We start from the raw sequence: 275,712 nt of genomic DNA on the forward strand, positions 1-275,712 counted from the left end.
TCAGTCATAAAAAGGATCGTAATTTGGTCATTTGTAGAGACATGGATGAATCTAGAGACTGTCGTACAGAGTGAAGTAAGTCAGAAAGAGAAAAACAGATATCGTATACTAATGCATATATGTGAAACCTAGAAAGATGGTATAGATGAATTGGTTTGCAGAGCAGAAATTGAGACACAGATGTAGAGACAATCTTATGGACACCAACGGGGGGAAGCAGTGGGGGGGGGTGGTTATGTGATGAATTGGGTGATTGGGATCGACATGTATACACCAATATGTATAAAATGGATAACTAATAAGAACCTGCTGTATAAAAACATATATAAGATAAAATTCAGAAAAAAAAAAAGATTCCTCTGTGTACAATACTAGGCAGTGCTGTCATGGAAAGATCTATAAAACATATTGTTAAGTAACCAAAGCAAGGCACAGAACAAAATGTGCTGTGTACATATACATATTTTAAACTACGTATTGCATGTAAAGGTCTATAAGTATAAACTATACCAATAGCCATAGTTACCTCTGGGGAAGAGAGGTGTGAAGAGGAACTTTTGGGGTTTATGTGAAATAATTTTGTAGTATTTGAATATATTAATATGATACCATATTACGTCAACTTGTTTAATTAAAGGAAAAAAAATCAAAATTATGAAAAGATATTAAGAGTAGAGTCGACTGAAATCAGAGACAAAGAAACCATTTAGGAAGCTGTGGGCATTGCTCAAATGTGAGGGGATGGGGCCTGAGCTGGGGCAGAGGGGACAATGAGAGAGATAAATGTGATAAATTTAGGGGCTTTCATAGTAAAGAGCATGGGCTTTGGAATTCAGCTGCTAAGACTCAAAGCCCAACTCAGCTATTACCAGCTAAGGGATATTGGGCAAGTTAGTCCTCATCTCTGCGTCTCTGCTCATTTGTCAACGGAGATGATAATATTATTTCCTAGCTCACAGAGCTTTCACGAATCAATTTGCATAAAGTGCTTAGAACTTTGTCATTGCTCAATACACGTTGGTTATCATTCTTATGACTCCTCTTATTATTACCATCATCATCATTATCATCAGCGTTGTCCTCAATATTATCATCATTAGGACCAAATCTAGTCCCTGAGCTTGGATGACCAGTTGGAAATAGAGAAAAATATATAATCTGAATTGAAGCATTTTCCAGGACTAAGAATCAGAGAAGAATAAGGAAACCAAGAAGAGTTCACAAGCCTGATTACCGTGGTTAACTAATGGACGGCAACAGAAAGGGAAGGATGTAGTGCTGAGTGAAACTGCCTGGCAAGTTGGTTAAGGATTAGGTTTGAAGGACCTTGTATGATTAAGTCTGTTTTAAAACAGAAAAACACTGGTTGAGTCTTTTATCTCTTTGAAGTTTATGTTTAAAAAATCAGATATATTAAATTTTAGAGACACATATATATCATATGTATATAATAGCTTATTCTCTTTTTTAAATTTTTATTTATTTAATTTATTTATTTTTGGCTGCATTGGTCTTCCTTGCTGCACGCGGGCTTTCTCTAATTGTGGCGGTGCACGTGCTTCTCATTGTGGTGGCTCGTCTTGTTGCCAAGCACAGGCCCTAGAGTGCACGGGCTTCAGTAGTTGTGGCGCACGGGCTTAGTAGTTGTGGCTCGCGGGCTCTAGAGCACAGGCTCAGTAGTTGTGGCACACGGGCTTAGTTGCTCCGCGGCATGTGGGATCTTCCTGGACCAGGGCTCGAACCCGTGTCCCCTGCATTGGCAGGCGGATTCTTAACCACTGTGCCACCAGGGAAGTCCCTATAATAGCTTATTCTTTTGCAGTGAATTATTAAGCCAAAGCAACAATCCCCTTGAAAAAACACAGCCTCACTTCCTGCCCCAGGTCACTTCCCCATTTTTACACATACACCCAACACTTCATTGAATACCTAACTTAGGGGATGTGATCCAAATACACCTTTGTTATTTGTCTTTGTCTTTGTTATTTGTCTTTCACTATCTCTTTAAAATTTATTGAGGTAGAGGAATCTCATTCGGATTCTAGAGAGAAATTCTGGCAGATCCATAACTTTTCTGCTTGCTCTCAGTTAAAAAATAGTCCTCAATTCAGAAATTAAAATGTCTATTCTCACATGTGAACCCAAACTCTAAACTTGAGTTACAATCATATCTTCTCTGCTCCAGCTGGGACCTACTTCCCATCCTGCCTTTCTGCTCTTTATTCCCCACCACATCTGGTAGGCAGTTTCTAAGCCCTCCTGGGCATATGCTTTGAGATGGGGATGTGAGAAGAGAGGATACGTTAGTACATGTGCAGTACTACATGCCTTCTCAGGTTGGTAGAGACTAGGCCTTTTCCATAGGCCACTCTGTGGGATCTTCAGAGGTCACCCCCAACTGTGACCCCCATGAAGTGCTCATGTGCTGCCCTCAATCACCACGCAGTTTCTGTTGCCACTGATTCTTTTCGTGGGGGATTTCTCATGCTCAGACAGATGCCCCCTGAAGCAGGACTCAGAATGGATCCAGAATCTCTCCCTCTCTCTCTCTTTTACATGGCCCATCTCTGGTACAAGGGAATCCCTCTGACCCCCTTGTTTCCAGGAAAAGTCTGGGATGGCAGGTAGATCCCAACATGGCCACCTCCACTCTGCTGCCACAGTAACTCAAGCTTTTTCAGGCATACGTCAGGCACCAGCCCTTCGTGTCTTCCAACTACAGGGATTACATTTCAGGCTCCTCAGTATGGTCCCAGGCTTGAGGGAAGGAGGTCGCAATTGTCCCAAGCTGCTCACAAGCACAAGATTTCTCTCCAAAAACACCCTCACCAATTCCTCTCCTTCTACTCCCTAATTTTTTTAATACCCTTAATCTAAACGAGGAGTACAAGACCCAAGGAAATGGTTTGTAAGGATTGCCTGCATATATTCTGCACTAGTGAATCTGGCTTTGAAATTTACCATCTATTACAGCTGATGTTTCAATCTTGACATTTCAGTATTAACACACATGCACATAACTTTGTTTTGTATGCTTTTGGGGTTTTTTTAAATAATAAAAATGTAATCTTTTTATACCTGTTTTGCAACTTCCATTTTTTTCATCTAAACTTGTATCTTGCAGACTCTTATCAGTAAGTATATATGGTTTCAGTTATTTATTACCCTCTTGGTTATTAGACACAATCAGGTGTCCCAAACTACTCTGGCAGCAAGCAAAGATAAACAAACTTTCCCAGTGGGGCAAATTTCACTCCTAGACGTGTTTAGCCTGGTGGACAGAAGTTTTTTTTGTTTTTTGGGTTCTTCTGTTTTGTTTGGACGTTGAGTTTTGTTTGTTTGTTTGTTTTAATGACAACTGAGTGATTTTTGCTCAAAAAAAAAAACAAAACCCAAAATAAAAGATAATAAAAGCAACACTGAACCAATTGCCACCGATTTGTGTTACCTTCCTTGAGTTTACGACTTCCCATACAGCTTGCACTCTCACTCCTCATTCTGTTTTTCTCCCCATAAAATCACTTTTCTGGCCAACATGAGGTCTTTTAAAGGCAGAAACGCAATTAGCTTTGTATTTTCCTCCAACCCGCACCAAGAGCTCCTAGCCAGGCACAGTCCTGCCAAAAAAAAAAAGCATGAGCTAATTCAATCGTCCTTGACGCTTTTTGCACCTCCTACCGCTAGAGGGCAATAAACACCAGGTGGCGCATTGGCAGTCAATGAAGGCCGCTCCCGACGCGCACGTCTTTACGTGGACGTTGGGGGAGGAGCTGTCCCGTGCGCGGTGACTGGCGGCTGCACTGGCGGCAGCTGGAGTCGTAACAGTGCGGGTCGCAGGCTTGGAGAACTTCAGAGGCGGCGGTGGCGCCGGCGACGACGACAGCAGGAGCGGGCCCTGGGCTTGTCGTTCACCATGCCGACCGTAGAGGAGCTTTACCGCAACTATGGCATCTTAGCTGATGCCACGGAGCAAGTGGGCCAAGTGAGTTCCCTAGCGGCCTGCGGGGCCCGGCGCTCTGCGGCCTTTCGAAAGCGCTCCCCGGGCCGGCGCGGGCTACTGCTTCGCCGGCTGTTTCGTCGGGGTGGGCCCCTCGCCGGGAGTGCAGACTCGGGCTTCACCAGGGAGAGCGCGGTCCCCGGGTTCCAGGCTCCTCTGCCTCCCTTGATTAGCCTTTACTCACCGTGGCGTTTCCTAACAGCCTCTTCAGCACCCCCCGCCTCCCCGCCCCGTTCAGTCTCTTTCCGAGCCTTGTCTTCCAAATTCCACTGAAGTTTTTCTCCTTTTCGGTGGCGCTCAGTCCCTTGGAAGATTAGATTGAGAGTCCTCGAGAGATCAAAAATGTCTTTCTTGAGGTAAAAATCTGCAATTAATTTAGGAAGAGAGTTTGAGAGACAGAAGTTTGTGAAATACAGAAAGGCCCTTTCGTCCAGACTTTAACGAGGGCTTATGATTTCATTATTCAGTACATTTTTTGAGCGCCTGTCATGGACCAGGCTCTGCGCCGGGCACTGGAGGTGCGAGACAGAAAAACACATGCTCTCCCAGAAAGCACCTTTAGTGAGGGAGACTAGTGATAAAGAAGAAAGAGAGATGCTTTTCCCCCTCCCCCCAATGAAGAGTGTTGTGAAGAAAATATAACAGGGCCGTGGGGAGGTTGGGGAAGAGTGCAGCTTTAAATAGAGTTGTCTGGCAGGTGTTCAGCAGTGTTGAATTGGCTGTACAAGCCATTGCTTCTTTGTGAGTTTTCAAGTACTGGAGTCCTTTGAAGTTGAGGAGTTGACAAGTGGTTGTGTGTTTTCTTGGGAAAAGAACCAGGCTCTCCCCGCGGTAATCTTGATCATTGTTGCTGGAAATCCCATGCTGTATCTTTTCAGTGCCTAAAACGTCAAGGGATTCTTCTGCTTACCCATCTCTTGGAGTAGTGAGTGGGAGATCCTAGAGTCTGATAACATTAGCAAAGCTGTGGCCTTACTTCTCCCATCCCCTCTTCCAGACATTCAGGTAGAACCTTTCTGAGCCGAACAAAAAAAAAAATTTTGATGTGGGGACCTTATTTTAGCTTAATCTAGAATTGTGAATATACCATTTTCAGGTATCAGTTGGTTTTCCTTCCCTGCACGTTTCCATTTTAGTAGGAAATTTTGACATCATCAATGAGAAATATATACTGATAGTCAGTCTGTTGTAGATGTACATAGGGTGTGTGTGTTAAGTTGGCTGTGAAGGAGACATTTTCTGCCGATTAAGGCAAGGTGGGAAAAACTTATGGTCACTCAGTTTGAGTTTGTTGTCTTTGTTCCTAGAGAGAACTAGTAGTGAAGATAGTCTCATTCATTATGACTGAGTTGGGGGAGATTGTAGTCAATTGTTCTCCCTAAAATTGACTTTGTTGCACATCAGCAGAGGGGATGGAATAAAAGGTACAACAGTGATTCTCAAGTCAGTTTTTATATGGTGCTCTCCCAAAGAGGTGATTCAGGAATCTTCTAGGGAACCTTTGAAACTGTATACAGAGTGCTGTCCCATAACCCCACCCTCATTTTTTGCTGGAGTAGGATAAAGGTTGACAGCCACCTACTTACAGTATGTTAGAGCAAATAGAAGCCAAACTAGAGTTTTTATATTCTATGAATAATGGAGAGTTGCTCACATTTCCCTCTTATGTTGTCTTTAATTATAAATACCAGTTTAGATTGAGAGTTCTGCCTCAAGAGGTCAGTAGTGTTTTTCAAGGCAAAAATCTGCTTTTAATTTAGGAAGAGTGCTTAGGAGACAGAATTTTGTGAAAAACATGAGGGACCCTTTCATGCAGACTTTCATGAGGACCCACAATTTCATTTATTCAGTATATTTTTTTGAGTGCCTACCATGTACCAGACTCTGTGCTGGGCAGTAAAATTTTAGCACGGTTCCCTTAGGTGATGGGAGATCAGTACCTTCATAACACTGTAATGACAACTGTCAAGCAACTAAATAAGGAAAAAAGATCTTTGGGTGATGAAATGTTGTGATTTGCTCAGCCTCAAATAGTGAATTCTGGGAAAACTGAAGCTGGACTAAACCGTAATGCCAACTAATTCTGCTCTATTGTGTAATACTTCTTTCCTTTTAGAGAAAATTCCTAAAACTGCTCACCCAAAAAGGTGTATTGAGCTTCAAGATACTGCATGTGAATTTAATTAACAAAAGCAAGAGCCAACTTAACGGAAGGGACACCATTCACGTTTTTTTTAAGGAGAGAAAAAAATATTTACATTCTTAGTGTAGCACAGCCAGATTTTCATGTCACCTTGTAAGATTTACAGTCAAGACTTTAAATTTCCTGGCAGGTACCTATCTGGACACTTTGAAACCATATTTGAGTTTCTTAGTGTAGAACTTCCTTCTAACTTTATTTTGATTTTCACCCTTTTTAAAAGAGGTGAGTACCGCAGTTGCTGCTCACGGAGCCACCACTGAGGGGAGTGCCCTCTCTGCTACTGTCGGTACTCCTTTTAGAGCGTGCTCTCTAAATATATCAGGAAAACACAAGTCCTCCGAGGTTTTATCAGCTGCCTTGCCTCAAACAGACCAGATCTTTCTCTTTTGGAACCTCCTTGGCACTGTGCATTCATTTATAGAACTTCAAGTTTGTATTTTATTTCATGTGAGGACTTTTCTTATTCCCTTACTAAATTGTGAAATCTTACTAAATTGTGAAGTCTTACTCCCTTACTAAATTTCTTATTCCCTTGCTTAATTGTAAAGGTTAAGGCTTAAATTCTTTTATTTTTTTTTCTTTCTCTCCTTGTATTATACCCTGCCCTTCAGTAGATATTTGAAGAAATATATTCAAAGAAGAAACAGACATGTACATAAATACACAAAACCCTTGTTTTCAAGGATTATCTCTTTTGAATGAAGAAAGGAACTTTATACATACACATGCACACACACATATATTTAAACCACAAGCATGTATTTTCTAATAAGCAAATAGCAGGTCATAAATTCTAAGTGAAGCATTGTTTAATACCTCAAAACCTTCCGGTCCCTCTGTCATCTTTCCTCTTGTAGCTCCTGTGTTCCACCTACTTATTCAGTCTCCCTTTCCCCCACTCTGCCTCTGCTACTCCTTAGTCAAGTCTCCTTCCTTTGCTGTGTGTTCTTATACCTCCCTAACCCCCTTTTCCACTGTGCTCTACGCAGGGCTCCCAACAGGCCATAATAGAGCAAGCCGTGGCCCACCATTAACTTAAATTTTGTCTCAAATTTTTATGAATGTACGTAATTTTAAAATGTAAATATTTAATTCTATCTTATGTAGTCAAAAATATTAAGGAATTTTGACAATTAGGCTGATCTAAGATTCTATCAATATAATGCCTAAACGTGGATTTCTCCTGTGTCTTTTTTTTTTTAACATCTTTATTGGAGTGTAATTGCTTTACAGTGGTGTATTAGTTTCTGTTTTATAACAAAGTGAATCAGTTATACATATACATATATCCCCATATATCTTCCCTCTTGCGTCTCCCTCCCTCCCACCCTCCCTATCCCACCCCTCTAGGTGGTCACCAAGCTGATCTCCCTGTGCTATGCGGCTACTCCCCACTAGCTATTTTACATTTGGTAGTGTATATATGTCCCTGCCACTCTCTCACTTTGTCCCAGCTTACCCTTCCCCCTCCCCATATCCTCAAGTCCATTCTCTAGTAGGTCTGCGTCTTTATTCCCGTCTTGCCCCTAGGTTCTTCATGACCTTTTTTTTTTTCTCAGATTCCATACATATGTGTTAGCACACGGTATTTGTTTTTCTCTTTCTGACTTCACTCTGTATGACACACTCTGGGTCCATCCACCTCACTACAAATAACTCAATTTTGTTTCTTTTTATGGCTGAGTAATATTCCATTGTATATATGTGCCACATCTTCTTTATCCATTCATCTGTTGATGGACACTTAGGTTGCTTCCATGTCCTGGCGATTGTAAATAGAGCTGCAGTGAACATTGCGGTACATGACTCTTTTTGAATTACGGTTTTCTCAGGGTATATGCCCAGTAGTGGGATTGCTGGGTCGTATGGTAGTTCTATTGTTAGTTTTTTAAGGAACCTCCATACTGTTCTCCATAGTGGCTGTATCAATTTACATTCCCACCAACAGTGCAAGAGGGTTCTCTTTTCTCCACGCCCTCTCCAGCATTATTGTTTGTAGATTTTTTGATGATGGCCATTCTGACTGGTGTGAGATGATATCTCTTTGTAGTTTTGATTTGCATTTCTCTAATGATTAGTGATGTTGAGCATTCTTTCATGTGTGTGTTGGCAATCTGTATATCTTCTTTGGAGAAATGTCTGTTTAGGTCTTCTGCCCATTTTTGGATTGGGTTGTGTGTTTTTTTGATGTTGAGCTGCATGAGCTGCTTGTAAATTTTGGAGATGATCCTTTCTCAGTTGCTTCATTTGCAAATATTTTCTCCCATGCTGAGGGTTGTCTTTTCGTCTTGTTTATGGTTTCCTTTGCTGTGCAAAAGCTTTTAACTTTCATTAGGTCCCATTTGTTTTTATTTCCATTTCTGTAGGAGATGGGTCAAAGAGGATCTTGCTGTGATTTATGTCATAGAGTGTTCTGCATATGTTTTCCTCTAAGAGTTTGATAGTGTCTGGCCTTACATTTAGGTCTTTAATCCATTTTGAGTTTATTTTTGTGTATGGTGTTAGGGAGTGTTCTAATTTCATTGTTTTACATGTAGCTGTCCAGTTTTCCCAGCACCACTTATAGAAGAGGCTGTTTTTTCTCCACTGGATATTCTTGTCTCCTTTTCAAAGATAAGGGGACCATATGTGTGTGGGTTTATCTCTGGGCTTTCTATCCTGTTCCATTATTCTGTATTTCTGTTTTTGTGCCAGTACCATACTGTCTTGATTACTGTAGCTTTGTAGTATAGTCTGAAGTCCAGGAGCCTGATTCCTCCAGCTCCATTTTTCTTTCTCAAGATTGCTTTGGCTATTCGGGGTCTTTGTGTTTCCTTACAAATTGTGAGATTTTTTGTTCTAGTTCTGTGAAAAATGCCATTGGTAGTTTGATAGGGATTGCATTGACTCTGTAGATTGCTTTGGGTAGTATAGTCATTTTCACAATGTTGATTCTTCCAATCCAAGAACGTGGTATATCTCGCCATCTATTTGTATCATCTTTAATTTCTTTAATCAGTGTCTTATAGTTTTCTGCATACAGGTCTTTTGTCTCCTTACGTAGGTTTACTCCTAGGGATTTATTCTTTTTGTTGCAATGGTAAATGGGAGTGTTTCCTTAATTTCACTTTCAGATTTTTCATCATTAGTGTATAGGAATGCTAGAGATTTCTGTGCATTAATTTTGTATCCTGCTACTTTACCAAATTCATTGATTAGCTCTAGTAGTTTTCTGGTAGCATCTTTAGTATTCTCTATGTATAGTATCATGTCATCTGCAAACAGTGACAGTTTTACTTCTTCTTTTCCGATTTGGATTCCTTTTATTTCTTTTTCTTCTCTGATTGCTGTGGCTAAAAGTTCCAAAACTATGTTGAATAATAGTGGTGAGAGTGGGTGACCTTGTCTTGTTCCTGATCTTAGTGGAAATGGTTTCAGTTTTTCACCATTGAGGATGATGTTAGTGTGGGTTTGTCATATATGGCCTTTATTATGTTGAGGTAAGTTCCCTCTATGCCTACTTTCTGGAGGGTTTTTATCATAAATGGGTGTTGAATTTTGTTGAAAGCTTTCTCTGCATCTATTGAGATGATCATATGGTTTTTCTCCTTCAATTTGTTAATATGGTGTATCACATTGATTGATTTGCGTATATTGAAGAATCCTTGCATTCCTGGGATAAACCCCACTTGATCATGGTGTATGATCCTTTTAATGTGCTGTTGGATTCTGTTTGCCAGTATTGATGATTTTTGCATCTATGTTCATCCGTGATATTGGCCTGTAGTTTTCTTTCTTTGTGACATCTTTGTCTGGTTTTGGTATCAGGGTGATGGTGGCCTCGTAGAATGAGTTTGGGAGTGTTCCTCCCTCTGCTATATTTTGGAAGAGTTTGAGAAGGATAGGTGTTAGCTCTTCTCTAAATGTTTGATAGAATTCGCCTGTGAAGCCATCTGGTCCTGGGCTTTTGTTTGTTGTAAGATTTTTAATCACAGTTTCAATTTCAGTGCTTGTGATTGGTCTGTTCGTATTTTCTATTTCTTCCTGGTTCAGTCTTGGAAGGTTGTGCATTTCTAAGAATTTGTCCATTTCTTCCAGGTTGTCCATTTTATTGGCATATAGTTGCTTGTAGTAATATCTCATGATCCTTTGTATTTCTGCCGTGTCAGTTGTTACTTCTCTTTTTTCATTTCTAATTCTATTGATTTGAGTCTTCTCCCTGTTTTTCTTGATGAGTCTGGCTAAGGGTTTGTCAATTTTGTTTATCGTCTCAAAGAACCAGCTTTTAGTTTTATTGATCTTTGCTGTTGTTTCCTTTATTTCTTTTCCATTTATTTCTGATCTGATCTTTATGATTTCTTTTCTTCTGCTAAGTTTGGGGCTTTTTTGTTCTTCTTTCTCTAATTGCTTTAGGTGTAAGTTTAGGTTGTTTATTTGAGATGTTTGTTGTTTCTTAAGGTAGGATTGTATTGCTATAAACTTCCCTCTTAGAATTGCTTTTGCTGCATCCCATAGGTTTTGGGTCATCGTGTTTTCAGTGTCATTTGTTTCTAGGTATTTTTTTATCTCCTCTTTGATTTCTTCAGTGATCTCTTGGTTATTAAGTAGTTTATTGTTTAGCCTCCATGTGTTTGTATTTTTTACAGATTTTTTTCCTGTAATTGACATCTAGTCTCATGGCGTTGTGGTCAGAAAAGATACTTGATACGACTTCAGTTTTCTTAAATTTACCATGGCTTGATTTGTGACCCAAGATATGATCTATCCTGGAGAACATTCCATGAACACTTGAGAAGAAAGTGTATTCTGTTGCTTTTGGATGGAATGTCCTTTAAATATCAATTAAGTCCATCTTGTTTAATGTATCATTTAATGCTTGTGTTTCTTTCTTTATTTTCATTTTGAATCTATCCATTGGTGAAAGTGGGGTGTTAAAGTCCCCTACACTGATTGTGTTACTGTCGATTTCCCCTTTTATGGCTGTTAGTATTTGCCTTATGTATTGAGGTGCTCCTATGTTGGGTGCATAAATATTTACAACTGTTACATATTCTTCTTGGATTGATCCCTTGATCATTATGTAGTGTCCTTCTTTCTCTCTTGTAATAGTCTTTGTTTTAAAGTCTATTTTGTCTGATATGAGAATTGCTACTCCATCTTTCTTTTGATTTCTATTTGCATGGAATATCTTTTTCCATCCCCTCACTTTCAGTCTGTATGTGTCCCTAGGTCTGAAGTGGGTCTCTTGTAGACAACATATAGACAGGTCTTGTTTTTGTGTCCATTCAGGCAGTCTGTGTCTTTTGGTTGGAGTATTTAATCCATTTACATTTAAGGTAATTATCAATATGTATGTTCCTATTACCATATTCTTAATTGTTTTGGGTTTGTTATTGTAAGTCTTTTCCTTCTGTTGTGTTTCCTGCCTAGAGAAATTCCTTTAGCATTTGTTGTAGAGCTGGTTTGGTGGTGCTGAATTCTCTTAGCTTTTGCTTGTCTGTAAAAGTTTTAATTTCTCCATCAAATCTGAATGAGATCCTTGCTGGGTAGAGTGACCTTGGTTGTAGGTTTTTCCCCTTCATCACTTTAAATATGTCCTGCCACTCCCTAATGGCTTGGAGAGTTTCTGCTGAAAGATCAGCTCTTAACTTTATGGGGATTCCCTTGTATGTTATTTGTTGTTTTTCCCTTGCTGCTTTTAATATTTTTTCTTTGTATTTAATTTTTGATAGTTTGATTAATATGTGTCTTGGCGTGTTTCTCCTTGGATTTATCCTGTATGGGACTCTCTGTGCTTCCTGTGCTTGATTAACTATTTCCTTTCCCATATTAGGGAAGTTTTCAACTATAATGTTTTCAAATATTTTCTCAGTCCCTTTGTTTTTCTCTTCTTCTGGGACCCTTATAATTTGAATGTTGGTGTGTTTAATGGTCTCCCAGAGGTCTCTGAGACTGTCCTCAATTCTTTTCATTTTTTTTCTTTATTCTGCTCTGCAGTAGTTATTTCCACTATTTTATCTTCCAGGTCACTTATCCGTTCTTCTGCCTCAGTTATTCTGCTATTGATCCCTTCTAGAGAATTTTTAATTTCATTTATTGTGTTGTACATCACTGTTTGTTTGCTCTTTAGTTCTTCTAGATCCTTGTGAAACGTTTCTTGTATTTTCTCCATTCTATTTCCAAGATTTTGGATCATCTTTACTATCATTATCCTGAATTCTTTTTCAGGTAGACTGCCTGTTTCCTCTTCATTTGTTTGTTCTGGTGGGTTTTTACCTTGCTCCTTCATCTGCTGTGTGTTTCTCTGTCTTCTCATTTTGCTTAACTTACTGTGTTTGGGGTCTCCTTTGCACAGACTGCAGGTTCGTCGTTCCCGTTGTTTTTGGTATCTGCCCCCAGTGGTTAAGTTTGGTTCACTGGGTTGTGTAGGCTTCCTGGTGGAGGGGACTCGTGCCTGTGTTCTGGTGGATGAGGCTGGATCTTGTCTTTCTGGTGGGCAGGTGCATGTCTGCTGGTGTGCTTTGGGTTTTCTGTGGCCTTATTATGATTTTAGGCAGCCTCTCTGCTAATGGATGGGCCTGTGTTCCTGTCTTGCTAGTTGTTTGGCATAGGGTGTCCAGCACTGGAGCTTGCTGGTCGTTGCGTGGAGCTGGGTCTTGGCATTGAGATGGAGATCTCTGGGAGATTTTCGCCATTTGATATTACATGGAGCTGGGAGGTCTCTTGTGGACCAATGTCCTGAACTTGGCTGTCCCATCTCAGAGGAACAGCCCTGACGCCTGGCTGGAGCACCAAGAGCCTTACATCCTCACGGCTCAGAATAAAAGGGAGGAAAAAAAAAGAAAGAAGAAGATAAGATAAAATAAAGTTATTAAAATCAAAAGTAATCATCAAAAAAATTTTTTTTGAGTAATAAAGGAAGAAGAGAGCAACCAAACGAAAAAACAAATTCACAAATGATAACAAGCACTAAAAACTATACTAAAAGAACCCCACAAAAAACGGACAGACAGAACCCTAGGACAAATGGTAAAAGCAAAGCTATACAGACAAAATCACACACAGAAGCATACACATACACACTCACAAAAAAAGAAAGAGGGAAAAAAATATATATATTGTTGCTCCCAAAGTCCACTTCCTCAATTTGGGATGATTCGTTGTCTATTCAGGTATTCCACAGATGCAGGGTACATCAAGTTGACTGTGGAGATTTAGTCCGCTGCTCCTGAGGCTGCTGGGAGAAACTTCCCTTTCTCTTCTTTGTTCGCACAGCTCCTGGGGTTCAGCTTTGGATTTGGCCCTGCCTCTGCATGTAGGTCGCCTGAGGGCGTCTCTTTCTGCCCAGACAGGAGCAGCTGATTCAGGGGCTCTGGCTCACTCAGGCCGGTGGGAGGGAGGGGTACGGAGTTCGGGGCAGCCTGCGGTGGCAGAGGCCAGCGTGACGTTGCACCAGCCTGAGGTTTGCCGTGTGTTCTCCCGGGGAAGTTGTCCCTGGATCACGGGCCCCTGGCAGTGGCGGGCTGCACAGGCTCCCGGGAGGGGAGGTGTGGAGAGTGACCTGTGCTTGCACACAGGCTTCTTAGTGGCGGCAGCAGCAGCCTTAGCGTCTCATGCCCATCTCTGGGGTCTGCGCTGATAGCCGCGGCTCGCGCCCGTCTCTGGAGCTCCTTTAAGCAGCACTCTTAATCCCCTCTCTTCGCGCACCAGGAAACAAAGAGGCAAGAAAAAGTCTCTAGCCTCTTCGGCAGCTCCAGACTTTTTCCTGGACTCCCTCCCGATTAGCTGTGGCGCACTAGCCCCTTCAGGCTGTGTTCACGCTGCCAACCCCAGTCCTCTCCCTGGGATCTGACCTCTGAAGCCCGAGCCTCAGCTCCCAGCCCCGCCCGCCCCGGCGGGTGAGCAGACAAGCCTCTCGGGCTGGTGAGTGCTGGTCGGCACTGATCCTCCGTGCGGGAATCTCTCCGCTTTGCCCTCCGCACCCTGTTGCTGCGCTCTCCCCCGTGGCTCCAAAGCTAACCCCCTCCGCCACCCGCAGTCTCCACCCACGAAGTGGCTTCCTAGTGTGTGGAAACCTTTCCTCCTTCACAGCTCCCTCCCACTGGTGCAGGTCCCGTCCCTATTCTTTTGTCTCTGTTTTTTCTTTTTTCTTTTGCCCTACCCAGGTACGTGGGGAGTTTCTTGCCTTTTGGGAGGTCTGAGGTCTTCTGCCATCGTTCAGTAGGTGTTCTGTAGGAGTTGTTCCACATGTAGATGTATTTCTGATGTATTTCTGGGGAGGAAGGTGATCTCCGCGTCTTACTCTTCCGCCATCTTGAAGCTCCTCCTTCCTTCTGTGTTCTCTTACGCAGGAGTATATTGGCTCCTAAGTGTGGAAGAGTATAAGCTTTACTGACTTATATTTCATGAAATAGCATTCTTTTGGTACTTTTTTTGGTATGCTTAAGCTAAAATCACAGACCAACCAAGTTCATAATCACTCAAAAATAATGTAGAAGTGTTAACAGTTTAACACTTGTATTAAATTCAAACTATGTTTATTATTTGAGCCTGAGGAAGGAAGTAGTATAGCTTAGCTTATCCATTTTCTTTTTATGTCATACTAGAGAAATTTGTTGAAACTACACCCTTTCTTCTCTAAAATAATGCTTTATTTCATAAAGGCTGCATCCTGGACCCAAACGTGGCTTACCCGGCACGTCAGTGACCACTTATGCATATCGGTTGTGATTTGACAATCATAATTGCAAGGTTTTACTTTTAGAATGTGTCTGCCAAATGTGGATCAAATTGTAACTGACTTTTTTACTTGAAAATATCTTAGAGATTTCTTTAGAGTTTCCTCCTTTAATTAGAAATTAAAATCACACAAATACACAGCTTTAGAAATCCATTAAAAGCATTTACAATTAAAGCTTCTTATTAGGATCATTAATTTATCCCGCTAAAATATAAATACAACTGTTGGAAAAACAAAGATACACAGTGCTGTGTAGTATTTGAAACATTTTCTTATGGTTACATTCCTACCTGTTACTAAATCACTATGATCACTGCAAATATCACTTATATCTTGTTTCCTACTTTGAAAAGCAGAGGTAGTAATTACTTTAGGGAGATTTCTGTTAAAAAGTCCTGTCCCTGTACTACAGTTAAAAGACAAATAATTCAAAAAGCTGGCAAGGAAGAATATAATTTTATTTTGCATTTCATAAAGGATAATTAGTTGAAGTCTATTAGTAATGTCTGTGAAATTATTTGATAGAACTGATGCCTATTAATGGTAAAAACTTTGATTTCTATTATGACTATGTTAAAATGTCTTAACTTTCCAAAGGTCTTGCTGTTTAGTGTACTACATTTCAATTTATATGCCTGTGTGGTGACTGTATTTAGGACTGAAATTTTACCTTTGACAATCCTCGATCTGGCAAGCTTTTCTTTCTCTCCTCCTTTGTTAATTAAGATCTCAGGACACTAATTTGAAAGATTCCAATTAAAGAAGCTTGGTATTAGGCACAGATCTTGACTTAAAAGCCCATCAGAACTATGTTCAGGTCCTGGGTCTGCTACTTAACTAACTATATGTGGTTCTGGACAAATTATTTCACTTCTCTAAGCCTTGGTTTTCTCATCTGAAAAACAAGGATAGTAACACCTAACTCAGGATTATTGTGAGGCACGTACAGAAGGCATTCCACAGTTCCATGCAGGCTTTCAGTAAGTGTTGCTAATAATCCCTTTTTATTCTATTCCACATTTTTTTCCCCTTGGTAGAGGGATGGGTTGTTTTAAGCAGGGATCCTTCATTTAATTTTAGACAGTGAATTTTAGACAATTCAAAGGGGTTTATAAGTAAAGTCTGAAGTTTGAGTTAAAGGAAATTGGATTGTGATACTCTGCAAAAACTAAGGATGTCAGACTGCTCAATACTTCAATTTTATGAAGTCTACTAGAAGCTATGAAGCAAGCTACAGGAGTGTACATTGGTAGAGAAGTCAGCTATGATTTTTTCGAACCTTTGCACTAAAAAGTGTATAATACACTTTTTTTAATATAAACTTATTTATTTTTGGCTGCACTGGGTCTTCGTTGCTGCATGTGGGCTTTCTCTAGTTGCGGCAAGTGGGGGCTGCTCTTCGTTGTGGTGCGTGGGCTTCTCATTGCCGTGGCTTCTCTTGTTGCAGAGCACGGGCTCTAGGCGCGCGGGCTTCAGTAGTTGTGGCTTGTGGGCTCAGTAGTTGTGGCTTGTGGGCTCTAGAGCGCAGGCTCAGTAGTTGTGGTGCACGAGCTTAGTTGCTCTGCGGCATGTGGGATCTTCTTGGCCCAGGGCTCGAATCCATGTCTCCTGCATTGGCAGGTGGATTCTTAACCAGTGCACCACCAGGGAAGCCCAAAAGTGTATAATACACTTTTGAAGTAGTAACTCCTGAAGACTGATTTTGTGTCTGCATTTCATGAGGAAACTAACCTTATTCACAGAAATTTCTGTTATTTAGGGGGTGGTATTAATGTTTAAGATAGTAGAAGGAGTTGTCATTAATCAGTTTGATGGAATTTATTAGAACTAATTTTTAGAATTTGTGTTTTTAGATAGGTTGTCAATCTATGAACTTTTAAAGTAATCTAGTAATTATGCAGATTATATTAAAATGTGTACCTTTAGAAGATCTAATTGTGATCATAGCCCTTTGATACATGGAGCACTTTATTTCTGATTATTTTTTAATGTCCTTGGGACTTCCCTGGTGGTCCAGCGGTCAAGGCTTTGAGCTTCCACTGCAGGGGGCACGGGTTCGATCCCTGGTTGGGGAACTAAGATCTTGCATGCCTTGTAGGGCGGCCAAAAATAATGATAATAATAATAATGTCCTTAATTGAGATCCCACTGAACCTAAATAACTTTTCATCTTGCTATATTTTTTTTCACTTAACACAGTATATTGTCCATGAGAAGAATTATCACAAAACTAAATTTGTGGTAATTCTCTAATCCATTGGCTGTTCTTTAGTTATCCGCTCTTGATGGCATAAAGTAAACTCACTTATCTAAAGCATTTAGAGAATTGCTTTATACAGAGTAAATACATATTTGGTATTTGTATTATGTTTAAGGTTTTCCAGGAATTAAAAGTATTCTGTAGCTGTGATATTTATTACTTTGTTTGCCAGCTGATCCATTTAATAAAAGGACTGGTTTGGAGGCAAGTGTGTAGGGGGGATTGGGAACTTGTTGATTCTTCACATTATGAGTATCTGAGGTACAGCACTTCTGATTTTTTTTTTAAAGGAAACAAATGAGCTTTGAATGTATTATTTTAATGAAAAGTTAAATATGTGATATTAGCATCTGTCTTCATCGAAATTGGCTGGCCATATAGAATGAATTACCATTTTTATATCCTAAAATATGAGGCAAAATAAAGGTTCCTAACCTTCCTCATATTGCTTAATTTCAGGAGTGTATTCTCTCTACCTTCTGCAAGGTGCTAATTGGAAACAGATAAGTATATTTAAGTAAATGTAACAATTCTTTGAGAATTCTATTATATTCATTATAAATTTTTAAAGCATGATACAATCACAAGGCTAGGGTCAGTAATCACTAGAATAAAGAAGTGTTGGTACATAACAAACTTGCTTTTTCCACTTAATATTAGAGTCATTTTTCTCTCTTTCCCAACTCACAAATAATAACATGGGGGACAGGGAGCAGATAGTAGGAAGGTAGCTGTCAAATTTAAGCAGTAAAACTCCAAAAATAAGCCCATTTCGTAGCCTATGTAAAATTTAGCTAATTTAAAGCAGACTCAAAGAAGTTTGTTTAGCTTCCCATCCTTCAAAATTGTGTTTCTTTTCTACTTCATTCTTTCTTTCAGCATAAAGATGCTTATCAAGTGATATTGGATGGTGTCAAAGGTGGTACCAAGGAAAAAAGATTAGCAGCTCAGTTTATTCCAAAATTCTTTAAGCATTTTCCAGAATTGGCTGATTCTGCTATCAATGCACAGTTAGACCTCTGTGAGGATGAAGACGTATCAGTAAGTTTATGTCTGACACTTTTCAACAAGTTTTCAGATGTTGCTTTTGCCATTTTCAGACATTTTCTGTGTGTAGCTAATATAACTGAAGTACCAATCATATCAGTGCACAATAAAATACTGCAGTGTGGCCTGGTGTGACAACATACCAAGGCTTAAATCTACATGTAAGAAAATATATTAGTTCTTTCAACTGTGAAAAATCTATAGAATCACATAATACTTTGTTTTGCTTATTTGTTATCCACTGTTGAAAATGGTTGTGGCTCACATCTTTTCCTTAGATTATTACGCATTGTGCATATGAAATCAGACTAGTGTTAGTTTGTAGTCAATTTATGCTTGATTGGATATTTAAAATAATAATAGTATTGCAGCATAAAATATAGTTTCAACACCCCTAAATATTTTGCATAGCAGAAAAATAATTGACCTGTGAAAAAATTGTATGTGATTACTAGAATAAAAAGAAATAGTTTTTCCTTGGAACAGAATTAACCATTAGCATTTCTGGCTGCTGATACAGGTTCCTAAGAATTTTCAACTATTAGCCCCTGGCTTTTCAAATGAAATCATGATTTCATGCGTAATTTGTTAGATTTAACTCCTTTGCACTTTTATGTTAAACTAGATAAGCCACGATCACATATTTGGAATGAAGTTCACAGAATGTATTCACAAATGTATTAAGTAGTCAATACTGAAAATTCTAAAGTAAATAGTTATTAGATATGATATTGACACTGTAGCCATTCTTGAGGGATACTGTATTATGTACCCACAGGTAGTAAAAACCCAACAGTTGTGTATAATCAGCATATAAACTGTTGTTTATAATCTCAAATCTGCCTACTCCAGATAATTGTATTTAATGTCCCTTTCCACCACATTTTGTTTTAGTATTCTGTGAAGCTTGAATATTAAATTGGAGTAAATTATTTCTAAAACTGCTAAAAATCTCATATTTTTGTGACTCATATGCCCCTATATGGTTTGTCTGTGGTTTTTGTTTTCTTTAAAGGTTGAGGTTGTTTTTGTTTATGATAGTATTTGGTTAATTTTTTGTTTGAAATTATGTTCAGATTCGACGGCAGGCAATTAAAGAGCTGCCTCAATTTGCCACTGGAGAAAATCTTCCCCGAGTGGCAGATATACTAACCCAACTTTTGCAGACAGGTAAGGAATTTTATTAATACCCTTTTATCTAAATATAAATTCTCTCTGAAATAATGACTCTGTTTTTCTTAGCTTTTTTTTTTTTCTGAAGGTGCTACCTCTGATAGAAATTTAAATTCTCTTTTTTATTCAGTAGTTTGAAGCGTACTGACTTGTGATTATCTAATTTCTAGTTTTGTTTTGAATTCTGTTCATAAAGGTATAATGACTGGATTCTTCGGGGAATTTTTATTCACCACCATCCCCCCACCCCCCAATTTCCTGTAGTTTCTTAATTGTACCCTCTTAACATAAGAGCTTTCCAGGTACACTAGATCAGGTTCTCTACCCTTACAAGAAAGATGTATTTTCTTGGTGCTTGAGAGAAATGCTTAGTTATATGTCTCCTCTCAATGTAATCTGTGAGAAACTATGTTGAGTCTTAAGTTTGAAAATGAAGCAGATGATATTTTTCATTTATTTTATACATTGTACCACTTTTTTTCTATCCAGATGACTCTGCAGAATTTAACTTAGTGAACAATGCCCTATTAAGTATATTTAAGATGGATGCAAAAGGTAAGGCCACTTCTTGTTCTGAATTGTGTTCAATGTCCTAAAAAATTGGGGAGTTTGGCAGTACTCATTAAGGGTGAAGTCTGGGATTCACCCAGACATCTGTTTCATAAAAATTCTAAGTGTTCTCCAAAAAAAGCTTAGCTCAAGATGTTTGTGACTCGAAAAACCAGCAGAAATAATTGCAAAAACAGATCAAATTTTCCCTTAGAAATCTATTGGAAAAACTCCCTTTGCCACTTTAAAGAAATTCTTCCAAAATACCTGAGTTTATTTATTATTAATAGTGATAGAAAAGGAAAGTCATGCTCAAGCTGATTCTGAATCCGTGAACAAAGCATATGATCACTCTTATGGTTGGGGCTTTAGAAATTTCAGACAGTTTAACCAGTATCAGTGATATTCAGGAAGTTTGTTAATTCACTTGAAAAGAAATACTGTAATTCAAGTTAACTTGAAAATTTTCATTCCTATATAGAATTGACTTGCTACATGCAACTGTTTTGTTTTGCAGGGACTTTAGGTGGCTTGTTCAGCCAAATTCTTCAAGGAGAGGACATTGTTAGAGAACGAGCAATTAAATTCCTTTCTACAAAACTTAAGACTTTACCAGATGAAGTCTTAACAAAGGAAGTAGAGGAACTTATACTAACTGAATCCAAGAAGGTAAGCTTCATTTATCCTTTAGTAAACTTCTCTAATGCACAAGAACATATTTGAAATTAGCAGTATTCATCAGTGCTATATGTGGCTTGTGTATAAGGTGATATATCCCATAAGAACCACCGTAGAACTTCAATATTTTCTTATGTTGTGCTTTGCACTTTGGTCACTTGTAATGATGAATCAATGTGTTAATTTAAAGGGTTTGATCACATTTAAATCCTTTGTGGTGTTATCCTTAAAATTTATGCATTCATCAGGAAGGAATCATTTCTTTTAGGAATTTTTACCTAATTCCTGCCCTTCCTCCCTGATTTTAGGATATTCTCCCATAGTATTCTGGATCATTTCAGAATGAAAATGAAGTCACCTTGAAATGACCTATTGTTTCATCCTATCCCATGACACTATAAGCTCTAGAGACCATGCTTATTTGTGCTCCCAGCGCTGGCATAGTTATAGTTGCTAAGATTTGAAAGGTGCGTCACAATTAACTTTTCATTCATACAGTACCAATGTTTGGGAATAATTTATTTTTATGTGTGCAGGAAAATTCAAAATTTTCTCTAACAGCACCACTCACTTGCTTATCGGTAAGATTTCTTTAGTGAGAGAGAAAGGAGCAGCATATTTCACCTATTCCCCAGCTAGTTATTTGGTGGGATACGTCATGATTGCTTGCTCCTTTGGTCAGTGAACAGAAAGGCTTAGACCTACTGATATGGAGCACTTAAAATTTGCATGGTCTCCTGTTTTGTATACAATTACCATATTAATGTGAATGAGGTTGCTTTTAAATATAGGGAACTGAGTCTGATTTAACAGTTTATTGCCACATTTTCTCCATCTTTTTTTTTTTTTTTTTGGCTATCACCCCCTGAAGAGCCTTTTTAGATATTTTTTCCCTTAGCCACTATCCCATGAAATTTTAATACCACAGATATACTGTATATCTGTTTATGTACTATATGTATATCTGTGCTTTATACGTAAAAAAAGAGTAAAATTTTCCAAGAACCAAATTTTGTTCCATTGGAAACAATGTAGCGCACCATTGAGAATGCATGGCTTATTCTGAAGCTAACTTGACTGAAGCTTGAAGTTGTCCTCTCTTCAGTATTTCAGGAACATTAGCAGCAAACTGACTTTGCAAAACAAATTTGCTGTGCTGTTTCAGTATTGATATTTCTTTGCCATTCAAATGATAAAGAAACTAAAACTGTTCTGAATTGTCTCTTTCCAGGTCCTAGAAGACGTGACTGGTGAGGAATTTGTCCTGTTTATGAAGATACTATCTGGGTTAAAAAGCTTACAGACAGTGAGTGGAAGGCAGCAACTGGTAGAGTTGGTGGCTGAACAGGCTGACCTGGAACAAACCTTCAATCCCTCGGATCCTGACTGTGTGGACAGGCTTTTACAGTGCACTCGGCAGGCGGTACCCCTCTTCTCTGTGAGCTCTTTGTTTTATACCTGGTATTTTGATTACTTTATTAGCTTAAAATTTTATAGATATACACTTGAGCGTTCTCCTCAAACCTTTGCATAAAAGTATTAACCCAATGGAGCTATTATTTATTTTATGGAGGCCTAGGTGAAGAGCCCAAAGCAGCAAGAAATTTCTTTATAGTCTTGCTTAGGGACTTTTTAAAAGTCTTGAGATTTTGCGTCATACTTTATAGTTTCACTGAGTTTTTAAAACACTTAGTTTAGTAATTTAACTTTTTTTTTCCTTAAATTTTTTAGATTGTTGTTGTAGGTACATTTGCTCTTTATCTCTGGCTTTGTGCTTCCTCTGGCCATGAATCTTCTGAGATGTGCATAGCAAAGTTTGAAAAACACAATTTAAAGGAGCTGTCCTGGTACTTCCCTGGTGGTGCAGTGGTTAAGACTCGGCACTCCCAACGCAGGGGGCCTGGGTTTGATCCCTGGTCAGGGAACTAGATCCCACGTGCATACTACAACCAAGGAGCCTGTGAGCTGCAACTAAGGAGCCTGCCTGCCACAACTAAGACCCGGCACAACCAAATAGATAAATAAATGTTTTTTAAATAAATAAATAAAGGAGCTGTCCTTCTAAAGGGGGAATGTACAGTCTAAAATTCAACACTAAAGTTTCCCCCCAAATTTGACCTGAGAATCAAATAAGAGTTGAAAGATGTATAAAAGTCCCAATGCTCCAGATTACTTTGCAACAAAGTATATATTGTCTATTGAGGTTATCCCTGGGGTGCTCTGGGGTATGCACTCTGTTGTATTTTAGCCACAGTACTTGATGCTTTGGTACTGAGCATTTGTCTATTGACATTCTACTGTTTGAGAGAATATAATACATGTATATATATAATTTTTGTTTTGTTTTTGACAATTCAGTGCTCTTTGGATTTTTTACAGAAAAATGTTCATTCCACAAGGTTTGTGACTTATTTCTGTGAGCAAGTTCTCCCTAACCTCAGTTCCTTGACTACCCCAGTGGAGGGTCTTGATATACAGTTGGAGGTAAGAGAAAATTTCTGCTTTTAGCACTGAAAAGTCATTCCCGTATTTCAACATAAATGTAAACCACTAACTTTGATCTGATTTCTAAGAGATTTAAGGCCTGGTGGTGGCTAGCTAGTAACCTGTCCCAGGATTAATTACATAGGAATGCTTTATGGATTCATTGAGAGTTTGCTACAGTAGGAAAACACTGCCTATAGTTTTCATTATAGTCTAAGTCTCTGCCTTTGTAGCCTTAATACTTTTAAATATGTTGTTCAATTATGACAGTTCCTATCTCTATGACTGATAGAGCCAGATTTAACCAATTAACATAAAACGTCCTTTATCCGTTCTCCAATAGAATTGACTACTCTCTGTCCCCTTTATATCTCAACTGTAATGTACATATACATTTTTTTTACAGCATATAAAATACTCTATATTTTTCTCCCCAATTTAGCCTTCTTCCTCTCTGAATCCTCAGAATCTAATGTAGAATTCTGAAAAGCACCTAGTAATGATTGTGGAATTGAATTGAAATATGGAAATGTATGTGCCATTTCCTTCATGGGTCTTTAGGATAGAGAAGAGTCTCACTGTGCACTTACACTGTGGTTTCCTTCACATGTCCTGGGTTTGGCTTATCAGACTGGAATTGAGTAAAGCAGAGATGAACCTAAAGAATAGTGGCAATTACTGATACTTTGAGTTAGTATCCAGAGACTAAGTTTGATGGCAAAGGAGGCCCATCCTAAATGTTAGTAAATAATTCTTTGCTGTTAAGAGTTCTTGCTCATTGTCTCTTTCTTGTACGTTGTTAACCTGTAGCAGAAAGTGTCATGTATATTCTTTTCCTTACTAATTCTCACAGATATATTGAGAGTCATGAGATCTGGGTTTTAGAGTCTGCCCTGCCACTCACATACGTTGTGACTTAGCCAAGTCACATAATCTCTCTGACCTTCAGTTTCCTCAACAGTAAAATAGGGCTGCATCTCTAAATTTTTTTTCCAGTTCAAATGTTATGATTCTGTAAAAGCCTAATTGAAAAATAAGCAGTATTAAATAGTTATGTGGAATAATTATTATTTTATAACCCTTGCTCATTCAAAAAGAATGCTAATAACAGTGAATTGTGTGTTTTAGGTATTGAAACTGTTGGCTGAAATGAGTTCATTTTGTGGTGACATGGAAAAGCTAGAAACAAATTTAAGGAAATTGTTTGATAAGTTATTGGTAAGAACTTTTTTCTTTCCTTATGGCATAGTCAGTATAGAGCCCCAAAGTCTAATAGTGTAGTATTAATTTCTAGATTATGGAGAACCAGATTTTGAAATGATTTAGATAATAATTGTAGTGTTGTTAGCTGCTCAGACCACACGTTGTTTACTTTAAAAATAAAATCTGTTTTAATCTTTGGCACTTCTTCTGTTGTTGATGCTTTAGACAAAATATAATAACAGGATTTATATAGTAAGTCTTTCTGCTATTCCTTTATCAAAATATTTTAAATGTTTGCACCAGATCACCATCAGGGTTACTGCTCAAGGCCAAATGGCTTTAGCAACCTGGAAATAAAGCCATTAATCATAATTGTGGAGGAAATAGGCCATCTTTTTTTGTTTTTAGTTGGAGTATAATTGCTTTACAATGTTTTGTTAGTTTCTACTGTACAATGAAGTGAATAAGCTATATATATATACATAAAACCCCTCCCTCTTGGACCTCCCTGCCAACCCCCCTCCATCCCACCTGTCTAAGTCATCACAGAGCACTGAGCTGAGCTCCCTGTGCTATACAGCAGGTTCCCGCTAGCTGTCTCTTCTACACATGGTAGTGTATTTATGTCAAACCTAATCTCCCAATTCGTCCCACCCTCCCCTTACCCTCCATGTCCGCATGTCCGTTCTCTACCTCTACGTCTCTATTCCTGCCGTACAGATAGGTTCATCTGTACCATTTTTCTGGATTCCACATATATGCATTAGTATATGATATTTGTTCTTTTCTTTCTGGCTAACTTCACTCTGTATGACAGACTCTAGGTCCATCCACCTCACTACAAGTAACTCAATTTCGTTTCTTTTTATGGCTGAGTAATATTCCATCGTATATATGTGCTACACCTTTATCCATTCATCTGTCGATGGACACTTAGGTTGCTTCCATGTCCTGGCTATTGTAAATAGTGCTGCAGTGAACATTGTGGTACATGACTCTTTTTGAATTATGGTTTTCTCAGGGTATATGCCCAGTAGTGGGATTGCTGGGTCGTATGGTAGTTCTATTTTTAGTTTTTTAAGGAACCTCCATAATGTTCTCCATAGTGGCTGTATCAATTTACATTCCCACCAACAGTGCAAGAGGGTTCCCTTTTCTCCATACCCTCTCCAGCATTTATTGTTTGTAGATTTTTTTGATGATGGCCATTCTGACCGGTGTGAGGTGATACGTCATTGCAGTTCTGATTTGCCTTTCTCTAATGATTAGTGATGTTGAGCATTCTTTCATGTGTTTGTTGGCAATCTGTATATCTTTGGAGAAATGTCTGTTTAGGTCTTCTGCCCATTTTTGGATTGGGTTGTTTGTTTTTTTGATACTGAGCTGCATGAACTGCTTGTATATTTTGGAGATTAATCCTTTGTCATTTGCTTTGTTTGCAAATATTTTCTCCCATTCTGAGAGGTGTCTTTTCGTCTTGCTTATGTTTTCCTTTGCTGTGCAAAAGCTTTTAAGTTTCATTAGGTCCCATTTGTTTATTTTTGTTTTTATTTCCATTACTCTAGGAGGTGGGTCAAAAAGGATCTTGCTGTGATTTATGTCATAGAGTGTTCTGCCTGTGTTTTCCTCTAAGTTTTATAGTATCTGGCCTTACATTTAGGTCTTTAATCCATTTTGAGTTTATTTTTGTGTATAGTGTTAGGAAGTGTTCTGATTTCATTCTTTTACATGTAGCTGTCCAGTTTTCCCAGCACCACTTATTGAAGAGGCTGTCTTTTCTGTGTTGTATATTTTTGCCTCCTTTGTCAAAGATAAGGGGACCATATGTGTGTGGGTTTATCTCTGGGCTTTCTATACTGTTCCATTGATCTATATTTCTGTTTTTGTGCCAGTACCATACTTTCTTGATTACTGTAGCTTTGTAGTATAGTCTGAAGTCCGGGAGCCTGATTCCTCCAGCTCCATTTTTCTTTCTCAAGATTGCTTTGGCTATTCAGGGTCTTTCGCGTTTCCATACAAATTGTAAAATTTTTTGTTCTAGTTCTGTGAACAGTGCCATTGGTAGTTTGATAGGGATTGCATTGAATCTGTAGATTGCTTTGGGTAGTATAGTCATTTTCACAATGTTGATTCTTCCAATCCAAGAACATGGTATATTTCTCCATCTGTTTGTATAATCTTTGATTTCTTTCATCAGTGTCTTATAGTTTTCTGCATACAGGTCTTTTGTCTCCTTAGGTAGATTTATTCCTAGATATTTTATTCTTTTTGTTGCAGTGGTAAATGGGAATGTTTCCTTAATTTCTCTTTCAGATTTTTTGTTGTTAGTGTTTGGAATGCAAGAGATTTCTGTGCATTAATTTTGTATCCTGCTACTTTACAAAATTCATTGATTAGATCTAGTAGTTTTCTGGTAGCATCTTTAGGATTCTCTATGTACAGTATCATGTCATCTGCAGACAGTCAAAGTTTTACTTTTTCTTTTCTGATTTGGATCCCTTTTATTTCTTTTCCTTCTCTGATTGCCTTAGCTAAAACTTCCAAAACTGCCCCTATCTCTTGTCTTTTTGATGATGGCCATTCTAACAGGTATGAGCCAATATCTCACTGTGGTTTTAATTTGCAATTCCCTAATGACTAGTGATGTTGAGCATCTTTTCATGTGCTTGTTGGCCTTCGTATCTTCTTTGGAGAAATGTCTGTTAAAGTTCTTTTGTCCGTTTTTTGATTGGATTATTTGGTTTTTTGCTGTTGGGCTGTATGTGTATTTATATATTTTGGATATTAACCCCTTGTCAGATACATAGTTTGCAAATACATTTTTCCATTTCACAGGTTATCTTTTCAGTTTGCTATATAGAAGCTTTTTAGTTTGATGCGGTCCCATTTGTTTTTTTATTTTGTGGCTTGTGATTTAGGTGTCATACCCAAAAAATCATTACCATGACCCACATCAAGGAGCTTTATTCCTATGTTTTCTTCTAGGAATTTCATGGTTTCAGGTCTTACACTTAAGTCCTTAACCATTTCAAGTTAATTTTTGTGAGTGGTGTAAGATATGGGTGCAGTTTCATTGTTTTACATGTGCATATCTAGTTTCCCAGCACCATCTACTGAAGAGACTGTCTTTTCTCCATTGAATATTCTTGGCTCCCTTGTCAAATATTAGTTGACCATCTATGCTTGGGTGTATTTCTGGGCTCTTGATTCTGTTCCATTGGTCTGTTTCTCTTTTTTTATGCCAGTACTGTACTGTTTTGATGACTGTAACTTTATAGCCTAGCTTGAAATCAGGAAGTGTGATGCCTGTTGCTTTGTTCTTTCTCTGGATTTCTTTGGCTATTTGGGGTCTTTTCTGGTTCCATATAACTTTTAGGAGTATTTTTTCTAGGAGCATCAACTTTTTTTTTGTTTTAAGTATAGTTGATTTACAATGTTGTATTAGTTTCTAGTGTACAACAGAGTGATCCAGTTATATATATTCTTTTTCATATTCTTTTCCATTATGGTTTATTATAAGATTTTTTTTTTAATTTTTTTGTCCTTTAAGTGACTATTTTCTTTTTATTTATTTATTTATTTATTTATTTATGGCTGTGTTGGGTCTTCGTTTCTGTGCGAGGGCTTTCTCTAGTTGCAGCAAGCGGGGACCACTCTTCATTGCGGTGCGCGGGCCTCTCACTATTGCGGCCTCTCTTGTTGCGGAGCACAGGCTCCAGATGCGCAGGCTCAGTAATTGTGGCTCACGGGCCCAGTTGCTCCGTGGCATGTGGGATCTTCCCAGACCAGGGCTCGAACCCGTGTCCCCTGCATTAGCAGGCAGATTCTCAACCACTGCGCCACCAGGGAAGCCCATATTATAAGATATTGAATATAGTTTCCTGTGCTATATGGTAGGATCTTGTTGTTTATCTTAATTTTATATATAGTAGTTTGTATCTGCTAATCCCAAACTCCTTATTTATCCCTCCCCCTCCTTTCCCCTTTGGTAACCATAAGTTTATTTTCTATGTCTGTGAGTCTGTTTCTGTTTTGTAAATAAGTTCATTTGTATCATATTTTAGATTCCACATATAAGTGACATCGTAAGATATTTGTTTTTCTGTCTGACATACTTCATTTGGTATGATAATCTCTAGGTCCATCCATGTTGCAATGGCATCCATAATGCAAATGGCATTATTGCATCCATTTTTATGGCTGAGTCGTATTCCATTGTTTGTGTATATGTGTGTGTGTCTACATATATATATATACCACATCTTTATCCATTCATCTGTTGATGGACATTAAGGTTGCTTCCATATCTTGGCTATTGTAAGTAGTGCTGCTATGAACATTGGGGTGCATGTATCTTTTTGAATTAGAGTTTTCTCTGGATATATGCCCAGGAGTAGGATTGTTGGATCATATGGTAACTCTATTTTTAGTTTTTTAAGGAACCTCCATACTGTTTTAAGAACATCAGCTTTTGATGTCAAACCCAGGTTGAATCCTGCCTCTTCAGCTTATTAACTCTGGGAAACTTACCTAAGCTCTCAGAACTTCAGTTCGTTCATCTGCCTAGTACCTAATAAATGTTAGTCACTTTCACTGTCAGTAGTAGTAGTAGCAGTAGTAGCAGCTATACTATAGGTTAATATGGGATGTTGACAGGCTGGGTTATTGATCCAATATGTAAAAGGGATATCTTACTTAAATTTCTGATCTTGTTAGTTTTTAATGCTTCATGTCTTAAAAGCGTGCCGTATAATTACTTGAGTATATGCTTATAATAAGAGTGTCTAGAGCAGATTGCATACATCTCTCTATTTTCATGTCTTAGGAGTATATGCCTCTCCCTCCAGAAGAAGCAGAAAACGGGGAGAACGCTGGTAATGAAGAACCCAAGCTGCAGTTCAGTTATGTGGAATGTTTGTTGTATAGCTTTCACCAGTTGGGCCGAAAACTTCCAGATTTCTTAACAGCCAAGCTGAATGCAGAAAAGCTCAAAGATTTCAAAATCAGGTGATGTATGATTGAAGTGGCCAGTCTTTGACAAAGGTGAAAGCTATCTTGAAGCTCCCTAGGTTTTGTTTTCATTTTATAAGAGCTTTTTCCCCACCCTGCCTTACTGCAGTGCAAAAGAATGGAAGATCCACAAAACAGGAATATATATAAACATACAACTATTGTGGCATAGCAAATGCATGGAAGAAGATGACCTTTTTCAAAAATGGACTCTGGCTCTCCCTACTTGCTTCATGATCTTGGGCAGGTTCCCTAACCTCTCTAACACCCCAAATTGTCCTCAGCTGTTAAATTTATTGATAATAGTACCTGCCTTATAGAGTTGTGAGAATTAAATGAGACAATGGATGAAAAGCTTTAAGCACAGTGCCTGGCACATAGTGGGTATTCAGTAAACTGTATCTGCTATTACTGTCTTATAGTGTTATTAGTACCTTACAGTGCAGCTGGAGGAGCAGCACTGGAGAAATCAATATAAGTCGTTTTCCTGAAGATATTTTGTATTAAATCATTCCATGAACAAATTCACATCTTAAGTTTTGAGATGCTTGGCCACTGTATCATCTGTTATTGTCCTCTATGCTTTGGTAAGGCAGAGGTTTAATACTTGGTGAAACGTTTGACCAGAAGCAGGCATCTTAGGAAATTACTCTGAAAGTGAAAAAAAACAGCGATGCCATGTTGTTAAGCAGAGTTCCTAGAAGTTGGCGGGATGGAGTTACGTTACCACCTTTCTTCACATATTACCTGGGAACAAATTTGAAAAAGAGATTACTCAACATCCTTTGCAAAATCTGCAGTTTTGTTTTATTTTTAAACTGGACCCTAAGGTGCAAATGGGTCAAACACTGTCCCCCCTTAGCAGGTAAACATAGAGATTAAGTGACTTGTCTATGTCACTTGACCTTCATTTGGCTAGTGGAAGAGAAGAACCCAGGCCACCTGATTCTAGTCCATGGCTCCTGGTTGTTTCTAATTTAGGCACATGCCTTGCAGGTTAACATAACAAGCTTCCTTAGCACAGTGCCAGAAGTGTTTCCCTTGCCAGGTTGAGTGTGGATCTATTCCAATTTTTGACGAAGAAAAACTGCTTTTATTTTACTTATTTGTGTATCTTTTATGATCATACATTGATAATTAAAAGAAAGTCCCCCTCAAAATTTACTCTTTATTGGTAAAGGTCATTTAGCTGTAGTATTCTTTGAATTTAAAAACAAAGTTGAGGTATAAAAGCAAAGTTGAAGTGATGATTTGTTAATTAGCAAATACTTCTTCATTTAGGCTGCAGTACTTTGCACGGGGCCTGCAGGTTTATATCAGACAACTTCGCTTGGCTCTCCAGGGTAAAACAGGCGAGGCCTTAAAAACAGAAGAGGTAAGAATACTCAGTTACATCTTGTTGGGAAATTTTTGTAATAGCCACCATTTATTACAAATTCAGACTGAATTCATATACTGAAATGTAACATTGGACTTTATTTGAAGGATGATACAACTCTAAGTTGAAGATACAATGTTAGAAGACTACATATTTAGTTATATGCTAAGTTATATAGGAAACTTTATCATTGTTGAAATGTCTTGAATGTTTCCAATGTTTGTGAACAATGTTATCAAATGTTGATGCATACCAGTCTTTCACTAGGGTCTCATTAGCAGCACATTTTGTTTAAATATTTGATTAGCAATTGTGATATTTTTAATTTCACCTTTTTGAAGCCCAAATATTAGTTTACATTAGAAAAAAATATTAAACTGCCAATTCTGTACCAAACTATATGTGTTTATGTTGGGATTTTTGGTTTTCCCTGATCTCATCTATTTTGATCAATCGTCATCTTGGTCCTAATGAAATATTTTAAGTTTTCATTATGTCTTCCTGTAACATAAACTGATATTTTTTTTAAAACAACTGCTGTGTGCCCATGACCTGTCCCTTACTCATTTTTCAAGTAAATTCTAGATATAACACTTAAATGTTCTAACCTGTCAAGGGAAGATAAAGATTATTTGCTTTCTTTGCCCTTTCTACACTTGTTTAGAGTCAAGAAATAGGATTGAGCATTATCTGTAAATATAAACCAAGGAATTCTCTAACTGTAGAAATGATTCTGAAAGAGAAGTGGAATTATTCATGTTCTATACGGGAATGAAATATACATCATGAAAGTTACTGGCATTTTAATTTTGTTTTCCTTTTGCAGAACAAGATTAAAGTTGTTGCATTGAAAATAACAAATAATATCAATGTTTTAATCAAGGTAAGTCTTCCTTTCTTATCAAGTCATCCCAGCCAGCTAGAAAGTTAGTGCAAGAGGTTTTCCATATGTTTTTATGTCTGCAATGGTACTGGTTAAGGAGAGACGCCATTACATTCCAGATGTTTGGCCTTTTAAAGCTTTATGCCTTTCATAACACCGAGTGATGTTTTTGTAGCAATTATAGAATAATACATTGTTTTATTTATTTAAAAGTTATTGCAGAAGATACTGCAAACAAAGGGAGGCATGCAGAGTTCTTCTGACCCAGAGCATTGGAGCAGATACATTTAGACTCAGAAATTTCACTGACTTATAACTTCTTATAGTCTTAATGCTATCGGGTCCTTTTGAATGACCAATAAAACCCTGCTTTGCTTACACTAAGAATGAACAGTCTTATGTGGCACATGAAATGTTGTCCTGTGGTCTTTTCTGTTAACTTGTCTATGTAATAAATTGAGAGTTTTCTATACTTACCATTAAGCCATAAATATCCTTCAGTTCTGTTTACCCTCCCCAAGTATCTGTTAGCCTAAACAAAAAACTAATAACCTGAGAGAACAAAAAAGGAATCACAACAAAGTAGCCATCATTTGATACTGTAAGTTAACAGTACTGTTATAAGTTGATAGTATTGTAGCCAGATGGGAGAAAGAAATATTTGTAACACTTATAGCACAAAGCCTAACAGCAACAAAATCAGGGCTAGTGATATGCCTTAAAACTAATCTGGTAAAAATCCCATGGAATACTTACTTTTTATCAGAAGAGAAAGGGAAGCTTTTCAGAGAAAACAGTGAGACATTGAGGGATGAGTATCATTGCCAACAGGAAAAGTGAAAAGGCATTAAAAACAGAAGAGGTAAGAATACTGACTCATCGCAAAGAAAATTTTTATCATAGCCACCATTTATTTCAAATCTCAAATATAAATAATTTCAAATGGTGGATTAATACATTAAAATGTGAGATTTGACTTTATTTGAACTGATGCTATAAGTCAAAGTTGAAGATATACTATGATGTTAAGAACGTTTTAAACTTAGCAAATACTATGACCCAACACATGGAGATGAGACAGTTTCCTGTTCAGGAAACCAGAGTGATTTAAAGATGACTGCAGTAGGAAGTTGTGTGGGGAAGAGTGATGAATAGGGTCAGCAACCAATGTGTAGGGTACCTGACCAAAAAATTCTGAAATATTTTTTAAATATGACAATCAATTCTTTGTTTTAGGGAAATCACAAGAAAAACTGGTGTGCTTTGGTCCATCCATGGCATCTGCTTGCAATCTTTAGTTCCTACCTAACCAGACGCATCTAATTCCAAAATTTACCTTCACTTCTATTTCAGTGAATCCACAAACTATAACTCCAGTTTCCCATTGTCACCTGAGATTTAACATGTTTAAAATTGAAGACTTCCCCCTTCTTCTTCCTGTTGACACTTTCTTAATAAATAACATTATTATATGCTAAATCACTCCAACTAGAAACCTCAAGAATTTTTGTTTCAAAGGACTTTATATTGGCTAATTTCCTGCATTTATCTGGTACCCTGGACTTAAGTTTTATATAGTAGGAGGTGATTTTTATTCACATATTCATTTTAACTGTGAAAGAAACTTAGTTTACTTTTATCAGATTTTGCCTGTATATAAAAATTAGAGTAAAACTGGTAAGAAATGTTAGGTAAAATACCAAGAATAAATATATTTAGAAATTCATTCATAGTTTTGAGGGTATTATGAGGTTAGATTATTTCAGTTCTGGATTATGTTAGCATTTAAATTCAGCAAATATTTGCATTACCATATATTAATAATTTAGTACTTAAATCTTGTGGGTTTTTTCCTTATTGGTAATATATAGATATTTGAGGGGAAGAAAAACATGATTAGCCAGACCTTTAGTTTTGTTCTAGTTTTGAACCACTTAAAAACCTGCAAAAGCAAATGCAGAGTGCACCATTATATCTTCCTTAAAGCACGTCAGTGACTGCACCTGTGCAAAAGAAACTACTTGTGGATTTGAATAAAGTTGATAAATATTGATATTTTTGTCGTATAACTTGAAATGACATTTGAAAAAAGTTAGCTGCAGTTTCTTAAGGGATGTGCACAAAATAACATTGAAGTAATAGATGTAATTTGTAAACAAATTGTCCTTGTTTACTTTTCTTTTGCAGTTTATTTTTTAGGTTATTATTTTAGTCATCAGCGCAAAAGCAAGAAGGATAAATTAGTTTCCCTTCCTAAAATTAAAGTGTGTCTCCCTGTTTTCTACCCTTACCACCACTCCCCACACCACCAAACACATTAGAAATCTCTAATTTTGTCTCTTCAGGATCTCTTCCACATTCCTCCTTCGTATAAGAGCACAGTAACACTATCCTGGAAACCTGTACAGAAGGTTGAAATTGGGTAAGAAACATATTTAAAGGGATTAAAGTGTTCTAATGTTTGATTTACAAATACGAAAAAATCTGAATTCAGATTTTACATTTCCTGTACAAAATGGTACATTATTTGTTAAATGATTCTTAATAAGATGTTAAACTATGACTATTAGAAGCATGACTTAAAATATGAAATCTAATCTAGTATTTATAAAATAAACTGGTAGAATACAACTCTGGAATTTCAAACCTTTGTCCGTATTGCTGTAACTTAATAAGACTTTCCTGACAAGTTTTATAAAATGAGTCACTTGTGTATAATCTATGAAGCTACATATTTCAGATTGTTGTAAAGCCTTGTAAATGCCCCTCTGACAGTGTCTGCATAACTGAAGCACAGTTAATTTGATGACATCAGAATGTTATTTCCTTTTTTCTGATGTGACTGTCATCTTTGGGATGTCTTTTGTAACAGATATAATAAATATATTGATAGCCTCTGCTATAAAAGAATTTTTTTTAATTGCTGTTCTTCCTACCATTATAGGCAAAAGAGAGCCAATGAAGATACAACTTCAGGCTCACCACCCAAGAAGTCTTCAGCAGGACCAAAAAGGGATGCCAGGCAGATTTATAATCCTCCTAGTGGGAAATATAGCAGCAATTTGGGCAACTTTAATTATGGTGAGCGTTTCCGTTTGGGTACAAGCAATATGAGAGATTAGGCAGAAATTGTGTTGTACTTGATTTTAATTACTAATTAAATAGAGTATCATAGTTCTTTCAGGTGACTTTTCGAGTTAGTTTGGGGAACCTGAACTGTTGGGGAAACAACTTAACCCATTCCTTTCTGACTCATCCTTGTGGGCTCACTGAATTGAGCATGTAACACTGAGAACCTGAAAAATGTGCCTCTTGTATTCAGAGGAGCCAACAGGAAAAAAAAGGAAGGAAGATGGCATGAACCATCTATTCCTGGTTTTCTCTGTTTTAGCTTCAAGACAAGACATTTTGTTCATTCTCCCTCAAGAATGTATATAGCTTCCATTCTTGGCAGATGTGGTATTAATGATCCTTCTTGGACCTTGTCAGCCTACTGCTTGTCCTCCCATCTTCTGCACTACTTCAAAAGGAGAAGTTCTAGAAGGTAGAGTCAGATGTTAAAGCATCATCTAGCAAAGAAGATGTGTCCTGTTGCAGTCTCCCCCACTGCCCAGAGTGCAGTCTTCCTTTCAACTTTAGACATTAGTGCAAGGAGAGCTTCCCACTAGTCCAGTCTCTCCCAGGGCTGTTGAATCAGAAGTGAAGTTTGTCTCACTGGCTAATAAAGAAAAATGGACAAAAATTTCACTGACTCAGATCCTTAATCTTGCTTAAGAAGACCAAGTTTAATATTCAAAACCAAACATACTTGTGATTGGTCTTGGTTACCAAGCAGAATTGATTCTGCAGTAATTATTCCCAAAAAAGTACATTCTGAAGAATATGCTCTCTATAATGTTTCCAGGGTGAGATGATTGTGACGTTAAGTAAATTCCTCCTACGATAGCTAAATTCCTCTAATATCTGAGCAAACAGATTATAGAAAGGCAATTTTAGATTGTGAAATGAACCCTTCTACTCCAGTCAGACTCTTTGAGGCAACTTTAGTGTACAAAAGATCACTGAACTCTTACTTATATAATAATAAGTAAATGTGCATCTCTTAGCTTCTTTTCCTACTTGAAATATAGGGATAGCATAGAGCTTAAAAACTTCAAAAAAATATTTGCAAAAGCATTTTGTAAATGGAAAGGATTCTGTTACTTCATTGCACCAAATATTGTCCTCTGTCATTTGTATGATTCAATGTGGTGTTTATCAAAACCATTCTTAAAATCAACTATTCTTTCAGATACTATCTTCATTTGCTATAGATGAAAGTAATCAAGAGGTATGGCAATACATAGAGAATTAAATTGTATTTATTTTCACTTAGGCAAGTCAGTTACTCTGAATTTCCATAAGCATTCTGCCCTGTGAAATTCATTACCTGCCTGATAGGGAGAATCAGATGATGTGATGCATGTGGAAAAAAGGTGTGAAAAATGCAAAGCCTTAGGTTGTATGTGATTTTTTTTTTTAATTATCAATGTGAAAAAATTAAGCAGTTTTACTCAGGACAAAAATCCAGGGAATTCCCTGGCAGTCCAGTGGTTAGGATTCCACACTTTCACTGCTGGGGGGTTTGATCCCTGGTCAGGGAACTGAGATCCCACAAGCTGCACGGTGCGGCCAAGAAAAAAAAAATCCAGGAGTCACAACTTGAGTTGTTCCGTAGTCATCAAAGTAACACAATGGCAAAACAGACAAAACTGTTGTCTTTTGTGTCTGGTATTACTGTACTTTAATATTCCTATAGGGGTGAACCTTGTAATTGGAGTGCTTGTCATAAATTAAACTAAACTCTGATTGTTCTTATTGGAAAGTAGGAACAAAATTTCTGCTAGTACTTTTATTTTGGGGAGTTGAATGTGTCAGATTGTAAGTATTCTCATAGTAACAATTCAGAGTTTCCCTGGATTTCTTTCACCCATTCGGTTGAAAACAGTTCTTGGTACTATAGATGAGAATTGGTGGACCAATCTACCTCAAATTTTTTCTACCTTTTTTATGTCCTTTCCTTAGGGAACTGACAGTGGGTCAGGAAGAAAGAGAAACTGTTGGATTTTTTTTCCTGGGATGTCAGAGTTGTCTCAAAATTGGAGGGAAAAAATGTTTTGTGTTCTTGAGTCTTTAATACATAGATTTTATTACCCACATTTGGCAAAACCGTCATAATTCCACTTTTCTATATCAGCCAAGCTCAATTTTATTTTTCCAAGGAAGACTGGTTGCATGGAGGGTTTTTTTTTGTTTTGTTTTGTTTTGTTTTTAAAGAGTCATACACACTGCAGGTTTGGGAAATTTATTCCTTTTGTGTTATGGGGAACCAGGTAATACTAATATCGCTGTCTTATTACAGTGAACAAGTCTACTGCAAAGAAAATAGATTGTGCCAGTGTCATGGGCCTGAACTTGTTCACTACAGAGAAGGAGCCAGAATTTGTGATTGTTCTTTGAGTCCATGTAGGCATACTTAGACTTTTTTCCTTATCCAAGTTTATCACTTTACTAACCAATGTCTCTGTTATTTGCTTTATCAAATGGCGTTTGTTCCCGTAACTTAGTTCATCTTCCTGGTGCATTTTCAGTCAAATTATTTGCAAACATATACCCATGTATAGTTTTCCTTCATGCAGAACAGAGTTCCCTGGTAACCCACAAGTACTAATTCTACGTTTTGTGACTTGTATCCTTCAACTTTTACCTTTTTAGAATATAAAAATAATGTTTAAAGTATAATTTTAACTGTAAGCAGTGTTAGTAAGCTTGAAACCATTGAAAAGATCATTGAAGTGCAGAATAGTCCCTCAGGATGAAGAAAAAAGAAAGTTTGGTGACTCCCTGTACTGTAGAAATGGCTGCCTCGGTTGCAGATCAAAAAGAAATAGCCAATACAGAAAAGATAATCACAGCAAATAATACCTTCATACTATGTATTTAATATACTTACTAGATATAGCTGAACAATTGAGGGTAACTGAGTTCTTCATATTAAAATTGATCGAAAAACAATTGAAAGGGTAGATTTTAGTAGTTTGTTAGCTTATAGCTAATAATGATAGCTATGGGGGTGTTGATTTGTTAAGTGTGTCAATGTAAACTGAGAAATGAAGGTTTTATAATGAGTATGATGGGGGAAAATATCCAGACATCTGCATGGGTAAAGCCAAGTCTTAAACAGTCAAAAATGCAGGAGTTACAGCATCAAGAAGTTGCTGTATTAAGGTTGCTATGCTCCCAGAATGCACCACTGTCATTGCATCTATCACTGGGAGTATCTTACCCACAGATGACCTCTGATTTTCTGAACGTGTTGGCTCACGATGGTTTCATTTAAACAGTTTGCATACCAATCAACTTAGAAAAATGTGTCATGACATGAGAGGTGACTTTGAATCAGATTCTGTTCTGTTACACAGGTAAATGTTGGCTAAGCTGGGGAAAGGTCTAGTTAGTTTTCTAACTCAAGAGTTTCTGGAGGGGAAAAAAAAAAGAAGAAATCAGAACATCACCCAAATACAGTAACTATATTTCTAGCCATAATGGCAAAAAATGGATTGCAGTACTGACTTGATAGGAATTTTTCAAGCCTCCAATATTATGGATCAAAAATGGCAACACCAGGTTCTTTTTATTGCTCCTAACAAGATTGCTGCAATGAGGAAGTCTGAAAAGTTCCAATGAGGAGATTCTATCTCCAGAATTAGAAGTTTGAGACTCTTACTTATACATGATGAAAAGTCCTGCCTTGCTGATAACTTCAATCAGTTTTCTTCACTGGAAAGACTCCTTTGAGGAATATTTCTCTGCAGCTGTAAAACAGACTGACCAATAAATCAAGGACTCATTCTACTATATGGCACAACTAACTTGATTTTTTCAGCAAAAGATATCCTTAATTTACGTCAGTAACCCAAACACTGTAATATATACATATCACCTTTTCGGCAGCACTCTGAGCAGCTCATACATAGCTGAAAAAGCAGTGAGAAAAGCCGTCGGAATTTGTATCAACATTATTTTGAAATGTGGTGAGCAAAACAAATTGCCTATTCGTTGCATTTGAAAGGTACATTTTTCATTCTAGCGTGATTTTTCAGAATTGATCATTGATAGTCTAGGATATTTTACATATATGGCACTAACTTTTGAAGGCCAGTGGCTTTAATTCCATATTAAGTATAGAAATTTTTCTAGTTTCGTTACTTATCTTTGGTAGTGATAAACCCCAAAATAAAGAACTAACAATGTAGTTATAACATTGTCACCTTGAAATATCTTTATTAATGGGATGCATTTAATTGAGTACCTACTGTGTGTGAATGTAGGCACCTTGTGGTACGTGCTTTGGCATATATGATGCCCTGGTTTTATGTCAAGATTGAATTTGTAGATGGACTAGCGGAATACTGATGCTGTTTGTATAGAGCCTACTTACTGCTACGTTCAGAGCTGCGAGCTACATGACTTCTGTGTGTGCTGTCCCGTGAAGTCCTGAACAAGACCTAAACCCTTGTTCGCTTTTTCGTAGAGCAGAGAGGAGCCTTCAGGGGAAGTAGAGGTGGCCGAGGTTGGGGAGCACGAGGAAATCGTAGTCGGGGAAGACTCTACTGAATGAGAAGTCACAGTCTTCAGCATTGTCTTGAGCTTAATATACTTAAATTCTACTACTCATTGGATTGCCGGGGATGTCCCTTTAAAAAGACTGCTGCCTTCAGCTAAAAACTTAATGTCCTTTATACCTTTGTATGTATGATCTACTTTTGTAACAGACCATGGTTGTGTCCAAGGTAAAACCACAGCGATATTTTTGGATGCTTTGTCTGCAATCTTGACTTGTTTTTGCAAAATCACCATTATTCAGACTTCATATTGTGAATCTTTTAAACATCTTGATAATTTGTTATTGAGAGCTATTCAAATCTAAAATGTAATAAAATTCAGTCTAGTTCTGATAACTGGTAAAGATCCTCAGTTCTGAAAGGTTACTGACTTTCCTGTCCTCTCTGTCTTCCCCCCAGCCAACATATGGAGAAGAGTAATGGTCAGTCTTAACATTTTATTTTCATTGTTATTTAATAAAGCCGCTAGGCAATGGTGCAGCATTCCTGGCTTCTGTCAGAAAAGCAAAATACTTACCAGCTTTCTTAAAATGTAGAAATGACATTACATTTTTAGGAGGAAGTAAGTTGCTTTGCACTGCTTACTTAACTCTTCTCCATATGTTGTGATATAAATTTTTGAATATGGGATCTTACTATTTGCATAGAAATGTGTATGTATAATATACATACATACATGAGCATATATCTGTGTGTGTGTGTGTATATATATATATATATGCATGCTGCGAAACTTGACTACACAACATAAATCATTTTTTAAAATTCCAGGAACGGGTAGTCTTTGACACGGTGATTATCCTTTTGAGGCTGAATCCATTATTAACTTGTTATCTAGGTTTTCCTTCCAGTAGTGAGGGCTTTTGAGTCAGTTGCACTTACATGATTATTGTTATTTGAAACTAAAAATAAAGGCTGCATTTTCAAAGATAAATTTGGAGATCCCTGTTGGAGAAATATAGCCAGAATATTGAATCTGATGTACATATAGGTTTCTACAGGATGAGACAGAATAATTTAGAATTCGGGGATTTGATAACCAGGGCAGCCCAGAAAAAGTGATTTGGTGACTTGGTAACATGGTATACCAGTAAGTAAGGGATGCTCTCTCAGTTTGCTTTTGCCACTTTCAAGATTTTAACTTCTCAGGTTATTAATCAAAATTATTGTATAAGTTAGTCAATAGAGTCTTTAGGTTAAAACAACAGATGGGGGGTTTGTGGAGTGTTTAATGTCATGGGCATTTTTAGTAGCATAGGCCCTTTGCTCTGCATTTGAATGTTTCATATATTTTTGTTCCACAGTTAATCTTCCCTCCCCAAGTTTGCTATTCAAATCCAATGCCTGAGTGACATTTTCTAGTAGTTTGACATTTTTTTTGAGGCATAGTTTGTGATTCCAATGCAGGTGTCTTCATTACTGTTACCTCTATATTGGGGGGATAGGCAGAACCCCTTTGTTAGAATTACTGCACATGTGTATGGGGAAAATATTTTTTGAAGACTAGAACGATACAAGTGAGCAAAAGAAGTTGGTCAGCTTGACTATGGAGTGGTGGCAATAATCTCTAAACATTCCAAAAGACAGTGAGCTGAACCTAAGCTCCCTTGGAATCTGAGCAGACACAGGAACATGGAATTGCCATTTGAAAACTGTGACCAGGTAGCCTGGACCTCAACGGCAGATCAGCCAGTGGCCTAAAGCCATTTCAAGTATAGATGCTGTTTTGGGACTACAGTTACATAAATTTGAACATTAAGTGTAATTTTTCCTCTTTTTCTTTTTAATATTTGTAAACTCAAAGCTGAGCAGAAGTGACTTTACTTTTCTAAAGTTTGATATTAAGTTGACTGTGTTCCTTCCTTTACCACCTCATTGTTCCCCTTCCCTTTCCTAAGGCAATAGTGCACAACTTAGGTTATTTCTGCTTCAAAACTTTGAACGAAAAACTTCATGCCACGAATTTTTTTTCTTTTGCAAGACACCTGTATATCCCCTTGTTCAAATGTAAATGTTCCCTTATGCTTTTGAAATAAATTTCCTTTTGTAATTTTGTTTTGTGTCTTGTTGTGTTATGATTATAACTTCAGATTCTTGGATATTCATTAAACATTTATTCATTGCTTCTCATGTGCCAGTGTGTTAGACCATGAAAATATAAAGATGGACAAAATACTGCTGTGCTTTCAAGGGTTCAGTATTGCAAGTTATCTTTCATTTTCAACCTTTTGAATTTATTTTTAGAAGCTAATACCCTTCTGAAAAAAGGATTTGGTTCTTTCTGTCAAAGCAAAACATCAGATACTTGCCAAATCATTATGAAATAATTTCTTCCCTCAAGTTATTATGTAAAGCAACTTCTTATTTTGACTCCCAGCCTTTGTTTTCCTGAAGTAGCACCAAGGATGGATCAGAAAAAGTTACCTAAATTCTCTTGGTGATCACATCCAGTCCTATGTCTCTAATAGCATCTACATGCTGAGGACTGCCAAATGTCTATGTCCATCCTTTCTTGCCTGGAGTTTCATAGTAGCCTCCTGATTCATCTCCCAGCTATTACACTTGACTATAGCCTGTTCTAAACACAGCAGCAAAGAAACATCCACTCTTCTACTTGAAGCTGTTCAATGGCTCCTCGTTTTAGAATAAAAATCAAAAACACTGCCATGGCTTAAATTAAAAGTTTCTGACCTCAGCTGCTGCTCTGCCCCAGTCAGTCAGCTTCATGCAGCTAGGCAAAGGCACACTCCTACCTTAGAATCTGCACTGGCTGTTCCTTCTAGCCACATACCTGCCTGTCTAACTCTACCCCTTCAATTCCTCAAAGATCACCTTCTCAGGGAATCCTGTTTAATACCGCAATGCCCCTTTCTACCCTGCCAAGACTCCAGAACCCACTTACCCTACTCAATGTTCTCTGGAGCATTTGCCAACTTCTAACATACTATCCTAATTATACTGTATATTGGGTTAGCCAAAAAGTGCCTTCAGTTTTTAAGTAAAAATAAAAGACATTTTTCATTTTCTCCAAGAACTTTATTGAACAATGTATTCACCCTTTTATTCCACTACCTTCTGCCATTTTTCAGGCAACTTCATAATTCCATCTTCCCAAAACTTTTTATCTTTTTGAACAAAGAATTGTTCCAGGTGCCTTATACAGTCTTCCAGGGAATTGAAATTTTTTCCATTAAGAGAATTTTGTAAAGACCGAAATAAGTGGAAAGCCGAACGTGCAATGTCTGGTGAATACAGCGGACGAGTCAGAACTTGCCAGCCAAGCTGTAACAGTTTTTGGCTGGTCATCAAAGAAACATGCAGTCTTACGTTATCCTGATGGAAGTTTATGCGTTTTCTGTTGACTAGCTCTGGATGCTTTTTGTCAAGTGCTGCTTTCAGTTGGTCTAATTGGGAGCAGTACTTGCTGGAATTAATCATTTGGTTTTCCATAAGAATCTCGTAATAGAGGACTCCCAGTCCCATCATATACACAACATCACCTTCTTTGGATGAAGACCGGCCTTTGGTGTGGTTGGTGGTGGTTCATTTCGCTTGCCCCATGATTTCTTCCGTTCCACATTATTGTACAGTATCGACTTTTCATCGCCCATCACAGTTTGTTTTAAAAACAGAACATTTTCATTACGTTTCAGTAGAGAATCGCATGCGGAAATACAGTCCAGAAGGTTTTTTTGCTTAACTTATGTGGAATACAAACATCAAAGTGATTCACATAACCAAGCTGGTGCAAATGACTTTCAACACTTGATTTGGATTTTTTGAGTATGTCAGCTATCTCCCGCATGGTTTAACGTTAATTGTTCTCAATGTCTCAAAATTTGATCGCTATCAACTTCAACTGGTCTACCCGACCGTGGAGCATCGTCCAGCGAGAAATCTCCAGCACGAAACGTCGCAAACCACTTTTGACACGTTCAATCAGTCACAGCTCCTTCTCCATACACTGCACAAATCTTTTTTTGCGTTTCGGTTGCATTTTTTCCTTTATTGACATAATAAAGCATGATATGCCAAAAATGTTGCTTTTTTTCTCCCATCTTCAATATTAAAATGGCTACACAAAAATTCACCAATTTTGATGTCTTTTTTTAAATGCTGACATGACAGCTGTCACATACAGTCTAACAAAATTGTTTCTAATGAAGTTAAAGACAACTAAGTGCTACTAGAGCCATCTTATGGAAAAAAATGGACGAATCTTTTGGCCAGCCCAATAATTTACCATATTTTTAGTGTCTCCCCCTGGTAGAATGTAACGTGGCTAAAATGCCACAAAGGTAAGGATTTTTGCATTTTGTTCACTGATAATCCCATACATCTAAAACAATGCTTAGGACATAGTAAGCTTGCAATAAATAATAAGTAGAAGGCAGTGTTTTATGCTGAGGATATAGTGGTGAACAAGATAGGCAAACTCTCATGGAGTTTACATTCTATCATGCAGAGGCTAATAAGTTGATTTCAGAGAGTAGTGTTATGAGGACACTGAAGCATTCTAAGGTGATAATTTGTAAGAGCTCACATAGAAAGAATGGTTAGAAAAAGTCTCCGAGGAATTCATTTGAGCTGAGTCCTGGATGATGATTTGGAGCCAGCCTAGTGAAGACCTCAAGGAAAGGCATTTGAAATGGAGGCAACAAAACGTGCAGAACACTTGGCTTTAAGAATACCAAGCTGTGCTAAAGAATGAGTTCTCAAAGTGCTTAGGTTCCTAATCTTGACCCCAGAACTCCTAAACTCACCTTCGGTGAACTACTTTCAATAACTCAAAGGGCACATGCTCTTTCTGATCCTGGGGCATGTTTCCTCTGTCTGGAAAATCTTTGTTCCCTGACTCTCCCCCTCCCATTCATCAGGCTAACATTCCTTCTTCGGGTCAGACTAGATCTCACGCTCCCTGGGAAGCCTTTCCGCCCATGCTGGGTACAGGACCACGTACAGGATGCTCCCTCAGCTCAATCCTTCCTCCCCATATTGGAACCCATAGGAGGAACTCAGATCAGTTCCGATGGGTAGAAAACAGCAAGTGGGATTTAATTCTAGCAAGTGTGATGGAAACTAAAACAAATGAAATCTAATTTATCAAAATCCTAAGAAACTAGATTTAGTCCTAGAAGCTGTACATTTGAAACTAATATAGCCACAAATGAGAAAATCAAGTAAAATGCTGGTCATCATTAAAGAGTTGATAGGGCTTCCCTGGTGGCGCAGTGGTTGAGAATCCGCCTGCCAATGCAGGCGACACGGGTTCGAGCCCTGGTCTGGGAAGATCCCACGTGCCGTGGAGCAACTGGGCCCGTGAGCCACAGCTACGGAGCCTGCGCGTCTGGAGCCTGTGCTCCGCAACAAGAGAGGCCGCGATAGTGAGAGGCCTGCGCACCGCGATGAAGAGTGGTCCCCGCTTGCCGCAACTGAAGAAAGCCCTCGCACAGAAACGAAGACCCAACACAGCCATAAATAAATAAATAAGTAAATAAATAAATTTTTTTTTTTAAAAAGAGTTGATAATAGAAGCAAGATCTGAGACAAAGCCTAGACAGACTACTACATACAGTTCCAGTTTGTATTCTTCAAGAAATACGTAAGAATAGGAAACAAGAAGAGCAAATAAAAGATGAGGGAATGGTATTTCTAGAAGGAAAAACTAAAACTTGGTATGCTATGAAGTGATGGATAAGATCAAAAAGCACAAACGCACTAAAAGGTTTGAATAGAATGAACTTGGATTTAATCATAAAATCAGGATACTGAAAGTTGGGTGTATGTGAGGGAGTAAAAGCTGGGGGTAGGGCAGGTATGACCTGTAGCTACTTACAGACTGAACAGTCACAATACAATTACTCCATGGAAACTGTCGCCCCCAAATGTATTAACAGCTGCAAAGATTTGGATAAATTAATGGCTGGTAAGTCTGTATCAGGAAAAGTCTTTGAGGCTGACCATCATGTTATCCTCAGAGCAGCCCTGGTGTCACTGTGAGTTAGAATCCTGGGCTGATTTGACACTTGGTCTCATCCAAAGTAGTCCTCATGCTTCAGACTGCCAGACAAACTACTGGCGAACTATTTCTAAATGAAATTACTACATTCATAATTTCTAATGAAATTACTATTTAGGTATCCTCTGCCTCTCCTTTGAAAACCCTCTTCACTTTGTGTATGACTGCTGGGGAGATACACCTGGATAGCCCCTCCTGCCATAACCAGCCTCCCTCCCTATCCACCCTTTCAACCTCCACCAGTTCAAAATCACTGAAGGAATTAACTATATGTAGCAGGCTGCCAATAATTCCTTCTATTCCCAGTCAAACAGGCTGCTTCACTTATCAAGATGAGTCTATTTCCATTTCCCCTTAACTCTGGGCCAGCCTTGTTACTTTCTTTGATCAATAGAATGCAGAAGTGACACTTTTCTGGGCCTGGCCCTCAAGGAGCCTGACAGCTTCTACTTTCACTCTTTTGGAGCCCTGAGCCACCACGTAAGAAACCTCTGTAACTAACTACTGGGACTGAGAGAGAGAGGCCCAGCCACCCCTAGCCATTTCAGCTACTCCAGGTAAGCACTAGGCATGAGTGAAGCCATTTGGGAACATTCCAAACCCAGCCAAGGTCCAGCTGCATGAAGCCTTATGAGTGACCCCAGCTAACAGCAGGAGGAGGAGAACCACCAGCTGAGTCCAGCCAAAAAATATGAAATATAATAAATCATGGTTTAAAGCTTAAAATTTAAGCCACAAAGATTTACGTTGGTTTACTATGAAGCAAAAGATAATCATTTAACAGAATTTAAACCAGGGTGTTAACTCTCTCAGGAATATTTATATCTTAAGTTTTCTCTAAGAAATAAACAATATAGAGATCCTTCACAACATTCAGATAAAGTGGCCCAAGAGAGGAAATTAATAATCCAGAAAGATCATTTTATCATTGTGCAATTCCCAGCTTCAAAAAAAAATCTATAATTTATAATGATAGTGATAAATTAAAGGACCTATGTGCTAAAATACTTTATGCTGAAGAGCAAATTAAATGCAGTTATGGGTTTTCCTATCATTTGTTCAACTAAGAATTGAATCACAATTTAGAGATTATCAGCAATTTTGGTAACTACCATCTTATATTTCTACAGGTTTTATGTAAGTATAAAGAGAAAATATGTACTTAAAATGGAAAAAATATCAGGTCTTAAAACAACAGAATAAAAGAAGGGTAACAAGTGATCTATTTGGATGTAGAAAATTGGTAGCAACAATTTTATTTGGATTAGAATTTTTCATTGTTTTATTCATATAAAATGGGAAAGCTACCTTTTGGGGGTATAAAAAACTAAACAAACCACTTAAGTATGGAAGCTTTATGGAAGATAAAAATACATTAGTATAGGAAATGCTTCCTGCCCTCAGATGCTAACAGTCTAACTAGTTAAACAAAGAGCTACTCAAGAGTTTAGCTGTTCAAAATGTACAAAGTAATATCACAAAGCAACATGGTATTGATTGTCATATTAGTGTTACAGAATTCAGAGGAGGCAAATAGAAGTTTACAGATTTTTTTACAATCTGGGATTTAAGCTATACCTTAAATAATATATTTTAAAAGAGCAAGAGAGGGATTTTAGGCAAGGAACAAGATGAGCAAGAGCACTTCTAAGTGTTACTGTGTGATGCTTAAAACATAGTTCAGTAAGACTAGAGGTGTGGACCTTGGCAGGCAGGATCTATGGCAGGCAGGATTCTAAGATGACCCCCCAATGATCCTTGCCCTCATAAAATCTTCTCCTTTGAAAGTGGGGGAAATGTGTGAATATGGTATCATTCCTCTAGTTTTATGTTATATGGCAAAGGGAATTTTTGCAGATGTCACTAAGGTTACTAATCAGTTCACATGGGGCTACTCAAAAGAGAGGTTATCCAGGTAGACCTTATCTAATCACATGCGCGCTTTAAATCTGGGCCTAGAGATCAGAGATGGAAGAAGTCAGAGATATACGTGATGGAGACATTTCCCTGCTTGCCTTGAAGAAACAACTGCCATGCTGAGAAAGCCACATGGCAAGGAATGGTGGGTGACCTAGGAGTTGAGAATGAGGACAGTCAGTAAGCAGCAAGAAAACTGGGACCTCGGTCCTATAACGGCAAAGAACTGAACTCTGTAAAAACTTGAAAGCATTTGGGAGAAGCTCCTAAGCCTCAGGTGAGATTGCAACCTCGGTATAAGCCATGTGAGACACGGAGCAGAGAACCCACACACACCATGCCAGACTCTTGACCCATGGAAACTGAGATAATAAGTGTACGTTAAGCTGCTAAATTTTGTGGTAATTTGTTACATAGCAACAGAAAACTAACACAGGATCCCAAAGGACAAGGGTTATCATTTAAGGAAAACGAAGGTGGGTGGTACGTTAAAGCTATACAAGTTACTATTCCGCCCCTTTACAAGTTAACTTGTGCATGTCAAAGAAATTGCTGACGGCCAAAAGAGGTGATGTTGGAGCTTCTTTCAAACTCCTCACCATCCTTCATCCATGCTCAGGCTCTAAAGTTAGGTAGACCTGAATGCAGATCTGAGTTCTGCTGCTTATTAGCTGTATGATCTTGGCCAAATTACTTAACTAGCCTACGCCTGGTAAATTAGTGAAGATTAACTGGAACTATGTGTGTACAGTGCCCAGTATGTATTAGACACTCAGCAAATGTTAGATGATGGTGACTGTCATTATTTAGTAGCTTTATACACTAGTAAGGTTTACTTCTATGCCTAAAAATAAGATGCTGAGAACATACAAGAAACCCTTACAATTTGCCACCAATTTCACCTTTTCATACTTAGTGCTTATTCTGCCTGAAACAGCACCTTTGCTCTAAGACTTTCACTTGGTTGGTCTGTCTGTTCTACACATGAGCCCTTACACACCCCCAATATCCTATATGTAAATTGTTACCTTGCCAATATCCCACCAGACTGCACACTGCTCAGTGGTCAGATTTTCATACCCAGGGTCTAGCAGAGTACCAGGCAAAAAAAGCAGGTAAGCCATACATTTTTAATGAAAGTAATGCTCATCACTTCAGTACTCTTAAGAAAAGCTGCTCTAAGAAGACATAAAAAGCCAGTACTGTGGTCACGGCTTCCATAGCATGAAGTGATGTTTAAACAATTGGCAATTATTTGTTTTCTTGCAATACACCTGAGTAGGGAAGTGGTCAGGCATAATTCTCATCTTCCTTTTCCCAAAGAAAAAAACCCAAGGCATAATGAACCTAAACATAAAATGACACATATAGCTAGAAGGCAGCCTTGACACACCTAAAACGACATAGCTAACTAGAACCTAGAAGCCAGGCTAGTCTGCTTGGCCCGCGGGTTGATTCACTAGAAGGAAGTGCTTCTCAAACTTTAATGTACATACCAGTCACCTGGGGCTCTGGTTAAAAGGTGTAATCTGATGGGAAGAGACAGAAGAGCCAAGAATGTGCTTTTTTAATAAGCTCCCAGCTGATGCCAATGCTGCTGGTCGCCAGATCTAGACCTATGATGTTCAGTAAGGTAGCCACTAGCCACACGTGGCTGTTAAGCCCCTGAAATCTGGCTAGTCCGAATTTAGATGAGCTATAAGCGTAAAATGCATACGGATTTCGAAAACTTGGTACAAAAATAAATCTCAGTAATTTCTAATAATAATTAGATGTTAATAATAATCTAATAATAATCTAATAGATTTCACACTGAACTAATAATATACTGCATATAATGGGTTAAATAAGATGTTATTTCTTTTTTTTTTTTTTAAATTGTGGTTCACGGCTCGCGTTACTTTTCTACTGGACGGCGCTGCCCTAGACTAACAACCCTCTCAATTCTGAAGCTCCCCCTATTGTGAGGTTTTAAGAATAAAAGAGAACCTATCCCTTCCCTTAAGTGTTTCGAAAGCACACCTTTTATTTTCCAACCATCTGACACAATCAGAAATAAAAATAATTTTTATTTAAACCAGAGTTATATGTATATACTCTGAGCCCTCTCATTTTGGCTTAGGCTCCAACTGGAACACTACTTTTCTCTCCCTCTGGTTCCCACGCTCCGAGATCGTATCGCGCACAGGAAAACAATAATAAGAAAGCGGTCTCCGACCTGAAGCCAAATTGGGCCAGCGGCAGAGGCCGCGCTTCCCCGCCGCCTAAACCGAGCCCGAGGCCGAGGAAGCCGGTAGTCAGCGGGCAGCGCCCCCTCGGCTCCTCCTCCTCCTCCTCCTCCAGCGTCGACCTCCCCAAGATGGCGAACGGCGGGGGTCCACTTCCGCTTCCGGTGTGAGCGCCCGGGCTTGGGGGGGGCAAGATGGCGGCGGCAGTAGGGGTCCGCGGCCGGTGCGAGCTGCCGCCGTGCTCCAGTCCAGGCTGGTTCCTCAGCCTTTCCGCCTTGCTAAGTGTGGCAGCTCGAGGGGCCTTCGCCACCACGCACTGGGTCGTCACGGAGGATGGGAAGATCCAGCAGCAGGTAGCGGCCAGGGTGTCCCTCTCCGCCCGCGCCCGCCCTCGCCCGGGGGGCGATTCCCCGGCCCGGCCCCTGGCTCTTTGGCTCCGCGCGGCCCCGCCCCCAGCCTGCCTTCCCACGGTCCCGGTGTCGCGGTGTGGGCGACCTCAGCCCTCGGACCCGTCCCCTTCCCACTTGTGTCCTGGACCTGGCCTCGGCCGCCTGCAAGTTCTCAGGCTTCCACCCCTGGGGCCGGGCGACTCTCCCCGGGAGTTCGTGTCCTGGGGACATTATCTGGCTCTCTAGCTTTAAAACCCGGATTCATTATCCCTCCTCTGGTGCCTCTCTGGCCCATGCGTCACCAGTCCTCCCCGAGGAAGTAGAAAGCAGGTGGCAGCGCCCGGGTGTGCGCGAGTCCCAGGGAGGTGACAGCTTCGGCACCCCTAGGCAGTGTGTCATCTAATGCTACTTCCCCCAGTCTCCTGTCCCACATGCTGGCGTTCGTGTCAAGCTGTGGTGGTTTCAGCTGGTACCGTTACCCAGGTCAGCAGGGGCTCATTAGACACAACACGCACACCCTCTTTGCGAAGGAATGCTTGAGGATGCCTCTGGTGGCGTTGCCTGCATCTTTTCAGCAGTCGACCGCCCTAGTTTCCCAGTGTTCTTTGCATTGTTTCTTTACCTAGTTCCTGTGGCCCAGCCCCTCAGGGAGGATATGCGGTTTCCCAGATTCTTGTCAGGTTGAATTAATTCCTCAGAGGAGAGGCTGCTTTTCTTACATAACTTTCTGATGGCCTGTATTTTGTGAATGCTGCTGATGCCTAAAGAATGCATGAGTGTGTGTTCTGCTACAGAAATTGATAAACTTAATGACTTCCAACACTTGAGAACAATCCTATAAAGTCCAGCAAACATTTAGAAAGTGATCTGTGTGCCCCGTGCAATTTAATTTAGCCCACCGATCTGAAATGTATTAACCATTGTCCTGTGAAAGTACTGGGTTGTATGTAATGAATGGTGATAGGAACACAATGCTAGGCTTACCTTTGTGTAAAGTGAGGTTCACATTTAGATTCACCATGTGATGGCAAATTTTGTCTTAAATATAATGAATGAGTAAAGCAATTTAAAAGTCAGCGTTGGTTTTGGTGAGTGGTTTTCAGTGTATATCTGAGAAAAGACTGACTCTGTGGGGTGGCATTTCTCTATACCTAAGTTACATTAGAAAAAAATTTCCTTTTCATGGCCATACCAGCTGAGATTTAAAATATGCATGTGTGTTTCAGAAACCCTAGACAACACTTACAAATTCACCTGTAACAAAAGATTGGAAATCTTGTGTGAATCCTGGTTGCTTCTGTCCTTCTCTCTCCTGATGATGGTTTTCCCTGAGGCCCTCATGAAGGGAGATGTGGCGTTAAGTCCTGCTGCATTTTGGGGAGCCCTTCTCCTATTGGCTCTTTTGCAGTATTGTTTTGGGCCACAGCCATTTATATTCCGTGACATTGACTTCTTCTCATTTTGATGTCCTGTTAACTCAGCTGAGAAAGTAGCCCACCTGAAAAGTGGTAGAAAGCTGGTAGAAATGTATTTATATGCTGAACATTGCAAAGGGAAAGTAGAATCTGATTTGGTTTTTGTTTTTTAACACATTCCTTCTTTTTGCACATTGGGTACATATGTTTTGGTGGGGGAAAGGTAGGGGTTACTAAAAACTTGCTTGAGAAAGGGAGAAATCTACAGAATCTTCTGGATCTCTTCCAAGTCACTCCTACAGTAGGTAGTTAGGCTTAGAGTTAGGAAAGCAATATTTCTTCACTACATGCCTTTTTTTTTTTAAATTTTTATTTATTTATTTATTTATGGCTGTGTTGGGTCTTCGTTTCTGTGTGAGGGCTTTCTCTAGTTGCGGTGAGCGGGGGCCACTCTTCATCGCGGTGCGCGGGCCTCTCACTATCGCGGCCTCTCTTGTTGCGGAGCACAGGCTCCAGACGCGCAGGCTCAGTAATTGTGGCTCACGGGCCCAGCTGCTCCGCGGTATGTGGTATCTTCCCAGACCAGGGCTCGAACCCGTGTCCCCTGCATTGGCAGGCAGACTCTCAACCACTGCGCCACCAGGGAAGCCCACTACATGCCTTTTTACTGATCCTCTTTGGTGAATTTTCCAGCACTTTGCTACATAACATTTACAGTGTTAAGTCCAGGCAACTACAAAATTTTATACCAGAAGAAATAAAGTTGGTGACTACAGTGTGACAACAAGAGGCTAGAGAAGGGAAGTTGGATTTAATCTGAGGGGAAAAGCCCATGTAAATAAAGTAAGAGAGTTGGACCTCACAGTCAGCTTCTGAGTTCCACTCTGATAGCTCTGCATACATTACCCACGCAGCCCTTCCTGGCAGTAATTTGACTGCGGGCAGAATCCAAACCTCAATTTACATTGTGCTTAATTAGCACATTTGGTTATACTTATTAAAGAATTGAAAGGTCTCTTTAGTACGTGGACTTGGGTGTACTGCACATCTATTCATACTTTCAGAGACATAACTAATTAAAATTTAGTATAGGAACTTCCCTGGCGGTCCAGTGGTTAGACCTTCGCTGTCCAATACAGGGGGAGCAGGTTCGATCCCTGGTCAGGGAGCTAAGATCCCACATGCCTCACTGCCAAAAAACCAAAACATAAAACAGAAGCAGTATTGTAACAAATTCAATAAAGACTTTAAAAATGGTCCACATCAAAAAAAATAAAGTAAAATTTAGTATATGTACTGTGTCTTACCAGGCATACCAAATCCCTTGCTACTTGTTTTTAGTTATAACATCTGAGTGAGAACAGAAGTATAATTTCATTTTTTTGGCTGTGCTGCACGGCTTGCAGGATCTCAGTTCCCTGACCAGGGATTGAACCTGGGCCACGGCAGTGAAAGCCCGGAATCCTAACCACTAAGCCACCAGGGAGCTCCCTGATTTCATTTTAAAAAAAATTTTTTTTTATTTTATACGTTTATTTATTTATTTATTTTAGGCTGCATTGGGTCTTCGTTGCTGCGCGTGGGCTTTCTCTAGTTGTGTTGAGCAGGGGCTACTCTTCGTTGGGGTGTGTGGGCTTCTCATTGTGGTGGCTTCTCTTCTTGCAGAGCACGAGCTCTAGGTACGCGGGCTTCAGCTGTTGTGGCGCACGGGCTTGGTTGCTCCGTGGCATGTGGGATCTTCCCGGACCACGGCTCGAACCCGTGTTCCCTACAATGGCAGGCAGATTCTTAACCACTGCGCCACCAGGGAGGTCCCCCTGATTTCATTTTTAAAGTTGCCTAATATTAGGGAAAGGGTTAAGGGCAAACTGAAATAGCAGGTCTTAGAAAATACCTTTTGAAACTCTTCACTCAATATTTATTTATTTATTTTAATTTAGTTTTTTAAACTTTTATTTTTATTTATTTATTTATTTTTGGCTGTGCTGGGTCTTCGTTGCTGCGTGCGGGCTTTCTCTAGTTGTGGTGAGCGGGGGCTGCTCTTTGTTGCGGTGCATGGGCTTCTCATTGTGGTGGCTTCTCGTTGTGGAGCACGGGCTCTAGGCACTTGGGCTTCGGTAGTTGTGGCACGTGGGGTCAGTAGTTGTGGCTCGTGGGCTCTAGAGCGTAGGCTCAGTAGTTACGGCACACAGGCTAGTTGTTCCGTGGAATGTGGGATCTTCCCGGACCAGGGCTTGAACCCGTGTCCCCTGCATTGGCAGGTGGATTCTTAACCACTGCGCCACCAGGGACGTCCTTCACTTGATATTTAAACCTATCCAAATTAAGTGTAATAGATCATTGTTTTCCAAAGTGAATGTGGGGAAGTACTTATGAATTAGAAATCTGAATTGCCCAAAATACAGACTTAGATAGGGACATTTTCCATCATTATAGTTAAAGTTTTAAGTACAGTAAGCAGTCCTTCCCAGAAGAAGAGAACATTCGTTTGGCTTTTCTATTTCAAGCCTTAGCAGATGATAAAGATAGGCACCCACAGGTTACAGACTGCAGACTTGTGAACATGCATATATATTGGAAGCCGTACATCTGTAGGGGGGTTGAAATGGGCCTTTCAGTCAGAGCAAGGAAGCAGACATTCCTCCAGGCAGCCTCCTCACAGTCAAAGCTGAGGCTGCTTCTGGCAGTAGCAGATGTCCAGTACTTGGCATGGCGACTCAGGGAATTGTTCCTTTCCACAGTCCCCGCTCCATCTAGGAAGCATGCCATCCATGTTTTTAGGCTCTGTGTTTACTGAGCTGCCACTGAACTCCCAGGAGTGTTGTCCAGGGAATACTGGAGCTGGGATGTGAAGAGAATGCTCCAGTCACTAAGTTCATTTCCCACTGCAGTCAGAGGACATCTAAGAAAAGCGCCTCGTCTCTTTCTCCTCTCCAGCTCTGTGCCGTTCTCCCAGCTTTGGGCTTTGGCATACTTCTGAACCCCTAATGTCCCTGTACCTGAAAACTAGTAAGATCCTCTCACCTTATTTAAGCAAGAGTCCTTAACTTGGAGTCCATGGACTTGAGGTATGAGCTTTTATAATCTAGTTACTAGGAAGGTCTACAGTAACTAGATCTTTTGTTTGACTTCAAGATAAATTTTTGTTTGTTTCATTTTGACATTGTTTTTGCTTAATTACTCTTGTGGCAACACCTGTTTTCTATTTTAATCACAAGTGCCTAGCAGTTCTCTTGCACTGAAGGTTAAATAAACTTTTGTGAATTAGCCTAAGAGCCTATCTGTCACATCATTTCTTTGGAAAAATTTATGCTTCATGTTACAGCTTACCAGCTAACAGATGAACTCTTGAAATGTTAGTTAGGTCTAAAACTTAAAGATTTAGAGTATCAACTCTCTCATAACATTATATTATTTATTTTCTTTGCTGCTGTTTCCTTCTCCTCCAATCTTAGAACCATGGCATTTTAGATTTGGAAAAAATTCTTAAAGAATATATGGTACGACTCATAGGAGAGAAGGTCACCCAAAGACACAACTAATGAATGGCATTTAGTGGTAACAATAAGTAAAAATGTATTTATCTGCAGTAATGTGTAATCGAGCACTTTATACTAAGTTTGAAGTGCTTTTTTATCTGCATAACACCTACAAAGGAAGGAACAGAAAGAAAAATAAAACCAAATGAAGTAGATGTCTTCTCTTTTCCAGTTTGCTTTACCTTTGCAGAATGTTTTGTGATAACTTTAAATTGGGGGTGGGTGGATTGGGGAGGGTCCCAAATAGGTGTGAATTAATTTGGGGGTCACTTAATCATTTTGCCTCCTGTCAAACAGATGTCTTCGGAGTACAGATCCTTTTAACTGCTCAGAACAAATGAGATTTCTCACAAAACTAATGCTCTGAAGCTTAGCAAACTTGGCAAACAACTGTTTTGATAAGCAACTATTTCAGCAACTATGACCTAGGGAAGAGCTATCATATTTAGTTGGACAAACTGGCTAAATCTTTATTTATTGATTTTTAACAGCTTAAAAGTGAAGCAGTGGTTTAATTTTGGTCTCACGTTAAGTGATTTGGTTAATCTGGGAGAGAGCATCCGTATCGTACTGTGAAGCTGACAGCTTCATTTTGGTGCTTTTCAAAACTGAACCCATCTTTTGACATAGAGCATGTTTCTATGTTTATACACTTAAGGGATTTACTTGGACCTAGAGGTCATATTGGTTATTCAGTAGCTAGGCACCTGCAATTTATACTAGACGTTGACATCAAAAGTGATTCTCATTCAATCCATTTTTAAAGATATTTCCCACTATTATTTTTCTTCTTATAAATTACCCAGGTATTAAGTTTGTTTATACGGTAGAGTAGTAATAGGAGCTTGGAAATATACAGAGATAAATTATAACTTTAAATACTTTTCCCAATTATTTATTGAACAAATATCTATTGATGGCTTCCTTTTCACCAACCCAGAGTGCTTTGAAGGGTATGTTCTTTTCCACTGGCTACTGTGACACAAAATTCTCATTTTTCTTTAGGGGTGAGCAGAGCACAGCCCCTTAACCTTCTGGGTTTTTTTGTTTTTTGTTTTGGCTCTTCCACCTCCGCTTATGTTCTAGATCAGTGGTTCTCAAACTTTACTTTGCACAAAAATAATCTGGGGTGCCTGCTTAAAATTCAGATTCCCAGGTCACTGAGAGTGATTCAGTAGGTTGGTGGTGGAGCCAAGGTTTCCACATTTTTATCGAACTCCTCAGGAGGGTATGATGCAGATGGGTCACAGATCATTCTGAGAAATTCAGTTTTAGATCTTACTCTTCCTCCAGCCTTTGTTGCAGGCTTCTATTTTTACTCTCTTTGTATACCTGGGAAATGTCATCCTTTCCCAAAACTTAAGTTACCATATGTATGCTGGGAATATCTACATTTCTTTCTACAACTCAGTTTTTTTTTTCTCCAGAGTTATAAATTCAAGACTTCTGTGTTAACTTTTAACTCCATGTGAATGTCCTCTAGGTACTTCAAGCTTAAGTATGACCAAATCTAAACTCAGTTTTACACCTACACCTATGTCATGCCCTGTTTTCCCAGACTGAATGAAAGACACCACTGTGCATCATCTGCCTATTGGTCCACATCAGAAATCTGGTTGTCCTTTTTAATTTCTCCCTCTTCCTTACCAACAGCTTTCAGTTTTACTTTCTAATTATATCTTGCTTCTTTCCGTAGCCGCTACCATTACTCTTAATTCCAACCACCTAATTAATTGCCGCAGCTTCCTAACTGTACTCCCTGCTTCTAGTCTTGTCCTACTTCTAGTTCATTTTGTCCACAGTGCAGAGTAATCTTTTAAAACCTTCTTTGTTTTTTTGTTTAATTAAAAAATTTGAATTACAAAAGTGATGCGTGGCACTGTAAAAATAAATACCTAACACTAGGGTAGTATTTAAAGTAATAAAATGAAGTCCTCCTACCTCTACCCATTCTTACTCCCCAGGAAAAACTACCTTTAACAGATTGGTACATATCCCAGAATATGGTCCAAATTCATTAACATGTCTTGAGATCTGGCCCTTCCTTCTCTCTAGTCTGTCTCTGCTCATTCTTGAGTGCCCCACTCTCACCTCAATATACACACATAACATACTTAGTCATACTTAACTTTTGTCAGAGTCCCCAGATATGCTCTGTTCTCACTTACTTCTGGGCCTTTGTACATATTCTTCCCCCAAAACATCTTAATCTGGCTAACTCATACTCTTCACAACTTAAACATCACTTTCTCAGGGAAGCTTCTATGATGCACAGATTTGAATAAGCTGTTCTTTCAATGTGCCTTCAGAGCATCCTGCATTCCCTTATGAGAGCATTTGCCATACCATGTTGTGTCTGTTTACTTATGTAAATACCCTACTAGACTACGATATGCTCTGTGAAGGGAGCAGCTGTGTCCATCTTCTCTGCAACTCCAGCATCTCTCACACCGCTTAATCACATAGGCTACGGTAATACCTGTTGAATGGATGATATAAGGAAGTATGAGAAGTGATTCCTATTGATACCTTTTAGGAATTTACCATTGTCTGAATGAAGCCTTACGATACTCACCAATGTGGTTGTCATCAGGGACTAGCCTAAAGGAACCCTCAGACCTTCCAGGAGATCTTTAAATCTCCGAGTAACCCATCAGTGAGTCAGCCCTGAGGCCTTCAGAAACCATGCTGTACACAGGTGAGAGCCATAATTTCAGAGATTACTCTTGCCTCTCTGTTGTGATCAGGTTGTGCCTGCCAGGGAAGTCATCCTGTCGCTGCTGACAGTATATATCTAAAAGGTCAGCTCTTGCTCAGACATAAAATGTATGGAGAAGAGACAGGAAAATGATAAACAAGAAAAACAGAAAAAGAATCGGAAAGGGCTGAGGCAAGGTAGATGGCAACTGGCAGCTGCACCGTTGAGGAGGGATTAGGATCAGCTGTGGGGTTGCAGTTGTTGCAGTTTAGAAGCAGCTCTGGTGGAAGGGAACAGGAGGCACTCTGACAGTCAGGAATAAGAGGGCTTGCCAGCAGGTCAGGTCAAAAATTAGAACAGCTTTGCACTCCGAAACGTAGGGAGCTGGGTGTGAGCAGTGCCTGCATCTCAGCTGTGCTCCATCATGGCAAGAGCAAAAGGAATTCCTCTGCGCTATGGCTCTTTTATAGCCAGACACCTCAGCAGAGTTGTCTGTGCTCACAGACTCTCCTTCCTCTCTTCATTTAGGTCTATTTTAAACCCATTGCAATCAGTTATGCATCCCCACAACTCTTGTCAGGATACCCCAGGCCTTCCACATTGCTGAATTCGGTGCTCAGTTCTCAGTCATCTTACTTAACCTCTTAGCAACCCAGCATTTGTCTTCATACTTTATTGGACTATTTTTTTACATGACTTCCTGAACATATACTCCTGGTTTTCCTTCTAAATCCCCTGCCTCTCATTCTCTTCTGCTGAATTCCTTTTTGATTTGTGAGTCTTAAATATTGGTGTGCCCCTTTTCTTCCCTCTGTACATGTGGCTCAGCAGACAATCTTATGCAGTTTCATGGCATAAAATATCATATAAATCTGCAGTCTCTCCCTGAACTCTAGATTCATATATCCAACTGCCTACTCAACCTCTCCACCTAACTGCCTAATAGACACCACGAATACATCATGTGCTAAACTGACTCTTGATTTCCCACTCCACCACACCTGTTACCAAGTTTTTCAGGCCCCAAATCTTGGTATCTTCCTTGACTCTTCCTTCTCTCACATCTCATACCCAATCTCTCAACAACCTGTCAACTTAACTTCCAAAATGTATTCTGAATCCCGCCATGTCTTTCCACCTCTACTTTTACAACCCTGGTCCAGACTATCTTCATCTCTCTCCTGAACCTATGCAGTAGCCCCCTAACTGGTCTCTTTGCTTTCACGTTTGCTCCATAGGGTCTGTTCTCCCCAGATTAGCCAAAGCAGTCTTTTAAAAAACATAAGTTTTGGTCATGCCACTCCTTGAGGGGTCTTGGGGGAAGGGAAGCAAAGAGTATCAGAAAACCTTCAGTGGTTGCCCATCACACTTAAATAATAAAACCTAGTTTTCACCATGGCCTGTAAGGCCCTGCAAGATCTGGGACCTGGCTCCTGGCCACCTCTCTGCGCTGATACTACTTTCCTTCTTGTGTGCTGTGTTTCAGCCATACTGGCCGTCAGGTGGTTTTTAAAGCACCAAGTTCACTTGTTTTTGGTTCACCAAGACCTTTGCTTTTGCTCCTTCATCTGCCTGAAGCACTTTTTTGCAGACATCAACATGGCTCAGCCCTTCTCTTCTTTCAGGCCTCTGTTCTCATGTCACCCATTTTCTGACCAAGCTGTCTAAAACAGCATCTCTTTCCATCACTCTGTCTTCTCACTCTATTTTTCTTCATATTATTTATTACTGGCACTGTATTGTAAGGTATACTTTATTGCCTGTCTTTCTACAAGAACATAAGCTCTATGAAGGCAACAACTTTGTTTTGTTCAGTGAAGTAACCCTAGTGCCTAAAACAGTGCCTGACACATGATGCCAACTCAGTAGATACTGAATAAGTGAGAGAGTATATGCATGTCTGTGTGTGCAAGCAGTAATTTCTCCTGTATTAGCTCTTGCATCTCATATCAGCATACTGAAGGGCCACCATTTTTTTTTGTTTTTGTTTTTAAAAATTAATTTGTTTTATTTATTTTTGGCTGCGTTGGGTCTTCGTTGCTGCACGGGGGCTTTCTCTAGTTGCGCTGAGCAGGGCCTACTCTTCATTGTGGTGCGCAGGCTTCTCATTGCAGTGGCTTCTCTTGTTGCAGAGCACGGGCTCTAGGGTGCGCGGGCTTTAGTAGTTGTGGCACGTGAGCTCAGTAGTTGTGGCTTGCAGGCTCTAGAGCGCAGGCTCAGTAGCTGTGGCGCATGGGCTTAGTTGCTCCGCGGCATGTGGGATCTTCCCGTACCAGGGCTCAAACCCATGTCTCCTGCATTGGCAGGCGGATTCTTAACCACTGCGCCACCAGGGAAGCCCCCACCATTGTTTTAATAGTCTGCAGGAGGGAGGTGCATTTACTTTAAAGGGGGCAAGCTAATTCATTCATTCTCCCTGTTACCAATAAAAGGTCTAGACAGCCTAAGGCTTTTCTAAGAACATGGTATCTCTAACCCAGAGTTGTAAAATGGTGCCTAAGATAATCTACTTTCCTATTGGCTATTTTGGATATTTTACCTCTACAGCATACCTTTTATGGTATGTTCAAAGAACTCATATTTGAGATTGTGACCTTATTTAAATTAATTGAATATTGTATAAATTTAGGTTGTCACTTTATATTTTGCTTTGAAGACATACTATTAGGAATTCACACTGTTGTGCTTTCCATATTTATTTAGTCAGTAGTAAAGTCAGTCATGAGTCTTTTTTTTTAATAAATTTATTTTATTTATTTTATTTTTGGCTGCGTTGGGTCCTCGTTGCTGCATGCAGGGGCTACCCTTCATTGCAGTGTGTGTGCTTCTCACTGCGGTGGCTTCTCTTGTTGTGGAGCACGGGCTCTAGGAGCACGGGCTTCAGCAGTTGTGGCTCGCGGGCTCTAGAACACAGGTTCAGTAGTTGTGGCAAATGGGCTTCGTTGCTCCGCGGCATGTGGGATCTTCCCAGACCAAGGCTCGAACCCGTGTCCCCTGCATTGGCAGGTGGATTCTTAACCACTGTGCCAGCAGGGAAGTCCCATGAGTCTAACTTTTGAAAAGAACTCATTTATGTATTTTTAACTAACGTTTTCAGCCTTCATTTTCCCTCTGAGGAACTTAGTTATTTCAATTGAAATCAGGTGACTGGCAAGAGGTCCCGCCCCCAAAGGTCAGGCCTTTCCACCTTCAGTCTAATTGCTTGGTGGGGAGTTGAGATGGGTAATTAATCTTTAGTAGAACCCAAGAGAATAGTATCAACACATGACAAAAGTGGTCAAATGGAGTCAGGAACGTTTTTATTAGAGCAAGTATTTGCTGAGTGCTTTTTGTGTGCCTGTTACTGCATTGGGCAAGCTTAGCTCACTCATTCAGTACATTCTTGGATGCTTTCTGTGTTAGGTACTTGAAATACAGCTGTGAAGGAGATATAGTCCCTGCCTTAGTAGAGTTTGTGTTTTATACAGTCATACATGGAAGTGACTCTAATTTAGGATATCAACAGGTAACTTTTATTGTAATAAAAACAATTGAATGTCTGTAATTCACTGAACACTTTATCCAGTGTTTTCATGTTCATTATCTCATTTGGTCATCATACAGACTCAGTAAGATGTGGGTATTGATCTATTAAATAAATTTGGGCAGAATGTAGTTAAACTCCTTGCCCAAGCCACGCAAGTAGGAAGCGGCAGAGTGTGAACTCAAGCTCAGATCTGATTCTGAACCCTGTTCTCTTCTCTGCAGTGCTAAACATTGCTACTAACATAAAGAAAAATATTTCTGTAGTTTTATTTGTAAAACAAATACTCATCAAAAATTAAAATTTTTCTTTTAAAAATGTTTTTTAATTTTAAAATTGAATTAAACTATAAAATATATGATAATTGTTGAAAAAAATTTTCAGACTATTTAGTGTGTTATAAAATGAAAAGTGAAAGTTTCATAACTACCCACAATCCTTCTTCCTGGAAACAACCAGAATTATTTGTGTATTCTTCCCAAAAGTTTCTATGCATTTGCAAATACGTAGTTCTTTATTTTTAAACGCACAACTGGAAACATTTTGTCTCACCGTTATCTTCTATCCACTTCATAAAACTTAGACATCTGTCCATATCGGAAATAAGAAAGCTACCCTCTTCTCCCTTAAGATTGCATAGTATTGGGTTGTATAGGTGTTCTGTAGTTTATTTAACCAGTTCCCTAGAGGCAGACATTTAGATTGTTTCTCTGTTTTTGCTATCGCAAACATTGTGTCAGAGAGTAAACGTGCTAATATATTCATCTTTGCATGCTTCTATGCGTATATTGAGTGTATCTGTAAGATGAATTCTTTGAATTGGAATTTCCTGCTTCTAAAAATGCATATATTTAATTTTCTTAGATTTGCTAAATTGTTCTCCTAAAGGACTGCATCAGGAGTGTTTGAGAATGCTCATCAGCATTGCTTGGGATGTGCAAAAAATTTTTCATAATCCAATTCTAGTGAAAGACCTCTATTCATCCATTGCTCTTAGCTAAACGGTGTTGTGATCATCAGTAGAAATATGAACAGAAAGGAACCTTCAGTTAAGTTTTTTTATCTTCATAGGAAAAATTAAACCTTTGTCATTAATATTTATTTCACACTTGTTGGGACTGCAATAAAAGAGATTAGTCAAGCTGATTTCTTTTCCTCCACAGTTGATACTACCAGTGTTTTGATGACTAATCAAGTTGAACTTTATTCAGTTGTCTCTTGTAGAGCAGCAATTTCCAGTACGAAATAGCAGAGTAATTTCCTGGCTGTTGAGTTTGCCGTCATCTGAATAATGATAAAGGTACTAAGGTTTAATTCCTGGCACTGATTTTAGTGTTCCTTTTCCAACATTTGATTGACAAATCTGTCTTAGCTTGGGCTGCCATAACAAAACGCCGTAAACTGGTGATTTAAAGAACCGATGTTTATTTTCTCACAGTTCTGGAGGCTGGAAATCCAAGTTCAGAGTGCCAGCGTGGTCGGGTTCTAGTGAGGGCTCTCTTTTTGGCTTGCAGACAACTGCATCTTGCTGTGTCCTCACATGGCAGAGAAAAAGAGAAAGCAAGCTCTCTGGTATCTTCTCTTACAGGAGCACCAATCCCATCAGGAGGGCCCCAACCTCATGACCTCATCTAAATCTATTTACTTCCCAAAGGTCCAGTCTCCAGCTACCTTAATTCCCTTTTGCCATGTAACCTAACATATTCACATGTTTTGGGGATTAGGACATAGACATCTTTGTCGGGCCATTGTTCTGTGTTCCGTATTTGCTGCTGGAATGAGAATCACTTCTGAGTTACATATAAATCCACTGTAACTGTACAGCTACATTTTTTCTGTGTATGTTTAAGAATATCATAAGTACACAGATGAGAAATATTTATGACTCTTGTGTCCTGATCCATTGTTTCATTTTCTTTCCTTGTAAAGTTGTAAATTGTTTACTTTATTCATTATGTTACTTGTATATTTCTTGGCAACATAAATCATAAAATGTAGACTGATAACACTTATAAAAACTTGTTCATTAGTTATTCATGTTGAAAATGGTTACTTATTTGCTAATCAGTTGGGGAAATGGTGATTATTTGACATGAATATTCTAATAAAATTGGCTGCAACACTGTACATGTTCAAATCTAGATTATAGCTATATAATATACTTCAGATACCTAGATTATTTTATGTGAGTTTAAGTATTTACAACTATGTCTTCCAAGAACTGAAAATGAGAAAGTAAAATCTATTTGAGGGTAACTTTAGAAAATATATAAGGCCATTAAAAATTCATGTGATGGTCAGGATTCAACATTTTTGTTTATTTAAAGTTTAATTTTAGTTTGGTAACTTGGTATTCTATAAAATTGAGACTGGTTTTTAATTTTTCACTAAAATACTATACAAGTGCTGTAAGAGTGAAAAAGTCATCTTTAATAAAAATATTTCCAAATCTTGACAGTTCATAACAATAGTGTTTTATTGATCTGATACAATTAAATTTTTCTAGTAAAAGGTCTGTTTATGTTACATATTAAAATTTTGGCAATTATTACAGCCAGCAACCTCAGTTCCTCTTAAGAGCTGAGGCTGAACTGGTATTTTGTGAACTTACACTTCTCTAAACCTGGAAAAAGGTGCAAGTCCATGATAGTTGGACTTGAATCCTGAAGAGAGAGTTGCATGCAAAGTCAAGGCAACAGACTTTTCTGCCCCTCTCATTCTGTCTCTCTAAAACTCATCTTGCTTGCCACTGTATTAGCCAGACAACGGTCACAAAGGTAAGGGCTCCTTAGACAATCATTTGAAAATGGCAGTGAACTAGATTTGAGATAAGGGTAAAAATTTGAGGTGAGAAAGGAACAAGAAAATACAATAGATGTTGCCTTTTTGAGTGTTTGCCTGGCCCCATATCTGTGAGAGGAATTTTTTTCTCTATGAGTATATAAGGAAAAGCTACAAGACTTGTTTCTCAGATCTGGGCTTATACTTGTCATTACAGTTTGTTTATTTGTTTTTAAATACAATAAAGCATGTTGCATAGCACTCTAAAGTTTCATTTTAACAAGATGACCTGTTCATAGCACTTTAAAAAAAGAAATACTTTGTAAATTTAAGTGTACGTGTTTGCTGCAGAAAAAGTCAGAAAACACAAACCAGAAGAGAATAATCATCTGGAGTCCCACCAACTAGAAACCACCATTCATAAAATATGATGTATAAACTGTCAGATGGATTTAAAAAGAGAAAGATTTTTTTATAAGTACACGAAAGAAGAAATATATATGACCAACAAAGAGATTAAAATATATTCACGCTTTTCTGCGTCCCTAAGAGTGTATAGAAACTCAGTGATTGTTGTTAGGAATTTCAGTTGATTCAACTATTCTGGAGAAAAGCTAGTAAAAAATATAAATTTAAAAGCGCAATCCCTTTAACCTAACAGTTCTTGTTCTGGGAAGGAAATAATTGTGACAGCTCTCGAAAAAATTAAGTGTAAGGATATTCGTCACAATATTGTTAAAAAGAGAGCATGAATTTTAGTAGGAACCTAGGTAAATGACTTTAATATAATATTACCTACTAAATATGATCATGTAAATGTGTATTTACTGGGAAAGAAGTCTGATAAAATTTAGGGAAGAATGGAGAGGGGAAGGATACAGTACAGTAGATATATTATCTGATTTTTATAAAAATATTTATCTACATAGCTATATATGTATATATTGATAAATGCAGAGAAGTTATCCTGACATGATATATGTATATGACAACAGGTATATCTGAAAGTGAGATTTCAAGTAATTTAACTTTCTTCTTTATATTGTCTATAATGTGTTTGTTTTTATAGTAACATATATTTAGCTTGTAAATCAGAAAAAAAGATTATTCTTAATTTGAACTTTCTTAGAATTAAGCAGTGAAAGGACAGAGAGGGCTAACTTTGCCTATGATACAAAGAACAACTTAACTCTCAGAAATAAGTAGCCACTGCTAATTGAAGCCTTGGTTTAATTTGACAGATTGTTTAAAAGAAGCTTTTAACTGTAGCTTTGGAAATAGTCCCTTGCCTAAAGTGAGTACAAGTTTATATGGGCAAATTGAAAGAATGATAACTTCATTCATTTGAATATCAGATTACTTCAGTGTCATAGGTTAGGCTGGTTAAAAGTGATACTTTTATGATAGTGTTAAATCTTTTATAGAGGTGGGATTTGAAAAGTATAAGGAATTTTTAGAAGTCATTAGGTTGGGTGCCCTCAGTTTATAGATGAGGAAACAGAAGCCCTGACAGGGAAGGTGATTTGCTTAAGGTCACACAGCTGGTCATAGTCCTGTCAAGGACTTATTTTTTCCTGATTCCTGGTGGCTTAGCCTCTTTACCTCCTTTCCAGATAGTCATCAGTGAGCCATAATGCCTTAGGAGATAGAGAATCTAACAAATGTGATATCAGACACTTTCATCAAACAATCAACAATGTTTTATGTACCTAACGTGTACCTGAAAGCACATTAAGTACTGAGGGTAGAAAGAGGAATACAAAAAAAAATTTTTTTTTGAAAGACAGCCATACAATAATTAAACAATGTAATACATGATAATACAGAAATATGTATAAAATACTATGGGAGCTCAAGAGAAGGATGGTTTCAGAAAAGAAATGTCATTTGAGCCAAGTCATTTCGCTTTCATCAAAAGCATAAGAAGAGAAATGCATTCCAAGTAGAGGAATTAGCATGTGCAAAGGCACAGTGGCTCATAAAAGAGCCACAAGGATAAGAAGATACCCTAGACAGGGATTTCCCTGGTGGTCCAGTGGTTAAAAATCCATCTTGCAATGCAGGGGACGCTGGTTCAATCCCTCGTTCAGGGAAGTAAGATCCCATATGCCACGAGGGAACTAAGATCCCATATGCCACGGGGCAACTAAGCCCGCAAGCTGCAAGTACAGAGTCCACGCGCTCTGGAGCCCGCGCGCCACAACTAAGACCCGACACAGCCAAAAAATAAATTATTCAATTAATTAATTTTAAAAAAGAAGATACCCTAGACAGAGGGCCTCAAGAAAATTAGGCAGAGGTTTAGCAATAGCATTAAGACTTTCAGTTTTGAAAATTTTCATTGGAATGTTTGGACAGATTCTAAGTGCTACAGATACAGATTGATCCAGGGCTCAAACAGTATAACCAGGATAGGTTTTTCTCTGTCTTCATTTGTTTACTTCTTTAACCCCATTCTCAGGCCCACTGTGGGTACAAGATGGCTATTCCCCAATAGCTCAAACAAAAGTTCTAGATTAGGGACTCTTTAGTATAAGCTAACTACTTGGTTAATGTCCCTTCTCAGAAATAATCACCAAGATACAAGGGGAAGGAATCCACTGATCAGGCTTCCCATGTGGGGAAGGATGCTTCCAGCCAAGCAAAGCAGGTATTTTGCCACAAGAAGGAGATTGCAGGTACTGGATAAGAAAAACTGTAAATACTGTGGGGTATTAAATGAGTGGGGTCATTTAAGGTAGAGGTGAAATCTTGGTTGCTTTGAATATTTTTATTTATGTTTTCCGTCATATTGTCTCAATATTTAAATAATATTTAAATAATCTAAAACTCTGAATAAAAGATTTAAATATTCCATCCCATTTTTAACCTAAGGGAAATTCTTTTTTAATGATTATGGCATAATATAAGATTTCATTAATCAGTTTCAAACTGCTGGTGGGAATAGAGTGAGTGCCCTATTAACATTGCTTTCATGTACTCATTTGAATACCATTTTTTAAAAATAACAGGTAAAAATATTCATCATATGTGAAGAATAAGTTGCATATGAAGGGTAGAACTAATGTTACAATAGAAAAGTTCAGTTTCTTATCATGAAGGACCAGTGGAAAGTGATTGATTTTGTAGAACTCAAAAATGTTTATTTCGTTAGATTGATTATTTTAGATTTGGTGGGGTTTTTTTGGCCACACCACGTGGCTTGTGGGATGTTAGTCCCCCAACCAGGGGTCGAACCCACGCCCTTGGCAATGAAAGCACAGAGTCTGAACCTCTGGACTGCCGGGGAATTCCCTAGATTGGTTTTTTAAATTTAATTTGTTCACCCTTTGTTTAACTTGGCAGTGAAGTCATTACCTTTATATAGTGACATTTCCATCCATTACCATGTGATTTTACTGAATTCACAGAGGTAGAACTCCAGATTAGAAGTGCAGGAATTACCAGTATCTTGGTTAGAGATGGCAGCATATGAAAATGAACTTGGTATGAGTAAGATATTTACTGTTGTTATATACAATTGGGTACATGTGCTTATATAATATATTAAAAGGAAAATAAAATTGAATTGTCTTACATAATTTGTCATTTTCTTTATTAAAATAAATTGCTGTGGTAACAGTGAAACTTTGTTTACCTGGAAGTCTTAAGAAAATGAATCATTTTGATTTTGAATAGTTGAATTCCATTACAGCCAATTTCCAAATACATGGTCAGTTTTTCCCTGCAGTTTAAATTTTGCTCTAAAATGTATTTCATACTTTCTTACCTTAAGTACAGCAAATTGAAAATAATTTCACTTTTTCTTTTTTATTCAGATCATTATAAGCACCATTTATTGTTCTGTGCAGCAATGGAAGTTTGTTTGTCCTTTGTGAAAAAGCCATAAAGTGCTTTGAGATCTTGTGTATGCGTTATGTCATTTTTAACCTACCTCTCTGTAATTTCTATCACTCTTTGCCCTTGGGCTTATAGCAGCCACTTCTAAATGCTAAAGGTTTTGAAGGGATATTACCATTCCTTTTCACGTTGTATATAAAATAGGAGTACATACACTCCAGTTATGGACTCCTAGTGCGCCTGGTTCATAGAGACTTAATAAATTTTTATTAGCTGAATGGATGTTGTAGTATTTACAGAGTTGTCAAACATCTTAGCAGACATGTCAAACATCTTTCGTAATCTTCTAAGGAGGAGAGGTATTTGAAAGGAGAGAAATTCAAACTGATTGGCATTGGCCAAAGATAATTAGCATAAAGTCTTGAAATTTAAGAACTTGAAAGCACCTCAATAAAAATATGTGTCAGGCTATAAATCTTCTGTAACCAACCCTAATCTGGCAGAGATCCATGCCATTTGCTGCCAGGTCAAAAAGAGAAACACAGCTGTCAAACTGTCAGTGGACTCCCTTCCTTCTGCTCATAATTTTATCTTCATAACATCTCTAGCTACTGTATCTTTGTTGAACTAAATGCTTCAAGGAAATGAAAAGTACTTTCTCACAATTGAATATTGGCCAGACCCATGCTGGTTATGTAGTATCTTTTTAATCTAAAGCTAAGATTATACTTTAAGTATTTCTCTAATGTAAATCTTCATTTGTCTCATTCTGTCATTCCTCTTACAGTTCTCCAAATGTCAGGTAATCAGACTGGTTGGGTATTTTGGAATGGGAATGTCATACTCGCACATTCCTTCTCCCTCCCCCAATTTTTTCCTAAAAACCTCATTTAAATATAGAGAGATGTATTAAATCACTGCCTCTCGATGTCTGAGATACAATGAAAAGAGAAACAAAAGTTTCCACACCTCCTTGAGAAACACCTAGCGTTTTGCTTGTAGGCCTTTGCCAGGTTTGATTGTTTGATAGAGGAGATTCACAGCTCAGGTGGTCAAGTATAGGCCTTGCTATTATATCTTTAGTGCCTTTTAAATTCAGACTCCAGTTTTAATGTTAATTCCAGTATAGTAGGAAGGCCAGGGGAAGCACTGAAGGGATTTTGTCATAAAAGAGAGACCACGGGAGATTATAATTATCCATAACTGCATAATGATGATTATGTAGTTCAGACAATTGCAATGAAAGTATGAGTGGAGGTTAGTCCAGACTAGCATCTCTTTTTCCTGTGGCATCTCTGAGGTGGTAGAATGAGGAAAGGCAGATGAGTTTTATATGCAGTCACCCAACATCGCCCAGTGTTACTGTGCATATTATTAAAGCAAATATTGAACTTATGTCATGTTGTTTTTATTCCCTCTTTTTAAATATTTATTTATTTATTCTCTTGGCCATGCCGCACAGCTTGTGGGATCTTAGTTCCCCAACCAGGGATTGAACCCGCACCCTGGAAGTGAAAGCACCAAGTCCTAACCACTGGACCATCAGGGAATTCCCATTCCCTCTTTTTAATTTTTTTTTTTTAATATAGGCTTGCATTCACCAAGGTCTAAGCAAGGCTATCTTCTGCACTTAAAAAGCTAGTTCTAAAATTAATTGAGCTGATGTCAAGTTCTTAGAGATTATAGAAAGATTCTTAGAGATGTTATGGAAAAACCCGAACGAACTTTTTGGCCAGCCCAGTAGTTTCTTCTCATAGTAGAACTTCCTGAAGAGCTAGTTTATAATTTGACAATCTAACACTTAAGGGATAGCAGGAACTTCATTTCATCTCCTAGACTCCAAGGCCACTGTCTTAGATTTTCTTGAAATTCAAAAAACCCCGTGTGTGTGTATGTGTTGTTTTTTCCTTATTATAAACATATTATGTGTGTATTATAGACAATTTAAAAATATACAAGTGTATAAAGTAAAAGATACGAATGTACCTCTCTTCTTAATTCCACTTCCCAAAAGAAATCACTGTAAACCAACTTAGTTTTCTACATATACAGACATGTATACATCTATATCTATAAAAATGTAATTTATTTAAAAAAGTATAGCATACTTATTATTCTTCATTACTTTTAGTTAATTATACATTGTGAACATCTTTCCATGATAGTAGATCTCATTTTTCTGTATCCCATTCCACGGGACAGTGGATTTCCCTGTTCCCTCATTGCTGGACTTAGGTTTGTTGGGTCTTTTGTTTGTTCATGTTTTGCAGCTAAAGGTAATATAGTGAGCATCCTTGTATATATCTTTGCCCACTTGTTTAAAGAATGCCTATAGGATAGTTTCCTAGAATTTATATTCCTAGGTCAAAGGGTATGTACTTTTAAAATTTTGATATATGTTGTCAAAGAACCCTCCAAATAATAAGTTTATAAGCCTGCTACCAGCATATGAGGGTTCATTTTTCCTACATATTCAACAACATAGTTGCTTGTTTATGATTCAGAAACAAGAATTGTAAACTGTAAGTCTCAAGGTTATTTTATATTATCTCTGAATTACGGCTTCTGCAAATAGCCTGCAAAAATAGATGCTTTTCGTATTTTTCCTTTTATTGCCGCCAGACCTGTTCAGATATGGAATGTGCTATCAAGACAAAGCAATCTATTTTTATTAGTATAGGTATAAAATATATTTTAAGGAATTTATCATTCATTTCCAAATACTTCTCTTCTTGAATATTTCTTACATGACTAGTCAAGTCAGAATATTCACTTTGAAAGCTTGCTCTTTCAAGTTGGAGTTCAAGGGACAGCTATTGAACCTCTCATTCTGTTTGCCGAAATTTACATGTGATCACTTTTGAAATACCGCTTGAGTTTACTGAGCACCTAACACTGATTATAATGGTGATTGAACAGTAATTTAAGGCATATCCAAACAAACGTTAATGAAATCTGAGCTTTATTTATCTACTGTTTGCTTGCTTGCAGGTGGATTCACCTATGAACTTGAAGCATCCCCATGACTTAGTCATATTAATGAGACAAGAAACAACAGTTAACTACCTCAAAGAATTGGAGGTGAGGCAACTGGACATGTGATAAGCAGCTGATACTTGTTGCATTTCACAGGAGCTGTTGTGTTCAAAGAACAAGTAAAGCCTGTTATTTCTTAAATCTTCTGACTTTTACAGGAATATTCAACTTTTAGATGGTCCTTTTCTTTTTTTTTTTTTTTTTTTTTAAATCAGAATGCCATTTGAGCAATAGTAAGAGAAACAGACTACCAGAGCCTGGGTTTTATGCCTCATTTTTGTTTTTGTTTTATTTTTTTATGATTACTTTTTATTTATTTTTTTAATACAGCAGGTTCTTATTAGTTATCTATTTTTTACATATTAATGTATACATGGCAATCCCAATCGCCCAATTCATCCCACAACCACCAACCACCCCTCTGCCCCACTTTCCCCCCTTGGTGTCCATACGTTTGTCCTCTACATAGGTCTCTATTTCTTCCTTGTAAACCGGTTCATCTGTACCATTTTTCTAGATTCCACATGTATGTGTTAATATATGATATTTGTTTTTCTCTTTTATGCCTCGTTCTTGACTCACTATATCCTTGAACAAAGTTTCCATGGAAAGGAATTATCTCAGGATATTCTTGGAAGGAGAATTTGGGTAAAATATCAAAAGGAAGAATGGTTTGAATACCCCATAAAAATATAATTTTGTTAATTCCCAGCTAGTAAAAACTAGGGTCTTGGTATTTTGTGTTCTTATGATTGAAGTGAAAAGCATTCATCACTTTGCATCTTGAAAACTTCTTTTTTCATTTTTATTTTATATTGGAGTATAGTTGATTAACAATGTTGTGTCAGTTTCAGGTGTACAGCAGAGTGATTCAGTTATACATATACATATAGCTGTTCTTTTTCAAATTCTTTTCCCACACCTTGAAAACGTGATATTTATTAGTGCTAATAAAATCTGACCTTTTTGTTTCATCATTGATTTTCATAAACTGATTTTTCATAGTAGCAAAGAGTATTAACTATTTAAAAAAGTTTCTTTTTTCTCTCATAAAACCTGTTCTTAAAAGTTACAGTGTAAATTGAATCCAAATTTTAAGGAAACTTTAAGTTGCAGAAAAAGTAACCCAATTTGCAAAATGAGATTTAGAAATTTATTGGGAATAATAAGAGTCAGAGTCTTTGAGCGCTAGAAGGAATCATAAAGGTCATCCTCATTTTAGAAGCAAGGAAACAATTAGACCTAAAGATAGTGAATTGCCTGATTTTCACAAAACAAGTTATGGCAGAACCAGAGGCAAATGCCTTATCTCTTGGCTTAAACCAAAGGTAAAACCAAGTAGCCGTTCATTTTCTAGTTAATGTAAAAGTTCTGAATTTCACTTATATAAATTCAAACTAGTACATCTATCAGCAGCAGTAGTTATAATTGTATATTTTAAAAATTTCTGTAAATTAAGAAGGAGGAGCTTATAGTACATACTAACCAGCTATGTATAGGTAGTAGCACTTTAGGAATATTTATAAAACTTGAATACCTCACCATTTTTTAAATAGTATCTCACCTTGTTCCTACCAGTTTTGTCACTTATAAATTTGGAAATGTTGATTTTTATGAATACTAGGAAAAAGACAATAGATATATTTATTGGGCTCCATGCTGGGAAGCTTAAACACAGTGTTCAGAAAGATGCAGTGGTGCAGAAAGTAGTTTTTATTTTCAGATGCATAGACACCATTATGTATGTTTATTGTTATCTCTCTAAGCGGCAGTATTATTTAATATAAAGAAAGGAGAATTAAATTAGAGTATGTGTAGGGGGAAAATGCCATTTACCAAGTCATTGAAAATGCAAATGAAAAATATTGACTCCAATTTTTGGTTAAGGTAGTGTAATGAGTCTATACTTAGTACTTAGTTTTTACTCCTGCTTCATATACGTAGCAATGACAGATAAAAAACAAAACAGAAATCAAAATAAAATATAGTCAGGCCTAAACACAACATAAATATCTCCATAGACCAGAAATGGAACAAAACACTAAGTTGAGAATGTAGCTGAAACTGTAAACCTGCTGGTCTCAAAGGCCAGGAACAGGCTCTGGTGTCTGGTGGTTCATTTCTGTGGAATAAAGGGGATGACAATATTTCGTGCAAGATAAAGGAAGATAACCAAATTCACTACTGCTCGAAGACTAGGATGGAACTTGAAAAGAGTCTGGTGGAAAAAAAAAAAAAGCAGGAAGAAAAAACAAAACCTAATGACCAAAAAACAAACCAAACGATCCAGTGGTTCAATAATTTCATCTTCAATTTACTGAACACCATTTCAGGGTAAAATATTACTTGGGAGTAGAAACTCTAAACTAAAATTATGTAATGTGATTTTGGGCTTGGGATCTGGATAGAACCTGGAAGCAACTACAAAACTGTTAGACACAGGAGATGATCATGGAGTAGTTGGGAAGAGACAGACAGATAGGGAGAGGGGGTGAAGGATGATTCCAAGATTTTTGACCTGAGCAATTGACGTTGGATGGAGTTGGCATTAGCTGAGATATAGAAGACTGAAGGAGGTGTAGACTGGGGAGGAGTTTAGCTTCGGTATATTAAGTTTCAGATACCTTTTAGGCATCTAAGTGGAGACACTGAGTGAGGAGTTGGTTCTTCTAGTGTGGACTACTGGGTAAAGGTCTGAGCTAGAGAGATAAATTCGTTATGCATTGACATAGACATAAAGCCATGAGACTAGATAATACAGTTTATCTACAAAGTAGTGACAACTGGATGACTTCTTAGGTACCAGAAGACAGTGGAGGAATACCATCAAAGTGTTAAGTCTAGAATTTTGTATTCTTTATAATATTTTATATTCTCTTAAACCATCATTCAAGAGTGAGGACAAAGCAGTTTTCTGACATACACAGACAGTTTACTAACCACAGACCCTCACTTAAAAAAAAAAAAATTAAAGATGTACTTCTGCAAGAAGAAAAGTAAATCCAGTGGAAGTGCATAGGATGTGTAATGGTGAGTAAAAACATTGATGAAAAAGTTGCTAAATTTATTTATTTATTTTCTGTGTTTAAAAGGTAAAACTAAATAAAATTATCAGTCTGTAGGTGGGTTGGTGCATGCTCAATGATTATTTAAAGCATGTTAACTCTTTTGTTATGTTCAGGAGGCAAAAATAACTGAATAAATTAAAATCCTGTTGGAAAATGTATAGGTATACATATTAAAAATTTAAGAATATTGCTGCCTTTCAGAAGTCTTGCCAAAAGAAATATAAATCTAATCAAACCACAGTATAATTTGCTTTTCACTATAATTGGTTTCTTTTGTCATTTTATATATTCTGTGTATTTAAAAGATTATTCTAAGAAAGGATCTTTAGGTTTCATCAGACTGCCAAAGAAGTCCATGACATGAAAAAGTTAAGAACCCCTGGATCCTGGTGTCAGTATTCAGGAAATACAGAGGACAGAGGAACATGTTAAACCTGTGGGATGCAGTCAGTAAAATCTTGTAGAGTAATAAACTCTACAGGATAAGTGACCCAATTTCTTTTCAAATAAATTACAAGGATTAAAAAAAAGGAAATAGAGGGTTAACCGGAAGATTAAAGGAGACTTAAGAGACAAATTAACCAATTGCAGTGTGTGTGGACCTTTTGACTCAAACAAATTGTATTTTAAAATAAAGAGGGAAGAAACAGTTGGGAATGAACACAGACTGGATATTTAATATTAAGGAATTACTATTTTTTGCGTGTGATAATGGTGTTGTGGTATTATTTTTTTAAGAAGACAATCTTTCAGAATCATACTGAAATATTTACTGATGAAAAACTTAACCAAAAAAAGAGTAAGGACAGTAACCAAAATAATAGAAATGCACTCTATAGTTTTCAAAACTACAAACAAAGAGAAGATACAGGAGGAGGGGAGTGAATGTAGAAAGTGTATCAAAAGTGTATCAGGCAGGAAATGAGAAAAAAGCAGCAAAGAAAAAGTAAGATAAACAGAAAACCCAAAATAATATGGTTGAAATAAATCCATAAGATCAGCAATCACAATAAATATAAACAGATTAAACAAACTGATTAAAACTGGGACAATCAGATTGGATTTCTTATTTAGTTTAGCTGTATAGTACATATGAGAAATATACCTACAACAGCCTGGATATTGCCATTCTCAGTACCTGAGGGAAAAGAAAGAACATGGTGAAGCATACACTGGCTCTAAAAATGCTTCCCTCTAGAAGGCTCAGATGACGCTTCTCATGTTACATTGGCCAAAGGAAGTCGTATCGGTCACATCTGAGTCCAGCAGAACAGTGATGTAGAATTCTTTTGTAAGGAGGGGCACAAATTTGTTAATAGTAATACAGTCTACCCCAATAATTATAACAAGATAACATTTCATACCCATGAGATTGACATAAATTAAAAAGTAGGACACAGAGGGCAGACAGCAGAACCAAGAAGAACTACAGTCCTGCAGCCTGTAGAACAAAAACCACATTCACAGAAAGATGGACAAGATGAAAAGGCAGAGGGCTATGTACCAGATAAAGGAACAAGATAAAACCCCAGAAAAACAACTAAATGAAGTGGAGATAGGCAACCTTCCAGAAAAAGATTTCAGAATAATGATAATGAAGATGACCCAGGACCTCGAAAAAGAATGGAGGCAAAAATCGAGAAGATGCAAGAAATGTTTAACAAAGACGTAGAAGAATTAAAGAACACACAAACAGAGATGAAAAATACAATAACTGAAATGAAAACTACATGAGAAGGAATCAATAGCAGAATAACTGAGGCAGAAGAACGGATAAGTGACGTGGAAGACAAAATGGTGGAATTCACTGCTGTGGAACAGAATAAAGAAAAAAGAATGAAAAGAAAGGAAGACAGCCTAAAGGACCTCTGGGACAACATTAAACACAACAACATTCGCATTATAGGGGTCCCAGAAGGAGAAGAGAGAGAGAGACAGGACCAGAGAAAATATTTGAAGAGATTACAGTTGAAAACTTCCCTAACATGGGAAAGGAAATAGCCACCCAAGTGCAGGAAGTACAGCGAGTCCCATACAGGATAAACCCAAGGAGAAACACACCGAGACACATAGTAATCAAATTAGGAAAAATTAAAGACAAAGAAAAATTATTGAAAGCAGCAAGGGAAAAATGACAAATAACATACAAGGGAACTCCCATAAGGTTAACAACTGATTTCTCAGCAGAGAGTCTACAAGCCAGAAGGGAGTGCCACGATATACTTAAAGTGATGAAAGGGAAGAAACTACAACCAAGATTACTCTACCCGGCAAGGATCTCATTCAGATTCGATGGAGAAATCAAAAGCTTTACAGACAAGCAAAAACTAAGAGAATTCAGCACCACCAAACCAGCTCTACAACAAATGCTAAAGGAACTTCTCTAAGTGGGAAACACAAGAGAAGAAAAGGACCTACAAAAACAAACCCGAAACAATTAAGAAAATGGTCAAAGGAACATACATATCGATAATTACCTTAAACGTGAATGGATTAAATGCTCCAACCAAAAGACACAGGCTCACTGAATGGATACAAAAACAAGACCCACATATATGCTGTCTACAAGAGACCCACATCAGACCTAGGGACACATACAGACTGAAAGTGAGAGGATAGAAAAAGATATTCCATGCAAATGGAAATCAAAAGAAAGCTGGAGTAGCAATACTCATATCAGATAAAATAGACTTTAAAATAAAGAATGTTACAAGAGACAAGGAAGGACACTACCTAATGATCAAGGGATCAATGCAAGAAGATATAACAATTATAAATATGTGCACCCAACATAGGAGCACCTCAATACATAAGGCAGCTGCTAACAGCTATAAAAGAGGAAATCAACAGTAACACAATACTAGTGGGGGACTTTAACACCTCACTTACACCAATGGACAGATCATCCAAAATGAAAATAAATAAGGAAACAGAAGCTTTAAATGACACAATTGACCAGATAGATTTAATCGATATTTATAGGACATTCCATCCAAAAACAGCAGATTACACTTTCTTCTCAAGTATGCACGGAACATTCTCCAGGATAGATCACATCTTGGGTCACAAATCAAGCCTCAGTAAATTTAAGAAAATTGAAATCATATCAAGCATCTTTTCTGACCACAATGCTATGAGATTAGAAATGAATTACATGGAAAAAGACGTAAAATACACAAACACGTGGCGGCTAAGCAACACGTTACTAAATAACCAAGAGATCACTGAAGAAATCAAAGAGGAAATCAAAAAATACCTACAGACAAATGACAATGAAAACACGACGATCCAAAACCTATGGGATGCAGCAAAAGCAGTTCTAAGAGGGAAGTTTATAGCTATACAAGCCTACCTCAAGAAACAAGAAAAATCTCAAATAAACAATCTAACCTTACACCTAAAGGAACTAGAGAAAGAAGAACAAACAAAACCCAAAGTTAGCAGAAGGAAAGAAATCATAAAGATCAGAGCAGAAAAAAAGGAAATAGAAACAAAAAAAAAAAACAGTAGTAAAGATCAATAAAACTAAAAGCTGGTTCTTGTAGAAGATAAACAAAATTCATAAACCATTAGCCAGACTCTTCAAGAAAAAGAGAGAGAAGACTCAAATCAATAAAATTAGAAATGAAAAAGGAGAAGTTACAACAGACACCACAGAAATACAAAGCATCCTAAGAGACTACTAAAGCAACTCTATGCCAATAAAATGGATAACCTGGAAGAAATGGACAAATTCCTAGAAAGGTATAACCTTCCAAGACTGAACCAGAAAGGAATAGAAAATATGAACAGACCAATCACAAGTAATGAAATTGAATCTGTGATTAAAAATCTTCCATCAAACAAAAATCCAGGACCAGATGGCTTCACAAGTGAATTCTATCAAACATTTAGAGAAGAGCTAACACCCATCCTTCTCAAACTCTTCCAAAAAACTGCAGAGGAAGGAACACTCTCAAACTCATTCTCTGAGGCCACCATCACCCTGATACCAAAACCAGACAAAGATACTACAAAAAAAGAAAATTACACACCAATATCACTGATGAATATAGATGCAAAAATCCTCAACAAAATACTAGCAAACAGAATCCAACAGCACATTAAAAGGATCATACACCATGATCGAGTGGGATTTATCCCAGGGATGCAAGGATTCTTCAATATATGCAAATCGATCAATGTGATACACCATATTAACAAACTGAAGAATAAAAACCATATGATCATCTCAATAGATGCAGAAAAAGCTTTTGACAAAATTCAGCACCCATTTATGATAAAAAACTCTCCAGAAACTGGGCACAGAGGGAACCTACCTCAACATAATAAAGGCCATATACGACAAACCCACAGCAAACATCATTCTCAATGGTGAAGAACTGAAAGCATTTCCTCTAAGATCAGGAACAAGACAAGGATGTCCACTCTCACCACTGTTATTGAACATAGTCTTGGAAGTCCTAGCCACGGCAATCAGAAAAGGAAAAGAAGTAAAAGGAATACAAATTGGAAAAGAAGAAGTAAAACTGTCACAGTTTGCAGATGACATGATACTATACGTAGAGAATCCTAAAAATGCCATCAGAGAACTACTAGAGCTAATCAGTGAATTTGGTAAAGTTGCAGGATACATAATTAATGCACAGAAATCTCTTGCATTCCTATACACGAATGATGAAAAATCTGAAAGAGAAATTAAGGAAACACTCCCATTTACCATTGCAACAAAAAGAATAAAATACCTAGGAATAAACCTACCTAGGGAGACAAAAGACCTGTATGCAGAAAAGTATAAGACACTGATGAAAGAAATTAAAGATGATACTTACAGATGGAGAGATATACCATGTTCTTGGATTGGAAGACTCAATATTGTGAAAATGACTATACTACCCAAAGCAATCTACAGATACAATGCAACCCCTATCAAATTACCAATGGCATTTTTTACGGAACTAGAACAAACAATCTTACAATTTGTATGGAGACACAAAAGACCCCGAATAGCCAAAGCAGTCTTGAGGGAAAAAAACGGAGCTGGAGGAATCAGACTCCCTAACTTCAGACTATACTACAAAGCTACAGTAATCAAGACAATATGGTACTGGCACAAAAACAGAAGCATAGATCGATGGAACAAGATAGAAAGCCCAGAGATAAACCCACGCAGCTATGGTCAACTAATCTATGACAAAGGAGGCAAAGGCATACAATGGAGAAAAGACAGTCTCTTCAATAAGTGGTTTTGGGAAAACTGGACAGCTACATGTAAAAGAATGAAATTAGAACACTCCCTAACACCATACACAAAAATAAACTCAAAATGGATTTGAGACCTAAGTGTAAGACTGGACACTATAAAACTCTTAGAGGAAAACATAGGAAGAAAACTCTTTGACATAAATCACAGCAAGATCTTTTTTGATCCACCTCCTAGAGTACTGGAAATAAAAACAAAAATAAACAAATGGGACCTAATGAAACTTCAAAGCCTTTGCGCAGGAAAGGAAACCATAAACAAGACGAAAAGACAACCCTATAATGGGAGAAAATATTTGCAAACGAATCAACGGACAAAGGATTAATCTCCAAAATATATAAACAGCTCATGCAGCTCAATAATAAAAAAACAAACAACCCAATCCAAAAATGTGCAGAAGACCTAGATAGACATTTCTCTAAAGAAGACATACAGATGGCCAAGAAGCACATGAAAAGCTGCTCAACATCACTAATAATTAGAGAAATGCAAATCAAAACTACAAGGAGGTATCAGCTCACACCAGTTAGAATGGGCATCATCAGAAAATCTACGAAGAACAAATGCTGGAGAGGGTGTGGAGAAAAGGGAACCTGCTTGCACTGTTGGTGGGAATGTAAATTGATACAGCCACTATGGAGAACAGTATGGAGATTCTTTAAAAATCTAAAAATAGAATTACCATATGATCCAGCAATCCCACTACTGGGCATACACCCAGAGAAAACCATAATTCAAAAAGACACATGCGGGCTTCCCTGGTGGCGCAGTGGTTGAGAATCTGCCTGCCAATGCAGGGGACACGGGTTCGAGCCCTGGTCTGGGAAGATCCCACATGCCGCGGAGCAACTAGGCCCGTGAGCCACAATTACTGAGCCTGCGCGTCTGGAGCCTGTGCTCCGCAACAAGAGAGGCCGCGATAATGAGAGGCCCGCGCACCGTGATGAAGAGTGGCCCCCACTTGCCACAGCTGGAGAAAGCCCTCACACAGAAACGAAGACCCAACACAGCCATAAATAAATAAATAAATAAAAATTTTTTTAAAGTAAAATATTAAAAAAAAAAAAAAAGACACATGCACCCCAGTGTTCCTTGCAGCACTATTTACACTAGCCAGGTCATGGAAGCAACCTAAATGCCCATCGACAGATGAATGGATAAAGAAGTTGTGGTACATATATACAGTGGAATATTACTCAGCCATAAAAAGGAATGAAATTGAGTCATTTGTTGAGACGTGGATGGGTTTAAAGACTGTCATACAGAGTGAAGTAAGTCAGAAAGAGAAAAACAAATATCGTATATTAACGCATATATGTGGAACCTAGAAAAATGTTACAGATGAGCCGGTTTGCAGGGCAGAAATTGAGACACAGATGTAGAGAACAAACATATGGACATCAAGGGGGGGAAAACCGCGGCGGGGTGGTGATGGTGGTGTGCTGAATTGGGTGATTCGGATTGACATGTATCCACTGATGTGTATAAAATTGAGGACTAATAACCTGCTGTATAAAAAAAATTTTTTTAATTTAAAAAAAAGTAGGACAAAACCAAATGTTGGTAAGTTTATGGGGAGATGGATATTATCTAATCTGTTGGTAGAATTCTAGTTTTTATAACCAGTTTGAAGAGCAGATCAATGGTGACTAAATAAACTGAAAATGTATCCCATACAATCCCCTACTGGAACTCTTTTTCCCCCTACTGGAACTATTTTTCCCCCTACTGGAACTCTTACACAATGACAGTTTTATAAGAATACCATAGCACATTTAATAGCAAGAAATATTTAAAAAGAAGCAACCTAATGGTTTACAGGAAAATAAATACATTTTTATACATCCATTAGAATGAAGAATTTAGAGCTATACCGACCAATGTAGATAAATCTCAAAAACATAATATTAAGTTAAAAAAAAGAAAGTTGTCGAATGATACATACAGTATGATAGTATTTATATAAAATTTTAAAATTTGCAAAGCAATGCTATATGTTGATTTTGGATATATAGTTATAGATATATATATATAAAGTAATATTTTAAGAGAATAAGGGCAATATAGTAATATTTTATAAAAATATACATGAAAATGATGCATAAAACATTCAGGATAGTGGTAACTTTTGTTCTTTTAATTATTTATTTATTTATTTATTCTCTTGGCCGCGCCGTGCAGCTTGTGGGATCTTAGTTCCCCAACCAGAGATTGAACCCAGGCCATGGCAGTGAAAGCGCCAAGTCCTAACCGCTGGACCACAGGGGCATTCCCAGGATAGTGGTAACTTTTGGAAGGGAGAGAGGGATCTCAAAGGCAGTTAAGAGGGGCTTCAACTATTTTTTTTTTCTTTTAGAAAAATCTGGAGTATGGCCAAATGTTAAGGTAGATAGGGTGGTGGAAACATGGCTGTTACGTAATTCCTCTGTATGTTTAGAAAAAAAATTTCAGTGGCAGGAATTCTCCTGGAACACTAGTCACTTCAGGTAGCACTATCAATGCACTAGATGTCTTGAAGGACTGAAATATGACATGTTTGGACAATTCAAGGTACTTCTAATTGCTGAGCTATTCTGTGCCAGTTAAGTTGATAGATGTAGCTTTATAGATAGTCAGAGATCATATCATAAGGCACTCATGTGCCAGTATTATAAATGTCATGTTCTGTTACTTTCTGTATATGGACACCTGTTTTGAGAAGCTTATTTATGTCAACTAAGGTAACCCAGGGCATATTTTGAATTCTCTGACTTGTTCAACACATTAAATTCTCCTTTCTCTTACATGGTATCTAGGTTGAAATATTAGAAAAATCCATTTGTGTTCTTATTTTCTTCTCAACAGAAGCAATTAGTTGCTCAAAAAATTCATATAGAAGAGAATGAGGACAGAGATACAGGACTGGAACAGAGACATAATAAAGAGGATCCAGACTGCATCAAAGCCAAGGTACCCTTAGGGGACCTAGATCTGTATGATGGCACATACATAACTTTGGAGAGCAAAGATATCAGGTAAAGAAATTCTCTTTCCAAACATAAAGTACGTCTTCCTGAACAGACCTTTCTCGAATCAATTAGAAGTTGTTTCTCTAATGAGAAAAAGCTTCAATCACTGATGACTTTATTGAAATTTGAAAGTTCAAAATGTATACTATGTATAGAATTCTTACAAATCAATTAAAAATATTTAATACCACAGTAGAAAATTGAACAATTTATGGTAAAAAAAAATGCAAATGGCCAATAAACATGTGGAAAAAATATTTCTCAGTAATGATCAAATAAGTGCATACTAAGACATATTTTTCATCTCTCAAATTGAAAAAAAATGTTTAAAAATCAATAACTGGTAAAAATGTAGAAAGACTATATAGAAGTGTAAACTGGTTTAACATTTCTACAAAGAGTTGAGCAGTGTTATATTAGCTTATGAAAAGTCCACAGTCGTTTTTTTTAATTAATTAATTAATTTGTTTGTTTGTTTTTGGCTGCGTTGTGTCTTCGTTGCTGCGCGTGGGCTTTCTCTAGTTGCGGCGAGCGGGGGCTACTCTTCATGGCGGTGCGCGGGCTTCTTGTTGTGGAGCACAGGCTCTAGGCGTGCGAGCTTCAGTAGTTGTGGCTTGCGGGCTCTAGAGCACAGGCTCAGTAGTTGTGGTGCACAGGCTTAGTTGCTCCGCGGCATGTGGGATCTTCCCAGACCAGGGCTCGAACCCATGTCCCCTGCACTGGCAGGCAGATTCTTAACCACTGCACCACCGGGGAAGTCCAGAGTCCACAGTCTTAACGGTTTGTGACTTAACCTATTTTCTCCCTAACCATTTTTATTTTAAATTTATTTGGCTGCTCTGGGTCTTAGTTGTGGCACGCGGGATCTTTGTTGCAGCGTGCACGATCTTTTAGTTGCGGCATGCATGTGGGATCTTGTTCCCTGACCAGGGGTCGAACCCCGGGCCCTCCCTAACTTTTGATATATCTCCTTTAAGTTGAACTCTCAAAATATTTTGCTCTAACAACAGCTCTACGAAAAAAGTATGCATGTTGACTAATATTGGTTGTAAAGTGAGATGCTATGAGAATATGATTTAATTAGGGAAAAATTGGACATATCTTTGCTTTTCATTCATTCATTACTTCTTGCCTCTTGATTTTAGCCCTGAAGATTATATAGACACAGAATCTCCTGTCCCTCCAGACCCTGAGCAGCCTGATTGTACTAAAATTCTAGAACTTCCATATAGTATACATGCTTTTCAGCACTTGCGAGTAAGTAGAGAAATTTGGGGGGTTTTGTTTGTTTTCATTTTTTTCTTTAATCTCTTGCTTATACATACTCTTTTTTCTTCTCTCCTTCCAAACAGCTTTATAATTTAACAAACATCTCCTATTTCTTAAAATTCCTTCAAATTAAATGCCATAAGATACCAAATTACTTGTGATTTCTAATGTCTTATAATCTCCTTTTTCTGTTTTTTTCAATTTTTTCTTCTCTTCAGGGTGTACAAGAGAGAGTTAATCTTTCTGCACCTCTACTACCTAAAGAAGATCCAATCTTCACATATCTATCTAAACGGTTAGGAAGGAGTATAGATGACATAGGTCACCTCATTCATGAAGGCCTACAGAAGGTAAGTCGTAAATGACTTAAAGAGCCCGGATGAACAGAAGATATTTTTCTCTCAGAAAATACCTACCTAGCTTGTTTTTGTCTAGAGAGTGATTTAAAATCATGATTACAGTAATATAAACTGTATAGTTCAAAGTTAGAAGCATTGATAATCCAGTCCCCTTTACCAGGACAAGATGCTGAAAAGTTTTATTTAAACTAATTCACGAAAAAACAAATTATAAACTAATATAAGCAACAGGGCTTATAAGCTAGATTATATATTTTGAGTGTGAAAGAACATTAACATTAGTGTCTTTGATATATGTCTACACACAGGAAATATATAGATTATCACTGTTCTCTGAACAGGAAAAAGAATCACCACTAACAATAAAATCTTCATGTAATTTTAAGGGAACATCTACTTTAAAATAATGAAATGGGGAATTATGTAACAGGACCCAAGAATTTAAAGGTATCATTCAGGATAACATGTGGGAATTTAGAAAATAGTTTTTGCTCTTCTCTGTGCCTAAGGAGATTCGTAAAATGCAGGCTAGTTTCTAAGCACTATTATAGTGGTACTAAGTAAAATGTGTAATTGTAACATTTATATACAGTTTACCCAAATATATATTTATATGTTTATTCAAATGCATTATATATTATAGGATTATTTTTGTAGCTAAGTTACCTGTTTCATATTGTTTTTCTGAAGGTAATGTAAAATATTGCATCCCCAGAATTGATAAGTAATAAGGAAAAACTGGCCTGGGATTTAAGATACCGTTCAGAGAATTGTTAGTTGAAAGTAGATCATCGTGGTAAATGCTCTATAGCAAATTAAAATAGAGGGTAATTGGGTGGCTTCTTTAGGTTGAGCAGTTGGGGTTATCCTCTCTGGAAAGATGAAATTTAAGCTGATACTTGAATGACAAGAAGGAACCAAAAGTCAAAGATCAAGGAAGAGCATTCTAGGCTGAAGAATGAGCAAAGGCCCTGAAGCCTTAATGAGCTTGGTAGTATATTAGTTAGCTCAGGCTGCCATCACAAAATACCACAGACTGTGTGGCTTAAACAACAGAAATCTATTTCTCACAGTTCTGGGTGCTGGAAAGTCCAAGATCATGTTGCTGGCTGATTCGGTTCCTGGTGAGGACTCTCTTTCTGGCCTGTAGATGGCCACCTTCTGGCTGTGTCCTTACATGGCTTCTTCTCAGGGTGTACATGGGGAGGGAGGGAAGGAGGGAGGGAGGGAGAAAAAGAGAGATAAATCTTCCTCTTATAAGGGGACTGGCCCTATTGTATTTTTAACCTTTATCACCACTTCAGAGGCCCTATCTTCAAATATAGTCACATTGAGGGTTAGGGCGTCCATATATGAATGGTTAGAGACACATTCAGTATATAACAAGTGTTATGTAATTAAATTCAGGTCAGTATGGCTGGAGCTTGGTGAGCAAAGGGGAGGATGATAGGGAATGAAGCCAAAGAAGTAGGCCAGGGCCAGACTATGTAGGGCTCTGAAAGCGAAAGTTAGGACTTTGAATTTTATTCCAAGTGTGCTGAGAAGCTGGAGCAGAGGAGTAACATAATTTAATTAGTACTTTTAAAAGTACACTCTCAAACTTATATGGAGAAATGACTAAAGGAGGCCAAAACTGGAAGTAGACCATTAGAAGGCTAGTGCAGTAATTCACGAGAGAAATGAAGATGGTTTGGACTAGAATGGTTAGTAGTGGAAATGAAGGAACTTAAACTATTTCAGGAAATGTTTAGAAGTTTAGAAGCTGATTAATTAGATATGGGGAATGAGAGAAAAAGAGAAATCAAGGGTAATACCTTAATTTTTGGCTTGAGCAACTTGGAGGAGCAGGGTTGGGGTGAGAGAAGATAAGATAGAGTTCTATTTTGGTCAAGTTAAATCTGAAATACCTATATGAGTCTGGAATTCCAGTAGAGGTCAGAGCTGGGTATATAGATAGAGAATAATTGTTAAGTAGGGAGTATTTGTAGCCATGGGATTACATAAGGTCATCTGGAGAAGAGTGAAGTTTGAGAAGAAGTCCTGGGTCCTCCTACATTATCTATCAAGCAGAGGGGGAAGGGCCAGCAGAAAAGATCCAAAGGATGTCCAGAAGGATGTGATATTCTAAGAGCCAAGGGAAAAAATGTGTTCCAAAGAGAGAATAATTAATAGTGACATTTGAACATTTATAGATTTGAGAGGAGATTTTATGAGAAATCTTTTTTTAATTTTTAATTTAATTTTATTTATTTTTTATACAGCAGGTTCTTATTAGTTATCTGTTTTATACATATTAGTGTATACATGTCAATCCCGATCTCCCAATTCATCACACCACCACCCCCACCACCACTTTCCCCCCTTGGTGTCCATATGTTTGTTCTCTACGTCTGTGTCTCTATTTCTGCCCTGCAAACTGGTTCATCTGTACCATTTTTCTAGGTTCCACATATATGCATTAATATACGATATTTGTTTTTCTCTTTCTGACTTACTTCACTCTAAATGACAGTCTCTAGATCCATCCACGTCTCTACAAATGACCCAATTTCGTTCATTTTATGGCTGAGTAATATTCCATTGTATATATGTACCACATCTTCTTTATCCATTCGTCTGTCGATGGGCATTTAGGTTGCTTCCATGACCTGGCTATTGTAAATAGTGCTGCAGTGAACATTGGGGTGCATGTATCTTTTTGTTTTTTTGTTTTTTTGTTTTTTGTCTGTGAAATATATTAAAACTTTGCTGATGACAGTTGGAAATCAAAACATTAAAACTTTTAACATAATAAAATGGCTGTGTTTGTGAAGATTTTTTAAAAGTTTCCTAAACCAATAAGGGAGAAAAATTGAAAGGTAGTGAGTATAATACAAATTAAACATCAATTGAAAATAGGAGTCAGTGTGTTAAAAAAAAAATTAACAGGTTGGTCAGGTATAAAGGAGGTCATCTTAAATTTCTAATACTGTTACAGTATGTACAGCACAGCTGAGGTAGGGTGATGGACAGTATGACCTCTTGAAGCCCTTTACAATCTTTCTTTTTTTTTAATTTAATTTTATTTATTTTTTTATACAGCAGGTCCTTATTAGTCATCAATTTTATACTCATCAGTGTATACATGTCAATCCCAATCGCCCAGTTCATCACACCACCACCCCCACCCCCCAGCTGCTTTCCCCGCTGGGTGTCCATATGTTTGTTCTCTACATCTGTGTCTCAATTTCTGCCCTGAAACCAGTCCATCTGTACCATTTTTCTAGGTTCCACATATATCTGTTAATATACGATATTTGTTTTTCTCTTTCTGACTTACTTCACTCTGTATGACAGTCTCTAGATCCATCCACGTCTCTATGAATGACCCAATTACGTTCCTTTTCATGGCTGAGTAATATTCCATTGTATATATGTACCACATCTTCTTTATCCATTCGTCTGTCGATGGGCATTTAGGTTCCTTCCATGACCTGGCTATTGTAAATAGTGCTGCAAGGAACATTGGGGTGCATGTGTCTTTTTGAATTATGGTTTTCTCTGGGTATATGTCCAGTAGTGGGATTGCTGGAACATATGGTAATTCTATTTTTAGTTTTTTAAGGAACCTCCATACTGTTCTCCATAGTGGCTGTATAAATTTACATTCCCACCAACAGTGCAAGAGGGTTCCCTTTTCTCCACACCCTCTCCAGCATTTGTTGTTTGTAGATTTTCTGATGATGCCCATTCTAACTGGTGTGAGGTGATACCACATTGTAGTTTTGATATGTATTTCTCTAATAATTAGTGGTGTTGAGCAGCTTTTCATGTGCTTCTTGGCCATCTGTATGTCTTCTTTGGAGAAATGTCTATTTAGATCTTCTGCCCATTTTTTGATTGGGTTATTTGTCTTTTTAATATTGAGCTGCATGAGCTGTTTATATATTTTGGAGATTAATCCTTTGTCCGTTGATTCGTTTGCAAATATTTTCTCCGATTCTGAGGGTTGTCTTTTCGTCTTGTTTGTAGTTTCCTTTGCTTTGCAAAAGCTTTGAAGTTTCATTAGGTCCCATTTGTTTATTTTTGTTTTTATTTCCATTACTCTAGGAGGTGGATCAAAAAAGATCTTGCTGTGATTGATGTCAAAGAGTGTTCTTCCTATGTTTTCCTGTAAGAGTTTTATAGTGTCCGGTCTTACATTTAGGTCTCTAATCCATTTTGAGTTTATTTTTGTGTATGGTGTTAGGGAGTGTTCTAATTTCATTCTTTTACATGTAGCTGTCCAGTTTTCCCAAAACCACTTATTGAAGAGACTGTCTTTTCTTCATTGTATGCCTTTGCCTCCTTTGTCATAGATTAGTTGACCATAGGTGTGTGGGTTTATCACTGGGCTTTCTATCCTGTTCCATTGATCTGTATTTCTGTTTTTGTACCAATACCATATTATCTTGATTACTGTAGCTTTGTAATATAGTCTGAAGTTAGGGAGTCTGATTCCTCCAGCTCCGTTTTTTTTCCCTCAAGACTGCTTTGGCTATTCGGGGTCTTTTTTGCCTCCATACAAATTTTAAGATTTTTTTTTTCTAGTTCTGTAAAAAATACCACTGGTAATTTGGTAGGGATTGCATTGAATCTGTAGGTTGCTTTGGGTGCTATAGTCATCTTCACAATATTGAGTCTTCCAATTCAAGAACATTGTATATTTCTCCATCTGTTTGTGTCATCGTTAATTTCTTTCATCATTGTGTTATAGTTTTCTGAGTACAGGTTTTTACCTTTGTAGGTAGGTTTATTCCTGGGTATTTTATTCTTTTTCTTGCAGTGGTGATTGGAATTGTTTCCTTAATTCCTCTTTCTGATCTTTCGTTGTTAGTGTATAGGAATGCAAGAGATTTCTGTGCATTAATTATGTATCCTGCAGCTTTACCAAGTTCATTGATTAGCTCTAGTAGTTTTCTGGTGGCACCTTTAGGATTCTCTACGTATAGTATCGTGTCATCTGCAAACAGTGACAGTTTTACTTCTTCTTTCCCAATTATTATTCCTTTTATTTCTTTTTCTTCTCTGATTGCCATGGCTAAGACTTCCAAAACTATGTTGAATAATAGTGGCGAGAGTGGACATCCGTGTCTCGTTCCTGATCTTAGAGGAAATGCTTTCAGTTTTTCACCATTGAGAATGATGTTTGCTGTGGGTTTGTTGTATATGGCCTTTATTATGTTGAGGTAGGTTCCCTCTGTGCCCACTTTCTGGAGAGTTTTTATCATAAATGGGTGCTGAATTTTGTCATACGCATTTTGTGCATCTATTGAGATGATCATACGGTTTTTATTCTTCAGTTTGTTAATGTGGTGTATCACATTGATTGATTTGCATATATTGAAGAATCCTTGCATCCCTGAGATAAATCCCACTTGGTTGTGGTGTATGATCCTTTTAATGTGTTGTTGAATTCTGTTTGCTAGTATTTTGTTGTGGATTTTTGCATCTATATTCATCAGTGATACTGGTGTGTAATTTTCTTTTTTTGTGGTATCTTTATCTGGTTTTGGTATCAGGGTGATGGTGACCTCATAGAATGAGTTTGGGAGTGTTCCTTCCTCTGCAATTTTTTGGAAGAGTTCAAGAAGGATGGTGTTAGTTCTCTAAATGTTTGATAGAATTCACCTGTGAAGCCATCTGGTCCTGGACTTTTGTTTGTTGGAAGATTTTTAATCACAGTTTCAATTTCATTACTTGTGACTGGTCTGTTCATATTTTCTGTTTCTTCCTGGTTCAGTCTTGGAAGGTTATACTTTTCTAAGAATTTGTCCATTTCTTCCAGGTTGTCCATTTTATTGGCATAGAGTTGCTTGTAGTAGTCTCTTAGGATGCTTTGTATTTCTGTGGTGTCTGTTGTAACTTCTCTATTTTCATTTATAATTTTATTGATTTGAGTCCTCTCTCTCTTTTTCTTGATGAGTCTGGCTAATGGCTTATCAGTTTTGTTTATCTTCTCAAAGAACCAGCTTTTAGTTTTATTGATCTTTGCTATTGTGTTCTTTGTTTCTATTTCATTTATTTCTGCTCTGATCTTTATGATTTCTTTCCTTCTGCTAACTTTTGGTTTTGTTTGTTCTTCTTTCTCTAGTTCCTTTAGGTGTAAGGTTAGATTGTTTATTTGAGATGTTTCTTGTTTCTTGAGGTAGGCTTGTATTGCTATAAACTTCCCTCTTAGAACTGCTTTTGCTGCGTCCCATAGATTTTGGATCATCGTGTTTTCATTGTCATTTGTCTTTAGGTATTTTTTGATTTCCTCTTTGATTTCTTCAGTGATCTCTTGGTTATTTAGTAACATATTGATTAACCTCGATGTGTTTGTGTTTTTTACGTTTTTTTTCCCTGTAACTGATTTCTAATTTCGTAACACTGTTGTCAGAAAAGATGCTTGATATGATTTCAATTTTCTTAAATTTACTGAGGCTTGATTTGTGACCCAAGATGTGATCTATCCTGGAGAATGTTCCATGTGCACTTGAGAAGAAAGTGTAATCTGCTGTTTTTGGATGGAATGTCCTATAAATATCAATTAAATCTATCTGGTCAATTGTGTCATTTAAAGCTTCTGTTTCCTTATTAATTTTTTGTCTGGATGATCTGTCCATTGGTGTAAGTGAGGTGTTAAAATCCCCCACTATTATTTTGTTATTGTTGATTTCTTCTTTTATAGCTGTTAGCAGTTGCCTTATGTATTGAGGTGCTCCCATGTTGGGTGCATATATATTTATAATTGTTATATCTTCTTCTTGGATTGATCCCTTGATCATTATGTAGTATCTTTCCTTGTCCCTTGTGACATTCTTTTTTTTAAAGTCTGTTTTACCTGATATGAGTATTGCTACTCCAGCTTTCTTTTGCTTTCCATTTACATGGAATATCTTTTTCCATCCCCTCACTTTCAGTCTGTATGTGTCCCTAGGTCTGACGTGGGTCTCTTGTAGACAGTATATATATGGGTCTTGTTTTTGTATCCATTCAGCGAGCCTGTGTCTTTTGATTGGAGCATTTAATCCATTCACGTTTAAGGTAATTATCAATATGTATGTTCCTATTACCATTTTCTTAGTTGTTATGGGTTTGTTTTTGTAGGTCCGTTTCTTGTCTTGTGTTTCCCACTTAGAGAAGTTCCTTTAGCGTTTGTTGTAGAGCTGGTTTGGTGGTGCTGAATTCTCTTAGCTTCTACTTGTCTGTAGAGCTTTTGATATCTCCTTTGAATCTGAATGAGATCCTTGCCGGGGAGAGTAATCTTGGTTGTAGTTTCTTCCCTTTCATCACTTTAAATAAGTCATGCCACTCCCTTCTGGCTTGTAGACTTTCTGCTGAGAAATCAGCTGTTAACCTTATGGGAGTTCCTTTGTATGTTATTTGTCATTTTTCCTGTGTTGCTTTCAATAATTTTTCTTTGTCTTTAAATTTTGTCAGTTTGATTATTATGTGTCCTGGCGTGTTTCTCCTTGGGTTTATCTTGCCTGGGGCTCTCTGTGCTTCCTGGACTTGGGTGGCTATTTCCTTTCCCATGTTAGGGAAGTTTTCAACTATAATCTCTTCAAATATTTTCTCGGGTCCTTTCTCTCTTCTCCTTCTGAGACCCCTATGATGTGAATGTTGTTGCTTTTAATGTTGTCCCCAAGGTCTCTTAGGCTGTCTTCCTTTCTTTTCATTCTTTTTTCTTTATTCTGTTCCACAGCAGTGAATTCCACCATTATGTCTTCCAAGTCACTTATCCGTTCTTCTGCCTCAGTTATTCTGGTATTGATTCCTTCTAGTGTATTTTTCATTTCAGTTATTGTATTGTTCATTTCTGTTTGTTTGTTCTTTAATTCTTCTAGGTGTTTGTTCTTTAATTCTTCTAAGTGTTTGTTCTTTAATTCTTCTAGGTCTTCATTAAACATTTCTCGCATCTTCTCAATCTTTGCCTCCATTCTTCTTTGAGGTCCTGGATCATCTTCACTATCATTATTCTGAATTCTTTTTCTGGAAGGTTGCCTATCTCCACTTCATTTAGTTGTTTTTCTATGGTTTTATCTTGTTCCTTCATCTGGTACAAAGTCCTCTGTCTTTTCAGTCTGTCTGTCCTTCTGTGAATGTGGTTTTCCTTCCACAGGCTACAGAATTGTAGTTCTTCTTGCTTCTGCTGTCTGCCCTCTCTTTAAATTAATCTAGGGACTTCCCTGGTGGTGCAGTGCTTAAGAATCCGCCTGCCAAGGCAGGGGACACAGGTTTGATTCCTGGTCCGGCGGCAAGAAATCTTACAGATTTTTATTTAAAGATTTATTTTTCTCTTCGAATATACTATGATGAGTAGAGTATTCTGCTTATCATGATGCTTTTAGTAGTTCATGTAGAATTTTTATTTTTTATTTGTGTATTTTTAAAAATAAATTTATTTATTTATTTTTGGCTGCATTGGGTCTTTGTTGCTGCGCATGGGCTTTCTGTAATTGAGGCAAGTGGGAGCTACTCTTCAATGCGGCGTGCGGGCTTCTTATTGCAGTGGCTTCTCTTTGTTGTGTAACACAGGCTCTAGGCACGCAGGCTTCAGTCGTTGTGGCTTGCAGGCTCTAGAGCGCATGCTCAGTAGTTGTGGCACATGGGCTTAGTTGCTCTGCAGCATGTGGGATCTTCCCAGACCACGGGTTGAACCCGTTCCCCCTGCATTGGCAGGCGGATCATGTAGAATTTTTAGTTGATCTTTTTGTCCCAATTCACAATATAAGGTTTAAAAATAAGAGATTAAAAATCATTTGTTGATTTAAAGGAAAACTTTCTCAAAAGGCTACTAAAAAGGAGACTGAAGCCTAAGTCATAAGTCAAGTGTGAAGAACATAGTATTCCGTAACCAGCTACACTTAGTGCTGAAATCTTTCGTTGCAACACTCAAGAATCATATTTTTTCCTTGAAGATAGAATACTTAAGGATGATTAATGAAGAATTATACTAGTTTTACTCTGTTTTTCTTAATATTTATTTATTTGGTTGTGCCACGTCTTAGTTGCGGCAGGTGGGCTCCTTAGTTGCGGCCCCAGGGCTCCTTAATTGTGGCATACAAACTTAGTTGCGGCATGCATGTGGGATCTAGTTCCCTGACCAGGGGTCGAACCCAGGCCCCCTGCATTGGGAACTCAGCGTCTTATCCACTGCACCACCAGGGAAGTCCCATACTAGTTTTAGTCTTAAAGATAACTTTTTAAAATAAAATAATTGGTCCTTCTTAAAAAAGAAAAGCTATATAAAAATCAAAAAAAAGGGAAATTAAAAATTATAATTTAAAAAGTCAGAGATAATTGCTGTTTTATGATATATTTTTGGAGTTTTATTTTTACACATCTTTATAGTTAAAACTTTATTATCATAGGATAAATTTTTATAGTGAAATTTGGGGATGAAAGGATAATCACATTTTTAAGGCTTTTCAAATGTATATTGTCAAATTGTCCCCCAGCGATGCTGTACTAACCTAATATTTCTACACTTAATATCTGAAGTTAGCATACACTGTAGCCAATAGTGAATACTGGCATTCTTTCTAATCTTTGCCAATTTTTTAAAGGAAAACTTGTATCTCTTTAATTCTTTTGTTGTTGTTGTTAACTTTTATATCTTTTCACCTGCTAAGTAGTCATTGTTTCATATTTTTGAATTGTCCATGTTTTTGGCCCTTGTTCTTTTGGTTTTTTGTTTCTCTGTTTAGAATTTTTATGAGGTAGCTACACATTAATGATATTAAGTGTTGGCTGTCATATGTTTTTCCCATTTTATCTTAAACTTTATGACTTTTTTTCCATGCTGAATTTGATATTTCTTTCTTGGGTTTAAACTTACTTACATTGAGTTTTTGACATGACTCAGTTTAGTCTTATGACCTCTTTGTGGTTGAAATTTAGTATATGTTAGGGGACAAAAAAACCCAAGCCACAAAAGGAGAAAACCTATCTGAACTTCTGTTTAATTTGACTAAATAATGCACTTATTACTACATACTAAAGACTTACTTTTTAGCAATGTAAAGGTCTGAATTAGTTTCTGAACACACATGAGAAAATGACAAAAATTTACCTTTCACAAAAGCATAAGCCTTTCATTTGTTTACATACATACTTTCATTCAGATGTTAAATAAATAGGAAACTTTGCAATATGTTAATTTCAGGGATTTAATGTTAGAACAACTAGCATTTCTAAGTAGGTTAGATCCTGACTTCTAAAGTCCTGAAACAAGGCCCAAGTTGTGACCACTTGGTGGGATTTTTCGGCTTTATTTCCCCATTGTTAGATAGCCTGGGGTTGGACAGTCTCTCTGTTTAGATCACACCTTAATACACCTGATCAGCTAATGATCAGCATGCTCTCTTGACAGGGATAGTTTATTTGTACTTTGTCCTCTGCTTTGTCGCTACTGTAATAAGTCTTGGTTTTCTTCATCAGTTTCAGACCAGACAGAGTGTAAAGGTGCTCATTTTGAACATTCTGAATTGAAGAAACTATCTTGAGTTATATTTGGTTGTCATTTTATTTGTTTAATTTCTAGAACTCTTCCTCGTGGGTACTATATAACATGGCTTCATTTTACTGGAGAATAAAGAATGAGCCGTATCAAGTAGTGGAATGTGCCATGCGAGCACTTCACTTCTCATCCAGGTAGGATTCCTCCCCTTCTGGACCTCCTGATTTTCCATGTAACTCAGGACTGTTAAAATACATAAAAAACAAGAAGAAGAAGCATTATGTTGTACTTACATTCTCCTCCATCCCTGTTGCAGTTATTCCCATCACAAAAATGATAGATGTCAAAGAGTTCAAAGCGATAATGGCATAACATACTTCTGATTTCTGTTAAGGAAAAATATATAATGTAGATGCCCTCTGATTCACTTGAGACTTGAAACTAAGGAAATTGGTTGGAGGAACTATCATAAATTAAATTATTCTCAAAGCAAATATAAGCCCTAAATACATTTTAAAAGCATAAAATCTCTGCCAGACCTTATTTTTGTGGCAAAACTTTTAGCTATCAGATTGAGTAAGCACCATCAGTTATGTAAAATTAAACATTAGGATTTTCTTAAATTATTTTCCCCATCTGTAAGTAAACTCAAAGTTATTTTCCTAAGCTCAATAACTTTGAATGTAATTTGCCCTTGTCAGGTAGTTATAGGCAATTGTGGAGCACGTGCTTCTTCCCTGACATCTAATTACATCTTCCCTTCTCTTTTAGGCACAATAAAGACATTGCCCTGGTCAACTTGGCGAATGTCCTGCACAGAGCACACTTCTCTGCTGATGCTGCTGTCGTGGTCCACGCAGCTCTGGACGACAGTGACTTCTTCACTAGCTATTACACTTTAGGAAATATATATGCAGTAAATACAACTTTTTTTTACATGAACCAATCCAGTTGCTGTTTTCTTTCTTTCTTTCTTTTTTTCCAATAAAAAATACCCTTTTCCCTTCTTTTGGTCCAAACAAGGGGATGGAAATGAAGAAATTAAGGGAAAAAAACTTCATAGCAATAATGAATCATAAGTGTTTTAGCCTCTTCACAAGAAGGAAAATAATTAAATTGACACGAATATTATATTCCTTTAGCGTACTCTTCTTAAAATAGCAGTACTTCCAATTGAACCATCCTATATAGCATTGCTTCATGTTATGGAGATTTGACTACTGGTCGAAATAATATTCACTGTATGAGATTTGGTGTGATCTCATAAATCATAAGGGGATTTGGACAGATACAACCAGGCTAACATTTTTCCCCCCTGTGTTTGTGTATGTGTGTGTGTTTGTTTTTGTCTCTTCAGATGCTTGGGGAGTATAACCACTCAGTGCTCTGTTATGACCATGCTTTACAGGCTAAACCTGGGTTTGAACAAGCTATAAAGAGGAAGCATGCTGTCCTGTGTCAGCAAAAACTCGAGCAGAAATTGGAAGCTCAACATAGGTAACTAGGAGAAAAAATTACTGAAGCACCAACACTGTAGAACCTTAGGTTAGACTTGTGTAGGGTGATATCAGTGTTAATTTGTTCATTAGAATGAAGAAAAACACCTTTTCACTAATGCTAGTCCTGTCCTTTTTCTCCAATCTGGAGGTTTAGCACAAGTCAGTGGTTATATAAAGGATTCCAGGAACTAGAGAATATTTACAGTAAATGCCGTCATCTAAATCTTAACAATATTGACAATCAATTACTTGTATGAAGTCAGATGGAGGAGGGGGTGCTGCCAGATGCTCAGTAATTCTATTGATTACATTTTTATTTCCATAGAATACACTGTCAGTAAAATCACTTGCGCATGCTACATTTGAGCTTTCTCTCCTTTGACTTCTAAGGTTGGGCTATTGTTATGTTAGTTAAGTGATGTTGAGAGAGATTATTTGGCCCACATTTTAATCAGATTTGTGTAAGTTGTACAGTAATGGAATTCTGTTGTACTTGGTCCTTGTAGTATACTTAAAAAATATCCTGTATTTAATTCTATAAATAATAGGGCCAGTAAAGGAACTTGACATAACTCAGAAGTGAATTGTTCATCTCTTATAGAATTAGCCTTAATGTTTTGAGTGTACTTTGATTATTATAGAATTAAGTGGAGACTTGGATTTCATTAAACTTTTGCCTATTTTCCAATCTGTTTAAAAGCCTAATGTAGTAAAAAGGAAAGAATAACAGCTTGTTTATGCCTGGCTTTGTTATACCTGATCAGAACTTGCCCTGGCTGAGTTTCTTCCAATATTATGCTCTTCTTATACAATCTGTGCAGCTATTAAATCTCCATATGTTAACAGTGTAATAGGCAATAAGATTTTCGTGACTAAATATAATCAAGCAGCTGATTTATTGATACCAAGTGGTAGGGAATATTCCTTTATAATCAGTTTCTGCGGTTTTTTCCTCAAATCTGTAAACCAAGAAGCTAGAGTGCAAGAGCAAGGCATTGTGGCCTCTTCTCTTAACCTTGTCTTTAGGTAGAATCAAAGGAAAAGGTGAAAAGGAAGATTCTAGAGAGGCTTTGAATGTCCGTGAAACTGACATGGTCTTTGTGGAGGGAAATAGACTTGTTAAATGTATAAAGCTTTATAGTATTATTTATTGCTATGTATCTTATCTGGCACCTGAAGAGTCTAACACACCATTTAATGTCATTAATTGTTGTGTTTATGGGAAGAATTTCACATCCATCTTTTTTCCCCCAAATTTTAATAAAACAATAGTATTTATTTAGCCCCATTGTTCTTGAACTTGTGATACAATGATTGTATGTTAAAAGTCAAAATCTAGCAATTTTTGCTGAGAACCAGAAAATCTATGTATTTAAGTGGGTTTAAAAATCCATAATTTTAAAGCTCTGTAACTTTTTCCTGTTATTAAAAAATGTTAAGATCCCTCCAGCGAACACTGAATGAGTTGAAAGAATATCAAAAGCAACATGACCACTACCTGAGACAGCAGGAGATCCTAGAAAAACATAAGCTGATTCAGGAAGAGCAAATCTTAAGAAATATCATCCATGAGACACAGATGGCAAAAGAGGCACAATTAGGTAAGTACTGATTCCAAGTAATTGAAGACAGGTTAGGAAATTCACTTCTAGTGTGTTTTACTTTCATAACTTTCATGTAGCCATAAAGCAGTATAAAATTGTGCTTATGACGTCTCTCAGTCTTAAAATGAAATCATTACTACAGGTATACCAGCAGGCCTGAGGAGCTGGTTTGATCCTTCTAACTTTTTTTTAGTAAAAAGTAAAAACCAAATTTTTAAACTAAAAACCAAATTTTAAAGTAAAAACCAAATCTTTTGTATCCTAAAAGTCTTAACAGTTTGTTTGCCCTCTGTGGCCTACATTGATGCTTCTCTAACTTTGGTATGCATATCAATCTCTTGGAGATCTTGTTAAAATGCAGATTCTGATTCAGTAGGTCTGGGTTGGGGCCTGAGATTCTGTTATTCTAACAAGCTCCTATTTGATGCCTGTTGTTGCTAGTCTGAAAACACACTGTAACATGGCCCTACACCAATTTAACGCAAGCTAGACACACCCTAGAATCAAAACATCCACACTTTTCAGCCAACAGTGGCAATGAGGCTAAATGTTCTCCTTTTTTTTTTGCCCCATTAAAAACAAATGTTTTATTTTACAAGTAAGATTTTAGACTAGACTTTGTCTCAAATAGGAAAGTAATCAGTGGAATACTTTCAGGGGGTTCTGAAATCCTCCCCAAAATTATACATAGTATTGTGTATATGCACAATTTTTTTTCTGGTAAGATGGTATGTAGCTCTTATTAAAATCTCGTACAGTCTGTGACCCCAAAGTAGAACCACTGGTCTAAAGGAACTTGCGTTGACAGGATATCAGTGATTTGATTGCATCCAGAATGTTTCATTTCTGATTAAACCCTATGGGAGCAGATATGACAACTTGACACCAAAGAATAAATGAATAGAATCCCTTATATTACATCCTTCTCCCTTGGTAAATATATTGGTCTGTACAGCCTCTTGATCTTTGACCCTTAGCTGTGAACGTTTACGGTCCGTTTTACAATCCACCTGACAAGTTTTCTTTGCTATTTTGAGTGTAAAGAGTATGTTCAGTCCTTGGGATTATTTACTGCTCAATCAGTACTGAAATGCAACCAGAGCGCTTATATATGTATATATATACACACATATACATATATTCTCTCCAGAGAGATGGGCAAAGTCTTAAAACAATTTAATCAATAGATTTTACAGTCATGGAATGCAATTGCCAGAAGGAACCTCACTGATTATTTAGTGGAGCCCATTTGTTTTATAGGTGGAGAAACAGGCTTCTTTAGAATGATTTAATTTAATTAACCATTAATGAGATTTCCCCTGGATAAGTTTCCCCTCTGTAAGTACTCTGCCAGGCTCTGAAGAGTACAGAGTTGATACTACACGACTTAGACTAAGAAAATCATGTTGGCATTGCTGATCTTTTTCATCAATTTAAATTTCCTTTCTTATTCCAGGAAATCATCAGATATGCCGTCTGGTCAACCAGCAGCATAGTTTACATTGCCAGTGGGACCAACCTGTGCGCTACCATCGTGGTGATATCTTTGAAAATGTGGACTATGTTCAGGTCTTTTTCTTAGTCTCTTCTAGTTCTTATAAACTTTTACATATCTAAGAGTAATATCACTTTCCCCCCCTTAATTCCTTATATAATTGATCTCTAAAATGTGTGACCATCATTTAAGGTTTTGAGTATCTGTTATGTTTATGAAGTCAGATTTTATAGAGAGTACTCAGTTACTCCATGAATGACATTTTTGTTTCCCCAAGTACTGGCTGTATTTTCTTTTCATATGTGTTTAATTCTTTTCTTCTTTACCAAGAGAGCTAGAATTGGTCTGTGACTCAAAGCCTTTACCTCCCCTTTTAACTTACTTTAGTAAGACCTATAATTTAAAATTTGGGAAAGAGTAGCCGTGCTCTTTCCTGAAGTCATCAGTCCAGTTATGTTGCTTCAACCAAAAACGTCATCAAAATGATCATCTACAAAAAACGTTTATTAAGCACATTGCTGTGTGCATGTTTTCTCTTTCTTTCTGTCTCTGTATATGTCCACACAGGTAGATACACATATACACACAGTCATACACATACATAAAATCCTAGCCTATCTAGTTGGGAAGAAATAATACATAAATATAATGATACCAGATAGCATGTAACTGATGCTGATATAGACAGTAAACACAACCAGAGTCCAATTTTCATCCAAAAGGATACTGGAAATAAAATAACATTTATCCTATCCTATAGAAAACCCATCATGTTCCTTAATCATAGATACAGAAATTTCTAGCAATAAGCAGTTAAAATAAGAGATCAGGACAGCTTCTATAGGAAGACAAACCATGGAAAATTAGAACTCTTTAATTTGGAAAAACCCAGACTACATTGAGAAAGAGTAAGAAATAAAAATTTAGAGGCCATTTAGGAGGAGAAGTAGTAATAGAGACCAAAAGCTCCCTATGATTTTTGTGAGCCAGCTCCTAGCAATATCCCATGTTTGGTTTTCAAGAGTAGTAAAGGAAGAACAGACTTACACCCTCTGGGACTCTAGCTCCCTGTCTTAAATCCAAGCATTTTAAGGGGAAAAAGGGAATATTTAGAAGTGAAATATACTGAAACCCAGTGTAACTTTTAGATATCATAGTGGTCTCAAGACAGACCATTTGGAAGACTGCCATGTGCCAGTGTAGATTCCAACATTATATATCCATAAATTTCATCACCACTATATAGTGAAAGAATCTGTTCCTGTTCATAAAGGCATAGAGCTACAAATTCATCATATTCATTCCTTTTTCTAATCTCTTTCCTACTCCATCCCATCCTAGTCCCATTCTCTTATCTAACAAGGTTTCAGAAATACACAGGAACTTTGGTATCTCGTGAGAATATCAAATATTGTTGTACCTTGGTTTGGAGGTAGGCTATACATATATTTTTTTTAACAACTTTATTGGAGTATAATTGCTTTACAATGTTGTGTTAGTTTCTGCTGTATAACAAAGTGAATCAGCTATATGTATAGATATATCCCCATATCCCCTCCCTCTTACATCTCCCTCCCACCCTCCCTATCCCCCCCCCAGGTGGTCACAAAGCACTGAGCTGATCTCCCTGTGCAATGCAGCTGCTTCCCACTAGCTATCTATTTTACATTTGGTAGTGTATATATGTCTGTGCTACTCTCTCACTTTGTTCCAGCTTACCCTTCCCCCCACCCCGTGTCCTCAAGTCCATGCTCTACGTTTGCATCTTTATTCCTGTCCTGCCCCTAGGTTCATTAGAACCTTTTTTTTTTTTTTTGATTCCATATATATGCGTTAGCATACGGTATTTGTTTTTCTCTTTCTGACTTACTTCACTCTGTATGACAGACTCTAAATCCATCTACCTCACTACAAATAACTCAATTTCATTTCTTTTTATGGCTCAGTAATATTCTATTGAATATATGAGCCACATCTTTTTTATCCATTCATCTGTCGATAGACACTTAGGTTGCTTCCATGTCGTGGCTACTGTAAATAGTGCTGCAGTGAACATTGTGGTACATGACTCTTTTTGAATTATGGATTTCTCAGGGTATATGCCCAGTAGTGGGATTGCTGGGTCATATGGTAGTTCTGTTTTTAGTTTTCTAAGGAACCTCCATACTGTTCTCCATAGTGGCTGTACCAATTTACATTCCCACCAACAGTGCAAGAGGGTTCCCTTTTCTCCACACCCTCTCCAGCATTTATTGTTTGTAGATTTTTGATGATGGCCATTCTGAGGGGTGTGAGGTGATACCTCATTGTGGTTTTTTTTTTTTTTTTTTTTTTAAATGGAGATACAAAGATCAACCTCTTGCCAGTTGGTTGCCAAGACTAGTATGTTTTTTTTGTTTGTTTGTTTGTTTGTTTGTTTGTTTTAATTTATTTATTTTTGGCTGTGTTGGGTCTTTGCTTCTGTGCGAGGGCTCTCTCCAGTTGCGGCAAGCGGGGGCCACTCTTCATCGCGGTACGTGGGCCTCTCAGCGTCGCAGCCTCCCGTGTTGCGGGGCACAGGCTCCAGACACGCAGGCTCAGTAATTGTGGCTCACGGGCCCAGTTGCTCCGCGGCATGTGGGATCCTCCCAGACCAGGGCTCGAACCCGTGTCTCCTGCACCGGCAGGCAGACTCTCAACCACTGCGCCACCAGGGAAGCCCCTCTCATTGTGGTTTTGACTTGCATTGCTCTAATGATTAGTGATGTTCAGCATCCTTTCAGGTGTTTGTTGGCAATCTGTATGTCTTCTTTGGAGAAATGTCTATTTAGGTCTTCTGCCCATTTTTGGATTGGGTTGTTTGTTTTTTTGATATTGAGCTGCATGTGCTGCTTATATATTTTGGAGATTAATCCTTTGTCATTTGCTTCGTTTGCAAATATTTTCTCCCATTCTGAGGGTTGCCTTTTCATTTTGTTTATGGTTTCCTTTGCTGTGCAAAAACTTTTTAAGTTCCATTAGGTCCCATTTGTTTATTTTCATTTTTATTTCCATTACTCTAGGAGGTGAGTCAAAAAGGATCTTGCTGGGATTTATGTCACAGAGTGTTCCGCCTATGTTTTCCTCTAAGAGTTTTATAGTGTCTGGCCTTACATTTAGGTCTTTAATCCATTTTGAGTTTATTTTTGTGTATGGTGTTAGGAAGTGTTCTAATTTCATTCTTTTACATGTAGCTGTCTGGTTTTTCCGGCACCATTTACTGAAGAGGCTGTCTTTTCTCCATTGTATATTCTTGCCTCCTTTATCAAAGATAAGGTGACGATATGTGTGTGGTTTATCTCTGGGCTTTCTATCCTGTTCCATGACCTATAGTTCTGTTTTTGGGCCAGCACCATACTGTCTTGATTACTGTAGCTTTGTAGTATAGTCTGTAGTCAGGGAGCCTGATTACTCCAGCTCCGTTTTTCTTTCTCAAGATTGCTTTGGCTATTCCGGGTCTTTTGTGTTTCCATACAAAGTGTAAAATTTTCTGTTCTAATTCTGTGAAAAGTGCCATTGGTAGTTTGATAGGTATTGCATTGAATCTGTAGATTGCTTTGGGTAGTATAGTCATTTTCACAGTGTTGATTCTTCCAATCCAAGAACATGGTATATCTCTTCATCTGTTTGTATCATCTTTAATTTCTTTCATCAGTCTTACAGTTTTCTGCATACAGGTCTTTTGTCTCCTTAGGTAGATTTATTCCTAGGTATTTTATTCTTTTTGTTGCAGTGGTAAATGGGAGTGTTTCCTTAATTTCTCTTTCAGATTTTTCATCGTTAGTGTATAGGAATGCAGGAGATTTCTGTGCATTAATTTTGTATCCTGCTACTTTACCGAATTCATTGATTAGCTCTAGTAGTTTTCTGGTAGCATCTTTAGGTTTCTCTATGTATAGTATCATGTCATCTGCAAACAGTGACAGTTTTACTTCTTTTCCAATTTGGATTCCTTTTATTTCTTTTTCTTCTCTGATTGCTGTGGCTAAAGCTTCCAAAACTATGTTGAATAATAGTGGTGAGGTGGGCAACCTTGTCTTGTTCCTGATCTTAGAGGAAATCGTTTTAGTTTTTCACCATTGAAGGCTATACATATTTGAAATTGACTGTCCAATGGTTTTGAATGCCTAAATGATAGCTATATTAAACTCTTAGGAACCCTTAAGCACACTAATTTTATAGAGTAGTAATCATTTTAGTCTAGGTAGGGGAGAGGAATAATGAATCAAACATCTAAATTAGCTAATCATTAAACCTAGAAGAGACTAAATCACAGAAAGGAAGTAGTGGGACAGGAAAACAACCCACACTAGTTTTCTCGCACATCAGTATCATAGTTGATTGAAAGTTGCTAGCTATGCATTATCTGTGAGAGAATACTGTTGGGGCATAGTTCTGAAAATTAAAGATCTGATTGCCTTTTAACTGACCTACTTTGTGATTTCCTTCTAATTTTGAGTATTCATTAACATTTTGGGGTTGAGTTAAGTCTTATTCACAACTCCTTTTCTGCTTTCAATTTGATTGAACTTTTCTTTTCATTTTCTAGTTTGGTGAGGATTCATCAACCTCCAGTATGATGTCTGTGAACTTTGAATTTCAAGCAAATCAGAGTGATATCAGTGATTTGGTCAAGTCTTCTCCTGTAGCCCATTCTGTTCTCTGGATCTGGGGCAGGGACTCCGATGCATATAGGGTAAGTTAGGAGAGGATGATGAAAGGAGTTTCCTCTAACAGACAAGATTTCTTAAAGCAGTGGCCCTCAACCCCACTGATTAATATGGCCCCAGTCACTGTTCAGCTTAGTTCAACAAGCATTTGTTAAGCTTATATTAAATGGAAGGCATTCTGCTAGGTGGTAAGACACAGGGTCTGTCTTGAGTTCTTGCCAGTCAGGTGGGGCAGATGGACACCCTGATTTCAGTTCAAAGCTCTGAGCTCTGAGTATAATCACCAACCCTCACAAGTTTCCAAACTTGACCTAAGTGTGTGCTTGTATGTACTTCACTTATTTAATCAGCATTCTTTTATTGAGCCTCCAACTGTATACCAGGCTGATACTATGAATATAGTACGCAAGTTCCTTGCTCTGCTGGAGCTCACATTCTAGCAGAAGATACAGATAATAAACAAGTAAATAAATATGTATTTCTAACCTAGCTAAGAAATAATTGTATGTTAGCCAATGGGGATACCAACATATGAAGACAGAAACCATGTATTTTTTATTCAGTATTAAATTTTCAGAATTTAATTGTGTTTTTATTCTAACAGAATTAATACAGCCACTTATTATTTAATTATGTCTGATATAAATTCCCAAGTTTGAAAGCTTCAGGCTATAAGTTTAGTAAACCTCTGGTACGTGTTATTTATATTTAGAAAGACGAAATTTTACAAATAAAATAATAATTGTTAAACTTCGGCATTGGCAAAGAAAAGGTCTTAGTTAAGGGAAAAATAGTTTTCTGTGCCAGTTTTTTAAGTGTATGTATGCTTCCAGGTACAAGTCACAAACTCCACCTCAAATTGACTTAAACGAAAGAAAATTCACCTCATATTATAGGAAGTCCAAAGATAGAGCAAACTTTGGCTTTGGTTGATTCAGTGGCCCAGTGACCCATTTCTTTCCTTTTCTTTAATTTGCTATCCACTGTATTGGTTCCATCCTGAAGCCTGTCTTCCTCATGGTACTGAGGTGACAGCCAGCAATAGCTGGAGCAACACGGTTTTTGATCCTATGTGGCATAAGAGACTAAGACTGGCTTTTCTTTCTTGGAAGCCCCAGGCAGACCTCTCCTTGTGTCTTACTGGCTCAGCTGAGTTAGGCCTGCCCAACCCTGAACCAGTCTGTGGTAAAGCAAGTAGAATTACTGACTTAGACTAATAATCTGCAGTAGAAAGGATATTATAGAGTCTACCACAGTGTCTGTATCTTAAAATACTAAATTGTTTCTCGGTTATCCTAGTATATTTATGTTCTTTTAAAAGTTCATTTAGCATATTGAAGTATTGAATCTGAAGAAATTTATGAGAAACTTTCTTTTTTATTAGGACAAACAGCATATTCTGTGGCCTAAAAGAGCAGATTGTGCAGAAAGCTATCCTAGAGTCCCTGTTGGCGGGGAATTGCCAACGTATTTTCTGCCTCCGGAAAACAAAGGACTCAGGCAAGTGCTGATGGATTTGGCAAAGCACTTGATTCTGCATGATTATCATCTGGCAGTTCTTTGAGAGCACCAGCCTTGGACTTGAAAGGTTAAGTCTTTATTTTGAAGTCACCCAAACTTTGAAAATATGAATTTTGTTCCTTTTTCTTGTGCCAGGATCCACGAACTCAACAGTGATGATTATTCTTCAGAAGAAGAGGCCCAAACCCCTGACTGTTCCATAACTGACATCAGAAAAAGCCAGACTCTGTCCTACTTAGTCAAAGAATTAGAGGTCCGCATGGATCTGAAAGCCAAAATGCCAGATGACCATGCACGAAAAGTAAGGCTCACTTAGGCTGGTGTTATTGCCGTCCATTCTGGTTGACTTCACAAGCCTCATAGGTGGAGCAAAAATTTGATAGAAGGCAGTTGTTGAGCTTTAAGTTTATAAAACTGAAAGATAGAGTTAAAGATTTGGTGAAATAATTAAGAAGTCAGTCATGCTATTGAAAGAATGCCAGTAAAGTGTTCCTCAGGGTTGCTATGTACATAGACCACCTAAGCAGTGTTCCTCTAAGAGGGCTGCAAAGATGAGTAACACAGAACTCTGTTTACCTAGTGGAGGCCATTCTGACCACTGCAGTTTAGCTTTACATTCTCCAAGCTTCCAGAAGTTTGTATAAATTGAAAGCTTGAAGATTCTCTTTCCTTGGCCTTATCAACCCTGCTTTGCGCTCATACGAGGTCCTTAGGAATTTGTATGAATTTGATAACTACTTTGCAGACAGTATAAATATGTTCTGTTATGCTGTTTTCTTTAGTTCCTATTAGCTATGTATAGCTATGAATGTTTTATTACTGAATATAAATCCTATATTAGATACCATTCCATAGGTACAAATGAAAAAATTTACTTTTTACAGAGAAAACAGACCATCACCATGACCTTTTTTTAATTTAATTTTAAAACTGTGAGCAGTTACTACTTATATTCAGCATTTACTGAGGCAAAGAACATTATGTTCCAGGCACTGTTTGGAGTTCTAGGAATACAAAGATAAAGAGACCATGATCCCTACCATAGAGTTGCTCACAGTTATATAAATGCTGCAAGAATATAAAGTAGATTAATTGAGGATCTGGTGCTTTTCCAGCTAGGAAGGATAGCAGATTTTAATTGCATCAGGTGTTGCATGCTTTGCTTTCTGAATAATTTCTCATTTGGTTCTGGACACTTAGGTTGACTTTAACGGGGAAATGATAGATCACCTTAATATGTATGTGGTGTATATGTCTTTTAACTTTTTTTAATTAAAGGAAACTAAGGCATACGTGAGCAGGGTGACACCTGTTGTAATGTCAATGACTGCATGTTATGTATATAATTATAAATATCTATTCAAATTAGCTGTTCCTGAGGAGCTCAAGACTGTTGTCTATAGAAATTCTTTTCAAGTGTCTTCCCTGTTATTTTCAATTGATTCAGTCTTCCTTTTGATGTTTTCAGATTTTACTTTCCCGTATTAATAACTATACTATCCCAGAAGAAGAAATTGGGTCTTTCTTATTTCATGCTATTAACAAGGTGAGTTGCCTACTTCAGATATCTGAAATTTAAATGCTTAGTAATTGTAATTAAAAGTTAAAATGCATGTATTAAAAAATCCTTTTTAGAATGAGTACTGTATTCTTGTATTAACTGAAGTATTTGGGGTTTTTCAGCCAAATGCTCCTGTCTGGCTGATACTCAATGAAGCTGGACTCTACTGGAGAGCAGTAGGAAATAGCACCTTTGCTATTGCTTGTCTTCAGAGGGCTTTGAATTTGGCTCCCCTTCAATACCAGGATGTTCCTCTTGTGAACTTGGCCAACCTTTTGATTCACTATGGCCTTCATCTTGATGCCACTAAACTGCTGCTTCAAGCTTTGGCCATCAATAGCTCTGAGGTGAGGTTTTATGTTTCTTTGTCGCAATATATACTAAGTAGTGATCACTCAAATTCAGAGTATAATATGTATTTTTATAGAGAGGGCATAAAAAAAACTCATGTTTTATTTTTGAGTAGAATTTGCATATTGTAAGAGGGCTTTGTTTTATTTTTGATGTGTTCATCTCTTTATTTTAAATGAATGAAGTTTATAAATTATACAGTTATTTTTTTAGAAACTTACATTTACATAAGAATGACATGGCTGCTAAAAATATACTGCCACATTTTTATGTCTGAAACATCTGCTTCTCACTTTATCCAACTCATTACAGCATGTACATTGCATAATATTATACTGTTTTACAGCTTTAATTTATAGATACCTTTATACCAACCAAGCCAGAGCACAGTTTAAAGGTTGTTTTGATAAGGATAGATAGGTAGGTTGATATTCATGCCCTGAACCTCCCACATGCAGTCCATGGAGTTGTGTCACTCCTTTTAGTTAAATATTTTATTTCATTGTTTCTAAAATACCACTTACTTTTTTTTTCATATTTTAACATCTCTGAAATAAGGATGCATGTTATAATTGATGACATCTTAGGTTTGATGAATGCAGTTATAATAAATATACAGTTAAATTGCTTTTATACTTAGTGTCTAAATGTTTCTGAGTTTTATACGCAAAGAAACTTTTAGAAGAAGTGTGCATGAATGGCTTAGGTTTATTTGAGGTGTCCTAAAGCTGATTTTTTCAGTATTAGAAGAGAATGTTGCCTGTTAAGAGTTTCCTTTGAAATACACAAATTCACAACTGGATTTTAAGTAAAAGTTTATAATCACTGTTATACAACAGGCCAAGTTGCCAGAGAAGTACATCAAATATTAATCAAATGTTTACTATGTGCCAGAAGTGGCTATAGTAGAACAGATGGTCTATATGAGATGTGATAAAGTGAACACCCACAGCTGTATTCCCTTGATACTTTTCATGGTTCACTTTTTTCTGCCACCAGCCAAGGCAATTAGGCAGTATTCTTCTGAAAAAAAAAAACGAGCTCCTTTAGAGATTAGTTGCCTTTTCATATTTGAAAATTATACTAAAATTTCAGTTAAATACTGTGGTACTGCAACAAGAATAAAAGTATAAATCAGTGAATCAGGGTAGATACCCCAAATACACCTTAATCAGACCCTACCCCCAGCTGTCAACATTTGGAAATATTTCCTTATAAGCTTTCCTTCTATGTAAATATTTCATAGTGTTGTAACTTTACTGTACTGGTAATCTTTAAAACCTATTATATAAAAAAATTTATTACTACCTAGTTTTTATAGCCATCAATTTAAATGGTTGTATAAAGGTTTGATGAATTGATATGTCAGAACTTACTCCTCTGTTGCTGGATGTTTAGGTTGCTAATATCAGTAATGGTTTTCTGGATAAGGCCTTTTCTGTTTTCCAGATAATTTTCTTAGGAAAGACTGCTAGTAGCAGTGGAATTACTAAGTCAATAAGAGAATGAATATTTTGATGGCTTTGATACAAAACACCAAACAATCCACAGAAAGATTTGGGCCAATATATATTGCCATAATCAAGATCTATTAATATTCATTTTGCTTGTATTGTCACCAGAATCAGTTGAAGTAACAGCTAACTTTTATTGATTGTTTACTAGAGCCAGACATCATACTAAGCACTTTACATGTAAGAACTCATTTAATCCTCAAAACAACCCTATGAGATAAGATTTACCCATTTGATAGAAAAGGAAAGCCAAAGGGATTTACAGAAAGTCATAGAGCTTGGATTTGAACTCAGGGAGAGTGGCCTTTAGAGTTCACACTTTTATAGTCAAGTCACACTGCTTCTGTATTAACGTTTGTAAAACAGATTTACTTTAAAAAATTTCATTTCTCTGTTGTAACATAAATTTCTTTATCTTATTTTAAGGATATTGTATTTTTTTAAATGTTTATTTATTTATTTATTTGGCTACGCCGGGCTGGGTCTTAGTTGCGGCACACAGGATCTTCGCAGCATGTGGGATCTTCTTTTTTTTTTAGTTGCAGCGTGCGGGATCTTTTTATTTTTTATTTTTTAGTTGGGGCATGTGGGATCTTTAGTTGCGGCATGCAGGCTCTTAGTTGCGGCATGTGGGATCTAGTACCCTGACCAGGGATTGAACCTGGGCTTCCTGCATTGGGAGCTCAGAGCCTTAACCACTGGACCACCAGGGAAGTCCCTGTTTTATTGTTTATTGTTTGTTTGTTTGTGTTTCTGGCTGCATTGGGTCTTCATTGCTGTGCGCGGGCTTTCTCTAGTTGCGGGGAGTGGGGGCTACTCTTCGTTGCTGTGCGCGGGCTTCTCATTGCAGTGGCTTCTCTTGTTGCGGAGCACAGGCTCTAGGCGCACGGGCTTCAGTAGTTGCAGCGCGTGGGCTCACTAGTTGTGGCTCTCAGGCTCTGGGTGCAGGCTCAGTAGTTGTGGCACACGGGCTTAGTTGCTCCATGGCATGTGGGATCTTCCCAGACCAGGGCTCGAACCCATGTCCCCTGCATTGGCAGGTGGATTCTTAACCACTGTGCCACCAGGGAAGTCCCCTATTTTATTGTATTTTTAAAGTAAAAGTTTATGTAGGCATTTTGCTCATTTTGTTAGAATTTGTTTTTTTTTTTAATTTTACATGAACTCTTTATACAATAAAGTCTTTAACTCCATCTGTCATACGTTAAAAAAATTTTCTCTCTTTGCCTTTTTATCTTAGCTTTTAAAACTTACCTTAATTTTCCATCTTTTTCCTTTTGATTTCTATTGTTAGATTTAAGGTGTCCTCATAAGAAGTCTGAAAAAAAAATAGTTCTATTTTGTTTTCTCTGGTTTGTCTTTAAATAATTGACTCTCAGATATACAAAGGTCTTTTCCTATGTTGTCTTGTAGATGTTTTACAGTTTCAGGTTTCACATTTAGGCCTATGATCCATTTCAAGTTATATTTTCTTTGCAATGTGAGGTAGGGATCAAAGTTCATTCGTCAAAGTTCATATCCAAACGGATATCTGGTTGTTCCAGGACCATATCTCAAGAACAGTACACTTTCCTTATTGAGTCACTTATCACCTTTGCTCTGAACTCCAGACTCCTTTATCCAACAGCTTTCATGACACCTCCACTTGAATGTCTAAAACACAGTCTAAAACTACAGGCCAAAACTAAGCTCCTTAACATTGTTCTAATTTGTTCTCAGTCTTCCCCATTTCAGGAAACAGTAAAGCCAGTATCTCAGGACAAAACCTTTGAGCCATCCTTCGTACCTTTCTCCTTCTCTCAGGGCAGATTCCATCTATTAACTAATCTTGCTGATTCTGTTTTTAAAATATACCCAGAATTTCACTATTTACCATCATCTCCACTGCTATCTTATCTACACCATCATTGTCTTTTATCTAGATTATTTCAGTAGCCTCCTAACTAGCTTCTTGGCTTTCTGCTTTTGTCACCCTACACTCTATTCACAATGCAACAGTCAATGAAATTCTTACTAAAAGTCTGATGTTGTCAGGGACTTCCCTGTTGGTCCAGTGGTTAAGACTCCACACTTCCACTGCAGGGGGCACAGATTCGATCCCTGGTTAGGGAACTAAGATCCCACGTGCCGTGCAGCGCAGCCAAAAAAAAAAAAAAAAAAAAAAAAGAAAGAAATTGCATTATGAATAAATACAGCACCAGTAGTGCTCAACATATGCTAAACTTATATGTGAGTATTGCTTAAAGGGAGCCACTTTCCCTCTCCTTTCACCTAAATTCTCTCCATCCCAGAGCCAGAATTGAAAAATTACCTTCTACATTGAAAAAACACAAGAAACAAAGTTAGTAATTTTTTAATTTAATGTCAGATGTTGTTATTTGTCTGTTCAAATCTCTGTGGTGACTCTCCATGTAACTCACAGTAAGAGACAAGAATTTATAATGATGTAGAAGGTCCTGCATGACCTTGTTACTTTTCTGACCTTGTCTCCATGAGATCGTTCCTTTGGTCATTCTGTTCTAGCCTCACTTGCCGCCTTGCAGTTCCTTGAACATGCTAGCTGTGCTCCCTCCTCAGGACCTTTGCATTTTCTATTCTCTCTGCTTGGAATGCTTCATCCCACTAAGATTCTTCATAGCTTGCTCCTCATCTCCTTAAAAGCTTTTACAAATACTAACTTCTCAGGGAGTCTCTCCCTTACTACTCTATTTGTAATGGCACTCTCTTCCCTATGCTTAGTACTATTTATGTCTCTTCCCTGCTGTCCTTCATCACATTTTACTCACAATTGTGTGACACGAGATTATAAGATCCACTAAGGCAGGGATTTATCTTTCTTATTTTCTGCTGTATCCCCAGTGTCAAAACCAGTATTTGAAACATGGTAAACACTCAGTAATTATTTTCGGAATGAATTCATGAAAATTATTCTTTTTTTCCAAAATGCTAACCAGTTCGTCTCGATACAAGATATTTGCACAACTATCATTCTAGTTATAGGGATAATCATGATACTTCGTTTCCTTCATTCTAGTTGTAAGGATAATCATGATACTTCATTTTCTTATGGAAAATATAAAGACATTTTTGAAATCTATGTATGGAATTTAATTGTATATCTAAGTGTGAACCACTAAGTAATACTTTAAATGTAACCTGAGTGCTATCTAGATTAGGCCTCTTTAATCTGGAATATTTTGTACACCTTGGTTTGGTTATAGTGAGATATTTCTGATGACCTAACAGCCTGAATCAAAAGCAAGTAGCTGATAAATTATAGGGGATAATTGCTTTTCACGGGATATACTGTGCAATTTGAGAATAAAACATTCTTAGATCTTTTAAAATATTTTTAATGATAAAGTAAATAGATGGTTTGTAGAATAAATGGTTTGTGTGCAGCAAATACTAAGCATAGGTATATTTCTGCTAAAATGACCTAAACTGAATACTTCGGGCTGCGTATAAAAACAAAGTCTCAACAAACAATTGGAAAATAGAATTTTAAGACTATTCACAATAGCATCAAAAAAATCAGATATCTAGAAGTAAATCTAAAGGAAGATGCACAAGATTTCTATCATGATTACAAAACATTGCTAAGAGAAAGAAAACCTAAATAAATGGTGATATACATCATGTTCATGGATTGAAAGATTCAATATTGTTAAGATGTAAGTTCTCTTCAAATTGATTTATAGATTCATTTCGATCCCAAACTCCCAGCAGTTGCATGTATATGTGTGTGTAAATTGATAAGGAGAGTCAAAAATCTACATAAAAATGGATCTAGAATAGCTCAAAAATTGGGGTGTGTGGGGAAGAAAAAAACAGAGTTGGAAGGTTTATATTACCAGATTTCAAGACTTACTGTAATTAAATCAGTATGGTACTGGCACAAAGATACTCAAACATATCAATGGAACACAATAGAGAAATTAGAAATAGGCCCCTGCATATATGGTCACCTGATTTATGACAAAGGCACACTAGTACAGTGTGTGTGGGGAGCTTTCGGTTTTTCAATAAGTAGTAATGGAGTACTTGGATATCCCCTATGGAAAAAGAAATGAACCTTGACTCCTACTCCATATCATACACAAGATTAATTTGAGGTGGATCATGTACCAAAATGTGAAAGATAAAACAATAAAGCTTCTTGATGAAAACATAGGAGAAAGTCTTTGTTACCTTATAGCTGGCAAAGATTTCAAAAAGCACTAACTATAAAAGAAAAAAATATATAACTGAACTTCATTAAAATTAAGAATTTCTGTTTATCAGAAGATACCATTAAGAGAATAAAAAGGCAAACAACAGACTTGGAGAAGATATTTGCAATAAATATTTCCAGCAAAGGTCTCATGTCTAGTATATATATAAAGAACTCCTTCAAATCAATAAGAAAAAGGCAACCCAGTTTTTTTTAAATGGGGAAAATAACAGCACTTCAGCAATAAGGGTACCTGAAGGGCCAGTAAGCACATGAAAAAATATTCAACATTATTACTAATCAAGGAAATGCACATTAAAATCACAGTGAGATGCCACTTAAGCATCTCACTAAAACAGCTAAATTTTAAAAACTGACAATAACAAGTCAGTGAATTCTCACAGTTGTTGGTAGGAGTGTAAGTCTGTATGTCCACTGGGAAATGATTTCGTTGTATCTCCTAAAACTAAATGTATGCCTACCTTAAGAACCACTACTAAGTGTATACCCAAGGAAAATGAGTACATATGTCTATCAAAAGACATTTACATAACTGTTCATAGTAAATATGAACCATAGTATAAATAAACCAAAGTTTATTTATAGTAGCCCAAAACTGCAAACAATCCAAAAACTCCCTATCAGTAGGAGAATGGATGAACAAATTGTGGTGTATTCACATGATGAAACATTACACATCAATTTTTTTTAAGAAGAATGAACAAACAGTACACAAAAAAATCTGGTTTCTTGAATATTAGATGTGTTGAGTGAAAGCAGGTACAAAAGGGTACATATTATACACGTAAGAGAACATGCTGTTTGATTCCATTTATATGAAGTTCAAGAACAGGCAAGGCAGAGCTGAGCTATGGTGATAGTCACAACATCACATCAAGTGGTTACCTCTGGGGTTGGGGTTGCGTTGCCCAGGGGAACCTCTTGGGGCACCAGAAATGTTCTAAACGTTTTGTATCTTTAGATGAGTGGTGGTTACAGGGGTATATACATATATAAAAATTCATTGAGCTGTACGCTTAAGATTAGTGCATGTTACACACTTTATTGTATTTTTTATCTTGGTAAAAAATAAACTTATGTTAAACAGTTTAGAATTAGCTGATGTAAATAAAATGGACAGTTGGGGTAACTTTTGTGAGGTAACCTAAAAAAAACCAAAAGACATATACTGTAAAGGTTTTGTAACTCTCAGAAAATATTAATTCATTAACATTTTCTGATTTTTTTTTTTTCTTTTTAGCCCCTGACCTTTTTGAGCCTGGGAAATGCTTACCTTGCTCTGAAGAATATCAGTGGGGCACTTGAGGCCTTTAGACAGGCTTTGAAATTAACTACCAAATGCCCAGAGTGTGAAAACAGCCTGAAGTTGATTCGCTGTATGCAGTTTTATCCTTTTCTGTACAACATCACCTCTTCTGTTTGCAGTGGTAAGCAGCTGTTAAATGCTGGCAAAATAATGAGTTCAATCAGGATTCCTGTTTTGATCAACAGAACACAGAAAATGATTTTCTTAATTTTTCCAAGGTTTTTACATAACCAGTGTAATTCTAGATACATAGGAAAGAAATTAATTAATAACTTGCTATGTACATGCCTTGGAGCATTAGGCTTAATTCTCTCCCAGAACCCTAGTTTGAGAAAGGCTGATTAAAGTATATTCGACTGGGATTGATAAGCTGCGAGATTTTTTTCTCTCCCCCAAATCTCTGATGTTTTACAACAACTCATATTTATGGTAAAAGATATTTTTTTCTGCCACAAATTCAAACTGTGTAATGAGATTTGAAGCAGTGTTTCTATCCTCATTCACCGAAGTACAGCCCCTTGTCTTTGAGTGGAGGTGGTGTGGACCTTCACCACACCTTTCAGGCAGTCGTCCGACGTGAAGCGGCTATCTACTTTGCATTCTTCCGCTTCCTCCCACAGGCACCACGCTTGTGTACATATGTGTATACATACACACGTGTGCAGCAGTGTGTCCACCTGGGTCAGAGCTACTTGAGTTAATGTCTGTCTCAACTATTGTAAATTTCTAAGAGTTCCATGATATTTTTTTCTTCAATATTTTTTTATTGACGTATAGTTGATTTACAATGTTGTATTAATTTCTGCTGTACAGCAAAGTGATTCAGTTATACATATGTATACATTCTTTTTTTTGAATTTTATTTATTTTTTAATACAGCAGGTTCTTGTTAGTCATCAATTTTATACACATCAGTGTACACATGTCAATCCCAATCGCCCAATTCATCACACCACCACCCCCACCCCCACCCCCACTTTCCCCCCTTGGTGTCCATATGTTTGTTCTCTACATCTGTGTCTCAATTTCTGCCCTGCAAACCGGTTCATCTGTACCATTTTTCTAGGTGCCACATATATGAGTTAATATACGATATTTGTTTTTCTCTTTCTGACTTACTTCACTCTGTATGACAGTCTCTAGATCCATCCATGTCTCTACAAATGACCCAATTTCGTTCCTTTTTATGGCTGAGTAATATTCCATTGTATATATGTTCCACATCTTCTTTATCCATTCGTCTGTTGGTGGGCATTTAGGTTGCTTCCATGACCTGGCTATTGTAAATAGTGCTGCAGTGAACATTGGGGTGCATGTGTCTTTTTGAATTACGGTTTTCTCTGGGTATATGCCCAGTAGTGGGATTGCTGGGTCATATGGTAATTTTATTTTTAGCTTTTTAAGGAACATATTATATGAACACATTGAATATAAGGAATACATTCTTTTTTTATATTTTTTTATTTATGGTTTATCATAGGATATTGAATATAGTAGTTCCACGACATTTGATTATTTACTTATTTAACCTTCAATGGAAGAAAAAAAATGAGTTTAACTTGAATTAAGAGTGGTGCAGTTTATATACATGTGAATCCTCAGTACCTTGCTTTTGCAGAGCACACAGTAGGTGCTGTGTTTAATGTTCAAATTAGATTATAATATTCAACCAGAGGACTAGCTCACCTCCTTCACTTCAGGTATTTAGAAGAAGAAAAAAAGTGGCACACAATTCATTAAGTGACTTGTCTAAAAGACATCAGTAATTACTAGATTTGGCACCCAAACTGATTGACTATACCAGACTGCCTTAGGATTTTAATGGAAGGCAGGAAGTCATTTTAAATATCAGAGCCCTTTTTTTAGTGAAGAAACAAAAAATCTCTCAGACTCTTTAGCTCAGTTGTAGATCATTGTTGAGCACCATCTAAACTAGAATTCGTACGTGAATGCTGAAGGCCTAACAGTGTTTTTAGCAAGGCAGTATAGTGGGGTGGCTAGTTCTAGAGTCATACAGATTCATGTTTGAGCCCTGGCTCTGCCATTACTGTCCTTCTGTTCCCATTAAAGTAATTTGTGTCCTAATCTATAAAATGAAAGACAGTAAAATCTCATATACTTTTTGGGAGGATTAAATGAGATTATTGTCACAGAGTAGGTGTTATGTAAAAGTAAGCCATTAGAAATTCATAATGAATACAACATGTGACTCTAAAGGTTAAGGATCTTTATCTTCTTACATAATACTAGAAAATATGTTGTGGTCTTTAAAGTTTTGTAGGTTATATCTAAGGATAGCCTTATAAACAGGATTTCATTTTTTTCAATGAGCTGTTTATATTAATAGAATTTCTTATTTTCTTTACTGACTATCATCTCCCTCACCTCTCTTCTTTTCTGATATTGGGAAGAAGGGTTTTGTATGTATATAGTGATCCTTTTCTAAAAGCCTTTTCTTTAGTATTTGTTTTACATGCTTTTGCTTAGTATTTTAGTTTCTTGAAATTTATTGTTACTTTATGTCACTGATGTCAAGAGAGGAAATTCAGTTGTCTTAAGCTCTTTTTCCCCCAGAACATAATCTCAACTAGCCCAGGGAACTATTAACTTGAAACAGATCTTTCTCAAAATTGTAGTATCTGATAGTCCAGGTTATTCCAAGAATATTTTTTTAATTGCTTTTTTTTTTCTTTTCTGCTCACTTCTTTTTTTTTTTTTTAAATAATTTTAAAATTTTTGGCTGCATTGTGTCTTCATTGCTGTGTACAGGCTTTCTCTAGTTGCGGCGAGCGGGGGCTACCCTTCGTTGCAGAGCGTGGCCTTCTCATTACGGTGGCTTCTCTTGTTGCGGAGCACGGGCTCTAGGCATGCGGGCTTCAGTAGTTGTGGCTCGCATGTTTAGTTGCTCCATGGCATGTGGGATCTTCCCGGACCAGGGCTAGAACCCGTGTCCCCTGCATTGGCAGGCAGACTCTTAACCACTGCGCCACCAGGGAAGTCCCCAAGAATATTATTGAATCTGATACAATAACAATAAAAGAAAATAATTTGACTTGGGAAGAGGGAATACCATTTTTGGTTCTTTCAGAGAGCTCATTTTTAAATTTTTTTTTTAAATTAAAAAACAATAGCCCTTTTTACATTGTAATTAATTAGTTTAGAAAAGAATCCAACGTCTGCTAACTCCTAAATAAATAGTTACCCCTAGTGGAAATATATGCTATAGCATTTTCTAGGTTTAAAAACTCATTGATTATACTGAACTAATTTCAATATTAAATTTTTCTTTAACAGTGTTTTTGCATTACTTGTTTCCACAATAATCCTACTTATTGACGGTTGTTTTGCTGAGTTCCAGCTTTGAAAAGCTGAAACTTGAAAGAAGCAGACACCTCTGTCGAAACCATGAATTTCTTACATTTTAAAACCTAACAGTTGCATCTACTCCAGTTATCTCTGAGCTTTACTAAATGGTTGATGAAAAAGGAGACAAAACCTCTGAGTAATGATTAGCATTTCTGTGCCTTCAGATGATTCTGTCTGCCCTTTACTTTTTCATTTTTGCAATATTGAAAGAAGCTTCATAAGTTATCTTGTTTGACATATCTGTCTAAAGTTTTTATTATGACTATACAAAGGTTTCAAGAAGCAAGGCTTGTGATTCTATTTCCAATAATCAAGGAATTCATTTTTTTTTTTTTGTAATACTCATAGTTACAGTTTATTACAGGGAAAAGATACTAGTTAAAATCAGCCAAGGCAGAGTCCTTGAGGGGTACAAATGCAGAACTTCCCATTGTCCTCTTCCCATGGAGTCATGGACAACATTACCTCCTCCCAGCTATGATGTGTGACAATACACGTGGCGTATTGCCAACCAAGGGAGCACACCCCCGCCTTTGGTGTCCAGAGGGTCTTTTTTTTTTTTTTTAATTTTTATTGGAGTATAGAGCTTTACAGTGTTGTGTTAGTTTCTGCTGTACAGCAAAGTGAATGAGCTATACGTATACATATGTCCCCTCTTTTTTGGATTTCCTTCCCATTTAGGTCACCACAGAGCACTGAGTAGAGTTCCCTATGCTATACAGTAGGTTCTCATTAGTTATGTATTTTATACACAGTATCAATAGTGTATATATGTCAGTCCCAATTTCCCAGTTCATCCCAGTGCCCCCTTTCCCCCTTGGTATCCATACATTTGTTCTCTAGGTCTGTGTCTCTATTTCTGCTTTGTAAATAAGATTGTCTATACCAGTTTTTTCAGATTCCAACATATATGCATTAATATACGATATTTGTTTTTCTCTTTCTGACTTACTTCACTCTGTATGACAGTCTCTAGGTCCATCCACATCTCTATAAATGACCCAATTTTGTTCCTTTTTATGGCTGAGTGATATTTCAAGGAATTCATATTGTAATTGGGTTTTTTTGGACAAGATTTAAGCTGCCCTTATACACCCTTTTTCCAACCTAAAAAATTCTCTTATGAAAGCCTGTTTGAAAAGCTACCAATTTAAAAGCTTTTCAGATAAGCTTTTCAAGATCAAAAATAGTTAAATACTCTTGGAAAACATTTTAAAAACAACTTTTCTGACTACTATTGTTAATCTTCCCTAAATTATTTTCTTTAAAGATCCACATTAGACACTGTTTTTATAGCAACTGTAATATAGTGTAATGTCTTGGGTAGTCTGAACTAAATGGTAAAAATATCAGTAGTCTTTTAACATCAGTAAGTATTGCTTTTCATATATAATCTTGGAAATTTTTCACACAGATTTTTAGTTTATGTTTCTTGGAGTATATGCACAGGTAATGTATTTAGCTTTGAATACTGATTCATTCAGCTTAGAAGTACATAATCATTATGCTCACAAAATTTTCTTACTTGTAAAGACTTTATAGCTAAAAATGTGTCAATTAGTGTAGAATCATTTATCTGACAGTTTTCCCAAACTTTGATTAATCTAGATAATCCTCTTATTTACCGCCATTTATTAGTTGCATGTGTTCTTACAGAAACTGCTTATTATCATCATCATCTCTCTCTCTCTCCTTTGAATAGTACTTAATAAATTATTTTCTTTTATAGGTATTTTTATATCAGCATTACAGTTTCAAGGATGCTGGGAAGGAAAACATAATAGATTGATTTTTTAATTGCCAACTCTCAAGTTGACTGTGAAAGAGAAGCTACTGCTTCCAGTTTTGATTAAACATTTTATTTTGGCAGTTTTTAAATACATACTTTTTGTCCACATTTATTGACTTGTTATTTTACAATTCAACTTAAATAGAACTGAATTGGCCACTTTAACAAACTCATTTTTCAGTAACAATATACTTGGCCTTTTTTAAAGTAAAATGGAACCTGTTAAATAAAATTACAATGCTTTTGAGTATAAGTAAGGTCTCTTGAGTGCTCAACACTAAAAAAGGACTTTTTAAAAATTGAAAATAACAAGGTGTCACAGAAAATGGAATTTCATGAAACAATAATGATTATCTTCTCTAATGATGAAAAATGGAAAATAATTTATAATAAGCAAAACGTGGATATTAAATCTGTAATATTCATGATAGTGGATTTTCCAAGCATTCATTACTTAAGAGTATTTTCTACATACTTTCATTCTTCAGTTTCACTGATTTGAAAATTAAAAAGTTACATCTAAAAAAGATGCTTTCTACTACTTAAGCAATATACATTGTTCTATTATTATGTCTCTGATATGCATAATTTTACTTTTAGTATTCTTCATTCAGTATTACTTTTCTTACATTAGAAAACATAAGATCAATGGAAGGTTATATTTGTTAGACTTCATTACATGCGTATAGGTATGCCGCTAACAGTGGCATTGTTATTAACTGAGTATAATTAAGCATCAGCCCCACAATCTCTGAACATTGGTCTTTTCTTAATCCACTGAGACACCTACCCACTTAAAATTATTGGCCCAGATCTTTAGAAATTATGAATAAATGTTATACAGAACTCAGACTTTAATGTCTAGGTATGGTTAGAATTTTATATACATTTCTCTATAACATGTATTTCAAAGCTTTCACCACCATAGAAAAAAACAGAATTTCCAAATCACGTACATGAGCTTTAATATCTGTTCCAATGTGCAGAAGAATTATCCTGTGTTGTCTTTATAATGTTTCTGTATTTATAGCATCTACTTACTATTTACCTAAATCTTACCTCCTTTTATAACTTGTTTCTCGCCTGTGGTTTTAGTCTGTGTTCTTCCACCCAAATTTCTGTAGATTTATAACTTGTAGCTTAAAGCAATTGTACATGGAGTTCAGATTTTGAAGGAAAAGAAATCCTGCATTTTGCTGCCCTCCTGTGGACTATCCAACACATGCTACGTGCAGTTAAGGACCTTTGCTTTATCACATTCTTGATGAGAATTAGTGAAGATATCTGCTTTAAAAAAAAGAAAGAAAATAACAGTCTGAAAGACACAGTTTTTATAGCATTTTTAATATGCTACTAGTTAGCTTACCTCCATTTATTTTTGTTGGAAGAATGAAAACTGGTTAACTTTTTACAGGCTCAAAATCCTGTAGGTGCAGGTGCATCCTGCAACAAAGCTAGATGTACCTCTCTATATTGTAATATGTATAAATTTTTATACTTCTTTACTTAAAGGGCTTTAATTATTTGGCTAACAAACAATCCTTTGATAAGTATCTATGTGACGGTGAGAGAAGGGATAAGAAAAGTGCCTTTTGTATGAATCTAGAAGCAAAGGTTATGATTTACTCAAGTCACAGAGTCAGTCATTGGTAGCACAGAGACTGAAATCTGAGTCCTCTGTCTTCCAAGGCCAGTGTGGCTCTCATGCGTAATTCTTTTATTCTCAAGCCGTAAACTATTCCACTGCCAAGACTGAAAGAATTCATATTTGTAGATTCTTGAGTCATTGTATGAAAGTAGTATAATCACTGCACTTCTTATATCATCCCTCAAAAGAGACACATACATCCCTATATAAAACATGCCTCTGAACTATATTATGGGGGACAGTCATAATGAACACTAAAAGCACACCTAAAATGGTCCCTTTCAGTTCAGCGTGTCACTTTGATCTCTTCTGAATTTTGCATCATTAGATTGCTGTAAAGCCTTGGATTTTACACAGAAGATCTGGTAGCCGTACTTGTAATATTCGCTCAGTAGGTAATATTTGTCTTTTGGGATTCCCAGCATTTAGGTTTCATGAGCAAAATGGTTACCTTTTGTTTTCATAAGAGGTTAAGACATTTAGCCAGGTTTTGTTAACCAGTGGTTTTACACTTCAGCCTTCGAAAGACATTGAGTATATATATAAATACTTCTTGTTTTTTTTTTTTTTTTTAAGAAGGAATCCTTTTTTTTTTTAAACCAGATTTTTTTATATTTTATTCAAATCACATTTATTTTAAATTTATTTATTTATTTATTTATGGCTGTGTTGGGTCTTCGTTTCTGTGCGAGGGCTTTCTCCAGTTGCGGCAAGCAGGGGCCACTCTTCATCGCGATGCGCGGGCCTCTCACTATCGCGGCCTCTCTTGTTGCGGAGCACAGGCTCCAGACGCGCAGGCTCAGTAATTGTGGCTCACGGGCCCAGTTGCTCCACGGCATGTGGGATCCTCCCAGACCAGGGCTCGAACCCGTGTCGCCTGCATTGGCAGGCAGACTCTCAACCACTGCGCCACCAGGGAAGCCCTACTTCTTGGTTTTTAACATGAATTTTTTGTTCAGCATGCAAAAAAAAAAATTGTTTTCTTTTGAGGAATGAGCCTGTTGGCCCCTGCTTAAGATCTTTCTACAGTTGTCCTCCAGTCATTATAGATTGTTAACCTGGCCAAATAATATTTAAGAAAAATAAAATTTGATAGTGGATATAACCTTCTAAGCAATAGAGTATTTGTTTCCTTTCAACCAAAGAGACCTGAGTATGGCTTATTTATTCATTCATTTATTCAACTAATGTCTACTATTCTAGGAACTAGAAACCAAACAAACAAACAAAAAACTCCAAGTCTTACGGAGCTCCATTCTAGTAAAGAGAAACAGAGCAGATGATAAACATACTAAAGAAGTTATTTAGTATGTTAGAAAATAAGTGCTCTGGGGAAAAATAAATAGAGCAGGAGGGTTGGTGTGATATTTAAATTGGATTGTTAAGGGAGGCCCCATTGAGAAAGTGACACTTGAGCAAAGATTTGAAGGAGGTAAAGGGTTGGACCATGCAGACATACAGCATAAGAGCATTTCAGGCAGAGAAAATAGTTGTTGCAAAAGCTTATGCAAGGAGAGCTTTTCTGTGGTTTGGTGGTGTTGGAGGAAATGAAAGCAGAGACGAACGGGAGGAGGGTAGAACCACATCTTCACTGCCTTGCAGACCATTCTAAGAAGAGAAAGAATGGTAGGTGCAGGTATTATTCTAAGAGAAAGATGTATGATTTGGAAGGTTTTGAGCATTAGAGGAAAATGATCTGATGTACATTTTAAGAGGATTCTTCTGGCTGCTCTGTTGAAGATAGATTGTAGTCAGGTAAGGGCACGAGCAGGAAGACCAGTTAGGATGCTGTTGCAAAGATGTAGGTGAAGGATGATGTTGCCTCAGACCAGTGGGGTGAGAGGGGAGAAGGTGAGAAGTGATCATCCTATTTGGGGTATATTTTTGAAGGTGGAACCAGTAAGACACTACCAGAGGAAGTATGGGAAATGAAAGAAACAGAGGTCAGGGTGACTCCTAAATATGGGACCTAAGCAACTAGGTGCTATTTAATGAGATTTTTAATAACCAGTGGTGCTATTTAATGAGATGAAGTCTGAGGAAGGAACAGATTTAGGGAGAAAAACAAGTTTGGTTTTAAACAAGTTTCAGTTGCCTTCTAAATGTTTAAGTGATGTTATTGGGTAGGCAGTTGGATCTATATGAATGTCATTATGGTCAAGGAAGAGCCCCAGGCTAGAGATGAAAATTTGTGAACCATGGACATATGAATGTCTTTTAAAATCACAAAATTGGATGAAGTTACCTCAGTGATTAGTATAAAAAGAAAAGAGGTCAGCGATTAATTACTAGGGCATTCCAGCCAACATTTAGTGGTCGGGAAGAGGAAGAACATTACAGGAGTAGCCAGTAAGACAGTAGGGAAACCAGGCAAGTATTCTGTTCCAGAAGCCAAGCGAAGAAAGTGTTCCAAGGAGTGGTCAGTTATATCATTATTCTTATGCTACATGGATATATTCTAAGAGCTTGAGTTGGATGAGGACAGAGAATAAAGCATCGGATTTCTGAACATGGAGGTTGTTGGCAGTCTTCTAAAAGTTTGTATTAAATGGCTTGTGAAGTAGGTGAGGAAGTGGGGATGGCCAGCAGCTCTTTCAAGGAGTTTTGCTGTAGCGAGGAGCAGAAAAATGGGATGGTAGTTGGGGGGGTGGGGATGTGGGATCGAAGATATTTGGTTTTCGTTTTATTGTTCTAAAAATAAGAGGTATTGCAGTGTGTTCCTGTAGGAAATACCCAGTAAAGAGGAAGAAATTGAAGATGCAGAAAAAACTGTAGAAGCAAAACTCTTGAATAAACAGAAGGGGATGGGCTCCAAGGCACAGGTGTAGCCTAGAGGTTGTCCTTAGATAGGAGAAGGTACAATATATAGGTATAGATGCAGGTATGATGGTGAGACTTTTGATTACTTCTCAGTGAAGTAAGAGGCCAGTTGTCAGATGAGTGTGAAGAGGGGCAGAGGAGGTTAGAAATATAATGAGAGAGGAAGGGCTGAAAACAATGGACTCAGAATGTGAACTGACTAGAGAGGTTTCTAATTTTGGTAACTGGATAAATGTCAATGTCATTAATTTAGAGAAGGAATATGGAAAAGAAATTATCTATGCCTTGATGTGGGGCTGGAAACTAAGTTCAGTGATAGACATGTTCATACAGAGATGCCACTGGTTCCCTCAGATTGTTCAGGGTGAGAAGAAAAGTCCTAGAATGGAATCTTAGAATATACTAGCATTTAAGGAGCACAGCCAGTGAAAGAGTGAGTAAAGAGAGGTATTGGGAGAACCAAGAGGGAGCTGGGTCTTGCAGGTCAGAAGAACAGAGGGTTTGAGAAGGAAAAAGAAATCAACAGTAGCATGTCCTATATTGGTTCCTAAAGTAGGGTACAAATATCACCAGAGGCACGCAAGCTTTTAGGTGGTACTTAGAGTAACATTTTTTGATTTTAGTATTTGTGGCTTATTCTAATGGGCATTAGAAGAAATAAATAACCAACACATCAAACCTGTAATTCATGAAAAGTGGTACTGATTTTCCCTTTTAACATAAATTAATGTAAGATTAAACAGTGACTCCATTTAAAGAAGAACATTGCATAAATTATGGTACTCGTACCTATGGAAAAATCACGACAGTAGTGGACGAATGAATAGTGTGGGAACCTCTGAGTTTAACAGTTTAGAAAATCATTTGGTGACCTCATTTTATCAAAAGTATTTTCTGTAAAATGGGGAAATATCTGTACTAAAACAAGAATAAATTTTAGGAAAATAGAAATATTAAAGTGAGCTCTCTATGTATAGTTGAATTACTTTTAGAGTTACTGGCATAGATTCTAAACTATATAACTTTGTTTCATCCTGTCACTGTGTAACTAAAATAACTTTAAAGCAAATAGTTAATGATACCAGGAATCATTCTTTAGATAATATATAATAGGACACAAATAAGGAAGACTTTTTAAAAATTCACTTGTTAGAAACATGAAAAAGTAATTCTGTGTTTGGAATAAAATAGTAGAAAAATTTGGCAGCTGAGTGAAGAAGTAAGGCATTTATAAGGAGGGTATTCTAAGGCCCAGCATGTAATACACACAGAGCAAGTGGTTTTATTCTCTGTCTCTGGGACTCTTGGAACTGAGTCACTGCAGCTTGGTTGTGATGCTCCAAGAGGACTGTGTCCAAGGGCAGCAACTAAGCAGTCACGCTAGACATTTGAGTAGCACTTCTTGAAGTCAGCTAGGAGGTTAGCACTGCAGCTTGTTACTCAGTTATGGAATGCTTTTGTTCATTACCTTAAAAATAAGAAGTTGCAAATTTATAATCTGACTTACAGAGCTTAACACTTCAGGTGTGCGAATGGTCTTGGCCAGTGTTAGGGTTACTATCTTGAGTCTCCAATAGGAAGTGAGTTATACTTTTGAGTTTGTAAATTAAGTTAAGATCATGGTTCTGCTTCCTTTATGCTCTGTATGTAGTGCGGGGACACCCACTGGAAGGCATCGTTAATCATATTTTGTGAACACTTACCTACAGATAGGCTTGGAAAGTTATACTGAGACATCTTTCTTTGTGTATAGGCTCCATTCTGCATCAGGAACTTACTGTGGTTTCCTGCATTCACATCACTGAGGTCACAGTGATTGTACACACCAGCAAGAAAAATGAAGGATGAGCAAGATGGGGTCTGTTTTATCTAGCCCCCACTAATTATTGAACAAGATATTTTTAATATGGTTTGTCACTGCAGTAGTGCATGTCTCCTGATAGGAACTGAAGGGGGCAAACTTCTAGTTATAAATACTTTGTGTGTAGTAAGTTAGGCAAGTTCATTGGATGCTATCTTTTTACATCATCAGTTTCCATTCATTGTTGCAGATGTTTTTGGAGATATTTCAGTTTGTGATGTTAAGCTTTGCTATCTCATATAGCAAGCATTTGCATGACTCCTCCCCATTCAAAAAGATTATTCTAATTGGCAGAACTAACTCACTGTCTCTCTCTCTCTCTCTTTCTTTCTCTCTCTCTCTCTCTCACACACACACACACACACACACACACACACACACACACAATCCATGCTACATTAGAGTGGGCTCTTTTATAAGTGACCTATACCTCAGAAAATTCTTTACATGCACTGCAAACCAACTAGTTGAAATGAATTCCCAGTTTTGGAGTTCTTGTTTGAAACAGTGAGCACCGGCAGTTCCCTGGCAGTCCAGTGGTTAGGACTCGGTGCTTTCACTGCCATGGGCCCAGCTTCAATCCCTGGTCAGGGAACTAAAATCCCACAAGCTGCAAGGTGCGGCCAAAAAGAACAACAGAAAAATAGGGGCTTCCCTGGTGATGCAGTGGTTAAGAATCTGCCTACCAATGCAGGGGACACGGGTTCGATCCCACATGCCCCAGAGCAACTAAGCCCATGCACCACAACTACTGAGCCTGTGCTCTAGAGCCAGTGAGCCACAACTACTGAGCCTGCACTCTAGAGCTCACGTGCCACAACTACTGAAGCCCACGTGCCACAACTACTGAAGCCCACACCCCTAGAGCCTGTGCTCTGCAACAAGAGAAGCCACCGCGATAAGAAGCCCGCACACTGCAATGAAAGAGTAGCCCCTGCTCGCCGCAACTAGAGAAAGCCCGCACGCAGCAATGAAGACCCAACGCAGCCAAAAATAAATAAGTAAAATAAATTTATTAAGAAAAAACAAAAAACAGTGAGCACCAAGTATTTCAACCCCTTTACAAATTTAATCATTGAATAATTTTTTTTTTAACTCGGTTCCATGGGCTGATGGAAATAAAGCAGTTGAGCCTGATAATCAGTAGAAAAGAGCATTCGTGAGATTTAAAATACATATGACTGAGGATACCTGGAATATATATATGTGTCTGTGTATATGCTGGTTTGGGTTTTTTCCCCTCTTTTTTCTTTCAGTGTTAGTTATTACAAGTAGTCGAATTTATTTCATACTAAACTGTTGTGATCTTTGACAAAGAACATCTCAGTAGTCTGTTACTTTTTCTTGAGCACCAAAGTTTATTTAGTTATGATCTTGAAAATACAGGAGAAATTTAAATCATATTTCATAGCTGTTGAAAAGAACACAGCTTTGGATTCTCTTGTCTTCTCATTTAGTTTATTTTTATTGATATAACAACAAATCTAAATTTGCCATTCAATACTTGCCAGTCTGAAAGCAGTTTAAACTGCTTTAGCTGTCAGGCATTACTTAATAACCCAGTCAGATCATAAATATCCAAAATGATAATTATTTTAAAAAATAATAAAATAAAACAAGCATATCAAATTTCAGGAGAAGGAACTAGAGGTCAGTAGCAGCTGATAGGGTATGTGGTGTTGATCTAAATTTCTGAGTCCTGGTATACCTGTAGTAATATAGCCAATTTCCCTTGATGATGTGAAATACAGCTAGAGGAAAACCTAACATGAACAAAAATAATTCACCACCTCCCTCACAGTACACTGCCTAAATACCATAAATGTTAAAAACTGGGAGAGAGCAAGGTCCTAGAAACCGTGTTATTTATTATGTGCTAAGTGGCCACTGAGGTGAATGCCTCCAGGCAACTTTCATTTGGTGATATAAAGCAAAAGGAAACAGTATGATACTATCATTTATTTTTCTATGCTTTTCACTTGATTTAGTGCACTGACCATATGTACTTAGATTTAGGTAGATACACTCAAAGTTCCTGTCTTAATCCCAAACCCCTAAAGTGAGTCTGATATCAGGCAGCTAGGGAACTTTCTTACTGAAAGCCACAAGGCCTTGCTCAAAATGTTCTGTGGTAGCGGGACTTCAGTGGCCTTTTTGTTAACCTTGGTTTAAATATTCATACTTATTACCCAAACCAGTGTAAAGGACAATTCCTAACCCTCTTTGTCCTCATATCTAAGTCCTATGAGATATTACTAGGCTCAAGTCCTTAACAATCATGGAATAACTAGGTTCTTGTGTTCTCATTTAAAGATACTGTTCTTATAATCCACTTAGTCTGAGGAGTAAAAAAGACCAAGTAGCCTTTGACATTTTATTAGCCTTGGCCTTGCATTATATCCTTGCTTTAGGAAAAAGCGCAAGCCTAATGGCAGTAAATGCTTCTGATGGTAGGTCCCTTTCCCATTATGCATATCTCTGGGCCTCCATTTATAGTTTGAGGAGGGGGAGCAGAGTTAAATCTATTGATTTTTCTACTAGACTTTTTTTCTTGACATCAGCAGGTGACCAATCACTTGCAGCAAGAGAAAGAAGAGGTAAATATAAACTGCAAAGGTTGTGAGTAGCTAGGAAATCTAAGCCCTCCCCTGTTCCTTCATCCCAACCCTCTGTTTATAGGCTTATTCTAGGTATTAAGAATTGCATGAAGCCAACTCACTGCAAGAATATGTGGTTGACGCAAATAGACATGCTTAATTTAAGCTCACTGACCACATAAGGACTTTAATATCATTCTGTCTTTTGCAAAGTCAGTGGAAGTTGTACCAGACCATGACGTATGATGATGCTATTGTGGAATACTTGTTTTCTTTACCACAGACACCCCGCTCTCCTGGCTCCTTGTGTTGGCTTATATTGTTTTCAGTAGCTCTTCCCCATAACCCTCCCTCCTGCCCTCCCCCCGCACGAAAATTCTAATCTTGCCCATCCTTCAAGGCCCACTTCTGCTATATGCCTTACTGATCCCTTAATTATTAAGTAATGCATAACCGGTTGTTCCACCTGCGCCTCTCCTTCAGCTCCTGTGACTTGCCATTACAGTTACTTGTGTACAAGTCGCTACTCTCCTACAGGACTTCTCTAGCTCATTTAGAGCAGGGGCCAATCCTGTTTTTCATCTTCATACCCTGGCCCACCATGCATTCCACACCGTCCTCCCAATGTTTAGCCCATAGAATGTGCTTAAATTGCAAATTAGCTAATGGCATTTCAGGTTTGAACTACTGAAAATACCTAGTAATAGAGGGTAATTAACTCATACCCACCCACTGTTTATCCAGAATGCTTTATCCCAGACCCCCACTCAACATACATATATAGATATAGATCTTCTTTTGAGGTCTGCAGCTCCCACACAATAGGAGGGGGAATAGAAAAGGAATTATCTCATTTGAAGGCACATGTTGTGTCCACTAGAAGATGACACATCTAATAGATACCCTGTATTTTCTCCTGTCTGCACTGTTTTTAATGAAAGTTACAAATGTCCTTGTTGACCCTCATTGAAAAACTGACATTTACGGGTAAATCAGTAAGTGTGAGAATCTATTGGATTTGTTTCCCCAACATTCTTGCTGGAAACAAATTTCCCTAGGCTGAAGTAAGACAGATTTAAATTTAATAATAACAATAATAACAAAAACAATAATAACAATAAAATATTCAACAGCAGCTATGGCAGTTAATTTTCTTTCTTTTTCAATATAGTTTCTACACGGGAAAATCCTAGATTTATTGCTAGTTCTCTTTTTTCTTCTCTAAAAGAAGGCAGGGAGTATAGATCTATAGAAACCAATGCACCTCTGAACTCTTGGGCAAATCAGATTCCCCCACCATGTGTGAAGAGAGTGTTACCCAGGATAGAATTTAACTCTAGAATATGTAGTAAAAGGGAATCTCTCTCTCTCTCTCTCTCTCTCTTTTCTTTTGAGGTCACACACTTTTCTTTCTTAGTTTTTCCTTTTTAAGCTCACTTGTGACTCATTCACCTCACCACGAGGGAATACCTGTATAATCCTTAGGTTGCTGATTTCAAGTCTTTAATATGGTGTTTTCTGTCATTGCCGTACTTTTAAGGTCAGCCAGTACATAACTATTACTTTTAAACCTCCTGCAAAGAATTCCATTCAGCAGTAATTGCTGAATGGGAACAAGTCTGAGCCATTACTTCCGTCAAAATGATTTCTCTCATCTTTCTAAGTGGAGGACAGCACAGGACAGAGGAAGTGAGGCAGTTTCCCTTGTCTCAGGTGCAGCCATCAGCATCCTAGGTTCACCTAAATTCAAGGAGTTCTGTATGCTTATGTTCACAGTGGTTTCAGCAATAGTGTTTCCTACAGCTCCTCTTATTGTAGCACAGTAGCTTCTCTCTCCATTTCAGATAAAGAACCTAGACACAGAGAAGGGAATTGATTTGCCAAGGTTCATATGGTAAGGCTGCAGCTGAGGCAGGATTTGAATTCATACCATGGAATGCTCCTCTTAGAACAATGTCTGCAAGACTTTGTCACAACCTCTGGAGGTGGAAATCATAAAGGAATCTGTTCCCAGTGAGGTTTCTTACTGCTTCACGTATACCTATTTCTCTGTGTAGTACCAAGCCCCACATGCCACCCACAGTTAAAGTTTCCTCATAATATTTTAAAGTAATCTTGCATAGTAATGGTGCACAACTGAAAGATACACTTTTGTTCACTTCTCAATTTATATTACGATTTTTCCTAAAAGATACATATCCTACTAGAGAAATAAATATGAAATTAGTTACTTGGCTCTTACAAAGTTCTGAGGCCTCTCAATTTTGTGGCATTTCTTTCTTACAACTAACCCTAAAGGATTCCTAACCCAACCAGGAATCTCTTACCAACTTATGAGATTCAGAAGAGAAGAATTCTTAAAAAAGAAGAGAAGAGAAGAATTCTTTTTAACAAGTAAGTGGTTACCCAACTCCAGTTAGAAAATAAATATTCTTCTAGGACCTTTGTAAACAGAATTTATATGAGAAGATAGGAGATTTCTTTAACCTTAGTCATGGTAGGAGTTCCTGAGAACTTAGTTTACTCTGAAAATCTGTTTAGCCACAGAATAAATTGTGCCTTTCTCCCTTAGGAGACTTATGCTTTGACAAGGTATATTAAATATTTAGTTGTTTTCCAGAACACCCTTGTAGGGGAGGTTAATATTAATAACCCAACTTATGCAGTCAATACTCTAACCACAGAAAAGGATGTTGCTATGTCTAAGATCTCATAGCAGTTCCAGAGTCAGAAATACCCTGTTTGGAGTTTCATGCTTAGTTGGTGTTGCCTTGTACTCTCTTACTTCTAAGAAAAACCAGACTGCCAGGATTTGAATTGCTAAATGCTTTGCAAGCAAGTGTAGAGCATTAAGCAGAGAAAAGTGTTTCCATTTTCACCTGGAACCTTGTTATCTAAAGCATTTCATTTAAATCATGTAGTTCCAGAAACAACAACAACAGCAAAAACATACCTCTCAAGGTTAGTCCAAGTCACAGAATCTCCTCATTTTTGCATTAGCAAAAAATAATAGCCTTATGCACGGAAGATGACTTTTTACTTTTTAGGTGTCTTTCCATTTTTCCTTCTCCAACATTTTCTTGTGTTTCTTTAATAAGAACATCATCTCTGCCTTTGCTGGGAAGACAAGCAATATTTTTCTACATAGGCAACTTTTTTTTAGTTCCCCTTTGAGCTAGAGTAGACCTATACTATAGTCCAAAGAATAGAAACTTATTTTTTCTGAAATTCTTCAGTTCTCCCTCAGGCAACTGGAAGGAGTAATTCAAATTTAGGCAATATGACTTTCTATGATTAGCCTAGATAATCATGGAAATCACACCAGAATGCTAAACCAGTCTGTTTTTAACTGTCAACCTAAGAAAATTCATATTAATAGTTCTAATTTTAAAGCATGTAGTTTTTACATGATCATTTTGACTCTGCCTATTTCCAAGAAATATCCTAACATAAACTTCTTATGCCTCCTTTAATTCCCCCAGATCTCCCTGATCCCCTTTCCTGCCCTCTCCCTCAGAGGTATTGGCCCCAATTTCCTGAGTTGGAGGGCAAGACATTCTTAGAATGCAGAAGGCTTGCTTCAAGAGGGTGTCTGGGCTAGAGGTCATGCAAGAGGACTAATTTTAGCTTCACATCGTATCTTATAAATTACCTAGAGAGCATTTTTAAATATTGCAGACATTTTAAAAGATGAAGCCAATTAAATTTTTATAGTAGAAAGAGGGTGGGAGAGAAAAATAAGATGGCAAAGGTTGGAGGAGGAAATCAACTGCAGGAAACACAGCTAGAATTTCACTGGGTTCCAGTGTTAAAGGTTTATCTTTTTGCTTTACTTGACCTGTGTCAAGATGAAAAATGCTTTAGAGGCAAATTCACCAAAGCTGAAGGCAGAGAGAATATTCACTAGGAAAACATGTTTAAAATTATCAGTATCACTGTCATCATTTTTTCCCCTCTGCTTTTAATAGTCATGCTTATTTATTTCCCAATTAAGAATTGCCTCTGAAAAGCATGCTGTTCTTCATAGTGAATTTTAGTCAGTTGGGTGTGTAGAGTTGTTGTCATTGCTCTATTTTATTTTAATGCTCTTATGCTTGGTTTCCCCGTACTTAATTGCACATACTAGGTGGTGAAGACAGAAGTAGAGGCAAATCTGCGACCTCTGTCTGTCCTCTCAGGAGAATCTGGAGAAAGAAAGCAACTACCATTGCTCATGGCTTCTTTTCTTAGCCCTCCAGGGCCCACACACTCCACACCTTCCATCTCTATCAAATCGTACTTCTCATTCTCTCCCAAACACAAATGAGAATTCCTGTTCCTATTGCTTTGCTCAACACATTATTCCTCCCTGCCTAGAATGCCACCTTCTCCACTTTTTCTGCTAAAGAGGTAGTATTGACTAGGGGAAAGCCAAGAAGCTTTGTGGTAAAGTAGAATTAATTCAAATCCCAGATCTACCACTTACTTACTGTTTGACCAACAGTTACAACAATAGGCAAGTTACTTAGTTTCACTGATAATCAGTTTCCTTATCTGTGAAATTAATATTTCACAAGGTGTTTTTGAGGAGTAAGTGGAAGAAAAAATACAGAAGTACTCAATAAATATTGATTCCCTTCCTTGTAATTCCCCCTTTTGAAGTTCTGTGTTTTTAAATCCTATGTATTCTTCAAAATTCAAGTTCTACCTACTCAAAGCTTATTCTCTGAAGCACTTACTTGGCACAGTAGACTACCTCATTATTGTTTGTTGTCTTGCATTTACTGTCTTGTAAGCTTCTTGAGAGCTAAAGCTTCTGATGTAGCCTTGTTGAAAATGGTAGCCTCAGATGTGTGGTAGTGTAGAACTGGAAAATGGTAGCCTCAGACGTGTGATAGTGTAGAACTGAAAAATGGTAGCCTCAGACGTGTGATAGTGTAGAACTGGAAAATGGTAGCCTCAGACGTGTGGTAGTGTAGAACTGGAAAATGGTAGCCTCAGACGTGTGGTAGTGTAGAACTGGAAAATGGTAGCCTCAGACGTGTGGTAGTGTAGAACTGGAAAATGGGAAGTGAATCCCTAAGTATGCAGTCCCCTTTCTCTCACCTAGGAAGTTGGGAAAGGTTTTGAGTCCATTATGTTTTCTTGGCACAATAAGGAAAATGGCCTGAGAAATGCTTTCCAGAATTATGGAATCTGAAAGGGAGTCATTAGATCCAGAAAGAGACTTCTTGTATTTCCATTGCTGCAGAGACAGCCTGATTGGGTACATACATCTCTTTGGGGCAACATTCTCTTAAAAAATAAAAAAACTTTTAGAGAATGTTTGGACGTTCTGATAAAGGAGGAAAGTTACTTTTACACTCTTACCCAGAGAATTGTCCTATAATATGAATGTAGGCTTCCACTGAACATGCACCTTCAGTAGCAACGCACATGGAACATGAGGAGACCTGTTCAGCCAGCCAGATCCCCACTACAGCAGACACAACAGCCCCGGAGAATGTCCATCAGGTGGAGCTGGGTAGTGGCTCTTTATCCCTATTAACACACAATCCCTAATAAGGTCAAAGCTCTTCAACTCCTGGGCAAAATTGTAGCAAAAGGTCATGCTCACTATATGTATCAGAAGGTATCACAGAGTGCTATGATTACATTCAAGATGTGACATTTTATGCTTAGGTAAATCTTTATTACATGATCAGAACTTGTTTTTCAAAAGAAAAATAGGCACCTGTGTGATCTGACAGTCTTAAATGTCTATTCTCTGCCACCACTATCCCCCTCTAAGTCCTTGGTTTTTAATTTATAATCCTTTACCTTTTGGTATATCTTTCATTTTAAGCTATGATGCAAGAATGGTATATTTTTCGGCTATAATTCATCTATCTCCAGACTTATTGAGGTACTAATCTGTCACTTCTCACCTTCAAAAGGCAAATAGAAGGAAAACCACTTTTTTATGATGTTTCTGACTTTCGGAGAAGTGTTTCACAATCATTGATTATGAATGGAAGGAGATCTTGGGACTTGATCTTTGTTGTTACAGTTTTTTCCCCCAAATACTTCCAATAGCCTAACAGGTGAAACTTGAACTTCAGTGCAAATCTTGAATCACAGTTACGGTCTGCCTTTGGGCACTCCACCTCACTGATTTGTGCATGTTCTGCTGGAGAAAAACTGACAGTCGCCTTTTTGCTCTTCTTGATAGTTGGGGACCTTGAGCTATGGGACTACACAAGAGAGGTTTCTAACGTGCTCTATCTGTGTCTCTTGTCATTGAGGTAATTGTCATGTGAAAACCCTGGACAACAGCCATGACAAACAGAAATATTTTGACAACTCACAGTCACTGGATGCCGCTGAAGAAGAGCCCTCTGAGACAGGAACAGAGGAAGACCCTGTGCTCTCTGTTGAGAATTCAGGGAGGGACTCAGATGTCCTTAGACTTGAAAGTAAGTTGATTTGACCTGAGCTGTGCTTCTGGAGTAAAATCAACTCTCACACTTGAAGCTTAGGCTTTTCTCTACTCTCAAGCGTTTGTTCTTTCTTTTAACAGTCACTTACTATATTGTAGATCGTGAGGGTGACCCTCAAGATTGGGAGGCAGAAGGCAGGCTATAAAGTGGAAGTGCTCTGCACACTTCTTTCTGTTTTCTCCACCTCAACATCTTCATTTGCTAGAACAAATTTGATTTATGTACTAGTCTTTCTTCTTAATGTCATTAGACTATTGAGTAAGTCATTGAAAAAAAAAAAGCAAATTGTATTTATACTAACCCAATAAAATTTAAAGATTTGAAATAACGGGCATGCCTACCAGGCCCTTTCCTAAAATTCCATTTTATGACCACATTTTGAGCTATGCTGTGCTAAAAAGTTTTAAGATTATCAATTTATAATTGTCAAAATGAGTGACTTCTTTTAAGTACTCATCCTGCTTAACCTCTTTTCTGCCTTTGGAACTGTGCACAACTCCTCGCTTGAAACTTTCTCCTTCTTCTCCTCTTGGCTTCTGGTATATCACTTGTTCTTGGTTCTTTTCCTTTGTCCTCAGAATATCTTTTTTCAATTTCATTCACTTATTCTTTACTTTGCCCTTTATTTTCTTTACCCAGGATCTTAACCTTGGTCTTCTTTTCTTAGTCCTCCATGTGTTATCTCTTGGTGTTTCAGATACTTTGGAGTATACCAATGACTCTAAATCTGTATTTTCAGCTAAGACGTTCTTTATGACTCCAGATCTTATTTCTACCTTTTTAGTGGTCTCTTTATCTGGATGTGCCACAGCCATTTCAAACTTAACGTACCTAAAATTGAACTTGTCCTCATTTTGCCCTACTTCCTGAACTGTTTCTAGTTCCTATATTCCTGCTCCCTGTTAATGGCACAACTCATCCAGTCATCACTATGGCCAGTCAATCCCTAAAACCTGTTAAATATATCATCTCTTCATCTGTTCTTTGTGGCACTGTCTGAATTTAGACTTTCTTCATTTCTGCCAGGGCTGTTGTAGTAGGTTCACGATTGGCTTCCCTATATCTAGTCCTTTACTTCAGTCTATGTATGGAGAGTGCGAGAGAGGCAGAGGGCGTGTGTGTGTGTAGGGGAGAAAGAGAGAGATAATACATAGAAATTGGTATACAATTTAAAAAGCAGAAACAACCCCTGTTACCAATTTCTTGTGTGTCCGAAGAGTTGTTTCTGAAATCAGACCTGATCTGGTAAGTTGCCTACATTTAAAGTTTTCAGTAGCTATTACCTATCGGAAGAGTCCAAATGTCTTAATGTGGGATATGAGGCAGTTTAGCCCTTGATTCTGTCTCCAACTGAACTGTACCATCTACTAGTACTCTGCATAGCAGGAAGTACAGACCTTTCACTATTTCCCTCACGTGCCATGCTGCTTTGAGCCTCCGTGTCTTTGCATAGGCTGGGAAGGACCCCTGCATATTCTGTGCTTTTTATAGACAACTCCCATGCATCTCCAAGATCCAGCTCAAATGTCCTCTCCTCTGTGAAGCATTTACAAAGGTCTCCAAGCATTTAGTTGCTCCATTTGCTGTCTTGTTCCTACTTTTTGTCAAGGTATATTTTATACAGTATTAATTGCTTGTATGTCTTATGTTCCATCAGACTGTGAGCTTCTTATATATTGTGTCCTTTATAACTTTATATTCCTGTGTATAGTAAATATTTGTTAGAGTAATGAAATGTGTCTTTTGCCCTCCTGTGTAGATTGGATTAACATATTTAGCAATTACGAAATCTTGTGTTTCCTTCTAAGTGGTATTGTGTATAAAAAAACAATGTCTAAGAGAAGCAAGCTAGACCTCAAAGGGGGAAGTTCTGACCTTCACTTTTGCAGGTTTAGGGAATTAGTTTCATCAGTTCTACCAGAAATCATGGGCTTTAAGGAAATTAATTTCCCATTTACCAACTCAAAAGAAATTGACTTTTAAACCAGATGGCCACTTTGTTCATTCCCATTGGGTCTACTCCTCTCTAGTGCCTGGCAGCCTCACGTCTCTTACTGACATCAGGTACCCATACAACCAAATGAACATCATGAGGGAGGCTGATACTGAGTGATATTAAGGGGTTTTGGGGTTTTTTGGTTTTTTTTTTTTGGCCATGCCACAGGGCATGCAGGATCTTAGTTCCTCGACCAGGGATCAAACCCACACCCCCTGCAGTGGAAGCACGGAGTCTTAACCACTGGACCACCAGGGAAGTCCTGGGGTATTTTTTTCAGTTTACAGAAACTGTTCCTATTCCAATACAACTCCTTAATGAGTGGAATACTCATGACAACCAAATTAGAGTCTTTTCCTACGACAATTCAAAATAAAACCCAACCAAAATCTTATTCTTTGTCTCTTCGTTTTCCAAATACATCATTGCTTGAGGCAGATAACCTAGTGTTTAAGTTTCTTTAGTTCCATGTTTCCCATGTAGTTCCATTCCATCCCCATACTGGGAACACTGAATGGTTGCCCTGGCTGGGGCTAGGTGTTTGCCAGGTCCCTTCAACATTATGCAAACTGTCTCTTAGGGTGCATTCCTTTTCACATTGCTAATTTAATTATAGTATGATGATGACTCTTACTAGTTTTACTCTTAGGTACTAACTTTTTCTTTTTTACCGTTTCTAAATTCTGGGATACTGACAAGTCCACAGGGACCACAGTCATGGTATAAGTTAGCATGTTTATACCAGCAGGCTTCCTATAGTGTGGTTAGGAGTCAGAAAGACTCTATTTTTTAATATAAATAGTATGGTATAATAAAAGTCAAGCATAGACATTAAAGAATTTTTTAAAACTCTATTTTTGGAGGAAATTTTAAAGAAATACAAATAGTTAAGCCCGCTCCAGTAACCATAAATTATTATGATAATCACTACCTTTTTGTGGTACTTGATACCTTACAAAGTTATGAACTGTGTATTAACCTTGTGAAATAGATATTAACCCCATCTTGTAGCTGAGAAAATTGAGACTCAGAGTAGTTAGGTACCTTGCCTAACATCTTCAGTAGGTGACGTATAACTAAAGCTCATCCTCAGGCCTTCAGCTCCGTACACTGTATATCATTTGCCTGTGGTTCTCAGAAATAGGGGTTTGACCTATGGGATGCAGCAAAACCAGTTCTAAGAGGGAAGTTTATAGCAATACAAGCCTAGCTCAAGAAACAAGAAAAATCTCAAACAATCTAACCTTACACCTAAAGGAACTAGGGAAAGAAGAACAAATAAAACCCAAAGTTAGCAGAAGGAAAGAAATCATAAAGATCAGAGCAGAAATAAATGAAATAGAAACAAAGAAAACAATAGCAAAGATCAATAAAACTAAAAGCTTGTTCTTTGAGAAGATAAACAAAATTGATAAACCATTAGCCAGACTCATCAAGAAAAAGAGGGATAGGACTCAAATCAATAAAATTAGAAATGAAAAAGGAGAATTTACAACAGACACCACAGAAATACAAACCATCCTAAGAGACTACTACTACAAGCAACTGTGCCAATAAAATGGACAACCTGGAAGAAATGGACAAATTCTTAGGAAGATATAACCTTCCAAGACTGAACCAGGAAGAAATAGAAAATATGAACAGACGAGTCACAAGTAATGAAATTGAAACTGTGATTAAAAATCTTCCAACAAACAAAAGTCCAGGACCAGATGGCTTCACAGGTGAATTCTATCAAACATTTAGAGAAGAGCTAACACCCATCCTTCTCAAACTCTTCCAAAAAATTGCAGAGGAAGGAACACTCCCAAACTCATTCTATGAGGCCATCATCACCCTGATACCAAAACCAAAGATACTACAAAAAAAGAAAATTACAGACCAATATCACTGATGAATATAGATGCAAAAATCCTCAACAAAATACTAGCAAACAAAGTCCAACAACACATTAAAAGGATCATACACCATGATCAGGTGGGATTTATCCCAGGGATGCAAGGATTCTTCAATATATGCAAATCAATCAATGTGATATACCATATTAACAAATTGAAGAATAAAATCATATGATCATCTCAATAGACACAGAAAAAGCTTTAGACAAAATTCAACACCCATTTATGATAAAAACTCTCCAGAAAGTGGGCATAGAGGGAACCTACCTCAACATAATAAAGGCCATATACGACAAACCCACAGCAAACATCATTCTCAGTGGTGAAAAACTGAAAGCATTTCCTCTAAGATCAGGAACAAGACAAGGATGTCCACTCTCGCCACTATTCTTCAGCATAGTTTTGGAAGTCCTAGCCACGGCAATCAGAGAAGAAAAAGAAATAAAAGGAATACAAATTGTCGCTGATTGCAGATGACATAATACTATACATAGAGAATCTGAAAGATGCCACCAGAAAACTACTAGAGCTAATCAATGAATTTGGTAAGGTTGCAGGATACAAAATTAATGCACAGAAATCTCTTGCATTCCTATACACTAATGATGAAAAATCTGAAAGATAAATTAAGGAAACAATCCCATTTACCATTGCAACAGAAAGTATAAAATACCTAGGAATAAACCTACTTAGGCAGACAAAAGACCTGTATGCAAAAAACTATAAGACACTGATGAAAGAAATTAAAGATGATACCAACAGATGGAGAGATATACCATGTTCTTGGATTGGAAGAATCAATATTGTGAAAATGACTATACTACCCAAAGCAATCTACAGATTCAGTGCAATCCCTATCAAATTACCAATGGCATTTTTTACAGAACTAGAACAAAAAATCTTAAAATTTGTATGGGGACACAAAAGACCCCGAATAGCCAAAGCAGTCTTGAGGGAAAACACTGGAGCTGGAGGAATCAGACTCCCTGACTTCAGACTATATACTACAAAGCTATAGTAATCAAGACAATATGGTACTGGCACAAAAACAGAAATGTAGATCAATGTAACAGGATAGAAAGCCCAGAGATAAGCCCACGCGCCTATGGTCAACTAATCTGTGACAAAGGAGGCAAGGATATACAGTGGAAAAAAGACAGTCTCAATAAGTGGTGCTGGGAAAACTGGACAGCTACATGTAAAAGAATGAATTTAGAACACTCCCTAACACCATACACAAAAATAAACTCAAAATGGGGGCTTCCCTGGTGGCGCAGTGGTTGAGAATCTGCCTGCCAATGCAGGGGACACAGGTTCGAGCCCTGGTCTGGGAAGATCCCACATGCTGCAGAGCAACTGGGCCCGTGAGCCACAACTACTGAGCCTGCGCGTCTGGAGCCTGTGCTTCGCAACAAGAGAGGCCGCGATAGTGAGAGGCCCGCACACCGCAATGAAGAGTGACCCCCACTTGCCGCAACTAGAGAAAGCCCTCGCACAGAAACGAAGACCCAACACAGCCAAAAATAAATAAATAAATAAATAAAATTAAAAACAAAAAACAAAAAAACTCAAAATGGATTAGAGACCTAAATGTAAGACTGGACACTATATAACTCTTAGAGGAAAACATAGGAAGAATACTCTTTGACATAAATCACAGCAAGATCTTTTTTGATCCACCTCCTAGAGTAATGGAAATAAAAACAAAAATAAACAAATGGGACCTAATGATACTTAAAAGCTTTTGCAAAGCAAACTACAAACAAGACGAAAAGACAGCCCTCAGAATGGGAGAAAGTATTTGCAAATGAAGCAACAGACAAAGGATTAATCTCCAAAATATATAAACAGCTCATGCAGCTCAATATTAAAAAAACAAACAACCCAATCCAAAAATGGGCAGAAGACCTAAATAGACATTTCTCCAAAGAAGACATACAGATTGCCAACAAACACGTGAAAGGATGTTCAACATCACTAATTATTAGAGAAATGCAAATCAAAACTACAATGAGGTATCACCTCACACCAGTTAGAATGGGCATCAGAAAATCTACAAACAACACATGCTGGAGAGGGTGTGGAGAAAAGGGAACCTGCTTGCACTGTTGGTGGGAATGTAAATTGATACAGCCACTATGGGGAACAGTATGGAGATTCCTTAAAAAACTAAAAATAGAATTACCATATGACCCAGCAGTCCTACTACTGGGCATATACCCAGAGAAAACCATAATTCAAAAAGACACATGCATCCCATTGTTCACTGCAGCACTATTCTCAATAGCCAGGTCATGGAAGCAACCTAAATGCCCATCGATAGATGAATGGATAAAGAAGATGTGGAACATATATACAATGGAATATTACTCCGCCATAAAAAGGAACAAAATTGGGTCATTTGTAGAGACATGGATGGATCTAGAGACTGTCATACAGAGTGAAGTAAGTCAGAGAAAAACAAATATCGTATCTAATGCATATATGTGGAACCTAGAAAAATGGTACAGATGAACCAGTTTGCAGGGCAGAAATAGAGACTCAGATGTAGAGAACAAATGTATGGACACTAAGGGGGGAAAGTAGCAGGGGGGTGGGGGTGGTGGTGTGATGAATTGGGAGATTGGGATTGACATAAATACACTAATATGTGTAAAATGGATAACTAATAAGAACCTGCTGTATAAAAAAAATAAAATTTAAAAAAAAGAAATAGGGTTTTGATAGATTATTTTATTTTTTTTTATATTATTTTTTAATTTGTAAGGTCATTTTTAAAGAAAACTAGCATCTGCTATTACCATTATTTTATAAAACAACATTTTAATGTCAAAAAAGTACAAAGGCAATCTTAGAATAAAGGTCAGTCTTTCTCAAAAATGGACAGTTGGCAACTTTACACCAACAAATGTGTATCTGGATGGACATAAGTTGTGTGTGTGTATTATAACTTTAGATACATGTTCTTTTTTTGTTTCTCACTTTGCTAAGGATTGGTGAAAATCGTGTCGCTGATTAACATTTTTAAAACCGCTGCTTTAATACCTCATCATCTACTCCAGAATTCCTGCCCCAGAAACCTGATCTGTGGAGCATAGGTTTTGTAGTCAGAGATACTGTTATCATGTCCTGGCTCTGCCACCTACTTAGTTGTTAAATATTGGGCAAGCTGAGCCTTCCTTACCTCAAAAAAAAAAAAAAAGCCTCAGAGTGCTCTTGAATATTTAAATGAGATAACTTAGGGAAACATTTGTACCACTTACAGAGACGGACTATGACACAGATGGAACTCAGGAAGTGTTCATTTCTATCAATACAAACACAGGCGTGACTCTGCTGCTTCCCGACTTAGAGGCTGCTTGTGAGCTAAAGTCCTCACAAATACATACACACGGTATCTGCTCAATGAACGTCAGTAAAGGGGGCCCTGACATTTTTGCACAAGAGTTATTACAGGAACAATTCCCTGTTTGCTTTTCTAGGTTATTTTCTCCAAATTCTCAGTCTTCTCTTAACTATCCTAAACCCAGATAAAAGAAGGAAGAGCACCACTGGTGCAAATGAAAACTCATGAATGTTGTTGTCTTCTCAGAAGTGAATCATTTCCCTGCCTACCTTAGTCTGAGTAATTTAATCTAAGCCTTTTGTGCTTTCTGATTACTGGCTTGAAATTTTATGCCATTGTTTATGCATTAAGTCTTCAGTCCACAGGTTTATACTCTGACTTCAAAAAAGAGATCACTGCCTTTTTTTTAATTGAAGTATAGTTGCTGCACAATATTATATGTTATGGATGTACGATATAGTGATTCTTAAAGGTTATCCTCCATTTATAGTTGTTATAAAATATTGGCCATTCTCCATGTTGTACAATATATCCTTGTAGCTTATTTTGTACCTAATAGTTTGTACCTCTTAATCCCCTGCTCCTATATTGCCCCTCCCTTCTTCCCTCTCCCCAGTGGTAACCTCTAGTTTGTTCTCTATATCTGTGAGTCTGCTTCTTTTTTGTTATATTCACTAGTTTGTTATATTTTTTAGATTCCACATATAACTGATATACAATATTTGCCTCTTCTGTCTGACTTATTTCACTTAGCATAATGCCCTCCAAGTCTATCCATGTTGCTGCAGAGAAGGCACTAGAACTCCAGGCAGAATTACCCAAGGTCCTATGGTGGTGAAGTCCTAATTTGAAACCAACTTTGTCTAATTCCAGAGTATACTTTCTATTTTGTGAGACAAAGGAACATATCCTTAAGGGTAGAATGGGCCTGCTTGCCTTCAGAAACCACAGTCTAATAGTAAATGGATATTAATCATGTAAGAAGACTTTCTGGAGGAGATGTTTTGAGTCCAAACTTTGAAGGAAGGATTTTGTCTTGCTGGTCATTTCTTTGAATGTGTGACCTTTACCTCTGTTTATTCTCGATCTATTTCATTTTGAATGTAGCACTTACCTTTTCAGACTCTGCTCCCTAAAACTCTTCTTGAAACCTCTCTTCCAAGATTATTAATACTGCTTCTTATCAAACACAGTCACCTTTTTTAATCACCCTCTGATGGTCCCCTCCCTCTCAGTAGTGCTCCCAGCGCTGTCTGGCTTGTGCTTCTGCTCCGGGCATGGGCAGCTCAGTCTCGCCCTGGGTAGCCCATTCCAATTCTGACCATTCATAAGCCTTTCCTAATATTGAGCTAAAGTATGACTTCTCGTTTCTAGTCCTGCCCTCTGAGGCTAACAAAGTCTTCCCTCTCACTAATGTCACATTTCCTTAGATATTTGAAGATGAGTATTGTTCCTGTCTACCCACCCCCCATGTTTTTGCTTCTTTTAGCTAAATGTCCTCATTTTCTTCAATAACTTCTCTTTATTATAGTTTTTATACCCTTCAGCATCCTTGAAGTACTCACTCTGGAATTTTTTTTAATCTTTCTAGCAAAATATTTTTCAGGTCTGATTGTGTGTGTGTGTGTGTGTGTGTGTGTGTGTGTGTGTGTGCGCACAGTATATCAGCTACTCTTCCTACTATGGGGTCACTCTTGATTTCTTCAGACCTTCTTCATTTAACATGGTTTTGAGTACTTTCACCAAGTCACTTTTCTATGAATATGCTCCACTTTGAAAATCTCTTAAACTGTGGTGCCCAGACCATGAATTTCCAGGTGTGTCTGGAACGTTGCAAAGTTATAGTGGACTTCTTTTTTTTCTTCCTTTTTTTTCTTTCTTTATTCTCTCTGTTTTTTGTTTGTTGTTGTCTTTTTCTAAACAGAACTACATACGCTTCTCTCCATCTCTCAGCACTTCTCCTTGTCCCTGTGATTCTTGCCTTATTACCTCACAGACTCAGCCGTGAGTTTTCCCAGTACCCTGAGATAGGATTCATCAAAGTGAAAAAACGTGAACTCATACAAGCCTCACTGCGGGTGCTCAGTCTCTTCACTTCACAGTATTTATTCTCCTTTTTCCAGTTTGAAAATGGTACATGTTGAAGAAGATAAAGAAAAAATAAAGATATGGGTCTCAGTCTCTCTGTTGCCAGTTTTCATCATAGCATCTGCCCCACAAGCAGCAGTCTAATATTTACCTTTTCTTCCTACTTCAAGTATAACTTAAAACCTTCTGAGATCCCTCTGTAGTCCGGACCTCTCTCCAGACCTGAATTCTGTATTTCCAGCTGCTCATTGGACAGTGTCTGGAGATCTGTTCCTCCATCCATTCTAGCCTAGACCAGAGCTCCATGGGTTGTTATATCCTGAGCCCTCAGCATATTCTTAAGCACATAACAACAGGTGTTTAAATGAATTAATGAATAAGCGTCTGAAATCCCAACACTATCCTATTGTCCTCTGCCAATTCCATCATCTTTGTAAATAGCATTATGTTTTCATATTCACAGATTCTAAAATTTCACATAGTAAAAAAATCTTGACATCATCTTCGGATTTATTCTGTTTGCCATTATATCCATATAATTACCAAATTCTATGAATTTTTCTTCATTGAAATTTCTTCATACCTCTTTCCCTCTCTTTCTAAAATCTCCCCTTTACCCCCAGCCTGTCACCTTCTCTTTATATAACTCTTATAGAGATTGTTGAAGCACCTTTCTAATTGTCCTCTGTTCTGTCTGCCTTCTGTCCTCCACCCCCTAACTCCTAAATCACCAGCTGATTTACTAATCTAACCTTTATAAGTATTGCGGCTCTCATCTTGTTATTCTTTGCTTAACAAACTAGAAGCTCCCTTTACAATGAATCTTCTTCCTGACTTTCCCAGACACTCTCAGTGTCACCCACCTTCCCTAAATATCTTATTTGCTGATATACTCTGTATACGTTTTTTGTTCTAGTTAATTTAAAATTAGTAGTGCCTTCACATATACCTTCCTTATGCCTGTATCTGTATGTGTGTATATGGGTATGTGAGTATATACATACCTGCTTTTTTAGTTTCATCACTCGGGGAGTGCCCTCCCTGAACCTCTATTCTGTCTGAATCCTGCCTCAGGTAGTCTACTCTCCTGTGAGAAGCATTTTGTGACTACATTCAATTATGTTTTTCCTTTAGAAAAAAAATTTTAATGTAATTGTTCTCTCATTGTTTAATGTATTGATATATAGTTTTGTGTCTCCAGCTTGATTGTCTTTAATTCCTTGGGACCAGATTCCTTTTGCTTCCACCTGTATAGCATATAGCATGGAGATGGGCATGTAATAGGGTCTAAATAAATAAAGATTGGTTTATGTTTTCTCACTCGTAGCACATTTATGATCTCCCCATTCCTCACCTTTATTTGGTGGTGTTCTCTAAGAATTGCTATCACCCCGACCCCAGCAGCCTTGGAAAAGGCCGAATGGCTGCCAGCAGCAGCAGACCGCAGCAAGTTCCATAGTCTCTCAATTGAATACTGATTTTCATCAATGAAAGGCCCTTTCTCTAAGAACTTTTTGATAATGATATCTATTACCATATGGTAAGGGCACAGGGAAGTATCAACCTTTGGGACCTGGGCTTGCAGAACTCTTTGCAACTAAAAAACATGAATACTTTCTAGATAGTAGTAGTTACTGAATGGAAATAAGGCTTCCACACACAGCATCCCTATGCAGCTCTAACTACACACTGGGGAATTAGTTACCTGCTGTCTATCTTTGGCCAAAAGCCACTTTTCTTTAAACCCGTATTCTTGGCTATGGCCAAATCTATCAAAAATCCTCTTCTGTCTCAGGACCAGGTGCAAGGAACCCCACGGCCATAGGAGAAAGAAGGAGAAGAAGCTAAAATAACATGAGGAGTGCTTAGAGACAGCTCTGTTGCTACAAGTCAGTTGCCAGGCAATTCTAATTAAGTTCCTGTTTGGGATCTCTATAGCAATCCTTTTCAGCTGCTTTCCTGGATTAGCTACTGAGAAGTTTGTAAATGACGTAGTGTGCCAGCCACTATGCTGAAAACATGGTGCCTGCCTTTCTGTTGGCTTACCTTTCATCTGGGTTGACAGTACTTTAACAGATGACACTTTTTAGAGTTTAAAAAGTCTTGAATTTCCAGCAGGACAGGGCAAAAGGAGGAACAGCAGATCCTCAAGGATCTCACAAAGCAAAGTATTCCTGAGTTCCCATTAATTGATTCTACAGCTATTTGTGCCTGCTGTGTGCCAGGTGCAATGGTGGACATTTGGAATATAGTAGGCAACAAGATAGAAACTAAAAATAAAAACTCTTTGTCCACCCTACATTTATACTACTGGCCACATAATTTTGGCAAGTAACCAACCATTTTTACCTAAATACCCTAAAGAAAAAGACTTTACAAACCCCTATTTTATTTTATGCTTGTTTCAGAACATTAATGACAATATTAAGCAATAGAATCTAGCAGATTGGTTCAGAAAACCTAAAAGAAACTTACTTGAAAGGGCAGCAGTACATTTTGGAGTCACCTGTTAACAAACGGAAGAGCCCTATAGCTTCTTCAAGAGTGACAGGAGATTTCTTGCAGTACTCTCAGCCTGGCAACGACCTTCCCACATTCTGGAATAGAAAGTGGGATAGGAGATAGAGACGCCACCAGAGAGCTAAGGGTGACGCTGCAGACCTTCTGTGAGAGGGGCTCAAAGCTTTAAGTTGTTTTTAGCCATGGTAATCAGCCATCTTTCTTACCCCAAGCCTCCTCAGACTCTAAAACTATGCATTTCTAAAATGGGTTACTCACTATGGCTATAGGTCTGGTGATATGGTTATGAGATTCCTGACGTTGACCTTATTAATGCCACGTTCTAAATCACTGAACGAGCCAGAATTACCAATTGAAGATTATTGGGATAATGTAGACGGGCATTTTGTGAACAATCAACCCCAAGCTCTCAGGTTGTCCAGTGGGTACGTATTACAAGAGGAGGCATTCCATTTTGTTGTTTGTTTTTGTACCCTGTACACTTCCAGAAAGGATTGAAGATAACTTTCACAGAACACACAATATAAGATTTAGCCATTAATTCAAAATAGCAAAAGTTAAATAGTGAAGAATTTTTTTAAGAAAGGAGGGCATTCTATTAAGAAACTTAGACTAATTTTGCCTTAAGCTTTCTAGGTAAGCATAGAGAGGAACTTGTAAGGTTGTGTAACCTGCAGTGTATAATAATGGCAACATATTGACTTCTCAGGAGAGAGAATTTTTACTAGGCCATTGCACTGAGAAACATCCATGAGAGTCTTTATATAAGAAACATGAGCAACATAATAAATATCTTGATAACCATTTTAGAAAAAAATTACACTAGTATATTGCTATTTCTTATATTAGCCATTAGTGAAAATGGGAGCCTTCATGTGGAATTAGGATAATTTTCCACTAAACAAATCATTGTTCAGTTAAGGCAGACTGTACGGTCTGAACAGCTATGATATTTCATATGCTATTTGAATAAAGCTTGAAGAATCCTATATATATATTAAATAAATAATATTTCATAATAAACTTCATCTTTGCTATCTCTGTCTCATGTCTAGAGCAAGTTGGGTTTTTTTCCCCAAAAAATACGCATATAAAATAGCCATCTTCAGGACTTCCCTGGTGGCGCATTGGTTAAGAATCTGCCTGCCAATGCAGGGGACACGGGTGCGAGCCCTGGTCCGGGAAGATCCCACATGCTGCGGAGCAACTAAGCCCATGTGCCACAACTACTGAGCCTGCGCTCTAGAGCCCATGAGCCACAACTGCTGAGCCTGCTCACCACAACTACTGAAGCCTGCACGCCTAGAGCCCGTGCTCCGCAACAAGTGAAGCCACCTCAACGAGAAGCCCGCACACCACAATGAAGAGTAGCCCTCGCTCGCTGCAACTAGAGAAAGCCCACACACAGCAATGAAGACCCAACACAGCCCAAATAAATAAATAAATTTATTTATTTTTAAAATAATAAAAAAAATAAAATGGCCATCTTCGTGCTCACTAGTGACATAAGCTATGACATCCTGCCATCTAGCTGCTGTCATTGTGCTCAGCCAGGTTTTTTACAAAAGCTAGATGACAAGGATGATATTATATTATGAATTTTGAAGATGTTGAATGGTATTTTTATGAAGATGGACTATAGAAGTGCCTCTAAGCAGAGCCAAAACTTTTCTCAGAAAGCAAGGTTGGAGTCCCTCAAGTACTTGAATGATTGTAATTTTTAATAACATGCTGTAACTTGAATTGCAGGTACAGTGGTTGAGGAAAGCAATGGTTCTGATGAGATGGAGAATTCAGATGAAACAAAAATGTCAGAAGAGATATTAGCTTTGGTGGATGAATTTCAACAGGCATGGCCTCTGGAAGGCTTTGGGGGAGCACTAGAGATGAAAGGACGGCGTCTGGACTTACAGGGGATACGAGTACTGAAGAAAGGTCCCCAGGATGGAGTGGCCAGAAGCTCTTGCTATGGAGACTGCAGAAGTGAAGATGATGAAGCAACAGAGTGGGTAAGTGTTTGCTAACTCAATTCTTATCAAATTGTAGCCCAGGTCTTTGTGGGGGGGGGGGGTGGGAGGTGCTCCTAGTTCGCAAAGTGTAAGGGTTCTGTTGGGTGTGTGGCTCTACTTTACTCCACGCTCCAGTCAGCCTTCACATGGGAATTGTACTGCCAGAAGCATTTCATGTTACTTAGGTACTGCTGGCTCTTCCAGGAGGCAAAGGAAGTGGGATGGGTGTGAAACCACACTCAAAGCCTGCAGACTTGGGAACAACCCAGTTCAGACATCTTACTTTTCAGTTTCCTCTATACCCTTCAAGTCTAGGTTATTTTGTTTATTTCGCTAAACATTTTTCATCTAGACCTTTAAGAATTAAACTGAAGGAAAGAACTTAACCCTAGCACAAGACTGGTTATTCTTAAAGCCACCAATACCCACAGCCATGGACAGAAGTGATAATTGGTCTCATTTGTCCCTAACATGTTTTCGTTTCCCAGATCACATTCCAAGTCAAACGTGTAAAGAAACCCAAAGGAGATCATAAGAAAACTCCTGGGAAAAAGGTAGACTCGAATCAGGCAGAAAATGTACATCGTAACCAAGCAAACCTGGAGATCACTGGCCCAAAGGTGGCATCTCCTGGGCCACAAGGTAAATTTGAATATTTAATATGCCAGTTTCTTCTTTCAGATTTCACTGTCTCAGTTCTCACAAAGGGTGTGTTTGCAACTTGAAGTAGATCAGATGAGAACGTAATTGAACCAAGTGAGCAAGAAATCAGTCATCGATATAAAAAGTTTTGTTTGACCTATACTTGATTTTTTTTTTTTTACCATTGGCCATTTGACTTACAGTCTTACCATCTTGAACTTAAATATCCTATTAATTCTTAACAGTCTAGTTTAATATGTAAAACTGTGATTTTGAGACAGACTCCCTGGCTTCACACACCAGTTTTGCCATTTAGTTCTCTGTGCCTCATTTTCCTTATCTATAAAATGGCGATAACGGCATCTGTCTTATAGGGTGGTTGTGAGTATTACATGAGTTTATACATGCAAAGTGCTTTAAATGAACTGGGCACATAGGACTCAATAAGTATTGACTATTTAGTAACATTTTTGTATGTCAGATGTCTCTTTAAGTATTGGATAAATGCTCCCCAGAAAAAAAAAATGCATTTACATCAAAATTTGGCATGTACTTTCAGGGTTCATAGTTGTCCCGAAGTCTATCTTTGGACTCCAGGTTCAGGGCCATTGCCATGAGTCCAGTTGACCTTCTTTTCCAACAATGAAATAGTGGTGATAGAATTTCTTTTTTTAAAAAAAGTCTCCTTTTTTTTTTTTGTTTTTTTAAACATGGTGGCCCTGCAAGAGCTACATTTTTTTTTTTTAATTAATTTATTTATTTATTTTTGGCTGTGTTGGGTCTTCGTTTCTGTGCGAGGGCTTTCTCCAGTTGCGGTGAGCGGGGGCCACTCTTCATCGCGGTGCGCAGGCCTCTTACTGTCGCGGCCTCTCCCATTCCGGAGCACGGGCTCCAGACGCGCAGGCTCAGTAGTTGTGGTTCACGGGCTTAGTTGCTCCGCGGCATGTGGGATCTTCCCAGACCAGGGCTCGAACCCGTGTTTCCTGCATTGGCAGGCAGATTCTTAACCACTGCACCACCAGGGAAGCCCCAAAAGTCTCCTTTTTTAAAAGGATATTTTCACTGTCTTATACTTCAAAAATTCAAGGTAAGTTCATGAAAATGTGTCTTATTTAAGTTGTATTTACCAAAGCTGAAAACAAAGGACACATAATAAAAGGTAAAGAATGAGGTCAACTTGGCTAAATCCCAGAATGATCTGTGATTTGAGAAAAATACTAAGGACACCAAAAAGGATACTTTGTCATGACTAGAAAGTATGAAGTAGCTTTACTGTTTAAGAAAGATAGCGTGTGCTAACATGTTATGGAAAGAAAGCAGCACTTCCTCTAGTAGGTCCGTCTGCAGTAGCAAGGAAAAAGATATTGAAAATATAAAACATGATTATAGCAATGAAACTTCCAATGGATTAAGTAGTAAATGTAACAAAAACATAAAAGAGGAAAATTCAAATGGATATTTATATACTTTTAAGGTGAAAAAGGACTTTCTAAAGCAGAGAGAAAAAGAAAAAAAATAATTCTGGCATCAGAAAACACTACAAAATAGAAAGACAAAGGATTGAAACAAAGTATTTTTGCAGAATGTTTATATATATTTACAGAATATATGATAAGCAAAGGATATCAATATCATTTAAAGAGCACCTACAAATTGATAGAAAAAATACAGCATTTCAATAAAATATGTACAGAGTACATAGGCAGTTCACCAAATACACATACACACTCACACATATACACACACACACACATACAGCCACTAAACGTGATAAAATGTTCAGCCTCACTAGCAATCAAGGACGTGCAAACATAAAATGTGATATGCCATTTTTGCTTGTCAAATTATCTTTGTGTGATACACAGTGAGAGTTAATAAAATGAATTTTGGGATAGTTTGACTAGATGTATCAGAAAATTTTAAAATATGCCAACAGTTCTACTTCTAGTAATTTACCCTAAATAAATTATCTTACAAGTGTGAAAGATAGAAGTACAGAGATTGATCATCGTGCTGCTTATCATAATAAAATTTGAAAAATACCTAAATGATGATAGTTGCCTAAATAAATTACAGCATGTTCTTGCCATGTACTGTGCAGCCAAGATGTTTATAATTTAGTAAGTGAACAAACGCAGTTTATAGAATAGCATATATAGAGAATACTTCAGTTTTTGTAAAATAGTAAATATACTATATTTTGACTACATTTTTTTTTCACATTTCAGTATCTCTGAAATTGAGATCATCTTACAATTGATAGTATCTTAAATAATAATTGGCAACATTTTTCTTTCTTAAATCATGTAAAATAATGTGCACCTTACAGTTTATGACATCTTAGATTTGATGAAATATGCTAAAATAAGCACATAGAAACAAGTGTAGGAGAGAATACACTAAAATATCACAAATGATCATCTCTGGGTGCTGATAGGTCTGCAGGTGATTTTCTGTTTTCTTCTACATTCTTTTCCATTTTTTAAATATTTTATAATAAGCCTATATTACTTTAACAAACAAAAACTAAAAATTTCTTGTAAAAGTGAAAATTAAAGCTCAGGGTGGTTGAGATGATAGGAGAGCACTCAGACAATTTTAAATGGATTCAGGAAGGTGGGCCTGGGTAGGGCACTGAATATACTTGCAAATGAGATCATGGAACTAAAGTGTCACTGTCACTAAAGTGAAAAATTCTAAAGCAAGAGAAGACTGGAGAGGTTCAGTATCCCAAATAAGTATGGATTCTGTCCACTACCAAGTGATAAGGAGTTTGTGATAAATTCTGACAAAGTTCTAAAGCAAATTATTAAACCAGTACTCTGTGAGCCCATGGGGGAAGAGTAGGGATCATTAAGGACCATTGTAGATTTTCTAAGAATTAATAAAATTAATAATGCATAACTAATTTCATTTCCTACTTTGGTGAGGGCTAGTAGGCTGGAAGGCCAGGAAAGTGTCATAGACATAATGTAACTAGATTAAAGCAAAGCATTTAACAGAGTGTCTTATGATATCCTTGTGAACAAGGTGGAGAATGGTGCGCTCAAAGGCTCCCTAGTGCCTGCAGCATAAAGACCAAACTTTCTAGTGTGGTACACAAGACTGTTTACAACCCAGCCTTTCTCTCCTCTTCAGTACCATTCTCTGAACCAACCCTGCTCTTGTTTTACCTCCTTGTCTTTGCACATGCTGTTCCCTCTGCCTGGAGTGCCCTTCTGCCACCTCAGCGGTGCTAAAATGTCACTCATCTTTACCCTTCAAACTCCAATGCCATCTCTTCCTTGGTACCTTCAGGCAGCATTAGTTGCTCTCTCCTCTATGCAGCTGTTCTCTACCTTCACTCTAGCACTTAACCCTATTGTGTTCTAATAATTTGTTTGTTTACCTTCCTCAGTAGACTGTGAGCTCAAGGACAGGCCCTTTTATTATTCCTCTGTGTATCCCTAGTGTCTTAACACAGTTCCCAGTTTCTTATAACAGATGCTCAATAAACATTTTTCAAGTGAATTACTTAAACATAAAAGAAAAATAAGCTTTATTGTGAAACCTGTGGTTCAATTCTTTAACTTATTAACTTAAACAGGGTTCATTTGAAACTCTTCCAAACTGTTTTTTTCTGTTCTATTAAAATCTAAATCTAAAGCCCTGCCTGTGTCTTAAACATTTTCTATCGTTGGTAAATTCCTACAGTATAAAAAAGAGCTATACAGAACCAAAGTTTTCCTTCCTGTCCATTCCAGTCGAATTTCTTCAGAAGAATCCTTCCCAGATAGGACTTAATTCTGCTCTTTTCTTGGGGACTTGATTTAAGTAAAGGTCCTACACCCAAAAGGTAGTACCTTTGAAGGGTACCATAAACAGAACTTTAAAAGCCCAGTAAAGCTTTAAATAGCATGATTGGGAATGTGCACGTTAGAGTCAAACAGACCTAGATCTGAATCCCATTTGTGCCACCTAGTAGCCAGGTGACCCTGGGCAAGTCACTTGATTTCTCTGAGCCTCTTGTTTTCTCATCTGAGAAATGAGGATTAAAATCTGCCTCATGAGGTTACAGATATACCTGTATACAGATATACAGGACCTGAACACATGGTAAGTGCTCTGGAAATAAATGATAACCTTTCATTATCATCATTATTCTCTATCCTATTGCTTTTCTTTACAGCAGGGGTTCTCTACCAGGAGTGACTCTGCCCTCCCAGGGAACATTTGACAGTATCTGGAGACATTTTTGGTTGTTGTATATCAGGGAGGGTGCTGCTGACATCTATTGGGTAGAGGCCGGGGATGCTGCCAGACATCCTCCAGCGGGCAGGACGGCTCTCACAATGTCAATAGTACCAGCTTAAGAAACCCTGCGTTAGAGATACATGTTTCTCCTGACTTAGTTAGAGTTGTCTTTATAAAATCAAAATGCATTGATTTTGAATAGAAAGCAATAGAAAGGTAAAAATTAAGTTTGGTAAAATGTTAACATTGAAGAGTATTTTGACCCTTATCTCAGTCTTAAATCCAGTGAGGGGCACATTTATTTTTACTTCATCATCTGTCTTTGAAAACAAGGCTTTACTCAAAGATGACTGTTATTCCCATAGCTGTGAATGACAAGATTTTAGTTAGTTCTCTACGTGGTAGAAATTCTAGACTAGAAGAATGATTGGCACCTCCAATACACCAATCTGGATGAAGTAATCACCAGGGCCTAAGACACTATACCTTATGTTCCTTTGCAATCGTGTCGGTTGATGACATACTTTCCTTCCAGGAAAAAAGCGTGACTACCAGAGTCTGGGATGGCCCAGCCCGGACGAGTGCCTCAAACTCCGCTGGGTAGAGCTGACGGCCATCGTGAGTACCTGGCTTGCAGTTTCTTCAAAAAACATTGAGTGAGTATCTTAAACCTCTCCCTCCTTCAGGGCATTTGTGACCAGTGATCCCACTGGGCCCTAGCTAACCTCATGGCTGCCCTTCTTTGTCAACAGCTACTAGAAGAGTCGTACTCTCTAGGGTTGGTGGTTCAGAGGATACCACAGTTGGACTCAGCCCACTGTACTGAAACCGTCGATGTGCCCCCTTCTCAGTGCCTTCACCCATACTTTCTAAGCTATCTAGAAGTCACAGCTAACTTACTTAGTTTGAATTAAAGACTGGATCTCTTTCAATCAAAGCACAAAACCTCCCTGACATCGTGTGCTTACAAAGGGACCCAGAGCAAATCCAGATTTACAAGCATCTACCGGGACACAAGCGAGAAAGGTTGCCTCTCCTATAGCTGCTTTTTCCTCCCTGGATGCTCAGTCTCTTTTCTTGGCCCCTTGTCTACCTTTTAAGCATTGGAGTTCCCCAAGATTTACCACTAAGCCTTCTTATTTTACAGTCACTCCTAGTCAGACTGCTCTACTCCCACAACTTTTGAGTATTTTTCAAAACCACCTGCTTTTCTTCATCCCCGTTGCAGCCTCCTTAAACCAGAGCACCGTCATCTCCACTTAGATTCACTCAGTAGCCTCCTAGCTGGTCCTCTTGGTTTATTCATTCTTGTATCTCTTCAGTCCATTCTGTCCACAGTACTCAGCATTATTCCTCAAATATAAGTCAAATAATTCTTAAAATACTCTAATAACTTACAAATATCTCTATTTACAGTGGCCCACAGAGCCCTTCATGATTTGCTCCCTGCGTGTCTTTCCATCTTCAGCTCTGCCCTCTCCCCTCCCTCCCTTCACATGTGGTATCTCCTTTGCCTGTGCTGGTGTTCTCAGCACCTTCTCCCTTCCTGGTTAATTCATACTCCTCCTTCTGGTCTCCACTTAAATCTCTCTTCCGCAGGAAGTCCTTCATTAACCACCTCCTTCCTCCATCAGCATGGAGGAAATATATACCCTCCTGTAGTAAACTGACATTGCACTGTGTTTTCATCTTTTACAATTTATCACATCTGTAATAACTGACTATCACAAGATTCTGAGCATCATAACTGTGGGAACTGGGTATGTTTTGTTAATTATTATAACCCTGATATCTGACATGTAATAGGCTCTGAATAAATAATGAATGTTTGCATAATATGTGTTAAACTTTTTAAGTAGCTATAACAAAATTTGGCAGTGCCAATTTGCCACATCAGTATATATGATAGGGTATAACATTTAGCCTGTCTATAGCCGGAAAATGACCCCTTTGGAACCATGAAGGGAAGTACTTACATCTTATACATAGATACAGTGAATAGCTGGATCTGTATAACATTTACTGTCTTAAACTTTAGGTAACTTTTTCTGTGGGGACAAGTGTGCTTCTGTGCATAGAGGGAAAGTAAAAGATAGGAACCACCTGTGGGTATTTATCACTATCTGTACCCTGGAAAAAGAAGTCCTAGAAGAAAACCCACCTGGTTTAAAACCTCCCCAGTGAGAAAAAGTGGCCAAGCAGCAGTAAGGAAATCAGACGTCACGGGGCATAGAAAGGAGGCAGCTTGAGGAGACTGAGAAAATACTGAGTTCAAGACTCAGATCCCAACACTGCTGCTTTGACCCGGGGTACGATTTCTATTCATACATTCAACAGATGGTCATTACAAGGCACTGGAGTCCTTGTACCTGTAAAATGAGAGATCAGACTAAATAACTTCTGAAGTCTCTTGCATTGTGAGATTCTGTGGTTCCAGACAATTCTAATAATATGTTGAAGTTATGGTCAGCTGATTATTAATACTCTTTCTCCCCACCCACTCAATTTTTCCATGGCTAAGGTGGTCCTCTCCATTTTTCAGCATCACAGAACACATAGACTTTGCCACTCCAATACAGCAGCCAGCAATGGAACCTGTTTGCAATGGCAATCTCCCCACGAGCATGCACACCCTGGACCACTTGCAGGGGGTTTCCAACCGAGCCAGCCTACATTACACGGGCGAGAGCCAGTTAACAGAGGTGAGTGCTTGGCTTTATTCAGCCTCTCTGTAGTTTTTAGCCCCACAGTCATGGTGCAACTGATAGCAGAAAGCACAAGCAGCCAGGCCATATTTTTTTGCCTATTTTCAGATGGCTGTCATCTAGGTGGCTTTAGGCCAAGCCTAATTTCTTTCAGGCCCTGTGACTGAACTTATGCTTTTTTTTATGACCAGGAAATTTTAATTCTGATTTATTCCTCGAGGTGGGTAGCATTCTGCTTGCCATCAGACAGAGGCTCTTTGTGAGAAATATTTGGGACAGTTAATCCTCCTATTGACATTCTTAAGAAGGAAGGGAGAGAGGACAGACCCAGCATATACCTAGAAGAATAATTGGAAAACATGCCACAGTAGAGGCATATTAAATAAGTAGAGGATTTGTTAAATAAGTTTTGGTATAGATGTGAGATAGTATACAATAAGAGCCATTAAGAAAGATGTAGTAGAAATATATGTATTGGCATGAAGAAACTTTTAGAATATATTATGTGAAAATGTAGGTGATAGTTTACAGTGTGATCCCATAGTATACAGTCTGTGAGAGAAATAATATATGTGTACATAGAAAAATATCTGAAAGATACATAAGAGATATCAACAGTGGTTGTGTCTGGGTGACAGGATTACAAGTGCTTTTTATTTTCTTTATTTACTCTATATTCTATAATACTATAATGAATGTGTTTTACATGTCCATAATTTTTGTTAAGTGAGAGAAGGCTGAGGGGATGGTAAAATGGCCTTCAGTGTATCTTCCACAAAATGCTTTACCAACAGGACCACAGCAGGTACCCCAGAGAAGCAGTCTGCACCTGTGGTACAGTGCCCAACTCAGCATCAGCAGTGTCACCAGACCTCACCTCATTTTCACTCCTCTAATCGACCATCTTCCTCCCTATACCAGGTATTGCAAAATCTTGGCAAAGACCAATATCCACAACAGTCACTTGAACAAATTGGCACCCGAATTGCCAAAGTTTTGGAAAAGGTAAGTCACTCTGTAGGAAAGCTCTAAACTATTGCCCACTTTCTAACTTTTCCAGATTATTTGCCACTATGGGGCTCTAACCTCTTCTGTTAAGTTAGTTAATACTTGGTACCGAAGGGATGACATGAAATGTTTCAATCACTTTTCCATTACTTTTTCCATCAGTTGGTTAGTATTCTTTTTTGCTGCTTTGTTTACCTTCTGTGCTTAAACTTTACATGGTCAGTTTTCTCTTTTTTAGTCCAGCTTGGATATATTCAGGTGGTGCTACTGTGAACTATGGAATCTAGGTATGGGAAATAAGTCAGGTGTTCCTTTTTTGGTGATAAAGAATATTTGGTATTTTGGATGGTGGGTGGGAATCACATCTTGAAATATCTTTTTTCTTTGAAGTCATGAAAAATATTTGCACAACTATATTTTCATACAGCCTACAGAAAATATAATTAAGAGTCTCTAAGACTGTTCATCTGCCTCTGTGTGATATTTGTATAAAGAGGAAGTTTTTAAATTTTAATTATTTCATGGTTAAGAATCTCTCCACTTTATTATTATAATGATATTGAAGAGGTAACATAAAATAGTGATTAAAAGGGTCAACTCAACTTCTAGTAGGTAGGGATAGGATAATCGCATCAGTTTAAAAGAGAAGAAGTGGAAAGCACTCAGCAATCACTATTCCATGGGAATTCTGAAATTCATCTGGCCATATGTCACTGGTTCCCCCAATTCCAGGGTAGGATATATTCCTTTTAAATTAATTAATTAATTAATTGATTTGTTTATTTATTTTTTGCTGCATTGGGTCTTCGTTGCTGTGAGAGGTTTTCTCTAGTTGCGGCGAGTGGGGGCTACTCTTTGTTGCAGTGCGCGGGCGTCTCATTGCGGTGGCTTCTCTTGTTGCGGAGCATGGGCTCTAGACATGCGGGCTTCAGTAGTTGTGACTCGCGGGCTCTAGAGCGCAGGCTCAGTAGTTGTGGCGCACAGGCTTAGTTGCTCTGCAGCATGTGGGATCTTCCCAGACCAGAGCTCGAACCTGTGTCCCCTGCATTTGCAGGCAGATTCTTAACCACTGTGCCACCAGGGAAGCCCAGGGATATATTCCTTGAATAGGACCTGTTTTGGTTCCCTGGGGTTGGTTTCCTAATCTGTTGCTCAGCTTTCAACTCTTCTCTCTGAGCTGTCTTTCCTTTTCCTTAGGAGTATCCTGTATTTGTAGCTGAATAGCTTACTCAGCCTGCTGCCTGTCTCTATCCCTGGCACAATTTCTTAGAAAAACTTTGTGGACTTTCAAATTTTAAGCCATCCCATCAGACAAAAACCACACCCACAGATCTCTTCAAGAAGGCCCCTGTCTCCTTTGAACATGAGTCCAGGACAATACCCGTAAGATTCTTAGATACCTTTGGTCTAACGGAGAGTCTGTGAGGCTTAAATCTAGACTCAGATCTTTCTGAGGTGGTAGTAACAAAGTGTCTTACTGCTGTACTTTTGATTTGATCTTAATCCTGAGGCCATAGTTTTACTGGTAGCACATGGATTTGACTTTTTGTCAAAACCTTGTGCTGACTAGAGAAGCTGGCAATTGAGAAAGTTTCATTTTCTAACCCTGCAAGTCCCAGGTTGGAAGCATTTTCTCTAAATTCTGCTTGAAAACTGCACAGTTCCTTGTTTAGGTCTCCTCTCTCTTTTAATACCTAAAAAAATTATAGGTGATTTTTAAAAAACCATTTGTCACTTTCAGCGCTCTTCCTAGAGGTCTTCCATGCCAGATCCACAGCTTTGTTAGGTATTTTCCTATATTCCGAGATACAGCCTCACTATTTGTTTTGCCAGTAGATAATAATGCCGCTTCTCCAGGCTCCAGTAGCAGTATCCCCAGTGCTCTTCCAACCTTCATTAATGGTCTCGTTGCTGCTCCTTCGGCAAGTGTCCTCAACCCGTTCCCCAGACTTATGTCACAGGCTTTAAGTTTCTGTTGGGGCCACACACCATTCTTGATGCCAAATACTATTTTCAGTTATCTTTTTGCCTAATAAATCATGCCAGGATTTACTGGCTTAAAACAAAACTATTATTTGCTCAAGATTCTACAACCTGAGCTGGACCTTCTTCTGATCTGACTTGGAATCATTCATGCAACTATAGACATGTGGAGACCCAACTTGGGCTGGCCGCCAAAGAAGGCTGGAGTGATTGGAATAGCTGGGACACAGTTGGATACCGTCTCTCTCCAAGTAGTCTCTCTAGCAGAGAAACTGGACCTTTTTACCTGGTGGCTCGGGGCTCCAAGAGGGTGAAAGCAGAAGCTTAGAGTCCATGCACAGAGGTGGAACAGCACCACTTTCACCCCTTCTGTCTGTCAAAGCAAAGTCCCAGGGCAGGGGAAATATCCTCCACCTGCTGGCAGTGCAAAGACTATGGCCAATCTTTTATCCACCGCAGTGCCTTTAAAAGGAGCAACAATAAAGCTGACAGCTTCTCAATGGAAATGATGGAAACTGGAAGCCAATGTAATGACATCTTTAAAGTACTAAAGAAGAAAACTGCAAGCCTAAAATTCTATACCAGCAAAAATACTGTTCAAAAATTAAGGTGAAATAAAGATGTGTTTAAACCAATAAAAATTCAGAGACTTCGGCGTCAATAGACCTGCACTGAAATAAAAATTAAAGGGAGTTCTTCAGAAAAATGATCCCAGATAGAAATATGGACATGCCAGAGGGAAAGAAGAACACTGGAAAGAAAATATAAATGAAGAGTAATTGTACAAAATGATAACTGTACTGCCCTGAGGAGCTTCACCTTTATATATAACTAAAATTCATGGCAACAGTAACATAAATGATGGGAGGGAAATAAATGGAGTTTAAAAGTTCTAAGGTTTAATTGGTATCAGCCAAGTAGTAAAAGAAATAATTTGCATTGGACTGTAATAAGTAAGAATGTATGTTTTAAGCTCTAGGCTAACTACTAAAAACGGTTTTAAAATATAATTCAGTGGAAGGAAAATGGAGTAATGTGAAACATTTGATTAATCCAAAGAAAATCGAGAAAGGTAAAGTCACAAAAAAATAGAACAGAAGGGCTTCCCTGGTGGCGCAGTGGTTGAGAGTCTGCCTGCCAGTGCAGGGGACGCGGGTTCGAGCCCTGGTCTGGGAGGATCCCACATGCCGCGGAGCGGCTGGACCCGTGAGCCACAACTACTGAGCCTGCGCATCTGGAGCCTGTGCTCCGCAACAAGAGAGGCCACGATAGTGAGAGGCCCGCGCACCGCGATGAGGAGTGGCCCCCGCTTGCCGCAACTAAAGAAAGCCCTCGCACAGAAACGAAGACCCAACACAGCCAAAAATAAATAAATAAAATTAAAAAAAAAAAAAAAAAAAAAAAAAAAAAAAAATAGAACAGAAATAGTAAAATAGTAAATAAAGTATATCAGTAGTTAACTACAAAAAAGATTTATAATTTAAGCATTTTGTATAGAATGGATTTTTTTAAATCCAACTATATACTGCTTATAAGAGAAACTCTTCAAATATTAGGATACAGAAGGGTTGAAAGTACAAAGCTGGAAAATAATATACCATGCAAACAATAAAAAAAGCAGATATAGCTACACTCTTATTTAAAAAAAAAAAACTTTGAAGCAAGAAACATTATGAGAGTTAGAAGGGCTAAAATGAAAAAGATTGATGATACAAATGTTCAAGATGATATGGAGCAACCAGAACTCTGATACATTGCTGGTGAGAGTATAAAATGGTACAGTCATTTTGGAAGACAGTCTGGTAGTCTATTAAAGAGTTAAGCATATATGACCCAGTAATTTTACTGCTAGGTATTTATCAAAGAGACATGAAAACTATGTCCACAAAATACTTGTTAAAAATTGTTAACAGCAGATTTATTCGTAACAGCCAAAAATCTGGAAACAGTAAGATGCCCATCAGTAGAAGAAGGGATAAACAGTGTTATATTTATACACTGGATACTATTCTGCAAGAAAGACCCTATATCCATATTGATGAATCTCAAAAATATTATGCTAATAAAAGTCGTTGGACACAAAAAAAGTATATAGTGTATGATCCCAACTATATGAAATTCTAGAACAGGCAAAACTAACCTATGATGATAGAAATCAGAAGAGTGATTGCTTTGTGGGGGGAAGCGGTTGACTGGGAAGCAACTTGAAAGGACTTTCTGGAGTGTTGGAAGTTTTCTGTGTCTTTAAGCAATAGTCAAAACGGAATGTTATACCTAAGGTCTGAGCATTTCTCTGTATTTAAATTATACCTTGATTTTTTTAAATGAAGTTTAGATAAAGGTTTTAGACCGCAAGAAACTGAAAGATATATGTTACCAACAGACTTGCATTAAAAATCACTAAAGGGATTTTTTCAGGCAGAAGGAAAACTATTCCAGGTAGAAACTCAGAAATACAGGAAAGAGCAAAGAGCAACAGAAAGAGAAAATATTAGAGTATGTATAAATGAGTATGACGATACAAAATAATAAGTAGTGTCTTCTGAGGTTACAGTTCATGACAACAGCAATACAAAAGGCAGAAAGGAATTGCACTGATCACTGTAGATGTTCTCAGGTCCAGTTAGACATTTCACACTCATGTAATTGGCCTCATTTAGTGTGGGCTTCACCCAGAAGGATAAGGGGCTAGGACACCACAGCAGCATCAGGCATATACCTCCAGAATGAGCACTCATTTAGGCCAGGGACCATTCTCTGCCCACCCTTCTTTCCTGCCAAGTGACTATTCACATGCTAGGGAACAAATCAAATGATTAAATGTGGGAAGTACCCTGGCTTAGATGCTCCAAGTTCCATATGAAAACCAGTATCTTTTGTAATAGCCACATGGGCATAGAGTGCTGGAAAGGGACACGGCTAGCTACAAGAACCGTGGCACTTAGAGGCTCCAAGCTTTCTACCTGGTGTTCATAGTTTTTTCCCAGTCTTACCAGTCCAGATACAGTTTACCAACCAAGGCCATTTTTACTGTAAGCTGTCTTGCCTGGTGACAGCTAACATTCCCCCTTTATTAGGTCTTCAGGGAAATAGGGCTAGAAGGTAATCCAACATCAGTTTCCATTGTAGGCTCACAGACTGACCTCCATGACCTTGAGTTATTAACTTTAGTACAGTAGTTCTCAGACTTTAGGGTACACCACAATCACCTGGAGGACTTGTTAAAACAGATTGCTAGGCTTCTATGACAGGACTTGCTGATTTAGTAGGTCTAGGGCCGGGCTTGAGAATTTACATTTCTAATAAGTTCACAGCTGATACTGAGTGATGCTGCTGATCTGAGGACCACACTTAGAAAAGGGCAGTGATAACAAAGCAAAAGCACCCCTTGCCCATTTACCTTTCAGAAAAGAACAAGGATCTCCATATCCTCTCTGCTTCAACTTTTAAAATACTCAGTCATTATCCTTTATTATTTCTTGAAAAGCCCATGTGTAGTTGTCTCTTTAGGGAGTTTTTAGCTTGCATTACCATAATTATCACTAAGCGTCAGCAGATGACATTGTTCAGACTCCATTTTAGGGTTAAATCATTATGCACTATCAGAACCCTCAGAAAGCTGCCCAGGTTGCAGCTGAGGTTACTCTCCACACGTGGTAGCCTCTGCAGAGGTCTCACCTCTGGCCCCAGATGCACACCATGCTGCCACCATTGCCCCCGCAGCCAGTTTGTATGCCAGGTTGCCACGTTGTCCTGTTTGACCTTGTGGGCTAGTGCAGAAATAGTTCTCCCATTTTTGTCTCCCCAGGTCTTCGGGTGGTGGCTTGTGGGCACTACTTTGTGCTGGTTAGATCTACAGCCACCCCAACTTGGGTCAGAGCCAAGCTGCTCCACCTCCTTTTCTGATCCAGACCTAGTTACAAACATGGAGTCTTAAGCTCATGTGCTTGTCTCCTCCCCGCCCCCTTTCAGGCATCAATGCCTACTTTGGCTCAAATGCATCAACTACACCAAGGCAATATCATTCTTGCCAGTCAGCCCATTTGCAACTAGGTTTCTGATCAGCTCCATTTCATGGACAGTGGGGCATTTTCTCTCAGCATAAGTTTGTCTCCAGCTTTCATCCATTCCTACAAGGGGAAGATTTATCCCCTGTCACACAATGTCAAGCTTCTGCCATCAGACTCTGGGAAAGTTGGCCCCCACTGAGGCTTCAGTCTTATCAGCATCTTCCTCTCCATTCCCTTTGTGTCCTGATGCCTTGGCCATATTGAACCAAGGATATGAAAGTCTGTTTCATTGCTGCTGCTGCTCTGCAGTGCCCACTGTTTGTGGTTTTAAGACCAGCTCGATAGATATTTCATACTTGCACACCTCAGTAGGGCACCTGTCTTGCCTTCACTCAGGAGGATATAGAACAGGACATACAGCAGGCCAGCAGGGCAGCTTTTCATGTATTTCTCCAGGAGTCCCCATAGCTCTCTGGCAGCAGTCTTGGGGACTGTTCTCTGCTCCAACCCCCGAATTGACAGCTCAGGGATAAGGGATCAAGACCACATGGATGAGTGTGGGAACCACCCTGGCCTGGAAGTCTCAAGTTCCATGTAAGAACCAGTGCCTCTTTAACAGTCCTATGGGCCTAGAGCCCAAGAGTTCCAACAAGGGACAAGAAACGTCACACTGGGGAAAGCTCAAAGTTGTGGCTTTCTACCAGATCATCACAGTCCACTGGCAGTTTACGGTCAGGTCATCTTTACCATAAACAATGTTGCCTAGTAACGTGGGTGACATTCTACCTTTATTATGTTTCCAGGGCAACATAGCTGAAAAGTTAACGTGAGATTAATTTCCCAGGAATACACATAGACAAAGTGTTAGGCTTTAACATTTCAGGAAAGTAATAAAATTAATTTATATTTTTTGTCTGTAATAATTCAAAGATGCATGTTATACTTTTAGGCTAATCACTAAAAGAACAGTTAAAGAAAGTATAATTAAGGGAAAATGGAATAATAAAAAACATTTGATTAATTCATAAAGGAGGCAAGGAAGACAAAGGATTATAAAACAGGTGGGTGAAATAGAATACAAATAGTAAGATGATAGTGATAAACCCAATATATCAGTAATCACAATAAATATAAAAGGACTAGATACCCCAATTAGAGTGCTAACATTATCAGACTAGGTTAAAATCTTGAACCCAATTATGTGCTGTTTAAAGTAACACATCTTAATGTAAGATACAAAACAGTCAAAATTAAACAGATGGAAAAAAGATACATCATACAAACATTAATAAAAAGAAGCTGGTGTAACTATACTAGTATCAGACAATGTGGAATTTAAGGCAGGAAGCATTACTACAGATAAAGACAATTCATAATGATAAAGTGGTCAGTCCACCAGGATATTGAAAATTGTAAATCTATATGGAACCAATACCATAGTTTCACATTATATAGACAAGCATTAAACACTGACATGTAAAAGGAGAAATAGATGAATCCACAACCAAGATAGACTTTAACATACCTCTTAATAGGTGATAGAACTAAGCAGACAAAAAATTAAGATATAGAAGATCTTACTAATAAACTTGACATAATTGATATTTATATAATGCCACATTCAACTGTGAGGATATTCTTATTTTTAAAAAGCATATGGAACATTTACCATATTGATCATAAGCTGAATCATAAATTAAACCTCAATTAAATATTAAACCACTGAAGCAATTTAGAGTTTACTTTCTGACCATGGTAGAATTAACCTAGAAAAAAAATCAGAAAAAAAAAGGATAGAAAATTCCCAATGATTTTGGTCAGATTATACTACACCTCTGAATGACTCAGGGTTCAGTGAAGAAAGCAAAATTAGAAAATATTTTGAAATGAATGACAATAAAGATTTGGCATATCAAAACTTATGGGATGCAACTAAAGCAATGCTTGAGGGAAGTTTATAGCCCTCAATGGATAGGTTAGTTTAAAAAAAAATGACTGAAACTTAGTGATCTGTGCTTCTACCTCAGAAAGCTAAGAAAAGAACAAAATTACACTGAGATATTTCCTGCCCATATCATTGGCAAAAATTCAGAAGTTTGATAGGATACCCTTGGTGAGACCATGGGAAAACTGGCAGTGTCATACACTGCTGGTAGAAATGCAAAATGGAATAACCTCTATGGAGAGAAAATTGACAATATCTAGCAAAATTATACATTCATTTACCCATCCAGCCAGCAATCCTGCTTTTAGGAATCTTTCCTAAAAATACAATGGCAAAAAAAATTACCTGACAAAAATACCTGTGAATAAGGCTGTTGATTATAGCCTGATTTGTAATAGTAAACTAAAACAATCCAAATGCCCAGTAGTAGGGGGTTGATTGAATAAAAAGTCCCATGTGGCTGCTCATTGTGTGTGAACATCCACACAATGGAGACTTCTGAAGCTGTCAAAATGAATGAGGACCATCTCTATAAACTAATATGGAGTAATCTCCAGGATATAGCAAGTGAAAAAAAGAACAGAAAAAAATTATGTCTTAGGTTACTATTTATCTCTTTTTAAAATAGCAACTTGTGGGGAGGGGAAATATATGTAGAGAGAAATAGAAAGACATTTTAAAATGAAAGACTAAATTTGAAAAAAAAATTTAAATGGTGTCCCATGGAAGGAAGACAGAAATAGGATAGAAAAGACATGGAATGAAGCTAGATTTCCTTGAATCTACATTGGTTTTTTGTTGTTGTTGTTGTTTTTTGACTTTGGAACCAAATAAATATTTTGTATAATTACAAAGAATTTTTAAATAAGAGAATTCCTAATTAAAAGTAAAATTAAATGAGCCTAACTTTGCATTCCATTGGTAGTATAACCACATCAAGAGGAAGAATTCCAAGTGACTTTAAAACACAGTTATTTGGCTGTACATCCCTAATGGAATTTACCCTAAGAACAAAAGAAAACCTTATACTGTTTTCAGTAATACTGTTGTATTAATAATATTGATGTTATTCTTTTGAGATTGTAGGTGTATGTATTGCAAAATAGATGAGTAATTTTGTTAGTGATGTTGAAAACTGGAATTTTGAGTATGGGTGAAAGGACATAGAGATGTGAGAATGATGATAAGTAAACATCTCTAGTCTTGAATTGGAAGTATTAGTAAGAATTCTTGAAATATTTTATTGATATATTTACACATCTCCTAGCTTTATTTTACTGAAAAGACTAGAATCTATGACTAGCCCAGTATTAGTAGGCACCCTTAGTACCCAGATTGTGATCTTTAGATACTGTTTTCCACTTTAAAACAAAGTCTATAATAAAAGACAAAGAAGGGCATTATATAATGATAAAAGGATCAACACAAGAAGAGGATATAGCATTAATAAACATATGCACCTAATACAGGAGCACTTAAATATATAAAGCAAATATTAAAAGACCTAAAGGTTGACAATAATACAGTAATAGTAGGGGACTTTAATACCCCACTTACATCAGTGGACAAATCATCCAGACAGAAAATCAATTAGGAAACAGTGGCCTTAAATGACATGTTAGACCACTTGGCCTTAATAGATATCTACAGGACGTTCCATCCAAAAACAGCAGAATACACATTCTTTTCAGGTAGATCACATGTTAGGCCACAAAACAACTCCCAGTAAATTTAAGAGGATAGAAATTACATCAAGCATCTTTTCCGACCACAGCAGTATGAAACTGGAGATCAGTTACAAAAGAAAAATGGGAAAAACACAAACACATGGAGACTAAACAACATGATACTTAAAAACCAATGCATCAATGAAAAAGTCAAAGAGGAAATCAGAAAATACCTTGAGACAAATGAAAACAAAAAAACAACTTTCCAAAATCTATGGGGCACAGCAAAAACAGTTCTAAGAGAGAAGTTGGTAGCAATTCAGGCATACCTCAAGAAACAAGAAAAATCTCAAATAACCTAACCTAACCCCTAAAGGAATTAGAAAAAGAAAAACAAAACTTAAAGTTAGAAGAAGTTAGGAAATCATAAAGATATGAAAGGAAGTAAAATAGAGACCAAACAAGACAAAACAAAACAGTAGAAAAGATCAGTGAAACCAAGAGCTGGTTTTTTGGAAAGATAAACAGAATTGATAAGACTTTAGTCAGGCTCATTAAGAATGAAAGAGAGAGGACCCAAATAAAATAAGAAATGAAAGAGGAAAGGGACCTCCGTGGTGGTCCAGTGGCTAAGACTCTGCACTCCCAGTGTAGGGGGCCTGGGTGCAATCCCTGGTTGGGGAACTAGATCCCACATGCCGTGACTAAGAGTTTGCATGCCGCAACTAAAGATTCTGCATGCTGCAACTAAAGATCCTGCATGCCACAACTAAAGACCTGGCATGGCCAAATAAATAAATAAATATTTTTTAAAAAAAGAAATGAAAGAGGAGAAATTAAAACATATCACAGAAATACAGTCATAAGAGAATACTATGAACAGTTATATGCCAACAAATTGGACAACCTACAAGAAATGGATAAATTTCCAGAAACATACAATCTTCCAAGACTGAATCAGGAAGAAATAGATAATCTGAACAGACCAGATACTTTTATTAAAATTAAATCAATAATCAAAAAACGCCCAACAAACAGAAGTCCAGGACTGGGTGGCTTCACAGGGGAATTCTACCAAACATACAAAGAAAAGTTAATACTTACCCCTCTCAAACTATGGCAGAAAATTGAAGAGAAGGCAGTACTCCCAAATTCGTTCTGTGGGACCACCATTATCCTGATACCAAAATCAGACAAAGATACTACAAAGAAATAGAAAATTACAGGCTAATATCTGTGATGAATATAAATGCAAAGAACCTCAATGAAATATTAGCAAGTCCAGAAACTAACACACCATTGTAAAGCAATTATACTCCAATAAAGATGTTAATTAAAAATAAAAAGATGCGGCGCAGCCTAAGTAAATATTTTAAAATATATATATATATTAGCAAGTCAGATTCAACAATATATAAAAAGGATCATACACTGTGATCAAGTGGGATTTATTCCAGAGATGTAAGAATGGTTCAGTATCTGCAAATCAATCAATGTGATACACCACATTAACAAAACAAAGGATAAAAATCACACAATCATCTCAATAGATGCAGAAAAAGCATTTAACAAAATTCAACACCCATTCATGATAAATATTCTCAACACAGTTGGTATAGAGGGAACAGATCTCAACATAATAAAGGCCATTTATGACAAACCCAGCTAACATCATACTCAGTGGTGAAAAACTGAAAGCTTTTCATTTAAAATTGGAATAAGACAAGGATGTCCACTCTCACCATTTCTATTTAACATAGTATTAGGAGACCTGGCCATAGCAATCAGACAAGAAAAAGAAAAGGCATCCAAATTGGAAAGGATGAAGTAAAACGGTCACTATTTGCAGATGACATGATACTACATATAGAGAACCCTAAAGTCTCCACCAAAAAACTATTAGAACTAACAAATGAATTCAGTAAAGTTGCAGGATACAAGATTAATATACAGAAATCTGTTGCTTTTCTATACACTAGTAACTATCAGAAAGAGGAAGCAAGAAAACAGTTGCATCAAAAATAATAAAATACTTAATAATTTTAACCAAGGAAATGAAAGACCTATACTCTGAAAACTATAAGATGCTGATGAACAAAACTGAAGATGATACAAATAAATGGAAAGATATCCCATGTTCATGGTTTGGAAGAATTAATATTGTTAAAATGTCTATACTACTTAAAGCAATCTAGAGATTTAGTGTAACCCTTATCAAAATATCCATGACATTTTTCACAGAACTAGAACAAATAGTTCTAAATTTTGTATGGAACCACAAAAGACCCCAAATTGCCAAAGCAATCTTGAGAAAAAAGAGCAAAGCTGGAGGTATCATGCTCCCTGACTTCAGACTATACTACAAAGCTATAGTCATCAAAACAGTACAGTACTGGCACAAAAACAGACACATAGATCAATGGAATAGAATAGAGAGCCCAGAAATAAACCCACACACATATTGTCAATTTATGACAAAGGAGGCAGATATACACAATGGGGAAAAGACAGTCTCTTCAGTAAGTGGTGTTGGGAAAACTGGACAGCTACATGAAAAGAATGAAATTAGAACATATTATCACATCATATATAAAAACGACTCAATAGATTAAAGATCTAAATGTAAAATTGGAAACCATAAAACTCCTAGAAGAAAACACAGGCAGTATATTCTTTGACATAATTCTTAGCAATATATTTTTGGATCTGTCTTCTCAGGCAAGGAAAACAAAAGCAAAAATAAACAAATGAGACCTAAATAAACTTAAAAACTTTTGCATAACAAAGGAAACCATCAGCAAAACAAAAAGGCAACCTACTGAATGGGAAAATGTATTTGCAAATGATATGTCTGATAAGGGGTTAATATCCAAAATTTATAAAAAGCTCATTCAACTCAATATTAGAAAAACAAATAACCTTATTTTAAAATGGGCAGAAGATCTGAATAGACATTTTTCCAAAGATACAAATGGCCAACAGGCACATGTAAAGATGCTCAACATCACTAATCATCAGGAAAATGCAAATCAGAACCACAGTGAGCTATCACCTCACACCTGTCAGAATGGCTATTGACAAAAAGTCAACAAATAAGTGTTGGCAAGGATGTGGAGAAAGGGGAAACCCTAGTTCACTGTTGGTGGGAATGTAAATTGGCACAGCTATTATGGAAAACATTATAGAGGTTCCTCAAAAAATTAGAAATAGAACTACTATATGATCCAGCAATTCTACTCCTGGGTATATATCCAAAGAAAATGAAAACACTAATTCAAGATATGGAAGCAACCTAAGTGTCTATCAACAGATGAATGGATAAAGAAGACACACACACACACACACACACACACACACACTCACACACTGGAATATTACTTGGTCATAAAAAAGAATGAAATTTTGCCATTTGCAACGACATGGGTGGACCTGGAGGGTATTATACTTAGTGTCATAAGTCAGAGAAAGACAAATACTGCATGTTTTCATTTATATGTGGAATCTAAAAAAATAAAACAAGTGAATGAATATAACAAAACAGAAGCAGTTGCATAGATACAAAGAACAAACTAGTGGTTACCAGTGAGGCGAGAGGTGGGCAGAGGGTCAGCACAAGGAAGGGGACTAAGAGATACAGACTACTAGGTATAAAATAAATAAGATACGACGTTTTAATGTACAACACAAGGAATATAGCCAATATTTTATAATATTGGGTTGGCCAAAAAGTTCCTTCGGTTTTTAAGTAAAAATAAGACACATTTTTCACTTTCACCAAGAACTTTATTGAACAACGTATTCACCCTTTTGTTCCACTACCTTCTGCCATTTTTCAGGCAACTTCATAATTCCATCTTCGCAAAACTTTTTATCTTTTTGAGCAAAGAACTGTTCCAGGTGCCTTTTACAGTCTTCCAGGGAATTGAAATTTTTTCCATTAAGAGAATTTTGTAAAGACCAAAATAAATGGGAATCCGAATGTACAATGTCTGATGAATACAGCAGATGAATCAGAACTTCCCAGCCAAGCTGTAACAGTTTTTGCCTGGTCATCAAGGAAACATATGGTCTTGCGGTATCCTGATGGGAGATTATGCATTTTCTGTTGACTAATTTTGGTCGCTTTTCATCAAGGACTGCTTTCAGTTGGTCTAATTGGGAGCAGTACTTGTTGGAATTAATCCTTTGGTTTTTCGGAAGGAGCTCATAATAAAGGACTCCCTTCCAATCCCACCATATACACAACATCACCTTCTTTGGATGAAGACCGGCCTTTGGTGTGGTTGGTGGTGGTACATTTCCCACGTACTTGCCCCACGATCTCTTCCATTCCACATTATTGTACAGTATCCACTTTTCATCTCCCGTCACAATTTGTTTTAAAAACAGAATGTTTTCGTTACGTTTAAGTAGAGAATTGTATGGTCAAGAAGGTTTTTTGCGCTTAACTTACGTAGAACCCAAACATCAAAGCGATTAAATAACCAAGCTGGTGCAAATGATTTTCAACACTTGATTTGGATATTTTGAGTATGTCGGCTATCTCCTGTATGATAACTTTGATTGTTCTCAATTAATGTCTCAATTTGATTGCTATAACTTCAACTGGTCTACACAACAGTGGAGCAGCATCCAGCAAAAAATCTCCAGCACAAAACTTCGCAAACCACTTTTGACATGTTCAATCAGTCACAGCACCTTCTCCATACACTGCACAAATCTTTTTGCATTTCAGTTGCATTTTTACCTTTCTGGGAACAATAAAGCATAATTGGGACTTCCCTGGTGGTGCAGTGGTTGAGATTCCGCCTGCCAGTGCAGGGGACACAGGTTCGAACCCTGGTCTGGGAAGATCCCACATGCTGTGGAGCAACTAAGCCTGTGCGCTACAACTACTGAGCCTGCTCTCTAGAGCCCAAGAGCCACCACTACTGAGCCCACGTGCCACAACTACTGAAGCCCATGTACTCTAGGGCCCATGCCCCACAGCAAGAGAAGCCACCGCAATGAGAAGCTCATGCATCGCAAGGAAGAGTAGCCCTCACTTGCCACAACTAGAGAAAAGCCCGCATGCAGCAACGAAGACCCAATGCAGCCAAAAATAAATAAGTAAATAAATAAATTTATTTATTTTTTAAAAAGCATAATAGGCCAAAAACGTTGCTTTTTCTTCCATTTTCAGTATTGAAATGGCCACACAAAAATTCACCAATTTTGATAAGTTTTTTTAAAAATGCACGCTGATATGACAGCTGTCACAATACAATCTAACAAAATTGTTTTGAATGAGGTTAAAGGCAACTAAGTGCTGCTAAAGCCATCTTACGGAAAAAACTGAACAAACGTTTTGGCCAACTGAATTACTTTATATTTCTTTTTATGTTTGTTTATTTATTTATTTTTGGCTGTGTTGGGTCTTCGTTGCTGTGCGGGCTTTCTCTAGTTGCAGCGAGTGGGAGCTACTCTTCGTTGTGGTGCGCAGGCTTCTCACTGTGGTGGCTTCTCGTTGCGGAGGACAGGCTCTAGGCACGCAGGCTTCAGTAGTTGTGGCACGCAAGCTCACTAGTTGTGGCTCGTGGGCTCTGGAGCGCAGCCTCAGTAGTTGTGGCGCATGGGCTTAGTTGCTCCGTGGCATGTGGGATCTTCCTGGACCAGGGCTCAAACCCATGTCCCCTGCATTGACAGGCGAATTCTTAACCACTGCGCCACGAGGGAAGTCCCCCAATAACTTTAAATAGAGTGTGATCTGTAAAAATATCTAATCACTATGTTGTATACCTGAAACTAATATAACATTGTAAATCAACTGTACTTCAATTTTTTTTTCTTTTTCTGGAAAATAAAGCTTTAATTTTATGTCTTAACTGATTTTTACTACATTGCAGCAAGTTGAACCATGAGGAAACCCATGGAATATGACCATAACAGCTCTATTAAAAGCTGTCAGCTTTTTTCTGTAGTGTTTTTTTTTTTTCACATCTTTACTGGAGTATAAATGCTTTACAAAGTTGTGTTAGTTTCTACTGTACAACAAAGTGAATCAGCTATACGTATACATATATCCCCATATTGCCTCCCTCCCACCCTCCCTATCCCATCCCTCTAGCTCATCACAAAGCACCGAACTGATCTCCCTGTGCTCTGCAGCAGCTTCCCACTAGCCATCCATTTTACATTTGGTAGTGTATATATGTCAGTGCTACTCTCTCACTTCATCCCAGCTTCCCCTTCCCCTCCTTGCCCTCAAGTCCATTCTCTACGTCTGCGTCTTTATTCCTGCCCTGCCACTAGGTTCATCAGTACCGCTTTTTTAAATCTATATGTATGCGTTAGCATATGGTGTTTGTTTTTCTCTTTCTGACTTACTTCACTCTGTATGACAGATTCTAGGTCTATCCACCTCACTACACATAACTCAATTTCGTTCCTTTTTATGGCTGAGTAATATTCCATTGTATATATGTGCCACATCTTCTTTATCCATTCATCTGTCGATGGACACTTAGTTTGCTTCCATGTCCTGGCTGTTGTAAATAGAGCTGCAATGAACATTGTGGTACATGACTCTTTGAATTATGGTTTTCTCAGGGTATATGCCCAGTAGTGGGATTGCTGGGTCGTGTGATAGTTCTATTTTTAGTTTTTTAAGGAACCTCCATACTGTTCTCCATAGTGGCTGTATCAATTTACATTCCCACCAACAGTGCAAGAGGGTTCTCTTTTCTCCACACCCTCTCCAGCATTATTGTTTGTGGATTTTTTGATGATGGCCATTCTGACTGGTGTGAGATGATATCTCATTGTAGTTTTGATTTGCATTTCTCCAATGATTAGTGATGTTGAGCATCTTTTCATGTATTTGTTGACAATCTGTATATCTTCTTTGGAGAAATGTCTATTTAGGTCTTCTGCCCATTTTTGGATTGGGTTGTTTGTTTTTGTGGTATTGAGCTGCATGAGCTGCTTGTATATTTTGGAGATTAATCCTTTGTCATTTGCTTTGTTTGCAAATATTTTCTCCCATTCTGAGGGTTGTCTTTTCATCTTATTTATGGTTTCCTTTGCTGTGCAAAAGCTTTTAAGTTTCATTAGGTCCCATTTGTTTATTTTTGTTTTTATTTCTCTTACTCTAGGAGGTGGGTCAGAAAGGGTCTTGCTGTGATGTATGTCATAGAGTGTTCTACCTGTGTTTTCCTCTAAGAGTTTTATAGTGTCTGGCCTTACATTTAGGTCTTTAATCCATTTTGAGTTTATCTTTGTGTATGGTGTTAGGGAGTGTTCTAATTTCATTCTTTAACATGTAGCTGTCCAGTTTTCCCAGCACCACTTATTGAAGAGACTGTCTTTTCTCCGTTGTATATTTTTGCCTCCTTTGTCAAAGATAAGGTGACCATATGTGCGTGGGTTTATCTCTGGGCTTTCTATCCTGTTCCATTGATCTGTATTTCTGTTTTTGTGCCAGTACCATACTGCCTTCATTACTGTAGCTTTGTAGTATAGTCTGAAGTCAGGGAGCATGATTCCTCCAGCTCCGTTTTCGTTTCCTAAGATTGCTTTGGCTATTTGGGGTCTTTTCTGTCTCCATACAAATCGTAAAATTCCTTGTTCTAGTTCTGTGAAAAATGCCATTGGTAATTAGATAGGGATTGCATTGAACCTGTAGATTGCTTTGGGTAGTATAATCATTTTCACAATATTGATTCTTCTAATCCAGGAGCATGGTATATCTCTCCATCTGTTTATGTTATCTTTGATTTATTTCATCAGTGTTTTATAGTTTTCTGAGTACAGGTCTTTTGCCTCTTTAGGTAGGTTTATTCCTAGGTATTTTATTCTTTTTGTTGCGATGGTAAATGGGATTGTTTCCTTAATTTCTCTTTCTGATCTTTCATTGTTAGTGTATAGGAATGCAAGAGATTTCTGTGCATTAATTTTGTATCCTGCAACCTTACCAAATTCATTGATTAGTTTCAGTAGTTTTCTGGTGGCATCTTTAGGATTCTCTATGTATACTGTCATGTCATCTGCAAAGAGTGACAGTTTTACTTCTTCTTTCCCAATTTGTATTCCTTTTATTTCTTTTTCTTCTCTGATTGTTGTGGCTAGGACTTCCAATACTGTGTTGAATAATAGTGACGAGAGTGGACATCCTTGTCTTGTTCCTGATCTTAGAGGAAATGCTTTCAGTTTTTCACCATTGAGAGTGGTGTTTGCTGTGGATTTGTCATATATGGCTTTTATTATGTTGAGGTAGTTTCCCTCTGTGCCCACTTTCTGGAGAGTTTTTATCATAAATGGGTGTTGAATTTTGTCAAAAGCTTTTTCTGCATCTATTGAGATGATCATATGTTTTTTATTCTTCAATTTGTTAATATGGTGTATATTTTACGTATATTGAAGAATCCTTGCATCATTGGGATAAATCCCACTTGATCATGGTGTATGGTCCTTTTAATGTGTTGTTGGATTCTGTTTGCTAGTATTTTGCTGAGGATTTTTGCATCTATGTTCATCAGTGACACTGGTCTGTAATTTTCTTTTTTTGTGATATCTTTGTCTGGTTTAGTGTCAGGGTGATGGTGGCCTCGTAGAACAAGTTTGGGAGTGTTCCTCCCTCTCCAATTTTTTGGAAGAGTTTAAGAAGGATAGATGTTAACTCTACTCTAAATGTTTGATAGAATTCGCCTGTGAAGCCATCTGGTCCTGGACTTTTGTTTTTTGGAAGATTTTTTTTTTTAACATCTTTCTTTGTTTCTATTTCATTTATTTCTGCTCTGATCTTTATGATTTCTTTCCTTCTACTAACTTGGGGTTTTCTTTGTTCTTCTTTTTCTAGTTTCTTTAAGTGTAAGGTTAGATTGTTTATTTGAGATTTGTCTTGTTTCTTGAGGTAGGATTGTATTGCTATAAACTTCCCTCTTAGAACTGATTTGCTACATCCCACAGGGTTTGGATCCTGGTGTTTTCGTTGTCATTTGTTTCTAGGTATTTTTTTATTTCCTCTTTGATTTCTTCAGTGATCTCTTGGTTATTTAGCAGTGCACTGTTTAGCCTCCATGTGTTTGTGTTTTTTACTGTTTTTTTCCTGTAATTGATTTCTAATCTCATAGCATTGTGGTCAGAAGATGGTTGATATGATTTCAGTTTTCTTAAATTTTCCAAGGCTTGATTTGTTTTTTAATTTTTTTTATATACGTTTATTATTTTATTTATATTTATTTTTGGCTGCATTGGGTCTTCATTGCTGCGCACGGGCTTTCTCTAGTTGCAGCAAGCAGGGGCTACTCTTTGTTGTGGTGCGCTGGCTTCTCTCCTCAGTGGCTTCTGTTGTTGCAGACCACAGGTCTCTAGGCATGTGGGGTTCAGTAATTGTGGCACGCAGGCTCAGTAGTTGTGGATCTTGGGCTCTAGAGTGCAGGCTCAGTAGTTGTGGCACACGGGCTTAGTTGCTCCACAGCATGTGGGATCTTCCCAGACCAGGGCTGGAACCCGTGTCCCCTGCATTGGCAGGCAGATTCTTAACCACTGTGCCACCAGGGACGTCCTCCAAGGCTTGATTTGTGACCCAAGATGTGATCTCTTCTGGAGAACGTTCCGTGTGCACTTGAGAAGAAAGTGTATTCTTCCGCTTTGGGGTGGAATGTCCTAAAATTATCAATTAAGTCGATTTGGTCTGTTGTGTCATTTAAAGCTTGTGTTTCCTTATTTATTTTCTGTCTGGATTTTCTATTGGTGTAAGTGGGGTGTTAAAGTCCCCCACTATTATTGTGTTACTGTCGATTTCTCCTTTTATAGCTGTTAGCATTTGCTTTATGTATTGAGGTGCTCCTATGTTGGGTGCATAAATATTTATGATTGTTATGTTTTCTTCTTGGATTGATCCCTTGATCATTATGTAGTGTCCTTCCTTTTCTCTTGTAACTGTCTTTATTTTAAAGTCTGTTTTATCTAATATGAGAATTGCTCCTCCAGCTTTCTTGTGATTTCCATTTGCATGGAATATCTATTTCCATCCCCTCACTTTCAGTCTGTATGTGTCCCTAGGTCTGAAGTGGGTTTCTTATAGACAGCATATATAAGGGTCTTGTTTTTGTATCCATTCAGCCAGTCTTTGTCTTTTGGTTGGAGCATTTAATCCATTTACCTTCAAGGTGATTATTGATATATATGTTCCTATTACCATTTTCTTAATTGATTTCGGTTGGTTTTTATGGGTCTTTTTCTTCTCTTGTGTTTCCCACTTAGAGAAGTTCCTTTAGCATTTGTTGTAAAGCTGGTCTGGTGGTGGTGAATTCTCGTAGCGTTTGCTTGTCTGTAAAGCTTTTGATTTCTTCATCGAATCTGAATGATATCCTTGCAGGGTAGAGTAATCTTGATTGTAGCTTTTTCCCTTTCATCATTTTAAATTTGTCCTGCCACTCCCTTCTGGCTTGCAGAGTTTCTGCTGAAAGATCAGCTGTTTGCTTTATGGGAATTCCCTTTTATGTTACTTGTTGCTTTTCTCTTGCTGCTTTTAATATTTTTTCTTTGTATTTATTTTTTGATAGTTTGATTTATATGTGTCTCGGCTGATAGTTTGATTAATATGTGTCTCGGCATATTTCTCTTTGGGTTTATCCTGTATGGGACTCTCTGCGCTTCCTGGACTTGATTGACTATTTCCTTTCACATGTTAGGGAGGTTTTTGACTATAATCTCTTCAAATATTTTCTCAGACCCTTTCTTTTTCTTTTCTTCTTCTGGGACCCCTATAATTCGAATGTTGGTGCATTTAATATTGTCCCAGAGGTCTCTGAGACTATCCTCAATTCTTTTCATTCTTTTTTCTTTATTCTGCTCCCTTGCAGTTATTTCCACCATTTTATCTTCCAGGTCACTTATCCGTTCTTCTGCCTCAGTTATTCTATTGATTCCTTCTAGACTATTTTTAATTTCAGTTGTGTTGTTCATCACTGTTTGCTCTTTAGTTCTTCTAGGTCCTTGTTAAATGTTTCTTGTAATTTCTCCATTCTGTTTTCAAAATTTTGGATCATCTTTACTGTCATTACTCTGAATTCTTTTTCAGGTAGATTGACTATTTCATCTTCATTTATTTGGTCTTATAGGTTTTTACCTTACTCATTCGTCTGTAACATATTATTTTGTTGTTTCTTTCTTTTTTTTTGATCAGTGGTGCTGTATTCCTGTCTTACTGGTTGTTTGGCCTGAGGCGTCCAGCACTGGAGTTTGCAGGCAGTTGGATTGAGCCTGGTCCTGGTGCTGAGGACCTCCGGGAGGCCTCACTCCAGTTAATATTCCCTGGGGTCTGAGGTTCTCTGTTAGTCTAGCGGTTTCGACTTGGAGCTCCCACTACGGGAGCTCGGGCCTGACCTCCAGCCTGGGAACCAAGATCCCACAAGCCGGGTAGTGAGGCAAAAAAAAGAAAAAAAGGAGCAGTACAATAACAAAGAGTAAAAAACAAAATAAAATTAGAAAGATAGAAAATATATAAGGAAAAATAAATATATAAATGAATCAACAACAAGATAAAACAGAACCCCAAGAGGAAAAAAGAAAAGCCTTGTCTATGGTGGCCAGAGTTCAGGCGGAGGTGGAACTTAGTCAGGGGCTGGGTTTAGGGTGGGGCGGGACCTATGCAGGGGAGGGGTGCAGGTGATGTTTGAGCGTGGGGCAGGACCTGGTTCAGGACTAGCACCTGGTTCAGGACCCTCGCAGGCAGAAAAGGCCTTGGGGGCAGGCCCTAAGTGTGTGTGTGGGTGGGGGGGGGTGGGCGACATTCAAGTGTGGAGCGGAGCCTCTGCTTAGGACCTGCCCAGAAGCAGAGAGGCAGCACGTCCAAAGCAGGGCCTCTGGAGTGTGGAGTTCCAGAGTTTGCAGGTAAGTCCCTGGGTGAGAGTGTATGGGTGGGGTTTAGGCCCAGCATGGTTGGAGGGGGTCTCCCAGTGTAGTGGTAGGGCCCTGAGTGTAGGGGTGGGGCTTGGGCTCTGCGTGGCAGGAGGGAGGCTCCAGGGGCAGAGGATCAGACCTCAGAGCCCAGCAGGCTCTCCAGTGCCTAAGTGGACAGGGAAAGTGCTGGCCGCATTCCCTTCCATTCCTCTATGCCCCGCCCCCCACCGTCTCCCCCACGGTCTCCCCCATCCCCGCTGGACTCCTAACCGTGGGTGGGTCCCACTGGGTGTAGGAACTCCTCCCCCACCAGCCGCCCCCCAGAGGTGCCGGTCCTGTAGATCCAGCCTTTACTTTTGCTCCCGCTTCCCTCCCTCCTACTCCCTCGGGACCTGCGTGGCTGGAGGGGGCCTAGGTGGGCAGAAGATCAGGCCCGGATCTCAGCAGGCTCCCGGGGGCCCAAGTGGGCAGGGGAAACCTGGCCACTCTCGCTTCTGATTCTCTGTCCTCCCAGTGGTCCCCCAATTTCCCCTTTCAGGTGTAGGATCCCTTCCGCTCCCCCAGCCGCCCCTCAGGGGCGCCAGTCCTGTCCCACCTCCACTTCTCCTCCCCCCTCCCTCCCCCACACCCCACTTTCTACCCGGTCGCTGGGGGTTCCTCCCGTCCCTTTAGGTGTCCGTGGTCCCCCACCGGTGCCTGGTAGGTGCCCTAGTTGTGTGGAGACACAAGTTCCTCATCCTCCTAGTCCGCCATCTTGACTCTGCCTCCTTTCCAGACTTTAGGCTTGATTTATTTATTTAATTCGAGTGTCCTTCCTTGACTGTTCCCATATGGAATGGATCTTGATCTTATATACCCTTGCCAAAACCTTTGTGCAGTTTACCACGGAGTAAAGGGTTGAAGGGTTGACCTCTATACCACAATTTTTAAAAATGACCTTCTAGATCCTTCTAGGAAACAAGAAGATGGTAATAAACATGTATCCTTCCTTTCTAAATGAACAGTACTTTAGGATAAATAAATAATTGATGAGAAAAGTCTCTTTATAGGAGTATTCCAACTAATAAACTAGGAATGATCATTGCAGCCCCTAATTAATTTATGGCAGTGATTACCACTGGCTGCTAACATCACAAATAGAGAGACAGTATGTGTGTACTCTTGGAAGTTCACACTACCACCTATGAAATAGTTTTGCTTCCACTCCTCCCCAAAAACGTCAATCCTGAATCCAGTCAAGCCTCTAACTACCAACTTACGGGAAATACAGGGGACAAAGGAACATGTCAGATGGTTCCATGAGGATGCAATAAGCAGAGTCCAGTCAGTGGAAACTACAGGATAAATACCCTATATTTCTTGTACAGAAATAAATTTTAAAAATTAGGTGGTGGACTCTAGAGATCAAAAGAGACTTAAGGAATACATTAGCCATTTGCAATGTATGAACTTTATTTAGATTATGATAAAACTGTAAAAGCAAAACAAAGTTTTATAAGACAGTTGGGGGAAATAGGCACACCAGATGAATACTTGATGGTATTAAAGAATAATTTTCAATATTTTAGGCCAGATTTTTTCAAGTTTATCTTTTAAACATGAGGTTGTATCTTTTAGAGGTAACACTGAAAAACTTACTGGTGAAATTTTATAAAGTCTGGGATTTGCTTCAGATTAGCATGGATGAGGGTTTAGATGAAATAGGATTGGCCATGAGTTGTTGATAAATGTTGAATCTAGGTCATGAACACATGGAGTTCATTATACTGTTCCCTTTATTTGTATACGTATTTGAAATTTTTCATTATAAAATACCTAAGAGATGTAATCACAAAAGTGAGCAAAGAAATGACATAGAAAATGAATAGGTAAATTTTTTTAATTGATACATCTTAAACTAAAAATATATTTGTTTAAGTAATTAAGTCAAATACCCCATGGATGAGTTAGATAGATTCAGACACAGTTAAATAATAAGTGAATTGCAAGCTTTGTGTAAAAAATTACCTGGAGTATTATAGAGACAAGGAGGTAAAGGAATCAACAGATTCAGGAAGTACCATGTATCCCAAGCTGGGTAAATAAAAAGAAATCCATGCCAAGATACATTATAACAAAGACAAAGATATCTTAAAAGCATCTGTTTCAGTCAGGGTACTGTCAGGAAAACAAAAACAACATTAGGTATTTCAGAAGAGCACATTGAATTTAGAGAATCGATTACAGGCTTACCTTGTTTTATTGTGCTTCGCTTTATTGCACTTGGCAGATGCTGCATATTTTGCAAATTGAAGGTTTGCAGCAACCCTGTCTTGAGCAAGTCTATTGGTGCCATTTTTCCAGCAGCATTTGCTCACTTCGTCTCTTTGTGTCACATTTTGGTAATTCTCACAATATTTCGAACTTTTTCATTATTATTATTTGTGTTATGGTGATTCTGTAGCCAGTGATCTTTGACGTTACTTCTGCCACTCAAGACTCAGGTGATTGTTAGCATTTTTTAGCAAGAAAGTATTTTTAATTAAGATATGTACATTGTTTTTTAGACATAATGCTATTGCACACTTGACAGACTACAGTATAGTGTAAACATAACTTTTATATGCACTGGGAAACCAAAAAGTTCGTGTGACTCACTTTATTGCAATATTCCCTTTATTGTGGTAGTCTGTAACTGAACCTGCAGTATCTCTGAGGCATGACAGTACATTGTGGTGGAGGGCTGAAAAAGAAAAAAGGAAACACTTAGGTAAACCAGAGATATTAATTGTAAGGAACGAGAAGGTAAGCATTTGAGATTTTCAAAATCTAGAGTCCACGAGAGAGAGCTCTGAACGAGCTAGACTTCCTGCTTCTGAGGAGGGAGCATGGGCTGGCTGCTGGGTCTGGGAGTGCTGGAAGAAGCTGGAGACCAGAGTGCTGACCACAAAGTGCTGTTGCCAGAATGACAGTGACAGGAGCAGCATGCAAACTGGCAGGAAAAGTCCCTTTCCCTCTTACCTTCCAATCCCCTAGCACATATGTTTGCAGAACCTAACAAGAAGCCAGCTAGCAAAGGAGAAATGTGGTTTGCAGAGTTCCAGCCACAGTATCACAAAGCAGATTATAGAATTTTGGATTTGCATCTGAGAGAAAATAGCTTAAGAAATATGACAGCAGCCATTCATTAATTTATTGATTCATTCAACAAATACGTAGCAAAGTATTGTGCCAGATACTTTTCAGGTGCTTGGCATAAATCAGTGAAGAAAAATTTAGACCTAGATCTCTGCCCTCATGGGGACAGAAAGGACAGATTACCTATAGAGAAGAGATGACTCAAATGACAGCCTGTTTCTCATAGCAGCTATCTAAGCCAGATGACAGTTTTGGAAGGATACTGGGCCCGCTAGAATTGTGCACCCTACAAGGAGGGAAGAATAAAGGCACTTAAAGATAAACAACTGGAAAAAGTTTACCAAGAGCCCCACCCTAAAGGAACTTTTCTATATGATAGCTAGAGAAGGATTGTCTGAGACAAAGGAAGATTCACTAAGCAAATAAAATTATACAGGTATACAAACCCAAACAAACACTGTCTGTAGAAAACAATTTGTGGGGTTTTTAAATTATTTATTTATTTATTGTTAATTTTTTATTTTTTTTAACATCTTTATTGGAGTGTAATTGCTTTACAGTGGTGTGTCTGCTTTATAACAAAGTGAATCAGCTATACATATATTCCCATATCTCTTCCCTCTTGCGTCTCCCTCCCACCCTCCCTATCCCCCCCCAGGTGGTCACAAAGCACTGAGCTGATCTCCCTGTGCTATGCAGCTGCTTCCCACTAGCTATCTATTTTACATTTGGTAGTGTATATATGTCCATGACACTCTTCTCACTTCGTCCCAGCTTACCCTTCCCCCGCCCGTGTCCTCAAGTCCATTCTATACGTCTGTGTCTTTATTCCTGTCCTGCCCCTAGGTTCTTCAGAACCTTTTTTTTTTTTTTTTTAGATTCCATATATATGTGTTAGCAGACGGTATTTGTTTTTCTCTTTCTGACTTACTTCACTCTGTATGACAGACTCTAGGTCCATCCACCTCACTACAAATAACTCAATTTCGTTTCCTTTTATGCCGGAGTAATATTCCATTGTATGTATGTGCCACATCTTCTTTATCCATTCATCTGTCGGTGGACACTTAGGTTGCTTCCATGTCCTGGCTGTTGTAAATAGAGCTGCAGTGAACATTGTGGTACATGACTCTTTTTGAATTATGGTTTTCTCAGGGTATATGCCCAGTAGTGGGATTGCTGGGTCGTATGATAGTTCTATTTTTAGTTTTTTAAGGAACCTCCATACTGTTCTCCATAGTGGCTGTATCAATTTACATTCCCACCAACAGTGCAAGAGGGTTCTCTTTTCTCCACACCCTCTCCAGCATTATTGTTTGTAGATTTTTTGATGATGGCCATTCTGACTGGTGTGAGATGATACCTCATTGTAGTTTTGATTTGCATTTCTCTAATGATTAGTGATGTTGAGCATCCTTTCATGTGTTTCTTGTCAATCTTTACATCTTCTTTGGAGAAATGTCTATTTAGGTCTTCTGCCCATTTTTGGATTGGGTTGTTTGTCTTTTTGATATTGAGCCGCATGAGCTGCTTGTAAACTTTGGAGATTAATCCTTTGTCAGTTACTTCATTTGCAAATATTTTCTCCCATTCTGAGGGTTGTCTTTTTGTCTTGTTTATGGTTTCCTTTGCTGTGCAAAAGCTTTTAAGCTTCATTAGGTCCCATTTGTTTATTTTTGTTTTTATTTCCATTTCTCTAGGAGGTGGGTCAAAAAAGATCTTGCTGTGATGTACGTCATAAAGTGTTCTGCCTATGTTTTCCTCTAGTGTCTGGCCTTACATTTAGGTCTTTAATCCGTTTTGAGTTTATTTTTGTGTATGGTGTTAAGAAGTGTTCTAATTTCACTTTTTTACATGTAGCTGTCTGGTTTTCCCAGAACCACTTATTGAAGAGGCTGTCTTTTCTCCATTGTATATTCTTGCCTCCTTTATCAAATATAAGGTGACCATATGTGTGTGGGTTTATCTCTGGGCTTTCTATCCTGTTCCATTGATCTGTATTTCTGTTTTTGTGCCAGTACCATACTCTCTTGATTACTGTAGCTTTGTAGGATAGTCTGAAGTCCGGGAGCCTGATTCCTCCAGCTCTGTTTTTCTTTCTCAAGATTGCTTTGGCTATTCGGGGTCTTTTGTGTTTCCTTACAAATGGTGAAATTTTTTGTTCTAGTTCTGGGGAAAATGCCATTGATAGTTTGATAGGGATTGCATTGAATCTGTAGATTGCTTTGGGTAGTATAGTCATTTTCACAATGTTGATTCTTCCAATCCAAGAACATGGTATATCTCTCCATCTGTTGGTATCATCTTTAATTTCTTTCATCAGTGTCTTATAGTTTTCTGCATACAAGTCTTTTGTCCCCTTAGGTAGGTTTATTCCTAGGTATTTTATTCTTTTTGTTGCAATGGTAAATGGGAGTGTTTCCATAATTTCTCTTTCAGATTTTTCATCATTAGTGTATAGGAATGCAAGAGATTTCTCTGCATTAATTTTGTATCCTGCTACTTTACCAAATTAATTGATTAGCTCTAGTAGTTTTCTGGTAGCATCTTTGGGATTCTCTATGTATAGTATCATGTCATCTGCAAACAGTGACACTTTTACTTCTTTTCCGATTTGGATTCCTTTTATTTCTTTTTCTTCTCTCATTGCTGTGGCTAAAACTTCCAAAACTGTGTTGAATAATAGTGGTGAGAGTGGACAACCTTGTCTTGTTCCTGATCTTAGAGGAAATGGTTTCCATTTTTCACCATTGAGAACGATGTTGGCTGTGGGTTTGTCATATATGGCCTTTATTATGTTGAGGTAAGTTCCCTCTATGCCTACTTTCTGGAGGGTTTTTATCATAAATGGGTGTTGAATTTTGTCAAAAGCTTTTTCTGCATCTATTGAGATGATCATATGGTTTCTATTCTTCAATTTGTTAATATGGTGTATCACATTGATTGATTTGCATATATTGAAGAATCCTTGCATTCCTGGGATAAACCCCACTTGATCATGGTGTATGATCCTTTTAATGTGCTGCTGGATTCTGTTTGCTAGTATTTTATTGAGGATTTTTGCATCTATGTTCATCAGTGACATTGGCCTGTAGTTTTCTTTCTTTGTGACATCTTTGTCTGGTTTTGGTATCAGGGTGATGGCCTCGTAGAATGAGTTGGGGAGTGTTCCTCCCTCTGCTATATTTTGGAAGAGTTTGAGAAGGATAGTTGTTAGCTCTTCTCTAAGTGTTTGATAGAATTTGCCTGTGAAGCCATCTGGTCCTAGGCTTTTGTTTGTTGGAAGAGTTTCAATCACAGTCTTAATTTCAGTGCTTGGAATTGGTCTGTTTATATTTTCTATTTCTTTCTGGTTCAGTCTCGGAAGTAGCTAAACTGAAATACTGGAGAAATGTATATTTGAGAGTGGGATGATCAGAGTTAAGGTATTCAAAGGCCCTTTTAGTGTTCAGGAGGAGTGAGTTAATATATTACTTGGACTTTGTTAAGTTAAATATTAAGTAGAAATTTAAGGGTAACCTTTAAAAGAAATGTGCAACTCCCAAACCTCTGAAGGTAAAATAATGAAGTAAGAACAGGAGGACCAAAAAAAAAAAAAATCAATACAAGAAATGGCAAAAAAAAAAAAAAAAAAGGAAAAAAAGCATTCAAGAATCAGGATAGGGGCTTCCCTGGTGGCGCAGTGGTTGAGAATCTGCCTGCCAATGCAGGGGACACGGGTTCGAGCCCTGGTCTGGGAAGATCCCACATGCCGCGGAGCAACTAGGCCCGTGAGCCACAACTACTGAGCCTGTGCGTCTGGAGCCTGTGCTCCGCAACAAGAGAGGCCGCGATAGTGAGAGGCCCGCGCACCGCGATGAAGAGTGGCCCCCGCTCGCCGCAACTGGAGAAAGCCCTCGCACAGAAACAAAGACCCAACACAGCCAAAAATTAATTAATTAATTAATTTAAAAAAAAAAAAAATTAAAAAAAAAAAAAAGAATCAGGATAAAAAGAAACCAAGAAATATGATAAACAGTCTTTAAAAAAATCTGTAATATAACAGTCACAATAATGTCAAATTGGAAATTTTTTAAAGGAGCTACATGTTTTTAAGTCATACCTAAAGCATAATAGAAATGTTAATGGGAAAATACTAATCAAAAAGAAATATACTATCAAAAGGAAGTAGCTATAGTTATATTAATTACCTGGAAATATGTATTTCAAAGCATAAAAAATTATTAGGGTCTGAGAGAATGACCACATGATGATAAAAGCTTTAATTCACCAGAAAAACAATATATACTGCTTCTAACCTTATACATAAGCAATAAAAATAACCTCAAAATATATAAAGCAGAAAATGATTGATATAATGAGAGAAATTGACAAACCAACACACACACCTTTCTCTACCGTTGATAAGCCATTCAGTCTGTCTGAATTTATATTCATAAGTATATTAGTCTGTGATTTTCTTGTAATATTTTGTCTAGTTTTGGTATCAGGATGATAATGACTGTGTGTAATGAGTTGGGAAGTGTTCCCTACCCTTATTTTTCTGGAAAAGATTGTAGAGGATTGGTATTATATCTTCCTTAAATGTTTGATAGAAAATTCACCATTGAAGCCATCTGAACAGGGAGTTTTCTTTGTGAGAGATTTTTAACTATAAACTCAATTTCTTTAATGAGAGTATTCAAATTGTCTTTCTTCTTGAGTGAGCTTTGTTAGTTGTGTCTTTAATTTGTCTAGTTTATCTAAGTCATTGAATTTATTGACATAAAGTTGTTCATAATAGTCCCTTATCATTCCATTAATATCTGTAGGATTTGTAGTAATGTACCTTTCTCAATTCTTATCTTGGGACTTTGTATCTTTTCTCTTTTTTCCCCCGGTCACATTGACTAATAAAAGTTTATCAGTTTTTATTGAGCTTCCCAAAGAATGAGTTTTTGGATCCATTGATTTTTCTCTATTGTTTTTCTGTTTTCTCTTTCATTGATGTCTGCTCTTATCTTTGTTATCTCCTGTATTCTGCTTGTGTAGGATTTAATTTGAGAAGTTTTTTGTTTGTTTTTTTTAGTTTCTCAGTATGGAAGTTTAGGTTACTAATTTGATCCCTTGCTTTTCTAATGTAGGGGTTTAGTGCTAAAAGTTCCCTCTAAATTCTGTGCCAGCTGCATATCACAAGTTTTATTTGTCATATTTTTATTTTCATTCAGTTTAAAATGGTTTATAATTTTCCTTCTAATCTCCTCTTTGACCCATAAATTATTTAGAAGTGTGTTATGTGGTTTCTAACTATTGGGTATTTTCCAGATATCTTGCTTTAATTGATTTCTAATTTAATTACACTGTGGTAAATCAGTATACTTTGTATGATTTATTTTAAACTTATTCAGACTTGTTTTATGCCCCAGAATATGATCTGTCTTGATAAATGTTCCATAAGCACCAGAAAAGAATGCATCTTCTGCTGTTGTTAGACTGTTCTAGAAATGTCATTTAAGTCAAGTTGGTTGATAATACTCTTTATATATTCTTTATATTTACTGATTTTTTTTGTCTACTTCTATCAGTTATTGAGAGGTATGTTGAAATCTACAGCTGTAATTTTGAATTTTTTTATATCTTATTTTAGTTCTATCAGTTTTTGATTTGTGTATTTTGGGGTTCTGTTATTAGGTGCAGAAATCAGTGAAGCAGAAAACAAAGACAGAATGGAGATCAACACTCCAAAAATTGTTTCTTTGAAATGACTAGTAAAATTAACCTCTGGCAAAATTAAGAAAAAAGAAAGCACAAATAACCAATATTGGGGTAAAAGTGGAAACAAAACTACAGCTATGTCAGACTAAAGAGATAAGGATACAGTTAACAATTTTATGCCAATAAATTTGAAAATAGGTAAAGAACACAAATTTCTAGAAAAAAATTATTTTACCCAAACTGATGTGGGTCTTATAACTCTCAAATAGATTGAAGCAGTAGGTTTAAAAAAAATCTCACCAAGAATAAAACAAACTGTTAATTTTGCAGGTGAATTCTACCAAACTTTTGAAAAATACACCATCAGGTTCTTCTGGACTATAGAAAAAGGAACAACTTCCCAATTAATTCCTAGAGACTAGTGTAACCCTGAAAACAAAACTAGACAAAGACCTTATGAGAAAGAAAAATTATAGGTTAATCTCACTCACAAACATAGGTATCAAAACCATAACAAAATATTAACAGACTGAACATATATGCATGCCTTTAGATTCAGTCTGTTAACATTTTATATATATATATAAAAGATGCATCTTGACCAGTTGGGTTTATCCCAGAAATACCAATCTAAACAGTCTAACTTTAGGAAAATCTTAAATTTCATCAACCAAATTAAAGGAGAAAAATTATGAAATCATTTTAGTAGATTGCATCTGATAAAATTCAGTACATTCATGATACAAAGCTAATGCAAATTAAGAATAGACAAGGATTTCCTTAATTTGATGAGAAGAATCAACAAAACATCTTCATCAAAGATAACTGTTAATGGGAGAAATATTTAAAATAATTCTTTGCAATCAGGAAAAAGAATGCCCACCACTACCACTTCTTTTCAGCATTGTACTAAAAGTCCTAACAAGTATAGTAAATCAAGAAAAAGAAAGTAATGGCATAAGTATTAGGAAGAAAAAAAATGTTATTCAGAAATGATGTGATTATCTACATAGCAAACCTAAAAGGATCTACAGACAAATATTTAGAAATAACAATGTTTTTATCAAGGTGGCTGCCTGTAAAGTCAATAAATAAAAATAAGTTGCATTTCTGTACAGCAGCAATAAATATTAGAAAACATAATTTTTAACATGTATTTACTTTGTTACAAAAATATAAAGTTCCCAGTACTAAATCTAACAAAAAAGTCATGAGACTTAGGTGCAAAAAGTGATAAAACTTTATTGAAAGACATTTTAAAAGACCTAAATAAACAGAAAGATATGTAATGTTCATGGATAAGAAGACACACACCATAAACATGTCAGTTTTCCCCAATTTGATTTATAGAGTCAATCCTATTGTAATCAAAATAACAACAGGGTTTTTTATGGCACTTAGAAAGCAGATTTTTACATTAATATGGAAGGGTAAAACAGACAACACTCTTGAAAAGAAGAATAGGTTGTGAGAATTGCCTTTTATGAAAAATTACAAAACAAGACATTATGCCATTTGCTCAAGAAATAAGCAAAAATAATGAGGGGGACTAAATAGGAAGCCCAGAAAGTCTGTAGTGTACACAGAGCTGTGGAAGATCAACGGGGGGAGACGGGGGACTGTTCAGAAAGCTTGCTGGGGCAATTAGTTAATGTCAATCCTCACCTCACATCATACACAAAAAATGAACTCCATGTGAATTAAGGACTCAAGTATCAAAAATACTTTAAAAATTAAAATAAACTGTGGGAGATGATCTCTCTGGCCTTGAAGTACAAAAAGATTTCTTAAAGAAGATATATAAGCACAAGCTAGAGAAGAGAATGTTATTAAGTTCAACTACATTAAAGGTTAAAATTTTTTAATTAAAGACATTTTTTAAATTAAAGAAGCCAGAGTGAGAGAAAATTCATTTAACACATTTAACCTACAAGGATTAATATGCAGAGCATGTAAATAAAGTGATGAGAAAGATAAATAATAAAATAGAAAAATGTATAAAAGATATTAACAGACATTTCACAGAAAAAAGATATGTATGACCAATAAACACAAGAAACAATTCTCAATCTCACTAATAATCAGGAAATGCAAATAAAGGCTACAGTAAGATACTGTTTTATCCCCACTGATAATACCAAGAGTTAGAAAGGATATAAAGCAAGAGGCACTTTTTTGTTTTGTTTTGTTTTGTTTTGTTTTGTTTTGTTTTGTTTGTTTTTTTATACTGCAGGTTCTTATTAGGCATCAATTTTATACACATCAGTGTATACATGTCAATCCCAATCGCCCAATTCAGCACACCACCATCCCCACCTCACCGCAGTTTTCCCCCCTTGGTGTCCATATGTCCATTAGAGACATCTGTGTCTCAACTTCTGCCCTGCAAACTGGCTCATCTGTACCATTTTTCTAGGTTCCACATACATGCATTAATATACGATATTTGTTTTTCTCTTTCTGACTTACTTCACTCTGTATGACAGTCTCTAGATCCATCCACGTCTCAACAAATGACTCAATTTCCTTCCTTTTTATGGCTGAGTAATATTCCATTGTATATATGTACCACAACTTCTTTATCCATTCGTCTGTTGATGGGCATTTAGGTTGCTTCCATGACCTGGCTATTGTAAATAGTGCTGCAATGAACATTGGGGTGCATGTGTCTTTTTGAATTACGGTTTTCTCTGGGTATATGCCCAGTGGTGGGATTGCTGGATCATATGGTAATTCCATTTTTAGTTTTTTAAGGGACCTCCATACTGTTCTCCATAGTGGCTGTATCAATTTACATTCCCACCAACAGTGCAAGAGGTTTCCCTTTTCTCCACACCCTCTCCAGCATTTGTTGTTTGTAGATTTTCTGATGATGCCCATTCTAACAGGAGTGAGGTGATACCTCATTGTAGTTTTGATTTGCATTTCTCTAATAATTAGTGATGTTGAGCATCTTTTCATGTGCTTCGTGGCTGTATGTCTTCTTTGGAGAAATGTCTATTTAGGTCTTCTGCCCATTTTTGGATTGGGGTGTTTGTTGCTTTGATATTGAGCTGAATGAGCTGTTTATATATTTTGGAGATTAATCCTTTGTCCATTGATTCATTTGCAAATATTTTCTCCCATTCTGAGGGTTGTCTTTTCGTCTTGTTTATGGTTTCCTTTGCTGTGCAAAAGCTTTGAAGTTTCATTAGGTCCCACTTGTTTATTTTTGTTTTTATTTCCATTACTCTAGGAGGTGGATCAAAAAAGATCTTGCTGTGATTTATGTCAAAGAGTGTTCTTCCTATGTTTTCCTCTAAGAGTTTTATAGTGTCCAGTCTTATATTTAGGTCTCTAATCCATTTTGAGTTTATTTTTGTGTATGGTGTTAGGGAGTATTCTAATTTCATTCTTTTACATGTAGCTGTCCAGTTTTCCCAGCACCACTTATTGAAGAGACTGTCTTTTCTCCATTGTATATCTTTGCCTCCTTTGTCATAGATTAGTTGACCATAGGTGCGTGGGTTAATCTCTGGGCTTTCTATCTTGTTCCATTGATCTATGTTTCTGTTTTTGTGCCAGTACCATATTGTCTTGATTACTGTAGCTTTGTAGTATAGTCTGAAGTCAGGGAGTCTGATTCCTCCAGCTCCATTTTTTTGCCTCAAGACTGCTTTGGCTATTCGGGGTCTTTTGTGTCTCCATACAAATTTTAAGATGATTTGTTCTAGCTCCGTAAAAAATGCCATTGGTAATTTGATAGGGATTGCATTGAATCTGTAGATTGCTTTGGGTAGTATACTCATTTTCACAATATTGATTCTTCCAATCCAAGAACATGGTATATCTCTCCATCTGTTGGTATCATCTTTAATTTCTTTCATCAGTGTCTTATAGTTTTCTGCATACAGGTTTTTGTCTCCCTAGGTAGGTTTATTCCTAGGTATTTTATTCTTTTTGTTGCAATGGTAAATGGGAGTGTTTCCATAATTTCTCTTTCAGATTTTTCATCATTAGTGTATAGGAATGCAAGAGATTTCTGTGCATTAATTTTGTATCCTGCAACTTTACCATATTCATTAATTAGCTCTAGCAGTTTTCTGGTGGCAGTTTTAGGATTCTCTATGTATAGTATCATGTCATCTGCAAACAGTGACAGTTTTACTTCTTCTTTTCCAATTTGTATTCCTTTTATTTCTTTTTCTTCTCTGATTGCCGTGGCTAGGACTTCCAGAACTATGTTGAATAATAGTGGTGAGAGTGGACATCCTTGTCTTGTTCCTGATCTTAGAGGAAATGCTTTCAGTTTTTCACCATTGAGAATGATGTTTGCTGTGGGTTTGTCATATATGGCCTTTATTATGTTGAGGTAGGTTCCCTCTATGCCTACTTTCTGGAGAGTTTTTATCAGAAATGGGTGTTGAATTTTGTCAAAAGCTTTTTCTGCATCTATTGAGATGATCATATGGTTTTTATTCTTCAATTTGTTAATATGGTGTATCACATTGATTGATTTGCGTATATTGAAGAATCCTTGCATCCCTGGGATAAATCCCACTTGATCGTGGTGTATGATCCTTTTAATGTGTTGTTGGATTCTGTTTGCTAGTATTTTGTTGAGGATTTTTGCATCTATATTCATCAGTGATATTGGTCTGTAATTTTCTTTTTTTGTGGTGTCTTTGTCTGGTTTTGGTATCAGGGTGATGGTGGCCTCATAGAATGAGTTCGGGAGTGTTCCTTCCTCTGCAATTTTTTGGAAGAGTTTGAGAAGGATGGGTGTTAGCTCTTCTCTAAATGTTTGATAGAATTCACCTGTGAAGCCATCTGGTCCTGGACTTTTGTTTGTTGGAAGATTTTTAATCACAGTTTCAATTTCATTACTTGTGACTCGTCTGTTCATATTTTCTATTTCTTCCTGGTTCAGTCTTGGAAGGTTATACCTTTCTAAGAATTTGTCCATTTCTTCCAGGTTGTCCATTTTATTGGCGTAAAGTTGTTTGTAGTAGTCTCTTAGGATGCTTTGTATTTCTGCGGTGTCTGTTGTAACTTCTCCTTTTTCATTTCTGATTTTATTGATTTGAGTCCTCTCCCTCTTTTTCTTGATGAGTCTGGCTAATGGCTTATCAATTTTGTTTATCTTCTCAAAGAACCAGCTTTTAGTTTTATTGATCTTTGCTATTGTTTTCTTTGTTTCTATTTCATTTGTTTCTGCTCTGATCTTTATGATTTCTTTCCTTCTGCTAACTTTGGGTTTTGTTTGTTCTTCTTTCTCTAGTTTCTTTAGGTGTAAGGTTAGATTGTTTACTTGAGATTTTTCTTGTTTCTTTAGGTAGGCTTGTATAGCTATAAACTTCCCTCTTAGAACCTCTTGCTGCATCCCATAGGTTTTGGGTCGTCGTGTTTTCATTGTCATTTGTCTCTAGGTATTTTTTGATTTCCTCTTTGACTTCTTCAGTGATCTCTGGGTTATTTAGTAACGTATTGTTTAGCCTCCATGTGTTTGTCTTTTTTACGTTTTTTTCCCTGTAATTCATTTCTAATCTCATAGCGTTGTGGTCAGAAAAGATGCTTGATATGATTTCAATTTTCTTAAATTTACTGAGGCTTGATTTGTGACCCAAGATGTGATCTATCCTGGAGAATGTTCCGTGCGCACTTGAGAAGAACGTGTATTCTGCTGTTTTTGGATGGAATGTCCTATATATATCAATTAAATCTATCTGGTCTATTGTGTCATTTAAAGCTTGTGTTTCCTTATTTATTTTCATTTTGGATGATCTGTCCATTGGTGTAAGTGAGGTGTTAAAGTCCCCCACTATTATTGTGTTACTGTCGATTTCCTCTTTTATAGCTGTTAGCAGTTGCCTTATGTATTGAGGTGCTCCTATGTTGGGTGCATATATATTTATAATTGTTATATCTTCTTCTTGAATTGATCCCTGGATCATTATGTAGTGTCCTTCCTTGTCTCTTGTAACATTCTTTATTTTAAAGTCTATTTTATCTGATATGAGTATAGCTACTCCAGCTTTCTTTTGATTTCCATTTGCATGGAATATCTTTTTCCATCCCCTCACTTTCAGTCTGTATGTGTCTCTAGGTCTAAAGTGGGTCTCTTGTAGACAGCATATATATGGGTCTTGTTTTTGTATCCATTCAGCCAGTCTATGTCTTTTGGTTGGGGCATTTAATCCATTCACGTTTAAGGTAATTATCGATATGTATGTACCTATGACCATTTTCTTAATTGTTTTGGGTTTGTTTTTGTAGGTCCTTTTCTTCTCTTGTGTTTCCCACTTAGAGAAGTTCCTTTAGCATTTGTTGTAGAGCTGGTTTGGTGGTGCTGAATTCTCTTAGCTTTTGCTTGTCTGTAAAGCTTTTGATTTCTCCATCAAATCTAAATGAGATCCTTGCCGGGTAGAGTAATCTTGGTTGTAGGTTCTTCCCTTTCATCACTTTAAGTATATCATGCCACTCCCTTCTGGCTTGCAGAGTTTCTGCTGAGAAATCAGCTGTTAACCTTATGGGAGTTCCCTTGTATGTTATTTGTTGTTTTTCCCTTGCTGCTTTCAATAATTTTTCTTTGTCTTTAATTTTTGCCACTTTGATTACTATGTGTCTCGGCGTGTTTCTCCTTGGGTTTATTCTGTATGGGACTCTCTGCGCTTCCTGGACTTGGGTGGCTATTTCCTTTCCCATGTTAGGGAAGTTTTCGACTATAATCTCTTCAAATATTTTCTCTGGGCCTTTCTCTCTCTCTTCTCCTTCTGGGACCCCTATAATGCGAATGTTGTTGCGTTTAATGTTGTCCCAGAGGTCTCTTAGGCTGTCTTCATTTCTTTTCATTCTTTTTTCTTTAGTCTGTTCCGCAACAGTGAATTCCACCATTCTGTCTTCCAGGTCACTTATCCGGTCTTCTGCCTCAGTTATTCTGCTATTGATTCCTTCTAGTGTAGTTTTCATTTCAGTTATTGTATTGGTCATCTCTGTTTGTTTGTTCTTTAATTCTTCTAGGTCTTTGTTAATCATTTCTTGCATCTTCTCAATCTTTGCCTCCATTCTTATTCCGAGGTCCTGGATCATCTTCACTATCATTATTCTGAATTCTTTTTCTGGAAGGTTGCCTATCTCTACTTCATTTAGTTGTTTTTCTGGGTTTTTTTCTTGTTCCTTCATCTGGTACATAGCCCTCTGCCTTTTCATCTTGTCTATCTTTCTGTAACTGTGGTTTTTGGTCCACGGGCTGCAGGATTGTAGTTTTTCTTGTTTCTGTTGTCTGCCCTCTGGTGGTTGAGGCTATCTAAGAGGCTTGATGGGAGGCTCTGGTGGTGGGTAGAGCTGAGTGTTGCTGTGGCGGTCAGAGCTCAGTAAAACCTTAATCCACTTGACTGTTGATGGGTGGGGCTGGGTTCCCTCCCTGTTGCTGTGGTGGTCAGAGCTCAGTAAAACCTTAATCCACTTGACTGTTGATGGGTGGGGCTGGGTTCCCTCCCTGTTGGTTGTTTTGCCTGAGGCAACCCAACACTGGAGCCTACCCGTGCTCTTTGGTGGGGTTAATGGCAGACTCTGGGAGGGCTCACGCCAAGGAGAACTTCCCAGAACCTCTGTTGCCAGTGTCCTTATCCCCACGGTGAAACAGAGCCACCACTCGCCTCTGCAGGAGACCCCCCAACACCAGCAGGTAGGTCTGGTTCAGTCTCCCCCAGGGTCACTGCTCCTTCCCCTGGGTCCCGATGCACACATTACTTTGTGTGTGCCCTCCAAGAGTGGGGTCTCTGTTTCCCCCGTCCTGTCAAAGTCCTGCAATCAATTCCCACTAGGCTTCAAAGTCTGATTCTCTAGGAATTCCTCCTCCCGTTGCCGGACCCCCAGGTTGGGAAGCCTGACCTGGGGCTCAGAACCTTCACTCCAGTGGGTGGACTTCTGTGGTATAAGTGTTCGCCAGTCTGTGAGTCACCCACCCAGCAGTTATGGGATTTGATTTTACTCTGATTGCGCCCCTCCTACCGTCTCACTGTGGCTTCTCCTCTGTCCTTGGACGTGGGGTATCCTCCTTGGTGAAGTCCAGGGTCTTCCTGTCAATGATTGTCCGGCAGCCAGTTGTGATTCTGGTGCTCTTGCAAGAGGGAGTGAGAGCACGTCCTTCTACTCCGCCATCTTCATCTCTGTCCGCAAGAGGCACTTTTAAACATTGCTGATAGCACTGAAACTTGTCATAACACCTTTAGGAAGCAATTTGGCTTTCTCTTGTTACGTTGGACATTTGCGCATCCTCTGACCCAGCAGTTCCACTCCTAGGTATCTAGACTAGAGAACCTCTTTGTACATCTATTGGCAACGGGAAGCTAACTTAAAAACAGGAAATAACTCAAACCCTCCCATTTACAGAAAATGTATAAATACGTTATAGTATATTCACTTCATGGACATTTAATTGTGCAGCAAGGAAATTGAATGAACTGAAACTACATACAGCAAAATGGATGAATCTTAGAGGGCTAAATAAAAGCACCAAGTCCCAGAAGGCTCCGTCACCATGTTTATAATGCACAGGAAGAAGTAAACTAAGTAGTGTATTGTTGGAGCAAATATGTGTGTGTAAGTGATAGAACGGTGTTTAAAAAGAGCAATGGAATAATAAACACAACACTTGGGATAGCGTGTGCCTCTGGAGAAAAGACAAGAGGATGGCATAGTGTAAGAACATACAGGAGAAGCAGGTTCATTCTTTAGTAGGGTAGCGGTTTCTGGAATATTCATTATTTTATGCTTTACTGCGTACATGTATATTTTATATAATTACATATTTGTTGTGTGTGTATATATATAAATATGTTCTTCAGTATGTGTCAGATATTGGCATTAAAGAAAGGTAATTTTATTTTCTTAAAAAAAGGATCCTTTTGGGAAGCCAGTCAGAAGAATCAAGTCATAAAGAAGGAGGAACACATCAGGCTAGCTTCAGATTTCTGTGCAGCACCCATTCAAACCAAGAGGCAATGGAGCAGTACCAGCAAATTATTCAAGGAAAGAAAGAATGAGCCATGGTTTTATATCCAGCCAGCTGTGCTTCAGGCATAAAAGCTATAGACAGAAAGTTTTGAACTTATATGATTGTATTTGTTTGCTAGGGGTGCCATAACAAAATACTATAGATGGGGTGGCTTAAACAATAGAAATTTATTTTCTCACAGTTCTGGAGGCTACAAGTCAGGGATCCAGGTGCCAGCAGGGTTGTTTTCCTCTGAGGGCTTGCTCCTTGGTTTGCAGTTGGCCACCCTGTTGGCACCTCTCGCCGTCATCCCTCCGCACACAAGACCCTGATTTATCTCTTCCTCTTCTATAAATCCTTCACATAAATCCAGTTATATTAGATTAGGGCCCCACAATAATGGCCTCATTTTAACTTAATCAGCTCTTTAAAGACTTTATTTCTAAATAGTTACATTCTGAGGAACTAGAGATTGGAGACTTCAACATATGAATTTGGGGGGACACAGTTCAGCCCATAACAACAATTTCAGAGAATAATTTTCCCATCAGCCCTTCTTAAGAAAACTACTAGAAGATAAACTTCAGCCAACCAGGAGATGACTAGGGAAGCCACACAAAAGTAATGTCATTGATCAAGGACTATATTTAACTGTAGAACCAATACAAAAACAAAGGCAGGAAATTGGGTGATAGAACAGAATATAAATGCTATGTGCCCCGACAATGAAAAATGATAAAATTACCAAAAAAATAGATTGGAAGACAGAAAGAAGATAGGAAGCAGGGTACGTTTTCTGATGCCTCATCTGTAATGGCTGGGAGTTAGAGACCGCCCATCAGAATGAAATAGACAGGAAAATGCAAAATTAAACCTAAATTAACCCAACATTAGACCTAAATTAAGTACTAAAGTTTTGTATATGATAAAGGTAGCATCACAGTGGGGGAGAGAGGAATTACTCATTAACTATTATTGAGACAACTTAGTAGCCATCTGGAAAAAAAATTAAATTGGAGCCATATCTTTTACAGCAAGTTAAATTTTAAGTGGATCAAAGGTTTAAATGTGAAAAATGAAACTACAAATGTTCTGGGGAAAAAAACATGGTAAAAATTCTTGATAACCTTGGAGTAAACAAGACCTTCCTAACTGAAAATCCAGAAGCCATCAGAAATAGATTAATGAACTGAACTATGTAGACATTAAAACCTTTATATCACACAAAGCACCGTAAGTCCAAAGGCAGACTTGAGAAGCCTGGGGGAATGTATCTGTAATTCATATACAGGCAAGGGACTAATCTCCCTTATACCTAAAGAGCTTTCTCATATAGATAAGCTAAAGACCTCACAGAAAAATTAACAATATAAGAACAGGTCGTTCACAGAAAAGAAATACAAAAGGCTGTCAAACATGAAAGGATGGTCAGCTCCATTCATAAGAAGGGAAATGCAGATTTAAACCGCATTTTCACCTATCAAAGATCCCAGAGTTTAATAACAGACTCCTTGGTGAGGCCATAAAGAAACAGGGACATGTGTATATTTCTGGTGGGATATTAAATTGCTACAATCCTATGGAAGGCAGTGTGGTGATGTCTATCAAACTAACATGTGTATCCCCTTGATATAGCATGTCCACACTGGAAATGTATCCTACAGATACGCTGCACAGACGCAAAATTACACCTATACAAAGTCATGTTTGCAGCATTGTTTTTAATAGTGAAGAATTGGGGGAGAGAGGAATATTCATTAATAAGGACCTAGTTAAATAAATAATGGTACTTCCAAACAATGAAATACTATGCAGCTGATAACAAAGGAATGAAGAGGCTTTCTACACACTGATGCAGAAAGATCTCTAAGGTGTACTGTTTAGTGAAAAAAGCAAAGTGCAGATGAATGTTATCTCTTATATAAGTAATAGGCTTATAAAAGCAGGAGTGAGAGATAAGTCTGTATTCATATTTGCTTATATAAAGCATAAAGAAATCCTAGAAGGTTACATAAGAAACTAAAAATAGTGTTTACTTGTATATAATAGTGACAAGGATGGCAGGGAGGTTTTTCTTTGTATAACTTTATATAATTTCTGGGTTTTTTTTTTTTTTTAATTATTTATTTATTTATTTAATTAATTAATTTATGGCTGTGTTGGGTCTTCGTTTCCGTGCGAGGGCTTTCTCCAGTTGCGGCAAGTGGGGGCCACTCTTCATCGCGGTGCGCGGGCCTCTCACTGTCGCGGCCTCTCCCGTTGCGCAGCACAGGCTCCAGACGCGCAGGCTCAGTAATTGTGGCTCACGGGCCTAGTTGCTCCGCGGCATGTGGGATCTTTCCAGACCAGGGCTCGAACCCGTGCCCCCTGCATTGGCAGGCGGATTCTCAACCACTGCGCCACCAGGGAAGCCCCAATTTCTGGGTTTTGAAACGTGAATGAATTACCTGTTCAAAAAGATAAGTAAATTTAAATATAAAAGAACATGGGCATGAAATATAGTTCTGCTACTTAGTAATTGAGTGGATTTGGACAAGATATTTAACCTCTCTGGATCATAGTTTTCTTATCTATAAAAAGGCTGTAATATTAGAATCAAGCTTATAGGGTTGTTATTAGGATTAATAAGAGGATTAACATAAGTGTATAGCAGACCACCAGGACCAGGTAAGTACTCAGTTAAATGGTCATTAACTTGTGTTACTTGTGTTACTGTTCTTAATCTTGGTGGTAAATTAGGGTGTTATTTAAGAAACATCAGCCTTAGCTGACCATTCCTTTGTAGAACCAGACGTCCTGGGTCCTTTCCAGCATGGCAGCCCTCTATTGGAGAGTGAAAGGCCAAGGAAAGAAGGCGATTGACTGCCTACGCCAGGCCCTGCACTATGCTCCACACCAGATGAAGGTGAGTGGGACTCAGAGGTGTGAATTCCCATCCCTCAGTCCTTTCCTTTGCCCAGTGGTTTATTCTGAGGTTTCAACAACCTTCCTCATGCTCAGCCTATAAGAAAATGGCAAAAGGCTAAGATAGGGCGGAAAAACTTATGACCCCACTTGTGCCACCACAAGCCTGTGAATTACACCCACTATTGTGCGTTCCCTACCTCAGCAAGATGGACCATCAGGGAAGGGCTTCAAGATCACTGTAAAACATTATATCAGGAGCAGGCATTGCCAAGTTCGAAATGCAGCTCTGCCTCTCACTAGGTTTGTGATCTTAGGCAAATTCTTAAACCTCTGTGACCTTATTAATGACATGCACTCTGTGGGTGTCCAGCAAGGACAAAGATGGGTCATTTTTTCTGTTTCTTCTGTATCTCCTATAGAAGAACCCAGTGATATAGAACAATGCAATATAGATAGCAGTTGCTCAGGTAACACATTTAAAGGGAATAAATATTTGTGATAATAATACTGCTACTTATTCAACCCATCATTCTGTGCTCTGTACTGCTAGGCGATAGGGAAGGGCGAAGACTCTGGATCAGGGGTCAGGGAACTTTTTCTGTAAAGGGCCAGGTGGTACAAATTTAGGGTCTGAGGCCAGACAGGCTCTGTTGCAGCCACTCAGTTCTGCCATGATAGAGTGAAAACAGCCACAGAAATACCTAAGGGAATGGGAATGGTGTGGTCCAATAAAAAGTTACAAAAGCAGGCAGCAGGCTGGACGTGGCCTGTGGGCCACAGCTTGCCAGCCCCTGCCTCAGGCAGCGCGGCGATCCTTGCAGAAAACCCCTTGGCTCTGTGACGGCATGCCCCAGAGTGTGGGCTGTGCAGAGCGTCGGGCCACCAACTTCCCTTACCAAGCTGCAGCGCGACCAGGAGCTTGCACCAGGATGGAAAACAACAACCGCACTCAGCAGGTTTTTACGCAGCTGACATGTTTGTTTGTTTGTTGAGGCAAGTCTCACTCAGCGAAAGAAGCACTGCTTGGATAGGCTGGTGCGCGCCCCTCCTGTCACAGACCCGTAGCAGACGGCAGCCTCCTGCGCCGAGTTGCACGACTCTGCCATTCACCAGGAAACGCTGACCACGTTACTTACGATCACCAGAGCCGAGAATGAAAGCTCTTCCCTTCTCGCGTTCTCCTTCCTCCCCCAGGACGTGCCCCTCATTAGCCTGGCCAACATCCTGCACAACGCCAAGCTCTGGAACGATGCCGTCATCGTGGCCACCATGGCAGTGGAGATCGCGCCACACTTTGCTGTGAACCACTTCACGCTGGGCAACGTCTACGTGGCGATGGTGAGGTTGGCCTGTGAGCGGAGCAAACCAGCTCTGCCGCCTTCTCTTGGGCACATCTTCTTTGATTTCAAACCCTCTTTGACTGTGTCAGTGTCCTCCAGTTTCCTGTAAGTTTTGCGTCTAAAATTGTTAGCTCTCCACCAAAGGTATATTTTATAGGTAAGGGGTTTGTGAGTTTTTTAAATAATACAGGAAATTCATCCACATATTTGCAACTATGTAGTTCCTCACCTTGAGTTTTTAACAGTAATAGAGTCAGATTTACCTGCAGTTTTCTAGAGACGTCACCTGTTCCAGGAAACCTTACCTAACCCTCCACGTGGACGGACACACTCTCGTGCTTTCTTACTGCAAGGTTGGGCTAGGTCCCTACGGTTGCACTCATGATGCCCTGTGCAGATTTCTCTTGTAGTTTCACCTTGTTTTATAATTTTTGTTTCAAGTATTAGTCTCTCCCCCTAGACCAGGAGCTCCTTAGGAAAGAGACTCCTCTTCATCTCCCTGTTCCTAGCACTTCACAGGGTTTGGCCCATAGTAGGTGCTCACCAAAGCTTTGATGAATGATGGAATGCCACTAGTTTCATAGGATACCATTTACAGATAAAATGGCAAAGCCATCTTGTCCAGAACAAGGGCCAATTTCAGAACTTAAAGTCCCAGGGGTCCCCCAGAAGCTGTCATAGCCGAACTTAACGAGAATTGTGCCATCCACTTTCATCCAAAGCTTGGGGTCCCACATGGGGCTTTTCCCACGGTACTCTCAGTAAAGGTTAATAGAATGAGCAGCTTCGGGCTCTAAGTTTTATGTGTTATCCATGACTTCAAAGGCAGGAAATATAATTTTGGCCAGGTAGGTCTTGCTGAATGTGCAGATTTCCCTCTCTGCGTCTTAAAATTGAAGAATCTATTTTCATCCCCAGTAAATGCAAAATTTGCTGCTGTGAATGAGAAATTCTGCCTCTCATTTGGCCAGAAGGAGCCATTTAAGCAGTAGATTTGGGCTCTTCTTTGAGAGTATTAGTCTAAGTAAAAGATTAACGCCTTCACTATGGCAGTGATCATTTCCAAACCGTGTTCGTATTTTCAAGTGTTGGGGAGAATAAGAAACTCTTTCAGAATTTACAAGTCTAATTGAGATACCTGACATGACTTCCATCTTTCCAGTTAACAGTAGAAAATTCAGGCAGATGCAAAATAAGCTTTTGCCAGACATAGTTCTAGAGGTTTCTGCAAGGACTAAAGGAAGGGATTCCATAAAGTGCCTAGCACTGTGCCTGGCACACAGCAGGTACTCAGTAATGTTGGTTCTTACTGTCGCTACCACAATTACTCCTATTGTTGGGCTAAACCTCTGTAAACTTGATCTCCCCTTTCCCTCCAGTTCTTGGGCTCTGCCATAATTTTCTTTGTTATCTCATACCTTGGGGATGGAGGTAGTTGTTTCCTCCAGACCTCAGAGTTTTCCTCAGAGATTTAGATCCACTAAGAAAATACTGCAGGATTGTCACTACCACAGATGTGCTTTTCAAAGAAAAAGAAGTCACCATATATATTTAGTCTGGTGGTAGTACCCCTCTCACTTTTGTCCCTCTGCCCCTCACAGGAAGAGTTTGAAAAAGCACTGGTGTGGTACGAATCTACACTGAAGCTGCAGCCCGAGTTTGTCCCGGCCAAGAACCGAATCCAGACCATCCAGTGTCACTTAATTCTGAAGAAGGGCCGGCGCTCTCCTTAGCTCACTCCTCCCTTCTCTCCTGTCTCTCTTTTCTCATGCTCTTCAAAAAAGGAATAAGAAACCAATCATTGTCAGTATCTACTTTTAATGATGTGTGTGACAGTAACTGAGTAAGACATATAACAGGACTTTTACATATGTGGGAATTGGTTTGTTTTGGTTTTTAAGTTCCTTCTTTCCCCCAGCCAACCTCAGAAACATAAATTTCTTAAAAGGAAAATGCAGCCTAAAGATATCATGTAAATACTGAGCCAAGACATTTCTGGAGCTGTGCTCTGTCTCCAAAACTTCAATGCCTTTAGGGCTTTTCTCAGTGGTCCAGCCAGCCTCCTCCACTTCGGCGGAGGGCGAAACCGCATCGCACATTCTCTGCTTCCCGTCGTAGCCTCTGTTGTCAGTGGAAATGCAGAAGCCCATCTGGTGCCAGTCAGTGAGAAGCAATGTTCCATGCTCTCCCCACTAGATCTCCATGCTGCCCCCAGCCTTGTCCGTTCCATGCTGCTCCGATCCCAACTCTCACAGGTAGTTTGCGGGGGAGGAAGGGGAAATGATTGATTTTAAAAACAAAATATTTACAACAAAAACTCTTAGGATCACCTGACCTTTGTGATGTTATTTATGTTGGGGAGGGAGGGGGGCTGAGAAGGGGAAATCAGCAGTGTACAACATCGATATCATTTGTACTTTAATTACAAATCACAAGGAAACCAATAAGTTGAAATCCTATATAACAGGTTTATATATATAGAATATGTATATTTGAAGCCCTCTACAGACTGAGTCTGTGTTTTACTAATTCTTTGTTCACTGTGTTACCCCTCTTGGAACGAGGCACGAGTGTCAGCTCCCTCTCTCTGAGGCCTTCAGACTTAGCCCCTCAGGAGAGCGATGAGCCAAGGTTGAGTGTTCGTACAATGCTTATACCTCTGGTCCAAGGAGAGTCAGAAACTCCGGGCATTTGGGAGTCTTCAAGGGCACATACTGAGGACAAAAATAAAAGTTGTTTATGAGAATAGGTCTGTGGTGTGGTTCTTCTTTATAGAACCAGGCTCATTTGGACAGCTGTGAAGCCTAACTATAACTCTGGGTCAGATCTTCTCAAGTCCTAGGTTGTCTTTATCTTTCTTTCTTTCCACCACAGCAAGGTGAGGGGAGAAACAATCCATCACTAGGTTTTATGGTTGATGAACTTTATTAACATGATACATTTGACCAGGAAAGATGCACAGTCAGCAGATGTTCAGAGTTGATAATTGACCTTCCTGGGAAAGGAAGAATAATCTAAACCACAAAGTCAGCCCTCTGGTGAGCACTGATCCTAAAGTTCGTCGAAGTAAGCTTCGTGGAGCTTTGGTGAGAGTTGTACCAGTGTGAAACTGAGCATTCCCTTTGGAACAGGACTCCACTGAACACAGGGTTTCCTAGAACATTATCAGACACCAGTCATCTCAAATACTGGGTCACTAAACCTGGAGCATTTGCTTCTAGCAGAGACTGTAATTTCTTAGAAGCAGGTGAGCAATCAGACATGCCTGTCAACTCTCCTTCTGTCTTTCATGCAGCTAGAGTCCAGCTAACTTCAAACAGTTTTATATCAGATGTATTTTGAGAAGCAGCTCATTCACTGCTGGATAAAGTGAACCTCTTTTCACTCAGGATCCTTGTGTGTGTCTGAGTGTATTCCCTGCTTCCCCACCTCTCCACAATGTTGCATTTAGTTTTTCCTGAAACTTGCAACCGTTGTTTGTGATTTTGTTTTGCTTTTTTTAAAATTTACATACAATGAAATTCATTCTTCAGTGTACAGTTCTGTGAATGTTGACAAATGCATAGAGTCATACAGCCACCACAACAATCAAGGTACAAAACTTTCATCACCCCCAAAAGACTCCCTCACTCTGCCCCTTTGTAGTCAAACAAACACCACCCTTAACCCTTGGCCACCTCTGATCTGTTCTTTCTATAGTTTTTCCCTTTCCCCCATATGGTAAATGAAAGAAGTCAGACTCCGAAGGCTATGTACTATATGGTTCTATTTACATGGCATTATGGAACAGCAAAGGTAGATACCCTAAGGCAGAAGCATACTGAATGTTTCAAAACACAGGAGGCCACTTTGGCTGAAGAGGTGTAAGCAAGAGGAAGAATATTAGGAGATGAAGCCAGAGAAGTGAACCAGATTGTGTAGCTTTTTGGGTGTTTGTTTTGTTTATTTTTGTTGTGGCGCTTTATGTGTCATTGCAAGTCACTGGTTTTAAGCAGAGGAATAACATGATCTGACCTGTTTTAACAGGAGTCAAGATTACTCTAGGATTTTTTGACCTGAGTAATTAGAAGGAGGGAGTTGCTATTAACCCAGATGGGAAGACCAAAGTTAGACAAGAGTTTTGTGGGGAAGATTAAGGAATTCAGTTTTGTACAGACCATGTGAAGATATTGGGTAGACAGTTGGATAAATTAGGGTTAATAGAGGATATCTATGCTGGAGATATAAATTTGGATGTCACAGGTATGGGTATAGTATTTGAACCCATGAGACTGGATGAGATCACTAAGGACATGAGAGAATATAGACAAGAGCACAGATTTAAAGACAGAACTGGGGAATTCCAGTGTTATCGGGTCAAAGAGTTCACATGCCCAACAACAGAATTCATTACTAATGTACAAGAAATAATAGAGCAATTTGAAAAGTAAGAATGCTGAAAATGTTCAAGTAGTTAAAAGAAAGACTAGCATCCACATAACAGAGATTATGAAACATGAGCAGGTTAGGGACTTCCCTGGTGCCACAGTGGTTAAGAATCCACCTGCCAATGCAGGGGACACAGGTTTGATCCCTGGTCCAGGAAGATCCCACATGCCGCTGAGCAACTAAGCCCGTGTGCCCCAACTATTGAGCCTGTGCTCTAGAGCCCGCGAGACACAACTACTGAAGCCCGCATGCCTAGAGCCCGTGCTCCACAACAAGAGAAGCCATTGCAATGAGACGCCCGCACACCACAACAAAGAGTAGCCCCCACTTGCCGCAACTAGAGAAAGCCCGTGCACAGCAACAAAGACCCAAGGCAGCCAAAAAAAAGAAAGAAAGAAACATGAGCAGGTAGATATGGTGAAAAAGAACCACATAGGACTTCTACAAGTGAAAAATATTATTGAAATAAAAATCTCAATGGATAGGTTAAACAGACTAGACACAGCTGAAGAGAGAGTTAGTGACTTGTAAGATAGAATGAAAGAAATCCACCAAAGCAAAAAACAGAAGGACAAAGTTTTCCTCAAATATTTGTATTAAATGCTCTCATAGGGCAAACTCCTCACTTTCCAGGCTAGGACTCACTTTCTTAAGCAGTCAAGCTTTTGAATCAGGGTCCAGAAACAGAATACAACTCCTAATTTATTTCTAAAACTGGGAAAAGAGTTGGTGGCAGGATTGAAGACCTCTGCTAATATGAAGATAACATCTATCGGTTGCATAGTATGTGACTGTCCCTGTTCAAAGTGTTTTACATGGATCAGGAGCAATGGGTGACTCGGGCAGAGCTGAGAGACCAGACAGTACCTCTGTAGATTAAGTGAGAACAGCTTCACATGTCCTCTGGAGCTGTCCCTGATTTAGTCTTCCCTCTCCCTTTCAATTTCCAGTCTCTTCTCCCTGATGCTTCTATAGCTTCTTTAGGGTATTGCTGGGTCTGTCCACCATTATTAATTCAATAGTTCAGTAACTTTTTTTTTTTAATCAAGCAACTGTTTTGCACCAGGCCCATATGTTGTAAGAGCAGGGGATATAGACATTTATTAGACATGGATCTAAGCATCTGATTGGAGACAAGATACATGGTCAGCAGACCCAGAATTGCCATAGCAATCCTAAGGAAAAAGAACAAAGCTGGAGACATAACCCTTCCAAACTTCAGACAATACTACAAAGCTACAGCAATCAAAACAGTATGGTATTAGCACAAAAACAGACATATGGATCAATGGAACAGAGTAGAGTGCCCAGAAATAAACCCACACACCTATGGTCAGTCTTCAACAAAGGAGGCAAGAATACACAATGGAGAAAGGAGAAAGGGTAGTCTCTTCAGCAAATGGTGTTGGGAAAGCTGGGCAGCTAGCTGCACATAAATCAACGAAGATAGAACACACCCTCACCATACGCACAAAAAAAACCTCAAAATGGCTTAAATACTTAAATATAAGACATGACACCATGAAACTAGAAGAGAACATAGGCAAAACATTCTCTGAGATAAATTGTAGCAATATTTTCTTACGTCAGTCTCCCAAGGCAATAGACATAAAAGCAAAAATAAATGGGACTTAATCAAACTTATAAGCTTTTGCACAGCAAAGGAAACCATAAACAAAACAAAAAGACAACCTGGGGACTGGGAGAAAGTATTTGCAAATGATGCGATCAACAAGGGCTTAATTTCCAAGATATACAATCAGCTCATAGAACTCAAAAAAAAAAAAAAAATCAAAAAATGGGCAGAAGACCTAAATAGACATTTCTCCAAAGAAGACATACAGATGGCCAATAGGCACATGAAAAGATGCTCAAAATCACTAATTATCAGAGAAATGCAAATCAAAACTACAATGGGGTATCACCTCACACTGGTCAGAATGGCCATCTTTAAAAAGTTTACAAATGATAAAGGAGAGGGTGTGGAGAAAAGGGAACCCTCCTACACTGTTGGTGGGAACGTAAATTGGTGCAGCCACTATGGAAAATAGTATGGAGGTTCCTTAAAAAACTAAAAATAGAATTACCATATGATCCAGCAATCCCACTCCTGGGTATATATCTGGAGAAAACCATAATTCAAAAAGATACATGCACCCCAGTGTTCACTGCAGCACTATTTACAGTAGCCAAGACATGGAGCAGCCTAAATGTCCACTGACAGAGGAATGGATAAAGAAGATGTGGTATATATACACAATGGAATATTACTCAGCCATAAAAAAAGAATGAAATAATGCCATTTGCAGCAACATGGATGGACCTAGAGATTACCATACTAAGTGAAGTTGGACGAATATCATATATCTCTTATATATGGAATCTAAAAAGTGACACAAATGAACTTATTTACAAAACAAACAGACTCACAGACATAGAAAACAAACTTACGGAAACCAAAGGGGAAAGAGGCAGGGAGGGATAAATTAGGAGCTTGGGATTAGCAGATACGAACCACTATTTTTTAAATAGATAAACAACAACGTCCTACTGTATAGCACAGAGAACTATATTCAATATCTTGTAATAACCTATAATGGAAAAGAATCTGAAAAAGAATACATATATGTATATATAACTGAATATATATATCACTCTGTTGTACGCCAGAAATAATACATTGTAAATCAACTCTACTTCAGTTTTTTTAAAAAAGAAACATGGTCAGCTCATTTCCCTACAGGTGATGAGTGTCACCAAAGGGGTTATCACAGGTGCTGTAGGTACGTGGCATCCTGTGACACATGGACAGTGCCTCTGAAAACCAGTGGAATTAAGTAAGTGAAAAAAGGGGGAGAAGTGGAAGGAGTTGGCATCCAGGTAGTGGCAGCAGCATAATCCCAGACATGGAAATGGGGAAGTTTGGTGCATGTGGGAAACACTAAATTGTAGCTTCAAGTGCAAGCTGGGGAGTGGCTCTTCATTTCCACCAGGACAAAGCCCAGAGTTCTTGGCTCTGCTTATGACTTTCACGATCTGGACCCTGCCTCATCTCTCACCACCTTCCACACCCACACTCTATCCTCCCACCATATGGGATCACCTGCAGTGGCCAGCACGGTGCCTGGCACATAGTAAGTATTCAATACATGTTTGTGGAATGTAAAATGAGTTGCAGAAGAAAAGTATGGAAAGGCAGGCAGGGGGGCTCTGCTTGGAGTGTCCAGACCAAGGTTTGTACACCTGGAAGAGGCTACACCACCCTAGGGAACTCGGACAGTGAATCCATCAGAGACCTCTGTTTCTGGGTCTTCAACATTCAGGAGTAGACTTTGTGTCCTCTAATTCTCTCAGTCTTATCTCTAACTAGACTGTGACTCCTTGAGGGAAGAAGCCATGTCTAATGACTCATTTACAGTGTTGAACATCAATAGGTGCTGAATTAAATGTTCTTCGGTAAAGCTGGACTTGCCTGTTTGCATCTCCACAGAAAAGGAAAACACGGGATTAGATCTGACCGTTAGGAGAAACACAAAAGCTGAAGTTAGAAGCCAGTCTCCCCTGCTGCTGACTCATCCACTGCTTGAAAGATAACAACAGGCATAGACTTGAGTAGAGTCACTGGATCCAGGAAAGGGGAATTATCCACACAAAGCTGGCCCCATCAGACTGGTCCCATTCTCCTTAACTAGTGGTGCAGGGCTCTTGGGCAGTGAAATAGACTGGGTTTCCTCTATCAGCCTAGTAGCCAGATTGAGAGTAGGGAGTCTGAGGCGTGTGTGTGTGTGTGCGCACGCGTGTGTGTTGCAAGTTCCATTGCAGAGAAGCAAGATATTTTGTTTCCCTTAGATTGGTTTCCTAAAAAACCGTGAGATATGGGTGGAAAGTCCTCCAAACTCCAACAGCCGGAAGGAGAGGAACACATCAGTTGCACTGTTTGTTATTCATTCAGCATTTACTAAGTATTTACTACATACTGGGTGCTGCATTCAGCGCTAGGAGACACAGACATGTGACACACAAAGGAGAACACATATGGAAGAGACAAGATCAACACACCTGAAAGCAACTAGAGAACAGTTAAGAATGAAGTACTTACTAGAAATAATTTATATGTGGAAGAAGTGTAGGAGAGCAGCTAAGAGCACTAACTTGGTGCTTTAATTTAGGTAAATCTGAGCTTGGTTTCAATCTGAACTCCACCACATACATGTGATTATGAACCAGTTACTTCACCTGTGAGTCTTGGTTCTCTCATCTGTAAAATGGGGATAACATCATCTATCTCATTTTGTAGCTGGGAGGATTAAATGGGATAATGGATGTACATAGCATGGTGTTTGGGAGTGCTGGCTCTAGAACGAGGCTACTTGGGCTCAGATCTCAACTCCATCACTTCCCTGCTGTCGTCTTGGGCAAGTTACTTAATCTCAATCATGGTTTTCCCATTCTTAAAATCAGAATAACAGCTCCTACACTATGGGGTTGGTGTGAGGCTTCAATGAGTTTTATCCAGTGGGAAACTTTTAGAATAATCTTGGAACATAGCAAGAACTCAACACCTTTACAACAGGAAAACGACTGCTGAATTATTTTCACAAGAGAAATGAAAACCTATCTGCACACAAAAATCAATATGTGAATGTCTATTGCAGCTTTACTCATAATCTCCAAAAGCTAGAAACATCCCAATGTCCTCCAACAGGTGAATAAATGATGAAATACTACTCAGCAATAAAGAGTAATGGATTATGGGAATGTAAATTGGTACAGCCACTATGGAGAACAGTATGGAGGTTCCTTAAAAAACTGGAGTTTCCAAATGATCCAGCAATCCCACTCCTGGGCATATATCCAGAGAAAACCACAATTCCAAAAGATACATGAACCCCAATGTTCACTGCAGCACTATTTACAATAGCCAAGAAATGGAAGCAACCTAAATGTCCATCGACACATGAATGAACAATGAAGATGTGGTATATTTATACAATAGAATATTACTCAGCCATAAAAAAGAACGAAATAATGCCATCTGCAGCAACATGGATGGACCTAGAGATTACCATACTAAGTGAAGTAAGTTGGATAGAGAAAGACAAATACCATGATATCACTTATATGTGGAATCTAAAAAAAAAAAAAGATATAAATGAACGTATTTACAAAACAGAAACAGACTCACGGACAAAACAAACTTATGGTTACCAAAGAGGAAAGGTGGAGGGAGGATAAATTAGGAGGTTGGGATTAGCAGATTCAAACTACAATGTATAAAATAGATAGTCAACAAGGACATACTGTATTGCACAGGGAACTCTACTCAATATTCTGTAATAACCTTTATGGGAAAAGAATCTGAAAAAGAATTGATACATGTATACATATGACTGAATCACTTTGCTGTACACCTGAAACTAACACAACATTGTAAATCAACTATACTCCAATATAAAATAAAAACTTTAAAAAAAAAGAGTAACGGACTACCGATTCATGCAACAACATGAATGAATTTCAAGTGCACTATGTTAAATGAAAGCAGTCAGATTCAAAAAGCTATAGACTGTATAATTCCATTTACATGACATTATGGAAAAGGAAAAACCATAGGGAGAACAGATTAACAGTTGCCCAGGGTTAAGGGTGGTGTTTGACTACGAAGGGGCAGAGTGAGGGAGTCTTTTGGGGTGATGGAAATTTCGTACCTTGATTCCCTCTAATATCCACTTGGCTCACCTCCTCACCACCTTCCCTGGGAGGCTCCTCTAATCGTGAAATTTTAAATTGTGACGTCTACCTCCACGATTTCCTAATCCCCTTTCCCAGTAACTCTTAACCATTATTGAGTCTACTGTGTAAGTTATTTGTTGTCTGTCACTCCCACACATATGTTCTAACGATGCAAGATTTGTCTCTCTTTTGTACCCTGATGTGTCTCTAGCCCCTGGTACAGAGTAGGTATCCAGAGGAAACTGCTGAATGAATGGATGGATGGATGAATGAATGAGTGAGTGATGCTAGACTTCCTCATATATTTTACATTTTTTGTCCTTATTTAGCAGGAGTTAACATTCGAGGTAATCCCTCAAGTACCTGGGATTGAAGACACCTCCCTCCGCAGAAGTTTTTGAAGTGGCCTCTACTGGAAACCCCATAAGGTCAACACGTTTGTTAGCTTCTGAAGTTGGGGTTTCCACACTGTATGGAGAGTGTGAATTAGGACCCTACCTTCCCACAGGTAGGAGGCTCAAGGTCCTAATAGTTTTACCTGGTGGACAGGGGCTGTCTGGTCTGGGTCTTGTCCCTGCTCCTGGCCTTAGACAGAGTCCGGTTCCATCAAACATGTCCATGAGGGCTTATCCCTGTCCCTGCGGGGGACCCAAGACCACAGTTCTTCAGGCCCGTAGGAATTCTCAGTGCCACTTCCCACTCCATCATTGGCACCTGGTAATTTCTTGATTTTGAGTTTGCTCAATATTCTAAAATATCATATCCTGCCTTTGTATGTGCTGGAGTTGGAGGTGCAGGATTCCAGTGTGGTTGGACGTTTGGAGAGGCCAGCTCTACACTACATATGACCTTACCTCCAAGAAACCTGGAACCTTCCCCTGGGGGACACGAACCCCTGTGTGAGAAGCATTGCTACAGAAAGACATGAATTTTATCCTTCATACAGGATGAAATAGAAAAGGGCATCCAGACACACTGGCTTCAGAGCAGACTCGCATTTTGTCTAGAGTTTACCTCCTCCATGCCCTCCAACCCCCAAATCTCTGCAAGGGCCTATCACAGAAAGCCCAGCCTCTCTGAAAATGCCCAGCTGCATTAAGGAGGTACCTTTTATAATTTGAAAATAAGCCCAGACCAGTAGTGAAAGTAAGGCCCAGCCAGACCCTTACCACATGCTAACTTCATAAAGATGGCAGACAGGAACCTGGAGCTTCTCCACTAAGGCCTCTCCAAGAGTTTTGAGAATGTGTCCAGAGTCATTCTCATCAGGCCGTCTCTCTCTATAGTCACATGCCTTGGGGTGAGGCTAGTGAAAATCAGGGGACCCAGGGATAAGGGACCAGGCCAGCTTCTGCCCATTGCTCTCCAAATCCTGCAGGTGGCAGCCGGACACAAGGCTGAGGATCTGAGGACCAAACGAAGGGGGAGACCACGTGGCACTCCAGGCGCAGGGATGCTCATGATCAGGGCAGCACGGAGTCCTAGCTGCAGAGGATGGAGAGGCAACAGGGAGGTGGAGGAGCCCACAGACCTGCCCTGTCCACGACGGTAGCCAGTAACCAATCTGCCCACTGACACTACTGACATTTAAATTCATCAAAATGGGATAAAATTAAAGATTCAAGTCCTCGGTCGCACCAGCCACATTTTAAATGCTCAGCAGCCACATGGGGCTTCTGTATTGGACAGCACGGATATGAAACATCTCCATCAGCAGAGTCCCAGGGGGGAGCGCCGCCCCAGACAATGAGCTCCAACCCACCCCAAGTGCGTAACACCAGACACCAGACAAGTCTGCATCACCCCCAGAGAGCGTCCATTCGGAAGGCCCCAGCGTGGGTCCCTTAATGCAGACCCCTCCTCACCTCCTTCTTTTATTCCTTTCCAGTTTTATCAAGATATAATTGGCATACAGCACTATATAAGTCTAAAGTGTACAGCTTAACAACTTGACTTACATATATTGTGAATTAATTACCACAATAAGTTTAGTGAATATCCATCACCTCATAGAGATACAAAAAGAAAAAACGTGTTTTGAGACCTCTTAGGACCTCTCTTAACAAGTTTCAGATACACCATACAGCAGTGTTAGCTATAGCCATTGCGTGGTAGATTACATCCTCAGTACACTTTTATCTTAAAACTGGAAGTTTGTACCTTTTGACCATCTTCATCCAGCTCCCCCCTCCTTTCTTCTTGGGAAATAATTATTTCTCCTTAAGCTGGGATGGTTTAGGCTCCTTCAGGCCTCAGTGCCTTTGAACATGCTGTCACCTCTCCCTGGGATGCTGGGATGTTCTCTTCTTCACGTCTACATACCAAACAGTGAGCACTGTGCCGGGGCTGTCGGTATCCGCCCATACGCCCTCAGCACTGCTTCAACGTGCCCACAGCTACTGCCTGGGGACTGTCCTGGCTATGGGAGCCATTTGGCCCTTGCACGGGCAGGCAGTGCTGGAGAGTTAATGCCCCAACAGATGGGGTGTTGGTGGATAGATACCCCTTGAGTAAGATGACTCTGAGGTCTTTTCTACACTTGCTCCCAGAATCCCCAGAGGATTGAGCTTCAGTGGTCCCCAGGGGCAACTGGCCTGAAGAGACACCTTTTACTGGCTTTCCGCCACCCCATCCTACTCCTCACTCCCTACTGGTGTTTCCTCAGATCACTTCCCAAATAAACGACTTGCACTACAATTCTCAGAGTCTTCTTCCCGCAAGCCAAGCCGAGACAAGGGCCTACCGTGTGCCAGACTCAGTGGTAAGCACAGAGGAAAAGGGATTTAATAAAACAAATTCAGTTCCTTCCTCGTCAGCTTGCAGTGACATGGGTGAGGCCGGTGGGTAGAGAGGCAATTGGGAGATGGTGGGGTGAGCAGCACGGTGATGGGGCAGGAGAGGGGGCAGGGCTTCCCTGAGGAGAGACAGCTGCCCGGCCTGGACGCGGGGCGGGGGGGTTAAGGTGAGTGCTGAAGGCCGAGGGAGGGAAGACTCCAGACGGAAGCGCTCCTGAGGACGCTCGACGGGGAGCCATTGTCACCTTTCACGCGGGAATCGCGTGATGGGATTGACATCTCATCACGCTGAAGGTGATGTGGAGAAAGGACAGAGCAGGTGCGGATGGAAGCAGGGTGCCCACCCAGGAGGCTGGTGCGGGAACAGACAAGGAGAGACGGGGCGTGAATCAGAAGGTGAAGTATCAGAGGAGAGCTGATGAAGGAGAGCTGCCACGACCTGGTGATCACGGAGCCCCGGAAGCCGAGGGAGATGATCCCAGATTCCCGGCTGCGGAAACTCGGTGGATAGCGCTGCCATTCCCTACAGACAACCCAGGAGGCGTGGGTTTGAGGGAAAGGTGATGACTCTTGTTTTGGACATGACTCTGAGGGGCCTGTAGGCCTCTGATTCTCTGAGACCAGTAGCCTCAGCATCCCTGGAACTTTTAGAAATGCAGTTTCTCAGGCCCCACCCCAGACCTACTAAATCAGGGACTCGGTGGGTGGGCCCAGCAATCTGGGCTTTAATAAACCCTCTAGCCCTCCGAGTAGTGGTGTGCTGGGAAATGTTTAACAACTCACTCCTGGGGAGAAGGAAGAAGTCCTGATTTTAGTACTCGCCAATTCTAATGGTGGAAATAATCCCACCACGGCCGATTTCAAGCCACCTGTGTGACATCACTCCACACAGAGCTGGGAAGAGATGCAGCAGCTGTCACCCCCAGGCAGTATGAACTGGCTCCAGGGGGTTCTGAGGTGCACCTGTGGGCCCAGAGCCACTGCTCGAGGCCAATTGCATGAACTTATCTAATAGGCAGGTAGATGTACGGGTGTAAAGCCCAAGAGAGAGGACCAGGATGCAGAAAACGTTTGGGAGACATCAGCGTAGATACAGGTGCCTTCCAGGTAAACCCAGGGAACACAAACATGAATAATTAGACTGGGTTCCTGCCCCCAAGGATCACGCAGTCACTTAGACAGAAAGGCACACAAACAATCATCACAGAACAGTGGAGGCGCAAAGGAGGGGGTGATCCCCTCGACTGGGGAAGGTTGTTGGAGGAGGTGGCAGCAGCTGGGTGTTTAAACACAGGAAGGGAATTAGACGGGTAGAGAAGAGGGAGGCCGGTGTCCCAGGCAGAAGGAAAGGCCGAGTGGAGAAAAGAACGCGGCTGATGGGAGGTGGACGCACTATAGTGACGGAAGGAGAGGCCAGAGAAGCCAGATCTACGAGGCGCCTGGGCTCAGGGCTACAGAATTTAAACTTGACCTTGGAACATATGAGGCATCGTTAAAGAATTTGAAGGAGTGGGGGGTTATGATCAAGAATGAAAGGTCACACTCTCTCCTTAATCATTACGCTGTATTCGCTCTGGAATTTCTTTTGTCTCTCAAACGTATAGAGCCATTTCCTACCTCCAGGCCTCCATGCACTTCCTCCTGACTGGAACCCTCTCACAATGGCTCTCTTCTGGGTGGACCTGTCCATCAAGGTTCAGCCCAAGTGTCACCTCCTCCGAGGAGCCCTCCCTGTGGTCATGATGTGATTTAAAACAGGCCCCTCCATCCTCTCCATCCCAGCACCTTGTCCAGCTCCTTGGTATCGATGGCACTAACCACCGGCTACGATGATCTTCATTGTGTCTGTAGCCGAGTTTAAAATTTGTACATTTCAACCCTGATGTCAAAAGGAAAAACCAACTTGATTTCCCACAGCTGAACTTTTAATTGAATTCAACTTTGCTCTCAAGGCCCTGTTCTAATGTGCTCCCAGTTGGTCCAGTTTAGTAGGTGTTTTTCAGATAAATTTAAATATTATCTCAATCACTGTGCAGTTCAGAGTTTGACTGCAGTTTTTACAAAAATACTCAGTTATTCAGGGTGTCATCATATCCCCCTCCTCTTGTCTTTCTTTTTAAAGGGCATCTGGGCACAGGGAAAGCTCGTGCCCCATAACGGATGGGAGTGGAACTAGCAATGGGAAAGTGCTGACGGGATGCTTCTCAATGCCAGCCTTTAACCTTTGACGGCCTCATCTGCAATGAGGTGGGTCGGAGCTTCAAAAATTAAACAGAGAATTACCATTCGATCCAGCAATTCCACTTCTAGAACTAAATTTCCAAAAGAATTAAAAGCAGCAGCTGTACACCCGTGTTCATAGCAGCACTATTCACAATAGCCAAGAGGTGCAAACAACCCAAGTGTCCATTGACAAATGAATGGATGATAAGATATGGTACACGCAAAGAATGGAATATTATTCAACCTTAAAAAAGGAATGAAAATAGAAAATAAACTTATGGTCAACAAAGGGGGAGGGGGAGGGATAAATTAGGAGTTTGGGACTAAAATATACACACTACTATATATGAAATAGATAACCAACAAGGACCTACTGTATAGCACAGGAAACCACACTCAATATTTTGTAATAACCTATATGGGAAAAGAATTTGAAAAAGAATAAATATGTATATTTATATATAACTGAATCACTGTGCTGTACACCTGAAACTAACATGACATTGTAAAACAACTATACTTCAGTTAAAAATATATATATTATTATCCAAAAAAAAAAAGGAATGGAACTCTGATACCTGCTACAACATGGATGAATCTTGAAGATGTTATGCTAAGCGAAATAAGCCAGACACAAAAGGAAAAATATTGTATGAGTCCGCTTATATGAGATACCTAGAATAGTCTGATTCGTAGAGGCAGAAAGGAAAATAGAGGCTGCCAGGGGGCTGGGGGAAGAGGGTCATGGGGAGTCATTTTTAAAAGGTAGAGAGTTTTATTTTGGGGGATAATGAAAAAGTTCTGGAGCTGGATAGTGGTGATGGCTGCAAAACAATGTGAATACATAGTTAATGCCACTGAACTGTATACTTATAAATGGTTAAGATAGTAAATTTTATGTTATGTATATTTAACCACAATAAAATAAGAGGAAGGAAGGGAGGGAGGAGGGGAGGGGAGGAAGGAAAATTGAGAGGACTTTGCACCATGGGCTGTGGAAGTGAAGGAGAGGGAAGAGACTAGAATGAGCCCCATGTTTTTGACTTGAGTGACTGGGCAGGAGATGGAACCATCCTCTGAGAAAAGAATTTCAAAGGAAAATTCAGGTGTGGGGCTAAAGGTGAGGAGTTCTGTGTTGGGGAGTGATAGAGTTAGAAATCAACCATATCCCACATCTCCATATTCAGGAGATAGTGGGATGACAGTAAATAAAGTGAAAAGTAACGATGGCCGAGGACAGAACCCTTGAGAACACCAGTAACTTCTCACTCCAGCCCTCACCCTGGATCTGCTGGAAAATGTCTCCCAGTCCATCAAGACTTACAGCCTCTGCTTCTAAGTCACCTCTGGGAAGGCTCTCACCAAGCACAGGAGAGCAGAGCCCTCTCTCCTTGGGTTCCCTCCATGCCTTGTCTTCACCTTGGTGCAGCACTGGTCACGCTGCAATAAGAACGTGTTCATGTGTATGTCTACCCTCTCCCCTTGCCCCAGTGTCCCAAGGTCAGGGCTGGGTTCAATCATATTTGAGTCCTTGGTGCTTGGTACAGTGTTCAGTAAAGGTTTACGGGTGAATGAATGACTGAAGGAGCACTTTCTCTGAGATCTGTGACATAATCTGCATCTCTTGTCCTTCTGGAAGGAGACTTTCCTGCCTGGGAGGATACTGCTTCTGAGAGGAGCCCTTCCGCCAGCCAAGTGCAAATGACCTGCCTGAGGAAAGTGGCCCAACCCCCATGGCCTGGCTTTCAAAGCCCTCCATGGGAAATGTCCATCCTTTTCTCCATTGCCTGTCAAAATCCTAGACTTTCTTCGAGATTTGTATTTCTCCTGATCACCTCCTCCCAATTATTCGGAACTAACCCTCTTAGCCTCTTATCTGATCTCTTTTGTGACACTCTACTCACATTCTACCTTTTCTGTATTTATTATATATACTCTGTTTTTATATTCTTAAGAATATTTTACTTGTTGTAGCACTTTCAACATGATAGGTGGCAGATGCTCAGGAATATTTATTGAATTCCAAATGAATTTCCTTTATGAGCAGTGCCTGGCCATTCAGATATCTAGGCAAGGGGAAATCTACAGAAATCTCTGATAAAGGGGCCTTTGTATCAGTCAGCTATCACTGCATAACAAACTACCCCAAACTCAGTGGCCTGAAACAACAGTCACTTATTATCATGCCTTATCTGTCTTTGGGTTGACTAAGAGTAGGCTGATCAAGGCTGGGCTCAAACGGGGCTCAGGGTTCTGCTGACTTCACTGGAGTCACTTCTGTATCTAGAGGTTGGTTTGCGGGCGGTTTAGGCTGGGCTTGGCTGGGCACCTTCATTGGGGCAACTCTGCTCCACACGTCTCTCATCCTCTTCCTGGGACCAGCGAGCTAGCCCAGAATATTCTGGGCAATGGCAGAAGCACCAGAGAACAAACCCAGTCATGCAAGCACATTTAAATACCCTGCTTGTGTCACATCTGCTAATATCCATTGTCCAGGGGCAGGGAATTACAACTTGCCCTCAAAGTCACACGGTTACAAGGAGTGAAGAATTGAGGCCATAACACAATCTACCACAGTCTTCTTCCAAGTTTTGCCTTCAGGGGGCCAGATAAACAGAATATTTGCTTTGTGCTCTGTTTGATACACAGCCCTGGAAGGATGTGTCACTTTGGGGTGAACTTAGTGCCACTTTGGGTGAGCTTTTGGGGTGTCACTTCCACAGTTATCCCTCTGTTATAACACACCCCACGTGGTTCTCTGGCGGGTTCTTTGTGTGTCTGTCTCCTCTATTACACTGGGTGCTCCTGTCTTATTCACCTAGGTTCCAGAGTGGATGTCCATAAACATCCCTTGAACGCTGAGTGAATGACGGGACATTCCTGGCCACCACGACCCCTCCCTTCTCTGTCTTCCTCTACACGTTATTTTCACCCTTTATCTCGTTTTCTGGTTATTGCTGGTTAATCTGATATGCTTACAGTTCATCATTACAGAGTCACACGGCTGACTTTTTACTGGCAGAGCATTCAAATCAGTCACCTCAGAAGACTATACTTTTCTATACTCTTTCCCCACCCTGAGTTCTGAAGGAAGTTTCAGGAACTCCCGCAGTAATGCTGTCATGTTCGCTTGAATACTCCTGAGGGTGACAAATCTTTGCCTTGTTAAGGTGGATGGAACTTTTGGAAACAGCTGACAGTCATTTAGATCCAAAGCTGGTGACAAAGGTGGGTGATCAAGCTGGGTCATTCTGGGGGAAAAAAAGGAAGTGGTCAAGAAGAAATGAGCCTGAGATTTTTCCATAGTTTCAAAGCTATCCCTGAGGACAGCCCACAGGAGCCCCAGGTGGAAAAGAAAAGAGAGTCACCTGAGCAGTCAGCCTCCTCCCAAGGCGCCTGTATTGAAGGGGCCCATACACCACTGGACGAGAAGTTTTCACCTCATTTACTTTAGCTGTGGTTCTGATGCTTTTAGATCCTTTGAGAATCTGATGAAAGCTCCAGACCTTCTCTCCAGAAAAATGCCCATTTCATGCATACAATTTCAGGGGGCCCATGGACCCCCTGAAGCCAACCCAAGGATCCCAGGTAAGAACTTCTGTTTGGAATGAACACACTAACTAGTGTGAAGGCACCAGAGAGCAACAAGTACGGTCTCCTTCGTTTCTTAGTTTCTACCCACACACCTCACAGTGAGCCCAGGCCAGGCCCATGACATAACAGATTCTCCAGAAATAGTATGTGAACTACTGGTACGCTCTTCTTCACTCTGAGGTCATCTTTGTGGGCGAGGTCCCTGTGGCCAGCTTGTGCCCTCAGCTCCTGTCAGGTCGGCAGTGCAGTCCGAGCGTGGTGAGCCTTCTCAGAATGGCTGTTTCGGCCTCCACAAGGTTCTTGCTTGGGAAGAAGCAGGAAAGGGCTTTGCTGCTCCAATTAGACTCAGGGGTTCAGGGCGTCCAGGCTGGGAATGAGCTTTACTTTGGGAGCTCAAGCGCCAGGCCAGACCAGCTTCACTGTCCTTGGTGCCCCTCCCTTCAGGCACCTGTCAGGATGCTCTGAGCAGCCAAGGGCACGGGGGTGGGAAACGGCTGCCATGAGGCCTAGTGGCCACAAGAGGGAGCCATTTGTCCTGAAAGGACAGGCGTCTGGCTGGGATCGTGACTCCCACATTCATCCCCCGACACCCACGCAGGCTCCGGGTAGCGTTAGGTGCTGACTGCAGGCGAGGACAGAGCATGGGGCGCAGGTGGCCACCATCTGAGATAGATTCTCGCCCAGTGACCTGCTTCTACCCAGGTGGGTGCAATGGACACAGCCGCTTCCAATGCCTCTGAGCTCTCAGACCTTTTATAAGGTTCCTCCTCTCTTAACTTTTTCTTTTCTTCATGGCAAAAGCAACCCAAGCTCAAAGGGGAAAACGAGAACATTCAGACAAGCAAAGGACACCCGACACCAGCCCATCTCAAAGACAAGCCTGGTTACCATGATCGGGGTACATCCTGCCTGCGACCCTCAGGAGGGTGACAAGAATAGGGGAGCCTTTCAGGGAGAATGGGGGTGCATTTGTGTCGACGGGGTACTCAGCGGTCTGTGGAGAGCCGGTGATACCCCCAGGGTTCCGAGCCACAGGTGCCTGGAGGGAGAAGCTCGTGGCCGGGGAGGGAAGGAAGCTAATCCCCGCTGAGGCAGCCTGTGCCGACCCCATACGTCCGTCACGGGAGCCGTCTCCTCTATTCTGTATGCACATGCTAACCAGTGCTGTGTTACAGCTAGGGAATCTGAGACTCAGACGAAATCACTTCCTCTGGGTCACGCAGCCAGTGAAGTGCTGGAGCCCAGATCTGAAGCTGGGATGTCTCACTCCAGAAGCTGGTGCCTTTACAAAGCCCTGGGGCCTTTCAGGGCAAGGGTCTGCCCTCAGTCTCGGAGAACGTGGCCCAGCTCCGCACGCCCCACCTGCACCCACAGCATCACACACATCCCAGAGTTTGCAGTACAGCCCCAAGGTGAGAGCGCCTCTCAGGCCATCAGCGTCTGGTCCTGACTGCACAGCCCCTGCCCTAGACCAGCCCTCAGGAGGCCTCAGAGGAGGAGAGGTGGGCATTAGGGAAAGGTGCTCAGGAGATACTGCCATGACGCGTCCGTGGCCTGCTCGACCCGGTCTCCCGCTTGGTGTGGTGGAAACTGCTCTCACCTGTCTCCCTCTGAGGCTCTGCAGAATGGGTCCACAGAGACTCTGATCATCTTCTCTGGAAAGAAGCCCCTGCCGCCCTTCCTTGGGGGACAGGCAGCTCTGAGAACAGGCACACCCACCCTCTTCCCAACCTCCCTTTCTTAGGACACCTCCTCCCAGACTCAGCCTGGAGGCCCAGGGAGAGGCCTCCCCTGGTTGCCAGGGCAACGGCTCCATTGTTCCTGCCTCCGGAGTGCAGCAGGCAGGCCCCCCCAAGCTCCTGGACCTGGCTCTCCCTACCGTTCTTGAGCCAGTGGAGCCCGCAGGGCCCCATTCTACCCCTCAGGGCCTCTTTGTCACAGCAGGATGCAGAGGAGGGGGAGACAGGCTGACTGGTCACCATGCCAACAACACATTGCCCACATCCCGGGGGGAGGGGAGGGGCTGGGGCCTTCGGACATTCAGCAGTCTAGGGAGCGGTTTGTCTGTCCTTGGGTCACCTGCCAAGGGCCCCTGCTGCTGGCCCAGCGTAGGCCTCAGGGTCCACTGCGGGAGAGACTTCGCTAGCTCTCTGCTTTGCACCCAGTGTGGTGTATTTTTGCTCAGTTAAGCACAGCTTGGAGCTTAAGCTTTCTCACCCGTTCTGAAGTTTCACCAGCAGGCAGGGCCTGGGCTGTGGGAGAGGAGCTAGGCTGTGCCCTGGCACTCAGGCTGAGCTGGGGGCTGTGGTCCCGCATCCATTCACTCATTCACTCGCTCCATCTCATTCATTCAACAATATTCCCTGGGGCTGACTCAGGACCACTTCAATATTATTAAAACCACTTTACAGAAGGAGAACTCTTACTCCAAGAGGTAAATGGCCCAAAGTGCCCGAAATATTAAGTGTCAGAGACAGGATTTAGTCTCAGCTCTGGCTGGCTCTAATATCGCTGCTTTTAAGTGAAGAAGAGATTACATTCTCCCCACCACCGACAGTATCTTGACTACCCTGGGCACAATACCTAGATTGATTATTGACGAAAAATGAAGCCGTTAGAAGGAAGTTAAGGACAGGGTATCCTGCACATAGTGTCTTGCTTAATAAGTATGCAATGGATGTGTGGATGGATGGGTGAACAGATTCTCAGTAACTACACTCTTCAGAGTACTAAGGGCAACTGTTCATTCACTCATTTATTCATTCATTTACATTCATTCAGTAAATAAGTACTGAGGACTTCTGTGTACCAGGCACTGTGCTGGGCACTGCTGACCTAAGGGAAACAACACCATATCGGGTTCCAAGTCTGGTGAGAGGGGCGGACAAGTAAACTCCCCATTACAGTGCGGAGGAGTGAGAGCTACGATGGGGGAAGCCAGGCTGACCTCAACGGCATCTCTCATCTTCTGAATCACCGAGTCACAGACCCTCTAGGCAGAGAAACAGATCATAAAATTCTTCTAGTTCAGTTCTTATGCTTTGGTCATTTCATGTACCGCCATCACCGTTTTTGCCATATCTACATATCACTTGCCATTATTTCACTAATATCTCTCTTTAAACTGACTCTCTTATTAAGCTCTAAAAAGATTATGTAAGATGGAAACTTTATATCACTACCAGACATGGAAGACCATGGGAAAATCAATTCATTGTAAACAAAACAATGTTATTAAATTCTACGGAGACATTGTTGCTGCCAGTGGACCCTGATTCTAGGACCCACTCTCTTAAAAGGGACATTCCCAAGTGTCAGTGAGGGTGTAGGAAACATGGGCACCAAGTTGATGCCTTCTCTTTGACTTAAAAGGTTGAAAGAGAATTAAAAGGGGAGGAACCTTCTTAGTGGGTGATTTAATGTTATTTAGGGGCTGGCGGGCCATGAAACACCTAACGTCATCTAAGGCGCTATGGATTTATGCCCGCACTTGACATGCACTGGTGGGTCCTGCCCCTCCCTGCGTGAGTTACTATGTCCCCGTGGAGGGGCTGCATGGACTAAAGGAAAGTAGGGGCTTCTGGATGACCTCCCCGTGCAGCCCTCTGGGCAATGCTATGGGATCCACCATGGCATCCCCTCTCTCCACCCCCCACCTGCCACCTCCAGCTCAGCACCAACTGGTCTGTTCCTTCTGGTGCCTCCGCAGAGTCAGCCGGTCTCCCCAAGAGGGGAGCCCCAAGGGAGTATATTCCCCCAGCCCTTCCTTTGTGCAATTCTCAGCAGGGCCCCAGCCACTGAAGTGATTCGCCAGCCTCCTCCTGGATTCTGTAGCTGGTTGGCTTTTGACATTTTCCTTTCCAAGCATGTTAGAAGAGGAAAAACAAACGGGCTAGACTTATGCACAGAGGGAGGAGGATCTGAGTCTCCAAATCCTGTCCCGCTCCCCACACACACACCTGTTGCTAGTACCTGAGAGTCCACTGTTAGTGCTTCATTCCTTTGAACTTATAATTAAAAGGAATTTAAGAAGAGAATTTGCTTATTGTGCATTCTGATCCATTTATATGAAATGTCCAGAATAGGCAAATCACAGAGACAGAAAGTAGATGAGTGGTTTTTCCAGGGCCAGAAATGATGGGGGATTGGGGGTGATAGCAAAAGGATATGGGTTTTGAGGTGATTAAAATGTTCTATAATTGATTGTAGTGCTGGTTGCACAACTATGTGAATATAGTAAAAATCAAGTGTGCAATTTAAATGGGTGAATTGTATAACATGGGTTATATCTTGATAAAGCTGTTATGGGTGGGGGAAGAGAGAGAAAGAATAAGGAGGAGGAGAAAGCGGAGGGGGGTCTTCACGAACCCGGTGATGGAGAACACCACTGTCAGCGCGATTCCCTCCTGCCCCCTTACTACTGTCAGATCTAACCCCTCTCTCTGTCACCCCCATCAGCCCATCTTCTATTTCCTCTACTGGTCCCTGACTTTAATAATAATCAGAGCCAACATTTACTGAGTGCTGACAACGTACTTGGCACTGTCCTAAGCGATCTTCATTTAATCCCTTGCTGAGATCATTTGCTCACAAAGCGTACTAATCGAGGTCACCTTTTGCCCCAGGGCAGAAGATTAGAAGGACTGGGGTATTTCTTGCTTTCCTATAGCTACTTCCAGGCCCCTCTGCCAGCATGTCCTCCTCACAAAACCAGGTCACCTGCTTGCGTCGTCATCACCACCCCGCTTCCTCCATGTTATCTACCAGCCTGCAGGATACCTTCCAACCCCAACCTTCCCCGAGAATGGGCACACCTGGCTCATTCATGGGTTCCATCCCCACACTTTTCCCTGTTCTCACCTCCACCGATTTCCACAGCCAGGCTGAAGACTTCTCAGCTTGCACCGCCTCAGCTCGAATTGATGCCTCATCCATGCTGCTCTTGAGCCAGCTGGAGGCAAGGCTGCATCTGGACCGTGTCATCCTTCATAACTGCTCAGCCCCTGAGTCTCAGGCTCTAGACATCCCTCTCCTATATAATGACCTGGCCTTTCATTGCCATCATCCACCCACTCCATCTGAACTTGCTCTTTGGTTTCATATCTTCCTTCCATCCCCAGACTGTCCACCAGTATCAGTCCTTCACTTGAGCTCTTCTATTCAAACTTAGTCCACCTCTGAGAACTTGCTCCTTCCGTTACTTGCCATATTCTTTGCATCTTCCATCGCTTCCTTTCCATTAGGCTGTTTTCTTAGTCTACAAATCTCTCTATTCTAAAAGTCCTTCATGGGACTTCCCTGGCAGTCCAGTGGTTAGGACTCTGCACTTCCACTGCAGGGGGAAAGGGTTTGATCCCTGGTCGGGGAACTAAGATCCCACATGCTGTGCGGTGTGGCCAAAAAAAAAAAAAAGTCCTTCTTGAGTCATGCCATCTCCTAACTCTCTTATTTCCTTTACTACCAAATGTCATGCTGGAGTTCTGTCCTCACTCTCTCTTCATAGAGCAGTTTCTGTTCTAATTTGTCATCTATGATCATAAAGTGGATTTTTAAAGATATGGCTTTGACAGAACAAATGGCAAAGGCCATAGCACAGTTTGGCGGTCAGGAGGAATATAAGGACTATGAGGTAGGCTGGTTGCTTCTCACCATCCAAGAGAATTTAAATAGAATAACAAGCCCGGGGCTTTAAATTCATGGCTCAGTAGTCAGAGAACCAAGGACTTCCTATAACTGTCCTGAGAGAACGGTCTTATGAATACCCTAAAATCATATCTTATCTCTCATAGCTAGTGAGTAGCCAAAAGTCAAGTGTAGATTCTTATCCTATTGGTTGCTGATTTACAAAATAGACTGGATTCACAGCCTACCATATTTCTTACGTGAAATTTTAGGGCAATGATTAGGAAAGGCCGAAGTCCCAAAGTATTAGAATGGTGATATTTAGGAGAACCCAGTTAAATCTGAAGACCCTGGACAACATAACTCCACCGGGCTTCTCTCACCAGTAGAAACAACTCCTCTGACCCTGCCTAAGGAGGCTGGTCTTGCCTTGCTTGATGATCCTATGACCATCTCCCACCCCATAGCCTCACATGTGCCCCAGATGCATGGCTAAAGACAATCTGCGTATGCCCAGGGAGCCAATTATGAAGGTGTGCCTAGTAGACGCCTAGATGCCAAAATGTGCAAATTTATATATCAGTGAAAACCTGGGGAATATTCATAGGAATAGGTTCGAACCATGCTAGAGTAGAGAGGAGAGAGTAGTTTTAAATCTGGCTGTATTTTTCAGTATGGATGTCCAGCTTACCAGAGATTCTGAAGCTGGTGCCCCAGCTCAAGAATCTGATCAAAGTTGTATTGTTACTTCAGTTGGTAAACTGAAGCCTGGACTCACTGATAGTCAAATGAAACTGACATGCCAAAAAGTCTCTGGGTATAATGTAAGAGAAGTCCAAAGACGTAGGGAACTAGGTATGTTGAAGTGGATTTATCACATGTGACTGGTCTATCTAAGCTTTAACTACAGGTCTTCCTTGACTTACCCATGGTAAGTTGACAATATCATATGTTGAAAATGCTTCTAACACATCTGACCTACCAAACATCATAGCTTACCCTAGCCTATCTTAAACATGCTCAGGGACTAGGAACCAAGATGGTGGAGTAGAAGGATGTGCTCTCACTCCCTCTTGTGAGAACACCAGAATCACAGCTAGCTGCTGGACAATCATCGACAGGAAGACACTGGAACTCACCAAAAAAGATACTCCACATCAAAAGACAAAGGAGAAGCCACAATGAGAAAGTAGGAGGGGTGCAATCACAGTAAAATAAAATCCCATAACTGGTGGGTGGGTGACTCACAGACTGGAGAACACTTATACCGCAGAAGTCCACCCACTGGAGTGAAGGTTCTGAGCCCCACGTCAGGCTTCCCAACCTGGGGGTCCGGCAACAGGAGGAGAAATTCCTAGAGAATCAGACTTTGAAGGCTACTTTGATTGCAGGACTTCAACAGGACTGGGGGAAACAGAGACTCCACTCTTGGAGGGCACACAAAAAGTAGTGTGCGCATCGGGACCCAGGGGAAGGAGAAGTGACCCCAGGGGAGACTGAACCAGACCTAACTGCTAGTGTTGGAGGGTCCCCTGCAGAGGCGGGGGGTGGCTGTGGCTCACCATGGGGACAAGGACACTGGCAGCAGAAGTTCTGGTAAGTACTCCTTGACGTGAGCCCTCCCAGAGTCTGTCATTAGCTCCACCAAAGAGCCTGGGTAGGCTCCAGTGTTGGGTTGCCTCAGGCCAAACAACCAACAGGGAGGGTACACAGCCCCACCCATCAGCAGTCAAACGGATTAAAGTTTTACTGAGCTCTGCCCACCACCAGTCCCTCCCATCAGGAAACTTACACAAGCCTCTCAGATAGCCTCATCCACCAGAGGGCAGACAGCAGAAGCAAGAACTACAATCCTGCAGCCTGTGGAACAAAAACCACGTTCACAGAAAGAGAGACAAGAAGAAAAGGCAGAGGGCTATGTACCAGATGAAGGAACAAGATAAAACCCCAGAAAAGCAACTAAATGAAGTGGAGATAGGCAACCTTCCAGAAAAAGAATTCAGAATAATGATAGTGAAGATGATCCAGGACCTCGGAAAAAGAATGGAAGCAAAGATCGAGAAGATTCAAGAAACGTTTAACAAAGACCTAGAAGAATTAAAGAACAAACAAACAGAGATGAACAATACAATAACTGAAATAAAAACTACACTAGAAGGAATCAATAGCAGAATAACTGAGGCAGAAGAAAGGATAAGTGCCTTGGAAGACAGAATGGTGGAATTCACTGCTGTGCAACAGAATAAAGAAAACAGAATGAAAAGAAATGAAGACAGCCTAAGAGACCTCTGGGGCAACATTAAATGCAACAACATTCGCATTATAGGGGTCCCAGAAGGAGAAGAGAGAGAGAAAGGACCCGAGAAAATATTTCAAGAGATTATAGTCGAAAACATCCCTAGCATGGGAAAGGAAATAGCCACCTAAGTCCAGGAAGCACAGCAAGTCCCATACAGGATAAAACCAAGGAGAAACACGCTGAGACACATAGTAATCAAATTGGGAAAAATTAAAGACAAAGAAAAATTATTGAAAGCAGCAAGGGAAAAATGACAAATAACATACAAGGGAACTCCCATAAGGTTAACAGCTGATTTCTCAGCAGAAACTCTACAAGCCAGAAGGGAATGGCATGATATACTTAAAGTGATGAAAGGGAAGAACCTACAACCAAGATTACTCTACGCGGCAAAGATCTCATTCAGATTCGATGGAGAAATCAAAAGCTTTACAGACAAACAAAAGCTAAGAGAATTCAGCACCACCAAACCAGCTCTACAACAAATGCTAAAGGAACTTCTCTAAGTGGGAAACAGAAGAGAAGAAAAGGACCTACAAAAACAAACCCAAAACAATTAAGAAAATGGTCATAGGAACATACATATCGATAACTACCTTAAACGTGAATGGATTAGATGCTCCAACCAAAAGACACAGGCTTCCTGAATGGATACAAAAACAACACCCATATATTTGCTGTCTACAAGAGACCCACTTCAGACCTAGGGACACATACAGACTGAAAGTGAGGGGATGGAAAGAGATATTCCATGCAAAGGGAAATGAAAAGAAAGCTGGAGTAGCAATACTCAGATAAAATACACTTTAAAATAAAGAATGTTGCAAGAGACAGGTAAGGACACTACATAATGATCAAGGGATCAATCCAAGAAGAAGATATAACAATTATAAATATATATGCACCCAACATAGGAGCACCTCAATACATAAGGCAACTGCTAACAGCTATAAAAGAGGAAATCGACAGTAACACAATAATAGTGGGGGACTTTAACACCTCACTTACACCAATGGACAGATCATCCAAAATGAAAATAAATAAGGAAACACAAGCTTTAAATGACACAATAGACCAGATACATCTAATTGATATTTATAGGACATTCCATCCAAAAACAGCAGATTACACTTTCTTCCCAAGTGCGCATGGAACATTCTCCAGGATAGATCACATCTTGGGTCACAAATCAAGCCTCAGTAAATTTAAGAAAATTGAAATCATATCAACCATCTTTTCTGACCACAACGCCATGAGATTAGAAATGAATTACAGGGAAAAAAAGTAAAAAACACAAACACATGGAGGCTAAACAATACGTTACTAAATAACCCAGAGATCACTGAAGAAATCAAAGAGGAAATCAAAATATACCTAGAGACAAATGACAATGAAAACACGACGATCCAAAACCTATGGGATGCAGCAAAAGCAGTTCTAAGAGGGAAGTTTACAGCTATACAAGCCTACCTCAAGAAACAAGAAAAATCTCAAATAAACAATGTAACCTTACACCTAAGGAACTAGAGAAAGAAGAATAAACAAAACCCAAAGTTAGCAGAAGAAAAGAAATCATAAAGATCAGAGCAGAAATAAATGAAATAGAAACAAAGAAAACAATAGCAAAGATCAATAAAACTAAAAGCTGGTTCTTTGAGAAGATAAGCAAAATTGATAAACCATTAGCCAGACTCATCAAGAAAAAGAGGGAGAGGACTCAAATCAAAAAATTAGAAATGAAAAAGGAGAAGTTACAACAGACACCGCAGAAATACAAAGCATCCTAAGAGACTACTAAAGCAACTCTATGCCAATAAAATGGGCAACCTGGAAGAAATGGACAAATTCTTAGAAAGGTATAACCTTCCAAGACTGAACCAGGAAGAAATAGAAAATATGAACAGAACAATCACAAGTAATGAAATTGAAACTGTGATTAAAAATCTTCCAACAAACAATAGTCCAGGACCAGATGGCTTCACAGGTGAATTCTATCAAACATTTAGAGAAGAGCTAACACCCATCCTTCTCAAACTCTTCCAAAAAATTGCAGAGGAAGGAACACTCCCAAACTCATTCTATGAGGCCACCATCACCCTGATACCAAAACCAGACAAAGATACTACAAAAAAGAAAATTACAGACCAATACCACGATGAATATAGATGCAAAAGTCCTCAACAAAATACTAGCAAAGGGAATCCAACAACACATTAAAAGGATCATACACCATGATCAAGTGAGATTTATCCCAGGGATGCAAGGATTCTTCAATATATGCAAATCAATCAATGTGATACACCACATTAACAAATTGAAGAATAGAAACCATATGATCATCTCAATAGATGCAGAAAAAGCTTTTGACAAAATTCAACACCCATTTATGATGAAAACTGTCCAGAAAGTGGGCATAGAGGGAACCTACCTCAACATAATAAAGGCCATATACGACAAACCCACAGCAAACATCATTCTCAATGGTGAAAAACTGAAAGCATTTCCTCTAAGATCAGGAACAAGACAAGGATGTCCACTCTCACCACTATTATTCAGCATAGTTTTGGAAGTCCTAGCCACGGCAATCAGAAAAGAAAAAGAAATAAAAGGAATGCAAATTGGAAAAGAAGAAGTAAAACTATCACTGTTTGCAGATGTCATGATACTATACATAGAGAATCCTAAAAATGCCACCAGAAAACTAATAGAGCTAATCAATGAACTTGGTAAAGTTGAAGGATACAAAATTAATGCACAGAAATCTCTTGCAATCCTATACACTAATGATGAAAAATCTGAAAGAGAAATTAAGGAAACACTCCCATTTACCACTGCAACAAAAAGAATAAAATACCTAGGAATAAACCTACCTAGGGAGACAAAAGACTTGTATGCAGAAAACTATATGACACTGATGAAAGAAATTAAAGATGATACCAACAGATGGAGAGATATACCATGTTCTTGGATTGGAAGGATCAATATTGTGAAAATGACTACATTACGCAAAGCAATCTACAGATTCAGTGCAATCCCTATCAAATTACCAATGGCATTTTTTACAGAACTAGAAAAAAAATCTTAAAATTTGTATGGAGACACAAAAGACCTCGAATAGCCAAAGCAGTCTTGAGGGAAAAAAATGGAACTGGAGGAATCAGACTCCCTGACTTCAGACTATACTACAAAGCTACAGTAATCAAGACAATACAGTACTGGCACAAAAACAGAAACATAGATCAATGGAACAAGATAGAAAGCCCAGAGATAAACCCACACACCTACGGTCAACTAATCTATGACAAAGGAGGCAAGGATATACAATGGAGAAAAGACAGCTACATGTAAAAGAATGAAATTAGAATACTCCCTAGCACCATACACAAAAATAAACTCAAAATGGATTCGAGACCTAAATGTAAGACTGGACACTATAAAACTCTTAGAGGAAAACATAGGAAGAACACTCTTTGACATAAATCACAGCAAGGTCTTTTTTGATCCACGTCCTAGAGTAATGGAAATAAAAACAAAAATAAACAAATGGGACCTAATGAAACTTAAAAGCTTTTGCACAGGAAAGGAAACCATAAACAAGACGAAAAGACAACCCTCAGAATGGGAGAAAATATTTGCAAATGAATCAACGGACAAAGGATTAATCTCCAAAATACATAAACAGCTCATGCAGCTCAATATTAAAGAAACAAACAACCCAATCTAAAAATGGGCAGAAGACCTAAATAGACATTTCTCCAAAGAAGACATACAGATGGCCAAGAAGCACATGAAAAGCTGCTCAACATCACTAATTATTAGAGAAATGCAAAGCAAAACTACAATGAGGTAACACCTCACACTAGTTAGAATGGGCATCATCAGAAAATCAACAAACAACAAATGCTGGAGAGGGTGTGGAGAAAAGGGAACCCTCTTGCACTGTTGGTGGGAATGTAAATTGCTACCGCCACTATGGAGAACAGTGTGGAGGTTCCTTAAAAAACTAAAAATAGAATTACCATATGATCCAGCAATCCCACTACTGGGCATATACCCAGAGAAAACCATAATTCAAAAAGACACATGCACCCCAATGTTCATTGCAGCACTATTGTTCACATGCACCCCAATGTTCATTGCAGCACTATTTACAATAGCCAGGTCATGGAAGCAACCTAAATGCCCATCGACAGACAAATGGATAAAGAGGATGTGGATGTGGATGAGGATGTGTGTGTATATTCCAATATACAATGGAATATTACTCAGCCATAAAAAGGAACAAAATTGGGTCATTTGTTGAGACGTGAATGGATCTAGAGACTGTCATACAGAGTGAAGTAAGTCAGAAAGAGAAATACAAATATCGTATATTAACACATGTATGTGGAACCTAGAAAAATGGTACAGATGAACCGGCTTGCAGGGCAGAAGTTGAGACACAGATGTAGAGAACAAACGTATGGACACCAAGGGGGGAAAGCCACGGGGGTTGGGGATGGTGGTGTGATGAATTGGGCGATTGGGATTGACATGTATACACTGATGTGGATAAAATTGATGACTAATAAGAACCTGCTGTATAAAAAAATAAATAAAATTAGAAAATTTAAAAAAAAATGCTCAGAACACTTATGTTAGCCTACAGTTGGGCAAAATCATCTAACACAAAGCCTATTTTATAATAAAGTGTTTAATATCTCACATCATTTATTGAATAGTGTACTGAAAGTAAAAACTGGAATGGTTAAGTGTATCAATTGTTTATGCTCTTGATTACGATTACGTGACTGACTGGGGGCTGCAGCTTACTAACCATGCCTAGGATCACAAGAGAGTATCATAAGCATATTGTTAGCACAGGAAAAGACCCAAACTCAAAATTGGAGGTATAGTTTCTACTGAACACGTATTGCTTTTGCACCATAATAAAAATAAAAAATTGTTAAGTTCGGAGCATCATAAGTCAGGTACTATCTGTACATCCCCTGAGAGGGACCAGAGGACTCCCCCCTTCACCAAGGCATCAAGAAATTCATTGATGAGGAGAACACTAGCTTCCTCCAAAGGTGCTAAAGCTGCAGTCCTCTCTATGCTCTGGGTGATAATGGAAGAGGTGCCATTGAAATACGTTCCTGGGTTTTAATGGTGATAATGAGATCCCAGCTCTGTAGTGACACTTAGTGACCATAAGCAAGGTGGACAAAGAATGCAGCAGGGCCAGAGTGACAGAATAGACTGACACACAGGGAACTTTAGTGGTGGCTAAGTGATCATGGATACCAGGGGCTAAAATATATAGAGCACTGCATTAACATCCTACTAGATCTGTAGAATTTTTTTAAAACTAGAGCTCTAAAGATCTGACAGACAAGGTCGCGGGACATCAGAGGGTCATAGGTTTTCACTAAATTCCCAGACCTAAGTCAGGTGAGTAGAAAAACTGTGTACTCTGTACCATATGACATTACAAATTTATATTGTACATCTTCCTCCAGATTTTTCTCCAAGGGAATTGTGGTCATTTAGTAGAGTGAGTGTGCACCGGGAAAAGAGAAATAGCAGACTTTTCAGGGCTTATTACTGGCGCTGAGCTAATGGGTTGAATGGGTTGAAATGAAATTAATGGAGGTCAGGAAATAAATGGAGTTTGGGCCCAAACCATTTCACATTGGGCCCAAACCATTTCATAGTGGTCCCAATAGATTCATATCCACCCTGTGGTTGTTTCTTCAGGTCCTGAATGTATAGTTGGAATATATATACTCAGTGACAGGCAGAATCTCCAGTGGATTCTGCCTGACCTATGGATTAAGAGCCATCATGACAGGAAGGACCAAGTGAAAACTCCTGGTGAGCTTCTCCTTAACGAAATAGTAAATCAAAACCAATGCCACATTTCTAGGGAATCACGGAGATTAGTATCACCGGAGAAGACTTGAAGAATGCAAGGTTGGTGACCCATTGGTGAGAATTGTTATCATTTATTCATAAGAATTGTATAAGATTGTTAACATCACCTCAAAACCTCATCTTTGGTAGCTTTAACTTGGCCATGATGAGACTATTTAAACCATGAAATTGGCACACACTACAAATCAGGGCTTTTTCGTCCTTTCTGAGAGCCAGTTTACCAGCAAACTAGAGGTGATCCCCATCACATCCTCATTTAACCTACTTATTTGACTTGACCAGATGTACCTTGGAATTGGAGAATGATGGCAGATTATGTAAGATCAGACTGTGATTTCAATTGCAGCTGCTGTTCTACACCTGGTCTACTCACTGTACCATATCAACACAGCTTCTGATGCCTACTGTGGTTGGATGGATGGATGGATGGATGGATGGATGGATGGATGGATGGACGGATGGATGGATGATGGAAGATGAAGGCATGTTATTCACAATAGCTAAGGTACAACCTAAATATCTGATGATGAATGAAGAGAATGTGGTACACACAATAGAATATTATTATTCAGCCATAAAAAGAAGGAAATTCTGCCATTTGTGACAACATGGATGAACCTGGAGGGCATTATGGTGTAATAAGCCAGACACAGAAAGACAAATACTGTATAATCTCACTTATATGTGGAATCTAAAGTAGTCAAACTCATATAAGCAGAGAGTAGAATGGCGGTTGGTGGGGGTAGGTGTGGGGTGGAAATGGGGAGATGTTGGTCAAAGGGTACAAAGTTTCAGTTATGCAAGATGAATAAGTTCTAGAGATCTAATGTACAGCATGGTGACTACTGTTAACAATACATTATTTACTTGAGATTTGGAAAGAAGGGATGGAGGGAAGGAGGGAGGGAAAGGAGGGAGGGAAAGGAGGGAGGGAGGAAGAAAGAGGCAACTATATACAGTGATGGATATGTTAATTAGCTTGATTGTGGTGAGCATCTCACAATGCATACTTATATCAAAACATCAAGCTGTACACCTTAAATATATACCATTCGCATTTGTTACTTGTACCTCAATAAAGCTGAAAAGAAAAAAGATAATTATGAACAAGTTTAAGGTAATTGCTTCCAGTCTCATATAGACAGATTACCACACTGTCTAATGAAAGTGAATTGACCTATAACCTGTATGGTTCATCATGTATTATTATTGAATGTAATATACAACTTTAACCTCTTTGATGAACTGTAAATACATTTGGATACTAAAGTCCTTTGCAGTTAATATAAATATAACTAAAATTTATATGCTACTATGCCAATAGACTTTTATGTCAGCTGTAAAATGAAAACAGTAACCCCTATGAATGTCCAGTTCACAAAATGTGATAATCAAATGAAATCATATATGTGAAAGAGCACCGCAAACTTCAGTGCCCTGCCTTAAAAGATGGAAGAGGCTAACACTAGATGGTTTCTATACTCAAGACTGAAATGGAGAATCTCGGCAATTATATTATTCAAGGATGAAATTCTACTGTTATTAATTAGCCTTATCAAATCCTTTAATTGTGTGTTAGGCATACATCTGATTTCAACTGAAATTGAACATGGATGGATGGATGGTGTTTTGTATGAAGGGATAGTTGTATTAGGTGGGAGCATGTTGCTGTTGTTGTTGTTTATTAGAATTTAAGTGTGGGGATAAAGGTATACGTTCCCATACTGCAGAGAATGAAAAACCAAAAACTTCCCAGACTCCTTTGCAGCTAGATTTTAGATTGTGACTTAGGTTCTGCCAATAAGTAACGCTTGATGAGACCTGAATTTGGAAACTTGGCCCTGTATCCAAAGTTGCTGTCCCAACTTCCTGATCCCTGCATGACAGCTAAGTGTTCCAAGGCTCCACAGTAGTGGCTTCCAAACTCCCCAGTTTCTTTTTTTTCTTTTTTCTTTTTTTTTTTTTTTGGCCGTGCTGCGCAGCATATGGGATCTTACTTCAAACCTGTGCCCCTGCAGTGGAAGCATGGAGCCTTAACCACTGGACCACCAGGGAAGTCCCTCCCCCATTTCTTGACTGTGGTAGAGATGGTAGGTCCCCTGGAAGATTAGTGACGAGATGCCCTGGATTCATTCCTGGAATCTCAGTTTAGAGTTTGGCCTTCCAGACTTTCCAGTGATTTTTGTAAGTACCCAATTCACTGCATTAAGTCCTTTTCTTCTTAAAATAGCTACAAAGGATTGTTAACTGCAACTGAACTCTGACTAATACACCCTTTTCAAGTTTTTCTTCCCCGCATCATCTCTACTATCCAACAACCTCCCATCTCACTCCCCAGAGATGAATCATCTCTTACATTTTAGGGGAAAAAAAAGACAACATCATTGAGGAATTTCTCAGATTCCTGCCAATCCATCTAAGGTTTCTAGACCCACTACTACCTCCACTACATGTTTCCTACAAGGATAACCCAACCACCTTTGCTCTGGATCACATCCTTTTCATCTCCGGAAGTCTTCTCTTTCCTCACTATGTATTTGACCTCTTCCTCCTGCTCTTCTGCTCATTCATTATAGAAACACCATAAAATCTCTCTCATGGGGAAAAAAAACCCAACTCCAAATCCTCTGTCCCCCTCTAGCTACACTCTATTTTTCTTCTTCTCTTCACTGCCAGGCTTTCTAAGAGAATCACCCACACTATTCATCTCCACTTCCTCCCCTTTTGTTCATTCCTCTGTCCATGCAACTTAAACTTTGCTGCACTCACTCCACTAAAACTGACCCACTGATGTAGTCAGTGACCACCAAATAGCCAATCCAAAGATTCCATTTCATCCTTTTTCTTTTCTGATTTCTGAGGGGCATCTGATGGTGTTAACCCTCTCCTCCGTGATGTTCATCAGACCTTTCTCCAGCACCATCTGGTTGACCTTTATCATTCTCCTTTTCCTCAAGGTTTTGTCCCTGAGTCCTACATTTTTTTCACTCTAAAGGTTCATCCTAGGGACTTCCCTGCCCTGGTGGTCCAGTGTTTAAGACTCTGTGCTTCCACTTCAGTGGGTGTAGGTTCAATCCCTTGTTGGGGAACTAAGATCCCACATGCCACATGGTGCAGCCAAAAAAAAAAAAAAGGTTCATTCTAGGTAACTTCATCTAAGTCCATGACTTCAACTACTGGCAGCTCCCAGATGTATATCTCAAACCCAGACCTCTTCCCTGACTTCCCACAAACATCTCAATCTCAACATGTCCAAAACAGAACTAACCATCCCCCAACATCCTCTCTTCCTCCTGAAGTCCCTGTCTTGTGAATGCCACCACTGTCCACTCAGACACTCAAACCAGATATCTAGGGAGCATCCTAAGTTCCCCACTCCCTTGTCCCTCACGACTAAGTTGTCACTAACAGATTTCAATTCTACCCCTAGGACTCTGCATAATGGTTTCTCCCCTCTCCATCCCTACTGCCTTGGTCCAGCCCTCTGTTCTCTTTCCCTCTCACTCTCTTATTTCTGCTTCTGCCCACTCACTAATCTCCCTGGCTCCCCTCACAACCCCCTCAATCCATCCTCCACACAAAAGCCAAATCTAATCATACCACTCTGTCCTTAAATCCCCCAGATGATGTTTCCCACACATCCTGAAAACTTTGTCAAGTGTTTGTGTAAGTTCACTTTTCTTATCCTGGCCCCAAGGCCCTTCATGATCTGGCATCTCTAACCTCATCTCCCTTCACTGACCTGAAGCCATACTCTCACCCACACAAACCTGCTGCACTTACTCACTCTATGGATTTCCCTCCACATGGAACTCCCTTCCACTTCTTCTCCCCTTGGGCCACTCCTTTGTCATCCTTAGAGACTCAGGTCATGTCACCTCTTTCAAGAAGCCTTCCCTGACCCCCCTGAGTAGCGCTGACCACTCTGCTCTTTTTTTTTTTTTTTAATTTATTTAATTTATTTATTTTTGGCTGCGTTGGGTCTTCGTTGCTGTGTGCGGGCTTTCTCTAGTTGCGGCCAGTGGGGGCTACTCTTCATTGCGGTGCGGGAGCTTCTCACTGCGGTGGCTTCTCTTGTTGCAGAGCACAGGCTCTAGCCACGCAGGCTTCAGTACTTGTGGCACGTGGGCTCAGTAGTTGTGGCTCGCGGGCTCTAGAGCGCAGGCTCAGTAGTTGTGGCGCACAGGCTTAGTCCCTCCGCGGCATGTGGGATCCTTCTGGACAAGGGCTTGAACCCGTGTCCCCTGCATTGGCAGGTGGATTCTTAACCACTGCGCCACCAGGGAAGTCCCCACTCTGCCCTTTGTGCCACCACTATGCTTTGTATACCCTGTGCTTCCCTGTAATGTTAAACTGTGTCATATATCAAGTGTGTCCTAGAAGTAAATATATTTATCACAGCTCTTGTTAACCTGCATTACATATTTTGAATATCTTGTGGTTCGTATTCTACCACAAGACCAAGTGTACTTTTGGGGCCAAGCCCACACTTAGCAGGTACCTGGTATAGAGTAAGCATCTGGTGCATGTTTGATAGATGAATTAGTAAGTTCTGCTTGAATTTCATTTGGTAGTTGTGATGGGTCCCTTGGGTCTACTAAAAAGAATATGTTGGAGTCCTAACCCCCAGTACTTCAGAATGTGACCTTATTTGGAGATAGAATCTTTACAGACGTAATCAAGGAAAAGTGAGGTCATGAGGGTGGGCCATAATCCAACAGGACTAATGTCCTTATAAAAAGGGGAAATTTGGACACAGAGACAGACACAAGTAGAGAGAAGACAATGTGAAGACAGACAGGCAGATGCTGACCATCTACAAGCCAAGGAGAGAGGCCTAGAACAGGTCCTTCCCTCACATCCTCAGAAGGAACCAACTCCGCTGACACCTTAATTTTGGACGTCTAGCCTCCAGAACTGTGAGATGATGATAAATTTCTGTCATTTAAGATACCCAGTCTGTGGAACTTTGTTATGGCAGTCCAAGCAAATAAATACAGTACGATTTCCTGTGCCTGTTAATCTAGTTTCTTTGTCTGAATCTCTAGCCATAAGCTAGTAACTCCTGTTTTCTTTCTGGAGTCCAAGAGATTTGCTTTTCTAGCACATCTCTCTACCTCTGTTTCTCAGTGTCTGTCACTCACACACACACACACACACACACACACACACACACACACACACACACACACATCATATGATCACCCATGCCTTTCTCCCAAGAACTTCCCCTTTTCCTCCAGACACTTCTATCTTACCAACAAGTTCTTCCTCACTAGTCAGAATTAGATCCCAGGTACTAGCTCCCCTCAGCACTGCAATGCTTATGACAGAACAGGGCACCCAACGGTTGTGCCCATCAGCCCAGTTCACTGCCTCCAAGTTAGGCTTTCCTGGACAAGGAGAGCATCACAACGCTGTTAGCCAGGTCAGCGGTTAGGACCTCCCATAGCAGCATCACTTGTTTCTCCTTTTATCCCCACCAGTGCTCCCCATGGTGTACCATCACCAGCTTTTATGACATCAAGTCATGCTATTTTCCTGCCCAAAACTCTATGATGCCTCCCCATTGCATGTGAAGCCAACTCTCAACTTGCTGTAGAGGCCTCTCCCAGGTTCACTGAACGCCTGTAAGGCCCTTCCAGCCTCGGGATCTTTGATAGTTTATTTTTTGGCCACACCACATGTGACATGCGGGATCTTAGTTCCCCAACCAGGGATCGATCACATGCCCCCTGCAGTGGAAGCGCGGAGGCTCAACCTCTGGACGGCCAGGGAAGTCCCAGCCTCAGAATCTTCGAACGTGCTCTTCCCTCTGCTTACTACGCCCCTCTCCCCATCCCTTGCCCTTTGCCTGGCTAAGCTTAGTGTCACTTCCTCAAAGGAACTTCCTCTGATGCTCCAGCCCTTATTAACCTCCTATTAGATGCTCTCAGAGAAACATGTAGTTATCTTGCCAAGGATTTATCACAGTTTCTACCTATATATTTATATCTGTGGCTATGTGATTAATGTCTTTCTCCCCCACTAGATTGCAAACACCTTGAGACCTGGATGTTTGTTTTGCCCATCACTGACTCCCCAGTCCCTACTGTAGTACATGCCATGCAGTAGATACTCAATAAATATTTATTTAAGTAATTAAATGAACTGAGTTCTTGCCCCACTGCCAGGAGACTAATTTATTTGGGTGAATAGGATCCTTACCAACATAGAATTCACATCATAAGCCTCATCCAACCAAGTGCTGGTGATGACATTGAGCTTATACTAACCTCATGTTACAGTTTCAACTTTATGTCATTTATTAGATTATTGTATTAGGTAGGGTCCCAGTGGGAAGTGGTTGGCAATCTCAGATGGGGTAATTGGGAGTTTAATAAAGGGGCTGGTTAAATAGTGTCAGCAGGGTTAAGGGAAACCAGCAAGGAATAGAGCTAGCAATGGTGGGGATCTGTTACCATTCCAAGGCCTGGAGGGGCAAAGGGAAAAGGTAGGTACCTGAATCTGAACAGAGTTGCTGTAGCACGTCACTGACAAGAGCTGAGGTTTTTAGAGGAGGGATGCGGCGAGCACATGGAGACCCAGCTGGGAGGGAGCCAGGAAATAAGTATCCCGACCTCACTCTCCTCCCATCTTCCAGTCTCCCGCTGGTTGATTCTTAATGGCTGAACCCAGCAGAAGCCAAAAGGCCTGAGAGCCCACTGATGCATCCATAAAGATAGGCTTCCAGGACTCAGGGCAGAATGTTGAAGAGAGGGTGGAGAGGAGAAAGTAAAGATCTCCAGCCCAAATCTGAGACCACACGAACGTTGTTACTTAACCGAGAACTTCTTTGCTTCTGTTTTTCACTGATGCCAGGCTCATTCTCCACAATAAGTTACTTGGATCAGGTGGGAGATTTTCCTGCCAACCCCCATTGTCATGATCCCCTTCAGACGTACTCTGTCCTTGGTAGAAAGTCCATTTTTAAAATGTTAAGTCTTAGTTCAGAAGACCCAGTTCTGATCTTTAACACTAGGTGACCATTTCCCACAGCTTGCTTTCTCTGTCAGAGTGACTATAAGCAAGAGTAAGAGACAAATGTTATTTGGTCTTGCCCTTTGAGTCCCCACCTCTCCCTCTGCAATTCCTGCAGCTTCCCAGGGCTACCAAGTGACATTGGGAAGTAGCTATACCCATTCCCGGGTCATCTCCCTATGGCTCGAGGTATGCAAGCCAACCGGAGGCTTCCATATCAGGGATGTGGGCCAACACCATTCTTCCTCTGGGGAGCAGGTCCCCCAGATATGCTCAGGCATCCTTTCCATCCCTAGGATCCTGGGGCTCAATGGTTCTGTCTCCACATCTCTGTCTCAGTTTCTGGCTTCATGGTGCCACACTCAGGCCACCTTACCTTTCTCTCACCTGACCTTTGCTCAGTACCTTCTGCCTCAGACCAACAACTCTGTCGTGAAGCCTGCAGACTATGAAAAATTCTGACCCCTATGGCCATCAGCTGAATATGGCCTCCCTGAGTTTTCATATTTACTTCCTTTTAGAAGTATCTTATAAACATCTAAGCAGCTCTAAATTGTCTTGAGTAATGCATGCCACTCCCTCCCTCCTTTCTGGAACCTGATCTCCTCTATTCTCCCCCCCCTCACTTTCAGAGAGATTGTGTCCTTCTCCATGCCCTTCCCCACTGGGTCAGCAGAGGAGAAAGTCTCCTGCAGAGACATCTCCTGACCTCGCAGCCCAACACAGGCTCCGACTGCTGGGCAGGAGGATGGCTGTGTCCAGGAGGAGGGCACATGGGGCAGTGGTCCCTGTTAATAACAGCGGGCCTCATAGCTTACTTGTGGATGAATGGCTCCAAAGCAGGAAGCCCCTTTGCCCCTTTGTTGAGGTTTTGGGGGTTCAGGGGAATGTAAGGATGGGAGGGGGCCACCTAAGGGTGGCTGCCCTGCTCTTGATCTGAACCACGGACTCCCAGTGGCCCCATCCTCCAGCCTGCTGTCTTCCTATCCTTTCACCGGGATGGATTTTTTTTTCTCCCCTTCCAAATATTTTCAACATTAAAAAAAAAAAAGCCAAATCCCGAAATCCTAACACAATAAAAAGCAAAGACAGGAGGAAGAATAACAAGGGATAAAAGCTCTCAATCCCAGCTGCAGACAAGAACCCGCTCTGACGTCCTTGGGCGCCCGGAGGGGTTAACCCTCTGCTGCCCGCGAAGCCGCTCCCTCCCCTGCTCCCCTCGGCCCCGCCCACTTTCAGCGGAGCCGGGTGGTTGTTTGCCTTTAGTCGGGCTATAGATAGATGGATTTAGTTCTCTATTTTTGCCAAACCTGCACGAGCTGATCTCCACCCCACCCTCACCACGAAACCTTTTGTCTCAGCGCCTCCTTCCTCCACCAGACAGAATTTTCCCTGGTGAAACTGAACCTTTAGCCATACTGCTTTGGGGGCATGAAATGGATGCCTTGCGTGTGCTTCTCACCATCACTTGCCTTCTTTCTTATACACACTCTCCCCAATAGCGAGAGACAGGCACACGCCTTCTGCATCCCATCTTTGTGCCATTAGTGACAGCTTCTGTTGTTGTGTGGGCAGAAAGCAAGTGGACAAAGGACCCCAGATGATTTAAGCCACACCCCTTACCTCCCCTGAGAGCCTGAAGCCAGCCTCCTCCAAGGAGAAGAGAGCAGGGAATCCTTTTAGAGCCCGCATTTTCTAAAGCAAATGCCAAGTCGACAGTACAGTTTACCAAGAGAAGCATTTTCACCACTTCATTAAAATTACATTTGTCTCAATTTTTAAACAAAAGGGAATTTGGGTTGAGATTCCCAAAACCCCAGGACAGCTTGGAGAGATAAGAGCACCTGCAACCATGCAGCAGGCTAGAGATTCTCTGACAAAACTTGACTAGAATGCATCCAAATCCACCCCTACCTTATGCCAGAGGGCCCCCCAGTGGGTCTCACACAGCAGCCAGGAACCAGTTGCTCGGGAATTGCAATGAACTCGGGGTGAAGCTCAAGTGAAGCCCCACACAGGATGGAGGGAAAGACATACACCTGGGACTGTGGACAGAACACTTTGGAAAGCAACCTCTCTCAGGCCTGAATGAGACTGAAGTTGTTATGACTTAAGATATGGACCAGAACCAGCTGGTTTGTCCAAGTCCCTTGGTGGGTTGGGGCGGGGAGGAGTGTCTAATAATTGGAGAGGGAGATTTGGGAAAGGGGAGGAAGAAGTGTTACGGACACCAGGAGCTTATTCGAGAGGCTCTTCAAAGTGTCAGCACAAAAAAACATTCATCCATTCTTTCACCATGTGGACTGCCTCCTGGCCACTTGTCCTGGGAATGCATCGGTGATGCACAACCCTTGTCTTTGGGGATGTTAGTGCCAAAGACTCCACCCTAAGGATCTAGTTTCCAGTTCCAGTTTGCAGCCTTAATCTCCTGCTCAGTTTCTGCCTCTGGAAAATGGAAGTACCAGGTTCTTTATAGCCTTACAGACCACCAAGAAGAAGAAAGAGCTGGAAGTTCATCGTTCAATTTGAATTAAAATATAACAGGACCATATATACCCAAAAGAATTGGAAGCAGAAACTCCAACAGATATTGTACCCCACTGTTCGCAGCAGCATTATTTACAATAGCCAAGGAGTGGAAGTAACCCAAGTGTCCATGAACAGATGAATGGATAAATGAAATGTATTTATGTACAATGAAAGCCATAGAAAGGAAGGAAATTCTGATATATACATGGTTTAACATGGATAACCCTTGAAAACGTTATGCTAAATTAAATAAATCAGACACAGAAAACCACATTTTGTATGATTCCTCTTGTATGAAGTTTCTAGAATAAGCAAATTCTTAGAAAGTAGAATGGAGGTTACCAGGGGCTGAGGGGGAGAAGGAAATAGGGAGTTATTTTTTAATGGGTACAGAGTCTGTTTGGGGCAAAAAAGTTCTGGAAATGGATAGTGGTGATGGTTGTACAACATTGTTAATGTTCTTAATGCCAATACATTGTACACTTAAACATAGTTAAAATAATAAATTTATGTTATGTATATTTTACCACAAAAATTCAAATATGTATGTGTGCTATTGTGATTTATAATATATATTTGGTCTTCAGGCACATAGCTCCTAAAGCATTTGGAATTCCCTAAAAGAGGAATAAAGGTGAAAGGAGCATCTTTTGTTATTCATCACAAGCCCCTATAAACCTCACCTGAGTTTGTTAATGAGGTGACTTTTGGAAAAGCCCTTAGGATGGCAGCTAGTTGCCAGGGGAACCAACCATTTAGAGGGTTGGAACTTTCAGCCCCTGACCTGACCTCCAGGAAAGGGAGAAGGGCTGGAGGTTGAATTAATCACCAGTGGCCAATGATTTGATCAACCATGCCTAAGTAATGAAGTCTCCATAAAAAAGCAATAGTATGGGGTCCTGGGAGCTTCCAGGTTGCAGAATATGTAGGAGTGCTGGGAGGGCGGTGAGCCTGGGTAAGTGCTGGGCTGCACCCCACAGGCCTACAAGGCCTGTACTTGCCCAGCTTGAAGACCGAACAAAAAGTCCAGAGTTAGTGACAGAGATATCAATGGTCTAATGGATGAGGGATCTTACATGTCTGAAGCAAGGTCCGGGTGCAACACTGCACCATGCAGGGCGGCAGTTTTCAGTCCTGGCCGGGAGGGGGTTGGGTAGGTTACAGGGGGAATTGACATCAGGTTGGCTCATTGGTTACCAGGGAAACCAGCTGAGGGGCATGCCCCTCACTGCCCCTTTGATAAGCTATCATGGTGGAGATGTTCTGATCTAAAGGTTAGAACAATCACTAGCTGGGGGGCAGAGGCAAGTATGTAGGAAGGCGAGTCATGTGAGTAGGGTAGAGGTAAAGCAGGCACTGGTCAAGCAGGGGATGTACAGAGAGCAAGAGAACAGCCATCCTGGGTGGCCTGACCTTACACTCCACCCCTACAGACCCTGCACGACCCTTACAGTCTTGGTCCACCCCTCTTCCATGATATCAGGTCAATGGAGATGGAGTCAATGGCAGCAATGCCCTGTCCAGTTATAAGGAAGGTAAGGCCACCCTTGGTTTTTACATTTACCGAAGGGGTCCTTCTGATGTACTGGCACGTGGGAAAGGAAGATGGTGAAAGTCTTCCCCTGCCCCATTGTCAGTCATTCCAACGTGGTCACATTAGCTGGGTCAATTTTTCATGGAAGTCCAGAGGAGGATGACAATGGCATCTCGCTGCTGACCCAGCAATTAGACTCATTTTGCAGTGAGGTCAGTGTTGCTGTTCAGTCCTCACATAGATTCCCTTCGCTCAAGCAAGGGACGAAATGTAAGGCATCTAACAGGTACAGTACAGGGGTGACCATGACCATGAAACAAAATACAAGCAGCACCTGCATTCTGAGATAATGCCACACCTGCCTGTGGTTTTTGTGCTGGTTTGCAATACAGTTCTGAACAATGGCCACCTAGTTTTACCTTGGATGTCTGAACCACAGCTACTCCATCTTCACTTTCAAATGCATTCCCCTCCACGTGGCCAAAGCAGATGCATAATTCATGTTCGACAGGCCACCAAACAGGCCACTCTGGTCCATAAAGTTTAAATTAAACCATGTATAAGCCAGACTGACTTCCCCATACCTCCATATATGAAGATTTTTCCATCATTTTCCCCTTTTGATCACAAATCTTTAGATAGACCAAAGTATACGTTCCTGGAGCCAGGGTGAATGCTGCTTACCCTGGGTCCAGACCATGTGCCTCAGTGCTGAGCCTCCTTTCTATTTGCTTATAGAGTTGTCCACTTTGAGGGAAAACTAATGAGATATTGTGAACAAGCGCAGAGGTATGGGGAAACATTTTATAGGCTATACATTTTATTACTTATACCGAATTGTTACACAAACATCGTACATGTGCTTTTAGTGGCAGACTTAAAGCAAGCAGTGATACACTATGAGTAATTATACTCTGGGACAACTTCACTAGATAATTTTCTTTCCAGCCTGAACATCAGGGCAAAAGTATGGCTAACACAGTAACTTTCGTAAATACAGACCTCAATTAGCAGAACTAGAATTTAATATCTATTGAAACAATCTTTTTTCTCTCTGAAATTACCCTCATCTCCACCAAACACAGCCAAATCAGAACTAATTTGTTTGCAAAACAAGTCTGGTCAGTTGACCACATAGGCTCCTCCAAAACTGGCTGTGGTAGAATTCCTCAGGAGTCTCAGACTGAATTCCCAGAAAGCCTCTCAAGGCCAGGAGAGCCATGCCAAAGGCCTGCCATCAGACTCCACATCAGTGGCTTTCTCTCTTCTAGAGGTCCCCAAAATATCGAGATACCCGCACATGCCAGGAGACAGTCTTTCCCATTCGCTTGATAAGGCTGCTCAGAACCCAAAAGTCTCCAGTTTCTGGAGCGACCGGGCAGAGAGAAGAAAATGTTTCAATTCTACCCACGGGTGTAGCTTACCAAATTGCTGTAAGTCGTAACTAACTTGAGGGGAAGGGCTTCCCTAGACCTAGGAAACTCAGATCAAAACCAGTAATATTCCAGACAAAAACCATAAAAAGTATAACCGTATCTACCAATTCACTCAGTAACCAATCCTTTCGTTAACTTTTTATGAAGCCATCAGGTTTTCCCTTAGGATTCTTTAATTTCTTACCCAGTTCAGTGGTATGATCTGAAATTTATCAGAGACCTGTACTTGTCAAAAGATCCTTCCTATGAATCTTCTTGAAGATGAAGCACTTTTGCAAAAGCATCAGAATACAACAATAAGTCTATAAATCACAAAAGACCTAAAAAGGCACTGTTAAACACCTGATTGCAACATAATCAATAAAGAAACTTGGTCACAGTAACTAGAATTATGACTGATTATAATCTTAACCCTTAACAACCTTAATCTCTGGCAAAAACCAAGAAGAAAGTAATTGTGAACTTTTTGCCCTACCAGCATTTCCTGTTTGGAAAACTTATGTTTTCGTCTTCCTCTCTTAAAAAGAAAGGCAAAGGTAGGTAAACTTACACCTCCCCAGCAATTAATGTTCCAGTATTTTATCCTATTTGAAATGACCCAGATTGTCAATGAATTCTCTTCATTTAACTTAGTTTAGTTGCAAGTTACCAAAATCTGGAGAAACTATTTTAGACAGACATCCCCCAAACATAATTATTCCTATAGAGTTTTAAAAGGCCTCTCTCTTTTTTTTTTTTCTTCCTCACTCTCAGGGACCAGGTGATTAACGTTCCTGAGAGCCCAGGTAGGTCATTTACATCTCAAAGGCACAAGAAGAGAAATACCAATCCTTCTAGGAAGCTAACTTCCTTTACACAGTTTTAGAATGTCAAAAGAGGACATCTTTAGGATTTTTTTTTTTCAGTTTCTAAATAGCCAATTCAGTTTAAACAATTAATAGTAGTAGACAATAATACATATCGTTCCCTCACATTCACTTGCCTCACCTTCAGAAAAACATGAATCAGCATTCAAGTTACCAGGACCTTTTAACGAAGGTCAAGACCAAAGAGAGAGAACAGGATTTGGACTCACAAATCCTGTTCTAGTACGTGGTTCCTCACATACCAGGCACCCATGCACACATCCAAGGTAAAAGCCAACCCAATGACAAAAGGCTCACTTTGACACAATAGCAGAGCCATTAGGGGCCACTGTTTTCCATACTCTCTTGGCCCCCCTTCCTCAAGGACAGCCACCACAGGACCCCACATGCTAGTGGACAGACACCCTGGGATTTTCTGGGCCCACATATTAGTGGATGGCCGCCGCAACTTTCCATTCCCCTTCCTTATCTCCCGACATCTCGGCACTTACGGGAATTTCCTCGGTCTCCTGGCAGGCGCTGCCAATTGTTGGGCTGCACTCCCCAGGCCTACCATCCCTGTACTTGCCCAGCTTCAGGACCGAAGAAAGAGCCTGGCGTCAGCAACAGAGACGCCAATGGTTTAATGAACGGGGGAGCTTACACATCTGAAGCGTCTGAAGCAGGATCCTGGAGCAACACCCTACGGTGCGTGGCAGACAGGCAGGCTGGACCAGGAGGTAGTCTTCACTCCGAGGAGGGAGGGGGAGGTTACCAGTTATAGAGGGAATTGATGTCAGGTGGGCTCAATCAGTGACGTCAGGTTAGAACAATCTCTAGCTGGGGTGGGAGGCGAGTATGTAGTACGGGCAGTCATGTGAGTAGGGTATAGGTGAAGCAGGCACTGGTCGAGCAGGGGATGTACAGAGAGCAAGAGAACAGCCATCTTGGATGGCCTGACCTTACAGGAAGGCTTGGAAGCTCCACATCCCTCCCCACATGCCTTGCCCTATGCACCTCTTTGATCTGGCTGTTCTGAGTTGTATCTTTTTATAATAAACCAATTATCTAGCAAGTAAACTGTTTTCCTGAGCTCTGTGAGATGTTCTAGCAAACTATCAAACCCAAGGAGGGGGTCACGGGAGCCTCTGATTTATAGCCAGAAGGTAAGAAACACAGGTGACAACCTGGACTTGGCAACTGGCATCTAAGGGAGGGGGGAGGGTGGGCAGTCATGGAACTGAGCCCTTAACCTGTGGGGCCTGTGCTAACTACAGGCATTATTGTCAGAATTGAGTGAATTGTAGGACACCCAGCTGATGTCTGAAGAGTTGAAGAACTGCTTGATGGGGAAAAACCCACACACATTGGGTGTAAGAAGTAGTCAGTGAATAGTGAATAAAGAAAACAAGTGTTCTCCTTTCAATATTTAAAATAGGACCCATTGAAGGCCAGTTTAGTATTCTAGTATGAATCATAGGGCTTAGCAAGGAGTAGGTGTGCAGGGCACGCTTAATGAATGGTGCTGTGCCAGAGGTCAGATTTGCATCCAGAACACAGGCTCTCAGAATTAGGAGGGAGTTCATCTGGGATCAGGTCATCCTAAAGGTGATCTCTCATCTGATCTAGCCTCCCACCCACTATGCAGACCTTCTGCAACAGGTGTTGTAAATTTAAAAATACACAGGAGTCAGTTGCCTCCCATAAATGAGAGATGCGGCCCTAAAAGAGGGTATAAGACATACCTATATGTACAATAGGCTTTATCTTAAGGGAGTAGCCACAGCTCAGCTGCATTACTGATATGCAGGACTGTTGATTCAGTGTTGCCAGATCTTCCAACTCTGCAAAAAACAAACAATCTGAAAATCTAGACTTTTTAACAAAAATCTCCTAATCCATTGTTTTTTGTTTGTTTTTATTTTTAATTTAAAAAAATTTTTATTTGACCATACCACGTAGCTTGTGGGATCTTAGTTCCCCGACCAGGATCAAACCCGTGCCCCCTGCAGTGGAAACGCGGGGTCCTAACAACTGGACTGCCAGGGAATTCCCTCCTAATCCACTGTCGACTCATTGAAACTTTTAAAAAATACATGACAGCCCAAATAATACACCTTTGCAGGTGAGATCCATCCAGTCCATGGACTACCTACCCATTTGCAAAGTCATACACCATCTACCTGGATGTCTATTCAGGATTTGCCTGAATGCCTCTGATGACAGGGGAGCTCATTACTTACCAATTCTATTGTTAGGAAGATCTTATCTTACAAAATCTACCTCCTTGTACCTTTCTCTCACTTTGTTCCTACAACCACCTATGTCCCCTTGCCATCTTAAACAAGAGGACAGCTACCCCCACCCCCAGTGTCATCAGTGCCGTTTTCCTCCCTGGAGTTTTAGTTCTTTGAGGACAGCAACTAAGTCTTTTTTTTTTAAATAAATTTATGTATTTATGTATTTATTTATTTTTGGCTGCGTTGGGTCTCCGTTGCTGCGTGCAGGCTTTCTTTAGTTGCGGTGAGCAGGGGCTACTCTTCGTTGTGGTGCGTGGGCTTCTCTTGTTGCGGAGCATGGGCTCTAGGCGCGCGGGCTTCAGTAGTTGTGGCTCGCGGGCTCTAGAGGGCAGGCTCAGTAGTTGTGGTGCACGGGCTTAGTTGCTCCGTGGCATGTGGGATCTTCCCGGACCAGGGATCGAACCTGTGTCCCCTGCATTGGCAGGTGGATTCTTAACCACTGCGCCACCAGGGAAGTCCCCAGCAACTAAGTCTTACATCTCAAAGTAAGGATAATAACAGCCAAAGTTTACTGAGCACATATATGCCAGGCACTATTCTAAGTACTCTACATGTGTTAACTCTCTTGTCCCTCATGAGAACCCTGTGAGAGGTACTATCATAAAGACATTTTACAGACAAGGAGACTGTGGACAAGTGATGCTTAATAACTTGTCCAAGGTCACACAGCTAGTAAGTGGCAGAGCCAGAACTGGAACACGGACAGTCTGACTCCAAAGGCGATGCTCTTAACACTGCAGTGTTTATGGGGACAGTCACACTCGTTCAACAATTGTCTGTTGATATGAAATAAAACAGTACTAGTTCTTTCTTCTGGAACCAGGTCTCTATAACACCAACGTTAGAGATGGATTCCACCATACATAGAGATGTGAGAGATGAGAAGGGAGAAATGATGGCCAACCATGGAGAATCAAGTTAGACACTATGCAGAACTTCCTGATGTGGAGGCCTTGGCACCACTGGCATACAGAATGAAAAGTTGTGCTTCGTTTCTCGGAGATCCATTTTTAAAAGAAAGGAAGGAAGGAAAGAAGGAAGAAAGGAAGGGAGGGAGAGAGGGAGAGACTAATGTTTCTGGATGGCTCTTCCATCTGAAGCCATCCAGAGGCAAAGAAAAGCTTTATAAAGAAATGTGGCTGCTGAGAAACTTGCCTTCTTCCAATTTCTCTTCCTCATGGGGTCCCCTAGGGGAGGCAGAATAATGGTCTTCTGGGTATTTGAGCTTATTGTCTCAGGCCCTGATGGATCCCAGATTGAGGACGCTGGAGGCAAAGAGATCTAAGATTCACAGGTCAAACTGTGTATCCTAAAATACAACTACACAGGTCAGAAACTGACACAGTGTACGGTTACGCTATTCAGGATGGCTATTCTCTTGCTCTCTGTACATACCCTGCTCAACCAGTCCCTGCTTCGCTCACATGACTATGTAATCCTCTTAATTATAGGGCTTAATTAGTCCCTGGTAACTGATGAGCCCACCTGACTGTCAACTCCCCCTATAAATGGTAGCCTCCTTCTCCCCTGAGTAGTGAAGACTGATGCCATGTCCTGCCCACCATCTGCCGTGAACAGTGGGGTGTCACTCCAGGACCCTTTGTGTAAGAGCCTCTGTCCAATAAATCACTGATGTCTCTGTCACTGTCTCTGGGCTCTTTCTTCAGTCTTCAGGCTGGGCAACTACAAGACTTACAGGCCTGTGGGGTACAACCCACACATAGGATACCCAGATTCAGAGTATCTTAGTGTGGGAAAGGGCTCAAGAAGTAATCTCTTCTTATCCAATCTCCCACTCACAGCAAGAATTCTTTCCACAATGTTCCAGACAGGTGGGCACTCACCTGTTGTTGACACTCACCCACCATAGCTCTTGGATCAGCCCTCACAGCCTCAAAAAGAGGTGAAGTGAATCACAGATAGTTGGTGCAGGAAAATCTAGAGGCAGACTGAAGGCTGAGGCCTGGGGAAAGGGAAGTTAGGGAGACAAAAGAACTTGATACATGATTTTCTCAGCAGAAACTTTTCACACGTGTCCATGTGAACATGGGACAACTGTGAATAAAGCCAGAGGGATGGAGTTTGGGAAATCTGGAGCAGCCCATTCTAATCCTATTGCTGAGCTCACTTTTTCCAACACTGTGATGAACTGGATTATTTTTCAGTATATTTCTCTGCCCCACTGATGTTGGACTTGGCCTTCTGACTTGTTTTGGCCAAAGGAATATGGGAAGAGCCAATAGGCGTGCCAGTTCTGAGCCAAGGTCTTAAAAGGCGCGGCGTGTTTCTGCTCCGTCCCGTGAGCTCCTGCCATTCACCACAAGAAGAAAATACCCAAGGTGGCTCCTGTTCCCAGGAAGGTGAGAGAAAATAGACTAAACCTGAAGCCAGTCCACATCCTGGGGCCAAGCTTAGTCAATCTGCAGCCCAAAGCAGAAATGAGCCAACCACCCCACAAACCCATGAATGAGAAAAAAAGTTAATGCTAAATATTGTAAACCACTGAGTTTTGGGGTGGTTTGTTATACAGCGTTACTGTAGCAATAGCTGGCAGATACAGACTACTGTTAATGAATTGAACATCTGCTGTTTTTGTCACCCACCTGCCATTCACCTTTCCTCTCGTCACCACCTTTGGATGCCTCCTGAGAACCATTCCTCTCCATCTCTCAGTCCTGTGCTTTGAGTGGGGTGAAACTCACCCAAAATATATGCGTCTTCGGCCTTTATCAATGGAGCATCACAATCCCAAAAGCACGACTGGTTCAGGAGAGACCTGTGCCAGGAATGCTGGGAGAGGCACAGACATTCTTTCCCAATGGACTTGAATCCAGGTAGGTGCAAGATTGGAAGTTCTGGAGCCATCTTACAACTAGGCTGAAGGAGCCTAGCTGAGAAAGGAGCCCGCCAAGGAGAAAGCAGAGCCTAGACAGGGAGAAAGAATGAAACCAGATGTCTGCTTTAAGCCCCTATGTGAAGCCACGCCTGAGGGTGACACTGCCCTATGTACTTTCCAGTCATGTGAACTAAAAAAATTAAAAAATAAAAAATCCGCTTTAAATTAAGCCGGTTAGGCTGAATTTTCAGTTACTTGCAACTGAAATATTCCTGACTCTCTTTAGAAGGGTTGCCTTCCAACTAATCAACCCAGATACAAATCTCCCTTGGGGGGCTCTGGTACTCAGGGAAATACTGCTCTAGGGGTTACAGAGGGGAAAAGAATCAGGCCATGAGCACTGCCCTCCAGGCATTTAGAGTACCATAAAGGAAAAGCCAAACCACTGCAAAAGGTTTACCTAATCGTTCTGGAAATCAATAACATGCATTTGTTCTTGCTTAGCAGCATCTGACGGTGTGTTTGCCACCTAGGCATCTTGGTCAACAGGTCCCTCTTTTTTTTTTTTTTTAATTTTATTTATTTTTGGCTGCCTTGGGCCTTCGTTGCTGTGCGCGGGCTTTCTCTAGTTATGGCGAGCGGGGGCTACTCTTCGTTGTGGTGCGCGGGCTTCTCATCGGGGTGGCTTCTCTTGCTGTGGAGCACGGGCTCTAGGCACGCAGGCTTCAGTAGTTGTGGCTCATGGGCTCCAGGGCACAGGTTCAGTAGCTGTGGCCCACGGGCTTAGTTGCTCCCCGGCATGTGGGATCTTCCCGGACCAGGGATTGAACCCATGTCCCCTGCATTGGCAGGCAAATTCTTATCCACTGCGCCACTGGAGAAGTCCAACAGGTCCCTCTTTTAACACTTAAATCAGGATAGAAAATGAAAGAAGCGGGTGGGAATGAGGCTTTTATTGATCAGGCTCACCAGGAGACAGAGGCAGGGTTGCAGAGACCCAAGTGACTATAAGAACCATCTAGAGACATCCCCTGAAACTCCTCCATGAACAAAGTCTGAAATCTTAGAAGATTTGACAGCTGCAGGGGCGCTCTGGGAGCCCCCAGCACCCCCGGCATTGCCGTCCAGACCCATCACTATCAAGCCTCCAAGATGACAAGAATCTCATGGCAATTTGCTGATTTGTTGTTGTCGCTGTTCTGTTTTCCAGTATTTATGGAGGACAAGAGGCTTTTGGGGTAACTTGGGTCCATTTCCTCTGGGAAGACATACAACAACCAATCAGCATCTTTCCCCCACTGACAACCCTTTGAAACAGGGCGGGAGACAAGCCCCTAAAAAGAGATTCATACATGGAAAGGGACAGTGGATGAAGAATGCTACCCCACACTATGCAGACTTAGGGGGAAAGGTTGTTGAACCAGGCAGTTTCATGCCTCTACGACTGTGGCCAATGAGGTTCTCTCTACAGGAATATCCTCCCCTGCCTTGTCTGCTTGCCTGCCCAAGTTCTAATTTACTTTTGCAATCAGTTCGAGCATCACCACCTCTGGAAAGCTGTGGTAGATTGTATTATTGGTCCAGATATTCACCACCCCTCCTGACCCTGTAGGAATAGTATACTTTCTGCTCTATTTATGGCCAACTTAATCACATGACTTGCTTTGGCCAATGTGGCATGAGTGAGAGTGACATATACTACTCTGGAGCAGAAGCCATTACATGGCTCTGCCATCTCTATTTTCTCTTTGCCATTAAGACCAGCCAGACCCACGTAGGGACAGCACCTTTACCTTTGGTTCCAGAATGAAGGGAGCATGCAGCAAAACCACAGGAGACCTCTGGTGGACATGCATGTGAGAAAATAAAAACTTTGTTTTTAGCTACTTGAGCCATTGGAGTCATTTGTTACTGCAACATAATGTAGCCCAAGCTGACAGATACACTCCCCAGTGCAGATTTCAGCAGCTTCCCCCTTATGTTACCATTGTATCTCATGAGCAATCCAGTTATATCATTTCACTGTGATAAAATCATTTACTGTCTTCTCAGTGGACCCAATACTCCTCATCAACAAAGGCCATGTCATTTTAACTAGGTTTCCCCAGTGCCTTGCATAAGGCACAGAACACAGTAAGCCCTCAAGAAACATGAATGAGTAAATAAATGGTCCACGAATCCTAAAGCTCTGCAGTGCCCTTGCCTCCTCCAGGAGTGCAGCCTTCTCTTGAGGCCTTTTGCATGTTTGCACATAAATCTGTTTTCAAGGTGATACTAGGTGACAAAATTAACTCAAAGAACAAGCTGCTGCTAAACTGTATGAAATTGCTATCCTGAATAACAGGAATTCTGAGGAGCTTGACCTGGAGCGTAGAGGGCTTTCTGAAGGACGTCCTCAAGTTTCTAATGTCCAAGGCAACCAGATTCAACAACCCCAGTAGGCTGGAGCAGAAGAGGGCCCAGGGGACACTGAACCGTCCACTCAGACTTCTCTTTTGGGGCTCATAGAGATTGTTTACAAGGCAGTTTTCAAGAGCCTATCCAGGGCAAGCTCTTAGCAGGTAACGCTGGAACCTGGAATTGCAACCCCCAGCCCTGCTGCCTCTCTCCTGGTGAAACTTCAGCCCAGGCAACCGCCACCTGGAAGCGAGGGCCCCAGGTCTGTCTCTTAGGGCAACATCCAGAATCATCCTCCAGCTAGAGGACGGGCCTCAGAGGAGTGAGCCCACACCTTCCAGGGCAGGGTGTTCACAACTGGGAGAGCGCGGGACCTGATTTCTGAGTACCTCTCGCTTTTCATAATATTTATTTCTCACCCTACCTCTGTGTCCAACACACACCACCTTATGTCAGACGCACTGCAACCCAGAGGAGAGAAACCCGGGCTAGGCCTTGCTGCCCATTTAGCAGAGGCAGCGAATGCGTCTTCTTGGGTGCTGAATGGAACCAAACCACAATATTTACCCCCGGGCGGGGGGGTGGGGGGTGGGGGGAGGACACGTGCTTGGGTGATCAACAAAGAGTGGAAATGAGCTGGTGTTTAGGCTCCATCTCCTCCTGCGGAGTTCCTGTTTGTTTTTCCACTGCCCTGTTCCAAGAGGGTGTACACCAAAGGGGCCGTGTGGACAGTCTGTGTGCCGTCCTACTCCCCCTCTGCTGCCCGCACCCATGTGGACTCCGGAGGCGGGGTTGTGGGGGCCAGAGGAAAAGATGGGAGATTTCAATGCCATCGAGGGCAACCGGGTGCAGGATGGAGACACAAGACCATCCCATAGGGTGGACGGGGACACGGGGGCTGGGCCTGGCAATGACCTGGTGTGGGAAGCCACAGTCATTGGGGGGGTGGGGGGGGTGAGGGCAGGTAAGTGGGGTGCCTGGCAGTTGGGCAGGCCCGAGGGTAGCAAGCTCAAGGGGCCAGGCTGGGAGCCAACCTCCCCGCCCCCGGCCCCAAGTGCACGCTGCGGAATTTTGCCAGCACGAAGCAGAGTCACGAGCCGAGCCAGAGCAGCGGAGCGGGCAGGACATCATCAGCGCCGGGAGAGCACGCGCGCGTGGGTGGATGGGGGGGCGGGGTGTTAAGGGGGTATCCTCGCATTTGACCGCACCCCTCGCCTCCACCAGCCGGCAGCTGTATTCCGCATCCCTACTTCTCCTCGCCCCCAATGTAGGAAAATCCCGGAGGGTCCGGGAGAGCCTTTGGAGGGACTGGGGGAGGGGGCTTGCCCCGTCGGAGGGCCTCAAGCAGCGCCGGACGCCAGCCCCTCCCCCCGTGCCTCCCTCTCCTCCCCCCCCCGCCCCCCTCCTTCCCCTAGCTCCTGGTCGCACAGCTCCAGCTCCCCCGGCTCCGGCTCCGGGGCTCGCCCACGCGCGGGAGCTCTCGGGACGGAGGCGGCGCGCTCAGCGGCGCGAGGGCGGTGGCGCCGGGCGGGGCGGGGAGGGGAGGAGCGGGCGCGGGCGCGGGCGCGGGCGGGCGCCGCGCTCCTACGCAAGCAGCCGCGAGAGGGGATCCTGGGCGCAGGCCCCGCCCCCTCACGTGCTCGGGGCGCAGGGCCGCGTGCCGCCCGCGTGACCGGCAGGCTCCGCCCGGCCGCAGCCGCCGCTCGGCTCCCACGCGTGGGAGGGAGGCCGCGGCGGCGGAGGCGGGGCGGGCCGGCCTGGGCAGGCGGAGGGAAATTCTGCCTCGTGCAGCTGCGTCCTCCCCCCAACCCCCCGCACCAACCCCCCGAGGCCCCGGGACCGCCGCCCCTTTCTGTCCCGGACTTGGAGGCCAGGGTTGCTGAGCTCCATGCTAGCCCGGATGTGGGGGAACGGGATGGAACTCGGTGAAAGGAGGTCTCCCTTCCTTAACCCCCAACCCCCTGAGTTTCAGGGATGCAAGAAGGAGGCAGAGTAGGGGGACTCTTCTGTAAGTGAAGAGACGGTTCCAGCTTTAAACCTAAGCTTGGCTTGGGAGGGAGGCGGGGAGAAGAGGTTTTGAAATGAGGGGGAGCCCGCAGCGCTCTTTAGCCTCCGTTACTGCGCCGACGCTGTGGCGTAGACGCCTTGGTTGGTCTCGACCGCCAGACTCTGAGCTGGGTTGGGTCAGGTGCCCTGGCTTACTGGATCCTGTGCCAAGCACCAAGCTCAGCCCACGGGCGAGAATCTAATATCTTCATCCTTCCCGGGTCGGGAAGGATGACCTCGCTGACTCCCCCGGCCCCAAAACCTCTCCCGGAAATGGCAGATGAAGCACCTGGAAAGAACCAGTGAGCACTGGAGGCCAAGGACAGGCCAAGCACCGAATTGAGTGTCCACAGCAACAGAGAAGGAAGCCCATCATCTGTGCCTTTGCATGGTGTCCTTAGGTGACCCATGTTCCTGTAGGGTGTCAGGTGTTGAGAGAGTCCATGCAGGCTTGTTGCTGTCTTGAAACTTGTGTCTCACTGCTTGCTAGTTCCCGTGGCCAGTGAAACGGGGTGGGAGGGTGGCTCTAGAGTGGAAATCCCTAAAGTAAGTAAACCATCTCAGGGAAAAGTGACAGATGATGTGGCACAGAGAGTGGGAGCAAGATGCCCGGAAACCACCAAGCGCTGGAGGAGGGGCACAGGTGTGGGGGGAGAGGAGAGGACCTGCAGCGGACCCAGGCCCACTTCCCTGTTTCCCTGTGGGAAATCATGGGCTTGGTGTGTTCTCTTGAATGTGGATTATATTCTCTAGAGCAGAGGTAATTCCCCAGGACGGTTCTTTTATGCAAGGCAAAACCTAAGTGTGTCCAGTTCTTAGTGTGTTCGTTTCTGGGATGACCAGGGAATGGAAGACATTTGGAGACAAGGAGATAGGTCCCCTTGGGCTGTGTGTCTAGATGTCAGTGTATCTGGACAATTGCCTTTCTACTCCTGGCTCTTGAGGAGGCCACTTGGCTCTCAACACTCACTTTATTAGGTTTGAGGGTGGTCAATATAATTGAATAGCTACTGAGTGCCAGGCACTGTGGAGAAACCAAAGGGAATGCCAGGTAATGTCCTTGACCGAAAGGGGTTACATCTCATGGGGAAAGTCCTACCTACGTTCTTGAAATACATACTTATGGAAATGTGACTACATGAGGTTAAGAGCCAACATGAGTGGTGTAGACAAGTGCTTTGATAGAAGGGGGAGAGCAATAGAGGCCAAGAAGCCAGAGAAGAATGGGGAGGTTTTGAATAAATGGACGGGAACTGGGGAAGGTGTCCTAGGTGCTGAGAACTACATGAGTAAAGGCAAGGAGGAAGGGATGGTTGTGGGCAGCCCACTGGTCAGGGAGAAGGCTGGTCTAGCTGGAACAAAAGATTTAAGATTAAAGTCAAAGATTGCCTTAATGAATGAATCTACAGAGGCCCAAAGCAGAAACTTATCAGTTTCCCCTGCAGCCTCTAGTTAACCCAATACACACACTCTAAAGCTCAGCTCTGATCACATAAAACCCTCATTAGGAACATGCTATGGCTCTCCATTGCCCAAAGTCTATCATGGCACTCCGGGCCCTTTGTGATTTATCCCAAACATACCTGTTCAATCTTACCTCCCATTCTGCCCTTTCAGGCCCACCATAATCCACAGAACTACCCCGGGACCCCAAACATGCCTTCTGCTTTCCCTCTTTTGTGCCTTTACTCATATGCTTTTCCCTTTCTTTGGAATGTCTTCTCCTCCCTTGCCATTTCTACCCACTCATCCTTGAAGACACAGCTCAAGTGCCAGCTCATCCCACAGCCAGATGTAATTTTCATCTGAGTTCCCACAACACAGTGTACTCTATCTTGGCACCTCACGTTCTACGTTGTATTATGTATATGGAGAGGCAGCAACTTTCAAATTAGGTGCTGCTGATCCAATCACTTCTTGCCACCTCCATCAATGTCAGTCTTATCCAAGCTACCATCATCTCTTGTTTGACTGCCATGATAGACTCCTGACCTGTTCAACTGCTTTCCTCTTGCCCTCTTCAGTCGGTTTTCCACACAGCAGCAAGAGTGATCCTTTTAAAACATAAACCAGATCATGTTACTCTCCTGCCCCCAAGTCTACAATGGTCCCCCATCACATTCAGATGTAATTTAGGATTAACATGACCTTCATGACCCTATGTCATCTGGCCCCATCTACCTTTCACAGGCTCCCTGATCTCTAGCCACCTTGTTTTTCCTGTTTCTGGAGTATTCCATTTCTGCCTCAGAGCCTTTGTTCTCGTTGGCCCCTCTTAATGGAGTGCCTTTCTTTCAGAATTTACAGGGTTCACTCCCTCACTTCGTGTTGTGGTCAAATACCTTTTCCTTAGAGGTGTTCCCTGACTACCTTATCTAGAATAGGCCTTCCTATCAGTCACTCTACATTTCCTTACCTTTGCTTTTTTTCTTTTTTTTTTTTTTTCTTACCTTTTCTTAAGAGCCATTACCACTGTCTGCACCATATTATGCTTCTTTGGTTATTTATTTATTTATTGTCTGGCACTATCATGAGAAGATAAGCTTGGTGAGGCAGGAACTTGTCTTGTTCACTGATGCAGAACAGTGCTTCCTCGCACATAGTAGGTGCTCAGTTTGTTAAGTGAATGAGTGAATGGATCTTAACTGGTACTCAACTATAAGCTCCTTGAGGGCAAGCACCATGTTTTATACTTGGGTCCCCTTCCCCAACTCCTGGCTTCTGTACATGTAAGTCCACTCAAATGCTCATTGAGTGAATTTCAGATTCTGTAGAGAGTATCGCCAACTGATTTTTTTTCCCCCATTAATGTGACTACACCTGTTTAGAAGACATGAGGATATGGTCTTTACCTATTCTGTCACCTTTAAGGACAGAACATTGACCCCCGGAAGATCCACCAGATCACTGTTTCTCCGTTGATGAGTTGGGACCCACATTTTGTGTGTGTGTGTAATGAAATAGAGCAAATGAAGGAACATCAGAGTGCATTGCAAGTTGTAAGGCTAAGTATTATAATCTTTCAGCTTTGTGTGTGTTATCTTCAGGTCATGATATAAAATGAAAATCTCACTGTTGGCCATGGGCCAAAACTTTGAAAGTTCTAGATGCCCCATAGATGGTCATCTGTAGAACGCATGCTTATAGTCTTAATAGTTAAATAGCTAACATTTATTGTGGGTTAACTCTATGCCAGGCAGTGTGTTACACACTTTCACATACATTATCTTATACAGTTCTTATAACAATTCTAAGGGCAGAATGGTGTTATCATTATTATTCCCATTTTACAGGGGAGGAAACTGAGGCTTCGAGAAATTAAGCAACTTGCCCACGATCACAAAGGCAGTAAACAGTTGAGCTGATGGTCCACTTTCAACGCTCTCCTTAACTGCTATGCTACAATATCTCCAGCAGCATATGTCATTTAATTTAGTGAACTTAACTGAAAAAGCTCACCTTTTTTTTGTCCATAAAACAAGCACTACTTACCCAGCATTCCGACTGGAGATTTTTTCTGGTAGCCCGTAGGAACCAATGAGGAATGTGGATTCGGGGACTTTTGCCCTGCCAAAAAGGAACACAGCCACAGAAAACCCATAGCCTGGCAGGGAGGAAGATGGTACTGTCCTTCTGTCTTCAGATTTCCCTGGCAGGGCCCCCCATTGGTTGAACCAGAGATCCAGAGTCCAGGGGGGCCCTGCAGGTCAACCTCCAGGGGCACAGAACAGAAGGGAGAAATTGCCAAGTGCCTCTGGAGGGCCAAATGGAGAATCCCCAGCTCCCCAACCTCAGTGTCCAGACCAACACGGAGTCCCAGGGCCTGGGAATGCCAAATCTTGGCTCCTGCAGGGCTTGACAGCCCTCCACAACTCTCACCTCTCCCCAGAGGACAAGATCTGAACGGGCCAAGTGGGGCACTGTGCAGTCTTGGGCCACACTGCAAGCCCCTCCCTTGGCCCTCTCTTTGTTCACCAGGCTGCCAAGGGAGGGAAACCAGGCCAGGAAAAGAACTGGCCCCCTCATCCACCTAGGCAATTGCAGCTTTGCCAGCACTTGGGCATCTCCTCCGAGGTCAATAGGTCTTTATACAGGCTGGAGATTCAACTGTCTGAATAGCAGAAATGTGTTTGTTTCAGGGAAGGAAGTGGGGCCAGCAGTGATGGTGTGTATATGTGTGTGTGTGAGCGCGCATGTGTGCGCGTGCGTGCACGCAAGGGAGGGGTAGAATGCAGCCTTCTAAAGGCACGTTCCTGCTGTGCACACTTGCTCAGCCTTTGCAGGCAAATGTGTGACTGCGGTTGCGGCTAAAATATGAATGAATGTCGTTGTGTGCAGGTGCACAAATGACTGTAAGTTTCTGTGAATGAGTGCATTTGTGATGAAGGGCGTCTGGGAGCCTTTGCAAGCTGGGGTAGTGGTTTGCAGGTGCCTGGTTGGCTGGAAGCGTCCACATGATCAGTGTCTTTACCAAAGTCTGTAAATGCTGGGTTAGGGGGAGAGAGGAACACTGGGTTTTCTCACAGCATCTCCCTTTTGCTGCTGCTGCTGCTGCTGCTGTGGCAGCACAAACCATTGGCAATTGTCTTGTCCTCCCTGACCCCTCAGAGAGGAAAGAGGGGAAGAGACAAGGAAAATCACATGGTCAGTCTGTCCTCAGTTGAAGTTTCCTCCAAAAACCAGAAACTGTCCTTAGATAAACTCTAGCCCTACTAGCCCTCAATGCTTCTCCTTGGGGCTGACAAGGGGCAGAGGGGGTTTGTTTTTTTCTGCCCTGCATTCCCCTGACCTACTAGCCTGGCATAATAGAATTATGCATTTTCTGTCCTTGTTTGAAAATGTTGAGGATGACAAGATCTTACCCCTGTCTCTCTCTCAACTAGATATCAGGGAATGAAAGGAACGGCCTCATTCTTTTAGGACACAGTGATAAGCACAAATGATCAGGTGATGATGAATGGGAAACCTGACCTTGTGGGTGTATCAAAAAAAATTGAGGACCCTCTTAATTTTGTCACGTTATTTAAATACATCATGGAAGCTTCTTCTTCTCCACCCAAGGCCCCCCACATCCCTTGTCATCCAAATGCTTCCCAAGAGGGCCCCTGTACACAATGGCCCTAATTAGTCCCCTCATTAACAGTCTCAGCAGAGGCCAAAGACTGAATGGGTCAGAGAAACCGAATTCTTTTTTCACTCAGAGGCACAAGTGCAGCACATTGGAGGAGAGTGGGTCAGGGCGAGACGGTTGGGAAGCAAGAAATGTGGGCAATGAAGACTCCACAAAACTACTGTAAATTGCCTCCTCTGAAAATAGAGAAATCCAATATCCCCCTCCCCAAAGTTTTGAGAGTGGCATCTATCACCCACCTTGCTTCTACGGGGGAGGCCCTCTCTATACTCCTGTATATAATTCATAGGTATGTCGAAAACTGTATAGTTGTAAAATAGACCAGTTAGAACTGTATCGTGAGCCATGTGAGGGGGGCGATTGCTCCCCCATAAAAAGCAGATTTTTAATACATGCAGATTTTAATAATATAATCTAATTATCAGATTGAATATTTAAATCCCCCCTATTAAACTTCAACCTGTTTCTGCGGGTGGCTGCTATGCCTTTTCTGCCAAGCAACCCTGAGAGGAAGGAAGATCCCAGAGCCTTTGCTTATGAATGTGCTGTCTCTGCTAAGTGTGAATGCCCTGGTGCTCTGTGTTTGTATGAATGGGGGTTACATGTGCCGGTCAGAGGCCACGTGAGACACGTGGGATGGGAATTATATCTTAAAAAGATGAACTGGAAAAAAATGAAACGGTACAATGCGAATGGCATAAATCTCCCCCTGGGCACCCCCTCTTCTTTATTACCCACCACCACTGAGGCGCACCTGTTTTATTGAAATTAATTCCTGGCTTTGCAAGTATCAATAGATCGATATCTGCACTGTGTTCCACCCTTCACCAGGACCACACTGCTAAAAGCAGAGAGCTGCAACACAAAAGATACCGCAGTCAGCTCAAGCAAGGGGTTATTTTTAGATCAGAAAAAAGAGAGGAAAGAAAAAAAAAAGAGAAGCAGTTCTGGGTTTTTGCAATCTAATTTAGTCTCTTTTCTTAAGGAAAAAAAAAAAATCCCATCAATGGCATTTTCCATACAATCTGATTTCTATTTGGCTCCTAGAAAAAGAAGATGAGATCTAGGGCTGAAAATTCTGGAGTTTTATGGCTGATTCCAGCTAGTAGCCTTTCTTCACCAGGCTCCAACTGAATTAATTTGATACTATTTTTGAAAGTCAGTGTTTCTAAGGGAGACCTAATGACGCACTGACGTCAATGCAGGTCAATAGCACACACTGCTGGAACTGGGCGTGCTACACCGAGCCAGAGCTGGAGCCTTTTCAAACAGCCCCAACTCTGCAAATATCCCAGCTTTGCAGGGGGAAAAAAAGCCAGGGTTTGGTAGGCATTGAGACCCTCACCATTTTTACCGAACACCCTCAAAATTGATGGATGTTTTCCTGATGGAAAAAAAAAAAAAAAAAGAGGAAAAAAACCCAAACAGATATAATCAGACGCACTGCAGTGCAAATAAATAAATAAAATTAAGAAAAAAAAAATCATACCTGTCAAAGGAACCGTATGTAATCCGTACACACACATTTACGCTCAGAATGCAATGCATATCATTAGGGTCTGTCTATATATAGCCCCCGAGAGTGTGTGCATTGGGACTTGGTCCCCAAACGGGGTTTTCGAACGTGGGTGATGAGTTCTTGCTCTGATCAGTTACTCAGGAGGTGCCTGAATGTACGGGGGTGGGAGCGTGGGAAGGGGGCTGCCTGCTCTCTCTCCTCCTTTCCTCTGGCTCTCCCCCTCCTTTCTTCTCTTTCTCTCTCTCCCCCTCCCTCTCCGCTTACCTCCCCTCTCTTCTCCCTCTATCTCTCCCTCACTTCCTTTTTCTCTTCTTCTCCCTCTCTCCTCCAGTCTCCCCCACCCTCTTTCTTACTCTCCCCCTCCCTCTCTCCTCTCCTTCTCTCCCCCTCCCTCTCTCTTCTCCCTCTCCCTCCAAGTCTGGCACTGAACGCGAACTGTTTTGCTTTGCTTCGGGAAGAGTGCAGACACAGAACGTGAAATCCCGAGCTTTTTTGCGTGGTGCATTTAAAACGCTTCCTTATTTATATTACCCTCATTCCCTCACCTCTCCCACCCCCTCACCAGTCCTTCCAAATTTCCCTAGAAATCTCTGTGAAGCGTGCGGAGGGGAAAACATTTGCACAAAAAGTGAAGGAGCTCGCCAAGGTAGGTTATGCCGTGCACTGTCTTGTGTTTGGCTTTTGCAAAGTTTATGATGTCAGTTGATGGATGTTTGGAGGACTAGAGCTGTATGACTGGCCATGATTACTGTCTATTTCATTGAACGATTATATTTGTACAAATCGCCTTGACTTCTTGAGCAGGCTTTGCTGGGGTTGGGTGTGTGTGTGGTTTTTGCAGGAGTCATGCCAGCTGGAAGACAATCCTGTGGTGTCAAACTAGGGAGGGGATGCTGTCTCTCTCCCCCCACCCTGATGTTTTGTGGTGGAGGGATGGAGGGGGATTCTGTCGTGGGCAATTTGTCCACTTTGTCATATTTTGGATGGATTCTCATTCACTAAGTGTTTTCATTCTTGTAATTATTTTGCATATGAAATTTTAGTTCCGAAAAGGCTTCGTGAAGTCAGAGCAAAGTGGGGGAGCGAGGAGAGATGAAGAGAGTCAGGGCATGGTGGTGGTGATGGTAGTGGTAACATTTCTTGCATAGAGAATTTAATCTCTCTTCCCATTATTTGGAGAAATGCTAAGTCTCTAGTGGGTGCAAGCAAAATAATTTTTTTTAAACCCTTAATAGCGGGTAAAATGAAATTAAAGAAAAAAAGAACACACCACGTTTCTACTGCAAGAGCAAAAACTGCTACAGCTCACAACCACCTGTAGAGGGAAATCTCTGTGCATGATTTCTTAGGGCCGGTTGTGTGGAGAAAAACCGCCGGAAAAGGCGCCTGGCAAACTTTGCAGCTTGAAGACAAGAGAGGCTGAACTCCGCAGGGTGGAGGGTTGAAGTGTGGCGGCGGCGGAGGGAGAGGCTGGCGCGCAGCCAGGGCCTCTCAGGGTCTGGGAAGCCACGGAGCTGGCCTCCTTGCTTTGGGGGGCTGGTGCTGGGATGGGCCCAGCTTGAAGTGGAGAAGGTCAATAAATGGGGGCGCGGGCTTGCAGGGCGTGTGTAGTAGTGCTGGGGGCGGGAGGGGACGTTCTGCGAGGTCAGGGGTTGGGTGGTGCCCGGTGCCATGTGGCGAAGGCGGGGTCAGAGGCCGCTTTCTCCAGCAGAGGCCCGGTTTCCCTACTGCTGCACAAAGCAGGGTGGTTACCAACAAGTGTTTCTCCTGAGAAGATTAGTTTTGACAGAGACTTCAAGGGGTTCTCTAATCTGGGTAAATCCATCAGGGCTTTATTGTGTGTAGCAAAGAGAGTCATTCTTTGTTAGGAGGGAGCTTGGGGAAGAGAGGTGGAGGGACAGGGAGAGGGGACTTTTGAACATCAGCCATTTGACCTTGGGGGCTAGAGTTCAAATCCTCCAGAGGGTTGAAAATGCTGAAACGGTACCCCTTCTCCCACCCCCATATCTTTCATCCTGAGCTTTAGGTTTAATGGGAAAAATTCTGCGCCTGGTGTTGGTCAAACGTCCTCGATGGGAATTCCATGTGTCTGAGAGCAGGGGTTTTTTGTTTTGTTTTGTTTTTTGTTTTTAATCTAGGGAAGCAGGCAGCACCCTCAGCAGTAGTACTGTGTCTTCCCCTGCAAATGATCTTCTAGGAAAGCGGAATCACCTCCACTCTGATGAGCAGCCACTTCTGGGAGGTGGAACAAGTCTCTTTACAGGGGGGAATCCCCCCCATGGCCTTTAAATATAGACATTGGGGTGCCATTTGAATGTCTGATTACAATGCACTTGGAAATATGGGAAAGATAAAAGGCAAAGATTCTTTGGTGGGCTGTTGGTGATGAAGACCACCCAGATGGGGGTGTGATTCTGAAGCTGTGAGTTAGTGGCTTTTTCCTCGTGGGGAGCTGGCTGGGTTACCAAATTAACATGAGAAGTGAATCTTGTTCAGCAGAGGTGATGGGAGATTTGGGGAGGGTACTTGGAAGTTAGAATCAGCAATGCCCTTGTCACTGCATGGCTCCAGAGCTAGAATAACCCAAAGGCAAAGAAATGGGGTTGGAGGTGAGATGGGGGCACAGACTGGCACTGAGCCTGCTGTTGGTATGAAGCACTGTCCAGCTAAAGAAAGCAGAGTGGATGGCGACTCCATCCTTATGGACCTGCTGGTGTGGAGTAAAAGCAGGCCAGCAGGCCTGACATCCACTGTCCACATCACTTAAGTGCCTCGTTCATGAGACTCTCCCCTCATTTTTCGTCCAGTGGTGGAAGGGAATAGTCTTTCACAGCCTAGGAGGGAGTGGGGTCACTTGTGTCACTCCTTTCAGAAGGAAGTCAAAATTGTTTCTGTTCTTTACCTGAGTCAACAAGTGTTTGTCTTCTTATGATATAAAGGGAGAGGAGAGTGGTTACAAGAAAAACTGGTCCTGGAAATAGAGCCATGTGTCCCCCACGGTCCCCCAAACCCATCAGGATAGCTCTCCACTCTTAGCTGTGGTCCCTTGAGGACCAGGTTCCAGAAGGACACCATCGTCACCCTAGTCTTAAAGGTGTTTCGTGTCGGTCAGCCAGCCCTCCTCATCCCCACCCCCAACCCCGAGATCCATGTAAAGACCGCCTCTCTCAGGTTCTACCAGGCGCCCAAGCGCACATCACATGCAAACACTTATGTGCCGTGTACATGCACATGTGTGTGCCAAGACCACAACAGCACCCACATGTGCACGTGTGTGTGTGTGTGTGTGTGTGTGTGCAGAGTTCTCTCCACGCATGAGCTCACGAACAGCACACAAAAGATTGGACTCTCTTCATCTCTGTCAAGTGTGAAGATGCCAACGGAGAAATGCCACTTCCGGTTTAGGGGTGGATCTGACGTCCCTGAGTGTATGTGGTGAACCTGAATTTGCCTGGGGTTTCCTCATATTCATTCAGGAGTGTCAGTTCCCCCTTCGCTCGACGTTGGAGGCCATTACTGCAAGCAGATGCTCACCCGCTTAGGAGAAGAATCAAGTCCAAGTTTTCCCTTCATTGCCTTGGATGAGCTCTAGTGCTTCGCCTCTGTTTCTCAAAGGAAAAATAAGGGTAGGAGCAGGGCCAGCTACATAATTCATGGGGCCCAGTATAAAATAAAAATGTAGGGCCCCGTGTTCAAAACGCAGGAAAAAAGTGATGTTAAAGGTACTAAAATATAAAGCTTTTTTCCTTGAGTCTCTCTCTCTCATCTTGTCATGATGTTTTTTATTTGCTGTTTAATGTCATGCTAAATAAAAATTAAAATTTTCAATTATTAGCATGAATTTTACCATCCATTTTTATATTGTGCAACGCTAGTTTTAAATGCAAATGTAAGAGCATTTAATTCATTTGCAGAGTCACCAAAATCACACAATTTGTATTTCATAGGTTATACATGCATATGTATTTAGTCCTTACCAGAACAATGGACATGTTGAACAAAATGAACTCAACTGCTTTTATCTGACTTCTAATATGTGAACGTTCTACCAGCATCTCTGACTTCAGCTTGCTGATGAGTAAGGAAGGACTGGAAGGAGAGCTATGGGCTGCTCTTTCCTTCCCTTTCCTTCCATTTCATCCTTTTCAGCATAGGTGGTTGGCAAATAGAGGGAAGGAACATGAGTAAGAAATGATAGGGTAGGGTTCCTTGGTCATTAGTATTTCATAGAACCCCACTGCCTTCTTTCTACATTTAAGCAAGTTCTGGTTTCAACAGCATGACCTCTTGGTGCTGTCTGTGGCCCCACTTTCTCATAGACTCACCTTTGACTTGCTTTGCATCTTATTGGGCTCCCACTGGAATTCTGTGCTCTTGGGGTACTGCCAACCCAATGGGGCAGCAAGAAACAGTGAACACATAGATGGCTTGTGTCTTCTCTACTCGTGCATTCTCCATTGTCCCAGAGACTCTACTTACAAAACACAAGTGCAAAGATAAAATTATTAAGAATTTCAAGACAACGACAGCAGAGGATTAAACCAAGCGCTCGGCCCTTCTGAGCACAGGGCCATATGTGAGTACACATGTCGCACACCCATGAAGCCAGCCTAGGCAGGAAGAGGTGAAAAGTAACCCAGATCCCAGACTGAGAAAACTGTTGCTTATTTTCCCTCATCAAGCAAATAACCCGTCTGCAGTAAAAAACTTCAGCAGGCTCCATTTTTCATCCATTGGGGTTTTCTTCTTCTCTAACCAAGTCTCACTCTGTGAAAAGTCCACCGTTTGCGGGTGAGGGTGTCACAGCTTTGAAGAGAGAATTCATCTGCTGATCTCTCCCTGGTCTGCTGAAGCCTTGGATTAGAGTCTGGGTCTTGGAAATGAAGCATCTATCCAATCCCCACCCACCACTATTGAGCTTGGCTCCATCAAGCAGATCTTCTGCCTGATATGTACTTAGGTTTCACCATCTACAAACAAATACAAAAAATACTTAGCTTGCTTTGTGAACAATTTTACTAATTACTTAGTACTTATTAATTGTTATTTATCTCACCACTGCTCCAAAGTCTGCCCAGGGATCTCTTGGTCTAGGATGATAGGTTCTCAGCAATGACTTTGGCACTACATTCAATTGATGTTGATATGGAAGAATTAGGGTTTGAGGCTCAAAGGGTCAAGAGGAAGACAGTCCTATATTCCTGATGGACCCCAGAAGAAAGGGAATGTTTTCTTCCATCATCAACTGCCTCCCTACTTCTTACCCTCGAAGGAGCAAAGCTAGAGGGCGCCTCAGAAATGTGAGGTGGACTAGAATGGAAATAAGATGGCATTAAAAATGCATCCAACATGGAGAACAAAGACACAATGGACCCTCCATCACTGCATCGGGGACTTTAAGACTCGAGTTTTTCAACCTTAATCTAGTTTTTCTTTCTTCCTGGTCCTTCAGGTGACAGCAACACCCTTTTGTGAAATATTTAGCTTGGACTTAGCTACTGAGAATACCTAGAGAAAAGAGGAAAAGGAGTTACTCTTATTTATTCTTTTATATAACCTTGACTAGACTTGGAGGCTGCTGCAGTGACAGCCCAAGTTAGTGGATTGAAAGACCAATCAATGAATGATTACTTACTGTTTATGAATGAGCCTAGCACAGTGCTTAACCCATGGTGGGTGCTTAATAAATGCTAGCTGACTCTGAGTATGTCTCATTATTGTGGCAGTATGTTATAGTGAAAGAGCCATGGATTTGGTATCAAACCACACAGATTCAAGAAACCAAGTGGATGTATGATCTCGGGCAAATTATGTAGCTTCTTTGTGACCTGCTAACCTCACTTAAAAAGTGGGAGTATTCACATTATAATGCCTATTGAGAATGAAATGGGAAGTGAGGTGGCTTATCCAAAAGTACTCTTCTACATACGTGATACATGTGTCTGCACATATGCGTGTGCACAGAGGAAGATGTTAAATTTTTTAAAACCCTGCCTTCCTGTCTGTCTCACCTCACTCAGCTGTAGAGGTAGACATAGGTCTCTGATAGGCTAGACTCTCACAGTGTCCGGAGTATGGCGACGAATAGTTCAGGCTTTGCAGCCAAACGTAGCTGGGCTCAAATCTTGACTCCTGTATTTGGTTGGTTATGTAACTTTTCACCAGTTATTTAAACTCTCTAAGTCTTGGTTTCTTGACACTTAAAATGAGAGTAATAATAGTACCCACCTCAAAGAGTTCTTATAATGATTTATTGAGTTATTTGCAGAGGGCTTGGCACAGTGCCTGGCATATACCAAGTATCTGATGTATTACTAATATTTTTTATTGTTGTCTTAATTATTATACCTCTGGCCACTGACAGGCCCTAGGAAGCAACAGAAAAGTGACTTGGGAACATCTTCTCATGGCATGTTGTGGGATGGCATTTCCACCATATGCCTTTCTTTCCTGGGTAGATTCTTCCTTTTCTGAAGCTAGCAGAGTTGTTCTTAGACCTTTTCACATACTCAGGTACTCCTCTTGGGAGATGCTGGGTAAAATCTACCTCCCCTCTCCTTACCCTACTGAAAGTCAAGGGAACTATTCTCATTGACCCTGCCAAGCAAGGGACGGGCCTGGGAAGCTTCCCTGGACCTTTCCCTTCAGCTCAGAGCCCATAACCCTTTTCTCCCAGCAGCTCGCAGTCATGAAATTGGAGGCACCCAGGTAAGGAGAAAGGGGCCCAGTCAATACTTAGCACAAGTCTGGACCTCAAGAATATGGGTGTAAGAAGATCATCTGCATCTGACTCACTGGAGCCGAGGGACAAGACTCAAGTCTCCTCCTCTCCACTGGGGCAGATGTTCCAAGTTCTCCTTGGACATTGTGAAAGTCCCTCAGTGATTCCTTGGGGGCAAGTGTGACTATCTACTCCTCATCCAGGTCTTGATTTTCAATGACCTCATTCTCTAATAGAGAACAGAAGAAAGTAGTAACTTACCCAGTCCCCATGGCCTCATCAACATCATGGAGGGTCCACTAGATAGCAGGCCACATACTAGTCTCTGCAGATTCAGAGATAACTAAGACATGGATCCTGCTTGCCACCATGGTACTCATAGTCCAAAAGGTGAAAGAGGCCTTTAGCGGCCCACATTCTTCTTCCAGTAAGCCCTACACTCACCCTGATTTCTTATGAACTTATAAAGCCCTTGCCTGACCAATAAGCCACCATAGGCTTCCTTTCCCTGTTGAAAACTTGTATGTCCTGTGTCCCACTATATCAGGAATCCTTTCATCCATGAGTTTATATGAGCATGTTAATGGGTGTGGATGTACCAGCTGGAAAGAAAAAAGTTCATCCGTTAAGATCCAGGTTCTAGTTCCAGAGACTTGGTAGTATTTGGGGATGATGCCAGGTTTTTATGGCAGTTCATCCTATTGCAAGCCCATAGGCTGATTATGTTAGGGTTCTTGGGTCCCAGAATTATAGGACTTACCCATACCACCACATCTTGGCTATTAAGAATGACCAAGTCTGAGAAGGGAGTGGCTTCACCTACCCTCACTCTAGGGCAGCAGTTAGTATCCCAATTCACTCTGAGGGTGATGTGCTTCTACTTATTTTTCTATATTGAATTCGCTTAGATTTGGAAAACAAAATCGTTCAGGGAGGTGATGTAAGGGAAAAGAGCAAAACAGCCACTATCCCTCCCTAGAAACATTTCTTTAGCCACTTCCTCCAAGACAAGAGGATTTCTCCTGCTCTCCATTAACCTACTGATGTATAAGCTCTCAGACTTTTAAAGGCTAACCACCCACCACCTATGTAGCTGGTGAGCTGGATTTTGGGAGCAGAAATCAATGAGCTCATTCCCTAACTTGGCCTGTGAGCTGGTGCAAGCTGACTCTCCCTCCCGGCTTTAGCTCCCGACACAGATTAGAAAAACACCTCCCTTTCTTTTCTAGAAGGTGGGGTCTTGAGTACTAGTAGCCTCCTTCATCAGCAACCACTGTATTCTCTTATCTGACCCCCAGCCTTCAGACACCCTGTGATCAGAAAGCCTGACTGAACCAGGAGTCAGTTCGGTTCTGGTCCAGGCTCTGCTGCCCTAACCTAGTGGACTCCGGTAATTCACTTGGCCTCTTTTGACCTCATCTCTAAAACAAGGGGTCAGATTCCACCCGCTCTATAATTTATGCAATCTCATGACTGTTGCTCAGAGCAAGTTGAATCATTCTTTTCCTTAAGGAGCTCCTCGGGTGTTTGGAGGAGTGGGCATGTATGTGTTAAAGGTACTGTTATCACAGTCTTTTTCTATGGCCCTGGGATGGAGAGATCAGGGGTTCCTCAGGCCTCAGGCAACAGGTTTCTCTGGGCCCATTAGTCCCTGTGATGTCTGGCCTTCCGCAGACTATCCACAGCAAATATAACACCAGACTGAATGTGGATCCCTTTTCATTTGGGATCTATACATGCCCAGTCCCCTGCCAGCACCTTGGAGATCCTTCCATTAAGAGGAGAGAATCTAGCACAGGGCTCAGAGCATGAGCCAGATAGCCTGGATGAAAATCCTGCCTATTTAATAGACTCTGAGACCTTGGGCAAGTTCAGTCACCTCCCTGTTTCCTCATCTATAAGATGGGAATAATACTAGTACCCCCTCCTAGGGTTACTACGAGGAGTAAATGAAGATGTGTGAAGTGCTTTAGGACACTGCCTGGTATATAACAAGTGCTCAATGAATGCTTTCTATTATTATTAGTGTTTCCCACTTTCTTAAGGCATCTCTGTCCCTAATACCCCACCCCTTTGGGTCCCTTGGGAGACTGTCATGCATTTGAATAGGATTTCAAGGAAAACATAAATACCCTGTAACCCGGATGGCACTGGAGGGCTCTAACCAGGATGCAGATGAAGCAAGCTTCAGCATGATGAAGGCTGGTCCCTGCTGAGGGCTTGGTGCCTACTTGTTGAAGTAAACTGGGCCACAAATCCCTAATCAGAATGAACTCTTCATATGCGTGACCTCCAGATATAATCAAAACATTAGTATTTCTCCTGTTACAATCCAGACCAAAGTTTTGTTTTCATTTGTACCTGAACATTTTCCAAACCAATTGGAACCAATTTGCTAATACTGTTGGCCCAGAGCAGCAAGTTATTCCATGAGTCAAAACATTTGGTGTCAGCCCTAGAGATGAGGGGATGAGAAGACAGGGTAGGAGGGACCTGGGACAGGCTTGGGCCTTCTTCCTGTAGCCAGTGGTTCTCAGGCTCTTCAAGGCAGTATCAGTTATTTTCCTTCTTGTCATCAGAAACCTACCTTCTCACTGGACAGCTTCCCTCTGTTGACTTCAGGAGTGGAGGGTAGTAGAAGAGTCAAGCTCATGGAGTGATTGAAGGCAGGGCCTTCGTCATCTATGATTAAGGAGAAGTGCCTCCTCTGATGTTAGCTGTACAGCCTCTGCTTTTCCTACCTGGTCCAAGCCCCTATGTCAAAGGAGCCAACACCGACCCTTAGCCAGAGTTGGGTGAACAGAGCCAAGCAAAGTTACAAATCAGGGTAGATGGAGTCATAGCTTGAGAGCTGCTGATAATATCCATTACCTACCCCTGGCCCCTAGATTATTCTTAATGGCAGTTCCCAAAGAGTCTTTTCTTTTCTAGCATAGGGCCTAAAGAATTCTACTCTTGAACTAGGTCCCCAGCTGTTAGTCTTCCAGCTCATCCCCAAATTCTAAATCCAGTGAAATTTCCAAAGATGTAATGAGTCCCTTTTGTTCTCTGTGGCTTGGCCAGGTGTTAGAGGGATTATCTTAGAGATAGAAAAGGAGGTAAAGAGCTTCATCATGGTGGTAAATTTTTCCTCCCAAGACAGGTTGCACTTACCCTATGGAAATGAGACAATGGAATGAGAAGGAACATCAGATGCTTCCACTGGGACTGGGTGGGACTTAACAGGGTGTATGCCACTGCCCAGTCTCCCCTTACCCTTGGAAACATCCCCTGATGCTGAAGGGAACTCCACTATTGTCTGTTCTGGAGAACCCGGCTAGGGTTCAAAAAGGGGTTGCTCTGTATTTCAGAATACAGCTAATACACTGGCTTAGGGCAGGTTATTAGCCTCTCCAAGGCCCAGCTTTTCAACTTGAAAATGGAAATTGTAAAGGAACTATTTCACTGAGTTACTGTAAGGACCACACGGGATAATGTATACATACCTCTTAGCACAGCACCTGAGGCTTGTCAATACTCAGTAAATCTCAGCTGTTGTTACTCTTGATACCGTACCAGCAGGAGGAGGGAGAATAGCACTCATATGTTCTTAAGCTTCCTGAATGGCAAGTCTTCATCTTATTCTGGGTTCCTCCTGAGCTATGCATCATCCTGTAAGTAGGTGAGGCACAGAGCCCCTTGGGTACCCTAAAAGAAAGGAGGCCACTGCTAATCAAAACCAGACTGTGAGCAAATGTTAATTGTAAGACAGGCTGGAAAGATCTCCCGCCATCTCTTGGGGCTCCTACTATGACACTGATTAACTATGAGCCAGAAATTAAGTGTGGGGAAAAAAAGTTTGTCCCCTGATAGTGGGCCTGGTTGACCTGAGGAATCTGAGCAGAGAAGGAACTGTGGAAAAACATGGCTCAGAGCCTCAGTAGAGTCTGTCTTGCCACCTCTTGGCAGCCATTTTAGGTCTTTTATCTGAGAAGGATTTCATGTCCATCACTGAGTTTTGCAGATGCTTGCATTTAAAGGTTCCTCAGAGCAGACAAGGACTATTCCCTTCACTCTGCTGCTTCACAGAATCCAGGTTCCACGACTGCCTTATAACAAATTTGTAATAAGTTCTTTTAGGGACTGTGAGTCTAGAGTTTTGCAGGGAGAGGATGGTTATTAAAGCTAGAGCATATTCAAAATTCCATAGGCCAGAAAAGTGTTAGCTTCAAAAGTCTTAGCCCCACATCTTCTGGATTCAGCCCCAATAGGAACGTTCTATTCCAACTTGCCACCGTAGCCCAAGAGCTGAACCTTGGCATGGGACTCAAGCTGTCTCTAAAGTACAAGAACCCCTGGGTTCTCTGAAAGTAGGACTGGGTCCAGGTCTTTTGATGAGGGCTCCAGTTTTCTCTAAGTAAAAGAGTTCTGGTAGAGAAAAAGTCCCGGGCTTCTGGGCAGAGATTTATCTTATACAGAAATGAAGGAAATGTAGACCAGAGTAGTTTAACTGGGGAGCTCCCTCTACTGGCTCTTTGATAGAAATTCCATAGCAGTCATTCTGCCCTGGCCTGTGGGTAGCAAATTGAGGCATCTGAGCTTCTTGGTGCCTTGAACCAAGGAGAAAATAAGATGTCCTGAGTCATCAAGGGAGATGAAACTCGAAAGACTGGTTTCTTCTGCCTCCTTCATAATTTCATTTAACATTTACTGGGTGCCAACACAGTGCTAAGCATCTTACTTGCATGATATGATTAAATACTACCACTGCATGAAGCAGCCAAGACCTGGGGAGATTAAATAAGTTCCTGGCATCACCAGAGGCTAGCGGACGCCCCTCAGTGACCTTCATGGTTCTTAGAATTTTCCTGAGAGAGAGAGAGAGAACTCAAGAGAAGCAAGGACCAAGGGACAACATGAAATTGGAAGTGAAATGTGTTCTTATCACCTAATTTAAATAGGTCGTATCTGGCTCTAAGATTTCTCCATAAACTTCCTGGATCCTAGAGCATTTCAATCCTGTTTTTTTAAAAATTCAGTACATAAGGCAATTACTTACATAGCAATGCATGTCCAATCTGTGCTCTCTGAAGCCCAGACTGAAGAAAACAGAGTAACTGCCACAGTGGCTAAGAAGAATTTCCATTATGGAGATGAGGCCATTTTAATTTGTGGAACATGTTCACACCTATGTTCTTAAAAATAAAATCCTATGAGGTAGGTAGGGCAGGTAGCAGTACGCCCATTTTGTAAGTTGAGGATTTAAAATACTGAGTGCTGTGTGCCAGATTTCGGTTAGGAGCAAATGGCAGAGTCAAGACCAGAATCTTCACTCTCAGCTTAAGTTTTGACTTTCTGGTTGGTGTTGGTTGAAACTGAGGTCTCAGTTGGGCTTTTTAACCACAGATAATAAAGATTGTGAAAACACCTCCTTGATTTACACACAGATCTTGTCCTGAGTCACTCCTTTCCCTGTTTCAGGTTGGTTCATAATTGAGCTCCCTGGATACAGAGTCATTTGAGAATTGGGAATTACACAAGCCACTTATCTTTTTAAAGTTGGTCTCTCACCAGCCCACATTTTAAAGGTATCTAGGTCCCTGGGAGAATCCCACAAATTATTTCAACTCTCCTGTACCATGCAAAGGTGTAATCCTTTTCACTTCATGCAGGAGAACCTTAAAAGCACTTTTTCACATTGGTTCTTCCTGGGGATTTGAGATACGGGTAAGTCATAGGATTCCCATTCCTCTTTGGGCTGGGTGATGGTTTCCAGTTTCACTTCTGTGTCTCTAAATCTACACAGTGGGACAGTGGTCACATGGGATATTACCTACTTCCCCACCCCTGTCCCAAGACCTCCTACTAGCTACCCCTTTCCCTATAGGCAGAGTGATGTCATAATGGGATCAGAATGGTACCTGATGATGATAACACAGGAGATACAAGAGCAGGCTTTCTGCAGCACCTCCTGAGCAATTGGGCTGTCCCTGTCTTAAACAGAGAGGTTGGGTTAAACACATTTGTCCGTAATGTAACCTCCTGGCCCTCAGCTACCAATGGAAGCATCTCTCTCTGATTTGACCTGTTAATAGCACAAACTCTGCTTTGCCAGAAATGTGACTTCTTGATGAATAGTTGGTTCAGATCTGCCAGTTTGGAGTGAACTCATATTTGGCCACCTGTTGGTAAGGCTGAGCATCCCTTTACCTAACTGTAGCCTTGAGCATCTGGCCCTTGTGTCCCTGCCACGATCAGAGAAACTAAAATGATACCACTGAAGGAGAGGAGGGGAGAGCCTGGAACTGAGTGCTCACAGGGAGCTGTGAGTGACGGAATGTAGGTTGCTGACACCCTTTCCCTTTCATTCTTGCTGTTGTAGGAGCGCCCGCGACCAAGAGGAGACCAGATGAGTTTTCAAAGCAGTCCTCAAGCACCCAGGACACACCTCATCCTTTGCCTCG

General features: G+C 39.9%; 2 protein-coding genes across 12 annotated transcripts; both read left to right on the top strand.

Moving 5' to 3' along the window:
* Window positions 1-3,759: 3,759 nt before the first annotated feature.
* Window positions 3,760-41,302, top strand: API5 (apoptosis inhibitor 5). 5 transcript variants are annotated; one of them, XM_082410503.1, is made up of 14 exons: window positions 3,760-3,982; window positions 18,059-18,220; window positions 19,303-19,396; window positions 19,889-19,954; window positions 20,466-20,617; window positions 21,858-22,064; window positions 23,006-23,110; window positions 24,239-24,328; window positions 29,139-29,320; window positions 30,605-30,698; window positions 31,528-31,584; window positions 33,930-34,006; window positions 34,529-34,665; window positions 36,986-39,151. In XM_082410503.1, the coding sequence occupies exons 1-14, from the start codon at window positions 3,914-3,916 to the stop codon at window positions 37,081-37,083; spliced, it is 1,590 nt and encodes a 529-aa protein (XP_082266629.1). In that variant the 5' UTR covers window positions 3,760-3,913; the 3' UTR covers window positions 37,084-39,151. The 5 variants fall into 5 exon arrangements, with proteins under 5 accessions (XP_082266629.1, XP_082266633.1, XP_082266631.1 ...); XM_082410507.1 differs by lacking the exon at window positions 36,986-39,151 and adding an exon at window positions 36,649-36,964; XM_082410505.1 differs by lacking the exon at window positions 36,986-39,151 and adding an exon at window positions 35,074-35,987.
* Window positions 41,303-49,490: 8,188 nt separating this feature from the next.
* Window positions 49,491-203,094, top strand: TTC17 (tetratricopeptide repeat domain 17). 7 transcript variants are annotated; one of them, XM_082410418.1, is made up of 26 exons: window positions 49,595-49,765; window positions 66,324-66,435; window positions 70,589-70,678; window positions 81,809-81,978; window positions 83,118-83,229; window positions 83,460-83,591; window positions 94,150-94,259; window positions 94,837-94,981; window positions 95,423-95,562; window positions 97,005-97,165; window positions 98,625-98,737; window positions 103,231-103,377; window positions 104,736-104,851; window positions 105,008-105,173; window positions 106,341-106,418; window positions 106,556-106,780; window positions 113,773-113,959; window positions 134,183-134,353; window positions 147,975-148,234; window positions 148,723-148,876; window positions 153,645-153,765; window positions 155,652-155,811; window positions 156,736-156,819; window positions 198,887-199,006; window positions 200,203-200,346; window positions 201,950-203,094. In XM_082410418.1, exons 1-26 carry the CDS (start codon window positions 49,746-49,748, stop codon window positions 202,079-202,081), a joined length of 3,570 nt encoding a protein of 1,189 aa, XP_082266544.1. In that variant the 5' UTR covers window positions 49,595-49,745; the 3' UTR covers window positions 202,082-203,094. The 7 variants fall into 7 exon arrangements, 6 of the variants coding, with proteins under 6 accessions (XP_082266543.1, XP_082266545.1, XP_082266546.1 ...); XM_082410417.1 differs by lacking the exon at window positions 66,324-66,435 and having other exon boundaries at window positions 49,491-49,765; XR_014250250.1 differs by lacking the exons at window positions 66,324-66,435; window positions 198,887-199,006; window positions 200,203-200,346; window positions 201,950-203,094 and adding exons at window positions 187,101-189,291; window positions 195,288-198,201 and having other exon boundaries at window positions 49,491-49,765.
* The last annotated feature ends 72,618 nt before the right edge of the window (window positions 203,095-275,712 follow it).

Source organism: Balaenoptera physalus (genome assembly GCF_965194825.1).
Source record: "Balaenoptera physalus genome assembly, chromosome: 10".
In the NCBI taxonomy this organism is placed as follows: domain Eukaryota; kingdom Metazoa; phylum Chordata; class Mammalia; order Artiodactyla; family Balaenopteridae; genus Balaenoptera; species Balaenoptera physalus.

Excerpts from the sequence above, each read along its gene's own strand:
- API5 (XM_082410503.1), top strand. The coding sequence starts at position 3,914 with ATGCCGACCGTAGAGGAGCTTTACCGCAACTATGGCATCTTAGCTGAT. Across the intron at positions 3,983-18,058 it reads CCACGGAGCAAGTGGGCCAA|CATAAAGATGCTTATCAAGT; the intron begins GTGAGTTCCCTA and ends TCTTTCTTTCAG. Across the intron at positions 22,065-23,005 it reads AGGCGGTACCCCTCTTCTCT|AAAAATGTTCATTCCACAAG; the intron begins GTGAGCTCTTTG and ends GATTTTTTACAG.
- TTC17 (XM_082410417.1), top strand. The coding sequence starts at position 49,607 with ATGGCGGCGGCAGTAGGGGTCCGCGGCCGGTGCGAGCTGCCGCCGTGC. Across the intron at positions 104,852-105,007 it reads CCGGAAAACAAAGGACTCAG|GATCCACGAACTCAACAGTG; the intron begins GCAAGTGCTGAT and ends TTCTTGTGCCAG. Across the intron at positions 199,007-200,202 it reads ATGCTCCACACCAGATGAAG|GACGTGCCCCTCATTAGCCT; the intron begins GTGAGTGGGACT and ends TTCCTCCCCCAG.